General features: G+C 40.0%; 2 protein-coding genes and 2 long non-coding RNA genes across 6 annotated transcripts; 2 read left to right on the plus strand and 2 right to left on the minus strand.

Annotated features, from left to right (window-relative positions):
• Positions 1–45,747: 45,747 nt before the first annotated feature.
• On the minus strand, positions 45,748–178,228 carry LOC120301304. Its single transcript, XR_005554858.1, has 3 exons — positions 176,072–178,228; positions 91,756–91,932; positions 45,748–46,208 (listed from the first exon to the last, which is right to left on the minus strand). It is a non-coding gene; the product is annotated as an uncharacterized LOC120301304 (long non-coding RNA).
• Positions 178,229–204,078: 25,850 nt separating this feature from the next.
• Positions 204,079–220,265, plus strand: CDC37 (cell division cycle 37, HSP90 cochaperone). Its single transcript, XM_039328353.1, has 8 exons — positions 204,079–204,452; positions 210,646–210,927; positions 212,279–212,384; positions 213,387–213,502; positions 216,432–216,554; positions 216,744–216,926; positions 218,669–218,740; positions 219,746–220,265. Exons 1-8 carry the CDS (start codon positions 204,351–204,353, stop codon positions 219,893–219,895), a joined length of 1,134 nt encoding a protein of 377 aa, XP_039184287.1. The 5' UTR covers positions 204,079–204,350; the 3' UTR covers positions 219,896–220,265.
• A 3,850-nt stretch (positions 220,266–224,115) lies between these two features.
• LOC120301303 lies at positions 224,116–233,170 on the minus strand. The gene is made up of 4 exons (XR_005554857.1): positions 233,037–233,170; positions 230,750–230,859; positions 226,529–226,636; positions 224,116–224,674 (listed from the first exon to the last, which is right to left on the minus strand). It is a non-coding gene; the product is annotated as an uncharacterized LOC120301303 (long non-coding RNA).
• A 267-nt stretch (positions 233,171–233,437) lies between these two features.
• On the plus strand, positions 233,438–285,525 carry TYK2 (tyrosine kinase 2). 3 transcript variants are annotated; one of them, XM_039328351.1, is made up of 24 exons: positions 233,438–233,572; positions 237,739–237,944; positions 239,027–239,150; positions 249,059–249,212; positions 250,555–250,715; positions 251,391–251,775; positions 256,856–257,050; positions 257,423–257,580; positions 257,664–257,781; positions 264,401–264,593; positions 269,304–269,410; positions 269,812–269,988; positions 270,780–270,867; positions 271,540–271,667; positions 272,752–272,887; positions 273,436–273,587; positions 275,182–275,332; positions 276,019–276,116; positions 279,843–280,035; positions 280,714–280,832; positions 281,103–281,275; positions 281,601–281,718; positions 282,962–283,072; positions 284,327–285,525. In XM_039328351.1, the coding sequence occupies exons 2-24, from the start codon at positions 237,758–237,760 to the stop codon at positions 284,459–284,461; spliced, it is 3,561 nt and encodes a 1,186-aa protein (XP_039184285.1). In that variant the 5' UTR covers positions 233,438–233,572; positions 237,739–237,757; the 3' UTR covers positions 284,462–285,525. The 3 variants fall into 3 exon arrangements, with proteins under 3 accessions (XP_039184285.1, XP_039184284.1, XP_039184286.1); XM_039328350.1 differs by lacking the exon at positions 233,438–233,572 and adding an exon at positions 233,580–233,718; XM_039328352.1 differs by lacking the exon at positions 233,438–233,572 and adding an exon at positions 234,759–234,847.
• Positions 285,526–288,358: the final 2,833 nt, after the last annotated feature.

Genomic DNA, 288,358 nt, shown 5'->3' on the forward strand with positions numbered 1-288,358 from the left:
TACAGTTTTGTGCTACACAGGTTGTCTCCTGCTCCTCAATCTGAACATGTTGAGATCTCTTAAACAGGGGTTGCCCAATTTTAGAGTCTTCAAACTGTAATTCTACATCCATTTCTTCCAAAGTCTTGAACTTAATAGATGGAGATGAACATACCCCCAATACTGAAGTATAAAAATCTTTTGCTTGAGAAACAGTATTAAGTCTATAACATATTCCCAGGTAATTCACCACCATTCCAATCGGAACATCCCATCTAAACGAAATTCGTCTCATTTTAAGTTCATTTGCTAAAAAGGCAAACTCCTTTCTTCTTCTTAAAATTTTAGATGGGATCTCCTTTAAAATTATAACATCTTGTGAAGCAATTTGAAATCTCTTCTTATAAAAAGCTTGTATAATTTCATTGCGTAAAGATTTCTTCCCAAAGTAAATTACCACATCTCTTGGCAAATTCTTTTGTACTGCCACCGCAGAATTAACTCTAAATAGTTTTTCAATTTCACTAAGTATTCCTTCTTTTTCTTTATTCAAAATTACGGCAAAGTCCTTTGCAACCATCTCTTTCAGATCTTCTTGCAAGGACTCTTCCAAGCCCCTAATTCTTAAGGCGTATTCCATTTGACCATATTGAAGCATAAGAATCTCATTTTCCATTTCTTTTTCCATACTTTCAATTTTCCCCTCCATTAATTCCACTTTTTCAGCTACTTCTTCCACATGGGAATTCAACTTTTCAAGAACAGAAGCAACTCCTTTTAGAGCCAAAACTATGTCTTGCCTCAAAATCTTATTATTTTCTTCCAAAATCTTTTTCATTTCTGCCCTAATTTGAATTGTAAAATTTTCCATCATTTGTTGCATATCCTTCACAGTTGTTGGCTGAGCCACAGAAGATTTAGGAACTGTGAAATTCACTGGACGCTTTGGAGCCATCTTAAAAAAAAACTTTACTCCTTCTTAAAAATTACAAAAATTCCTTCAAAAGAAAATCATAACTCCCTCAAAGAAAAATCTTTAAAATAATAAGAAAAATAAAAGAATAAAAAAAGGGAGTTAAAAAAGAAGAAAAAAAAATAAAAAAAAATTAAGATATACAAAATGAAAAAAAAAAAAAGAAAAAGGGGAAGGAAAAAACCAGAATGCCTGCCCTTTAAAAATACAAGAGACAAAACCACAAATCAAACCAAAACAAAAAGTTAAAGTATACACTCCAATCATTAAAGTAGGAAAAAAAAAGGGGGGGGGAAAACCAAAATGCCTGCCTTTTAAAAATAATGCCTGCCCTTTACAAAAAGCAAAACAAAAAATACAAAAGACAAAGCAACAAATCAAACCAAAACAATAATAATACTTCTAAAATCCATCATTAAAAAGAAAAAAAAAGGAGAAAGTAAAAAAAAAGCCGATCGCCACTCTAGCTTCCCAAAAAAACGCTAGAAGATCTCCCGATCGCCATTTGCTTTCTCTTTCAACAGAAAAGCAAATAGTAGAAAAAAAGAACTATAAACAAAACAATAAACCTTTGGATTTAAAATAAAATCAAAGAAGGCGAAAAATAAATCAATAAAAGAAATTAGAATATACACTCCAATCGTTAAGGTGAAAAAAAGAAGGGGGGGGGGAAACGAAAATGCCTGCCTTTTAAAAATACAAAAAGCAAAAACAAAAAATCAAACCAGAACAATAATGTTTAAAAAATTAAACAACAAAAATTCCTTAAAAAGAAGAAAGAAAAAAGAGAGAAGGTAAAAAAGCCGATCGCCATTCTAACTTTCCGAAAAAAAAACGCTAGAAAGTCTGCCGATCGCCATTTTACTTTCCCTTTCAGCAAAAAGCAAAAAATAAAAAGAAAGACTATAACAAAAGAATAAACCTTTAAATTTAAAATACCTATAAAGTCAAGGAAAGCAAAAAAATAAATCCTCTAAACAACTCTGTCCGCTTCTTAAAAAAAACTCACTAGATCATTTTAAACGCGGAGGTGGCTGCGAGGGCTTGTTTTGTCCCAAGGACAAAAGCAGCTGGGAAGCGGAGACAGTCTGAACTCCGTGGGAGCACTCTATCACCCCCAAAAAAGGAAAATTGGGGGTACATAAGAGGCTCTACCACTATTCAGACTACCCTCTGCCCCCCCCAATTCTCCCAATTCTTCAAGTCTTTCTGTACCCTAACCCACAACCTTTCATAGTTATTTTTAAATAGTTTTGCATTAGAAACAGATAACATCACCCCCAAATATTTTACCTTATTAACAATTTCAAAACCCGTCAAATTAACCAAAGTCTGCTTCTCCTGACTAGTCATATTTTTAGGTAAAATTTTAGTCTTATTAACATTAATCTTGAAACCCGAAACCACACCATAATAATGAATCAGTTGTAATAACTTTTCTGCAGAATAAGTAGGTTGCGACAAAGTAACAACCAAGTCATCCGCAAAAGCTCTTAACTTGTATTCTTTTTTGTTAACTTCTATTCCTTTAATTTCCTGTGACTCTCGAATTTTGATCAACAATATTTCCAATGTTAAAACAAACAACAACGGTGATAATGGACATCCCTGCCTGGTACCTTTCTCTATTGTAAAAACCTCTGACAACCCTCCATTAACAATAAGTTGTGCCGTTTGTTTTTGATATATTACCGTAAGGGCTTGTACTATCTTTTCACCAAAATTCATCTCTTCCATTACTCTTAACATAAAATGCCAATTCAGTTGATCAAAAGCTTTTTCAGCATCTAAAAATATCAGCCCTGCGGGAACTTGGTTGTTCTTGTCTAAATATTCTAATAAATTGATAATTTGTCTAACATTATTTTTCATATACCTTCCAGATATAAACCCAGATTGATCTTTATGCACAAGATAATGCACAACCCTCATGAGCCTATTTACTAAAATTTTTACAAATATCTTATAATCCACATTTAAAAGAGATATAGGCCTATAATTCTTTGGTAAAGTAAGATCTTGATCCTCTTTTGGAATCAATGATATAAAAGCACTACGCCATGAAGGAGGAATCTCTAGACCCTGTAAAATATCATTAAAAAGATCACCTAATGGCTGAATCATCTCCTCCATTAAAGCTTTATAATAAACAGCTGTTAACCCATCCGTACCCGGTGCTTTCCCTAGTTTCAATTGTTGAATTGCTAACGCAATTTCCTCCTCAGTAATTAAACCATTAATTTCCTGTTTCTGATCCTCTGTCAGTTTGGGAAAACTAGCCTCGTTTAAGTATTTATTTATATCTAAAATTTGAACATTGGTAGATTTATATAATTTTTGATAATAGTCCAAAAAAGATTTCTTAATCAATTCCTTCTGAGAAACTAATTTACCCTGATAATTTATTTTATCTATTATTCTCTGTCTCTGTTTCTTTCTTAGCTGGTAAGCCAACCATCTCCCTGGCTTATTAGCATTACAAAATGTATTTTGTTTCATAAACAATAAGTTGGTTGCAGCTTGATCTGCTAACAACATATTAAATTGTGTCCTTAATAACTTTACAGATTCTTTAATACTTTCATCAGAAGGATTTAAGATCAAAGACTTTTCTTTTAATTTAATTTCATCTTCCAATTCTTTACGTTTCTGAGTCTGCTTTCACTTATGACAATTATTCATTTTTATCAAGATACCACGCATAAATGCTTTGCCTGCATCCCATACCATTGACATTGAAGTCCCCTTATACATATTTAAAGCAAAATAGTCCTTTAAACACTCCTTTAACTTTTGAACATTCTTTTCTTGTCTAAATAGATTTTCATTCACTCTCCAGGATCTTCTCTCCTCTTTTTCTTGAATCAGCTCCATCCAAACTGGACTATGATCCGTCAGCGACCTAGGAAAAATCTTTACATTCTTTACTCTATTATATAAGTCCGTTGTAATAAAAAAAAAATCAATTCTTGAGAAGGATTGGTGTCTGTCTGAGAAAAAGGTGAAATCTCTCTCCTCTTGATTACATTCCCGCCAATAATCCCTTAGTTCCCAGTCCTCTTTCATGTCCAAAAAGGCTTTAGGTAGTTTTGCTTGTTTAAAAAAAGGAGAAGAACCTTTCTTATCCCTTTGTATATCTAAGACACCGTTCCAATCACCCATTAATACCACGGATCTATAGTCCAGCAAAGTTATTTTTTGATGTAACAACCTATAAAATTGTTCCTGTTGCTGATTTGGTGCATAGAGTCCCACTATAAGTACTTTCTTACCATACAAGCCAAGTTCAATCATCACATATCTTCCTTGGGGATCTGATTCTACCAGACAAGCTGGCAAATTTTGCTTCACATAGATAACAACTCCCCCCTTTTTGCCAGGAGCAGAAGATACAAAATGGGATCCCAAACGAGCATTAACTAAATATTTCTGATCCTTAAGTAAAATATGAGTTTCCTGTAAACAAATAACATCATTGTTATGTTGCTTCAAATAGTAGAAAATTTTTTTCCTTTTCTGAGGAGAATTCAATCCGTTAACATTCCAGGTCAGAAACTTTGCCATCTCCCTTGGCCAGGAGCCCGGAGAAGACACCTTCGAGATCTGCCATTGCTGCATGTGTTGCATAACTCTTGGGTCTTGCTCCTCCCACCGGCAATGCACTTTCAGAAGAAGCTTCTTTGGCCTCTTTCTTATGTTGCTCCTTCTCTTTGCGTCTATAAGCTGCGCGGGTCATTCTCTGCTCTTTAACCTCTGTTTGACGTTGCCATTCAGCTTGCAGCATCCCAGCGGAGACCAAGCCTAATGCCTCAGATTGCTGCTCCGACTCCTTGCCACTCAAGGATTTCTGAACAGGTGGAGCTGAGCCTGCACCCAGGACCGTGTTGTAAAACTCTCTGGCTTTGTCAACCGTATTCAATCTATAACGTGTCCCCGCATGGCTCAGAACAATACCCATCGGAATTTCCCATCTGAATGGCATCAATCTGGTTTTAAGCTCATTAGCTAGAAAAGAAAAATCTTTCCTGTTTCTTAAAATCTTTGATGGGATTCCCTTTAAGATAATAATATCTTGAGTAGCAATCTGGAATCTCTTATTATAAAAAGTTTGTACAATTTCATTACGCAGAGACTTCTTTGTAAAATAAATCACCACATCTCTGGGCAAATTCTTCTGCTTCGCAATCCAAGAATTGACTCTATAAATTTTTTCCACTTCTCTGCGTAATTCTCCTTTATCCATATTCAGAGCAACAGCTAAGTCAGTAAGCACCATCTCCATCAAATCTTGATTCATATCTTCCTTGAGGCCTCTAATCCTCAAGGCATACTCCATCTGTCTGTACTGAAACATAAGAAAATCTTCTTGTGAAGTCTCCACCTTCCTTTCCACATCTTGAATTTTATCATCAAAAGAGTCAACTTTATCTTCCACTTCCTCCAGTCTTGCATCCAGCTTCACCACCACTGTAGCCAAGCCTGATACTGCTGCAACTATATCTTGTCGCAAGATGGTATTACTAGCTTCTAATAAGCCCTTTATCCCACTTATCTCTTCTTTAATGTCAGATTTAATATCAGATTTAATCTGTATAACAAATTGCTTCATTTCATCTCTCATTTGAGACATAGCATCCCCCATTATACCTTTAACCTCTTGTGCTGACAGGCCTGGCAGAGGAGGGGAGGGTGGTGGCTGAGCCAGTGGTACATGTTTAAGTTGTTGTTGTGGTTGTGCAGTAAGAGTTGTAGGGGAAGAAACCACCTTAGTTGTTGTCGAAGGCAGCTGTCTCTTTGAAGCCATTTTATATGACACCGTTCTCACTTCCCTTCTCCCCAAGAAGGGGGGAGGAGGAAAAGATTTTTTTTTCCAAAAAAACAGCACCAACATAGTTCTTAAAAAATCCAAAAAAGGAAAAGAGAAAAGAGTCAAAGGAAAAATCCAGTACCAAGAGCAAAAATATCAAAAGCAAAATCATTAAAATCCAGTCCTTTAAAAGTAAAGAAAAACTAAAGAAGGAAAAAAAAAACTCCGACACTTTCAAAACGCCATCTTAATTCCTCTCTCCGTACCAAAAAAAAGAACAAAGGAGAAATAACCAAAACTAACCAAAACTAACTAAAAAAAAAAAAGAAATAAAGCCCTAAACTATAAAAAGAAAATCCTTTAATCCGCTCTGTCCGTGTAAAAGTTACTCACCAGGATGCTATATTCACGGAGATAGAGGCGGCGGTTTCTTTTGCTTCAAAGGAAGCAAAAACAGCTGGGAGGCGGAGATCAGCAGGAGCTCCGAGGGAACACTCCTTTCACCCCCTCTAGGAATAAATCCAGAGGGGGTTCAGGGGTTCTACCTCTACTCCTGCGTTCTCTATCCCTTCCCTTTGCCCGGGAAGGGAATTGCGAACCGGGGCCAGCTGATACGCGCTGGGCTCCGCGATTCTGACACCTTCCCAGCTGGACGGCTAAGAATTAGCCGCCATCGCCGTCGCCCCGTACCGGAAGCTCTCCAAAACTGATTATATTGTAAAATTGTGATGTGAAATAAGTCTCATGACTAATGATATGACGGGTGCATGAAAAGTAGTTATATATTATAGGTAATAAGGTGATCAAGCAACATTTAATGGAGAAGACTCTGTTTCAGTCCTTCATAGATGCAGAAGTGAGAAAACTTCATATGAACTGCCACTTAATAAAGCTGAAGGATTTCCCGGGCATCAAACACTTGAAAGTGATGCAAGATCAAATCTGGGTCAGTCACCAGAACCAGAAGTTTACCCTTCCGAACTTTCAGGCTCATGTTGGAACCATCTTTAGGGAACTTCTCTCTACTGGAATATGTGCCTTGGGCTATTCTGTGAATCATATTTATGTGGTGCCTTCCTGTTGGTTGATTGGTGTGTTGATGGCTGTGATTGGCTGTTGTTTCCTTGTGCTGCCAATCCCCAGGGCATGTATATTTCCATTTATACTTGAAAGTGATTTACAAAGATACACAAAGAGTTGTTCTTCAAGACACTAATAGATTGTTTGTAGAAGGGGTGAACACCCCGTTTTAAAACCAGTAGTGCAACAAAGCGTAAAAACTCAATAAAAAAAAAACAACTGCCTTTATCTAAATGTACCGATAAGTAGTAAATGGCCCTACCAATATAAAACAATTTGATTTTAAGCTAAATGGAGTTTAAACAGGAGCAGGTACTTCAGCAGCATCTATTTTCTCTCGGATGCAGCAAAAACAGCCCTAGATCATTTTACATGTATTTATAACATACAATATATCCATGCAATCTGTTGTAAAATGTTAATTAGGACTGCCATCATATTAGCAGTTACACAGTGTTAAAATAGAGTGCAAAAAAGCCCAGGTAGCATTTGTTATGTGGGAGGAAGGAACTGAGACATGCTTTGCTAAAAGATTCACAGTATCCAGAGATTCACCATAAAGTAAACAAGCATACTAACTAGACTACAAACAAGCTACATTTGTTTCTCTGCCTTCATTTTTCATATTTATTTCTTTGATTTTTGAAGTTGGGGGTGAAAGTGCTTTGCTGACTACAAAATTCTGTTCCAAATACTTTTTGACACCAAATAATTATTTGGAAACTCCTGGAAAATTCACATGCCTTGAGTGAAATGAAATGTGGTGTAGCAAACAGCAGATTGTATTCTCTTTTATTTATACTGTGTGGCAAGTATGTTAGCATACCATATGTGAGCTTATTCCTCTGTAGCAATTAGCATTCTATCTGCTTGCAATCATAAACCTGCATACTATACATAACTTAATTCATTCTTATGTGTGTGTATAATTTTTCATTTAAAAATGGGAAATCAAATGCACTGGCAAAAAGTTCATTTAACTGCATTTGAAAAGAGTCATGGAATTGTGATTAGCCAAGGCTGGATATGAGTCAGCAGGATGATATGATGGTAAAAAAATGGAAAATAGAAATCAATTGACTGATTGATTGAACAACTGATTTGGTGTTTGTATAATCAGTCATATTGTTTCTAAATCATGATAATTCCTACACCTGATCTAATTTGCATTGAATGGACTACAGTGGAGAATTATTTCTGGTTTGATTGCCACTTTTTAGGAATTCAGATAAATTGGATCAGGTTCAGATAAAGGAAGAAAATAACTGATCAGAGGATTGGTATGATAATCCTATCTGAGGGAATGTATACTGGTAAGTTTAGTCTTCAGAGTAAAGATTGACTGAGAGATCTGTTACTCTAAGTATCTGAATTATACCTGAATTGCTATTATACAGCAAAAGACACAAATTTAGTTAACTTCTGTCCTAATGAACTACTTCTTTAAGCTACAAAAAGGTATATTTCAGTTGAATATTAACAAAAAAATTCTCATGACAAAATGGTTCAACAAAAGAACCAATTTACAAGTAAGATAGTAGGCTATCTGCCTTTGGGTGTAGTCTAGCTAAAGCTATAAAGTTACCTGTAAGGGTTGTTTTGTGCTGGATTATGATTCCTTCCCATTCTAAGAGTCTATCAATATATAGGGATTTATTTCCAAATAAGCTAAAACTTGAAAAGTTCCAATCCAATGCATCCTGACTTGGAAAAGAATTGTATCTTCTTCCTTGTAAGCCCCAGTAAAGCTTATAGTTCAATAAACATGCTTTAAGCATTTATGTACAGTAATTATAAGCAGACTTGGTAGATCATCATTACCATTGACAACACTGACATTTTGAATAAAACCTTCTATATATATTACTAGAAGGAGTTTGTTGTACCTTGAGGACAAGTTATAATTCCTTATATAGGGTGGATTAATTAATCATTAAAGGAAGGATTAATTTCTGGTCAACCATAACTGGTTTTAATAAGACCCAATGCTCTATTTAGATTGCTTGTTATTTAATTAAAAATATCTAGAATTCAGTCTTTAGTATAGTGAAAGCTTCAGCAGCACTTGAAAAATGTTACATGCTTGGAATTTAAGATTTAATATTATGATTTGAAGAGAAATCAGAATTGAGATGACTCAATTTCTTGCTCACTGTTCACTTTCATATTATTCAATTTTACTGAATTGTTTATGTAAGCTAATCTCCAAATAAATAAATAAAATGGAAGTTTCTCTTCCCATATATGATGCTAATTTGGGAGAGGATATTTATATTTATATGGAGCCAGTCCCAGCAGAATAGGTGAGATAGAGCCAATGAGTTGATAGAACTGTATGCACCACGTATTCTATCCTATATCAATTAAAACACTATCCTATAAATAAGACTGAAATAAGATTGAATCCTCATACTGAGAAGCATTGGTGTTCCTGCCATTTTGTCTTGGATACCTTTCTCTTCCTCCTCAGTTTCCTTCAGTGTCAACTGATCGTGCATATCCTAGGAAGTAGTCTAGCAAGTGAATTCTTAATAATTAAGTGTAATTTCACTAAATTTGTTATAGTATATCATAAAATGTTAGGTTTATCCAGGACTTTTTTTGTCATAGAACGTCCAGAATGGAGTTCCGGCACCTTTTTTGGATGGAACCTTGTAGGGTAGGCAAGGCAGGTTGTATGACATGTGTGAGTTCCGGCACCTTTTTTTTTTTTTTTAGAAAAAAAAAAGCACTGGGTTTATCCATATATATTTGTTTTAGTAGTTACAGTTTGCCTGCTTGCCTGCCTGTTTGCCCATCCATCCATCCATCCCCCTGCCTACCTGCCTGCCTACCTACCTACCTATCAAAACAGTACTGTTTGTAACTTTAATATATTAGACAATTTCACCACTGCATTGCAGCTCCAGTCTGCCAACTTCTCCCCCCTACTCATTGTCCCAAAGCAGTTATTTGGTACAGGACAAGTTGCTATTGGCAGCAATGGCAATATCATTCCCTTATCAAATAGTAACTTCAGGATATGACAGTTGGCTTGTATTGGCCTTTGCGTAAGTCATGGTGAAATAGATGACACAACTGTACTCTATAGGTCTGATCCAAACCTTTTTCTGCAGCTGCTATTTAAAGTTCAAAATCTAAAAACAAATAAGAAAATATTCTATTTTAGTAAAGACAAATAGTGATATTTAGTAAAGACAAATAGATTTGTACATCCAAGCTAGCACATTCACGAATAGAGCCCCACAAAATTGTCACCAAGAAAAAGAATAATTTCATAATCTCAGTCAGCATGAATTTTAGCATCTGAATTAAGCTCTGCTTTTAGCCTATGATGACGTGATTATTCATTGGTACCTTTAACTAGGGGGAAAAACATGATTTTTTTTTTACACACTTTCTAAAATCTGAATAGGATTTTTTTAAATTCAAGAAACCTATGTTCATCTTCATTCAAAACATTTACAGCTACAAATATTGATAAGACATTACATTTTTAAAAAATCTAGAACATTGTTTAGCAAAAGGAGTTCAGTAGCTACCAAAATTATTTGCAGACTAGACCATTCTTTAGTTCTACGATATTGTTCTTTTAGTCAAATCCTGTGACTCAATAGAGCCCTTTGGTGAGAAATGTTGGGGTATGTTCCATGCACAACAAAACTACTCCCTAGATATAAAGCAACTACTGTTGAGAAAAATGGAAGCTTTCTAGCAAAGAAGGAAAACAACAAAAGAAGGAAAGAAGCAAAGGAAACAAAGAAAAAAACCACTGTTGATCATGAATGTGAAAACATTCTCTTTATCCCTTGACCTTGTTTGTAGATTAATTTAAAACCCTGATACATATTTAGTTGGGAATGTCTCATTAAACTCGATGGAGCTGAGCTTGTATAGAGATTGCCCTTAAACTCAGTGTTTTAAATTTAATTACTGTAAACATTTTTTGTCAAGACCGTTTCCCCTGGGTATATTTTTAGAGTTATTACTGTACTACTGTATAATCATTAATTTTGTATATATGAAAGATGAAAAAAAATAGATTACATGTCAGAAATACATGATATTACAATTGCAATAAATATACAGAAAGCATTGCACACATTTGAAAGTGCACTCTTAAGATGTTAAAACTGTAGTGTGCAGTCTTTCAGTTCCCCTTTGAGGAAAATCCAACTCTATTTCACTACCTGAAATCTTTTATAGTCAGGAAGACTGCAAAGTATCATTTCTCTCTAACAAAAATATATTTTAGATTAACTTTAGATTTACTTTAGATTGACCTTTAGATAAACTCATTCATTTCTAACACCAGGGATAATACTGTTCCTGTTGTTTTTTTCTGATAATAATCTACAAATCACAACAATATCTTTATTTTCAGAAAAAGAAAGTAGATTATTGTATGATTTTTACTTCTATGGTAATAAACTTGTAGCTTTATGGTGGGGGGAGGTTATTCTTTGAATTCTTGTAAGCAGCTCTGATCTTTTCAAAGCCCATTTAAAAGATAGGCAGATTTATACATTGTTATCAAACTACCAAGATTATACAGTATTCATTTATTTCATTTTTTCTATGTTATGATTCAATTTTTAAACACCAAACTGAAGCTAGATCACACAGAAGCACATTGTCTGCCTCTCCATCCCTACAGAGGTAATTCAAATACAAATTCCATTAAGCCAAAAATTGGGGATACAGACATTCTTTCACAAGTGCATAATCATCCTATGTCCAAGTGTGGCATATCATGCATTCTTCCTAAACTGAAACTTGCCAGATATTTGGGATATAGTTTATTTTTTTTAAAATTGACATTTTTAGCCCAACTTTCTTTGAGGAGCCAGGGTCATTGTAGCAATAACCTATAACTAATATGGAAATATAAGTATATTAGCACATAACATATATACCAAAGTTCCTTCAAATTTATTACATCTTCACCATAAAATCAATGGGAACCAACCTTTTTTCAACCTTAAAATTTTTATAGGATTTATTTGCTGAATGAGTTTTTAAAACCTAAAAATATGCCTACTATTTTTAAAAATCTGGCAACATTGATTGAGTAGTCCTGGATACTCCAACTCATTATTGTAAATTGCTTGGATATTATCCAAATTTATTTTGAATTTTTTTTTACAAAAATGGTTTAGTTTCCATGAAGACCATTTCCAACAACTTTAATACTTCTGGTGTTTATAAGGCCACAATGGCCTGAGGGCTGAAGAATGTAGATGTTTTTTAACAGCATGTATTGCTATTCAGTCTATCTAGATCAGTGGTTCTCAACCTGTGCATCGGGACCCCATTTGGGGTCGAATGACCATTTCACGGGGGTCGCCAAACAATGCAGTCCGCCATTTTTTCCCCTTTTCCTTAGCTGTGCTATTCCCTTTTATTCTATTGGCTTTTGAAAGCCAATAGAATAGACTCTCTTGAATAGAATAGGAATTGTCCAGGCTGTCTCTGCCCTGCTGAGCTCGCCAAAAGTCCCATTCTGCAAATGGTGCTGCACTAGTTGAGTAGTCCTCGACTTATGACCGGTTGAGTAGTCCTCGACTTACGACCGGTTGGGGATCGCGGCATTAAAAAGGTTGAGAACCACTGATCTAGATAAATTCCTTTTGCAGAATTTCTAAACTTTTAAAAGTACAGTTATTTAATATCTAAGGGCTTTACCTTCCTAAGAACTAGGGAAGTTCATGTCTGAGACACTTTCTCAAATTATATTTCTGCCCCGACTCAGAGCTCTCTTATCTGAACATGTTTTGCTTCCTCTTGTTCCTCAAGATTATTCCTTCTGTCCTTTACAACGTATCATGGGTGCTGTGCTTAATTATGGTCATTATGGTTAGAAAGTTTAATATTAATATTAATTACACTGATTGCATCAGTTTCCAAAATTACCCAGCATTAGTGGATTGCAGACTAGATATACAGTATTAGTGTTTTAATGTAATTCTAATAAATGTAATTCAGCCATTGGAAAGAATGAGAGTTATTGAAATCAAATCAAGGTACATCCTTAATAATAATAATAATAATAATAATAATAATAATAATAATAATAATAATAATAATAATAATAATAATGTGGCAGTGCCTGGAGACAGCAGAATAGACGAGAAAGAACTGGAGAAGATAACAAAATACAAAGACCTACAAATAGAAATAGAAAGACTGTGGCAAAAGCAAGCAAGGGTAGTACCAATAGTAATAGGTTCCTTGGGTGCAATCCCAAAACAACTGGAGCACCACTTGAACACCATTGGCATTGACAAATTCGCTATTAGTCAGTTGCAAAAGGCGGCCTTACTAGGAACTGTTTCCATCCTGCGACAATACCTGTAATACCATCAAACATCCACATCTGCCTATCCCAGGTCCTGAGTAAGGACTTGATAGGTAGACAAAATGCCAAATCCAGTCTGAACATCTGGCTGACTGTGCGATGATCCATAATAATAATAATAAAGTTGGAGGGGACCTTGGAGGTCATCAAGTCCAATCCCCTCCTTAGGCAGGAACCCTACACCATTTTGGACAAATGGCTGTCCAGTCTCTTCTTAAAAACTTCCAGTGTTGGAGCATTCACTTCTTCTGGAGGCAGGTTATTCCATTGGTTAATTGTTCTAACTGTCAGGAAGTTTCTCCTTAGTTCTAGGTTGCTTCTCTCTTTGGTTAGTTTCCATCTGTTGCTTCTTGTCCTGCCTTCAAGCGCTTTGGAAAATAGCTTGACTCCCTCTTCTTTATGACAGCCTCTGAGATATTGGAACACTGCTATCATGTCCCCCGTCGTCCTTCTCTTTGTTAAACTAGACATACCCAATTCCAGCAACCGTTCCTTATATGCTTTAGCCTCCAGTCCCCTAATCATCTTTGTTGCTCTTCTCTGTACTCTTTCTAGAGTCTCGGCATCGTTTTACATCGTGGTGACCAAAATCTGGATGCAGTATTCCAAGTATGGCCTTACCAAGGCATTGTAAAATGGTATTAATACTTCATGAGATCTTGATTCTATCCGTCTGTTAATGCAGCCCAGCAATGTGTTGGCTTTTTTGGCAGCTGCAGCACACTGCAGGCTCATATTTAAGTGATTGTCCACTAAGACTCCGAGAGCCCTCTCACAGTTACTACTATTGAGCAAGGTATCCCCTATACTATACCTGTACATTTGGTTTTTCTTGCCTAAATGTAGAACCTTACTTTTTTCACCATTGAATTTCATTTTGTTAGATGGTGCCCAGTGTTCAAGTCTGTCCAGGTCCTCCTGTATCTTAAGCCTGTCTTCTGGAATGTTGGCTATTCCTGCCAGCTTGGTGTCATCCGCAAATTTGATGAGTTCCTCATCTATCCCCTCGTCCAAATCATTGATGAAGATGTTGAAGAGTACTGGGCCTAGAACAGAGCCCTGGGGCACCCCACTACACACTTCCCTCCAAGTAGATGTGGTTCCATTGAGGATCACACGCTGAGTATGGCCGGTCAGCCATCTACGAATCCATCTGGTGGTGATGCTGTCTAACCCACATTTTTCTATCTTATCGAGTAGTAGGTTGTGATCTACTTTGTCAAATGCCTTACTGAAGTCCAAGTAAATTATATCCACAGCATTCCTTTGATCCACTAATTTTGTCACATGGTCAAAGAATGCAATAAGGTTTGTTTGGCATGATCTGTTTTTGACAAATCCATGTTGGCTTTTAGTAATGACTTTGTCTGCCTCTAGGTGTTCACTGATTCATTGTTTGATTATCTTTTCTAGAATCTTTCCAGGTATTGTGGTCAGGTTGATAGGTCTGTAATTTCCTGGATCCATTTTTTTTCCTTTTTTGAAGATGGGAACTACATCAGCTCTTTTCCTGTCCACTGGTAGTTCCCCAGTGCTCCAAGATCTTTGAAAAATATAGTTCAGTGGTTCTGAGATCACATCTGCCAGTTCCTTGAGAACCTTGGGGTGTAATACATCTGGTCCTGGTGATTTGAACTTGTCTAGGCTGGACAGGTGCTCACTTATCATTTTCTTGCCTATCTTAACTTGTGTTTCTATACTGTTTTTTATGGCACTATTTTTGATAGGTTGGTCTGTTTTTTCCCTTTGTGTAAAGACAGATGCAAAAAACAAGTTAATTAGATTTGGATACTTAATTTCCTCACAATTATATGATTGTAGTAAAGGTAATGTCTAAGGTAATCACAAAGAAAATCATTTTCTATCTTTGACCTTCATCATGCAAATAGTGTTCATGTATAGATATAGAAACTTCATATTTATTAATTGAAAACTCTCCTAAATATTAGTAATATAACCAATGCTGCATTATATTATAGCAATGCTGGAACTCGATTTAGCATTTATCTCTCCCATAAGCTGAAAAATACATTAATAAGAAGGTAAATTGATAAAGAGAAAAAAAATCAATATTATATTCCAAGGAGGTTTTTGGCCATTAGAACAGCCAAGCTCTTTAGACATTTATTAAATTAAATTTGGCTGCAAGCTGAGAAAATTTCAAATATGTTTATTCAATATATAGATAAATTTTGTAGCAAGAATATGGGAAGGGAGAAAAATCTCAAGACTGATAGTAATTGTTGAGAAATAACAACTATGGCTGCCATCCAATACATGTAGAAGTAAATTGCACTGAAAACAATATTTTTAGTCCTGCATAAATATGATAAGGACGTAAAGGCCAGACATGGTTGCCTCCTCAGAACATAGCAGCTAGACATATTTTCATATGGTTTAGCTTATCACTAATTATATTTCACTGATAACACTGATCCAGATTGAAGCCACAATTTACAATTTAATCAAGACTAGAGCAGCTGGGGAAAGGGTTAAATAATCTCGTAGTCACCTTTTAAATTTCTTTTGAAATTTAAAAAAAGGGTATACCTTTATTTCTTTAAATTTCCTACCTGGAGAGGAAGAATAATTCTGAATTAAAGTGATTAGAGGTAGCCCAGGTTGGATTAAGATCCCAAACATATCCTCCAATGAAATGAAGAGGGGCAATTGTATGCTATGTTATTAACATTTAATGCGTAGTCTAACCAGGGAATTGCAGAGTTGAAGATTAAATTTACATTCCACTACAACCAATGAACATGGGCGTACTGGAGGTTACATTCTTCTCATCTAGGATGAACATCTTAGCAAGGGAGAGACCAGCTTGACTTAATCAATTAGCCCAAGAAGAAATTGCCATAAACAATCACTGAGGAAATGAAACACATAGCAGGGTAGAAAATATTTTGGGGGGCTTGTTGTGGGGCTGTCACAAAACAATGCTAATAGCAACTTAAATATTCAAAAATCTTGCCACAGTGAGCACAGCCAGGTGCAAAATGCTCATTTAGTACTAGCCAAACTGTTGAAGTTACTATGTGTCATTCCTTCTAGTCTTTCATAAAGCTATTCTAAAGTTGTGCACTTTTCAAGAATAATTTGGAAGAAATGCTTCAGACTTGCATGAGTATGACCATAGTACCTCTTTGTCACCTGTTAAAACAGCCTGTGCTTATGTGTGAACCTGAAAAAGATGTTGTGACTTTAAAGTCTCAAGGCAATCTATAACTAGTGTAATTCACTCCTATTATCTATCATAGCTTTCTTGTAGTAAAATGGCTTGCCTGTTTCTATAAACAGTATGCTAAGATGTATATACCTAACTGCTAAACCTACTCCATGTAATTACCAAAGCATTTGTTATTCTTGTTTTTATTGATATCACTTGACACTACCTTCATCTTTCCTATGGAAATCTGGTTTGGAAAGCAGCAAATCCACCGCTACCAATGGACAAGGGATGGAAATCCTTTGTATCCTTTATGAATAATGAGACCAGTGACAACAGTAGAAGTTGCAGATATGGATCTGCATAAAGTCTTGATTTGATTGAAGTCATCACTATCACATTTGAATTCTGTGCATTTACAGTTCTATCAGAACACCAAGTTTAGAGAACATTAAAAATGTCTACAAAAGAGCATTTCCTGTATAGTATATAACTGTCTAATGGATCTAGTCTAAATTATGAATTTAGTGGTGCCCCTCATTATATTAAATATCAATTAACCCATTTAAATAGAATGGTGCTGCTAAGGAACTAAATTCTTGAAGTAGTTCAACATCCAGTGTTGGATGAAATCTGATATTCATTCCACATTTACTCAAAAATAAGATTTCTCATGTATCACTGGCATTTGATCAAAAGAAATTATTACTGCTTTCAATTTTACCTCTCTAGAAGTAAAATTACGTAGAAGATTGCAGCTTTATCCACTATTTTTCACTGAAAGCATTTGTTTTCCCAAAAGAAGAAAAGTGTTAAACCTTCTACAAATATAAATAGGCCCTTTTCTCTCTGCCCAATATATAAGTATACAATAAAATTACAAAAAAGTAATATGTATAAAATCCTTATGTATAATACAGAAAATTGAATATTATACATGTTTATAAGCATAAATACCAAAATCCTTCCTGCAATTGTAATATAGCTCTTTCTCCTACTTCCAGATGACAACATCTGAAATGAGTACAGCTTGTAATCCACAGCCTTCTGTTCACCTAAAAAAAAAAAACAAAAAAAAAAACCTCATTGGCTTTCTTTCCAGTGGAAATTTCTTTGGTAGAAATGCCACTGATTATTTTACAGAGATAAAATGAGTGAAGATCCTTGGATTAAAGTATAGGTTCCTGATCAAACTGTAAAGCTTTCTAGGAAATAATCTTGAAGGCTGCAATTACTGTAGAATAAACCTCAGAACGTTCTAGCTTCTTCTAGGTGAGTGGTGGGTAGGATGAGATGGGGAGGAGAGAGGAAGATGGTTACTCATGGAGTTTCTCCCATGGCAACTGATATGCCAATTATATCTTTTCATTTATTCCATAGCCAAAAATATGAGTCATTAGCAGAAGCATCAGGGTTGTTGCATGAATAATAAATGGCACAAAGCTTTTGAAGTCTTTCTAGGTACTCCTCAATATTAATGGATTCTTTGGTGTTATTTACTAGGTAGCATATTAAGACAGAACAGCTAATATTTAGAAATGCAATTTGCCAGAATGACACCTTTAGAAGATAAGGGTTATTTGGTTGCCAGGCAACAGATATTCTAAAACCAAAAGCTAACTGCAGAATGTTATATCAGCCTCAGTAAGCTGTGATAAGGGAAAGTTCTACTTTTTCATTCTGTTTATTATGTTCATAAAGAGACTATTTGTGACATTTGTAATTTCTCAGAAGAGAATTAAATGTTCAGGGCATCAGAGTTGATAGAAACAATCTTTTATTATATTTTCTTCTTAAGACACAAAGGAATCGTGCACGTCAAACTGATATGCATCAAAGGATTGTGAAGTAAATTCTAAATCTGAATATGATTCAAGAGACCAATAACTGGGTAGAAGATTGCATAAAATAGTGGGTGGAAATCACTGCACACTCTGGAGCATTAGATTAATATGCAGTGGGAAGATGTGATACTGCAAAAGAATGCATCCTATGGTGTGTTCTTACTCAACACCAAGATCATATCCGACCAGATAAGGTCTTATTTGTTTCTGGAGAATGGGTCATACTATTCTAGGAAATGAAAACAAATTAGGGCCGGCGAGAACAAATTCTCCAAATTAAATATAAACTCAAATAGCAAGAGGATATTAAAAAGTAAATCCAAGAAGGAATTTGACATATGTTCAGCATCTTCTTCTAATGAAATAAGTGTTTTTGTCATGACCTCTGAGTATTATGTCTCACATATGCATTGCAAAAACAAAAGGGGACAGAGGAATGCCTCCCAGACAGTCAAAAACAACAATTTCTATAAAATATGCCACATGTGCAAAGTTATCCTAATTTTAATAGAAGTGCAGTGTATTAACATTGTATCTTACCATACTGGGAAAGGCTGATCTGATAAAGTGTGTGACAGTTGTGACCTGATAAGGTGTGTTGCCAACTGTTAATGGGCAGTTTGAAGACTCTGGTTCTTATGGTCCTTTATTTTAAATTCAGAGCAATCTGGGATGATCAGCTTTCAAACAGAGGTCACCTTTTCTGAAGAACCTCTAGTCATTAACTTGAGATATAACTAATATTTATTCCTACCAGTGGCATGTGCGCTGGGAATTCTCAGAGCAGTGGTCCCAGTACTTAGGGATGGAAAAGTTTTACTTATTTATTCCAGATTGCAAAGAGCTGTTTATACCATAAGTACCATCAGATGTTGTGCTGTAGTTTTTTCCTGAAGCTTAGAAGATAGGGAGACCGGAGAGAAGGAGAGACAAATATCACATGCCTTTGCTCCCCTCCCCAATGTCTTTTGTTTCACGCTGAACTAATCCTTTTCACCATTAAAACGGCCTCACTTGCCATCCTTCTTGCTTGTTTAGATGACTTTTCCCAAGCTCTCTTAGTTGTGCACTTGACTGATGGTTCTTATATTGGCAAAATGATGAATGAACTAAAGCTCAATTCTGTGTTTTTCTGCTGAATTAAAACACGAAGTTGCTAGTTTCTCACACAAGATCTCACACAGATTGAAAGCAGCCATCATGATATGAGGCAAGGAAGTCTTTCGTTCCCATAAATGAATCATGAATGTTTTGTATATTGGATTTAATTTTTTCTTTCATAACAAATGTAGATTTATAGTAAAATATTATGGAAGTCTTAAAAGAACATTTTGTAGACCAAACTTCTATAACAGTAGCTAGTATTGTCTATAACAGTAGCTAGCATCAAGCCAATTTGATGTCAACATGATGTTTTTGTCATGATGTCACTGTACAAATTACTTAACTATGTACTTGAGCATAGTGTATTTCACTGTTTGCTCCCTTGTCCCGATCATAGCACTCATGAGTGCAGCTTTTATACTGCAGCAGTATCTTCAGTAATTCAGCTATTAGCCTGAAACTGTGGGCAATTTGAAACTAAGGAAGAAATAATTGTGTGACTTAAGTTAGATGTAGAGTCATTGACTGAGATGGGCAACTATAGAAATTAAACAAACAAATGAACAAACAAACTAGTTGTGTGGATAATTTAATGCCTTAAGGCCTATTATTTTTATAGAAATTTCATTGTATGAATTGAACAGCCATTTTGTGATGAACTTCCTAACTCTGCATCTACTTTGGGAAAGTACTCATCATATCGCCTCAAAAACTCATTCAATACATTACTTAAAGCTCAATAGCACTGCCTATCCTTATGTTATATCATCACTGGGTGGAGGAGCAGTGGTTAGAATGCAGTACAGGTAGTCCTCAACTTACAGACACAACTGAGCATAACATTTCTGTTGTTAAGTGAGACATTTGTTAAGTGATAAGTAAAAATCACTCTCACTAATTATTTAAAGTTGGCTGTAAATTTCAGGAGGATTGGGTAAGGGAATGGGATACTGATGCTACTGCTCAGGGTTTCTTTTCATGTATTGAATCTCACAGTCCAGAAATATAGATTGGTCAAAGAACCAGAACACAACCAAATGCTGACAAGTGTTACCAGTAAAGGAGAATATTTGTAGCTCAAGACTGAAATGAGGGGTCCTTGTTGCTCTCTGAGTTTGATTGTTTTCTTGCAGATATTTTATTACCCAAACTAAGTAACATTATCAGTGCTTAGTAAGGAGTGCAGTTTGCTGTCGATTTATATTCTAGTGCAGTGGTTCTCAACCTATTTCATGCCGCGACCCCCAACCGGTCGTAAGTCAAGGACTACTCAACCAGTTGTAAGTCGAGGACTACTCAACTGGTGCAGCACTGTTTGCAGAATGGGACTTTTGGCGGGATCAGCAGGGCAGAGACAGCCTGGACAATTCCTACTGGCTTTTGAAAGCCTATAGAATTAGACTCTATTCAAGAGAGTCTATTCTATGGGCTTTCAAAAGCCAATAGAATAAAAGGGAGTAGCACAGCTAAGGAAAAGGGGGAAAAAAATGGCAGACTGCGTTGTTTGACAACCCCCGTGAAATGGTTATTCGACCCCAAATGGGGTCCCGACCCACAGGTTGAGAACCACTGTTCTAGTGGCTTGCCTGTCGGTGTTGGTGGGGGTGGTCTTAGAGATTCTTTGATTGGGCTGTTTGCTGTTGGCTTTTTTGGCAATTCTTTGATTGGGGTATTATTTACTTGATTGTTGGTCTGATGTTAATCTTGGAGTTAATCTATGCTCATCTGGGTGTTGATTGCTAGTGGAGAGGTATTTTGATCTTTTTGTCCCCTTTTTGACTTGTTGATTGTGTCTTTTGCATAGTATATAGATATTGTTTATGTCTACATGCTTATTGATGGCTAATTTGTCAGAATGCCAGGCTTCTAGAAATTCCCTAGCATTTCTGGACTTGGCTTGGTCTAGGATGGTCACAGTTTCTGAACTGAAACTATGGTTAAGTCTGTTTATATGTTAGTATGTGAAAAGCATTAGTCTGATACATATGCAAATGTATCAAAGGGAGGAACTGGGAAACAGGTTGAGAGAGAAAGATAGAAAAGGGAAAGGGAAAGAGAGATTAGAATATTTAGGCAGATAAGTCTTTTTATCTATGTTCTACAAATGAGACTCTTTAATAGGGATTGTTGTAAGTTTCCTTTTAATACCCCAAAGAAATTCAGCCGTGGTTCTCCTTTTGCTGGTGTACTTAATGAAAGCTTAAATTTAAATGACTATTAGCTCTCTTCTCACATATTCTGTCTCAGCTTTAGAGAGCTCACCTATTGTAATCAAATACAACAGTTTCTTTAGGGGTACTGAATTTCCTCCCCTCTCAATGGGAGTTACCAAAAGGGAGAAGAAAAAATTTCAGTGTGTCAGCGAAGGGACAATCTAATCCTCTTTGCGACTACATCAGCTCTTGCAGTTTTGCTCTACAAATCAAAAGGCATTCCGTTAATGAAAGACCCTTTCCTTTTCATTTTTATTCAGCTTGTGAAATGTGACTAGTATTCACAAAGAGGAAAGGGTGGGGGAGAAGTTTCAGCAAACTTTCAACACCAATATCCACAAGAAGAGTCTACACTTTGATTTGTTGCCTGGTTTCCGTTCACTATTCTCCTCTCGTTTCTCTTTCTTCCCATTCTCGCTCTGCTTCATTTTATGCTGTGGACCTTCTCCCGTGGCTAAGTGCACTACATTCAGAGAGTCTTACAAAACAAAGCTCTTGTTTCTTGATCAGCAACAAACTCATCTTTGTTTGTGCAGCTCAGTTAAGGAAAGCAGGCCAATTTGATGCAGGTTTCTATGGTTCATGGGTACAAAAGCATCTATTTGTATGCAGGCTCTCTGGCAGCCACACAGCAGACTGTGAGATCATCGAGTGCTGGAATCACTAGCTGTAATAAGGAACTGTTAATATATATATTCAGTGCTTTTATTTTCTCAGTTGTCTGTGCCATGGATTTATTCACAGTTCTAAGAGATGGTAACAAGGGCAGCTACGAATACCTCTGAAAACTGAGAACCCATTGGACCTTTTCCCCACTTTTGTTTAAGGACTAATGATATTTGTCTTAAGCAGGAAATGATGCTTGACTGCTTCATTCCAGGATTATAGTTACTGGAGCTGAAAGAATTTTCACCCTGTATTTGACAGACTTCCATAGCATTTGGATGATGACCCCGTAATGTCCTGCAGCAGATAATCATCCATTTCACAGTTGCTTCTCTAAAATCACTCACTTGATATGAGGTATTTAGAGATACTAATTTTGCAGATTCAGTTAGTTTCCCTAACATTCATTACTTTGCATTCTGATAAATAACATCTTTTACAAAGTGCCCCATTAAATTCAGTGGAACATAGGTATGGGGTATCTGGGATTGTAAGCTTAAATGGAACCATCTATCATTCCCTTGCATTTTATTATATTGACTTTTTTGGAGAAAAAGGAGTGGTTACAATAGGATTTTATAATTCGTTTTTTTAAATGTGACAGTATAATATTTTATTATAAACACAGTCCAGCATAATTTTAATCATGGAATCATTTCATTGAGGATACACCAATGGAACAGTTTGAGGAGTCCTTCATAGTCTCTGGCCTTGGTTGTTTTCTTGCAGATGGTTCATTGCCCAACTATGTATCATCTTCAGTGCACTTATTCAGTGCTATAATATTCTCCTCTATTGGAATAATCTGGGTTGGATGGTTGTTAAAGATGAGTCACTTACTCTTTCCTCTGTAACCCAGGAAAACTCCAAGTTGCTTAGAGAATCACCTTGACCTCAACTGCCATATACCCTATACATACAAAATATGGAATACAATCTAAGGAATGTAGATAGATCTGTTGCATATGGCAACTGACTTTATAGGAAAACCCATTCCTATAAACCCCTTACTCTATTATGTGTTCTTTACAAGCAACAGTGATAACATTCCAACCCTTGGTTCAAAATGCACGTACTCTTCTTGTCCCACAGATGTCCACACTAAGTAATGCCTGTGTTTTGGTGGTTTGGGTGGGCTTATGCTAAGAGCTAGTAACATAATTATTGTAACTCTACCTTTTCAAAAGAGAATTAAAGTCAAAATAGTAAATATATATATACAAATTAAGAATGACTTCAACTTGAGAGACCACTTGATTTTGGGAAATTGGGCTAGGTTTTGCACATTATTTTGGAGTAAGTGGTATACCAGGCAAAATGATGCAATGGTACCAGATCTGGAATTTTTGCCAACAGCTGTGTTGTATTATTGGCAGAGTCTGCTATTCCACCTTCCCATGTGCATATTCTCCATCACTCTACTCCAGGGGTGTCAAACTGCCGGCCCACGGGCCGGATGAGTCATGGCAAAACCACACCCACCCCATTGCTGGCTATGGAAAAAAAGTCACAATATGTCGCGACACGTCACGTGACGTTGTGAGTTTGACACCCCTGCTCTACTCACTTTCCTGACCTGAAAAAGCTGCATGGAGGCAGTTTCATGATTCTTTTCTCATGATGTAATTGAAGCCTAGAAAGCTATAGTCGCTGCAGTTCACTAGAAAGATTATTATATCATGAAAGGTGGGATATTCAAATACATCCCTTGATCAATTCATAAAAAAGTAACTAAAAAGTTAAATGTTCTTTTCTTTTGAAAAGAAAAAAATCCCAGTGGATCTAAAATTTGGGATGATTATAAGAATTGAACAGACTATGTGCCTAGCATGATGAATAACAATCATTAATATTGCCTTTCATGAACTTGATTTGAGAACTTTAAAACAACTGCCAAGGACATTAATATTTCATATGTTTTGAATATTGGATCCTATAGTTTGGAGATATTTGAACTTTGTACTTGAAGAGCAATGTGTTCTCTTCATGAATGCAGAGTATTTCCTAGCCACCATAGAAGCTTCACTCCTTGTAAAAATCCTCACCTTGCATCTATTTCATACTGTCCAACACATGAATATTGTCTGGCAAATATAGTTGTAAGTGTGTTGGCAGTTCTGAATTAATTAACCAAAATATAATGCGAACTAAATGGAATAAAAATGTATACAGAACTACAAATAATGTTAAGGATCTTTTCTGTCGCGTGGTGGGCAGCATTTCAACTTCAAGATTAAACTGTATACTAGCTTACAATAGGTGCTTATCAGTGACATCATCTAAGTAAACAAAGTCCACATGGTGCAGATGGCACCAGGTCATGAACTCTATCAGAAATGATGTATTGCTAATCCCATCAGGAAACGCTACTTGCCAGCCCTAAAATTGATGATTAACAATGCATCTTCATTGCATTGACTCTGTAATTTACTGTAAAGCTGTATTTTGAAGCAAACCTAATTTTGATAGCTTCTGAAATAAAAAACCCTTATTAAAGTTATATTTTTATTGAGTTTTTTTTTAATCAGCCCTTTAAATTCCTGGAAATGAACTTTGAAAACTACAGTTGGGGTTTTTGTTTTCTGTTCTCCTTTTCTGAAAATCAAATACAAATATATATTCCTCATCCCACACAGTCCTTAGAACAATCATTCTCTGTTTTGGCATGTCAAAAATGTTTATAATGCTACACTATATAAATCTGCTTCTGATTCTGCAAATCTATTTGATGAAATCCTGCTCTACTTCACAAACTGGCAACTGCAGTATCTGCTTTTTGTGTTTTTCCTAAAGCTGAGATAAGTGTCTTAAATTTCTCTTAAATAGTAAAAGTTGCCTTTCACAGATATATATGCATTAGATTATAATACGATTCTATAAAAATATTGACTTGGAACTATAATTGATATAGATAACTTAAAATTTTCTTATAAATAACTGGCAATTGAGGAACCAATTTAAATGCAATACATCAATCTTCAGCTTTGATCTTTTTAGGCTAAAAGGCTTGGGGACACAGTCAGAAGCTTCTCAGGAAGAAAAAAATGCATGAAAAGCAAGAGTAAAATTGTAGTCTTTTAAACTCCATGGTAACTCAAATTGCCTGACAAATCCAGGTCACATTTCCATTTTGGATTTCTTTTCTCCTACTGAAGAATAAAATAGCCTCTTTTAAAAACTTTTTACTGACTGAAAATTGGTGAATCTTCTCAGAGGCAGCCAGTTGGAGCTGACCAACTTGTGGATTATATAGAACAATCCAATGGTTGGGAAACAGAGAGCAATTTTTTTATATATAAAGAAGAGAAACCAGCACAATAACGGCAGGTGCCCTCAGTGCTGTCAGTGCCAGGGGCCTTAAGCATGAAGTGTTAGTGAGCTCACAGTAAATACCAAAAAAAGAGTCAATTGGTAAGGGAGAGCTGCTCAGAAACCTATTTGGTTCAACAAGAACGCTTCAGTAAGCTCATGATGTGGCCGTAAAAGTAGGCTACACTTCAAGCAGACTTTCAGATTTCAAGCTAAGCTGAAAGACCCACAAATATGGATGTAAAAAGCCTTCGACTGACCCAATTATCAGAACTTGCATTGTAAAAGCTTCATGGTCAACATCTTTGGATAGGGTTAAGCTTGGTGAGTGGTGATTAGGTCAAGGAAGGAAGTCTAATTTTTATCTTCTGATGTCATTCATTTGTTTGAGGGATGAGCACTGATGATGTTATCTAGTTTGGGTAATGAAACATGTGCAAGAAAAAAACCAAACTCTGAGAGCACCAAGGACCACTCATTTCAACTTTGAGCTACAAATATTCTCCTTTATTGGTATTCATTTGTGTTTTTTTAAAGAAATGTAAATATCCTTCAATAAAACTAAAGAATTCAGATAAACTAATCTCGTGTTTCTCCAGAATAATTCATTTCCATAAGTAACCATCTGTGAATTTACTGAAATATAACAACAGTCTCCTATTCCTATAAGAAGAATCTCTCAAAACCTGAGAAACAGAAATCCTGAGTAGTGATCTATTAATAAATAACATCTTCCAGGTAAGCCTTTCCAGGTTGGGGAAACTCAAGCTTAAAGTTCAATTCCAGACTACTGAAATAAAATTTGTGTATTATTTCCATATCACATAGCCATGCCCCGTTCTCTGCCAATTACTTCATTAGGGAAAAAATGCTTGATTTTAATTTTATTAAGGCACTGTTGCTACCTTCAGAGTTATTGTGATTTATTGTGGATTTTATTTTGCAGTTTATTTCTCTGATCCAATAAAACATCCCAAGTAAATGTATGTATGTGTGTGTATGTGTGTGTATATATATATATATATATATATATATATATATATATATATATATATATATATGTAGGTCTTTGGTTGTTCGGGTTTTCTCCCGCGTAAAATTGGAAGTGTCTTGGCGACGTTTCGACGAAGTCCCATTCGTCATCTTCAGGCTGGTGTTTTCAGCTTCGTGCTTTGAGCAGCAATGTGTGGTCTTAGCTGTTTCTTCCTTTTAACTGCCAGTGGGGGTATGAACTGATTGGGTGGGAGCTTGGCTGTGTTCTGATTGGGTGGAGGTGTGTTCTGATTGGTTAGGGGCGTGGCTGTGCTCTGATTGGCTGGGGGGTTGGCTGTGCTCTGATTGGCTGGGGGGTTGGCTGTGCTCTGATTGGCTGGGGGAGTGTTATGTTTGGTTGTGCTCAGGTTAGTCTGAGTTGCAGAGGGGTTTAAGATTTTGGGCTGCCTTGCTATTTTTTGGCTTCGCGTTTGTGGTCGTGCCTCATTTTCATGGAGGGTGTCAGTTTGCTTCGTGTATGGATTGGAGGGCTTTAAAGTGGCTAATGATGCAGCTCTGGTCTGGCTTCTGGTTTGTGGTCGTGCCTCATCATCGGTGTGGCTTTGGGTTTGCGTTTTGCGTGGATGTGTGGTGGTGACATCCTGTGTGGTTTTTGTGAGTGTGGGTCTGGTATCATTTTTTGTGTTAGGGAGTCGTTTGTCAATAAGGGTGGGTTTACAAATGGCGGGTAGGCGGGAGGTATCATCTCGCTTGTTCATGCTGTGTGGGCGTTTTTCTATCTCGATGGCTTCTCTGATTATTCTGTTATTAAAATGTTCACTTTTGGCAATGGTTCTGGTATTTTTAAAGTCAATTTCATGTCCTGTGGCTTTAAGGTGTTGGACCAGGGAAGATGTTGGTTCCTCTTTTTTGACTGAGTTCTTATGTTCTTCAATGCGTGCACTTATTCTTCTGTTGGTTTGTCCGATGTATGTGGTGGGACAAGTGGTGCATGGGATTTCGTATACTCCTTGATTTTCTAATTCAATTTTATCTTTGGGGTTTCTAAGGATGGTGGATATTTTTCTGTTTGTGCAGAATGCTGTTTTGATGTTGTGTTTATGGAGGATCTTACTGATTCTGTCTGTGGTGCCTTTTATGTATGGGAGGAGGGCTTTGCCGTTTTCTTGTTCTTTGTCTTGGATTTTAGTGGGGGTTTCTTTTTGGATTAGGTTTGTAATCTTATTTCTATGGAATCCATTGGATGTTAGTACATTGGTGAGAGTGTGTAGTTCGGGTTTTAGGTGTTGTTCGTCAGCTAAGCGTTTTGTTCTGGAGATGAGTGTCTTGGCTACAGAGTTGATCTGTGCTGGGTGGTGGTGTGAGAGAGCGTGCAGATAGCGGTTTGTGTGTGTTTTCTTCTGGTAGATGGTGTGTCCTAGGGAGCCATTGGATTTCTTGTAGACTAAGACATCCAGGAAGGGAAGTTGGTTGTTAGCTTCTGTTTCCATGGTGAACTGTATTTTGGGGTGTAGGCTGTTGAGGTGTGTGAGGAAGTTGTCCAGTTTTTCTTTCCCATGTGGCCAGATTATGAAGGTGTCGTCTACATATCTGAGCCAGAGTTTGGGTTTGTGATCCGATTTTTCTAGAGCTTGGGTTTCAAAGTGTTCCATGTAGAGGTTGGCAATGACAGGTGAGAGGGGTGATCCCATGGGTGCTCCTTCTGTTTGTTTGTATTTTTGTCCATTATAGATGAAGTATGTGTTGGATAGGCAGTGGTTGGTCAGATCTAAGATGTGTTTGGGGGGGTTATATTTGTTTTGGATAGCTGTCAAGGCTTCTTTGATAGGCACTTGGGTGAAGAGGGATATGACATCAAAGCTCACAAGTAGGTCGCTGGGCTGTAAGTTTTGTTTCTTTATGATCTCTATAAAGTGGAATGAGTTTTTTACATGTGAGGTGATGGATTCTGCATAGGGCTGTAGTTGTTTGGCGAGAAATTTGGCTAGGTTTTGTAGAGGTGAGCCTATGGAGCTGACTATAGGTCTGAGTGGGGTTCCTTCCTTGTGTATCTTGGGGAGACCATAGAGTTTGGGGCATCTGGATGATTTCTCTCTGGGAATGATTCTTTGCTGGATCTCTTCGCTAATGGGGGAGGCTTTTATTTTGGATCTGGTGGTTTTTTCCAGGTAGGTGGTGGGATCTGTATTTAGGGGTTTGTATGTGGAGTCTTGGAGTAGGTTGGTTAATTTGGTTTGGTAGTCAGATGTGTTCATAACCACCGTGGCGTTGCCCTTGTCTGCTGGTAGGATTATTATGCTGGTGTCTTCTTTCAGGTTACGTAGTGCTGTCTGTTCTCTTTGGGTAAGTTGCTTTTGGGTGGCTTGCTGGTGCAGAGGATGTTGGTGATTTCGAGTCTGATTCTGTTAGCATCGTCGGGTTGATTTTGGTCAGGCTGGTTTCAACTCCACATATAATGGTTTCAGTGGGGATGTGTTTGGGAGTGACTGCAAAGTTGAATCCTTTGGAAAGGACATTGGTTTCGGCTTTGGTGAGGATCCTATCTGAGATGTTATGCACTGTTTGTTTCATGTGTGGCTGTGAGGGAGGAGGGGTTTGTTTCTGGCGTTCTTGTAGTCTTCGGAGTTTGTTGGTGTGTGTATCTGTCTTGAGGGTGGTCTGTGTTTCGGCTTTCCAGACGGGAGTTGTTTGGGATTTGTCCCAAAGTGCGGGGTGGAATCTTGTTGCTGAGTGAGGTGAGAGTGTGAGAGATCTTGTTAAAAACGCCCACACAGCATGAACAAGCGAGATGATACCTCCCGCCTACCAGACATTTGGAAACCCGCCCTTATTGACAAACGACTCCCTAATACAAAAAATGATACCAGACCCACACTCACAAAAACCACACAGGATGTCACCACCACACATCCACGCAAAACGCAAACCCAAAGCCACACCGATGATGAGGCACGACCACAAACCAGAAGCCAGACCAGAGCTGCATCATTAGCCACTTCAAAGCCCTCCAATCCCTACACGAAGCAAACTGACACCCTCCATGAAAATGAGGCACGACCACAAACGCGAAGCCAAAAAATAGCAAGGCAGCCCAAAATCTTAAACCCCTCTGCAACTCAGACTAACCTGAGCACAACCAAACAGAACACTCCCCCCGCCAATCAGAGCACAGCCAACCCCCCAGCCAATCAGAGCACAGCCACGCCCCTAACCAATCAGAACACACCTCCACCCAATCAGAACACAGCCAAGCTCCCACCAAATCAGTTCATACCCCCACTGGCAGTTAAAAGGAAGAAACAGCTAAGACCACACATTGCTGCTCAAAGCACGAAGCTGAAAACACCAGCCTGAAGATGACGAATGGGACTTCGTCGAAACGTCGCCAAGACACTTCCAATTTTACGCGGGAGAAAACCCGAACAACCAAAGACCTACATACAAACACGAAACCTCAGAAAACAAATATTGAACCTCTACGGGGAGGAAATCCACCATCTGACCAGGACCTATGAAAAACTTGAAGTCCAAAGAGCTTCCATTTTATGCGACCTCACATTCCTATGCAATTGCCAAGATCAAAATTTAATCCCCACATGTTTCCAACTGAAATTCCACTCCAACTCTGCAGCCACCAAACGGATCCTGAAAAGAACAGAATTGGCCCTAATCAGAAATGAACTTCACACAAAAGGATTCCTCCTAGACCGAATTAACAAAGATCTCCTCACACTCCACCTCAAACTCAGCAACAAGATCCACCCCGCACCTGTGGGACAAATCCAACCCAACTCGCCCGTTGGAGAGCGAAACAAAGACCACCTAAAGACAGATACCACACACCAACAAACTCCGAAGACTACAAGAACGCCAGAAACAACAACCCCTCCTCCCTCACAGCCACACATGAAACAACAGTGCATAACATCTCAGATAGGATCCTCACCAAAGCCGAAACCCATGTCCTTTCCAAAGGATTCAACTTTGCAGTCGCTCCCAAACACATCCCCACTGAAACCATTATATGGGGAGTTGAAACCAGCCTGACCAAAATCAACCCCGACGACGCTAACAGAATCAGACTCGAAATCACCAACATCCTCTGTACCAGCAAGCCACCCAAAAGCAACTTACCCAAAGAGGAACAGACAGCACTACGTAACCTGAAAGAAGACACCAGCATAATAATCCTACCAGAAGACAAGGGCAACACCACGGTGGTTATGAACACATCTGACTACCAAACCAAATTAATCAACCTACTCCAAGACTCCACATACAAATCAAAACAGATCCCACCACCTACTTGGAAAAAACCACCAGATCCAAAATAAAAGCCTCCCCCATTAGCAAAGGGATCCAGCAAAGAATCATTCCCAGAGAGAAATCATCCAGATGCCCTAAACTCTATGGTCTCCCCAAGATACACAAAGAAGGAACCCCACTCAGACCTATAGTCAGCTCCATAGGCTCACCTCTACAAAACATAGCCAAATTTCTCGCCAAACAACTACAGCCCTATGCAGAATCCATCACCTCACACGTAAAAAACTCATATTCATTATAGAGACATAAAGAAACAAAAATTACAGCCCAGCGACCTACTAGTGAGCTTCGATGTCATATCCCTCTTCACCCAAGTGCCTATCAAAGAAGCCTTGACAGCTATTCAAAACAAATATAACCCCCCCAAACACATCTTAGATCTGACCAACCACTGCCTATCCAACACATACTTCATCTATAACGGACAAAAATACAAACAAACAGAAGGAGCACCCATGGGATCACCCCTCTCACATGTCATTGCCAACCTCTACATGGAACACTTTGAAACCCAAGCTCTAGAAAAATCGGATCACAAACCCAAACTCTGGCTCAGATATGTAGACGACACCTTCATAATCTGTCCACATGGGAAAGAAAAACTGGACAACTTCCTCACACACCTCAACAGCCTACACCCCAAAATACAGTTCACCATGGAAACAGAAGCTAACAACCAACTTCCCTTCCTGGATGTCTTAGTCTACAAGAAATCCAATGGCTCCTTAGGACACACCATCTACCAGAAGAAAACACACACAAACCGCTATCTGCACGCTCTCTCACACCACCATCCAGCACAGATCAACTCTGTAGCCAAGACACTCATCTCCAGACCAAAACGCTTAGCTGACGAACAACACCTAAAACCCGAACTACACACTCTCACCAATTACTAACATCCAATGGATTCCATAGAAATAAGATTACAAACCTAATCCAAAAAGAAACCCCCACTAAAATCCAAGACAAAGAACAAGAAAACGGCAAAGCCATCCTCCCATACATAAAAGGCATCACAGACAGAATCAGTAAGATCCTCCATAAACACAACATCAAAACAGCATTCTGCACAAACAGAAAAATAGCCACCATCCTTAGAAACCCCAAAGATAAAATTGAATTAGAAAATCAAGGAGTATACGAAATCCCATGCACCACTTGTCCCACCACATACATCGGACAAACCAACAGAAGAATAATTGCACGCATTGAAGAACATAAGAACTCAGTCAAAAAAGAGGAACCAACATCTTCCCTGGTCCAACACCTTAAAGCCACAGGACATGAAATTGACTTTAAAAATACCAGAACCATTGCCAAAAGTGAACATTTTAATAACAGAATAATCAGCGAAGCCATCGAGATAGAAAAACGCCCACACAGCATGAACAAGCGAGATGATTCCTCCCGCCTACCAGCCATTTGGAAACCCGCCCTTATTGACAAATGATTCCCTAACACAAAAAATGATACCAGACCCACACTCACAAAAACCACACAGGATGTCACCACCACACATCCACGCAAAAAGCAAACCCAAAGCCACACCGATGATGAGGCACGACCACAAACCAGAAGCCAGAACACAGCTGCATCATTAGCCACTTTAAACCCCTCCAATCCATACATGAAGCAAACTGACACCCACCATGACAGGAGGCTGACCCCTAACTGGGAGGGATAGAAAAAGCCAGAAAATAGGCAGGCGCCAAAATCTTAAACCCCTCGCCACTCAGACGACCTGAGCACACCAAACAGAACACTCCCCAGGCCAATCAGCACATCGCCAGGCCCTAACCCTCAGAACCACCTCACCCAATCAGAACACGACAAGCTCCCCACCCAATCAGTTCATACCCCACTGGCAGTTAAAAGGAGAAACAGCTAAGACCACACATTGCTGCTCGAAGCACGAAGCTGAAAACACCAGCCTGAAGATGACGAATGGGACTTCGTCGAAACGTCGCCAAGACACTTCCAATTTTACGCGGGAGAAAACCCGAACAACCAAAGACCTACATATATATATATATATATATATATATATATATATATATATATATATATATATATATATATATATATATATATATGGTCTCTAGGACTTGACAATAACTTGACAACACATAATCAATCAATCTTTGAATTTTTAAAAGAATGTCTAAGTGCACACAGTCTAGGAGCAAAGGACACATTTTGACTACTGTATTTTTATATCCATTTTCTGAGAGGATTAGTAGGCACCTAATCCTAGACCAGCCATTCATCCAGGTTCAGATAAAACTGTGATATATCCATAGCCAGACTAGATTATTAAAAGAAGCTATAACTATAGACTGTGGTTAATATTCTCTACCTTGGCTAAAGTCTTAGTTCAAATAGCACACTAAACACAGCACAAATTGATCTGATTTGTTTTTGAGTAAGTAAGAAGTTGGAACCTATCTCTTATAATTTAACATTTTACCCAAACAAGGTTACTGTGGCTTATTCAACAAACTATGGTAATCCTGAATATATTGTTCTGGCAGCAATGTCCATTGTATGTTGTACTTAATTTCCTGCCCCACCAGCTTCATTTCATGAGCTCAAGTTCCAGTATTATAAAAGAGAAGAGAAAGCATCACCTCATTTTTTTCCTCTATCACATAAAATGATTTTATATGCTTCTAAGAAATGCCCATTGTTTGTGTTTGCTAAGCCAAACAAACTTACATCTTCCAATTTTTTTTTATGATAGGTAACTGGCTCAAACATATTGATTCTGAAGATGCTGTAAAATAAAAACAGTCTTTTTTAAAAAGAATAATTAAGTCTCCTATGTATTGTATTGGGGGTTAAGGGGGAGACCTTGAAATTAAAGGCCTGACAGAAAATTCTACAATAACTAAAATATAGCTGCAATCTTTTAAAATCAGTTTTTCATTTTGTTGCCAGAAAAACCACTTTAATTCTTAAAAAACAACCAAAACAACGAAGATCTCTTCTATTTCTCCCAAGAAGTCTTTTAGTTTATGTATGTGTTACATGTACACACACACACACACACACACATACATATATGCATATGTGGGCTTATGTGTTTGTTTGTGTGATTATATTTGTATATCAGATACGCAAAGGGCACCTTATGCTAATAGTCCATGATCTTAAAAATGACCATATATCCTCCGGCAGTGAATATAAGTTAGCAATTTTAGGCTGCAGTGCTATATTGTGCCTGGTTTCATGGGAATATGTCACATTGACTCAATTCATTGTAATTTTTGAATTGTTTTATTATATATTGGAAATTATGATAGCCAGACTCTATTTCCCTGGTGCTAAAATTGGGCTGCAGATTAATACCAATCTCCTTAGGGAACATTAGGCTGCTTCACCTAATAGGGCTCTTAGGGACAACTCCCCCTGAACAAAACTATTTATATGGTTTTTCAAAAATCCAAGAACCTGCTTTTAGTTAATATCCCTTCTCTAGCACACTAGGGAGTACTAAAGATAGCAGCCATTACCTACTTTAATTGTGCTGAATTAATGTCTAGGTTTTGTTGCATTACACCTGGAATTCAAATGCACCCCACTATTCCTAATCACCATCTTATCTGTGATGCCTTCATGCCTCAGCACAGATAAAGAATAGTACTGGATCAAGAGGCACGAATCCTGCCAGAACTGTTATTGACTAGACCAGAATGCTATTCTTTTTGTTGTCAACACTGGAGGAGTCAAAACCAGAAATAGTTTCAGCTGAGCTATTTCAACTACAATATCCATGGCTGTGTACTGAAATGTGACATGGATGATCAGACGAGAACATCTGCAGTGCAAGCGAGATATGCAGATTGTGAATGAAACTGCAAATAGATCTTGCTACCACATGGAGTTTTGACACTTAACAAGATAATGGCAGAGACGGTTGGCCTCACAGAATACATTCCACAAGGTGTGGAAACACATAAGGAATACATATCCTATATATGCTGTGGAGGATGGGGGTCTAAATCCTTTCTGAAACTACCAATGTTTGGCACAGTTCCTCAGTTCAGTTCTTGGCTAAAAGGCAGATAAAGGAGATCTGTACCTGAGATTCAACCAATCAGTGGGAAGTCTCAAGTGAAGAAGACCCACAGTCATTCATGCACTGTATAAATGCCTACATTAGAACATAGAACAATAGAATAACAGAATTGGAAGGTCTTTTTGGAGGTCTTCTAGTCCAACCCTCTGCTCGAATAGGAGACTCTATACAATTTCAAACGAGTGGCTGTCCAGTCTCTTCCTAAAAGCCTCCAGTGATGGGGCACCCACAATCTCTGAAGGCAAGCCGTTCCACTGACTGATTGTTCTCACCATTAGGAAATTTCTCCTTAGTTCTGGTTGCTTCTCTCCCTGATTAGTTTCTTGTCTTGTCTTCTGGTGCTTTGGAAAATAGGTTGACCTCCTCCCTCATTAGCATGCCACAATCAAAAATAAATGTATGCGTGGTCCACTCATGGATATTCAATCTATCTCAGACCAGGGCCCCCTACTTTTATTCAGAAATAGGACATTCCAATAAGCCAGGAGGTTTGGACTGTCAGACTGATCAGCTCCTATAAGTAAGGCTAAGCCTTATTCACAGTAGGATCAACACAAAGGGGAAACTCACACAAGTCTTCTGTATTAGTTACCTTCAAGACATTTCAAGATGAATGAGGAAATTCATGACCTTCAAGATACACTGACACAATAATTGCACAATAATCCCATAACAGATTATTTTTATCTGTGTATTGCAGATAGGATGAGAGAATGCTGATTGGACTTACCTGGTGAATTAATAGAAAGAGCAAGTTTAGGGCTTCCGGTACGAGGCGACGGCGATGGCGGCTATCTTTTAGCCGTCCAGCTGGGGAAGTGTCAGAGCCGCGGAGCACAGCGCGCATCAGCTGGCCTGCGGCTCGGAATTCCCTTCCCGGGCAAAGGGAAGGGACAGAGAACGCAGGAATAGAGGTAGAACCCCTAAACCCCCTCTGGATTTATTTCTAGAGGGGGTGAAAGGAGTGTTCCCTCGGAGCTCTTGCTGATCTCCGCCTCCCAGCTGTTTTTGCTTCCTAGGAAGCAAAAGAAACCGCCGCTTCTATCTCCGTGTTTACAGCATTTTGGTGAGTAATTTTTAAACGGACGGAGCAGTTTAAAGGATTTTTTGTTATATTTTAGGTGTTTATTTTTTTTATCTTTTGATTTTTACTATTTTTCCTCCTTTTCTTTGTTATATTAGTGAAAGGATTTAAGATGGCGTTTTGAAAGTGTCGGAGTTTTTTTTTCCTTTCCCTTTTGTTTTACTTTCCCTTTTTAAGGATTGGCTTTTTCTTTTGCTTTTGGCTTAGAATTTTTTCTTTTGAATCGTTTGTTCTTTTATCTTTTATTCTTTGGATTTTCTCTGGATTTTCAAGGACTATAGTTTGTCTCTTTTTAAATTTTTTTTTCTTTTTCTTTCCTCCTCCCTTCTTGTGTGGAGGGGAAAGGGAAGTGAGAACTGCGCTTTTTAAAATGGCTTCAAAGAGACAGCAGCCTGCTTCAATACCTAAAGTTGTTTCTTCTCCTATAACTTCCACTGCACAATTACAACAACAATCTAAACATGTACCACCGGCTCAGCCACCACCCTCCCCCCCTCTGCCTGGACTTTCAGCACAAGAGGTCAGAGGCATAATGGGAGAGATTGTAGTTCAAATGAGAGAGGAAATGAAGCAATTTGCCTCACAGATTAAATCAGAAATTAAATCTGATCTTAAAGAAGAGATAACGGGGATAAAGACTAAATTGCAAGAAAATAATAATGATTTACGACAAGATATACTTGCAGCAGTTTCAGGCTTGGCTACTGTGGTGGTTAAGCTCGATGCAAGGCTTGAGGAAGTGGAAAACAAAGTTGATTCCTTTGATGATAAAATTCAAGATGTGGAAAGGAAGGTGGAGTCTTCACAAGAAGATATTTTGATGTTTCAGTACAGACAGATGGAGTATGCCCTGAGGATTAGAGGCCTCAAGGAAGATATGAATCAAGATTTGGTGGAGGTGGTCCTTACTGATCTGGCAGGGGCCTTGGATATGGATAAAGGAGAATTACATAGAGAAGTGGAAAAAATTTATAGACTTAACTCCTGGATTGCTAAGCAGAAGAATTTGTCTAGAGATGTGGTGATTTATTTTACAAAGAAGTCCCTGCGGAATGAGATTATACAAGCCTTTTACAACAAAAGATTTCAGATTGCTGCCCAAGATGTTATCATTCTAAAGGAAATCCCATCCAAAATTTTAAGAAGCAGGAAAGACTTCGCTTTTTTAACCAATGAGCTCAAAGCTAGATTGATGCCATTTAGATGGGAAATTCCGATGGGTATTGTTTTGAGCCATGCGGGGACACGCTACAGATTGAATACAGTTGACAAAGCTAGAGAGTTTTATACTTCGGTCCTGGGTGCAGGCTCAACTCCATCTGGTCAGAAATCTCCGAGTGGCAAGGAAGTCGAGCAGCAATCTGAGGCATTAGGTTTGGTTTCCGCTGGGATGATACAAGCTGAAAGGCAACGCCAGATGGAGGTTAAAGAGCAGAGGATGACTCGTGCAGCTTATAAGCGTAAAGAGAAGGAGCAACGTAAAAAAGAGCCTAAAGAGAATTCTTCTGGAAGTGCATCATCGCCGGTGGGAGGAGCAAGACCCAAGAGTTATGCAACACATGCAGCTCTTTCAGATCTTGATGGTGTCTTCTCCAGGCTGCGTGCCAAGGGAGATGGCAAAGTTTTTGACCTGGAATGTTAATGGATTGAATTCTCCTCAGAAACGGAAAAAAATCTTTTATTATTTGAAGCAACATACCAATGATGTTATTTGCTTACAGGAAACTCATATTTTACTTAAAGATCAGAAATATTTAGTCAATGCTCGTTTGGGATCTCATTTTATATCTTCTGCTCCTGGGAAGAAAGGGGGAGTTGTTATATATGTTAAACAAAACCTACCAGCTTGTCTGGTAGAATCAGATCCCCAGGGGAGATATGTGATGATTGAACTTGGTATATATGGTAAGAAAGTACTTATAGTGGGACTTTATGCTCCAAATCAACAACAGGAACAATTTTATAAGCAGTTACATCAAAAAATAACATTGCTTGACTATAGATCAGTGGTATTAATGGGTGATTGGAATGGTGTCTTAGATATACAAAGGGACAAGAAAGGTTCCTCTCCTTTTCTTAAACAAGCAAGGTTACCTAAAGCTTTTTTTGATATGAAGGAAGACTGGGAATTAAGGGATTATTGGCGGGAATGTAATCAAGAGGAGAGAGATTTCACTTTTTTTTCTGATAGACACCAATCTTTTTCAAGAATTGACTTTTTTTTGATTACTACGGATTTGTATAATAAAGTAAAGAATGTAAAGATTTTTCCTAGATCACTGACGGATCATAGCCCAGTTTGGATGGAGCTGACTCAAGAGAAAGAGGAAAGGAGATCCTGGAGAGTTAATGAAAATTTGTTCAGACAAGAGAAGAATGTTCAAAAGTTAAAGGAGTGTTTAAAGGACTATTTTGCTTTGAACATGTATAAGGGGACTTCAATGTCAATGGTATGGGATGCAGGTAAAGCATTTATGCGTGGTGTTTTGATAAAAATGAATAATTGTCATAAGCGGAAGCAGATGCAGAAACGTAGAGAACTTGAAGATGAAATTAAATCAAAAGAAAGGGCCTTGATTCTAAATCCTTCTGATGAAAGTATTAAAGAATCTGTAAAGTTACTAAGGTCACAATTTAATATGTTGATAGCAGATCAAGCGGCAACCAATTTATTGTTTATGAAACAAAATACATTTTGTAATGCTAATAAGCCTGGGAGATGGTTGGCTTATCAATTAAGAAAGAAACAGAGACAGAGAATAATAGAGAAAATAAATTACAAGGGTAAATTAGTTTCTCAGAAGGAATTGATTAAAAAATCTTTTTTGGATTATTATCAAAAGTTATACAAATCTACTAATGTGCAACTGCTAGATATAAATAAATATCTAGCTGAGGCAAGTTTTCCTAAACTGACTGAGGATCAGAAACATGAAATTAATGGCTTAATTACTAAGGAGGAAATTGCCTCAGCAATTCAACAATTGAAACTAGGGAAAGCACCGGGTACGGATGGGTTAACAGCTGTTTATTATAAAGCTTTAATGGAGGAGATGATCCAACCATTAAATGATCTTTTTAATGGTATCTTACAGGGTTTAGAGATTCCTCCTTCATGGCGTAGTGCTTTTATATCATTGATTCCAAAGGAGGATCAAGATCTTACTTTACCAAAAAATTATAGGCCTATATCTCTTTTAAATGTGGATTATAAGATATTTGTTAAAATCTTGGTAAATAGGCTTATGAGGGTGGCACATCATCTTGTGCATAAAGATCAATCAGGGTTTATAACAGGAAGGTATATGAAAAATAATGTTAGACAAATTATTAATCTATTAGAATATTTAGACAAGAACAACCAAGTTCCTGCAGGGCTCATATTTTTAGATGCTGAAAAAGCATTTGATCAATTGAATTGGCATTTTATGCTAAGAGTAATGGAAGAAATGAATTTTGGCGAAAAGATATTACAAGCTCTTACGGTAATATATCAAAAACAAATGGCACAACTTATTGTTAATGGAGGTTTGTCGGAGGTTTTTACAATAGAGAAAGGTACTAGACAGGGGTGTCCTTTATCGCCATTGTTGTTTGTTTTAACACTGGAAATATTATTGATCAAAATTCGAGAGTCTCAGGAAATTAAAGGAATAGAAGTTAACAAAAAAGAATATAAGTTGAGAGCTTTTGCGGATGACTTGGTTGTTACTTTGTCGCAACCTGATTATTCTGCAGTAAACTTATTACAGTTGATTCATCATTATGGTTTGGTTTCGGGTTTCAAGATTAATGTAAATAAGACTAAAATCTTACCTAAAAATATGTCTAGTCAGGAGAAGCAGATTTTGGCTAACTTGACGGGTTTTGAGATTGTTAATAAGGTAAAATATTTGGGGGTGATGTTGTCTGTTTCTAATGTAAAATTATTTAAAAATAATTATGAAAGGTTGTGGGTCAGGGTACAGAAGGACTTGAAGAATTGGGAGAAGTTGCAATTATCCCTCATGGGAAGAATTGCAGTGATAAAAATGAATATTCTACCCAAGTTTCTTTTTTTGTTTCAAATGTTACCGATTTTGAAAAATGAGATTAATTTAAGTGAGTGGCAGAAGGGTCTTAATAAATTTATTTGGGCAGGGAAAAAGCCAAGGGTTAAGTTTAAAATTATGCAAGACTTCCGTGAGAGGGGTGGACTTAAGGTACCAAATTTGAAATTATATTACGATGCGGTGGTCTTAACACTAATCAGTGATTGGGTAAATTTGACAAATCCTGAGATACTTCATTTAGAGGGATGGGATTTACTTTATGGGTGGCATGCCTATTTAATATTTAATAAAAAAATGGACTGGGTCTTTAAATCTCATATTTAATTTTCTTTACTTAGGATTTGGAGAAAATATTATAAAAGTGATTTTAAAGTTCCATTATGGGCTATACCTTGGCATGCGATAGAAGGAATAAAAAGAGGAGTAAAAATGGACATGGTGTCTTATAGTCAGTTACTTAGATGGGATGGGCAAAACTGGCAGTTAAGAATACGGGAAGATTTAGCGCAAGAAAATATTATTTATTCTTGGTTTCAATATAGGCAACTAGTAGATAAATGGAAGGTGGATTGTAAATTGGGTTTTCTTAGAGAAGATGGAAATCTTATTAAGCAAGTCAAGGATCAAAGACAAACCCATATCAAGAGAATTTATGGGGTATTAGTTGAAATGGACTCAGAAACGGAATTAATTAAAGATTGTATGATTAGATGGGCGCAGAATTTTGGTGTCCCAGTCTCATTGGACATTTGGGAAACCATTTGGGTGAGAAATGTCAAATTTACACAAGCACAGAACCTTAGGGAGAATTTTTATAAAATGTTTTATAGATGGCACCTTGATCCACAAAAAATGTCTCTTATGTACCCTGACGTGCAACCCAAATGTTGGAGATGTGGTTATAAGGATGCTTCTTATTATCATATTTGGTGGTCATGCAGAGAGATAAAAGCATTTTGGATCAAAATATGGTGGAATATCCAGAGAATTTTTAGAAGGAGGGTAAAATTTACTCCGCAATTATTTTTGTTAGGCATTGTTACAGATTGTGATACAAAGGAGGTTGTATTGATGTTAAATTTGATTACAGCCGCTAGGCTGTTAGTAGGACAATATTGGAAGAAGGAATCTTTGCCTACATTGCAGGAATGGTTTCTTAAAGTAGCTTATCTGGCGGAAATGGCAAAGATTTCGGCTTTCTTAAAGCAACAAACGCAAGAGAAGTTCCTTGCTGTTTGGGACAAATGGATAAAATTTATACAATTTAGATTGGGTATACAAAAATATCACATAGCTTTTTTATAAGTTTTATTTTTATATATATATATAGATATTTTTTATATATATATATAATATAAATTTTTTAATTTAATTTTTTATTTTTATTTCTTAATTTTTAATTAAGCCTATATTCTGCTCTGGGAAGCTCAGGGGGGGGGAAGGGAGGGTTTTTGTGAGGGGTGGGGGATGGGGTTTTTTTTTTTATATATATATATGTAATGTTTAGGTTTTTTTTGTATATGTTGTCTTTTGTTTTGTATTGTTTTTGTCTTTTTGTAAAATCTATAAAACTTTCAATAAAAAAAAAAAAAAAAAGAAAGAGCAAGTTTAAAGCAGGGACTCCCTCATTCATAACTCAGGATAACTTTCAATAAATATTCCTAAATGATTTGTACTGAATATTGTAAGTGACCAGCACCATTATTGCAGTGCAATTTTCTATGGAACATGATGTTTTTCCTTAACAGAAAAGCCACAGTCAGTATTTAAAAGTAGATATGAAAATGGAATGGGAGTGGGGGTTTCAGGTGTTCCATAAATACCTGAATTTACACATTGTCTGATTATTTTACAATGTGATATATATGCCAAGTGTCATTACTAATACACGCTACATTTATATAGTTGAAAGTGCAGTGTTTCATACTATTTTCCATACTAATACAGAAATAATCAACAGACATAGACAGAAATGAGCTTCAGAAAATGTTGCCTTCCTTGCTGCACTGCAATTTCAATTCACAGAAATCAATGTATACTTGAGAAGTTGAAGAATGGTCTGTAATTTAGACATAATGTGAAGTTCTTGGAACTGATCTGACTTTCCTGTAAGTCTTCTGGCCTCTGTTCCGAGTTGCCAGGAAGGTGGCAAGCAGGGAGATTATCTACAGTACTGGGAAAACATCAGTGGGATTATGCTAGCCCCTCTTGCAGGTGGGTTGAAAAGGAGGAGAAGTTGGTTAAGGAGATGAAGGTGGTTTTAAAGAGGATTTCCATGAGAAGGAAATTTATATTTCTGATCTGAATAAGCCACTTTATCCAGATAGTGTGCTTGGGAACTTCAGAGCCCAATTTCATCACAAATCCCCCTGGATTAACTGTAAGGCTCTGATACATGTATAATGATAAGAGGAAGAAGAGATAAATACGTGCTTCAACAAACTGAAGTATGTTTGGAGTAAATGTACGGCTGCATCATCATGCCACACTCAAAGATGAATGCACACGGGCTCAAACTATTAGATATTTAATCTAGCTCACATTTAATTGGTCTGAATGTCTGCCTATAAGAGCCGTTGATGGATTACCCAGAAAAAAATCCTGACTTTGACCATACCCATGTTGAAGAACGTGGTGCTCTCCTTCTCTCCAAATAAGTTCCTTCTCAATAAACTACTTGGAGCTCTAATGAGATTGAGATTGGCTACTGCCGGTACGAATTGCACAAGGAGTCCAATGCGACAGCCCCTCTGTCTGCTCTTCTGGAATAAAGGGCTGGTGCCAACCTGTTCCTAAAATGAGAGGTTCCCATCCTGACCTAAAGCCTCTCCACCCCATCCCTTCTGGAATGGAGGAGAACAATCATTCTTGATGTGACCAGAAGCAGAAACCGCTGCAGGAATACTCTATTTCTCTTACATTTACAGTTTTAAAACAATAAGAAAACCATACAATCTGTCTATTTTCCCTAGCAACTGGCTGAAACAAGTTAGTTCCCCCCTCTACCAATATTTTTTTACATGCTGGATGAGAATGAATTAGTAATTAAACAGGAAACAAAAATTTTGAGACTAAATATGTCATGCAATGGGAATAACTATACAAGATATCTGTTTCAGTCTTTAAAAATTAAAGTCCACCTGTATGTAACAACAGTTTAAAAAATGAATGTCACAGTGGCCCCTGAGGTATGTAAATATAAGTATTTTTTAGCTCCCGTTTCCTTCCACTATGGGAAAAATGAAAGCAACATTCTCCGATTGCTAGAAAATGTACATCAAAAACTCGAGTTCTCTGCTTAACATTTGGAGTTCTGATGTTCAATTTAATCCCTTCCCATCTTGAATTGAAATTGGGAGATTTGTATTTGCCAACCCACTGCAAGATAAGCACCTTGTTGCAGTCAACCCCATTTTGTCTTCCAAAATGTCAGTGATATTGCATACATAATCAATACAAACCAAATAGCTCCTAACCTGTCCAGACTGCATACTTACGATTTGGAGCAAGGATTCTCAAGGAAATCTTGTCATCATCTCACTCCCCTGCATCTGCTATAGAATTACTATGACTGCTGGAGCTGCTGGAGCACGCTAATGTCCCCTCCTTCAAGCATGTAGTGTATTGAGCTGGCCAATTAGATAGCATCATTGCCCCATGGAAGTTGGAAGTGGAGCCTAATGGGCAGGATCCTACAACAATGCCACCAAACACACCAAACTGCACCCATGAAATTAAGCACAGGACGAGGGCTTCCACTATACCTGCGAAAGGATGTTATCACTACTGGATATTAGGAAGCGATATGTGGATCATAGAAGCAAAGATTCAGCCTTGCATCATTACAGGGCCCAGCAGCCTTATAAAATATGGGCCAAAACATTAGGAAGTTATGTAGATCAGAAAGTGAATAGGGCAGGAAGCCATCCAGTGACCGTGCTCACCACTATTCAACACTGCAATGAACAGGTAGCAGACCTGAGTTCCAGGAAAGCCTGTATGTCCTTTCTAATATTCATTCAAAATAATCCCTGAGAAGTTTTTAAATCAGCCCAGCATCCTCCAAAAGAGCAGGAAAGAAGAGTTCCTTAGAAACAACAGGTCACCTACAGCATTTATGGCTTATAATTAGAACATTTATTAAATACTAATAATATAATGTTCATATTACCCCGGTCCTGGACTTCTTGTTTCTAAGCACAGTTCAAGAATTACTGTTGATCTTCACACTGAAAAGGCTGAGATTCAAGACATCTCAGGGACTGCCTCCTGCCATATCACCCTGTATGTTCCCTAAAATAATGAGAGATTTGTATAGTTTGTGTGTGTTCAGCACTATAATGTAATCATTTTTTTTAAAAAAAATGTATGGGTTTTAAACTTGCAAGCAGTCTGAAATGATGCATATATTTGGAGGGGTGGGACAGAAATCTCTCTTTCGCAAATAAATAACATCCATAGGCCTTTTCTGCCTGAAAATATATTAAAAATTGTATATTATTGCCTTCAGATACTTGTAAAAGAGTTGGAAGCTGAAGGTTTATGCTCATCTAAACTAGTGCCTTGCCAGATTGAGAATACTAGGAATCTATACCTAACTAGAAATTAAAACATCAGACAGATTATTTTATTTATTTTAATTTATTAGCAGATGGCAGTTACTGTAAAAATATTTGTGCAAATCTATCTACATTTATAATGATGAAATCTATCTACATTTATAATGATGGCAAGAAACAGCACAGCTGGGAAAAGGTAGGATGCCCTGCAGTTACTTTCTTGCAGGCAATCTCTACCTGTTCAAAGATTTATGTTGATGCAAGATTCATGTCTGCACTTCAGTGGATCCTGAATAATAATCCAGGGAAAATAGTTACAAAATGGAAATATGTTTATGAATTTAAAAAAACCTGCCATGTGCAACACTCATGGTGGACAGGGGAAACTAATAGTGCCTGACCATGGAAATGATTTTGAACTTGACTTTGGCTAAAAAGGATCACAACTTCTATTACCTTTATTATCTTGTAAAGGAAGCAGCATAACAGCCCAAGGAGGAGCTCTTGCAGCCATGACAGCCACTACAGTCTCACAGAGAAAGACACAACGGGAGTGGCAGCTTGTCTTCCCTGTTCTTTTTTTTCTGCAGACCCCCCCTTTGGCCACAATTGCTGACAACTGAAAACACAATTTTCTATCATTTTCAGGTAGAGAAACATAGCAAGGGTAAACTCTAAAATATGCACAACGCATTTAAAACATCCCTCCCCAATCTCATTCCCAAGACATGGGTGATAGTGCCCTAATGCCTTGTATTTCTCCCAGAAACAAAGTATTTCTCCTGCAACTCCACAACTTCTCCTGGCTCTTTCTCCAAACTCCTCAGTCCTGTCCTCAGAAGGTCCCCCGTCTTTCTTTCTGTGATGGACAGTTTAGCTCAAAAGGAGGAAGCAACCTAGAGGACTTCTCCTGTGCAAGCATGAGTCACTACTGATATTGAAAATCATGGCAATCTTACATCCCAGGTCCTACCTTAGCTGTACTTAGATTAAATCTACTGATGTGCAGTAGACTCTTAGCCAAAACATCTTGAGTCCTTATTACCAAACTTACCACGAACAAGCCAGAGGTCAACATTTCTAACATAACATGCCTTTTAATCTCTCATTCACATGCCCCTCTCACAGCCATTTATAGACACCGAGGATCACATGAACACCAGAATGTGGTTACAAATTTGACACGATGAAAAAAAAAAATCAGCTTTCTTGTTCGTTGTACACTGTTTCTCCCCTTACACGGTTCCTCCCATAGCTTTCTCCTATTTGCAAAGCTAACACTTTTCTCTGTCTTCCAGGTGGCCTGTTATTGATATGTTCACCTTCCTGTTGACATTCTGCCCCGGCTTCATTGCCTTTCTTCCCCTTGTCTTACCTGTTTGGGTCAGCATGGGTGATAGAAATTCGGGGAGGGATGCGGAGTGGCAGAGTGGTTGGCCTCTGGACATTGTCTGGCTCTGGGGAGCGTGCTCTGTCTATGGGTTTCCGTGGAGGGACCTGCAAGCTGGAGGAGAGGCGTCTCCGTCCCCGACGTAAATCAGAGCCCAGCATGCTGGAGGAGGTATAAGAACGGCTGCACCCGTTGGGGTCCAAAGTGTCCTTTGGCTTCTGCAAAGAAAAAAAAAGAAAAAGAAAGAAGCTTATACCTTATATCTGATGGGATTTCAGACATTTAGAGCAAAGCTCAGTTAAGTTTCCATCAGAGATGAATACTACAAGCAGGGGAAATATAGTTGGGATCAGATTAGCATTTGAAATATTTTATTTCTGAACCCAGCTCTGATGGTTGCTGATCTGGCAGAGCAGCCCTTCCATGAAGAAGCAAAATTGGAAGTCATTAAACACAACAGAACATCATTTTGCCTGCCTATTGGTGCATGTCTAGGAACTGGTTTTAATTTTATACTTTTTGCTTAAGATTCAACTCCAAAACCAACAGCAACTGTCTTTTTTCTTTCGTAGAATTGGCAATGAAGATATCAAAGTGATGGATAACTTTTGCCTTTCAGGATTAACCATCAGCAGGAAAGAAACAAGCAGTCAAAAAACAAACAGCACACCAACATTTGGTAGAGCAGTCTTAAAACCTTGAAAAAGATAGTCAGATGGCATGAAGAGTTTAAGTCTATAAAAATCAGTCTAATGCAAGCAATGATACTTCCTGTGATCTTCTATGGAAACGAAAGTTAAAGCAGGATAGAAAGAATATTGAACACTTTTGAACTTTGGTGTTGGAGAAGACTACTGATAATACCAGAAACAGCCAAGAAAACAAACAAATGGATTAGTAAACAAATCAATCCAGAGGGATCCCTTGGACATAAATGATCAGGTTCAAATTATTATTGAAGACTTAGCTCTCTAGGGAGAGAGGGAGGGAGGGAGGGAGGGAGGGAGGGAGGGAGGGAACAGTAGAACAGTAAAGTGGATATATTCTATTACAGTAATGATGGGTTCACCATTGGAAGATCTGAAGGACTAGGTTGGGGACACATTGTCATGGAGAAAGTCTGGCTATGTAGTTATTAAGAATTAATAAGGACTGGGTGGCACATACTCAATGAAAAATGCTAAATCCAGGGAACTAATTATGTACACCTATTGCAGCAAAACAAGAAAGTCTTGTGATACTGTACTAAGAGAATGACCCAAAGAACTGCCACAATGAGACTTTCAACAAGGATGGTGCAGAGTTATCTTAAATTAGGCTCAGGTATAATATTCATATATAAATATATCATGGTCAGAAAAGTAATCTATATAATCATAGCACTTAAATATATGCAGCTTAACCCAGTGTTTTCTCATTTACCCTTAGATAGGCAGCTGCAATTTCAAGTTAAGAGTTTTAGGGAGCCAATGGGCTGGAACATAAACAATAATTTAGTAGCACTGTCCCCAAAATAGCATTTCAATCTATTTTGTCCAAAGGGGCTCATTCAAATGAAGATAATGAGATCACAGCCACCAGACCTCAGACATTATAATGCTTGCGTAATTTCCTTATTAATATGGATAAACTTATGCTACACTTTCACATCTAAGAATTGCTCTATTTTGATTGAAGTACTAGACCCTATTTTTTTCTACTTCACCCATATTTTATACATTAACTAAATTATGAAAGAAGGAACTCTGACAGTCAGACCAAAATTTCTTAAATAATATTCCATTAACAATGATGACATCCAATAATGCAAACTCTTCTGTTCCTGGAAATATTTACAACGGATGTATTTAACCTTCACCTTTACCCAGGTTGCCTTCTTTTCTGGTTTCTAAAGGTGCTTTGTGTTTTTCCAATTTTCATCTGTTCTGTTTCACTGCACATCGAAGTGAGAGCATTGCCTGAGGGACTGTCTTTATTCAAAACAAAGATGCATGATTTCCCTTAAGCATTCCCTTGCCCTCCAATTGTACTTCTTTAATTACTTGGTCTTATAAAATTGGTGGCAGGCCCATTTTCTGATCTTACCTGCTGGTGTTCTGGTATTCTTCCACCAACTACATATCGCTCATTGGGAGGATTTGGGAGAGAAGAGACAGAGATGCCACCTATGTGCCACCACTAAATTGTAGTTAGAACACAACATTGCAAAAAAACTTTGCTATGCATGAAAAAACAGCCTCCCTCCATTTGATGTCCTCTGGATGTGCTAAAATGTTATACCTCCAATTATGCCCACATGAGCTAAAATTGAGGGGAACTGATGTCCAAACACATATAGGACAAATTGGGGAAGGATAATCAGTCAAATGTCAAGGGTCTGGACCTTCTATTTATAACAACTTTGGCATGAGGGAATGTTCTGGTTATAGCTATGTTCATTTTGCTAGTATGCAGTTTCTAAGCTTCTCTGCCTCTCTCTCTCTCTCTCTCTCTCTCTCTCTCTCTCTCTCTCTCTCTCTCTGTGTGTGTGTGTGTGTGTGTGAGAGAGAGAGAGAGAGAGAGAGAGAGAGAGAGAGAGAGAGAGATATGAATTAAATGAGTTATAGAATTCTATGACTAGATCTCTGATCTGAATTCTAAAGAAGGTTTGACAATAGATCTTCTCCCCAAATACTTGGGGCCTGTAACAAAAGAGAGATTGTTTTCTGTTTTGTAATGTCTGCTGGTACATTTCAAATAAGACAAATAATTATAATTGTAACATATGTCTGATCAAAAGGAAACTAAGCCCTCTAGTAAGGCACTTGGAACTTCGCATATGGAGCACGGTCTTTGAGGAGACAAGAATTTAATATTCACATTTCACAGCTAACTGCAGGAATGGTTCTAGAAAAAGTTGTATTAAATGAAGTTAATCTTAAAGTTAATCTGTATTAAATGAAGTTAATCTTAAAGGATGTGTGGGTCATTTTCCTGATAAAACTCCTTCTGCTCTTAACTCCTCTCTTGTTAAAAATGGATTTTGCGGCTGTTATGAGAGCAGTTATTACGTCAAACACTCAACCACTGATTTAAAACAGACTGATGAAAAGTCTATAGAATAAAACTTGCCCTTTCTGAAGGAAAAACCCAAGCCCAACTGAGCCTCGTTACCAGTGTCTACCTCAGTGCAAAGCTCCTCTTCCTCTATCTACTCTTCCGATGCTTTCAAATGGTTTTACTATTACTGTAATTTGCTGAGCCAAGGCAGAGCAGAAAACTGGCAGACAGGGAGAGAATGAGATACATAATCCTATGCTGGCAGGAGCCAACCTTTTTGTCCAAGGGGCATGGAGGTTCCCTGAGTATCTTGCTTATGGTTCAATCCTTTCTCCTTGACAATAACATCATTCATCTACAAACAAGAATGGAACCACCTTACAAATGGAAGAAGCAAGAAAGCACTCTCCTTTTGCATGAGAAAGGTGTTGGCCAGAAATGAGCCTTCCAGGATTGGCAGCTGCATCACCTCTGAAACACCTGTCTCCTGCCCCTGTCACTGCCAGGCTCCTGCAGGGTTGTCTTGCTTCAAGAGCGTCCTCTCTTTTTGACTTAAGACATGGGCCTCAAAAAATAGTTCCTCCCTAAGCAAGCTGTGTACTCCAGGAAATTATTTCTAAACAATAAACCATAGTCAGAGTGGAGCCGTTAATGTCATTAAATGTTCTTGAACACTGTACTGTTTTAACTGGGCAATTAAATCAGATCAATGCACGACAGCGAATTCACTCCAAAAGTGTTGTGAAATTAGCAACCACGCTGCTCTGCATTCTGGGTCAGTTCTTAATGCCAATAAGTTGTGTTGTTTTAAAATAAGATTTTCTCCAGGACGAGAACTGTTTTTATTTCTAATATTTTATGTCACTGTTCTTTAATTAGCACGGTGAGACTTACAAGCATGTCGTGTCACAATTTTAAATTTGTTGTTCCAAATAAGATTTTAAAAAAAAATGGGGAAAGGGAATTTAAGAAGGCCAGAAAGATAATCAGGCAGATAGAATGTGTGTACTTAAAATGTGAGAGGTCAATCCTAAATTTGAAAAATCTTTGTTAATTACATTTTATGAATTAGTTTCTGGGTTCACACAATATACTAAGCCACTGTTATTTGTATACATCATCTAAAATTAGCATATTGCAAAATCAGCCAAATTGTGACTAATTCAAGAAATCCAAGGTCCCTTCCAACTATAATATTTTGTAAATTATGACTTGAAACGTAAAAGTGATATATGAACTAGTCAATCTCTTAAATAGCAGCTCTCTGGATTTGGCTGTATTCTTTTCATTTTGCAAACTGAGATCAAAAGGATGTAGCATACTCTAAGTCCATGTTTTTCAACCCCAGCAACTTTAAGATGTGTGGACTTTAACTCTGGTTGGGAAATTCTGGGAGCTGAAGTCCACACATCTTAAAGTTGCTGAGGTTGAAAAACACTGCTCTGAGCCACCAAATGCCTCTGTGACAAAAAGGAACAAGTTGCCTGAGGACCTTGTTGTTTTCATATCCCATTCTTTGAACACTTATGCCACTCAGTGGCCTGCTAACCTATGAGAAGCTTCACAGATAGTGAAAGTATCTTTGAAAGTAAGGGATCATCACTGATTGGGGGGGGGGGTGCATGGAAAATTATGAACACTTACAATCTTTAATTTTCTCAGAATGCTTAGGAATTCACCCACCCACCCCAAATTATTTACATGAATCCATTGTTGTATATGATATGTACTGTATATATGAACATCACTATGATATGTAACAAAGTGCCGGGCTAGGACTGGAGAGGCAGAGGTTTTAGTTGCTACTCGATTTTGAATGCATGGGCCTTCTCTTAACTTAACTTACCCCATACATAGATGAGACTGACCTCTACTCCCATCCCCTTTTTGAAAACTAAGCAGAGATTCCCTGAAGTAATGCAGCAATTCAAGAAGATATAAACTGTCAATAGAAATCAACATTCATGGCCCCAAAGCCATTGCAATCAGTAAAGCATGTACACTAATGTACACTTGCAGTCGATATTCCTATTATAAACCCATAAGAGTAAGAGCCTTTAAAGCCATTGCAAACAAGACAACCCCTCCCCCACCCAACAATTACAATTCCTCCAATACCTGTACTCTCAGTTCAGACTGATCCTTCTTTGAAAACATTGAATAGCAGTGAAAATCCCCTTTGTACAATAGTTTGTCACTGCTGATCAATACAGAGACAAAATAAGCTTGCATTGTTTTCTCCTATTTCCAATTGTGGTGGTATTCTTTTCCCCTCAAGAAGTGTTTGGAGAGATATTTTTCTTTTGCAAATGTATATTCTTTATCAACTCAGTGGAAACCTTATTTCCTACATTTATCTGAATCAACATTCAGTAGAAGAATTTCCGAATGGAAGTGCTTAAGGGTGGAGGAAGGAGAATGGCTTGAGATTGAAGGGCACCAGATGAGCCAAACCCTTAAAATAACTTACCCATCCAAATTTCTACTTAAGCTACAGGAATTCTAACTAATGATCCTAGTTGTAAGTATCTCTAATATGTTAGTGATGCATCATCATCATCATCATCATTTCTTGATTTTATTCAGATTACTAAGTCTAGCCATTATTTATCTTATATGTTTGTTTTTAGACATCGGTGTGCACAAGTGAAGCTGTTATGCAGCTATCAGTGATTTTAGGATGAGAGGTCATCAATATGTGGCTAACCTTTAGTTCTATTTCTCCATAACATCTGAATAAGGAGATGCTGAACTGCTGAACTGTATACATTGATATTTAAAGTACACTCAATATACGAAGTGATTTCTATGGTCAAGAACACTTTTTAGCAACTTAAGTTGGTATAACAGCTATATTCTGTTATAGTGAGGGACTTGACTATTGTAATGAATGTGTTCGCTGGTGCTGGTGCAGAATTGCATGATAAAGTTGCTATACCTGGTCATGTATATTTTATATTTATATTAAAGTAACTCTGCTAGTCATATAGCATAGTTTCAGCAATTACCTAAAAAGCAATATTCAGTGTTTTGCTCCTGGCACTAAAGACTCCAAACAACTTGGGACCTAGCAACTTTGATATAGGTAATCCTCAATATATGACAATTGGGACTAGAACTTCCACTGCTAAGGAAGGCAGTTGTTAAGTGAAACACACCTGATTTTACAACCTTTTGGTCACAGCTGTTAAGTGAACCACTGTAATTGTTAAGTGAATCGTCCAGTCGTTAAGTGAATCCAGCTTCCCCCTTCGACTTTGCTTGTTGGAAGCTGACTGGGAAGGTTATAGATGGTGATTACATGCTCCTGGGATTCTGCAACCATTATAAATGCATGCCAATTGCCAAGTGGGAGGCCTGGTTGCAAGTCTCTTTTTTCCAGCATCGTTGTAACTTCAAACAATCACAATGGTTGTAACAATGGTTGTAAGTCAAAGACAATTGGTATTTAGAAACTTACTACAGTATTATGTCTCTTAAGTATGCACTGAGGGCCCATTTCTCAGCCAGGTCCTCCCAGCATGAACAGAGTACTTGTAAGATGCTACTAGTATTATCAGAGATCATATATCATAAGTCTTTTGTTGCCTTTGATTTTTCCAAACATCAGGGTCTTCTCCAAATATTCTTGTTATTATGTGTCCAAAATATTTAGCTTTAGTGTCTTTTTAGAGCTTCCAGTAAGCAGTCTGGTTTTAGTACTGAATGATTAATTTTTCTTATGGTCAGAGATATTTTCAACAATTTCCTCCAACATCACGTTCAAAGGCATCCATTTTTCTTCATTTAGTCTTTCTGTTGATCCAGTTTTCATAGCTGTATGTTACAACCAAGAAAAGCATGCCTCCTTTAAAAATATGCAATTTTGCTGTCAATGTAATATGTCTCTGCATGTTAATATTTTTATAGATCTGAAATAAACTTCCTCTTAAATAGCAAATGTCTTCATGTCATGATTTTTTTACCATTTTCTATTGTTTTTAGTTTTTGTAAATTGCCCTGAGTATCTCAGAGTGGGGAGCTATAGCAAATGTAAATGAATAAATAATAACAGTGTCCATCTCTGTGAATTTTTGAGCCTAAGAAGATAAAATCTGTTCCATTTTAACTTCTTTGCCTGTTTAGATTTAGGTTATCATTGCATGTTGACATAATCCTAGGGATTCTTTTTAATATGAGATCAGGTGGTTTGCATTGTCTTTTTTCTGTTTTAAAAGTATATTCTTTACATCTGACTTGCTTCCAGCCATCAATTGTTATCATCCAAATATCTGAGATTGTCAATGATTCTGTAGTCTGCAGTGTTTTCCGGAAATCCATTCATACTCCTGCACCATTTGAAGGGTGTTCATCCCAAAGTGCATAGCTAAATGTCTCCTGCAGACTAGAGGAACCATTTGCGCTTCAGTTTGAGATGCAGACAAAACAGATTTATCTCCAACAACTTCTGCCTGTCTTCAATAGTGAAGGGACACAGGGGAGAAAACATCCTGCAGCCAGGAAGCTCCACACACATTTGCACTGCTCAGGTGACCCTGAGGACACAGACAAACCTCCAAAAATGGCCTCAACGACTCTTTAAAGGAATGCAAATGAACAGCTGTCTGCAAAGAGTATAAATCCTTCCATTCTCCACCATCCAGTCAGAGCTGAAGAAGCTTCTTGGATGAGAAGTGAAACATCTTCAAAGAAAAAACAAGAAAGTCCAGTTGCCTCCTGAAAAAGCACCTTTGCGTTTCATATTCTACTTCAACTGTTATTTCTGGTCATCATACAAATTCTTTTAAAAGGCAGATTTTTAATAGTATCCACCCTTTGGGGTCTATACCTTTCAATACTGCACATCAAAGAGGGATCTCTTTTCAAAACTCCTTACACATTTGCTCTTATTAATTTTTGGGGTTTCTCTGCCTTCTTCCGAATTCGCCTGGTACATCCAACACAGTGGTTCTCAACCTGTGGGTCGGGACCCCATTTGGGGTCAAACGACCATTTCATGGGGGTCTCCAAACAACGCAGTCCGCCATTTTTTTCCCCTTTTCCTTAGCTGTGCTACTCCCTTTTATTCTATTGGCTTTTGAAAGCCAATAGAATAGACTCTCTTGAGTACAGTCTAATTCTATTGGCTTTCAAAAGCCAATAGGAATTGTCCAGGCTGTCTCTGCCCTGCTGAGCCCACCAAAAGTCCCATTCTGCAAACGGTGCTGCACCAGTTGAGTAGTCCTCGACTTAAGACCGGTTGAGTAGTCTTCGACTTACGACCAGTTGGGGGTCGCGGCATTAAAAAGGTTGAGAACCACTGATCTAACACTTCTTTCATTTCTTGTACAGGTAGTCCTGTACAACAGTTTATTTAGTGACCATTCAAAGTTACGACACTGAAAAAAGTCACTTATGACCATTTTTCACACTATGACGATTGCAGCCTCCTCATGGTCACATGATCAAAATTCAGATGCTTGGCACCTAGTTCATATTTATGACCATTGCAGTGTCCCAGGGTCATGGGATCGCTTTTGCGACCTTCAGACAGGCAAAGTCAATGGGGAAGCCAGATTCACTTAACCAACTGTGTTACTAATTTAACTGCAATAATTCACTTAACAACTGTGGCAAGAAAGGTTGTGAAATGGGGCAAAAATCAATAAATGTTTCACTTAGCAAAAGAAATTTTGGGTTCAATTGTGGTTATAATTGAAGGACCACCTGTATTGTTAAAGTATGAACTCTAAAATATTGAGCACTATCTTACGGTACTAGCATATGAGAAAAGTGCAATAGAATTAGAATAGAGCTGGAAGGGACCTTGGAGGTCTTCTAGTCCAGCCCCCTGCTCAAGCAGGAGAATTGTCCTATATCATCTCAGACAAGTGACTGTCTAGCTTCTTCTTAAAAATCTCCAGTGATGGAGCACCCACAATTTCTGGAGGCAAGCTGTTCCACTGGTTAATTATCCTCAATAGTTTGATAGTCTGTTCATTTCTAAACACTGTTTATGATATTAGAATATTATGCTAATGCTGTGCTACATTTTCATTGCTATGTTTTCCATGCCTGTTAATAAAATTCTTTGTTTCTTCTTGTTCTTCTATGGAAATCAACATTTAGTTGGATATTTTTTTCTGCTTCTGTTTCATTTGGATTCTACCTTCCTCCAGCTATAATGGTTGAATGGAAGATAATGATTCCACCTCTATAGCTTTAGATTAAATAGATATTTTAATAAATGAAGCAGGAAAATAATCCTTTAAATGAGCTCTTTTATTGCCTGTATTTATTTCTCAACATAATAACCACCATTCACCATATACTATTGATGATCATGGACAAGCTTTTAAAGCCATCATTGCAAGCTTCCATTGTGTGAAGAATTGCAATGCAACTTTTCTTACAACAATTTTGCACCAATTGTAACCAAAGACAGATGCTAAAAGATGTTCCAGGCCTTCTAGATTGAGTGTGTGGTACTGCCATTTGTTGACAACTTAAAATCACTGGATCATGACTTTTCATTTAGCCTTTCATTTTCAATATGTCAGCAGACAAACATTGTGCCTTCTTTTGTGTTTTTTTCTTCACCTTTAATGAAGAAACCTTAACTAAATAAATTACTGTAAAATCCAGAACACCATGGCCCAATTAAAAGATAGGGAGGGTGGGAACAGGATGGGGGGATGGGAGTCATTGTTAATTGATCAACCACTTCCACTATGATACTCCCTCATTGGGGCCCCAAGCTAATTGGCAGTCAGGTCTTTAGGCTCTTCCGGAAGGTTGGGCAAACCTCACATCGGGGGAGGGGGGTAAGATGTTCCACAGTGCAGATGCAATAGCAGAGAAGGCCCTCTTCCTAGATCCCGCCAGCCAGAATAATTGGGCTGACAGGGCCCACTGCATGCCTCCTCTGCTGGCATGGGTGGGATAGACCAGTCCCAGTGGGATGAGATGGTCCCTCAAGTAGCCCTCAAGTAGGGCTTTAAAGGTGATTACCAACACCTTGAATTGCACTCAGAAGCAAACTGGAAACCAATGCAGCTCATGGACCAGTGGTGTTACAGGGGTCATTCCTGGGGCCCTAAGAACTGCCTGCGCTGCCACACTCTGCACCAGCTGGAGCTTCCAAATGCTCTTCAAGGATAACCTCATGTAGACCACATTACAATATCCAGCTGTGAGATGATTAGGGGCCCGAATGATTGAGATCAGGAACTCCTGATCCAGGAAGGGCCACAACTGGCGCAACTTGATAAACTCTTATTTGAGTGAGGGGGTTGCTCCTTCATAAAGAAGCCATTGCTTAACCCCACTAAACTGACAAAGTTTGTCCAGTATCTAGCCTCCCTTTTTAGGGGGAGAATGTGTTGAGAAGGGGGATATGTGACAGTTTCAGAGGACCTTGGATGAAATGGATTATTGCAGGGATTCCCAACCCCCAGGCTGCGGATCCACTACTGGGCTGCGGCCTATTTGGAATTGAGCCCTACAAGTGACTGGTCGAGTCAGCAACTGGTTCATATTTATGACCATCGCTGTGTCCTGGGGTCATGTGACCACCTTTTACGATCTTCTGACAAGCAAAATCAATGGGGAAGATATATTCACTTAACAACTGGGTTACTAAGTAATCAACTGAAGTGATTCACTTAACAACTATGGCAAGAAAGGTTGTAAACTGGGATAAAAATCATTTAACAAATGTCTTATTAATAATAGACATTTTCGGTTCAATTGTGGTCGTAAGTCGAGGACTGCCTGTATATGTTAATCTTTTAAAATAATTTTAATAATGAGTGTTTATATTTTTATAATTATTGTTGTTTGATTGATTGTGGTACGCTGCCCAGACTCACTTATTGTTCAATGGGTGGCCACATAAATTTGATAAATAAATAAAATTAGAGATCTGAAGCACAATCTGAAGCTCGCTGAATAGAAGTGCTCCATCTTTGTTTGTAAAGTATATAATCAATTTGATTTTGGTGTTGTCCATCCAATCATTTCCATGTGCAGAGTCATCTTTCAGGTTCCTGAAGAAGGTTTTTACTATAAAATCAAAACTCTATTAACCCTGGGTGCTGATTCATTTCAAACACTGAGGCACATTTTTCCTTATTCCAGATACATGTTTTTTTACTTGCAACTTTAGCATTCCAGTGTTTGGAGCCCCATGTATCTGGCAAACCACAGGAGCAAGAACTGCACAGATTTCAGAAAAGCATCCTTAAAGATAGCCTGGGGTAAAAATATAATCTTGAGAAATGTAAAAGTAAATTCTCAGTCATACTTATAGAAATTAATTAAGCTGCAGTATCTTTGAAATCTGTGCTTTTCATGCCCTTCACATTAGGTTTTGCTGCCTCTTCTTATTTAAATCACATTCCTCCTTCTCCTCTGCTTCCATTCCACAGTCTCTCACATATATCCTATAATCGGTAATGTCTTTTTGGTAGGTTGGGGGTGTTGTCATGAAGACATTGCAAATCACTAAAGAACTGTTTAGCTTCCATTTCTTTTGTATCTATAATTGGGGCATAGAACTGAATAGTCCTTGAGTTGAATTTGAACTGAGGTTATTCTACTATCTTTGAGGTTGCATCTGACATTATTTGTCAATAATGACGACTACTCCATTTCTTCTATTATTTTCTTGCTCTGATGTTCATTATACCAAAGTGTAATAAATACTAAAAGTGTGGTGAGAAACTGAAATCTGCAGTGAAGATAGTATCCTAATTCCAAAATGCAATTGCCAACTTAAAGTAGAAAGAGGTATGTGAAAAGAAGCCTAACAATAACAGAATAACAGAGTTGGAAGAGACGTTGCAGATCTTCTAGCCCGCAGGTCGGCAACCTGCGGCTCCGGAGCCGCATGCGGCTCTTTGAGCCTTCCCCTGTGGCTCCCAGCCTCCTCTGCCTTTGCAGAGAGAGACAGAGACAGAGAGAGGCAATTGCGCTTACCTACTTCTCTCTCTCTCTCTCTCTCTCTCTCTGTGTGTGTGTTTGTGTGTGTGTGTGTGAAAAAGAGAGTGCACTCACAGTGATCTCCGAGGAGCTGAAAAGCTTACTGGGCGGAGCTCCTCCCTTTGCTGCGTCTCTGCAGGAAGCAGGAAGGGCAGGAGAGAGCTAGCTAGTCCAGCTAGGCTGACTCAGGAATTCTGGGAGTTGAAGTCCATGAGTCATAAAAGAGACGAGGTTTTCTATCCCTGAGCTTGTTGGACAACAGCTTGAAGCTTGCCAGGTGAGCGGCAGATGGGGGGGGGGGAGAGAGAGAGAGAGAAAGAGAGAGAGAGAGTGGGGGAAGAGGAGTGGTAGACCAAGGGCAGATAGAGAGGGAGGGAGGGAGAGAGACAGAGAGACCCTTTTGACATCTAAAATGAAGATAACACTGCATATATCCTTTTTTTACCTGTGTGTGTATGTAATTTTATTCTCTTAAAGCATTAAAGCATTCTCTTGGTGATCATTGTTTTAATAGTATGGATATTCCCAAGAGTCATATTTTTACTTTTATTTTTAATATGTGTGTGTGTGTGTGTGTACACACACACACACACACACACCTATAATAAAGGTAAAAAAGGATATATGCGGTGTTATCTTCATTTTAGATATCAAAAGGGTTTTGCGGCTCCCGGTGTTTTGTTTTTGGTGGGAAACGGGTCCAAGTGGCTCTTTGAGTGTTTTGGGTTGCCTACCCCTGTTCTAGCCCAACCCCTGCTCAGGCAGAAACCCTTATACCATTTCAGACAAATGGTTATTCAATCTCTTCTTAAAAACTTCCAGTGTTGGAGCATTCACAAGGCAAGTTGTTCCACTAATTAATTGTTCTAACTGTCAGGAAATTTCTCCTTAGTCCTAGGTTGCTTCTCTCCTTGATTAGTTTCCATCCGTTCCTTTTTTTGTCCTGCCATCAGGTGCTTCAGAGTATAGGTTGACACCCTCTTCTTTGTGGCAGCCCCTTATATATTGGAACACTGCTATCATGTCACCCATATGATTAAGTGGAATAAGAGAGATCGGATTCCTAAAGATACAGAGGCATCTGTTAACAATTAATCACATAAGAAGCAGGCCAACAGTCTACACTAGGGTTGTGCAGCAATTTGCATCCAAAGGCAAAAGGAGATTTCAAAACTGCCTGTCCGCAGTTCCTTAACTCAAATATGTATTTCCCGCACGATCCGTGGAAATGACACAGCTTCTTTTAGAAGCTGTCGACAGATGCTACATGGGCATCTCTGTGCACTCCAAAGCAACTTTTCACTTTCAAATCCAAAGCATCTACAATTGCATAATTCAAGGAAAGGAAACATAAATAAATTAGGCTGCAAACAAAAGCTAAACATAACTTGAATTGAATGATAGTCAACCTGGTCGGTTTATAATCTCATTCAAAACTGTTGCACGCCACCTGCGAACAAAATCGGTCTCTGAGTCACGCTGACTTTAAATGATGTCAGCATTTGACCTGACTAAACTTTGAGTGCGTCTTCAAAGAAAAAAAAAACTTCCTGAAAGTTAAGAAAATTCATAATACTTAAACATTTCACATGAACACATTTTAAAGTGTTGAAAAAGGAAAATAATATATGAGAATCTGCCAGTCGTGATGCTCAGAGGGCAAAGAGCCAGCAAGAGACCCAATATGATCTGTGGTTATTGTTTAGTATAGAAATACATGAGCTAATAATTTCTGCCTTCAAGCAACAAAAGAACATTCATATATATCTTCCACCAGAATTACTTTTGGTCTGCTAACCCCTCCCTTTCTCTCAATATATTTGAAAGAAAAAAGTAGTCCAAAAATACAGGATTAAATCACTGTGGAGCAGAAGGTATTTAAGGAGATAACGGCTCAGTGTTCTGACAATGCACTACAATTCTTACTTAAATTAGAGTCCCTGTTCAGAATTGTGCCTGTATGGTTCTCTATCTCTAATGCTTCAGCCTGGGTGTTCTGTGCCTTCCCTTTGAGAATACTGAGCAAAACTAATGAGGAGGTGAGAACCTCTGAGGCTGGAATAAACTCCAGCTCTCAGAGCAATTGCTATTTGTCTTCCTTGCCCGATTTTCTTCTCTATATTCAGGTGGGAAAAGCAAGACCCTAATGGACAGCTCCATTGTTTGCTGTGACTAGTGCCAACTCTCTTGCCCCAGATTCTGAAAGTGGATCTGTGAGCAAAGACACTTTTCTTCCTCTTAAATGCCTTTGCTGGCATGCTGTTCCTCATCCAGTGGCCTAGCTTGAGAGAATTTTTTGACTTCAGTGTCCCAGTCTGCAAATATATGACTATATCCCAAGATCAGATTCTCAGGGATGGACATCAAACTGAGCCCAGCAAAGCTTTTGCCCCTGCAAAAAAAATAATAGCACATTTCTTGCTCAGCAAAGGGAAAAACCAGTGCCAATTGGTCTACCCTTGGTTATTCCCATGAAGGTAACAGAAGGTTTATGACAGCTGCTCAAATGCATGTGCACGGCATTAAACTAAACTGTCCCAGTGGTGCTGATGAGATTGTTGCTCTGACACAATAACAGCTGCAGCTCCAGTTATCTGGTGCCTTCTTGAGGAAACTAAGAAGACAACTGCTTCCATCAATCTTGCCACTCCAATTTAACCAATCTGGTGCTCGCTCAATGCCTTGGCACAACTCTGAGAATTCCCAGTATGGATACTTCTGGGAACTGTAAGAACATTTTTCTAAGCAGCTCTTTTGTGCTTATTTCACTTCATCTGGCATCAAGCAAAAGTTCTGAATAAAGGAAGAAAGCTGGGTAGTTTATCTAGCATCTGCGTTATCCAATTATCTAGATTTACCCAGTTATTGAGTATCTAGACAGTTTGCAAGCCTGCATATGAAAAAGACCAAAAGAGTCAGAAAGCTAAAGCCCTTCCAATATATGGAAAGCCTACAATATTTGCAGCTTACTTTTGAATAAAGAAGCAGCAACCAAGGCGACACTTAACAGACATATTAAAAATATGCATACAAGGGAGAATGATACGTTTTTCTTTGTCTTTCATGATTGCAGAACCTGAGGCCGTCCAGTGAAACTGAGTAGCAGGAGATGCTGAACACACAAAAAAGTGTATTTCTTTACACAATATGTCATTAATTTATGTAATTCATAAACATAAATATGTTAATGCTACTAGGTAAGGAGTTTCAAAAGGGAATGAGGCCAACGCATGGAAGATAAATCTATCAGGGGTAATTATCAACAACCAAGAACTAGCTACAGGGGAACAAGCTGAAGATGCAACTACCTCCCTGGGAAATTCTTAGAAATAATTGGTTGGCCCCTAAGAGGAACAGAACACTAGATTAAAACAGATATAATTTTATTGATGTTGTTGCTAGATATGGTTAAACACTTACTGGAAACCAGCAGAAGAATTAACAATTGATTTCTCTGAATGGAAGAGATTGGGTGTTACAGTATAGTGATGAAGAGTGTCTGATAGGGCCTAGACCAGGGGCAGGCAACCTTGCCTCTTTTATAACTCATGGACTTCAACTCCCAGAATTCCTGAGCTAGCTAATTCTGGGAGTTGAGGTCCATGAATAATAAAAGAGCCAAAGTTGCCTACCCCTGGCCTAGACACTCCATTAATGATCTGAATCTGATAGTACAACAAAGTTAACTTCCAGCCAGTAGAACTGATTTCCAAAATTTCATTTAGGAATTGTGGCTTCCCATCAAAACTGGAACTTCTGATGTCAGCTCAAGACAGACCAGATCAGGATATAAACGCCAGAGGAAGATGATTCCTATACTTTGTTGAAATAGTCTATAATAATTGCATCTAAAATCTAGTATCATGACCAACCTGAAGAGAATGATCTTTTGGGGTGATGAGATGTGTAGGTGCAGATGCTGGAGAGTCAAAAGAAAATACCCCCCTCTTTTTTTGTCATTCAAAAATTCCTTCAATGTGACCAACTCTGGATTAGAAAGCTATTCTCTCTTAGCTGGAATCTGGCCTTTCAGTTTAAAGTTGGTTCTATAGTCACAGGCTACGTTGGGAGGCATAGAGCCTCCACCACCATAAATACATTCTCAAAATGCAAGTATTTCCCTGGGAAGGCAACACAGTCATTGCGCTGTAGGGCTATGGGAGTTGAAAGTGAAAAGCTTGCAAGCAGAGTTGTTGACATTTCAGTAGTGGGAAAGAAACAGTACCTTGTTCTCAGTGCACTTCTGGATTATGTAACTGTAGTCAGTCAGCCCCTAGCACTATAGGAACCTGTAAGGAAGAGATCACATAGAGCAGTAAGAGTTCTCTGTTGACCTATATCAGAGGTGTCAAACTCAATTTCATTGAGGGCCGCATCAGCATTGCAGTTGCCCTCAGGGGGCCGGGTGGGTGTGGTCAGGGTGGGTGCAGCCTACTGGGTGGGCGTAGATGGAGTGGGTGTGGCCTACTGGGTGGGCGTGGCCAGCTCTACATCATTCGCGTCAAGGGTGCCTGTGTGGGCCTGGGCAGGAGTGGGACAGATCTGAAGGTCTCTGGCAGAAGGGGGTGGGACCAGGGCAAGTGCCAAGGCATGGTCCACTGGAGAAGCCTCACTGTTCCTCTCAGGCTATGCAGGGGGGCAGCTGAATGGTGGTGCAGGCTGCCCAGAGCCCTGGGCAGCAGAGGTCAAATGCCCAGCCTGGCCCTTGAGCACCCGCGGCACCAAGCCCAGCCCCACTTCCTCAAGGCTGCTGCTCAAGGTTCTCCTGGTTCCTCGCTGTCTCCAGACAGCCTTGTGGAGCTAAGACTGAATGCGTTTCAGCATAGATGGCCACCACAAAATTGTACATTGGCTCCCGGCTGGCCTGGGCCAGGGCCAAGGCAGAGGGGGCTGTTTCCTCAGTTTCCAGGATGATCTTCGTGGGCCACATGAAACCACTTCACGGGCAATATCTGGCCCCCGGGCCTTGTGTTTGACATGTCTGACCTATATTATCAGCTGCAAGGAAGTTGTTCATTGTAATACTGGCCCAAATCTTAGCATCTGCATATCCATACTTTCTATCAACATTGGTCTTTTTAATGGTTAAGTACCCAAATTACATTCCTGTATTGTGTTCTAATCGACAAAACTGTTTGTTGCCCCTGAGCCTACACAGGCAGAGAGTCATATTTTCTGCCCTGAATCTAAACAAAAAGTAACCAAAATAGTAACATGTGCCTGCCTGATGTCTGAGGTCTTCTTAATTGTCTGAAATGCTTGGGAGAAGGACCTGTGAAATTTTCTGAAGCAAGGCCTAGGAATTATTTGGGCAGTTCCTTGCTATGTGACCAACAGATCCATGGGTTCAGCCTTTCAGCTGAGTCAGAAGCATAAGCTTAGCTGTGCAAGATCTTGCTTTATGATTGAGTTCCCCACATTAAATGCATAAACTGAGATCTCTCTTACTTAGTTTCTCCCCTAGGACAAATTTCTCTTGATTACTCTAATCCAGACATGTCAAACTCACGATGTCATGTGACGTCGTGCGACGTATCGGAGCTTTTTTGCCATTGCCGGCAATGGGGTGGGCGTGGCTCCGGTATGATGGAACCGGCCCACGGGCCGGCAGTTTGACACCCTGCTCTAATCTCTGTCACTGGATTTTGAGAAAGCAATTGGAAGGGGAACCTTGGATGAAGGCATGACGCACCATTTCCTCCCATGCTTCAGCTCTTCCAATCTGCCATTTATCAATATGCAGTGTTGGAACAACTCCTCCAAATTATCTGGGCGTCAGTTCTTTAAGGTTGTTCAGATCAGGAAACAGACTCCACAGCCTAGGACCATGCTTTACTTAGATCGGATATAATTACACAATCCTGAAATCCTGATTGTGCCTTACTTCCCCTTCTTCTTATATTCCAGTGAATTGGGATGCACCTGCCCAAGTCTCTTCTGAATACCATCTTCTTTCCCAAAACCTAAGAAGTGTTTCAGCCCTCTTTGTTTGCACAATAATTCTTGCCTGTTTCCCTCAAAGTTATCTCCCCAATTCTCTACATAAAGAAACTAGATTCTTCTGTACATAACATGGCAGGGATTAAATATTAAACACTCTGCCTTTTGGTCCTCTAATCCAGAACTTTTTTTTTTCAAAAGAATGTTTGAAAACACCCTCCATGAATTTTGCTATGGCTCAGTAATTACTGTTCAGTAATGGCTATGGTGCCAGATTGGGAAAAGAACAGCTGAGATGTGAATCCCCTTTCAGCTCCATTGTGAAATTCAGTGGTTCCATTCATATGATGTCTCATGACATGAATAAGACAGCTCATCTCATGCCAATTACCGCGCTGATGTACCAGTGGTTGTGGATTGTGGCAACAGTGGCTCTTTTTGAAGTCTTCCACTCTGAACTTCATCACAAAAAAAGGAAGAAATTTGTGGTGTAAAGAGTAAAAGTGCCATGCATACTGCAGGTGGGCTCCTGTTGCCTTTTGCCTGTTCTCTTCTCACCTTCTATGACTACACAGGGAGAACAGTGGAAAGTGTAAAGGACACAAAGATATATTACTATGCTTTAGAGAAGCTGTTATTTCCAGGGAACCTTTTTTCTAGAAGTGTCTATGTTTCAGGAACAAGGGAAGAAAAATATGTATTGTGTAATTCTGTTTGCTCTGGGAATTAATTTAGTCCCAAATACTTCTGGGATTATTTGACTGGGCCATGATATTCAACCCCATACCACCTGACCCAGTTATTCAGGCAAGTACTAGATGACTTGGTAAATCGGTCACACAAAAGTCTGAAAGGATAAAAATGGGAAAATGGAATAATGCTCTCTGTGGTACTTGTCAATCATTTCTAGAGGCAAGGCAAACAAACAAATGAAAAGAAACCTGGTTCTGAAGAAGCTTACTCCACTTCACTTTAGTACAGATCATGGCTCATTCCCCATTTTAAGAGGGGATAAGTCAGCTGCACCTTTACCAAGGGAGTGACTGGTTAATGTAATAATAGCCATTGTGGAGATGAAGCACAATTAACCTGCCCCCAGCAACTGCTAAATAAAAGGAGGGAGGGGAAAGTAGAAAGTAAATTATCACAGAGCTATACTGAGCTAGTTCTCTCAGAATGGGGACTCTGGACTCTCATCAATCTCTAATTCCACTTATAATGACTAACTCACCTTCCTGGTAGAAACAGGTAGCCAGAAATTCCCTGCAGTCATATGAGTAGACTGGCAAATAGTTGGTTTCTCCTTCTATCTAGTTTCCAGGCTACCTAAAGCATAAGGGAAAACCATTCCTCCGCCCACCCCCTCTTTTTCCTCAGACAAGCATGTTTATTAGAAGTCTAAGAAATGAGTATTAGTGTTTTTCATGAGGAAGAAAAGGCTTTCCTTTCCCTGTGGATAAGATGGAATCTCAGGCTGCTAGCCTCTAATATTGTTTGTGGGTTTATTAATAAGGCTGTTTTAATTATTTCTCATGAAATAGAGGAGCAGTTCTATTATAGCAGCCCCGGATGTGGGAAACTGCTATGCGGACACAAGAATTTCTCAGTTAAATGGGGAAGTGGGAGAGAACTTGTAGGAAGAGGCCTACCTAGGAAGACAGTATAATGTTTAATAAGGAAAAATCTTGAGAAGCGAACCCATAGCAATTGCCACAGCCTTCCCATTGTTGGGAAGCCAATACTGAGGTTGTAAATAGAGCTGCTGAAAGTTGTTCTCTCTTCATGCTAAAAAAGCCTCACTGCTGGTAATGAGTAGGTTCAGTAATACTTGAAAAGATTACAGTGAATTAAGAATGAATAAAAGTCAAAAGACCAGGTTTCAGAATAAATATAACTCTTTTACTCTGTTCTGCAGACCGTGGATAAATATATGGCTTTAAGACATGATCACAGCTGTAGTGTTATATAATTGTTTTACATTACACTCTGTTAAAATATTAAGGTAAGTTATAGATAAATGATATAGTTCTGTTTAAAAAATTATACCTAAGAAATCAACCAATGACAAAGAATCAAACAAGAAACTCCATAAAACAATTACATTACTTTAATATGATTTCTGGCACATTTCTATTCTCACATCCTTTTGTCCTTTCAAAGAGAAATTTTATTTTGCTTTTAATTTGTGTCCCCTAGCTAAGCCATATTAAAATCTGAGTCTATCTGCCTTAGCAGATATGTTTAACAGAGGAAAGAACCTCTAACTTTCCAGGTATGGTGGAGCTGAATTCTCAGAATTCTTTAGTAATTTAGTAATTCTAAATTCTTTAGAATTTAGTACTGATCATTCCATCTGGGGATGCTGGGAGCGGGAATATAGCAGCAGAGGGGCACAAAATGAGCGCAGGCCTCTGTCTTTCAATGGTCCTTTCCCTACTGTTGAGTTTAATTGCTCTCCAACCATTTTTGAATATCAGAAGAAAACGCTAGACTTCCGGTTTTGCGTCGCGGTAAGATTTTGCCCTGCTGGGGGCCCTGAAAAGAGCCTAAAGTCACCCCAAAGAGGCGATGAAGAAGGAGGGGTGCCTTGTTGATCACAGAGAGATGGTGGTCTTTCCATTTGATCCAAAGAAAGCCCTCTAAACCAGCAGAGTTAGATTTAAAAAACAGAAGATTTAATTTATCAGAGGGGGCACTATCTGTTTAATATACCTGTTTGAATATGATTAAAAGAACGGATGGCCCTTAGATATAACTAGATTTTTATAATGGAAGATATGGTTTAGAATTAAAATAGCATTTTTTCTTCTTTTGATATGGGAAATTTGAAAATGAGAGGATTGGTGTGAATAAATTATTTTAGCTATATAAATGTAATCAATATTGAGAAAATCATAACTGACAAAGATATTTTAAATATTGATGGGAAATCAAACTTTAATAAGAGCATGAAAAACAGGATATTGACTTATGAATTGATATTATTATTTGTATAATATTAGTAAAATATGATGAAGGTGTCTATATCTAATTTTATATACATTAATAGTACCAAGAACTGTAATTGTCTAATAAGGGGAAAATGGAAAAAACATTGGGAAGAAAAGAAGAGGAAGGAAAAAATACTGTATTGTGCGGTAGTGAATAGATTTATATTGAAGAAGTTAATGTTAAATATGTGGACCCAGACAACATGTTGTCTACTAAGTTCTAAAGATTGTAATTTTTAAAAATTAATATAACTTATTTTTTTTAAAAAAGAAGAAAACTCTAGCAGCATGGAATATGTTGCTCCCATTGCCAATCCAATGCCACCTCCCTAGCATTCCAGCCCAATGCCATCTGATATCCCTACCTAACAAGACAAACCTAACAGATGCTACACACCTCAAGACTGAATGTGACAAGATCAAAATAAGGGGGGAAACAGAACTTATAACATGTACTACAAAGATCTCATGCACTGTAATGGTCAATAGCAATGACTTTGGAAGAAAGGAGGAAGAGCTTCAATAATCAAATAAGAGACATCAGAGCCTGCAGAAGGAATGGGAATGTGACAAATGCATCAGAAGATCCATCCCTGGTTTCTTGGGCTGCAAAGGTGAAGGAGAGATGTACTTTCAGATTTGCAAGTTTCTGTTAATGTAACCTTACAATAAAGACAGAGGTAGTTAATCTGGGTATGCTTCTTGTCTTGACTACCTTGCAGGGCTGAAATGCATTGGGGGGTGAGAAGAAGGCAAAGATGTATCCAGGCAAAGATGTATGAAAGCTAGAAGAAGCACAGACAATTGCCCAAGAGCGGGAGGCCACAAAAGTCCAATTAAAGTAACAAATGGCAACTGCCCCTCCCAGTAAGAAAAGACCTGCCCTCCACTGCTCTGATGTAAAGTTTGAATGTCAGGATCATTTTATATATGTAGCTTGCAGCTTATTCTTGGTTTCTTGCTCTGTTACAGCTTTTCAGGTATTTGTAATAAAACCAGCTTATCAAAGAGCAGTGCCCTTGAAGCTCTCTCTGCCTGCTCGTTTTTGAATTCAAATTAATCATTTAGGTAGCAAGACAGTTCTTTCAATTCCATCATATCTGAAGTAAACATTTGTGAATACAATAGATGTAAGGTTGGGATTATCGCCATGGTAGCAGTGCAAAAAATGACGACAAATATCTCGCTTTAAAAAAAGTGAATGGTCACTTATAATTTAATAAAACAACATGATATATAATGGAGCCATTCTTTTTCCTTTCCCCTCCCCATTCCCCCCAATTTCTTCACAATTTAGAAGCACCTTGAATTGTGCATTTGTTTTATCTTTTTGATGAATGAGTTTTTCCCATCAAATCAGAGTTTAATGAATTGGACAAGAAAAAATTAATAGGGTCACCAAGATGGTTAATGTAGCTTTATGGGGGACAGGACTGGTTGTCAAGCAGATCTCTTCCCAGATTCTCTTTTTGGGGAAGTTACATAATAGCTGTCCAGAAAGATAAAGGCTTGGAGAAGATGACTCACCCTTCTAGGTACATACTCAACTTCCATAAAAAGGGAAGGCAAGCCTAAGAGAGAAATAGAGAAGGCAGCTTCTCAGAGGAACTGGAAAAACAAAATGGAGGATTATCTCCAAGATAAAGGCCAGCATCAGAGAGCTGCATCACAGGCATGATACCTCTGTGGTAGCCTCTGCCCCATCTTGCCTCTAGTCGCCCTTAATGTAAAGCAGATTTACCAGCAACAAATAGAGCAAAGAAGAACCGTGTTTCTAGCAAGAACTGCTGCTGTCTAATGTTGTTGGGAGCTGTTGTACTTCTATACCAGAAACATGGTGAGAGATTTCAAAAGCAGTTGGTGACAGCACTACTTTGTTAATCAACTAGTCTCACTTTTTTGTTTCTGTAAAAAAATAATAATAGGGACATGGATTTTAAAATATTTATTTTCACTTATATTCAACAAGGGAATACACTCAAACATTAAATGCACTCTGATATTAAAGCTCTGGTGATCTGTAACTCCACACTCTTCAGGTCAGCATGACATTTAATGACATTTTACAATTATCTTCAATACCATCCACTCTGAAGGCTTTTCGAAGGCTAAAAATTGCAGTATAAGGTTTAAAATAAATAAATAAATAAATGTTGGCTAAGAGAGCCTGAATCACCCAAACTCTAAGACAATAAACCTTCTCTCCATGCATTTCCCTCTGACAATGAAAGCTAATCTCTTAATTAAGAAGCTCCATACAAGCGTGAAATCCCCCTTTGGACTGGTAGCAATCATGCGTCTGTGTGACAGATGTTCAGGATGGCATTCTCATCCGCTGGCAAGACACTCCGATGAAACCAGCTCCCCTACCTACACCATAGAAACCAGCCACCCACCCACGTTCTCCAGGGTATCTGTTCCGTGAGAGGAAATGTTCTTAGTCTCTCACCCGTCTTTTAGGAAAGCAGGTTGCTTAACAGAGCACCTCGGCAACGGCAAGCTGATTTTCTCAAGCCCTGGAAGGGCAAAATTTCTTTGTCTACCCTGTGCCATGTGACCTGTTGTTAGACAAGTCCCTTGCCACAGCCAAAGCTCTTGATGCCACTAGGGCAAAAGAAGACATTAAATCCAAGTGCTTTCAGCGATTCTGACTGAAGACATTATGAAGATCTGTAAGATAAGAGCTATGATTAATTATAGCTCCCTGATAAGCATAAGCTTAAAGGCAAATGGAGGTGAAATGGTAAGATGATGAACAGGGTATTATTTTGATGTTAAAAACCAGACAATGATCTGTCATATCATATATCTAATCTATGGTAAACCTCTTGACCTGACTGGGATATAAAAACTTCTAAGATAGATTTGAGCTTTGCCTGGCAACTGATTTCAGGCTGCCTGGTTTCTGTATACATGAATTATAGCTTCTCTTTCTGGAATTTCCCTTCCAGAGCAAAAGGCTGTGTATGCAATGAAAGGATGGGACTAGACATAGTAGGTGGACCTAGTCTTGGCTGACTGAAATCTGCAAACTAAAATCTACTGGAAACATTATCCTGTTAGTCTTGTTAAAGCAAATGAGAACAAAGAGAGAAGTTTTCTGTTAGCTCAAATTAAAAAAGATCTTGGTAAACTGTCTTTCATCTCAAGGGGCTAATGCAGACCAATTTGGCTGTGAATTAAACCATGTCTTTATTATTGAGAAAAGCCCATACCATTTTCATTTTCTTCTTTATTCAACAAAATGATAAGAGTTTTTAGCATAAATCCCATTCACGTATGGAGTGGATTCATTTCCCACATTCTCAGAATTATTTTCAAGTTCACCACAACCTGTCAACTTCAAAATGAGAAGAACCCTACGTAAGACAAATTTTCAGCTGACCAGATGCTTTTCCCCATCCACCCATTATTTTATTTGGTGCTTCTTCTGTTATGATTTTGTGAGCGGTGCACAAAGTTATTACGTGCACCACAAAGCCTTTGGGTTTTCTCGGGTAATGATCAGACAGTCAGCACATAAAATGCCTCTAGGGAATCTTTCTTCTTTATTTTTGCCTTGGGTGCAGGCTTCTTAGTTTTATTTTCCATCTATAGTAGTTACGAAGCATTCAGCATAGGCAATTAAACAAGATTTCTTCTCCCTTGGTTTCTTCAGTCTTAAAGGAATAGGAATGCAGCAGTGATTTATAGCTACTTGCACCATAATTTCTAAGTTAACACTTCTCTACTTGAACTGTGCTTTTCTTAAGCTTGTATTTGTGTATATAGTTCTGTCTCTCTCCCACCCCAATTTAGAATTAAGCAAGGGCGTTAATTATACTTGGCTGTCATTTTTTTCAGACTGGCAGAATACTACTTTTTTTAAAACCATCCTCCAGAATGTGATCCTATGATAGATTCTCTCTCTCCTCTAAAATGGGTCCCACAATCCCTCCCCTTTTTCATGGTCTTTAAGCACTCTGAAATGTTTCAGCAGTCTTTTCCTAGCCTACTATGGAGTCAGATACACCAGGGGCCCCAACCCCCAGTCCATGGACCAGTACCGGGCTGCGGCATGCCAGCAACTAGTCCACACAAACAAAGCCCCATCTGCGGGATGCAGGCAGCACACAAAACCACGCCCCCTCCGGTCCACAGAAAACCTCTCTCCACGGAACCAGTCCCTGGTGCCCAAAGGTTGGGGACCTCTGAGATACACCATGGAAACAGTGGACCTTCAGCAGCATAAAAGCTGCCAAGTTCAACATGGTTCATCAGCCATCCCCTTCTTGTACCACCAACCAATTTAGCTCATATTAATATCCAATCTCCCACCTGTGAGAACTGCTGTAACTTATCAGGATACCATAATAGTGTGCATGTCTGGGTAATAGCTGCTATTTTCCATCATAATGTCACTAAAGCTTCTTCCCTTCACATTCTTAACTTTTTGTGCCATAACCTGCTGAAACAACGATTAATGACTTTTGTCACCCTCTCCCTGATAAATATAACCATCACACCATTGACAGGATGCCTAATGTCAGACTGGGCTCCCAAATATGGACAAGCCAGGTTTCAGTCCGTTTTTGAGTGAGTAAGCCTAATCACTGGACAAATTATCAGCAGGTGTGTCTCAAGTATTTCCTATTGATACTGGCATGCTATTTTGCCTCTAGATAACAATCAGCGATGTCACCTCCATCACACTGCAATAATAACTATTCTCCTTAAAGTACTGGATACTTCTTATTATGTAAAACAGCTTAAGGGTTCCAAAATCAGGACACACTTTCCATAGAATCATGGCAGTTTATCTCCTTTATCCCTTAGGCATATTCTAGCTGCATGTTTCCTTGTCTCTAATTATATTGTTCAATGCAGAATTGAACAACAGAATTGTTGTGGTATCTACAACAAACAACACCTCCAAGATGCTTTTGGCACCAAAGCTTTAACAATTTTACACACTGGGGCAGCACAATGTCAGAATAATCTTTGGGGGTTTGGAGCTAGGGAGGACTTCCAACAGACTTAGTGAACTGGGACAACCAAGATCAACTATGAGAGTAGGAGAAGATTGGAACTGTCAGGTCATTATGGTGACATAATAAGCTGCAAGCAGGGACAGGCCAAAGTCTTTGAAATAAAGTATGAGGATTGCCCAATATGAATCAGTTTAGAAAACTACATGTTAAAACCAAGGAAGCATTTGGTGTGCATCAAAGAGAGGGAGAAGAGCATCCTAACTGAGAAGAAAACTCCCTTTCCCCTGAGAGTGGTCAAGCTGACAAAAGTCTAGCATATGGAGGATGTGTTTCAAAAGCATCTGTAGCCAGACAGCATTAGCTCCCTATCACAAGGCATTATCCTATAAGAACTAAGAGAGATGCAACTCTCAGGCTATAGATAGGTGCAGAGGTGGCCTTCAAGAAGCAGTGTTAGATAAATGCTACCTTAACTCTGAAAGAGCAAAGGGAGAGAGAAAGAAATTCAAGAATGTCTCACCTTGATTCACATTATAAACAGAGAAGAAAGAATCTCTACTGATCTTTCAAAATGTTGTTATTACACTGGGCAACAATTAATTACAGTTACAGTAGTCCTTGTGAAGTCTGGCTCACCTCAAAGGGCTGATAGTAATGTAGTCTTTGCATGGGGAACTAGATCTACATCTCTCATGAAGAGGTCCAGGAAGACCCATCCTTGAAGAGAAGAAAGTTAAGACTAGGCAGGACAGCCTCAATCCTGCAGTTATTATCTTGTAGAGAACTCTATTTAGGACACCATAGGGCTGTGGCAAACACAAAGGCTACTGAAGAAAATTCCCAGGGTCTAGATTAGCCATCCTGAAAGCTCTATTTTCTTTTTTTCTTTTGTAATATATTTTATTGATTTTTTAAAAAACATCAATCACTTAATAATTGGTGAACAGTGTGTTGTCTGGGTTACATTTGTAAAACAATCACTAACAACTGATTTCTATAATCCATAATCCACATAATAGTTTTACTTGATTTCCTCTTTTCCCAAAATATCCTCTTTTGCAAACATTGAGTTAATACAATTCTTATTGTTTTGTTAGATAACAATTAAATATATATTTTTCCCAATAGTCCTAAAAATAATAATCACATCAATATAATATTTCTTTTCTATCCAATCATTTTGGTTGCCTTATCATTGATCCTGTTACAATCCTTATTTTAATTTATTTCTCCCACCAAATTCTAAATATTCTTACTGGTTAAGATTTTCTCAAAAATTAATTACATTTAAGAATTTAACTCTATTTTTCCCTATGAACCATCTTACACTTTTACATTTCTTAAGAAATAGATAAAACAGTAGGAAAAAAGAAAGAAAAGCAAGAGTAAAGAAGCATAAAAAATAACATACTACTTAAAATATATATCCCTCCTAAGTTGATATGTATTTATTTCCTAAATTTCTTATTCTTTTTAACCATAATTAAAAATATTTTTAATCTTTAAACATTCTATTTTATACATCTAGTCATCTAGTCCAAGAGTTTTCCTCTTCCTTTCTTTTCTCTGTAAATAGCTTTAGAGGCCCAATTAGATAGATATTTGTAATCCAAATAGTTCAAAAAAGATTTTTTTTCCCCTGAAATTTATAATTCTCTCTTTGTCTACAGCCCAGATTATTGTCTTTTTTTTTGTCACAGCTGTTCTTTGTTGTTAAAGCTTTGAAGGTCACAGACACAGATTAGCTTTTCCCAGATTTTGCCAAGTCTTATATTAAAGTCATAGTTGTCAAAGTCTTCATCTGCCACTAGGTGACAGCAACTATTTGTTTTTCAATTTCCAAAATGAACAATTATCTCTGAAATGAGAGTCTTAACCATTAAAACAATTTTAGATTTATCCAGATTTAAGTTTTAAGTTTCAGGTTTTATATTTATTTCACTGCCATATATTTTGATCCTCCATAAAAAGATTAATTCCGTTAGTATACGGGTGGGGCTGAAATCCCCCTCCTTCCCTTTTGGAGGTATTTTGCTTCTTAGGGATCTTTCCCAGGAAATTAAATGTAAAATAGAAAAGAGAAGATCAAATTTCTTACCCAGTTTCAAGCACGCTGTTCACAGTTGTGCTGGTTAGTGCTTTTGGACTTTGGTTGCAAGTAGCTTGGGCTGGTCAATGCAATACGGCCAGCCTTTCTCCTGTCGGGTTAGAAGGCTTTCCCCAAGTCGAACGGAATAGCTACTGCCATTCCGGAATTGCTGGAGCACCCTTCTTTCTTCGTCACCTCTCCAGGGCAACTTAGACCCATTTAGGGTCCGCTGGCAGGGCGAAATTAGCCATGGGGGTGCGGAGAATCCGCAAACCTGTGACCGGTTGCTACCGCGCAAAACCAGAAGTCCTGAAACTCTGTTTTCAGCTGCTTCAATATAGTGATTAAAATAGATGCTAACCTAATTTTCACTGAGAGGCCATTCAGAGGTTCCAAGCCATAAGGGGCTTTACAGGTTAAAATCAGCACCTAGAAACCCAAGGGAAGCCAACGCACAGATCACAATCCAGGTCCATCATGCTACCACTGTTGAGTGGCAGATAGTAACTGGGTCAGTGCATTTTGAAGTTTCCAAATAGACTTGAAAGGCAGCTCTGTGTAGAGTTTGTCACATTGGTCTAACCAAGTGATGACATGGGCACTTTAGCAAAGTCCTCTCACCAGCTGATGCTGCAGCTGGCATGTGCCCCCCCCTCCAAGGGAGGACTCCAAGTTAGAGATCTGGTCCTTCAAGGATAATGCTGCTCCATCCTACGTTCTGTATCACTCAAGCCACCAGAGAACTCCAATGGACAAACTCTTTCATCGTTCTGTTGATTGTGATGTGGATTCTTCACAAGGATTGCCATCACTTTATACATGGTAGACTTTGAAAAGGCAAAGCCAAAGGGTTGGCTGACTTCCTCCCAAGCAGGAAAAGTAATGTACAATATAAGGCTTCGGTTCCCATAATCCCAGCTAGTATCACCTAGCTAAAGGTCAACATGTTCAGAAGGCCAATATGGAGGAAAACTGTGATAGGACTCAGAAGTGCCAGTGCTAGAAGAGAAATGGCAAGATATTCTACTGATACTAAAACAGAGGTACAGCTAATCCTTGATTTATGACCATTTGTTTAATAATAGTTCAAAGGTACAATGTCCATGGAAAAAGTGACTTACAATCTACACTCACACTTATGTCCATCGCCTCTTCCCTGTGGTCACACAATCACAATTTGGGTGCTTGGCAACTGGCTCACGTTTATGATTAGTTGCAGTGTCCTAAGTGTGATTTGTAAACTTTTTTATGGCCCATTGGGAAAGCTAGATTGGCTTAACAACCATGTGATTGTCATAAAATTGGGTCTGCTCTGACTTATGACTGTAATGACTTTATTACAGAAATTCTGGTCCAAATTGTGGTCATAGGTTGAAGTCTACCTGTATTTGGTTTCAGCTCTCCAGGATCATAGGCAAGTGCTGGAAACCCTGGGTTCAATCTCTAGGGATTCCTTCAAGAGACATTAGCAAACTGCAATTTTTAACTAAGTAAAAGGGTGAACTTATTACAGGCACTAAATGTAAGTGAAATCAAATTTGGTTTTTTAATAGCCCACCAACTGCTTTTTGGAGCATAGCCCAGCACTCCAGTCAAAAGGAGTTTTTGGCTTAGAAACTGCTCTACCCTATTGTAGAGGCTAAATATTAAAGAAACAACATGAACAAAGGGGCAAAAATAAAGAAGCATACAAATTAAGCAAGCAGCTTTCATTTTGTTACATAAAAGAAGAAATGAAGAAAAATAAATATGAAACATTTCAAAAATGTCACTGATTACTTTTAGGAAATCCTCACAATTAAAGGATTTGTTCAAAATCTGAAAGAATTTCTGCAAAGCATTGGTCCTCAGCTGTGCTTGGCACAGTGACTTGAGGGACACATCGGTCTCTAAATATAGCTTCTCCTAATGCATGAAAAATTTATTGTAGAAGGATAAGGTATGAGATGTATGTATCTTTGTGGATTGGGATTTCCATGATAATGCATATTTTGAGTTATAATTTGACACCTGAGGTTTTGCTCAGCCTAGTTTTTTGATGATTAGACAATCCTCTCTTTAACTTCTTCCCGTCCATTCACTCAAGCATGCACAACTGATGGCACTCCATGTCTCCCTCCACATTTGTCCTGTCACTCATTCAGATGTGCCTATTGTAAACTTGCCAAATGCAAATTCCACATTCGAATACATTTCATTTTCAAACTCTTTCCTCCTCCTCCTCCTCCTCCTCCTCCTCCTCCTCCTCCTCCTCCTCCTCCTCCTCCTCCTCCTCCCCCCATTCCCTAAACCAGAGAATTGCAGGTGGGACAAATTAATTTCAAAATGCCCCTCCAGCTAGCTTATGCCTAGCATTCTTCAAAAGTGAGGGTTATAATTTGTACTATTCCCATCTAGTGCAGAAAAGGAGAATTAAAGAAACAATAACTGCAACCCAATGACAAGCACAAGATTGGCAAATGTTTCCCTGTGAAAATAGAGAAATGCTATCAAATTTGCATGAGTGCATTCCTGTTCTCTTTTAACTTTCATTTTGAGAGAAGTACCCACCAAAATCTCAGCCCAGTTTTCATAAGCATAGAAAGCCCTTGATGGTTATCTAAACAAAAGAGGCTAAATGATGATATTCAGAAATGGCTCAGCCCCTCCCCCGTCTTACTGAACTCTAAAAAGAAAAAGGAAGAGCACAATCAGATTTGCAAGATTCTATTATTAAAGGCAATCTCAATTAAAGTAATTCTGGTCTCCCGAAGGAGTTGATTTCACAGTCTAATCTACCTAAGCGAGGCCAATATGTATGTTCTGAGGTGAGTCTTCATTTGTACCTAATTTCTGTGTGTACAGTTACTTAAAAGAACATAAATATGCCTAAAGGTGAAACCAAATTCTTTTCCTTCCCCATCTTAATGCTCTCTAAATATATTGGACTATGGGTCCATTGCTGGCTACGGGCAACATCTTGAATGAACGAGACAATTATAAGATTGTTTTATCCAGACATCTGTTCTTGCGCAGTAGTGCAGCAGCCAAGGGATTTCGGGGCTCCGTGCCTTCTGGCTGAATTTCTTCCTGTTAAGGGACCCTAAATGGGCCAGAAATCGCCCTGAAGAGGTGGCAAAGAAGGAAGGAAGTCCTGCAGGCCACGGAGAGATGGTAGTTGACCTGATTGGTCCAGGAGAAGCTGTCCAGAAACCAACAGGAGAAAGGCTAGTCTAACTTCAGGGTCTAGCCAAAGCTATAAGCAACCAAAGTCAAAAAACACTATTTTAAGCTGATTGTAAACACCGTGTTTGAATCTGGGTAAGACCATCAATTTTCTCTATCCTACTTATTAACTTTCATGGGGGAAAAAAATTCCCAAGAAGCAAAAAACCTCCGAACGTGAAGGAGGGGGATTTTTGCCCCATCCTTTTACTAACAGAAGTAGTGAATTAAACCTTTTATGGAGGACCAAAACATACAGAAATGAAATGAAATGAATATAAAACCTAAATTTGGATAAGTTTGGAATTGTTAAATGGTTAAGATTCTCATTTTAAAGGTAATTTTCTATTTTGATAATTTGAAAAATAATCTGGTGCTGACATCTAGTGGTGGATAAAGACTATGACAGCTATGGCTTTTATACAGGACTTGGCAAAATCTGGAAAAAACTAATCTGTGCTTGTGATCTTCAGAGCTATAACAATAGAGAACAGTTGTGACAAAAAAAACTATTTGGGTTGCAGATAAAGAGAGGATTATAAACTTCAGGAAACCTTTTTGAACTTTTTGGGATTATAAATATCTGCTAAACTGTGATATCTACTAAAAGCTATTTGCAGAGAAAAGAAAACTTCGATTCTTGAACACTATGGAAAATCAGAGACTTGCAGAAAGAACTTATCAAGAAAAAATAAATACCTTTCAAGAGGAGAAATATGAAATGCTGCAACTAATTCAAACAACGACTTCAAACTGCAAAGAAATCCAAAATAACTTTGAAAACATAAACCAATTCATCTCCAATTTAACTTTACAACAAAAAAATCCCAGGAAATAACAATAGAAAAGGAGCAGATAAAACAGATAACTGAACACAAATTCAAGGATAGAGACTCAAAGATGGAATTTAATACAACAAAGAAGTAAGATTTAACCCAAGTGGAAAAAATTTACAAGAAATATTGGTTTTGGAAAAGGCAACTTATATTTTAAGACAAGACAAATTTGAGGATAAGAAAAAAGACTGGTCAAAATGGATTGCAAAGATGTCAGGAACACCACTAGAACTGGAGAGACAAAAAAATAAGAGATACAGAGAGAAAAAGAAAGAAAAAGATTTTCAACAAACATGAAAGAGCAAATGCCTCTTACAAAGATATTGTACTTGACTTCTTTTTTATATCTACAGTGACACCAACAAGAATATGGAAAGACTCTTTGATTCAGCAGAATATATTGATTAAAAATATTGGGCAAAAGAAGAAGGCCAAAGTGAAAATTAAGAAAATAGATGATTTTCTTTTTTAAATATTCTCAGAGAGGCACCAGTTTGAATATGGTTAAAGTAATAGAAAGATTTTGGATATGAATTTTACTTTAAGAGGGAGGAATCCCTCAAATAACATAGTACTTTTTCTTTCTTCTCTTTTCTTCTCTTATTTCTTGATATGAGTAATATAAAAGAGTTAGAATGGCATATATATAAGGACATATTTTAGATATTTAAATGTGATTGATTTTAAGAAAATCACAATGGATTGAAAAAAAATGTTTTGAATAAGAGTTAAAAGACCAGATGACTAGATTTATTACATGGAATATTTAAAGATTAAATATATTCCTAATTATGGTAAAAAAGAATGGAAAATTTTTGGAAATAAGTATGTATTAGCTTAGGGGAAACATGGACTTTCAATAGTATACTATCTTTTTATCCCTCTTTATTCTTGTTCTTCTTTTAGTCTTATTTATTCCTTAAGTAAGGTAAAAATTATGGGATGGTTTACATGAGAAAAAATAGAATCAAATATTTAAATGTAATTAACTTTGAGAAAATCTTAACCAGTAAGAATGTTTTGAACATTGTGGGAAAAATAAATGTAAACAAGAACTATAAATGGGATCTATGATGAAGCAACCAGAATAACTAGATAGAAAAGAAATATATTGATGTGACTATTATTTGCGAAAATATTAGAAAAAAATTATATTCAATTGTTATCTATCAAAACAATAAGAATTGTATTAACTTAAGGTTGGTAAAAGAGAACATTATGGGAAGAAGTGGAAATCAAGTAAAGCTATTATGTGGATTATAGATTATAGAAACCAATTTTTAGCGAATGTTTTTTAATCCAGACAACACATTGTTTACCAAATATTAAGGTGACCATGTTAAAAAATTAATAAAATATATTATAAAAAAGATTGTTCTATCCAAAAACATACCGTGTTTTAAAATCCAAATTAAAAATATTTTTTAAAAATTGATCCCCTTTCAGTAATTGTTTAATAAAAGTGTAAGACAATGATGACATCTAAATACAGTGGTACCTCAATAGTCACCGTTAATTGGTTTTGGGAGACATGATGAGTACCAAAAATGATGCTACGAAAGCCAATTTTTCCCATAAGGAATGATGTAGTGCAGTGATGGCGAACCTTTTAGAGACTGAGTGCCCCAAAACTGGCCCCACCTCCGCTCCACCCCCCTGCCTGCCCCCGTTCTGCCCCCCCATTCCCCACCCCTCCTGTCCACAGGACCACTCATCACCTCCAGGCCCGCCGCAGATCGCCCAGGCAGCCCAGCAGCGCTATGGCAGCCACACCCTCTGCCCACACCCTGCAGCATCAACTGCATGATAGGGTGTGAGGGCAGAGTCTTGTCTATGCTGCCTGGCTGCCATGTCCTTGGCTGCGCTGCTCCGTGTGGGCCACGCTCGAGGGCAAGTCTCCTTCAGGGGGGCTGCTGGAGAGGAGGGGGTTGCGGAGGGAGGCAAGGCTGGGGCAACGGCACGTGTGCCCACAGAGAGGGCTCTGAGTGCCGCCTCTGGCACCCGTGCCATAGGTTCGCCACCACTGATGTAGTGAATCACAAGGCAGCCAACACTGACAAGTTCTAGCTTGTGCATTGAGTATCAAACAAATGATGAGTATCGAGACAAAATTTTCACATTAAAATACATTGAGTACCAAATTCGATGTGTTTAAAAGCAGTTGAGTACCAAGGTACCACTTTAAAGAATACAGTGTTATCATAAAAAAATATAATGATAAAATATTTTGCAATTCCTAGTTCTAAAGCACAGGTTAAAGAAGGCATGATGGTACATTACATGGAAAAAGCAAAAACAAAAACCCCCAAAGCATCATATATGCCATACATTACCCAACCATGAATATGATACATGTACTGCCATGAAGATTTCCTGCATAGGCTTCATTAAGATAACCAAGGATGTTTCTCTCTTCTTTTAACTCTGGTTTATTTCAACAAAGATGATTTAAGTAAAGCTTTCCAATGAAATATGCCTCCAGCAGTTTTCCAAAGCAAAACCTTGAGGGCAGCTGCCCTTCTGTTCCTACCCCCAGAAGCCTTTAAAAAAAAACAACCAAAAACAATTATTACTGTATGCTCAAGCCTGACTTTAATTTTGAAGCCTGATTTTTTTTAATTAGAACATCTAATTAAATGGTAGTGGAACCTGGAGAGGCAAATTTAAATGAAACGTAACTCATTCAAGCAGGGGATGTTGTGTAGCAAATTGGCAAGAGGACATAGGTGGCAAGCAGTGCCCTCTGCTGCTCCAAAGCAAAACTATGAAGATGCTAAGAATGGCCACAACAAGAAGGCGGGGGTGTGTGTGTGGTTGGGTGGGTGGGGGGAATGTTTTTGGAAAACCTCAAGTAACAACGGGTGAGCAATGCCTGCTTGTGAACGGTCAGCTTGGCAGTAACACAGAAAAGGTACTACTATCAAGTGTAAGTTCTGAGGGTAAACCAATGTCAGCTACAAAGTAGACCACTTATAGAATGCTGACACAAGGAGAAAGAGACAGAGACACACAGAAAGAGAGGGAGGGAGGGAGAGGGAAGGAGAAAGACAGGCAGGAGAAATGAATGCTGGGAAAACAATCATGAGCGTGTATGGGCAGCATCTGTCCAGAAAGAAAAGCCCTGCTTAATTTGGAGACCTTAAGAAATACCAGCATCTAAAAGCAAAGAGGGTTGTGGTGGATAGCATAAGTTTTGCATCTAAACAAGGCATATTGATCAGGGGAGCTCATTTTCACCATTTATATCCCGGCGCATTAAGTACACAAAGTACCTGAAGTACACTAACTAAGCCCTGTTTGCTTAAGATACTGTAGGAACCAAACCAGTTGTAGTTTATTCAATAAACCTTTAGAAACCTCAGCTCAACATAGTATTTGATTTCTCTCTCTGTTTCCCCGCTCTCTCCAGCTTCAATATCACTAGCAAGATGGGCTGATAAACAGGGTGTAGAGGAAAATAAGGCAGCTCCTCCTTCCTATTTTCACTTTTCCTCGCCAAAGGCATCCTTCTTGCCCACCTCAGAGCCTAAACATATGGCAGCAACAATCTGGAGCTATCCAGGGGTGAGTGAAAGGCATTATAAACCCTCTCTCTGCTACATAATTTGCTTTGATCTATGTTTCTAGAAACAAGGGATGAGTCAGGTTGGAATCAATCAAGATCCCAAAATTCAATTCCTGTTCCATCATAACCTTTACCAGATGAGTTTGGGACTATTAGCACCGTCCATCATTCCAAGCTATCTGATCAGCTTTTTATGTGGATAGAAAGGACTTGGGAGAACCATCTCTGCTACCCTTAGCTTCATGAGGGAAACTCACAACAATTAAAAGGATCTGATAGATTGGCTTAAACCAACTCTAACAATACATGCACGAATGTAAAGTATCGCCTTTATGATTCCCAACCTCAAAGATGTGAGTAAGCGGGCCCGCACAGTTCAATTGTAATGTAAATGCACATCTTGCTTTATAACTTTGTCACAAGGTAGCTTATGGCTACAATTAACACAGGCCCAGGAAAGCTTTTATGTTAGCATTTACAAAAAGTAACAAATATTCTCCCCCCCCCCATTCTAATGTGATTACAGTAATTAAGAGAAAACAATTAGAGCATTGTTTCTCAACCTTGGCAACTTTAAGATGTATGATATTCAACTCCCAGAATTCCTCAGCCAATCGGCTGGGGAATTTTGGGAGTTGACATCCACACATCATAAAGTTGCCAAGGTTGAAAAACATTGCATTACAGTCTCAGCAGTTGGGCAAATTTGTCTGGGCCAAGATGCTAAGCACATTTGGGCCTGGTATTCTAGCTAATTCTAACTAATACCTGGAATTCTAACCTAATACCAGGAACTATAGACTAGAATGGGAATTTTTTTAAAAGGCTCTTATCAGAAGGCATTGGCCAATTGGCCCCATATTACTACATACTGCACTCAATGTGTAGTCCTTAATGGAACTACGTCTAATGGAGGGAAGTAAGCAGTGGGGTACCCCAAGGTTCTTTCTTAGGCCCAGTACTTTTCAATATCTTCATAAATGATTTAGATGAGGGAATAAAGGGAAGTTATCAAATTTGTAGTTGACATCAAGCTGGCAGGATAGCCAATATCCCAGAAGATAGATCCAGATGGATCTCGACAGACTTAAACACTATCTAACAAAATGAAATTTAATGTAGAGGAAAGTAAAGTTTTACACTTAGACTAGAAAAAACAAATATACAGGTACAGATTAGATGAAGCGTGGCTCAATAGCAGTAATTGTAAGAGGGATCTTGGAGTCCTAGTGGACAGTCACTTAAATATGAGCCAGCAGTCTGCTGCAGTTACCAAAAAAGCTAATGCAATCCTAAGCTGCATTAACAGAGGGATAGAATCAAGATCACACAAAGTGTTAGTACCACTTTATAAGGCCTTGGTAAGACCACATTTGGAATACTCCCTCCAGTTTTGGTAGCCACAATGAAAAAGATGTTGAGATTCTGGAAAGGACTCCAGAAAGACTGCAGAGAAGAGCAACAAAGAGTATTTGGGAGCTGAAAGCTAAAACATATGAAGAAGAGTTGCAGGAATTGGATATGTCTAGTCTAGTGAAAAGAAGGACTAGGGGTGACATGATAGAAGTGTTCCAATATCTAAGGGGCTGCTACTAAGAAGAAGGTGTCAACCTATTTTTGAAAATACCAGAAGACAAGGCAAGAAACAACAGATGGAAACTAATCAAGAAGTGAACCTTTAATTAAAGAGAAATTTCCTGACAGTGAGAACAATTAACCAGTGGAACCCGCCTTCAGAAGTTGTGAGTGCTCCATCGCTGGAAGCTTTTAAGAAGAGACTGGACAGCCACTTGTCTGAAATGATATAGGATCTCCTGCTTGAACAGAGGGTTGAATTAGAAGACAAACTCTATTTTCTGTTATTCTGTTACTAACATCTTACATGAGTATGATTGTGAAGTTACCAGAAATTATCCTCAATTTGACAGAGACTTTATTTTAATCCACTAGAAAAACTGTAACTGTGAACTGAACTAAGCTCTATGGCTTATATATTGCAGCAAATGGTTGAAAATTAAATACCTTAGCATTTACTAAGTAAATCCATTTCCCTGAAGGATTTTGAATTGCCTTCTAACTTGTAACTGATTAACCCACTTTTACCATCTGGAGCTCTACATTCATTCATTCATTTTTCTTGGGTTTTTTTTTTTTTTAGCATGGATAAAATGAAGGTCAGAGAAAAGATCCAAAAGAATATGTCAAAGTTATTCTTTGCTTACTTCTGATTGAGACAGATCCTTCTACATAAAAAAGTTGTTACAAACAAGGCAATGGACAGGAGTACAAGTAGCTGTAGATACCATGACAGAAAACTATGTTTTTCAAGACTAACCTTGCTTCCTACTTCATTTATGTACATTTCCCTCTTCTATTTATATATTAAATTTACATGCTACCCATCTCATTTTTTCAAAGCAACTTTAGGCAGCATCTTGCAACTCTTGCCTCATCTCCATGTGATAGAAAAGAATATCTGCCACCCGGTTGAACTGTGGGGTCCTTGGTGCTCTCTGAGCTTGATTGTTAGTTGCGGATGTTTCATTACTCAACTAGGTAACATCATCAGTACATTAATGATATTATCTAGTTGGGCAATGAATCATCTCCATCTGTCCCTCTCTTCCAGAGCAGATGTAACATATACTATATGTATACATATACATACAGTATACTATATATTTGTATGTCACATGATCATATATAAAGAAAATTCAGTTAGTTGAAGCATGGGAATATGAACATAAATTAGGATGTTTATCCTTGTTTGTCCTTTTTTTCTGTTTATTTTCTCTCTCAGGGGAACATCTTAAATACAAGATTATTGGGAGTGGGGGAAGAGGGAATACATGTCACCTTAGATTTGAGACCTACTGTGGGATATAAATCCAGCACAGCTGTCTTTTTGTCATCTGTACAAGCAAAAACAAAATATTCTATTGAACTTCAAAAAGTACAATACATTTTAATGGCTTAAACGTTACCATGTACAAACTGCAGTCACAAAAGTTAGGTGTTTCTATGAAAAAGCAAATTCAGTCACACTCAATAAGCTTACCCCGTCATAGCACAAACTGTAATATTTTCTATATGTGCAAAATTCAACATTACCAAGAACATCTAATTCCACCAATTGTTTGTTCATCTATACAAGTTTCATGAGCTGACTGAACATACCAAATGCTGCAATTAAGCTATAAATCAGGGTCTTCAAACTTGGCCCTTTTATGAGTTGTGGACTTCAACTCCCAGAATTCCTCAGCCAGGCACCCTGTAAAGAAATCCCCTGCTTGGTCTGACTCAAGGCCCTTCTACTTTGATATGCATTCCCACAGAGACCAACTATCTACCTTTAAATACTCACAAGCATCCTATGATTAAACCCTTTTTCTCATTTCCAAGCCACTAATATGGGACATATTGCCTCCAATTCCAGAGAAAATACACAGCTGTGTCTTCAATTTGAAGCTGTTGCTTTCTTCCCCCTACCTGATACAGTAAAAGATGCTACCCTGACCACCTCTTGCCTCTACAGGGAATAAATGTAATACAATTATTACTTGTAACGATGCATAGGAAATTAGCGAGTGTTATTACTGAGGTCTCCCACAAAGCCCTTTTTAAACTATCAGGAGGGCCTTCTAATCTCCTGATGGGAAGAATAAGGATTCTGCCTTGACATCCCACAGGAGAAAGCTATTAATGCCTTATTAATGCCCACCCACCTGGGCTTAATAAAATTAGCAGCTGTAATGGTTATGAGCGTCCTCCCTCACTAGACAGATACACACAGAGTCAAAGAGCTACAAGCAACAGAAAAGCAGAAAGAATGTAGGCTGCTCCCCATCTGCTATTTATTAGCACAGCTCATTTTGGAAAAGCTGCCCTGGCAGATCTGTTGCTCTGGACAGAGGATGATTGATATGCAGTGGGTTATGGTGGGTGTGTGAATGATGGTGGGCCATTTGTTTGTGGTTAAAATGAGACTACAATCCAGGGGGTGATCCACTGTGACAAGCCAACAGAGAGATGGTGATGTCAATCTCCACTTTTTACCCATTCTGGTCTGCCTTGCTGGATCATCAATTTTAATATTCTTTCCCTCCCCCTTAATTTATTATTATAAATTTTATTCTCTAGAGAAAAACAGCAGAACAATGACAAAAACCATCTTGAGTACATATAGGTCAATGTGAAAGGAAAAAAGAATGACATTGCCATAGGTGTATACTACAGGTCACCCAACCAACCAGAGGAAATAGATGAATATTTTGCTAATCAGTTAACCAAGGGATGTAGGAAGCACAGCACAGTAGTGGTAAGGGACTTTTAACTACCCTGACATCAACTCAAAGACAAACACTAAATCGAATAGATTCTTCATAAACCTTGCAGACTAGGTCAGCCATACTGGACTTAGTTCTCATTCACAGAAATAAAATGATAGAAAGAGGTGAACATGTAATATTGGAATTCAGCATTATGCAAGCACAAAGAATAGAAAATCGCCAAGCGGTGGACACAACTTTCAAATGAAGTGGGCACCATTTTTGGACCGGCAGAGTCCACTTTGTACCATCCCAGAGAGAGTACCAAGCTGGGAATACCATGGGCTAGGTCAGTGATGGAGAACCTTTTAGAGACTGAGTGCCCCAAAACTGGCCCCGCCTCCACTCCACCCCCCTGCCCTGCCCTCGCTCTGCCCTCCCATCCCCTGCCCCACCTGCTCACAGGACCACTCACCTCCTTCAGGGCCCACCGCAGATCGGCCATGCAGCCCAGCAGCGCTATGGCGGCCCCACCCTCTGCCCGCGCCCTGCAGCATCAACTGCATGATGGGGTGTGAGGGCAGAATCTTGTCTACGCTGCCTGGCTGCCATGTCCTTGGCTGTGCTGCTCCGTGTGGGCCACGCTCGAGGGGGACTCTCCTTCAGGGGGGTTGATGGAGAGGAGGGGGTCGCAGGGGGAGGCAAGGCTGGGGCAACAGCATGTGTGCCCACAGAGAGAGCTCTGAATGCCGCCTCTGGCACCCGTGCCATAGGTTCGCCACCACTAGGCTAGGTATATGTTTTTCATTCTAGCTTCAGTTTTTAATACCCTCAGTAGAGCTGGAAAACTGCCTTAAAATCCTAGAAGTAAGAAGCAGTTAGTGATAGCAGTAATGTGCTGGCTGCATAAATGATCTAAATGTTGTTTTTCTGTAGTGGGGCTGGCCCTCTGTAGTGACTACTCTGCTGGAGGTACAGTATATTTGTTTCCAATGTTTTCAGTTTCTGGAAAAAGATGAAAACAGAGCTTTAGATTAGGTGGCACAACAAGAGGAATATTTGGTTTTACTGTATTTTACTGTATTTTCTTATATATTTTTATGTTCTTTCTTATTGTGAACCTGTATATAATTGTGGCAGGATTTAAACAGAATACATAAATAATGTATAAGGCAAAAATAATAGCTCATTTAAATAATGGCTGACTTACTAATGCTACATTTGCAGAATAACCTGTAAGTTCTTGTTTATATAAGACAATTGCTGGATTCATACTTAAAATTGAGAAGCCAAACAAAACACATTATGGTTTCACATTTTGCATTAGCCAGTTTGTCTGTTTATGGAGCAATTTTAGTTCTTAAAAAGAAAAAAAAGTATTTCAGTATTGACAAGATAGAGCGTTCTCTGAAATATAAGGTCCAGCAGAGGGCGGTGCTGTACCATCTCCATTTTTTACTTGTAATTAAAAAAAATGCTTTACTTTTGCCTGATATCCCGGAAAAGAGAACTATAAAAAATCTTAAGTGGTGGACAAAATTTTAGGGTGACAAAAAGAGCAGTTCAGAATTTTTTTTTTATTGAAAATTTTTAGATATTTTTACGAAAAGCAAAAAAAACAAAAAAAACCAACCCTAACCCACCCACCCCAACCCTCCCTCTCCATCCCCCCCCCGATCTTCCCAGAGCTGAATATAGGCTTAATTAAAATTTTTAAGAATCTTAAAAAAATTGAAAAAATATAAATCATAAATATATCTAAATACCTTACATAAACAATTTATAAAGTAATTAACAATAAAATATATGTAAAAAAAAGCATACGTATTAAAAGGAAAAAGTACTTGAAAGAAAAAGAGATAATAAAAAAGAAAAAAAAGAGAAAGAAGAAAAGAGATATAAAAAAGTACAATCTATAAAATATTAAAATTTATATACAAATTATTAGAAAGCTAAATGATATTTTTTTATATCCAATTTATATTGTATAAAATTTATCCATTTTTCCCATACCGCAAAGAATTTCTCTTGCGATTGCTCCTTTAAGAAAGCCGAAATCTTTGCCATTTCCGCCAAATAAGAAACTTTAAAAAACCACTCTTGCAAGGTAGGCAAAGATTCCTTCTTCCAATATTGCCCTACTAACAGCCTAGCGGCCGTAATCAAATTTAACATCAATATAACTTCCTTAGCATCACAATCAGTAACAATACCTAACAAAAACAATTGTGGGGTAAATTTTACCCTCTTTCTAAAAATTCTTTGAATATTCCACCATATCTTAATCCAAAAGACTTTTATATTTTTACACGACCACCAAATATGATAATAAGTAGCATCCAAACAACCACATCTCCAACATTTAGGCTGTAAGTCAGGATACATACGAGACATTTTTTGTGGATCAAGGTGCCATCTATAAAACATTTTGTAAAAATTCTCCCTTAAGTTCTGGGCTTGTGTAAATTTAACATTCCTCACCCAGATGGTTTCCCAGGTATCTAGTAGAACTGGTTCACCAAAATTTTGTGCCCATTTAATCATACATTCTTTAATTAGTTCTGATTCTGAGTCCAGTTCTACTAGCACCCCATAAATTCTCTTAATGTGAGTTCGCCTTTGATCTTTTACTTGTTTAAAAAGATTTTCATCTTCTCTGAGCAGACCCACATTACGATCTATCTTCCATCTATCAGCTATTTGTCTATACTGAAACCATGAATATATAATATTTTCATGTGCTAAATCTTCCAAAGATTTTAACTGCCAATTTTTACCATCCCACCTGAGTAATTGCGCATAAGAAACACTATCCATCTTAACTCCTTATCCCCTCTATCGCATGCCAAGGTATAGCCCATAATGGTATTTTAAACTCACTTTTATAATATTTCCTCCAAACCCGAAGTAAAAAAATCCTTATAATATGAGATTTAAAAACCCGATCCACTTTTTTATTAAAAATTAAATAGGCATGCCATCCAAAAAGTAAATCCCAACCCTCCAAATGGAGTATTTCTACATTTGTTAAATCAACCCAATCACTAATTAGTGTTAAAGCCACAGCATCATAATATAATTTTAGATTCGGTACCTTGAGTCCACCTCTCTCACGGAAGTCTTGCATAATTTTAAGCTTTACCCTTGGTTTTTCCCTGCCCAAATAAATTTGTTGATACCTTTCTGCCATTCATTTAAATTAACCTCATTCTTTAAAATAGGTAACATTTGAAATAAAAAGAGAAATTTTGGCAGGACATTCATTTTAATCACTGCAATTCTTCCCATAAGAGATAACTGTAACTTCTCCAATTTTTAAGTTCAGAATTTTCATCATGTTTCCTCTGAGGAAATCCAAGCCAAATTTCGTATATGCACAAATATACTTATTAGCAGAATTGGAAAGTATTTCCCTTGGAGTTAGCTGGATGCCTGATGACCATATAGATATGTCAGCATTGTTTCTCCTTGGGGAAAATACAGAAATGGTTTGACATTGCCTTCTTTTTTTATACATAGTTTTTGTTTCTGTCTTTTAATATAATCTAGTCTAGAGCAGGGGTCCCCAACCCCCGGTCCGTGGACCGGTACTGGGCTACAGCATGCCAGCAACTGGTCTGCACAAACAAGTAAAGCCCCATCTGTGGGATGCAGGCAGCACACAAAACCATGCACCCTCCAGTCTGTGGAAAAACCTCTCTCCACAGAACCAGTCCCTGGTTGGGGACCTCTGGTCTAGAGCAATGGGATTCTCTGATAATTTCTCTTCCAAGAACTAATCAGGTCCTACTTAGTTTTTTCAAGATTGGCTAAGATTATCAGATAATTTCTACAGACAGCACATGTCAAAAATTGGACAACTACATTAGTGATGAAACCTCCATTGCTGTTTTGCTATTTGGCAGAGACCTTTAGAGCGCTCTCTCTCTCTCTCTCTTTTTTTTTTTTTTTAAGGCTAAGAAAGTGTCTCTTTTGTGGGCCAGGCTTAACGGTTACATAGCTGTGTACAGGATTTGCCTGTGTATGCTGGGAACAGAAAGATAGACAAGTAATATGCAGCTTCTTTACATATTGCTAACCATCTATCTGTCCTAATGGAACATCACTTAAGTATGAGTCAGTAGTGTGCTGCAGCTGCCAAAAAAGCCAATACAGTCCTAGGTTGCATCATCAGAAAGATAGCATCAAGACAACAAGACGTAATAGGACTGCTTTACACTATGCTGATGAGACCACCCTTGGAATATTGCATCCAGTTCCTGGTCACCATGATACAGGAAAGATGTTGACACCCTGGAAAGTGTGCAGAGAAGGGCAACAAAGATGATAAAGGGGCTGGAAGCTAAATCATATCAAGAACAGTTGAGGGAGCTAGGAATGTCTAGCCTATCAAAGAGAAAGACTGAGGAGGGGGACATGATAGCTGTCTTCCAGTACTTGAGGGGCTGTCACAAAAAAAAGAGAGGATTGACTTATTCTCTAGGACACCAGAGGGCAGGACAAGAAGTAGTGGGTGAAAGCTTGCTAAAGAGAGACCCAAGCTAGAAGTAAGGAGAAATTTTTTGACAGTGAGAACAATTAATCAATGGAATAATGGTAGCTCCTGAGGTTGTGGAAGTTTTCAAGAATAGACAACCATTTGTCCAGGATGGTATAAGATCTCTTGCCTTGAGCAGGGGGTTGGACTAGAAGACCTCAGAGGTCCCTTCCAGCCCTACGATTCTACGATCTGAAATACTCACTTGCAACATAAGAAGGCAAGCAGAAAGAAAAAGTTGAAAAGTACTACAGAGAACTATTTTATGAATAACTGTTATCTATTTAAATGGCTGCTCCAGTAATTTTTCCAGGGCACCTGTTAGAAAAAGCTGCCCTTTTCATTTCAATTTATTTGTTCATATACATGATTAAAAAAAAGTGTGGGCAAAAAAAACTTTTTGGGAATTTTTGAAGTGAGGAATACAAAACAAATCATGTTTAAATATTTTTAAATGGAATTGGGATTATTTCATTTGTAAATGAATATATAAAGTGAATGATCATTCTCAAATGGAGTTGCTCTCATTTTGAGGTGTTTTTTTATTTTTTGCATGCTGCATATAAGCCCATTTTATCCTTCTAAGTGATGACCCAGACAGTTCTTTCTTCACAATTGAAGATACATTTCGAAGGGAAAAATATCGTGGCTGCATCTTAATCTTGTTAATCTTTTAACAAGATTGCTCTGCAGGCTATCTAGCTTTGAACAGCCTAGACCAGTGGTTCTCAACCTGTGGGTCGGGACCCCATTTGGGGTCGAACAACCATTTCACGGGGGTCGCCAAACAACGCAGTCCGCCATTCCCCCCCCCCTTTTCTTTAGCTGTGCTACTCCCTTTTATTCTATTGGCTTTTGAAAGCCAATAGAATAGACTCTCTTGAATAGAGTCTAATTCTATTGGCTTTCAAAAGCCAATAGGAATTGTCCAGGCTGTCTCTGCCCTGCTGAGCCCGCCAAAAGTACCATTCTGCAAACGGTGCTGCACCAGTTGAGTAGTCCTCGACTTACGACCGGTTGAGTAGTCCTCGACTTACGACCGGTTGAGTAGTCCTCGATTTACGACCGGTTGGGGGTTGCGGCATTAAAAAGGTTGAGAACCACTGGCCTAGACCATGTCATCAGTCTTCCAGTTATTGTCTTTAAAAAAAAACTAGTCTGTTTTTCCAAATTAATAGAGTGACAATAAACAGATAAGCAGATAATAAAACACATCATATCTCCATTTGTCTTGCTGTCATAAGGTAAAAACCATGAGCTCTTCCCCCCCCAATAGGGCAATTTTTTTACTCCAAAAAGGACACAATTTAGCGAGCAACTACCCCAAAGCCCATTGAGATACAGCCATAAAAAGTGCTCTGCTCACCTCATCTGCAGTCACAGCAAGGACACTGCGACTTTTTTTCATGCTCTCTTCCAGCTTGGTGGACTTGGTATTCCTTCCTTTCGAAGTTTTCCCAGTTCACCAGCCAGCAGCCATTACAGCTGCAGAACTCCTGAGTAGGCAGGGGGACTGAATGAAGGAAATACCACCTCCTGAGGCCTGCAAGGGAGAAGAGCAACAGAAAATTTAGAAAGCAAAACAAAACAAGAAAACTGGCTTTTATTGTTAATATTTTGGGCTTCTTTGGGTCAAACCTGGAAGACCCACCCATCTTGTGATGGCTTGTGGATTTACGCAGAGCCACAAATCCTTGAACATCTGTGCATCTACTCACTTTTGATTTTAATCAAAGATAAAAATCAAAGATAATCGAAGATAACCATATCGTAGCTAGGGTGATATGTGAACATGCTAGCACAATACAGGAAAACCAATTTCCTCCCTTTCATACTGCCACTCCACAAAAACACATACAGTAGTAGTGTACAATAATAGAGATAGTCATCCTAACAAAGTCACATCAAAACAAATGACTGTGATTCAATCCCATATGTTAAGCTATGAAGTAAGCATCACAAGACCAAATCTTAGCCAAAAGCTCCTCCATATAATATCACTTTTACAGCCTTCCTAAAGGGCAGAAGCAATAGTAACATTAGGATTTCTGGCTTGGGGCTGATCAGATAAGTAGGTGGTACTATAAAATGGCATAATTGTCCTTTTCTCTCCCAAATCTCATATTGGAGAAGAACCTTTGGTATCCCTTTGTGGCATGTGTGCTCTACCTAGACAGAATCCAATTCAAGCACAAAGTCCTGCAGGTACCAAGGTGCCAAGTCATACAGAGCAATAAGTGTCAAAACTAACATTGCAGATTCTATTTGAAGTCTGTATTTGGGAACCAATGCAGATCCTGGGAGAGCTATATGCAAGTAACGGCTGGGTAGCTTGTAAATAGCCTTCGAAAACAATTCATGTAAGGTGCTCTATAATAATCTATCTAGGAAGTGACAAAGGTGTGAATCACTGGTAATGTCTCCTTTTCTAGGAAAGAATACAATTGGTGCACCACCAAATCAGGGCAAAGTCCCCCTCCCCTACCATGGACTATCCAGCATTTTTGGTGAGAGTAAAATGTCCCCCAGACAATGGACCTGCTCCTTCAATGACTCCCATCACTCCTGGAGTAGTTACAGAGCCAAATGTTTTCTAGACAAACAGTAATTCTATTTTGCCAAAATTCATTTTCAATTGTTTTTCCCCCTTCTATTTCTTACAGCCTCCGGACACTGGGTTAGGACTTCTGTCGAACCACTGGGCCCAGCCTGGCCTGAGGTGGTAAATATGAGTATCCTCAGCATAGATGGATCATCGCTCTCAGCAGCTTCACATCAATGATAAACAGGGGAGAGAGGGAAGAAAACCTGCAACACTCCACAATGGAGTAATTGACTGGTAAATGCACCCCCCCCATTACTGGCCTGAAGCTGTTCACTCAGGAAGGAGTAAAACCACTGAACAAACAGTATTGATGATGTCCTCTAGATTCACATGGATGCATACGAAAACAGAAATCCTCCGGCAGTTGAGAGGTAGGTTATCCTTGTTATGTATATCTTTCAGAATCACTGGTATATCTTTCAGAATCACTGGTATATCTTCAGTTCTTTAAGCATTGAAGGAGGCAGAGTGTTGAAACAGCAAACAAGTTTATTAACTCAGAACAGAAGCAGTCCTAAAGGCTGCTGCACAGCTATTTATACAGTTAGCCTCTAGGTGGCAACCAATAGGTTTAAAGTAACAGTTTCCCACCCCAAACCTCATTATCAGCTTGGAGACAGCCAGTCTGGCTTTCAGTTAACAGCAACTGTTAAACAATACAGCAATGTAGGTCAGACATTAAGCAAGTGATTTAAAACAGTTGTGGCCAATACATTACAATCACTCTATGAATGAGATGGGTGATCTCTAAATTTGAGGGAGGGAGAGAGGGAGGGAGGGAGGGAGGGAGGGATGGATAGATAGATAGATAGATAGATAGATAGATAGAGTCTCCAATAAATAGAAAAACCTAAAATAAGCTTGGAGAAAATTTCTGAACATTCTGAATGAAAATGATCCAGGGGAAATAATTATTCTGAATGGATTGGAATGGAATGAGATGGCAGAGTATAGAAAAAGTGATTAGGCCATTTTGAGACTCAAGAACAAGAATAAATGAGAGGGGCGATGGTTTGATATGTATCTCTTTAGGGGAAAAATTGTTTTGAATGTATAATTTAAGTTTAGTGTCAAGCCCCTGGGCTTGACATGAGCCGGTGGTGGACGGGGAAGAAGCAGCCAGCAGCTAGCCGACATCCGTATGATGGCCTTGAGCACCGCTCGACTCCCGAAAGTCAGCTGGGAGTCAGCCGGGCATCCAGATGTCAGCGAGGTGTCGGCGGAACCGCCATGCACCGCCCGGCTCCCGACAGCCAGCTGGGAGTTGGCCCAGCGTCTGGATGTCAGCTGGGTGTCGGCAGAACCGCTATGCACCACCCAACTCCCAAAAGTCAGCTGGGAATCGGCCCGGCTCCCAAGAAGCAGCTGGGAGTCGGCCCAGCTCCCGGACATCAGCTAGGAGTAGGTGAGGCCTCCATGCTCCACAGGTGCCTCCCTCCGTCTCTACGGACGCTGGGAACGTCCCTACCGCCGGCTGGGCGTTTGAAGCAAGCCAGCTGGACGCCGGGGTGACTGCCTCTCACCTCAGCTGCCTCTCCCTCTCGCCGGGTGCAGGGGGGAAGGGGCAGAACGTTGCCTGGTTGCCAGATAGAACAGCTGGAACTGCGAAGGCTGCACTGGTGCATCTGGAAGGGGGAAACGCGGACATTGAACTACGCCTTTTATCTATATGGACCGGATGCTGGCTTGCTGATTGGGGTGGGGTTGGAGGGTGGGACATGTCTATGTAAAGTGCTGGGAGCAATTCACTCCCAATGCTGACTTTTTCTTTGCATTAAAGTTTGCTGGTCACTTGTTCCTTCTGTGTCTGGAGTTTGTCGGCAGCAGGCAGAGGACAGCTGATAGTAAGTCAGCACTCATTATTTTCCTGTTCCCCTGTTATTGCCTATCATTTTTTGGCTTCTACTGAGATGGCAGAGGGTAAACAGGGGACTCCTCTGGTGGCAGATGAGGCTGACAGGGCCAGCTGGAGCAACAGGGCCTGAACCTGACCCCCAGGAGCTGCAGCCAGTAGTCAGGCCCAAGGTGGTGGAACCATGGCCTGCAGCCCCTGCAGGTGAGACCCAGGCGGCTGGGGCTCCTGCCGCGTCGGGGGAATGGTGGCACAGCCCTGCATTGGCCAATCTGGAGCCCAGACAGGCAGCTACACCGGGGCTCAGGGCCCCTTTGATGGACTGGTGGGAGAGACGGCTGACGGGAGAGGAGGAGGATGAGTGGATCTATTCCACCGCTCCCAGACAATATACAATGGATATTTTGAGGGACCGGTTCAGGGAGGTAGGGTACCAAGACACCTCCTCATGGTCAAGATGGACAGCTACAGGAGAGGATGCTTCATGGCGTTGGATGGAGGCACCAGCCAGACATCCCGACTCGGGCCAGTTCTGTCTGGCTAGTCCATGACTGCGAAGTCCTCCTGCTCCACTCGCCTCCACGGTAGGAAGGTTTACTCTGGGTGCACCGCAGGCACAGTCCCAGCCTGTGTGGAGAGGAGCTGGCCATATCATGAAGGTTGGTGGAGGAGCTACAGGAGGAGGGGCAAAGGGTCCAACCGGCCGGAATGCCCTTCTGCTGTTTTCAGTGTAACCAGCCGGGCCACAGAGCAGGTTCTTTCCTTGACCCCTGGAAAGCCTACTCCCAACACTAAAAGGACACCCGACAGGCTAAGAGCAGCGCAGCAGCCGAAGGGGGTCACATCTTGACAGTTGCTCCCGGTGGAGGAGGAGGAGGCAACAGCCGCGACAAGATACCGTCTGGTGGCTGACGACAGCGAGGACGATGTAGCCAATGATCCTATGGTAAGTGAGCCCATAAAGCCTTTCGTCCTACCCATTACACTGACTAATCCACAGACAGGGCAACGAAGGGGTTACCAAGCCCTCATTGATTTCATGTGCACCCGGTGCTTGATAAGCAAGGGGGTGGCAGAGGAGAGTGGGATCAGAGTGCAGCGGCTGGCTCACCCTATCCGGTTTGAACAAGTGGACGGGTCTCTGTTGGGAGGGGCACCAGCTACTCTCATAACAGAACCTGTCTGGCTGGAAATGGGTACTCATTGGGAGATCCTCCGATTCATAGTCATCCCGTCTATGACTGAGGCACTGATTTTGGGCTTGGCCTGGCTAGACAAATGGGGCCCTACGATATGGTGGGAAGGGGGATACTGGAGGCTACATATTGGGGTGGGTCCCCAAGCCCCTGGTCAGGACTCTGGGGAAAGGGAGGTAGAGTGCAAGGAAAGGGAGGTAGAGTTGACGGAACCCAGGGAGGACAGCCCCTTCCCAGAAGTGTACAGTGATCTCACCGAAGTCTTCAGTGAGCAGGAGTGCAACGTCCTGCCACCTCACCATGCCACTGATTGCGCGATTGATATACCAGGAGCCAAATTGCCCAAACCCCAGATGTACGCTATGACGCCCAGGGAGCTGAAGGAGTTACGTCATTATATTGACCAGAACCTGGCCCAGGGGTTCATCTAACCAGCTTGGTCATGGATAGCCGCCCCAGTCCGGTTCAAGGAGAAAAAGGACGGTTCCCTTCGGCTCTGTGTGGACTTCCGAGGGATTAATGCAGTTTGTGTAGAGCACCTATACCTGCTCCCGTTGATGAAAGACCTCCTGGCCCACCTGAGTATGGGGCATGTGTTCACGAAGTTGGACCTGCGGGAGGCCTATTACAGAGTCCGTATAAAGGCGATGATGAGTGAAAGACTGCCCGCTCGGCAGCTATCAATTCCAGGTAATGCCTTTCGGCCTGCAAGGGGCCCCTGCGGTGTTTATGCAACTTATTAACCAGGTGTTGCATGAACACCTATACTGTGGGGTTTATTTGGATGATATTCTCATTTATACGACCACCTTGGAGGAACACGTCCACCTGGTCAGGCAGGTACTGGGAAACTGTTGGATGCCCACCTCTTTGTGAAATTCTCCAAATGCAAGTTTCACCGGGCCCGGCTGGATTACCTGGGGTATAGAATATCAGGGGACAGCATGGAAATGGACTCTCATAAGATGAGAGCAGTGTTGGACTGGCAGGCGCCTCGCACTCATTGCCAGCTGCAGAGTTTTCTGGGCTTTGCCAATTTTTACAGGCAATTCATCCCTTCCTTTCCCACGGTAGCCCTTCCCCTGACTGACTTGCTGTGCGCAAAGCACACAGCAAGTAAGCCACGCCCCGGACAGCCATTGGATTGGACTATGGCCTGTCAGAAAGCGTTCGAGGATCTGAAAGCCCTGTTTGCCAAGGAACCGGTCCTACTCCAGCCGGATCCTGAAAACTCCTTTGTAATCCAAGCCAATGCCAGTGATGTAGCAGTGGGGGCTGTGCTGATACAACGGAATGGCCAAGGGTTGTTGCAGCCGTGTGCATACACATCACAGAAGTTTTCAGCCGCTGAGCGGGCATGGGCAATTTGAGAGACAGAGGCCTTTGCGGTGCGGTGGGCTCTCTTGACATGGAGGCATTTGCTGGAGGGGGCAACAAAGCCATTCGACGGACCATAAGAACCTCGAAGTCCTACAGACACCGAGATGCCTGTCATCCAAGCATGTCCAGTGGGCCCAATTCTTCCACCGATTCCAGTTCACCCTGAAGTATGTGCCGGGAGGAAAGACCTTCTTGGCCAATGTGTTGTCCCGCATACCCCAGTACCATACCAGGCGGGAGGAGGTTGTACAAGCGATTATGCCTCCTTACCAACAGAGCGTGGCTCAAGCGATTCCTCGCCGGTTGGCGGGTGATCTGAACCAGGAGCTACAAATGGCTGTCCAGAGCGATACCTGGTTGAAGGACCACCCAGGCCTCCTGACACGGAGGGAGGGGTTGGCCTGGAAAGGCAACAAATTGTACGTCCCAGATGTCCTGAGGCGAGTGGTTCTCAAGCGGTGTCACGATGCCAAACAGGCGGGCCATTTCAGCTTCCTGAAAACATTACACCTACGGCATCAATTCTGGTGGCCTCAGGTTAAGGTGGACGTAGAGGCCTATGTGAAAGGGTGCCACATCTGTGCCACCGCCAAGCCCCATACAGGAAAGCTTCTGGGCTTATTGCAGACAGTAGCAGACCCAACCCGGCCATGGGAGGATATCGCCATGGACTTTATCGTAGAATTACCAGAGAACCGAGGGCACACCTTTATCTGGACTGTGATTGACCTGCTCTCCATACAGGCCCATTTTATCCCATGCAAGGGGCTATCATCAGCCCGGCGATTGGCCAGGTTGTTCGCCGACCATGTCTACCATCCCCATGGGGTGCCCCGGCGTATTATATCGGATCGGGGGGTGCAGTTTAGAGCACGATACTGGCGGGACTTTATCTGGTACATAGGGTCATTCCAAGGCCTCAGCTCAGCATACCACCCCAGTACCAACGGAGCGGCTAAGTAGGCAAATGCAATGGTGGAGCGCTACTTACGATGTTACGCCTCCTACCAGCAAACAGACTGGGTCGATCTGCTCCCATTTGCCGAAGTGGCCTACAACACTGTGCATAGCAGCAGAGGGTTTGCTCCTTTTCGGGTGGTGCATGGGGTGGATTTCGTCCCTATCCCTGAATGGCCCCAAGGGACCCTCTTACCCTGTACACCCCAGGAGCAGATGGCATGTTTGGAAGGCATGTGGGGAAAGGTAAAGAAAGCATTAGTGAAAGCGGAGGCGGAAACGAAGGCACAGGCCAACAAAAAAAGGGCAGAGCACAGACCTTTCAGGTGGGTGATTGGGTGTACCTGTCCACCAAATACCTACATTTGGGGTTGCCCTGTAAAAAACTGGGCCCCAAGTATGTAGGTCCTTTCCAAGTGGTCCAGGTTGTTAACCCAGTGACCGTAAGGCTGTAGCTGCCTTACCGGAAGGTGCACCCTGTGTTCCATGGGAGCCTGCTAAAACTGGTGAAAGGATCCCCACAGGGGCTGGTAAACAAGCCACTGGGCCCGGTCTCTGGCAACCTGTATGAGATACAAAAGATCTTGGACTCCCAAATCTGTCACAAACAAGTCCAATATCTGGTTAAGTGGAAGGGGTACCCTCTCTCGGAGGCATCGTGGGTACAGAGGGGGGATGTCCACGCCCCACGGCTAGTGCGGGCCTTCCATCACCAGAACCCTGGAAAGCCGGGGGGTGGGTCTGCAGAACGGTCCAATAGAATTGTCGTATGCTCACCTGCTTCTGTTTGCCTTCTAGGTGGGGCCCTGGTAGAAGGGGCCACCTGTCAAGCCCCTGGGCTTGACATAAGCCAGTGGGCGATGGGGAAGAAGCAGCCAGCAGCCGGCCGACATCCGTATGATGGCCCTGAGCACCGCCCAACTCCTGAAAGTCAGCTGGGAGTCAGCCAGGCGTCCAGACATCAGCGGGGTGTCGGCAGGACCGCCATGCACCGCCCGGCTCCTGATAGCCAGCTGGGAGTCAGCCCAGTGTCTGGATGTCAGCTGGGAGTTGGCGGAACCGCTATGCACCGCCCAACTCCCGAAAGTCAGCTGGGAGTTGGCCTGGCTTCCGCGCATCGGTCTGGCTCCCGAGAAGCAGCTGGGAGTCGTCCTGGCTCCCGGACATAAGCTGGGAGTCGGCGAGGCTGCCATGAGCCACAGGCGCCTTCCTCCGTGTCTACACACACCGGGAACGTCCCTACTGCCGGCTGGGCGTTTGAAGCAAGCCAGCCGGACGCCGGGGGGGGGACCGCCTCTCATCTCAGCTGCCTCTCCCTCTCGCTGGGTGCAGGGGGGGAAGGGGCAGAACGTTGCCTGGTTGCCAGATAGAACAGCTGGAACTGTAAAGGCTGCGCTGCATCCCCTGGAGGGGGGAAAGGCGGACATTTAACTACGCCTTTTATCCATATAGACCGGATGCTTGCTTGCTGATTGGGGTGGGGTTGGAGGGCGGGGCACGTCTATGTAAAGCGCTGGGAGCAATTTACTCCCGGTGCTGACTTTTTCTTTGCACTAAAGTTTGCTGGTCACTTGTTTGTTGGCAGCAGGCAGAGGACAGCTGACATTTAGTCTGTTGAAACATACTTCAAGCTAAAGGATGTATGTAAATTCAAAGCATGAATGTCTGGTTGTTTATGATGAAAGACAGAGTTAGTGAAGAACATGAACACACAGACAATGCAAAATTATAAATGGGAGACATCTGATAATGTACATCTTGGGAAAAATACACATAGAAGAAAAGGAAAGTGGGAGTGTGTGACACAGTATTGTGCTGGTTCACTTCCAAGCTACAGGGCTACCAGCTGGTGTTAATTTGGAGTGAGATATCCCCCCTTGACCCCTATTATGAGGAGTTTTCATAAGATTTGGTACTCTCCACTCCAACTTGATGTTGAGATCATTCATCTCATGGGGTGAGGTACCATCAGAATGCTGATGATATCCAGTCATATATCTCCATCCCTGGACAATTAAGTGATGCAACTGATGCCTTGCCCTGGTGCCTGGAAGCTGTGGGGGTTGATTCAGTGTGCAGCCTTGCAGTCCTTCTAGACTCTAGACTCCTACTCGACGAGTAGGTGGCAGTCGTGCACAATTTTGTGTTGTGTGCCAGCTGTATGTCTTCCTGGATCATGAGCCTCTATTCCATGTCACTGCTGCCCTGGTCATCTCCAGAATGGATTACTGTAACATGTTCTACATGGACACTTGAACAGTATCTGTAATCTTTAGCTGGTGCAGAATGTGGCTACACTGATGTGTGACTCTAGGACGGCACATGTGTGACTCTAGGATGGCACGTGTTATGGGGCCAGATTATTTGAGGGACCATCTCTTTCCAGTTACATCTACTCATCCCCTCAGATCCAGTTACATCTACTCATCCCCTCAGATCCAGCAGAAGAGGTATGCTCTGGTTCCCATCTGCTAAGTAGGAGACATGCCTTTTCGGCTGTGGTCCATGTCCTCTGGAACACCATTCCTTTTGAGGTGACATTAGCTCCATCTCTGTTAGCCTTCCAGAAAGCCTTCAAAACCCAGTTCTTCCATCAGTCCTGGGGATCCCATAGGTGAGCTTTCAAAGTGATTCTATGAGGCTAAATTGTGGTAGTTATCTTGCTGTCTTGGGGTTCTTTTTAAGTTTTATTTTTGCTGTTATTTATGGTTGATTTATTTATATTATTATATGGTTTTAATTGTTAATTTAATTATATGGGTTTAATTGTTATTCTGCTTGTATGCTGCCCAGAATTCCTTGTTATGAGATGGACAACTATGTAAATTTGTGAAATAAAACAAATAAAGAAGTGAAAGAGGCTGAAGTAAAAGTAGAATGCTGCAGGAAGAAAAAGACTGGTTTTTTTTAAAGCTATTAGAATGATTCATCTCCCAACAGAATGAATGGCAAGTGGACATGCAGAAAGATGACACTGCAAAAATGACTGTACAGAATTAAAACAATTATATTAGACAGTGATATGGAAGGGTGTAGAGTTACCCCAACAGAAAGGATAAAAAGGAAGCTTGATGGAAGTATGAATTGAGAGAGACCAAGATGAGGCCAAAAGGCCAACAGTGTGACAGAATGATTGCTACAAAAAATAGGATAAAATATACTGTATATTGTGAGCAAGAAGCAAAAATATAACTACGAAGTAGGGAGCCAAAGAGAACAAGAAATGATTAAAAGAGGCAGAGAAAATGCAAGGCAATTGTGATAGAAATAGAACTCCTGCAGTGTGAATGGAATTAAAGATTGAAGTGATAAAATTATCTGAGATGAAACCAAAGTGAGGGGAAATTGGCATTTTAAAGATTTGTATGGGAATGATAATGATACTTCAAAGAGCAAAAATAAACCGAATGATATGTTAAATGTTCGTGTCCAAGAAAGGGAGTCAAAAATGCTATGGGGACATTTTAAAATAGTAGGTGTTGATGGTGTAACTGAGAAATGCTCAAACATGATGTGGATTGCTTATAGAGTGGCTGTGAGATTTGTTCACCACTTGAGAGGCATGATTTGTTCAACCATGCCTCTCAACCCTTCAAGATAGACCAGAATGGGAAGCCAATTTCACATCTTTGACTGGAACTGTACTTTACTGATACAGGTAGTCCTTGACTTACGACCACAATAGAGTCCAACATTTCTGTTGCTAAGCAAGGCAGTTGTTAAGTGCCCCATTTTGCCAGATTTGTTAAGTGAATCACTGCAGCTATTAAGTGAATCACATCATTAAGTGAATCTGGCTTCCGCCATCGACTGCTTGCCAGAAGCCAGCTAGGAAGGTTACAAATGGGTGATTACATGACCTTGGGACAGTTCAAGAATCATAAATACAGTACATGCCAGTTGCCAAGTACTCAGATTTTGATAACATGACACATGGAGTATGTGTGAAAATTGGTCATAACTTAGTCACCGTTTTCAATGCTGTTGTAACTTCAAATGATCACTGAAAGAATGGTTGTAAAGGTTATAGTAACAGCATGTTCATGTACATGTTGTGGAAATAATTTCTGTATAGTTTCTTCAAGATAATCTCTCTGGGTCTCTAGAATCCCTGACAATTAGAAGAATACCATACTATTACTGTTCCTATATACACAGAGAAAGATCCATCAGCAACAATTCTTCTCTTCCAATGTGTATCTAATCCCCTCTTGAAGGCATTTAGGAAACCATCAGAACTTGGAACACCAACTTCTATGACTTTATTAAATATAACATGACATTCTGTCAAGCGCAAAGGATTAGGACCATACTTTAAATTGCAGTTCAGAAGCTTTATTGCTCAAGCCTATAAACAAAAATCTAATCAACTAATGATTAGCACTAAACTGGCCCTAGATTAAGAGTCAATGAATTTCAAGGAGGGAGGCTGGACATGGATCGCTTGTGGCAATGTAACGACTCTTAAGCTGATGACACATTTAAATCCATCCTCCAGCTCTATCTGTTCTCCTCCTACACATTCTCTTTTGTCCCTCCTGAACTTTATTTTGCCAGTTCCACCCACTCCCCATCTTCAGTATTATGGGTCAGCAACAGATACTCTTCATGACTCTACTCACAATTGCAGACAAGTTTAAATCAAGCTTTACAGTTCAGAGTAGTTGCTCAAAAAGGAAATAAGTCCTTTAACAGATGGTACAGTCCATGACTGTCTGTACTGTTGAGTACATTTACATGGGGTAAATGCAGCTAATGGCAGCTGGCCATCCTCCCTATATCAAAAGCTGATAATGACTGCAAGAATGAGGATGAAAAAATAATTAAGAAAATTCTCAAATGACACATGAAGAAAGTATGTCGGCGACCTAAATAGCTTCTCAGGAACTTGGAAGAATAAGAAGGGAAACTTAAATTTGATCTAATGGTGTAAGTTGACATTATTCTCAAATGAACAGATGGTACAGCAGAAACCAAGTATCAACATTTATGTTACCATCGTGCAATGGGGAATTTCATTCCAATTAATGAATTTAAAATTATACACAAAGAAACTATGGAAGTCTCTTTGTTAAGAGTACCAAAAAAGATTTCTTTCAAGATTGAGAAATTTAGTGAAATTCAAGTTACGCAACAGGGGTACACAACTCTCAAGGGTGGTCCTCCTCCTTAAAAGAGCAAATCTTTGCTACCCGTGAAGGCATGGGAAATTGTTAGCTTGATTCAAAGTTTCAGTACAATGGTCTGGATGAACTGAGCTTTCTAAATAATTTGTAGCCTGACAACCAATCCTCTTGGCTCAAAATAAGATCTCTTCTCTATTAATATTGATATTTTGTGGTGTTCATTAAGAAGCTAGTATACTGATTCTTTTCTTTTCTTTAAATTTTGAATAAATAAAGTCCTTAATTGCTCCTACTGTCCTTCGCCAACATCAGATTATTCTAAATTGTACTTTTCCCAATAGTCCCAAGCTAGTTACATGCACCCTTCCATGGTAATCTATCGGTGGAAGAATTGATTATGCACCATTAAATTGTTTTTAGTTCCTAGTGACCACATAAATAGATAGCAATAGCACTTAGGTTTACAGTATATAACGGAATAACAGAATTGGAAAGGACCTTGGAGGTCTTCTAGTCCAACCCCCCTGCTCAGGCAGGAAACCCTATACCATTTCAGACAAATGGTTGTCCAATCTCTTCTTAAAAATTTCCAGTGTTGGAGCATTCACAGCTTCTGGAGGCAGGTTGTTCCACTGATTAATTATTCTGACTGTCAGGAAATTTCTCTTTAGTTCTAGGTTGCTTTTCTCTTTGGTTAGTTTCCATCCATTGCTTCTTGTCCTGCCTTCAGACGCTTTGGAGAATAGCTTGACTCCCTCTTTTTTGTGGCAGCCCCTGAGATATTGGAACACTGCTATCATGTCCCCCCTCATCCTTCTTTTCATTAAACTAGACATATCCAATTCCAGCAACCGTTCTTTATATGTTTTAGCCTCTAGTCCCCTAATCATCTTTGTGCTCTTCTCTGCACTCTTTCTAGAGTCTCAACATCTTTTTTTACATTATGGCGACCAAAGGTCGTATTTAAGTGATTGTCCACTAGGAGTCTAAGATCCTCTCACCGTTACTACTACAGAGCCAGGTACCACCTCTCCCAGGGGTGTCAAACTGCCGCCCGCGGGCCAGATGTGTCATCTGGAAGCCATGCCCACCCCATTGCCAGCAATGGCAAAATGGTCCCAATATGTTGCGCGACGTCACATAACGTCGTGTGTTTGACATGTCTGACCTATACTATACCTGTGCATTTAGTGTTTCTTGCCTAAATGTAGAACCTAACTTTTCCCCCCATTGAAATTCATTTTGTTAGATAGGGCCCAGTATTCAAGTCCTTCTATATCTTAAGCCTATCTTCTGGAGTGTTGGCTATTCCTACCAGCTTGGTGTCATCTGCAAATTTGATGAATTCCCCATCTATCCCCTCATCCAAATCATTGATGAAGATGTTGATGAGTACTGGGCCTGAAACAGAGCATTGGGATACTGCACTGCATATATTGAGGTCAGGCTGATAGGTCTGTAGTTTCCTGGATCCATTTTTTCCCCTTTTTTCAAGAGGGAACTACATCAGCTCTTTTCCAGTCCTTTGGTAGTTCCTCGGTGCTCTAGGATCTTTGAAAGATATAGTTCAGTGGTTCTGAGATCACATCTGCCAGTTCCTTCAGAACCTTGAGGTATAATTCATCTGGTCCTGGTGATCTGAACTCGTCTAGAGCGGACAGGTGCTTACTTGCCATTTTCTTGCATATTTTAATTGGTGTTTCTAATCTATTTTTTACGATACTGTTTTTGATAGGTTGTACTGTTTTTTCCTTTTGTGTAAAGACAGATGCAAAAAATGAATTAAGCAGTTCTGTTTTCTCCCTGTTGCTTGTCACCTTCTTGCCACTTTCTCCCATTAATGGACCAATTGTTTCCTTGGCTTTCTCCTTGTTTTTTACATGTTGAAAGAAGCTTTTTTTGTTTTTATTTTTGACTTTTGTCGCAAGCCTTAGTTCATTTTGAGCTTAACTTTCCTCACTTCATCTTTGCAGGCTCTGGCTAATTGCTGATATTCTGCCTTAGTTATGTGCCCTTCTTTCCACTTTTTATACCTGTCCTTTTTATCTTTCAATTTATCAGAGAGTTCTTTTATGCAGCCATGCTGGTTTCTTTTGAGAGCTGTTATTTTTCTTCTTCATTGGTATTGTGCTAGACTGGGCTTTTATAATCTTACTTTTCAAAGTTTTCCAAGCTTCTTGGGCTGTTTTCCCCTTGAGGATTCTCATCCATGGAATCCTTCCCAAGCTCTAAGTTTATTGAAATTAGCTCTCTTAAAGTCCAAGACTCTAGTTTGACTTTATTCTATTGCTTTTGCTTGCATAATGTTGAATTGTAATATTGCATGATCAATCCCCCCCCCCCAAGGTTCCTGTAGCTTCAACACCTTTTATCATTTCAACTGTGATAGCGAGAATTAAGTCCAATATGGCTTTCTCCTAGTTCCCTTCTCTACTTTGTGGGAGACAAAATTGTCTGCTAAGTTTGTCAGGAACTGTTTGATTTTCTACTTGATGCAGTGTTTGTTTCCCAGTTGATATCAGGATAGTTAAAGTCCCCCTTGTGACATGCTTCCTAAATACCTTAGTTAACTGACTAGCAAAAAGTTCATCTATTTCATTGTTTAGTTAGTTGACCTATAGTATATACCTACGGCAATATCATTTTTCCCCCTTTTTATGATGCATTCAAGACAGTTTTCATCATTGTTGTGTTCTATTTCTGTAGAGATGTAGTTATTTCTTATATATACTGCATCTCCATCTCCTTTTTTATTTAGTCTGTTCCTTTTAAATAATTTAAATCCCTCTAGCTGTATATTCCATTTGTGGGTTTCATTCCACCAAGTTTCCGCTATGGCAACAACATCATATCTGCCCTCATTTACTTGAATTTTGAATTCATCCTGTTTATTCCTCATACTCTGTGCACTGGTGTGTAGACATTTGAGTCCTTTTTGACTGACCCCGTATATACCACTCCACAGTGCTTTACAGCACTCTCTGAGTGGTTTACAAATGTAGCATATTACCTCCAACAATCTGGTTCCTCATTTTACCGACCCTGGAAGGATGGAAGGCTGAGTCAAACTTAAACCCCATCAGGATCGAACTCCAGGCTGTGGGCAGAGTTTGCCTGCAATACTGCATTCTAACCACTGTGCCACCAGGGCTCTGTAAAGATGTAGCTCTTGAACACAAAGCCCTGTTCTTTCAAGTCTCCAAATGATGCACTTATCGCCACTGTAACTGAGTCCATCCAACTTGGTGCTGGTCATTCACTTCTTCTCCTCTTTTTTTCTAGAGCAGGAATAGGAGAGGCAAATGAAAATGCCCATGTAGGTCTTTTGGTTAAGTGTTTCACCAATTGGCAGTTTAAGGGAGAAAATATAACATTGGGCACAATAATATAGAAATACAGGTATTCCTTGACTTACAACCACAACTGAGCCCAAAATTTCTGTTGTTAAGTGAGACATTTGTTAAGTGAGTTTTGCCCCATTTTACAACTTTACTTGCCACATTTGTTAAGTGAATCGCTGCAACTGATAAGTTAGTAACCTGGTTGTTAAGTGAATCTGGTTTCCCCATTGACTTTGCTTGTCAAAAGTTTGCAAAAGGTTATCACATGACCCTGGAACACTGCAAGTGTCATAAATATGAGCCAGTTGCCAAGCATGAACATAGGGATGCTGCAGTGGTCGTAAGTGTGAAAAATGTCATAAGTCACATTTTTCAGTGCTGTTGTCATTTTGAACGGTCACTAAATGAACTGTTGTACAAGACTACCTGTATAAGCATAATGTGTAGATGTACCAGTATAGTTTATGATGTAAGAGATGAACTTTGTAGTTGCAATTTAGAAGAAGAGTATAATATGTCTGAGAGAGACTATATATATTAAATGATAGGATTAAACTAACACCAAAACAAGGATAAAATAAATTTAATGAATACATTCATTACTTTATTAATTTATTTAATATAACTAGAAAAGAAAAGAGGTGGATAGAAAGGCTTTAGATCAGTGGTTCTCAACCTTTTTAATGCCGTGACCCCCAACCGGTCATAAGTCGAGGACTACTCAACCCGTCGTAAGTCGAGGACTACTCAACTGGTGCAGCACCGTTTGCAGAATGGGACTTTTGGCGGGCTCAGCAGGACAGAGACAGCCTGGACAATTCCTATTGGCTTTTGAAAGCCAATAGAATTAGACTCTATTCAAGAGAGTCTATTCTATTGGCTTTCAAAAGCCAATAGAATAAAAGGGAGTAGCACAGCTAAAGAAAAGGGGGGGGGGAAATGGCGGACTGCGTTGTTTGGCGACCCCCGTGAAATGGTTGTTCGACCCCAAATGGGGTCCCGACCCACAGGTTGAGAACCACTGCTTTAGATGTTATAAAACATAATGATTACTTTTATACTAAAACTTTATTTTGTACTTTAATAATTTTTGCAACTTTATGTTTTTTATCAATTCCCAAATGCTTTAGCAATCCTAAAAACCAATATATATAAGATCAACCCATCAGAGTCTGCATAGTCCATCATTACCTGCCCTTTAACACAGTTTTTACACATAAATAACAGCTCTCATTTTCTCCACAATTCATTGCCATTTGCCTGTTCTTTAATTCTTACTTTCTTGCTGCTACAGCATATAATGCAACTTGTTGTAATAAAGAAAGATCAGAACTGCCAGCCAAAAGCAAAAAGAAACAAAATAATTATGTGAGATCCAATTGTATTTCTGCAGCAGTGGATAGCTATATCTAGGGGCCAAATATAATTTAGAGTACAACACACAATGAATTGAGGTATTGTATGGTATACACGTACACAAGTGATTTGCTGCTTGGGATCTCCGTACATCTCTCTCAAAATATATAGATAACAGAGTGTGTCTCAGAGGGAAATTTGCCAAGGATTGCAAGCATGGAAACATTCAATTGTAGTTGCACCACACAGAACCAATTAGAAAACCACGCATGATATATATTCAGCCCCTGGAATGAGTCCACCAGGACTACCTAATCCTTAAATTTATCCTTACAATCCAATTGCTACATATGTCAAATATTGTCTGAAATACTTGAGCCAGAGCTGAATCAAACTACCATCCATATGTTGTTCTTTTAATACACTGTTCTGAAAATTAAAACTCTTGACATATTGGACAGCCTTTCATAATAAATGCAAACAGCTTTTATCACTCTACTTATCGTTGTCTCACTTTCATACCAAGAACAGCAATAAAGGGTTGAGGACAGAGGAAGAACAATTGACATTTGCAATGTGTTGGGACCTTAACAATGATTGAGGAAAGCAAATATCAAGATATTTAAAAGTGGTTACCAACCATCAAGAAGCTGTTTATGTTTTCTTTAACTCTTTGTATGACCATTTATTTCATGACTGTTCAAAGTTACAACAGTGCTGAAAAAAGTGACTTACAACCATTCTTGCACTTTCAACTTTCACAGCATCTCCATAGTCACACAACCCTGATTCACTGTGCAGGCCAATTAAATGTCACATTTTCTTCATATAAAAGAACAGAAATCTGAAAAGATTTGAAGGAAATCTATAGCTATAACATTTCACAAAATGAAATAATTGCGATCACCAGGAAAATCCAAATAGGAAATTTTTTTTAATAAAACCCAAGCTTTTATCGGAAACTTCCGACATCGTCAGGGTTAAAGCCAGTCAGTGGGAAGAAACTTATATAAGGCCACTAAGCGCCCGCATCCGGCTTCTGGACCACATTATCGGTCCCAGCTGATAACATTTATATAGCAGTGAACAAAAATGGGCACCAAGATCCATCTTGGTTGCAACGATTTTTCTATGGGCAGCTTAAGCTTCACTTGCACAAACGCGCCATTGTAAAGATTGTATATTAGAACAATAAACCTTGTTCTAAAATTTATCTCTCAATATAATGTATCTCAGTTCACCAAAAGAAATGCAACACATACCACCAGCTATAAGCTGCTGGGTTTTCTTTTCAGATAAATTCCAAATAAAACCCTGCAACAGAAAGCACTGATCCAACCCTTTCTAAATTCAGCTTATTCAGGATGCGCTGCCTAATTGACCCCTTTCCAGTCCAAATATGCTGCAAGGAAATATCCTGCACACAATTTGCAACCAGTCTTAATTAACTAATAGGCCATTAATCAGCTTGGTTTTTATTTATCCTTCTGTTATATACAGCAATCAACACACAATCAACCACCCATGAGCTGAGGAATCCACCCTGTGGAACTGATATAATTAAACTCAACTGCTAACCACAGAATCCACCACACCAAGAAAGATGAAATATTTCTGGAGGCAGCCTATCCACTTCAGAGCCTTGGCTCCTAACTGTACCTACTCCAGGCAGACAGCTGACATAGATATCAATGTCACCATTTTCCTCTTGTTTTTGGCCAATTTCCATCTGATCTACAAAAATATATCAGATTTGGGTCACCAAAGTTAATAGGAACAATCTGTGCTTCAATTTGTACTCTCATTCCATTAGATCCCAGAATTTGTTCTCATTGCAATTAATCTAGCTCAACACCAACTTCTCTCATAAGGGGAGTGTGAGTTTTAGCCTTTTCTTCCTTACAGAATTGTTATAGTGTACATTTTGACCACTGTGGCCAGCATTTTCTGTTCAAAATCGGGTACTTTTGCTCTTAAAGCTCTGGCAGTCTGTCTCTTGGCATATCCCCAAGCCAGCTGGGGTTTCCGGATCACTTTGTCGCTGCTTCTGGTAAACAATAACAATGTCTCTCCAGGTTTGCATATATGAGCTGACTGTATCTTGCTCTGCCTGTGCAACCTTCTCAGACCACTCCAAATGTCTTTGTCCTGCTCTGGAATGCTTCCAGATGTGGTTCCCCATGACCCTTTAGGTTCCAGGAATATACACTGAAACAGAGAATGAAAACTAATTGCTCTACTCGCTATGTTAATCTGCTGACTTGTTGGCACCAGGGTAAGAAATGTATGTATGTATGTATGTATGTATGTATGTATGTATGTATGTATGTATGTGTATGTATATATGTATGTATATACAGTGCTTTTTTGTAAGAAAAAGGTGCTGGAACTCACATCTTGTTAATCTTTTATTTAAATATATATATATTCAGTTCTTAGCAGGACCAGTGGTTGAGAAGTAATTAGTAATTTTTTTCATTTTTAAATTTGGGGTCACAATTTTACACTAAAAATTAAAAAAATATTTTCAATTCACCAATGATTTTTTTAAAATAAAGAAATTATTTACCTTTTGCACGTAATCAATCACTGTACACCCATCCACACATGTCAGTTGTGTAACGAAACATAACAGTCGCTGCCCGCAGTAGGCACTCAGTGTGCGACCACATGACCAATCACAAGCCGAGCAGTGCCACAAGCCGAACAGCGCCATCACAACCAGCACAGATGAAGTACGTATGCATCGGACTTGACACACAAGCAGCCCGCATGCAACATTTTAATGATTTTGCTGCCGACCTGCTACGCTCGACAGGGCGATTCAAGTCCACAGGGACAAAACACAAATTTTCAAAAGCTACTTTTAAAACTTGGAAAATCTGTCGAAAAAAGGTGCCAGAACTCTGTTCCGGTGCATTCTATGACAAAAAAAGCACTGTGTATATATATATGTATGTATACACACACACACATACCAATCCAGCACACATGCTTCTCTATGATTTAGAAAAGCTCCTGTTTGCTTCCCTACGCAGCCTAAATCTGTATAGTGTAGATATAGGTGATACATATAACCATAGTGCAGTGGTTCTCAACCTGTGGGTCGGGACCCCATTTGGGGTCGAACGACCATTTCACGGGGGTCACCAAACCATGCTGTCCACCATTTTTTTCCCTTTTCCCTAGCTGTCCTACTCCCTCTTATTGGTGGCCACGCCCACTTGGGGGTCACCACAACATGGGGAACTGTATTATGGGGTCACGGCATTAGAAAGGTTGAGAACCACTGCCATAGTGGAATCTGCCCATTATGAATGTAATCTCATGATGGTCATAAAATTGGTCACATGACTGACCCAACTTTACAACTTTATTTGCAGCAATTGTTAAGTGAGCCAATGGTTCGATATGGGTGTAGCTTTGCCAAAAACTGGAAGTAGGTTCCATAAGTTTGAATTTAGGTTGTTAAGTCCCCTTTTTAGGATTGATCGTAACTTTGGACAGTTGTTAAGCGATCTGTCATAAGTGAAAAACTACCTGTGTAGCAGACTGCTCCCCCCCCCCCCCGTTTAGAATCATGACTTGTGAGTTATATCCAAATGGGAAAGTGTCTTCTATATTACCCCCCTCCCTCTGCACACATTCTAGTTATAAAAAGGCAAAGGTTTCCCTGTCCAGTCGTGTCAGACTCTAGAGCGTGGTGCTCATCTCCGTTTCTTGGCCAAGGGATCCAGCATTGTCCAAAGACATTTTCCATGGTCATGTGGCCAGCATGGCTATATGCCAAAGGCAGACGGAGTGCTGTTACCTTCCCACCAAAGTGGTATCTATTAACCTACTCGCATTTGCTTGCTTTCGTACTGCTAGGTGGGCAGGAGCTGGGACAGAACGGGAACTCACCCTGTTGCGCTGTGCTCGGGTTTTGAACCCGGGCTGTCAGCTTTCCTGTCTTTAACTGCTGAACTATTAAATTATTAAACCTGCATTTGACTCAGTAGACCTCAGACTCCGCTTCAAGTTATTGCAGTTATATCCAGGGAAGCAAGTGTATATTAATATAAATATACTACTCACTTTATTACTTATCTTCAACCCCATACTATCATAATAGGCTGATCTACTTCAGTCATAACCATATCCTTATATAGTGCCACTAAGGGCATCAACTCTGCTTTGACTCGTCCCATTTTATGCACTTCAGTGGTATGTTTATGTAAAGTCAAGATTCCTGCCAAAACTGGCTACTTTCCTTCAGCAAGCCAGGCTCTTGGAGAATAATCACATTATAACTTTGTAGAAAAGCACAGAACTCTTGATCCACAAAATTTATTTCTCTCACTCCACAATGCTACATGGGATGCCTTTTAGAATGTTAGGAATCTCCACCCCACGTAGTCTTTTTGATTATTATGTCTCCTACTATTTAATATGTGGGGCAACATGACCCCCCAAATATCAGATCTCTCTGCTCCATAAATCAAGATTTCTTAAAGATAAAATGAGTTTTCTAGGAATCTGCCTTGGCGTTCTCTGCTGTGGTCCTTCTGTTTCTTTAGTTTTCTCACTGGGTAGGAAAGTAACAAAAGGAGGAACATTTAAATTATGGTCTTTCTCATGTCCTCTTTTGGAAGAAGGATAATTTTGTGTTTTGGAGTTTGCGGCATTGAAGCAAGACACATGTTGTAATTAAGCACTTCTTTATTCGTTCCTTACTCAACTCCACTCATCACCAAGCAGGCACGCAGGCCTTTTATAGTCTCCCAAACCCAGGCAGTCCAGCCAATAGGGAAGAACCTTTTTTCGCACCTTGCACATGCGCACAAGTCCAGCGCCAGCCATTCTGGTCCCGGGCAGCTTTTCAGTTGCCCAAGACCGTTTGCAACATTTCTGGGCCCGCTGAATTGCTTCAGCAGGCCCAGGACACAACACCCCTCCCCCCTGGATGAAACACGCCACAGAAGGCACAATAGCCCACTATAGGTGTCTTGAACTGGATAAGTGTTAAACATAGGCAGAGCACTTTATACTAAAATCATAATAGCAAATAAACTTTTAACAAAATAATTACAACAACCACTTTATGGAACATAATTCTTTGACTAGTAAGGTGGCCTTTGGACTGATAGTAACCTTACATAACCTTTAAGGTATTTAGGTAGGCCTTGGCCCTTTGTGACCATCGCAGGGTCAGGGAGGGTGCCTGGCCTGACAGCTCACCTGCCAGTCTAGGCAGACCAGGACTTCTATTTAATGGTGCCTGGCCTACCTGCTCGTCTGTGGGCTAGATAGACCAGAACTTTGATGCCTTAGAATTCCAGGTGACCCACTCCGCTGCTGACTGGCTGGATCCTCCAAATCCAACCCAGGTTTCCTCGGAGGGGTGGAAATCCCCAAGCCCAATGGTGGAGTGGAATTCTCCAAGTCCACAATGGACTCCTCTTGGGAACATTGTCCCTCAAGCCCGCGACCAGCATCAGAAGTGGCCTGCATTGCAGAAGTGCCCCAGTAGTCCCAGTCCCCCGTGTATGTAGCCGAGGTGCCAGAGTCAGGAGCTGCCTCTATGGCAAACCCCCTCTCTTGTGGCTCCCTTTTTGGAGCACTTGCTGTATTGTGTGGATACCCCCGGTGAGACTCCGTCTGGAGCAATAACTGATGTACAGAATGACCCCCTTTCTGGAGACTCCCTGTTTGGAGCAATAGCTGAATCCTGAGAATGCCCCCATTCAGTCACTGGACCCTGTGCCTTAGCGTGTGAGAACTTGCTGGAGCTGGGAGCCTGAGGCCCAGAATGCAATTGATGGCCCTCCCCCCCCCCCCGAGAGCAGAGCCAGGAGCGGAAACATGGTTGGATAACCACCAGCGCAGTTGGTCAATATGACACCAAAGGACGCATCTATCGCCCAAGGCCACTTCATATGAGAGTGGCCCTGAGACCTTGCATACAACAACACTAACCCAGAGATCATAGTTCCTTGCCCAGACCGGATCGCCCACCTGATGTCTCCTAGATGCCCGCAGCTGAGACACCTGTGAAGCCACCCGGTCTGCGTGTAGTCTGTCCAACTTCGTGATGAGGCGTCGACCCCAGTGGAGTTCAGCTGGGCTCTTTCCAGTGGCAGTGCATGGTGTGGTGCGGTGTGCAAGAAGAAAAACTGATAACCTGTGATGCCAGCTACCATGCGTGATTCTTTTGAGTGCATATTTGGTAGTGCATACCATCCGTTCAGCTTGCCCGTTGGTGGAAGGGTAGAAAGGAGCTGACATTGCATGCCGGATCAAGTTGGCCTGTAGGAAAGCCTGGAACTCAAAAGAAGTAAATTGGGGGCCATTGTCAGAGACGAGGACATCAGGAAGTCCATGGGTAGCGAAGATTCCTCTCAACACCTGGATGGTCCTAGCAGTAGTAGTGGAGGAATCAGGTACAACCTCTAGCCACTTGGAATGGCTATCCACCAGGATAAGGAAGAATTGCTCCTGAAAGGGCCCAGCATAATCTAAATGTACTCTTGACCAAGGGGTTTGTGTCTCCTCCCACCTCTGTACAGGGGCCTGAGGCACACCTGGCACGCGTGCATCTGGGCTTCGATAGCTTTATCAAGCCCAGGCCACCAAAGATGGCTGTGTGTAAGCGCTTTCATTCGTACAATGCCCAGATGTCCCTCATGCAGAGAGAACAAGACTCTAGACCTCAGTGAGGCTGGGATAACTACTCTACTACCCCATAACAGGCACCCATTAAATGTAGACAGTACGTGTCTCCTTTGTCAGAAGCTTTGAAACACAGCATCTGGATAGGTGTCAGGCCATCCTGACAACACCCATGTCAGCACGCATGTAAGTGTGTGATCAGTGGCAGTTTCTGCAGCCACGTCCCTAGCATTGAGGGAAGAGTCAGGCAGTTCCTGAATAGAGAGAATATTAACAGCAGGTGCAGAATCTGCCTCTATTTGTGTGAGAGGTAGCCTACTGAGGGCATCTGCATGGCCCATTTCTTTCCCAGGTTTGTGAATGAGCGTGTAGTCATATGCTGACAGGAAAATGGACCACCTCAGCATACATGGGGATATGATGTGTGGGGTTTGTTTTGTCATTGTAAACAACCCCAGCAAAGGCTTATGGTCTGTATAGACCGTGAAGTGGTGGCCATATAAGAAATCATGGAATTTCTTTATGCCAGCCACTATGGCCAAGGCTTCTGTCAATCTGAGCATAATTCCGCTCTGCAGATGACAGAGTCCTTGAGTAGTAAGCCACAAAGACTTGTGTCCCATCAGCCTTCAGATGACTGAGTCCTGCACCCACCCCGTAAGGGGATGCATCACAAGCAATGCACACAGGCAGTTGCTCGTTAAAATGTGCTAATACAGCATTTGAAATTCTTTGAAACTCCTGTCATGGACCTTAGTCCACTGCCATGGAGCTTGCTTATCTAAGAGCCGGTGTAACGGCTCAGCCACTGCAGCCTTATGGGGAAGAAAAGCATGATAGAAGTCGAGAAGTCCCAAGAAAGCCTGAAGCTCACTTTTAGACTTGGGACTTGGGGCCTCCTGAATGGCCTTCAGTTTGGATTCTGCAGGGTGGATGCCTTGAGCATCTATTTTAAAGCCTAGAAATTCTGTGGCAGTAACTCCGATTTTGCATTTGTCTTTTTTCAATTTGAGGCCCGCTTGGCGGAACCTCAGCAACACAGCCCTTAACCTCTCAGCCAAATTCTGTGATGACTCCCCTGAGATGAGGACGTCATCGAAGTAGGGGCACACCCCTGGAATACCCCTGAGCATGCGCTCCATGATGCTCTGAAATATGCCAGGAGCAACATTCACCCCAAATTGTAACCTTTTTACCTTAAAAGCACCCCTATGGGTCACTATTGTTTGGGCCTCAGCAATTGCCTCATCAACAGGTAGCTGTTGATAGGCCTGTGCTAAATCAAGCAAACATCTTTCCCCCTTTGAGGGAGGCCAGAATATGACTCAGTACTGGTACAGGATATGTATGCTGTTGCAAAGCTGTATTCAAAGTACATTTATAGTCCGCGCAAATTTGGACTTCCCCATTAGCCTTTAAAGGCGTTACAATGGGGGTTTCCCATGGACTGGAGTCCACAGGTTCCAAGATGCCCTGCTGGAGCAGCTTGTCCAGCTCAGCATCAATATTGCCTTTGAGGGCGAAGGGCACCCTCCTAGGCTTAATCCTAACCGATGTGATGTTTGGGTCTAACCACAGGGCAATGGGAGGCCCCTTGTATGAACCAAGCTCTGAACTAAACACATCCACAAACTCTCTGCAGACTTCTGCAATTCCTGGAGTTTGCAGGCTATGTAGGCCAGTTATCTGGATTCCCAGGACCTCGAAGCAATTGAGTCCAATTAGACTCGTACGATCACCCCCAACAACCACCACATCTAATAGGTCTTAGAAAGCCTTACGCTGCACTTTTATCATGACTTCTCCAAGTACATTAACCCTTGAATTTTGAAAGTCAGTAAGAATTAAGTTCGATGGCCTGAGTTTGACTCAAAGGCCACTACTGCTGCAAATCCTTTTAAAAGTATTGTGTGAAATGATCGATAGAGCAGACCCGGTGTCCAGCTCCATCGATAAAGGAACCTCTTGTAACTTCACATCAATGCGAAGTTTCTGTTTAAGGGGCGTGTGTGTCCCTGTCCGTAAAATGCTTCTATGTGATGCGCAGAAACCCACCCTGTGTTAGCTGGGGAGCCTGGTACCTTTCTGAAGGAATTCTTCCCGAGGTTGCACCTGCTGGCGACCCAAACAAACGGTGGCAATGTGGCCTTGCTTACCACATGCTTGGCAAATGGCAGAGTGGAATCGGCAGTCTGTGCGCTTGTGGCATTCTCCACAACCGAGACACTGAAGGGCTGCTGGGGCCTTGTCTGGTTTCTCTCGCGGCCTTCTTACCTCAGGCTGGTGAAGTCTGTCCACCTCCTCTTCAGGATCCAGGTCTAGAACTTCTTGAGTGACCTCTTGATGGAGGGTCGCGATGGCTGGAGCATTTCTGGTGAGCCGCAAGGCCTTCACAGCGCCGCCTGCTACTTCTTCAGCTGCAGCTTCGTGCAAGACATCTTGGAAAGTGACTTCAGCTTTAGCAAAGATTTTTTTGTTGCAGCTCTCTGCTTCTAAGGCCGCAGACGAAATGGTCTGTAAGCATTCTTCCAGGTCCTTGAATTCACAAGGCCTGGCAGCTTGTCTCAAGGCAGCAATGAATTCAGCAGCAGACTCACCAGGCTTCTGGTCCCTCTGCTCAAAAGTATGCCTCCACACAATTACAGATAGTTTGGGATGGAAGTGATCCTTCAGCATGTTTTTTTAGTCTGTGTAGGTGACAGACTCCAGCGGTGCAGGGGCTACCAGGTTTTCGGCCACGTCGAAGGTGTCCTGACCGCAGATGCATAACAGGGTTGCTGTTTTCAGGCCGTCTTCCTGGATCTGATTAACCATTAGGTAATTTTCTACCCGGGCCACATAGGAGTTTCAGCGCTCCAGGTGAGAAACGTCGAATTCCGACAAGCATCCCATCTTTGACATCCTCAGCTTTGGAATTCCTCACTGCAAGCCTTCATTGGGGGAAGGGCTCGTTTGCCAAGCTCATCTCCAGCGATGCTGTACTGGCAGGTGAGTGCAGAGATGGACGCCGACTTCCCAGGCTTCAGGCTCTTCAGATGAGGCTTATCCTCTTCTTATTGCCTTCTTCCTTGCAGCAATCCCACCTTTGTCGCCACTTTTGTGTTTTGGAGTTCGCAGCATTGAAGCAAGACACATGTTATAATTAAGCACTTCTTTATTCGTTCCTTACTCAATTCCACTTATCACCAAGCAGGCACGCAGACCTTTTATAGTCTCCCAAACCCAGGCAGTCCAGCCAATAGGGAAGAACCTTTTTTCGCGCCTTGCGCATGCGCACAAGTCCAGTGTCAGCAAGTCTGGTCCCGGGCAGCTTTTTGGTTGCCCAGGACTGTTTGCAACATTTCTGGGCCTGTTGAATTGCTTCAGCAGGCCCAGGACACAACAGATAACAAGCCTGCTTTATGTTTTCTCCTATACTCTGGAGGACTAAGTGGTCAGCAATGCTTCAAGTTGGGAATTTCCCAAAAGAGCCATGCTTATAGAATGGATCTCCCAATGTATGTCAGGATCATCTAAATCCTCCACCCATTTATGCCACTTTGAAATACCTGCAGTTTGCTTTTCAAAAATTATCTATATATCTTCATTTGTTGGGCAGGCAACAGTAGACACTAACAACAGTAGTGCTTTTATTTATTCCTCCGCTTATTTTAATTCAGGTGGTCTCTACCACATCACCATTTTCATTTACTTGGAGTTCATTCACTTGAAATTCTGAACAGATGTGGATATTTTTAGCATGCAATACAGTGAATCTTCACTTTTTATTGCTTCTGTTCCTTTTGAACACGTTCTATTCCTTAATGTCTATATTGTACTAGTAGGAATCATCCCACTGATTTTCTGTTATACTAATTAAATTGCATTTGCCATTCTATAATAAGAAATCAAACTTCTCCTGTTTATTTCCTTTGTGAATTGTGAGCATTAGTATATAGACAAGGAAGGCATAAAATTTTGCTTTTGGTTTTAAATGCACCTTTTTATTATTTTCAATTCTTCATTTTACTATTATAAATAAAAAGTGAACATTCAAAAACATTCAAAAATCAAGAAATAACAAAAGTCACCAAAGAGGGATAGATATAATAATAAGGATAAGGAGCTAAATGTGTCCAAGCAATTGTTTTAAAGATCCAGTTACTCAAGCAGGCAGCAGACAAGTGCAATGTCCCAAGGAAATACAAATAGACATGCTTTACCAAATAGTTAGATGAAGTATCTACAACCATAAGCACAAAGATGTAGAAAAAATATGGTTAGAACAGTAATGGAAAGGGAAGCTTAGACCAGGGCTTTTCAACCAGTGGTATGGGTACCACCTGTGGTACATTGGCACCTGGCAGGTGGTATGTGACCATCCTAGAAAAGTGGTAGCGGGGGAGGGGAATGAGCTGAACTGGTGAGAGACGGCTGGAGGGAGAGACGGCTGGAGCTGCAGGGCTGTCAGGGCTCAGCGGAAGCGCCAGAATCAGCACCAGGCTCCAGCTGGAGCTCGGCGCTGATCCTGGTGCTTCTGCTGAGCCCAGAAGCGCTGATCAGCTGGAATAATGCAGCATCTCCAGGGTCTTGTGATTTACATTCAGATGCTTGGCAACTGATTCATATTTATGACAGTCACAGTGTCCCAGGATCATGTGAAGTGACCAAAACTTGCTGCAATCACCCAGCAGATGGGGGGAATAAAAACCAAACACCCCCCACCCCACCCCCGCTGCCAATTCCCAACAGAAATGCTCACAACAATGAAAACCTCGGACAGGAGGAAGAGTGCGGCCGGGTGGGCAGACAGGTGTCTTGCTCGGCTGTGTCTTGGAGGGCACTTTTTTCAGTGCCATTGTAACTTTGAACAGTCACTAAGCGAACTGTTGTAAGTCGAGGACTACCTGTACTTTATCACTTTTTTCCTTTGGGGGGGTCACCAAGTTTTTGACACCTTGCTAGGCAACTGATGGTACTCGGATATTGTCATATCCTAAAAGTGGTGAAAAGGTTGAAAAGTCCTGGCTTAGACCAAATCAGAGAAGCATCTGGAAACAAAGTAGAGTTGCATAAACAGCAGGCAACACAGGCTGTAAAGGGTCAAGAATTAAGTAGTCATCCTGCTGGGTCAGCCCAACTTGAAATATTCTACTATATTTGTCTCAAGAGAGTGCATGTTTAAAACAAAATGAAACTGTATGTCATGATCCTACCCCATTTACTTACTACATCAATCCTGGGCCAGACGCAAAAAAACATCCTTCCCAATGACTACAAAGGTTATGACAAAAACACAAAGCTTTTCAGATTCCTGAAAATGATATTCTTCACATCCTTCTGTAAAAATTTTCTGAAATGTGTAAATTGTTTACCAGGCAGCTTTTCATGTAACATTTCAAAAGCACAAAACCATGCCTTTTAAGCTTCCATGACTACTTTTGTATGACAGGCTCAGTTCTCAAAAAACGAGGTTCCCCATTATATGCTGTTCAACCGTAATTTTCTGCTTCAAGCCGCAATGGATTATCTCTTGCTCCTACGTGTTTTTTCCCACCTCGCAGGCATTGTAAATCCCACACAGGGATTTTCACAAAGCTTTTCACAGCTGCTTTGCTTGAATTTTTTTTAACACGGTGGAACAAGCATACTTCAAAGTTTTATCTGTGGGTGTTGAATGGAGGAAGGGGAGGAGGGATTTGCATTGGCAGACTCTTCCTGGGGTTAGCCTTCAGCTGGGTTTTATAAAACCTTTTCACTTTAGGCCTTCGTCGCCGTGTGCAAAAAAAAAAAGGTTCAGTCAATTTCAACTTCTTGCAGGGAAAAAAAAAATCTTGCAAAGTTGGAATTGATTGATTGAACTTTTTAGTCCCACCCAGTCTGCCATTACCACTGCAGCCATGCCCACCCAATAGGTCACACCCAGCCAATTGGCCACACCCAGCCAATGGGCCACACCCACCCGGCACCCGAAGATGCATAAGTGGGTTTTGGGTTGCAGTTTGGGCACTTGGTCTCTAAAAGGTTCACCATCGCTGCCCTAGTGTGTTATATATCAGTGTAGGCAAATGGTAGCGTAAACTTTAAGTGTGTGTCTTTTGCATAGGTTCTGGTGGTTAAATCTTGAGGTTTAGCAAAGAAATAAATCTAAGCAAACAAAAACACACAAAAAGCCATACCCCATGAGCTTTCAGTCTGCCTGCTGAGCAGTGCTAGGGTGATGCATCAAGTTTGCAATGCACAAATGTGCCTAAGAATATGGCATTAGTTACTGAGTTCCTGAATGCATAAATTCCAGGCAGAGCAGACATGATTGAGGGGGGGCTTACAGAAGCATGAGAGAATAGGAACATCACGAGGAAACCAGCACAGGAAGACTCCCACTAATGACTGCAGAAGACTGAAAGGTCCAAATACTTCAGTGATGATGGGAATGAAGTGCTGGCAAGAGGACAAAAACTTTTTTCCCCCCTTCAGCACAGAAAGACAAGGAAAAGTCACACATACACTCCACTTTACATAGGTGCTGAGTTCGATCTAGTGAGATCATTTCAATCTCTTTCTTATCTTGGTGGTTAAACTGTATTGCTAATGTAAAATTGTCATAAGCTATTTTATGGGCACAATATTGCATTACTGTGCCGAACTAGCAGACTTCACAATTTCTCAACCATTTATTAATCTTTTTGCAGCCACTAGGAAGGACTTTATTTGAATGTGCTGCCAATATGATTTTTTTTAGGCTTAAAGGCTAAAAAATATATATCCTGGTTTAAAATGTTACAAAATACTGCTGAATTATAGCTGAATTTGTGCAAGCCATAACCCATAAGCCATGTTTTATAACCTGAAGTGGCTTAATTCATATACAACTGTTGCTTATTTAATAAGTCGCAATTAAACAAATTATGGTTTAGTGCAATGTGCAAACCTAGTTATATTTGGGGTGTTGCATGTAACTTTCTAAAACTATATTTTTGTCTTAGTTTTTTTTAATATAATTTTACTGAAAGTTGTAAAAACAAGAGTAAAAATTAATGCAAACTAAAATAGAGTAGGAAGGGGCAAAAAAGGAAGAAATAAAAGAAAACCAAAGTGCAAATAAAAAAAAGGTTGAAGAAAAATAGAAAAGAAAATAAAAGATATAAAGTGGCTTTTATTTTTCTTTATAGCTGTTATAAGTATAATTTTAGATTTACCTCTTTCTCTAAAGTTTTGCGATTCTCTTATTTTTATAATCTATCTTATCTAATTATCAAAGCTAGAGATCATAGGTTCATTTTTTTTTTGTTTGTTTTACACAAAAAATTCATAAGGAGTTTCCAGTCAACAATAAACATTTTGTCTCTTCTCTAAGCAACCAGGTCAGTTTGGCCATATCAGCAACTTCAATCATTTTCATCAACCATTCCTCCCTTGTGGTATTGCCAAATCTTTCCATCTTTGTACATACAGTACAAAGACATGCTGTTTTTTCCAAACCAATCAACAAGCTGCAAAATGCAGTTTCAAATTAGATAAACCCAATCCTCCCCTTTTCAAGGCATCTTGAAACAAATTATATTTCACTCGTATTACATCCGATAACAGATATCCAGTATTATTTGAAATAAAACCGTCACTCCAGAAAAGAAACAACAAATTGAATATGGTGCCGCTAAAAGTGGAGTCAACAATCGTGGTGGAATGAAGAACTGGTGAATAGACTGACTCTTCAAAATTATTTTTAGACATAGAGATTGCCCACAAGTGCTCCACTTGTGCTCCAGTGAGGCTCAAACAGAACTGATAAAGAAAACAGATTTTAAGATTGAGAAAAATATAAAATATCTGGGAATCATCATAATAAATATGAGTTCTATGTTTTCAAAATAATTATGTTAGGACATGGAATGACGTTTTAAATGGAATGAAGTTACGATGGGAGAAGTTACAGTTGTCCCTGTTGGGAAAAAAAATCTGTGATAAAAATGAATATCTTGCCTAGAACAATGTTTAGGTTTCAGATATTTTATTAAATTATAATTGAAAAGATAAATCAAAAAGACAAAAACCAATACAAAACAAAAAAGAATAAACAGAAAAAGTGCAGAAAAGAAAAAAGGAAGAAAAATGGAGAGAAAAGAAAAAGCAAGAATATAATAAAGGAAAAAAATACATAGGCGTATATATATATATATTCAATGATGCAATCTTCGATCTCCGGGAAGAGTATACTCCAGTATACTCCAGTTATTTATTGTTAAAACAACATGTTGTTTTAACAATAAATAACTGGAGTATACTCTTCCCGGAGATCGAAGATTGCATCACTGAACAAATATGCCCGGGATTCGTATTTTTATAACCATTAAGGACATACATACATACATACATACATACATACATATAAATTATAGTCACAAGTATAAACAATTTTAATAATTTATTTCCTTCTCTTGAAATATAACAAATGATCTCTACATTCCACATCTCATCTCTTACCTATGAACAAAAAGGTCTGTCATTCAGTCCTGACCAGCATAAATCCATTAAGGGTTACCAGAGATAACAACACATATTTTAATCAACTTGATCAAACAAACCAACTTTAATCAAATAAACTAACCACTGTTTAGAAACATTACGTTTGCTAGCTTTCTGGCTGGAAAGCTATGGAACACAATGTTTCTGAAAGGTAGAAAGACTGGAAAAAAGCTTAGTTCTTCAGGATGCAAATCTCTTTTCATCACCCCAGGGCGGGAGTTCTCTTGTATCCCGAAGATTGGCTTCTCCAATGCCCCTCCATGTAGGAATTATCCTCTCCCTGCACGAAGGGGAGGGAAATCCTTTAACACAGAGGTCACCAACCTTTGTCAGTTGGTGGACCAGAGGAAAAGGGAGCGGGAAGCATTTTACATGTGTGCATGGGGCTGCAAGCATGCGTGCGCCACAAATGGGGTGGGGCTAGCACTCGCGTAATACTCAATAGCCCTGCCTCATTCTTGCGTGGCACAGCACCTTGTTTCTGTGCCTGGTAGTGGCCATTTTTATGCCTTGCAGCATGGTGGTGGCCCATTTTTGTGCCCCACGATGCAGTGGTGGCCCGTTTACATGCCCCGTGGCATGGCAGTGGCCATTCTTGCACCTTGCAGTGCGGCAGCGGCTTGTTTTTGTGCCCTGTAGTGCAGCGGCGCCCCGTTTTCATGCCCTGAAATCACATTACTATGGGTGTGGTGCAACAGTGATAATGTCAAAAATGGACCATAACTAATTTTTCCTGAGTTTTTTGTAATTTCGAATGGTCGTTAAGCGACTGCTTGTTAGTCGAGGACTAACTGTACCATTTAGTGGTAAAATGGCTTTGAAATCCAAAGCTAATAGGCTGTCAAAGGTAGGATAGATTCCCATACTGACACTTTGTTTTATCACATTCTGGGATAGAATAGATATATTTAACTGGTTCAGAATCAATTACCTTAACTCTGCAACAAAAGAGACATTCTACCATTATCTCATTCCAATGCGCATCTACAACTCAGCCAGGACAGACTTCCTGCATAGCTCTTGGTCTTTCTCCAGGCAGACTTTGCAAATCTTGGTCTTTGCTATCTCGCAGCAATCTGTAGATACAAAGACTGCAGCCAAACTCCATGTACATGTAATAAAATTATGAGCCCCAATACAGGCTGCCTGTTGCATGTCTGCATGAGTCACTGCTTAGTATTGGTCTCCTTCCAATCAGAAGACACAACTAAAACAGTGACTAATACAGAAACAATACAGAGGAGCACAGGAACATGGCATGTACTGAGTCAGATTAATGGATCATCTAACTCAAGATTGGTTGCCTCACTGATCAAGCCATGCCTTCCCAGATTTTCAGATAAGGGTCTTTATCACCCTTATCTGGAGACGCCATAGAGCAGGGGTTCCCAGCCCTTCATCTGTGGACCGCTATCTGTCCATGGGCATTGGGAACCAGGTGGTGCAATGTAAGAAAAAAATTATATTTAATTCATTATGCCTCAATTATCAGTCATATGAAAAATGCTAAATAGATGGTGGGGGGATTTTAGCCTAGGAATATTCTAGCTCAGAAATTTTCTCTATGAAAAATGCTCTAGAAAAGTCTTAGTGCATGGACAACTGATTAATATAACACTGATTAATCTAAAACTATAACGGGCTATTTTTTCCCTCCCTTGAATAAGGACAAAGGTCTCTTTCACAAGATAGGATTTTTTAAGAAAAATAACTCTGAACAGGTGTCTTTTTCTTCTTCTTAGTGTTTTCCCACAAATGCAGGGTTTGCTTTTTTTCCCCGGATCAACCAAATATCCCACCATTGGTTGCAACAGGAATTGGAACATCTAATGCATCTAACTCCTTACTCTGTGTGTGTGTGCGTGCTTGAGGATTAGGAGAGGAGAGGAAGTGACTAGCCATCTTGTCATTTGAGTCCAATGTTGTGGGTTAAGAGAGAGTGACTTGCCCAAGGTCACTCTGCTGGCTTCATGTCTAAGGGGGGAACATTCCTCGTTTCTAGTCTGGTGCCTAAAGTTTGATTTAGAGTTGTCCACAACTGTTCATAGGCATTGATGCATACCTATGCTGTGAAGGGGTTGATGGCTAAATTAGGCCGCAGATGGGTGAACATACACATCTCAACTACATGTTGTATGGAGATGAGTATCATGCATGCTGATTGGTTGATCCGACTTCCTGTTGGGAGACAGACAGAAGGCAAGGCCTATTCAAACAACAAAATGGAGCAGCTAGAGAACAGACTTGCCAGCAAAGCATAAATGCAACAGCTATGCAACTGTGTCCAAACAACAGACACATATGTTTCTTGACGTGCAGTGACGCAGAAGTCTAAATCAAACTTTAACCACTGACTAGATCAATTTGGCTCTTGTCTATAACTCCCTTTTTAAGCTTAACACAATTATTCTGAGTAAAACCTTCCATTAGAGTGCTCAAAAATGGATATTGTAGGGCAACAGCTGACAAGATCAAAAACGAGGCCTTATGTTGTTCTTTCCAGATATCTGTTGATAGAGCCCAGGTGCCAGTCATTTCTCCTGCAGAGAAATCAATGGTTCTTGGTTAATTACGATATAAGGAAGGCAGAAAAAAAATTCAGGATTGAATTTGAGGACTATTATCTATAGGGGTTGAATTATTGTTTTTCTAATATGCATTAAAACTATCTTATTAGAGCAGTATTTCTGAATCACTGGCTGTAAGCTATTGGCCTGGGAGAAGTCTGACAGTAGAACTAGCTACTCCTACTTCCATGTGTTTAGAGTACAAGAAATTACTCCAAAGCTTCTTAAATCCAGGCTATGGCTTCTGGCCCTTTTGCAACTCCATTCGCTGTGGATGAACTAAGTCATGTGCATCAGAACCACACAATGACCAGTCAGAATCAATCAGTTAATCCAGACCATAAACCTAATTCAGGCAAGGAGGTTCCCCCAGCTCAAGCTAAAATGACAGCATCAGCAATTATAGCCATTCAAGCAAGTCTGTCCCAGAGCGAGAAGGATCAAAAATGGGAACATCCAGAAATTAAATGCAGCTCAATTTATCCACAATGACATTTTGTTCTTCCTTCAAACTTCAGATTAACCTAGCAATACATGCCTTGTGGATTTCAGGTATCACATGTTAACATACCTTACCCACTCAGCTTATCAAATATTCTAAGAAGGTTGAAACCACTGATAATCAATATATATTCTGGCCCCATCTCTAAATGCAGAAAAACACTTTTACTCAACATCTATTGCCATTTAAAAATCTTGCAATTATATTGGCTGCTCCATTACACTTTTCAATATATTAGGATGAAGTTTACTTTTAGATGCTGAACTCACTTAATTATTGTGTCCAAAATGACATTTATTTTAATCCCTACTAGGCAATTAAATATTATCACTGTGGGACTTCAAACCTTCTCTCTCATTCATTACCTCACAGCAGGCACTATCCCCCATTTTACACATCTGTTGATGAGTTTGGGAAAGAGAACTGGGTACTGACCACCCATCAATTTTCTACTAATTACAAATCTGGTTCCCAGAGCACAGATTTTTTGCAAAAGAATCTTGTATCTGAGAATTAATTACTCTATCTAAAATAATGTCTTGATTCCTGCATTGTTCATTATCTTTGAAGAGCATGGACATGAATATTTAACAACCTTTGAACTTGTTATGGAAGAACTGAATACACAGTAAAGAGTTATGGATTCACTAATGCACTGTTGGTCTTCATGTACTTTATAAACCACATATTTCATAACATATTTGACAAGTATTTGACAACTTACTTAGATTAGTGATCCCCAATCCTGGACCACAGCCCACTACCGGGCCGTGAGCTGTTCAAAACTGGGCTGCCCGAAGTGGCAGGTGAGTGGATGCGCAATCCATTTATGTGAGCAGTGGCGCACATTCCCGCCGCATGTGCAAATGGACCTGCACACACGTGCTTGCCCACTGCTTGCATGAAATCATCCCCTCTTCCCACACGCACACCAGTCTGCAAAGCCAGAAAAGATTTAGATGATACTCTGATCTAATCTGAGGGATCTGATATCTGCTGAGCTGAGGTGGCGCAGCAGTTAGAGTGCAGTACTGCAGGCCACTTTAGCTGACTGTGTTCAGCAGGTCAGCGGTTCAAATCTCACCAGCTCAAGGTTGACTCAGCCTTCCATCCTTCCGGGGTAGGTAAAATGAGGACCCAGATTGTTTGGGGCAATGTAAATATATATATACATTGCTTACTGGTGTACACCGCTTAGAGAGTGCTTGCACTTAAAGCGGTATATAAGTCTCATAAATAAATAAATAAATCCTGAATTGGGTTCAAGGCAGTACAGTGCTCCATCAACATCACTTGCATCCTATTCTAGAGAAATGTCCCCTTAATGTACCTGTCTTAGATTACTTTGGCTCCCATGGTTCATTAGATTGGTTACACCCTGGTCCAAAGCCCACACTAAAGACTGGATTAGGAAGAGCAGCCAGGACATAGTAAAGATGGAAGACCTCACTTTCACCTCCTGTTATCTGCTGACTTCATCAGAAGGAAATGGACATTCCTCCTCCCATCCGGATTCCTTTGGGTGAAAGGGGAAAAGAGAAGAGGCCTTCTCAGCTCTAAATGATAACACAGACAGATATAAAGAAGGAAACAGGTCCTTCCATTGCCCCATAAGGAGGGGGAGAGGGAGAGGCATTCCTGGCACATCAAAGAGTTTGGGAAGAAAAAAATAGAGGAGCTGGTGGTGTGAATCAAATGTCCAGAGTCTGAGACCATATTGTCCTGTTGCAGTAACCAAGTCCAAGTGCTAAACATTTCTCCTAATGAGAAACAGATGTCTCTCGATCTCAAGGCCAAGAGGCAAAAGATTTGAACCTGGATTGCTGAATCCTAGATTTTCCAGCATCTTTGCAGTGCTTCAGATTTAAAGGCAAAATGCTACTTGGAAATGCTCAGGAATGCTCACATAGCACTTGTCAGCAAATCCTTAAAGCAGTTGTGATGTTCCCCAGGATTGTGTGACTGCACTCCATACCTGCTGTGCAAATCCAGGAAAAAAAGTGCACTTGGTTTAAGGAGCAGAAAAAGATGATAAGTGCACCTCACACTTTTGCTTTTGAATCCATCCTGATCATCTGCACGGCCCCAGATGATCAGTACTCTGACATATGGAGCCTAAATATAACAGATTATTTCTAGCATAGCTTGCAGAGATACAAGAAGATTCTTTAAAAATTAGGAGGAAAAAAATCCTGCAGAATTAATCAGCTCAAGGAAAACTAAGAATAGTAAATAGCAGTTAGGAAAAAGATAGAAAACTAAAGCATGAGAAGAATGTTTTGAACCGTCTTTTTTGGCTAGCACATGTACCTAATATCTTGAATTTTTATTCTAAGATCAGAGCTTTTTAATATAGCAGCAATCCTATTTTCAGTTGCCTTTATTCTAATTCCCTTGATTCAGGCTAAAGGCTGAAGGACAGTTCAGTGTTGTTGTATTAAGATAAGTGAGCACACAGGAGCTCCAATTCACATTATCCACACTTCTACTGAGCTTCCCCAGATTTCATCTTAATCCTATGTATCAAAAAAGCAAAAGAAAAAGTGTATGTTGTGTGTGTGTGTGTGTGTGCGCGTGCGTGCACATGTGTGTGTGTGTAAAAAAGAGAGCGAGAGACAAAAACCAGGCCAACATAGGTGCCTTCTTTGGAGACTTTTCAGAATAGTGCCACTTGTAAGAGAAGTACAATTTGCAGCTTCAAAGCTGTCTATCAGGAGTCACGGTATCCATTCATACTGCAGCACTTAGGCAACAAAGCAATTTTCTCTTCTGCAGCCTTTGCAGTGGAAGATGAAGTGTTGCTTAAAATCACCCTCATGGAGCACCTATAAACACATAGGAACTTGAAGTGTGGGTGGGGGAAAGAGGGGGGAGTTTTCATCACAGGGAAGGGAGGGAGAGTAGCAACTGCCCCTAAAGTCAGAACAGGATCTAGCATGTTAAGCATGATGCCAATGAACTCTGATGCCCAAGACAGAACATTCAAAGGGCATGACCGCAGGCACAGCACAAAGGAATACAATCTGGATTCATACATCATACTAAGGGCCTTTCTCCACTGCTAAATTAAAGTGCAGTCTAATGAATCAACAGAAAACTATACTGACTGGAAACTTTGCAGTTTCCACTTCCAATCTCTATCCTACAACTATTGCCATTATTTTTGTAAATGGTATGTGGGAATGACCTTAAAAGGCAGGAGGAAGAGTGGCAGACTAGGCAACAGTCAGATAAGAGGCAACTGAGCCCACAGAAAGAATGGAGGGATGGCAAACATCTGAAAAAAGGTCCTCCATATTTCTTGGGCTATAAAGGTGAGGGGGAGAGATGTAGTTTCAGACTTGCTAGATTCTGTTAATGTAACCTTATAATAAAGATAGAGCTAGTATTCCTGGCTGTGCTTCTTGTCTGGTCCACCTCATAAGGCTGACAGTTTTGGCTTGCCACCAAGTACAGCATCCAGATTTCATATTTACAGGGTGTGCAAAGCAAAGCACCTGGTAATAATTTCTGGTTTTAACTTTTAGCTACTGTTGGAGGCATGGTGAACTAAATACATCTCCCTGGAGAGTGGAGTTAATGACTGTGGCAAAGCCTGAATAATTGAAGAGTAGACTGATTCTTTAGAACAGACATGTCAAACATAAGGCCCAGGGGCCGGATGCGGCCCGTGAAGTGGTTTCATGTGAGGCCGCCCAGCTCCCAGTCTGCCCAGTTTCAGCAGGCAGCAAGGTGCAAAGCTGACGAGCTTTGCACCACCCGGCTCAACCTCTCGGCACTGTGAGAAGAGCGCCCCGCTGCCTGCCAAAACCGGGCAGGCTGGGGGCTGGGCAGCATCGCGCTTGTTTTTGGATTTGCACCACCTGGCTCAGCCTCTCGGTGCTGTGAGGAGAGTGCCTCGCTGCCTGCCGAGACTGGGCAGGCTGGGGGCTGAGCAGCATTGCACAGGTAATATTGACGCTCACGCTGCTCATGGCATCTCCTCTCCCAGAGCTCACCAAGCCAGCTATGTGAAGTAGGTGAGGGCCGTGTGCTGGCCAGGTGATGGTGCATTTTTTCATTCCTCACGAAGGATGACACCTCCCCAGCTGCGTTTCTTGCCTGTTTTTCTCCCTCCCTCATCTCAAATATTTTCCCACTGTACTTAGGAAGGAAGGAAGGAAAGAAGGAAAGAAGGAGAGAGAGGGTCTAAGGGAACTCCTGCCTTAGTCCTGCCCTGCTGCCCTTTAACCATCCCATTGCTCCCTCCTCCTGGCCTATCCTGGGGGTCTCCCATCCTATTGCTAAGGAAGCTTTGGATACAAAGCGAGGTCTCCTCCCATGGAGAGGGAATGGGCCTCCCTCTGACTTTGCCCTCGTACCCATCATGAGCAACCTGGCTAAGGAGAGCAAGTACAGCAGCAGCAGCCTTGAGAAGGGGATAAGCGCAGCTGGGCACCCTGTTGGGGAAGCGGGGCTGGACTTGGTGCCCCGGGTGTTCCAGGGCCAAGCTGGGCATTTGACCTCTGCTGCCCAGGGCTCTGGGCAGCCCGTACCACCATCCAGCCCCCCATATGGCCTGAGAGGAATAATGAGGGTCCTCCAGTGGACCATGCCTTGGCACTTGCCCTGGCCCCACCCCCTTCTGCCAGAGACCCTCAGATCTGTCCCACTCCTGCCCAGGCCCCCAGAGGCACTCTTGACGGCGAATGATGTAGAGCTGGCCATGCCCACCCAGTAGGCCAAACCCACTCCATCCACGCCCACCCAGTAGGCCACATCCACCCTGACCACACCCACCCAGCCCCCCAAGGGCAACCACAATGCTGATGCGGCCCTCAATGAAATTGAGTTTGACACCCCTGCTTTAGAACCTCTTTGGATAAGGAGATGATGAGAAATCACCCATTTGTGCCCTGGATGGTTACTCTTCAGAAGGAGACTACAGGATTGCAATCTCCAGCAGGTATGAGTGCTGAGAGGTGAAGGGATTAATCACCAAACTGACAACCGTGGCCAATGCTTTTAAGGAACACTAAGTTTGCTAACCTCACTTCTAATCACTTTTGGAAAGTGCTTATTTAAATATCTTAAGATTACCAAAATCTTTGGAATGACAAGTCTGGAAAGTCACCTGGTGAGTGTATCTTTATTCCTGAATAAAATAAAAAAAAATAACTATAAGTTTAAGAATGCCTTCAATCCTGAACAAAAGAAAATGTTAATCATAAGCTGAAGAATTTTGAGAATCTTAAATAAGTAGCAAAAAACTAAATGAGATTTGATCTTAGAAACTTCCCAAATCTCTAAGGGCCCAGATAAATCGGAATATTGAAACTTTTACAATAAGATTTTGGAATTAATTATAAAGAAAAAAACAACCTCGTGGGAAATAGATCCTTTTTTAGAAGAAATAACACAGATGAGCCATTTTATAATTTCAAAAACTGCATTCTAGAAAGGACTAAATATTTTAGGTAGAAGAAAGACATGCAAGCCTACAAAGGATTAAAACATTATAACAATAAAAACATCGAAGAAGACTTTTGAGGAGTGAATCAGAAAATGCAGTAGTAGCCTCAATAGCAACAATATCAGTAACAATGTCTGCTTCTATGGATAGGTCCAAAAGATGTTATTGAAGAAATGACAGATGCAGAATAAATTTTATCTGACAAGATGGAGATTGCATTGAAAACTGATTTATAACTGACAGGCCAAGAGAATGACTTAGAAAAGGTTAATTCACTAGATCTACAAAAGAAAGTGACCGAGGCCTAAACTTTAAATGGGAAAAATACAAATGATGAACCAAAAGACTGACCAGGATGGTTTCTTTTCCTATTGGATTTACAAAATAGGCTTTTAAAGCCTTGAACAGCTCTGGGCAATGGGACAAAGAGGAAATGAAGAGAAATAAAATTCTACAACAGTATTTGAACGACCTAAAGATTAAGACTGTTCTAAACACAAGTAGTCCTTGACTTACAATAGTTCATTTAATGACCGTTCAAAATTACAACGGCACTGAAAAAAAGTGACTTATGACCCTTTTTCATACTTATGACCATTGCAGCATCCCCATGGTCATGTGATCAGAATTTAGAAGCTTGGTCACTGGTTCATGTTTATGACAGTTGCAGTGTCTCGGGGTCATGTGATCCCCTTTTGTGGCCTTCTGACAAGCAAAGTCAATAGGGAAGCCAGATTCGCTTAACAACCATGTTACTAACTTAACAACTGCTGTCATTCACTTAACGACTGTGGCAAGGAAAGTTTTAAAATGGGACAAAACTCACTTAACAACTGTCTCGCTTACCAACAAAATCTTTGGGCTCAGTTCATTTACTCAATCAAGGGTTAAAACAAGATAGGTTGTTACATCTGACAGCTCTTTATGGCCTTTCTGCTGACACCAGAACTGAAAAGATATTTTATGGATTTGTTTGATAGATAAGAGATGGGATAAGAGGGGGTGAAGAGTCGCTAAATTTATTTAGACTTATTTTGAGGAAGTCGGAAGTTGCTTCTTTATACATTTCTTTATTCTTTTTTCTCTGTCTTTTTTTTCTCCTTTTCTTCTTTTTCCTTGCGTACCACGCTTCCTTGCTTACTGCAAAGTCTCAGGAGACTACTGCTCATTTCAAAACACAGCCCCTCTCCAGCCTTTTCTGCAGAGAAGAAAAACAAAGAAAGAAAAGTGGTCGAGATGAGTGCCCAGAGGGAAAAGAGAAATCCACCTGCATCAGCCTGTAGGCACTAGAGATGAAGTCTGACCACGGCCTGACTGGTCTTGACAGTAAGGGCAAGGAAACGCGTAAGATCTGGCAATCTTGAAACTGCTGCTGATTGCTGTCAGCTTAAGAGGAAACTACTTTAATACCACTACAGCTAAGGATGACTTAAGGCTGTCTCAGGCATGGACTGATGAAGGCAACATCATGGGGATATGGCAAAGTAAAGATGTTGCCAGGTAAGGCTTGACGACAAGCTATTGCCTGTAGCTGCTTAGCATCCTGTCACAGAGTGATGCAGAACTCAAACAGGTGTTCTGTTCTGGTTAGCTGGAAAGTGTAGCAGAGAAATGGAGATAGCTAGGAAGATTAATACCATTGGAAAAGGAAGGGGTAGCTGCAGAGCTGGCAGAAGTATAATCTTAAAAAAGAGGAGTGGAAAGAGGAAAGATCTTTCGGAACCAGAGAGGAGGTGTAATTCCTGGCAAAATAATGATCTAGCAGTTAAGAGTTTGCAGATTTTTACAGAAAAGCAATGGTAGCTGGAGTTCACAAGACTATGTGATATGAAACAGATAAAGTTTTGTGGCAGTTCTTGGGATGCCCAAGGCAAGACATCTGGTGTGGGAGAAAAAATAATCCCAAGAAAAGTGTTTAAATGGCCAAGAGGTACACATTTACCCAGCCCAGATAGGTTTCCATGGGGGAGAGTAAAGACTAAGATAGGAGAGACCAAATTCTACCAGTCAAAGACTGGGCCAACACTAGTCATATAGAGAATGCTGAACAATGTGATTGGCCCCTTTTCTGTTCTCTTAGAACAGCCAGAGCTAATCTGAAAAGTGCCATAAAAGGTGCAAAGCAAGCCCATTGCCAGAAAATTCAGAACTTGTTTCAGGACACAACAAACACCAGGCGAATGTGGCAAGGAATCCAGGCCGTTATGGATTATAAGGTGGCTCCATTGAGATGCAAGGATGACACAGACTTCCTAAACGAGCTGAATACATTTTTTTGGAAGATTTGAGGCATCAAATAGCACTCCTGCTAGGAAAGTTGTGCCTCATCCTGACGAGCAAGTGCTTAGCTTTGATGTCACCTCTGTCCGGAAAACACTGCGGAAAGTTAACATTCTGAAAGCAGCAGGCCCAGATAACATCCCTGGACGTGTCCTTAGGGAATGCGCAGAGGAGCTGGCTTGTGTTTTCACAGACATTTTCAATCTCTCATTGCAGCAGGCAATGGTCCCATCATGTTTTAAGACGGCCATCATTTTGCCAGAGCCAAAAAAGTCCACAATTACAGGCTTCGATGATTACCGTCCAGTTGCACTGACATCCACCATTATGAAATGCTTTGAGAAGCTGATAAAGGTCTTTATTGTTTCCAGCCTCCCGCCAGCATTTGACCTGCTTCAGTTTGCTTACCGAAATTGCTCTATGGAGGATGCTATTTCTTCTGTTCTCCATCTGAGCTTGAAGCACTTAGAGCAGAAGTTCCCAACCGGGGGTGCGAGACAATATTCCAGGCAGTGTGAAAACTTAGGTTTTCAAAATTATAGTATATATGCATAATTCATTGCCATTATCTCAATCTTTTGTATGGGGTGCGGGAATATATCAGAAGCATTCTAGGGGTGCGGGATATAGAAAAGTTGGGAGCTGCTGACTTAGAGGAAAGAAATACTCATGTGCGTTTGTTGTTTGTTGATTTCAGTTTGGCATTTAACACAATCATTCCGCAGCATCTAGTAGACAAACTGGGCCTTTTAGGCCTAAACATTCCTTTGTGCAACTAGATTCTTGATTTTCTTACTAACAGGTCCCAATATGTACAAGCTGGAACAAATATTTCTAACACCATTTTCTTGAGCACATGGTTCTCCTCAGGGCTGTGTCCTAAGTCCGCTGCTGTTTAGCCTGTTGACCCATGACTATTGTGCTAGATTTGCCACCAACTATATTGTGAAGTTTGCAGATGATACAACAGTAGTAGGCCTTATTTGTGATGACAATGAGGGTGCTTACCGCAAGAAGGTTGAGGGTTTGGTAAGGAAAACAGCCTAGTTTTAAATACTAGAAAAACCAAAGAGATCATTGTCGATTTCAGAAAAGGCAGGCAAAGCCACACTTCTCTGTGCATTAATGATTCACCTATGGAGATGGTTACCAGCATCAAATTCCTGGGTGTGCAGTTAACAAGTAGGCTGGCTTGGTCCCTCAACAGCAAAACACTGGTGAAGTGGGTACAGCAGCGTCTGCATTTTCTGTGTTGCATGAGAAAAGCACATCTTCCTTCCCCTATCCTTATCACTTTCTACAGAGGGATGATCAAGAGCATCCTATCATACAGCAACACAGTCTGGTTTAGAAGCACCACTGCTTCAGCAGGAAGCTGTGCAGAGAGTGGTGAGGATGGCTGAAAAGATCATTGGCAGTTCCCTCCCTTCCATCCAGGACATAGCACATAAGCATTGCTTGAGCAGGGTCCGCAAGATTGTCTGGGACACTACACATCCTCTTCACAACCTGTTTTGCTTGTTACCTTCTGGGAGGAGATTTTGTGGTATCTGAAACAGAACATCCAGATTCAGTCAGTTTTGTTCCATACAGTATTAATGTTGTGAACTCTAAAGCTTCCTCCTTCCATTATGTATACAAGATGGACAGTGATTAATATTTATATGTTACTTATATGTAAGAATGTAGGTCTATACGTATGTTGTATATAGTATGTTTAAATGTGTGTTATGTATGTGTACACTTTGAGAGCAAGCAACTAAATTTCATTTTTAATGTGTGCCATTGTGCCCACAGTAACAAATGGCAATAAAGGTTATCTACCTATCTATCTATCTATCTATCTATCTATCTATCTATCTATCTATCTATCTATCTATCTATCTATCTATTTCTATAGAGAAAGTAAGAATAGAACACAGCACTATTTAGATTTAGCTGACACACTAGGTTACACATAGACTTCACCAGACAGAAAACCTCACACATTTAATAAATAATGCTTTATTTTGCAGTGCCATACCATTGAAAATAACATACGTCTCTGATTAATTACGTGCCCATCAAGTCATTGCCAATGCTTAGCAGCCACATAGATTTTCTTCATTTCAATCTGTTCCTAACCTGATCCTTCACATCTTCCTACGCACTACGCACTACTGTAACTGAGTCTATCCACCTTGCTGCTTCTCTTCCCCATTTTCTCTTTCTTCCATCTTTCTCAGCTTTAGAGCCTTCTCCAGAGAGATTGGTCTTCACCTAATGTGCCTGAATTAAGTGGTCATTTGTGCCTTGGGTGAGAACTCTGGTTTGATGCATTACCCTCTTGTCTTTTCCCCTGCTGCTTATCAGTCAAGCAGGTGGAAACAGGAGAAATAAGACTTTCAGTTTATCTAGTTGCCTATAATTCTTGCAAGGGATTGCTGGCCAAAGTAAAAGTACAAACCAAAATCCCATTTAATGTGCTGGGTCTTGTATTACAACCTTTGAATCTATAAAGGCACAGGACAGAATGCTCGGATCATGGTTAGATTCAAGTTGGACAAGGTCTTAAGCCCCTGACAAGACTGTAAACGTTTGACTGCACTAAACGAAAATGTGGTTTCTTTGGCTTCTGCTTAGCCCTTTGCATGAACCCAGCCTCTGTGGGTCACAACATAGATATCATAATTAAAAACAGTGTGGTTTGTTCTGGGCTTAGCACAGGGGGGAGTGCCTTTTAATATCTCAAGGGACAAATCTGGCTTTTCACAGCCAATTGAAAGTTGCACTTTAAGTGTGAATAACAAAAGTATTCCCCTGAATATTTGCTGTGGTGTTTGATCTGATTCCTTGGCTAAGTAGGTGCCATTACACTCAATCAAGTAAGTAATGTAAAACTCAGCTCCCCAGGGATTCTTGTTCATTTGGGGTTTGGGGGGGAGGAGATTGGAGGCTTGCACAGCTCTCCTTGAACAGACTCAAAGTTCTCGTAGCTCCTACTATTTCTTCCTTTGGGTTGTACATATATCTATATCATCCCCAAAGAGAAGGTATGTTGAGTTGAAAGTCTGTCTTCTTCTGGTTCTTGGGAGGGAAGGAAGGAAAGAAGGAAGGAAGGAAGGAAGGAAGGAAGGAAGGAAGGAAGGAAGGAAGGAAGGAAGGAAGGAAGGAAGGAAGGAAGGAAGGAAGGCAGAAAGGAAGGCAGAAAGGAAGGCAGAAAGGAAGGAATAATTAGCAACAGAGGAGAGGGCTGCCTGCATCTCTTCTTCTCCACTTAGCTGAAATGGGAAGGAAGAAACCCAACAGGAGCTGGAAGCAAGGATTCTGTGCTGGCTTGGATAGTAGCCAAGCATGGGGACTTCCCAAATTATGCACAAAGGATGCAGCCCAAGAAGCTGTCCAGGGCTGTGGACAGGGGTGGGAAGTATACAAGGAAAGGAAGCATTTTAGTAATTCCCAAAAAGCCTGACAAATGAAAAAGACTCTTAGCACAGCTGTGGCATTTACTCAGGTTCAGATTAGCATTTGTAAAATGATTTCACTAGTGCCTCAGAAGGAAGGACTCATCTGTTAATGATGGACTTGCATTGTGAGACCTGTCATGACATAATGTTTAAGACACCGAGGGCATTACTGAATGGCTGGAAAACTCATACTACTGCCAATGTTCACAATTCCACCCTTCCCCTCTTAAGAAAGAAAAATGGCAGAAGCAATAGGGAAAGATGGATCATTTTAGTGCTTGGTGAAATTCTGGGAATGAGTTTCACTTGGAAACAGACAAGCTATAAATCAAGATGTCCCAGATACATCTTACCCCAATCAGAATGTTATTTTCTCAACCTCTGAATAAGTAGAAAAATAACATGCTCTTGCCTTACAAGATGCCAGAATTACGTAAAGTAGTAGAAGAAAAATGAAATTAAATACTATAAATCAGCACTTGCACTGCTTTTAATTTAATTGATATTCACAAATGACTATATGGCTTTCCCCCCACGAGAGCTAGTGTATAGACATGTGTGTATATGATTATAGCAGACACACAGATGTCGAGTTTCCCTTGAGTCCTTTAAATGGAAAAGGAACCTTGTGCACAAATTTATTTTCAAGACTTCACTATCTTTTGTTTTCCCTCCCCTCTTGTTCAGGAACAAAACAGTAGTAGCAATTACACTAATAAGATGCAGCTCACAGATGGGCAGCATATCTCAAAGGCAGCAGTGAAGCAGTTGGGGATGACATCAGCAGAAAGGAAATATGTCCACTCGATTAAAAACTGAACCCATCTTTCTTTCCCCATCTTTGGAGAGGAGTCATACACAGGGGTAACAAGCATACTTCAAGTCCAAAGATCCCAAAATAAATTCCTGGAATCCCAGTGGAAACCTGGGAAAGATCTTCAACAACCTAAATACTGATGAAAATATTGGTGCACATTGATAGAAAGCATTTTTTTTTACTGTCCCTTTTATTCAACTTAGGAAGTTCAGACTGCTCCAGCAGCTGTTGACACAGTTCTACAGAAGAACTATCGAGTATGTCATCTGTAATTCTATAACTGTCTCATTTGGTACAGCAAGTCAACAGGACAGATACAGACTCCAGCGGATAGTTAGGACTGCAGAAAAAAAAATGCAACAAGCGTACCTTCCATTGAGGACCTGTATACTGCATGGGTCAGAAAGAGGGCTGAGTAAATATTTACAACCCCCTCACATCCTGGACATAAACCGTTTAAACTCCTCCCTTCAGGATGCCACTTCAGGGCACTGCATGCCCAAACAAATAGACACAGGGACAGTTTTTTCCCTCATGCCATCACTCCGCTGAACACCTAACTCTGACAATACCGTCTAATGTTTATGTATAGTTATCCATGTTGCATGGCTGTAGTATTATCATCCTTTTCATTTTCTCTACTACCCCTCTTATTGGTATCATTATTATGATTATTATTACTCTGTTGCTTTGCATGTATATTGAGAGCTTCTACACTGGAGACAAATTCCTCGTGTCTCTAATTACATTTGGTCAATAAAGTATTCTAAATCATGCACTAAGCCCTTGGAGTTTTTTTCTTCTCCTTGTTCCCAGCTTGGAGTCGGGATGAGGTTGCAGCACAGTGATATCCCAGGTCCTTGGACAAGAAGGACCCATCTGAAATTCTTTCTCCATTGATGCATGAATTTCAACTTCCATCATCTTCATCAGTAAAATGAAAATTTCCAGAGAGGAAGTGTTATGTTATACAATTTTAGATAGGAGATTCTGCAGCACTAATGCTGCAAAGACTATTCTATATTTTGCAAAGAAAAGTACAAGAAATGTGCGCCTCTGCTTCCAGTGTTTGCAGCTACTATCATCTGTTATCTCATCTGACTTTAAACATAAGCTTTTATCCCTTGGAGACTAGAATTAGATGACCAGAGAACAGTTATGCAAGATGGATCAAAGCGAACATCCCAAAGTGAAGTAGATGCACGCTCAAATTCTGCTTGCAGACATATAATAGGAAAGTGCCTATCTTTTTACTGTATTTTACAATATCCCTCCTTGTATCCTAAATTGCTTGGAGCAAGCAAAGCTGACCCAGACTACAGCTTAATATTCCAATCAGAGATAGATCTGTACAATACTCTTAATATATCAAATTATTATCTATCAGAGCTATGCTTTTATTCTAAAATAATACGATCAAGATAAATTAATTATTGGGAGAACAGTTCTTTCACTTAGGAACACAGGCTTAAATTAGGAAAGTCATAAGAGATGTATACTTTTGATTGTCCATTCAGAATGTTTTCCTTTCTCTGGGAATTTCAGTTATAAAATCTTTCCCATTTGACCCTTCTAGTACTTTCTGCAAGCATTAACGATCATTTATTTTTGTTCATCTGCTATAACTGGAGTCATATCACTATGTTTTAGTATGTACATCTTTTGCAAAACATAAAGAATAACCTGTAACCTAGAAATGTAATTTCTGGCCTGCTGATACTCTCAACGATGAAAAAGAACTTGGCAAAAGAATATTAAAGAAGGCAGAAGGATTTGGAGAATCCAGAACATAGAGTGATAAGATAGCTGGGTCAGGACAATAAAAGCTGCTTCATGTGGTCACTGTGTTCTGTAACAGCTTTTGATTAAGACAGTTTGTCAACTAGTTCAGAATGAAGCAAGGCGCTTGTTCTCTTGCATAAGGAGGCACAAGTAAATGCTTAAAGAAGAACACTCAGAGAATTCTGGGGCTGAAGTGAAAAAAAAATACATTATATCCAAACGTAGTATAAAAGTCCAATAGTCCTTCTTTGAAAAGCAAAAAAAAAAAAAAAAAAAACTAGAGGAAGTGGCTTGATGCTAAATGCTCTAACTACTACATTTCCCCTAGAAATACTCAGTTGCTAAATAACCCCATCCTTGCAAAATCCTGGATGAGCTTGTGGGAATTTTAGAAGGAAGAAAGGCTGCCGGATTGTCATTAAATGCAACACGTGATCAGAATACCTCATTTTATATTCTCAATCACTGTCTTTTAATTTCAGTTTCCCTCCTAATCCATTCCTCTCAGTATAATGCAGAATGCATTCCCCTCTGTCAAAAGATGTCTACAAATTTTCAAGAACGACCACTTAATTACAATGGCTGGGGTAGCTAGCACTGGGGATACCCATTATGTCTTTGAGTCTCAGCCTCCACCTTTGCATTTCATTGCCTGCAAAAAGCCCATTCCTTACTTCAGCTCCCACCTGCCACATTTACCATCAATCAGCTGATCAAAATATATAATATAAAACCAAAAAGAGTTCTGTTTAAGAACTTTTTTTATTAAATTTATAAGCCACTTATATCACTATCAATATTCTTGACCAGCAAATTATTACTGACTACTTATAGTTACTGTATGTTTGGGGCCATTTAATTGTATACTATCCAGAATTGCTTTGAATCTCTAAATAAGAGGGGGGGGGAAGGGGAGGGAGGGAGGGGGGGAGAGAGAGAGAGAGCTAGGTGATAAATAAATACTTAATTTTGGATTAACATTTTAACAATTTAGTCTTAAAAGGCCTTTTTACAAATGGAGGAGGATGGGAGCACATCATGCTATCAGAATAAATTTATATTATGAATTACATAAACTCCCATGCTCTTAACAATGAAAACATAGGGAGAGAGATGGTTCTTGGTTTAATTGAGTGCTATACATGTTTATGAGCCATGAACACAAATGATTGAAGAACACTGCTTTAGATAGTATGCAACCCCTGTCCCATTCTCAATAGAAAGGCATCAGTTCCAGGACTTCAAGAATTGCCAGTCTATATCATAAACAGATCATATTATACGTCCCCCCATCTTTGTCAACATAATAACCTGACATGAAAGAAGCAAGGGCTACAATCACTGTATCATTCTTTGCCCAAATAAAAAATCAGAAAGCTCACTCAAATTTAAGGACCATATAAATCAATATGTCAAGAAGCTTGGATCTAAAGCATTTTCCTCCAATTGGTTGCTTCCCAGATATTTTGGCTTCCAAGTCTCATCATCCCTAATCAATATGTTTCTTCTAGTCCAACAAGTTTAGAGGATACCAAATTGGAAAAAGTTTCTATACAGCACCGACTTCTCACTCTGGCCATCACTGGGCATACAATCCACATGTTTATATTCCTGAAGAACTATTTAATTGCTGAGTTCCTTTCCCTGTTTCATGAATGATGCATATCCATCTATTTCAATCCAGATGATGGCCTGAGTTGATAAAACCTAGGTTCAAGAGCTGAAGGTTTTGAGAAGGAGATTTAGCCCACTTTCTTTTTCCCTACTTCAAATAACACACCCAAAGCTACAAACTGCTTACCAACATCCAAACAACATCCGTCATTCCGTCTCAGGATATGCAGCACCAACAGAGTGATGCCAAAGTGACTTTATTATTCTGTTTCTTGCCTTTGTTGTTATATCATTTCCTTCCTCTTTTTTAGCTATTTCTGTTTCTACTAGGACTTTTATGCTCTCTCTCTATAAGAAATCCTCAGGAGATCTCCCTTTGACAAGTATGAGGTAGAAAATGAAGCAAGGCTATTCTTCAGAAAGGAAGCAAAAGCTTCACCGGTCAAGTATTTGAGGCACTGAGGAACCTATGTCTATCATTCCGTCTCTCTTTCTCTGTTTTTATTATATTAAAATTCATTCTTCCAGAGAAGCGGCTCAGTTCTGATTCTGTGCTATATAAACTCCCCTAGCAACTATGAACAGCTGACATATTGGGAAGAAGATGACAAAGAGTCTTCCGTCTCTAAATCAATTATCCATGCATTATGCAACAGATTAATAAATTATTTTGCAAATAAGGAGAAAGCAAAAAACAAAATATTGTCATTATTATGTTCAGTTGAACAAGAGCGTTTTCTAAGAGACAAAACAAGATAACACTGGGGCGGGTGAGAAATATCTGTATCAATCCTCTTGTAGCCATCTTCTACTAAAGATGTAAGTCCTAAATAATAGATTGACTACCCAGGTAAACTTGCCTAGATTTGCATTCTTCATAAGGTGTAGATTCCTGATTCTGTTGAAGAACTGAGGTTACTCTTGGAATAATCTATTGAGGGCTCCATGCCAAAGCTAAATAAGGGTGGAGCTCAAAATCGGGGCACTTTCACTACATTTCTAACCCCCAATTCCTTACAAACCACACAGTATGGTCTCCATTTCTGCCAACTTCAGATCAGGCAGAGAAGTCCATGAACTAATTCTTTCAGCCAAGGACCAGAATTGGAACTTTTGAGTCCCACTACCACCACACCTGGAGTAACGAGGAGCTAATCCCTTAGCCCCACTTCAAAGCAAGAAAAGGGAGTAAAATGCCTATCCAAAGTTTCAATACATTTGTCTGGTCACTGAAAATTCCTGGGCAGTTGTTACGGGTCAGAGAAGCCATCATTCTAGGTAGACACCATTCTTTTGAGCTTTACAAGCTATGGTGCTGAATAAGTAGCATGGCAATATTCTGGAGGGTCAGATACTTTTTACTATCACTCTATCATAATTCTGTTGAGTATGTATTGTGTATGTCTATCAAGAGGAAACAGAAAGATTGTATGTGATGGGTCAATGAACACATCAAACACCTCAGCACAACTGAGACTGGGATGAAACAAAAATTCAAATTTTCAATAGTTTGAAAAAAATAAGGACAAATGACTAGAAGGATGAAGATTGAAGGGGGGGGGTAGATACAAGGTTATATGGTTTGTCTGATTTATATCCAACTTTTCTCCAGGACCTTGAGAGGGTTACATGAGATCTTTCCACAAGAATAATCCTGTGAGTTGATTGGGCTGAGAGAAAGCAACTGACTTCAAGATATCCACAGCATTTTTATGCTGATTATTACGGAAAACCAAGCAAAGCTATTTTTATTAGGACTGTGAGACTGACTAGAAGAACTAAAGTTTGCTTTGCTTATAATGCAATCAGTTTTCTTTTCCTAATATAGTTATCCTGCAGTGGATGATGACCTAGGACTTGCTTGTGCAAATCATAGCAAAGACCATAGAAGAATAGATTCTCCATGAGTCCCAGGACTGTAAGAAGTGTTTTAGAGAGAAATCAGCAGAGCCAGAAAAATGCCAATTTAGCTCTCAATGCAAGCTGATGTCATGAGGGTAGGCAGGTCTGGAGCTAATTGGAAAATTTGCACAGGGCCTATTCAAACTAAATTCAGTGAGGTTTATTCCTATATACAGGTGGTCTTTGACTTATGACCACAATGGTGGAGCCCAACATTTTTGTTGCTAAGCAAGACAATTGTTAAGCGAGTTTTGCCTCATTTTACAACTTTTCTTGCCACAATTGTTAAGTGAATGACTGGAGTTGTTACATTAGTAATATGATTGCTAAATGAATCTGGCTTCCCCTTTGACTTTGCTTGCCAGAAGGTTGCAAAAGGGGATCACATGACCCCAGGGCACTGCAACCATAACAATGAGTCAATGAGTCAGTCGTCAAACATCTGAATTTTGATCACGTGACCAAATGGGGATGCTGTAACAGTTGTAAGTGTGAAAAATGATTATAAGGCACTTTTTTCAGTGCTGTGGTAACTGTCAATGGTCACTAAATGAACTGTTGTAAGTCAAGCATTACCTGTATGAGGGTAGAACTGAGAATTAAACAGCATTCACCACAATTGCCCCTTGCAGCAGTTTTTGAAAATGGAACATTTTTTACTTCCAGTGTTCTCTTTTCTAACCACTGGATGAAAAATATACAAACCAACCAATGAAAAAAGCATATTTTTTATTTGCACCTCCTTTTGGATGCATCAGAACTTTACCAGAAAGAGCTATGTCCAATCCTTCTGTTCTCCTCCTAACCATTGCTCAATAAATTATAAACTCTTTAAATTCCAAACATAAGTAAGTAAAAGTAATTAGTTAAGATTGCTCATTTACATGACCAAGTTACCTTGCCCTTAATTGACCAAAAAGAAGAAATTTTTAAAAAGGCTCCCCAAAACAAAAGGATGATAAAAATTAGTCATCCAATGAAAATATCTGAAAGTTCCTTGTGAGAGGATAGGGAGAAAATTGGAGTTCTTTTAAATTAAATTGCTATTTATCCATATGATTCAGGCAAAACTATACTAGCACAAAATTTGCTGTCTTGTTTGCCAATTCCTATCCTTCTCTAGCTTGCTAATGAATGGTGATGTCCCCATTTTGCATGCGGGGGACCTGCTAAACACCATGATTGGCCAAACAATGTGGCTTTCCTGCTCTCCTCTACTTGTTAGCAATTCCATGCTCAACTACTAATCTGACAGATTGCACATGGGTGGGGTGGCAGTGGGATTTGAGGAGGGCACTGGGTCTTGGCAAATGGCTTCATCCTCCTTTCCAGCTTTCTTTGTGTGGCAAAAGCAACAGAGAGTGAGTCTACTTGTCAATTTTGGAAGTGGTCTTGGGGAGAGGGATCAAGTTTAACTGTGCTATCCTGGTTTACCACCAACTTGTTCAGCAGGCTGGTGAAAAGTGCACTGTTATGAAACAACCAGGTTCACATTAAAGAGTGTTCCTTCTAAACCACACACCACAAGAAGCTCGCTGAGGTCAGGCAGTTGGAAAGAGCCAACTGCCGAACTGGCTGGTTTTGAAAACGCTGTGCTTTCCGGCCGTCAAGTAGAGCAGAGGTCCCCAACCTTTTGGGCACCAGGGACTGGTTACGTGGAGAGAGATTTTTCCATGGACTGGAAGGGGCATGGCTTTGTATGCTGCCTGCATCGTATGGATGAGGTTTTCTTTGTTTGTGCGGTTCAGTTGCTGGCATGCCATGGCCCGGTACTGGTCAACAGACTGGAGGTTGCTCTTTCAAAAACTAGCATCTCCCCAGCTATCTCTATAGGAGGGGGGAATGCCAGGTGAGGAGAATGCCCAAGACTAGAGGGGCAGGACAGAAATGGGCAAAAGTCATTGGGCTAATCCTGCTACTGTGCAAGTCACATGGCAGAGCTGACTACAGTAGGTGGCAAAGAGTATGTTCCGAACCCCTCTGACACAGTGTTAATAGCTGTCACTTTAAGGGGAAAACACTGTATTTAACATTTGTATAGTTGAAGAAGACTTAAAGTTGAACTGAGAACAAATAGCAGTGGCAATAGCACATAGACTTACTGTATATATACCATTTCATAGTGCTTTACAGCCCTCTCTGAGCGGTTTACAGAGTCAGCATGTTGCCCCCAGCAATCTGGCTCCCCATTTTACTGACCTCAGAAGATGGAAGGCTGAGTCAAACTTTAGCCGGTGAAGATCGAACTACTGGCAGTTGGCAGAATTAGCCTGAAATACTGCATTCTGAACACCGTGCCGCCATGGCTCTCTAAGGGCAATATGATGGGGGCTCAAAAAAAGATGTTGCTAAGAGATTTTTGTATGACTGTATGTTTAGAGGCAAATGGCCCAGAGTCTGGGTCATATTTGGGTCCTGGAGTTGGGTCTTGCTGCAGACTCACTTTGAAAAAGGGGTGATGCTCATGCTCCTAATGAATCCATTACCATCACTCAGTGCTTGATTCAATGTTAAATAGTACAGTAGATTTGGAGGGTGCCCAGGCATAGTGAACATAGTTAACACTTTAAACCAGGGGTGTCAAACTCACAATGTCACATGACGTATCGTGACTTTTTTTCCATTGCCAGCAATGGGGTGGGCATGGTTTTGGCATGATGCATCTGGCCCGTGGGCTGGCAGTTTGACACCCCTACTTTAAACAGCTGCAAACAGCCACCGCATTTTCATCATCTTGCACTCCAAAACAACTTTTAGGAACCAAATCCAAAGGGCTACACAGCTCCAGCTTCAAAATGGAGTAACAAGATGAAGGGCAGGCCATAATCTCTTGTGCTCCTTCACATCCTCCTCTCCTAAATAAATTCAATTTTCGCTTCCATGATGTGCTTTTAGTGTGGTTTAGAGTTGGCTATAGAAATTTCCAGAGGAGAGGTATTTGTAGAAGTGGAACCAAACAAGAAACAGACTGCTTCTTTTGTTTAAGCATTAAATATTAAGCGTTAAGTACCAGGGGGATACCGTATAACCAAATGCAGAGGTGCAGTATAGGTCAGGGTTATCAAACTGCCGGCCTACAGGCCGGATGCTTTATGCCAATACTGCGCCCACCCCACTGCCAGCAATGGGAAAAAAGTCACAGTACGTCGTGACACATCATGTGATGTTGCGAGTTTGACACCCCTGGTATAGGTGGTACCTTGGTAGTAACTGTGAGAGGGATCTTGAAGTCCTAGTGGACAATCACTTAAATATGAGCCAGCAGTGTGCTGCAATTGCCAAAAAAAGCCAAAGCAGTCCTAGATGCATTAACAGAGGGATTGAATCAAGATCATGTGAAGTGTTAATACCACTTTACAATGCCTTGGTAAGGCCACACTTGGAATACTGCCTCCAATTTTTGTCACCACGATATAAAAAAGATGTTGAGACTCTAGAAAGGATACAGTGAAGAGCAACAAAGATGATTAGGGGACTGGAGGCTAAAACATATAAAGAACACTTGCTAGAATTGGGTATGTCTAGTTTATCTCAGGGGTTGCCATAAAGAAGAGGGATTCAAGCTATTCTCCAAAGCACCTGAAGGCAGGACAAGAAGCAATGGATTGAAACTAATCAAGGAGAGCAGCAACCTAGAACTAAGGAGAAACTTCCTGACAGTTAGAACAATTAACCAGTAGAACAACCTGCCTCCAGAAATTGTGAATGCTCCAACACTGGAAGTTTTTAAGAAGAGACTGAACAACCATTTGTCCGAAATGGTATAGAGTTTCCTGCCTGACCAGGGGGTTTGGACTAGATGACCTCCAAGGTCCCTTCCAACTACTATTACTACTGTTGTTGTTGTTGTTGTTGTTGTTATTGCATTCCATTATGTCTTATGCACAAGGTTTTATATGGCTTCTGTATTTCTCTTTTTCCTCTCTAAAATGAAATGGCCAGTGAATTCAGTTTGCAGTAAAGGATTTGAACCCCATAGAAAGACTGATGGCTATATATGTCTGATGAGTCACAAACAAGACAAAACTGGTCATGTACTGCCTCCTAGTGCTCAGTTTAACTTAGTCCGATTACTGTACCAATATTCCAAAGACCTCTCAGCCTTGCATACTGTAGCACCTTGCAAACTGCAATTCTGGAAAAGAGATTTCAGAAAAGTTCTTATAGTGAATGCCTCTGCCAGTGCATATCAGCAGTCACTGAAATAACACCCACATGCTTCTTCGTTGTCAATCTTACCAAGATCTCTGCCACATCAACCTTTACTATGAATAACTTCACTTACTCACTACTCAGACTACACTAAGCATGTTGCTACCTTTTAGCTAAGCTAAGTGACACACAATGCTATTATGTTCTGTTTAAAAGACAGCAAAGTTTGCAGAACTTTAACTAGGAATAGCTTGGTTTGATTAGAGATGCCTAACGTTTAGCAATAATTGTTATTATTAAACCACAACCATCATTCCCCTTCTTTGTCCTTTTCTGATCATTTATGATGGTCTCTGCAGTAAAATGTTAACGTTAATGTTTAAAACGGTTCGTTTTTTTCTTATTTTTATCTAGTATCTGATACATTATTTATAGGGAATTACATGCTAAAACAAATAGACAGAAAGACATTTTTTCCCCTTGTCTCATCACTCTATTGAATACCTAACTCTGACAGTACTGTCTATGTATATTTACCCATGTTGTATGGCTGTAGTATTGCAATTATTCTTATCTTCTTTACTACCCCCTCTTACTGGTATGATTATTATCTTTATTATTACTCTGCTTTGCATGTACATTGAGAGCTTCTGCACCAGAGATAAATTTCTTGTGTGCCTAATCACACTTGGCCAAATAAAGACGTCTCTTCTCTTCTCTTCTCTTCTCTTCTCTTCTCTTCTCATTTAAGGCTGGTCAATGACTGCAATGAAGTCATCTCATCTCAGTTCAAATTATCAGGTAGCAGATTATGAAAAAAAATCCCAAATCCCTTGGAAAACCAGTGCCATTCAGAATAGGCCTGGAGAAGTAAAAGATTTGTCATGCTATAAAACTTCGTTGACTTACCTTGTCCTTTCATCCTTGCATGCAACCACTGCTGGTTATACAAACATACATTCATAGATTTGGTTTACAGAAAAAAAGGCAGCTACATTTAGTGGGGGGAGATGAAGAAATTTAAAATCATTCTACTTAGTGTAATTGTTTGCTAGTAGCATACAAAGCTGGCTGTCCGCCCAAGTCAACAGTAAACAGCACCGTGTGTTATTGGCAGGAGATTGCCAACAACCACAACTTTAGATGTCCTCAGATGATATAGAGAAGACAATGTTTTCCCAATGTGCCCCTTACAGTTAAATTTGGAGGAAATCTGCCTGTTAGCTCAGGGGAAAGCATGTAATGTCAGCACAGTGGCTTGTATCCTAGGCTTGCTCAAATATCATTTCTTTAGTTAGTGCATTGTATGATTGGCTCAGCTGGGCAAAAATCAATCCTCTGCACACTCTAAGGTCTCAAAGGAAATAGACCAACAGATAATGTCTTCAATCTCCTGAGGTTCTCCTTTAATTTTCTAAAAATAAGAATAGGGAGAATGACACCAATGGCGCCTTTGTGCACTGTGTTAACCCACAGGTTGTTTGCTTGGTTTTGATTCAGCATATTCTACAAGCTCATAATAACTGATAAAAGAAACATAAAGCCTAATTATCTAGTTCTCAAGCCTCACTATATTTCATCTCCAAAGAAGCACTATTTTATTACTTTTGATAGAATGATTTTACATTATGAGTCAGTATAAGAGGACTGATCCAGGCTTTAGAAAGTCAGTTGTCCAGCCTATAATGGCCCAGATAATGAGATAATGGTCCTATAAGTAAGCAAGCATTCATTTCTAAAGGAGCTCATTGTCTTCCAAGATGCCATTTGAGGATTATCTTTCTACACTCATTTCTTTTCTCCCTGTTCTTTCCTGGTTTAACAATTTGTAACCTTGCTCTTAGAGGGTTGCATGAAACATAAGGATGAACACAAGCATCGGTTTCATTGATATACCTGTGTAAATAGTCATATAAAATTGTTATATTTATGAAGAAATGTGCAACAATTTATCTTGAAAAATGACAGTTTCTGCACCTGACTAAATGCAATAAATATAGCCATCCCCAGCATGGAGAGACCATGTGAGTCTACCTATCATACAGTTATTAAAAAAAAAGACAGGTAGGAGAAAAATAATCATAACTGTTGAACAATAGTAATTGCCTTTATTTATTACAACCAACCAAAATTAAGCTAAATATAGTTTTATGCTTTGAGAACTCCTTATCCATCAGGATTATACCAGGAAAGAAACTACAAAGCTGATAAATTAACTGTGATGTTTAAACATGAAATCTGCAGTTTGAAATCAATCCTGTAAGGACCCACCCCACTTTGCATCTTAAGAAGACAGAACTCTTGGAATAATTCTTCCAACAGGAATCCTTTATTAAGAGAAAATGGTTGCAGGCATGCTAGACAGGACTTGGGGTTCAAGCTCTTCCATTCAAGGTTTTAAGGGGTTCCCCAGTAGTCCCACCCAATCAACCCCCCTTCCAGTGATAGTTTCAAGTATCACAATTCCGCCCCCTTTCTTCTTTCTTCCGTCTGGATGGGGACTTCAGATAACTACATGAAAGGCAACTACCCTCCTTTGGTATGCTAACGCTTCGAGGTTACAATAAACACACATTCAGCATTCCGCTCTTTGAAGTGTAAAGAAGGAAGTGAGGGCCATAAAGCCCCTTTGTTCTCCCCCTTCTCTCCCTCTTATGGCAGAATCCAGAGAAGGCAGAATTGGGAGTTTCTATATTTGATAATTTAAAGATGAAATATAATTGGATTCTGACATCCGGCCCCTCTTAACAATAAGAGAGATCCACCTGAAAGAAAACACAAGTATAAAATTTAGTCAGGCTTGTTAGGATACTCTGTGTGAAACTTCTTCAATAGCTTCGGGGCTCTGACATGACGTTTATGGACCCACTCATTTTGTGAGGGAGGTAGGTGTTTCCAGGCAACTAGGTACTGAGTTGCCCCATGATATCTCCTAGAATCAAGGATTTCCTTTATTTCGAAGTGTTGTTCACCCTCCACCATGAGTGGAGGTGGTGGTGGGGGGATTTTTGGCCGTAGATGTGACTGATGCTCTCTTTTCAGCAAGCTGCAATGAAAAATTGGGTGTATTTGCCTGAGGTTTTTGGGTAATTCTAATTCTACTGTTACTGGATTTATGATTCTTTTAATTGGAAAAGGTCCTATATATTTTGGTCCAAGTTTTTTACAGGGCTGTAGGGACTTTAGGTATTTTGTAGATAAGTACACCATTTCTCCTATAATGAATGGTGTAGGCTCAACCCTTTTTTTATCGGCTTGTGCTTTGTATGCCCGCCTAGCTTCATCTAGTGATTTTCTGACTATTGGCCAGGTGTTTTGTAGGTTTTCCATCCATTCTTTCAGTGAAGGGATCGTTGGTTCTTTTGGGGTTAACTCTGGCATAGGGTTGAAACTTTGGCCGTTGGCTATTTGAAAAGGAGTGTAGCCTGTGCTGGAGTGGACTGCATTATTGTAGGCAACTTCTGCAAAAGGAAGTAAGTCCGTCCAATCACTCTGTTGGAAATTTAAAAAACATCTCAAATATTGCTCAAGTACCGACTGGCAGCGTTCCGCTTGTCCATCTCCTTGAGGGTGGTGGCTAGATGTCAATCCCTGAGTGGTCCCTAAGAGGGATAAAAATTCCTTCCAAAATGCAGACGTAAATTGCACTCCCCTATCAGAGATGATGCGTTGGGGTGCCCCGTGCAATCTGTAAATGTGCTGGATGAAAAGTTTTGCTAAGGCCTTTGCAGTGGGAATTTTTTGGCAAGGGATAAAGTGCACCTGTTTGGAAAATAGGTCCGTGACTGTCCAGATAACAGTATTCCCATTGCTTTCTGGCAATTCCACTATAAAATCCATGGCTATTTCCCTCCAGGGGGCTGAGGGACTTGCCACTGGTTGTAACAGCCCTGGCGATTTCCCTTGCAACCTCTTTGCTGATGCACAGGTTGGGCAGCTGGCAACATAACTTTCTATGTCCTTTTTTATTGATGGCCACCAAAATTGCCGTTTAATTAAGTGTAAAGTTTTTACAAATCCAAAATGCCCTGCTGATTTTGTGTCATGGCAAAGGTGCATGAAAGTTAGTCTTTGAGTTGTTGGTATATATAACTTTTCCCCTACCCAAGGCAATCCATCTCTCATTGTGCACACATGTTTGTTTTTCTGGAACCATTCATCTGTTTCCAAACTTTTTCTGAATTCAATCCCCGTTTGGCTGTCCAGTTGTGGTTTTATTTTGGCTTGGGTTCTTGTGGTTACTGGCGCTGCCAGTTGTGATTCTGCCATTATTGGTCTAGAGTCTGTGGTTCGTGCGCTGTTATATTGGGGCATGCGAGATAGTGCATCTGCCAGGAAGTTCTTTCTTCCTGGTAACTGTTTGAGCTTAAATTGGAATTGGTGAAAATGCTGGGACCAGCGGGCTTGTTTGGGATTGAGTTTCCTGGAAGTTTTCAGGGCTTCCAAATTTTTGTGATCAGTCCACACCTGGAAGGGGATTTTGTTGCCTTCCATGAACTGTCGCCATGTGAGTAATGCCCAACGTATCCCATAAGCCTCCTTCTCCCATACGGGCCAGCGCTGTTCTGTTTCCGTGAGTTTCTTGGATGTATATGCACAGGTTTGCAATACTGCATCATCATTTTCTTGTAATAGCACAGCCCCCACTGCCACATCACTTGCATCTGCCTGTATTATGAAGGGCTTGTCCATATCTGGGTGCCTTAGTACTGGTTCGGCAGAAAAAAGTCTCTTTAGTCTCTCAAACGCTGCTTGGCACTCCATTTTCCATGTTAGTGGCTGGCTAGGTTTTACTGAGGATGTTCCCTTCGTTTTTAGTAAGTTAGTGAGGGGCAAGGCTATCTGTGCAAATGAGGGGATGAATTGGCGGTAAAAATTTGCAAAGCCCAGGAAACTTTGTAGTTGCTTTCTTGTGCGGGGTGGTGCCCCATTTAGTACTGCTTTGACCTTCTCCGGGTCCATTTCAATGCCCTGTGGGGATATGCGATAGCCTAGGTAGTCTATCCTTTCCTGGTGGAATTCGCATTTTGAGAGTTGGCATATAGGTGAGCGGCTCGCAGCTTCTTTAAAACCGCTCTGACAAGTTTGACGTGTTCTTCTTTTGTTTCAGTAAAGATAAGAATGTTGTCCAAGTAAACAAGGACCCCCTTAAATAGGTGCTCCCTTAGAACGTCATTGATTAATTGCATAAAGACTGCAGGGCCCCCTTGTAATCCAAATGGCAAGACTTTGAATTGATAGCACCCCATGGGCAGTTAAATGCAGTCTTCCATTCGTCCCCTTCCTTGATTCTCACGCGATAGTAAGCTTCCCTTAGGTCTAGTTTAGAAAAAATTTTCCCTTTCGATAGGTGTGACAGCATGTCTTTCATGATGGGCAGAGGGTATAGGTTGCTTTCACTGATTGTATTCAGGGCCCTATAATCCACGCATAAACGTAAGGAGCCATCCTTCTTCTCTCTAAAAGGACCGGGGCAGCCACTTTAGGCTTGGCTGGCTCAATGAAACCTCTCTCCAGGTTTTTTTTTATAAATCTTTCCATTTCCTCCTTCTCCTTTGGGCTCATGGAGTATAATCTGGGCTTCGGGAGTTTTGCCCCAGGCTTGAATTCAATGGTACAGTCTGTGGGTCGGTGGGGGGAAGCTCATTCGCCCTCTCCTCACTGAAGACTTCAGCAAGGTCCCTATATTCCTCTGGTATTTCTGTTAATCTTTTTTCCTCTCCTATGGATGCTTTTTCTATTCTTGATTCTGGTAGCCTCCCTTGGGTTTTAAGTCCATAGGGTCCCCCTTCGGGAATTTGATTTCTGTCGTCCTCCAATTTACCCAGGGGTTCCATTTTTTCAACCATTCCATCCCTAGAATCATTGGGCATTCCATACCTGGGGTCACCACAAACGTTATGTCCTCTTCATGGTTGCCCAGGGAGAGGTGTATTGGCAGAGTGGCTAGGGTAGCTGGCACCCCCCCTGCTATGGATCCATCTAGCTGGCCAAATGAGATTGGTTGTTCCAGTCTCCTGGATGGGATGCCCAGATTCCCCACTAGTGTTGGGCTAATGAGGCAGCGGGTGCAGCCAGAGTCTATTAAGGCTTTCACCTTCACAGCTTCGGGCATGGGGGGGATTAATATAGTCACTGTTTTGAAGATGGGTGTGATGCATCCACTTACCAGGGGTTCGCCCTCCGAGCTGTCATCTGAGGCATCCACCGGCCCTGTGGTGTAGGCTGGAGTTCTTTCCCCTTGGTGAGCAGAGGTGGGGGGTTCTGCAATTTCCATCATTCTCATGGCATTTCTTTTGGCTTAGCTGAATACTTTCTGGGTTTGTTGATTGGGGATCTGTCTGGGTTGTGCTGGGGGGCCTTTGAGCGGCATTCTACAGCTTGATGCCCTTCTCTCTTCCGCACTTGAAACACCCCATTTGCTTCTTGGCTGTATCCGATGATTTCACCGGTTGGTGTGTCAGCTCAGGCGGGGGGCGGCTCCATTGTTTTCTTCGGTGGTGCCTCTTCAATATGTCGATCTCTGCTTCCTCTGCCAGACGTACCATTCCTCAAGTCGATGGTGGGTCCCCTCGGGGCAGGCAAGCATCATATAGATCATAGTTTAGTCCGTCTTTGAAATGGCCAAGGAGGATGTCTTCTGGCCAATTCAGTTTGCTGGCAATGGCCCGGAATTCTTGTGTATACTCGGCCACTGGGCGTTTGCCTGCCTCATCGTTGTTATTCTTTCACGGGCTTTGCGATCAGCCAGGGGGTCTTCAAATCGTCTTCTCAAAGAGGACATGAAACGGTTGAAGTTACTGAGTTCTGGGGCATTGGAGTCATGCAAGTTCACTACCCAATCCGCAGCTGGTCCATCCAGGGCAGATTGCACGATCCGGATGCGGGCTTTGTCGCTGGGAATGTCCTGCCCATATTCCTCCATGTAGCTGAGGACTTGGGTTAGGAAAAACCCCAAGCGTGTTGGCTCCCCTTTGAATTTCACCTCCAACGGTGGACGTCTTGGAATGGATCGGTGCCTCCGTTGTGGGTGGTAGTGTCTTCCGTCCAGATTGCCATCTGTGGTCCGGTAGGGGGTGGGGGCTCCTGGATCAGTAGATGTCCCTGGGGTTGCAGGTTCCACGTCCCCCTCGGTGTCTCTCCCTTTGTGGCTCCAGGAACTGGGGCGGCCGTAGGGCTCAGTATTCTCCTCTCCTAGGGAGCTGAGAGTTCTCTTCATCAGGTCAATAGCTTTCTCTAGGATCCAGTCTGAGTACGGTGCCCAGCTTCCTCCCTCTTCACTTGCGTGCAGGGATTTCTCCATCTCCTGCTTCCATTCTGGTTGCTTGGTCCCCCGTCTCAGGGTCACCTTTCTTGATTCCTTTCTCCACTCACTTTTCTTTCCAACGTTCATCGACCAGCGAGGCTTGTGGTCCTGTGTCTCCACCACTTCTTCTCCCGAGGAATCTGACCTCTCAGATCCCAACATCTGGCAAGGTTCCAACTGGGTCAGCGGCTCTCTTTCCAGGGAGTTTTCCCCCTCTCTTTCTCCATTGTCTGACATGGTAAATTTTTTGCAAAATCCCCCGGCAAGGGTCTCCCTTCCAGGTGGATTAATTTTGCAAGTCCTGTCTAATGTAAGGACCCACCCCACTTTGCATCTTAAGAAGACAGAACTCTTGGAATAATTCTTCCAACAGGAATCCTTTATTAAGAGAAAATGGTTGCAGGCATGCTAGACAGGACTTGGGGTTCAAGCTCTCCATTCAAGGTTTTAAGGGGTTCCCCAGTAGTCCCACCCAATCAACCCCCCTTCCAGTGATAGTTTCAAGTATCACAATTCCGGCCCCTTTCTTCTTTCTTCCGTCTGGATGGGGACTTCAGATAACTACATGAAAGGCAACTACCCTCCTTTGGTATGCTAACACTTCGAGGTTACAATAAACACACATTCAGCATTCCACTCTTTGAAGTGTAAAGAAGGAAGTGAGGGCCATAAAGCCCCTTTGTTCTCCCCTTTCTCTCCCTCTTATGGCAGAATCCAGAGAAGGCAGAATTGGGAGTTTCTATATTTGATAATTTAAAGATGAAATATAATTGGATTCTGACAAATCCCCCGAGATTGTAAATTGCATACAAAATCAATTTTGGGATGTTGCTAGTGTTCAATTACACCTACTCTTCAGGAAAAAAGTATCCCAGGTCTAAATATACAAAAACATTCAGCCCTATTACTGCAAAGAGCAGAAATAATAATAATAATAAGCTACACTCTTAAAAACAATTAAATGGTATAGGTTCTTCTGCTTGAGCAGGGGGCTGGACTAGAAGACCTCCAAGTTCCCTTCCAGCTTCTATTCTATTCTATTTCTATTTCTATTCTGTATAGGCTTAAGAAAAATTTTGTTTGTTGCACAAGTTAGTAAAATCAATTAAAACATTTCCATCCAAGCTTTTTAATTATTTCAATTGTTTACATTTATATTGTTTAGAAAGTATTGTTTTGTTTCACCCAATTGAATGCAGAATTCCAGAGAATAGCTAGAAGAGATAAGAATGCCCTCTTAAATGAACAGTGCAAAGAAATAGAAGAAAACAATAGAATAGGGAGAACCAGAGATCTCTTCAAGAAAATTGGAGATATGAAGGGAACGTTTCATGCAAAGATGGGCATGATAAAAACACCAAAATGGCAGGGACCTAACAGAGGCAGAAGAGATTAAGAAGAGGTGGCAAAATACACAGGAGAACTATACAAGAACGAGCTTAGCATCCCAGATAACCACAATGGGGTGGTCACTGACCTCGAGCCAGACATCCTAGAATGTGAAGTGAAATGGGTCTTAGGAAAGCTGAGCAACAACAAAGCTAGTGGAGGTGACAGTACTCCAGCTGAGCTATTCAAAATCTTAAAAAACAATGCAGTAAAAGTGCTACACTCGATTTGCCAGCAAATTTGGAAAACTCAACAGTGGCCACAGAATTGGAAAAGGTCAGTTTACATTCCAATTCCAAAGAAAGGCAATGCCAAAGAATGTTCAAACTATTGCACCATTGCACTCATTTCACATGCAAGTAAAGTTATGCTTAAAATCCTACAAGCTAGACTCCAGCAGTATGTTGATTGAGAACTACCAGAAGTACAGGCAGGATTTCAAAGAGGCAGAGGAACTAGAGATCAAATTGCCAACATACGCTGAATCATGGAGAAAGGTAGGGAGTTCCAGAAAAACATCTACTTCTGCTTCATTGACTATGCTAAAGCCTTTGATTATGTGGATCACAACAAATTAAAGAGATGGGAGTACCAGACCATCTTATTTGTCTCTTGAGAAACCTATATGAGGGTCAAGAAGCAACAGTGAGAACTGGACACGGAACCACTAATTGGTTTAAAATTGGGAAAGGAGTCCGGCAAGGCTGTTTACTGTCGCCCTGCCTATTTAACTTATATGCAGAGCACATCATGAGAAAGGCAGGGCTAGATGAAACAAAAGTTGGAATTAAGATTGCCAGGAAAAATATCAACAACCTAAGATATGCAGATGATACCACTCTAATGGCAGAAAGTGAAGAGGAACTAAAGAGCCTCTTGATGCGGGTGAAGAAGGAGAGTGCAAAAGTTGGCTTGAAACTCAACATTAAGAAAACCAAAATCATGGCATCCGGCCCTCTCAATTCCTGGCAAATAGATGGGGAAGAAATGGAGGTAGTGACAGATTTTATTTTTCTGGGCTCCAAGATCACCTCAGATGGGGACTGCAGCCAAGAAATTAAAAGACGCTTGCTCCTGGGGAGGAAAGCTATGGCAAATCTAGACAGCATACTAAAAAGCAGAGACATTACCCTGCCAACAAAAATGTTTATAGTCAAGGCCATGGTTTTCCCAGTTGCAATGTATGGCTGTGAAAGTTGGACCATAAGAAAGGCTGAGCGACAAAGAATTGAGGCCTTTGAACTATGGTGCTGGAGAAGACTCCTGCGAGTCCCTTGGACTGCAAGGCGTTCAAACCGGTCAGTCCTAGAAGAGATCAACCCCGACTGCTCTTTAGAAGGCCAGATCCTTAAGTTGAAACTCAAATACTTTGGCCACCTAATGAGAAGGAAGGACTCACTGGAGAAGGGCCTAATGGTGGGAAAGATTGAGGGCAATAGAAGAAGTGGACAACAGAGAATGAGGTGGCTGGATGCAGTCACTGAAGCAGTAGGCGTGAGCTTAAATGGACTCCAGAAGATGGTAGAAGACAGGAAGGCCTGGAGGAACATTGTCCATGGGGTTGCGATGGGTCGGACACGACTTCACAACTAACAACAACAATAATATTTAATGGGTGTTTTCATTATATTTCTGTTGTTTTATTTCTATTTTTGTAATCCACTCTGAAGTACTATATGGGTGAGGGGTGCTAATACTTTAATTACATAGAAATACTATAATATACTGTATACATACAAATACAGAGAGATATATTCATTGGAGATATAATCCAAGCTGCTAACTTTGGATTCTTCCAAAGCCCATATAAAGAGACAATTGCCCTGTTGTCATTCTATGGTGAAGTAAATCCATATTCACAGTTAGGCAACGTTCCTTATGAGAACTGACTAGCAAAAGAAACACAAAAAGATCTGCAAACTTTAAATATCTCCAAAACTTTACCTCTGACAAAACGTTATACAAAAGAGGATGGGGACAGATGTTCGGAAAGCCAAACATTAGATCTGATTTTTAATCTACTGAAGTTCTCCAGCTGACTGGTTTTCAATATTTATAGACTGTTCCAGTCATACTGTTAGTCCCAAAGTGGTTGTTGTGAACTGAATAAAGATGCAAAGTTGGCTGCAGTTTATATCAGATCTTGATCTGGTACTATACAAAGTTGGGATTCAAGCTCACGCTGTTTAAATTGAGATGGGCATTCACAGCCTTCTGCCTGAATAGACATTTGCTTCGGTAGAAAGGCTTAACTTCAAACTCTTTAAATCCAAAAGCTGCGTCACAACTGATCACAATTTTTGTGATCAAAAATTGAAGTCAGTCCTCAGGAAGAGCTCCAAGATGGTTATCCGAGAATGGACTTTGGGCCAGTCAACCCAAATACTTCATAGGGTGTTATGTCCCGAGCCTTGCAAACGGGCTCGGGGCGTTTGCAGGCAGTCCCGGGCAGGTGCAAGCTGCCCGGGACCAGACAGGCTGTCGCCAGCGCCTGTGCGCATGCGCGGGTGCTGGCGCGGGAAAAGTAACACATTGACCCGGGAACTGCCTATATAAGAGGCTAGGAGCTTTTGGGCGTTGCTGAAGCCTTCACTTGTAAGCTGAACACAGAATAAAAGGAAACCTGAGAACTACAACTGCTTCTCGCGTCTGCTTTTCGCCAAGGACTCAACACTGGCGACGAAGGTGGGATGCCTTACATCGCCTGGAAAGGAAGAGGTGTAAGCTTACCCAAGTGAGTCCTGAGCGGCGGAACGACAGAAAGGCGTTGACTCGGCAGCTACCCGCCAATCCAGTGCGCATTCGGGGGTAGGCTGGCTGATAGACCCGTCTCCTGAAATGGCAAAGGTTGGAAGGCTTTCGGAGTTCGATGTCTCACATCCAGAGTGGTGGGAGTCCTACGTAGCCAGGGTGGAAAATTACCTCAAGGTGAACCAAGTGAGGGAAGATAGCTTGAAGGCTGCCACCCTGCTTTGTGTCTGCGGTCAAGACGCCTTCGAAATCGCAGAGAACCTTGCAGCACCTGTCCCGTTAGAGTCTGTCAGCTACGCAGATCTAAAGAAGCTATTGAAGGAGCACTTCCAGCCCAAGATGTCCGTCATCGCATGGCGCCACACCTTCGAGCAGAGGGATCAACGATCCGGAGAGTCGGCCAAAGAATACATCGCCGCATTGAGGAAGGCCGCCAAGCACTGCGAGTTCAAGGACCTCGAAGAACGACTGAGGGACCGATTCGTGTGCGGCTTAAGGCATCGAGATCTACAACAGAGGCTTTTCGCCAAAGAAGAATTGTCCTTCCAAGATGCCTTAAGAGAGGTCACCGCAGAAGAAGCAGCAGGCGGCGCCGTCAAAAACATGCGGCCGATCAGGAACAGTCCAGATGTTGCATCCGTGCGCCAAGAGGACGTCCAAGGGAACTCCGAGGAGGATCCGGACGAGGAAGTCGACCGTCTCCACCCCACGAAGGAAGGGAATCAGAAAGGAAGCTCTGCAGTTCCCCTCAAGTGCATCGGCTGTGGAGGTCGCCACAGGAGACCGACTGCAAGTTCCGCTCTGCTATCTGCCGGGCGTGCGGGAAACAAGGACATATTGCAGCTGTGTGTCTGGGCCGACGAAAGGTACAACCTCAGGAAGAACTGCGCCTGAAAGGTACCAGGGTCCCCAGCCAGAATAGGGTAGGTTTTTGCGCTTCGCGAAGAAGCATCTTCAGGACAGGCACACACAAGCCCATCAAGAAAAAGCTGTCACTCAAGGTGAAGCTACAAGGGGTTCCATTAACTATGGAACTAGACACGGGGTCTGCCCTTTCAATCATATCCTTACATACATTTAGGAAGATTTGTTCCGGCAGTGGAACTCAGGCTAAATTAAGGCCTTCAGACATTGTGTTAACAGACTTTCAAAATTCGAGAGTGTGTGTTAAGGGGGAGGCCACCCTTAACGTACAGTATAAGAATTTTGAAGGTCCACTAGACATATTAGTAGTAGGGGGTGAACGAACGAGTCTCATAGGACTCGATTGGTTTGAAGCCTTGGGGATACACGTCACGGGGCTCAACAGCTTACAAACACTCGACCTACAGGAAGTCTGCAAAGAATTTGCAGATGTCTTCAGCCCCCAGCTGGGCACATTCAAGGGACCTCCTGTGTCCTTAAAACTAGACCCCACTGTCACACCCATTAGAATTAAAGCAAGAAGGGTCCCTTTTGCTTTAAAGAGTAAAATTGACACTGAGTTAGACAAACTGATCCAACAGGGAATCCTAGAACCTGTTGATTCCAGCCCTTGGGAGACCCCCATTGTCACGCCTCTAAAGGCAAATGGGGACATTCGCATTTGTGCTGACTACAAATGCACTCTTAATAAGGCATTGCAGCAACATGCCTATCCTGTTCCTGTGGTCAGTCATATTCTGGCCTCCCTCAAGGGGGGGCGCGTTTTTGCAAAGCTTGACCTAGCTCAAGCGTATCAACAGCTGCCTGTTGATGATGATGCTGCTATAGCTCAGACTATTGTGACCCACAGGGGAGCCTTTAAGGTAAAAAGGCTGCAGTTTGGAGTGAATGTCGCTCCTGGGATTTTCCAAAGCGTAATGGAAAACACACTGCGGGGCATACCGGGGGTTTGCCCCTACTTTGATGATGTCTTAATTGCAGGAGACTCCACACACATTCTAGCTGAAAGGCTAAGGGCTGTTCTGTTAAGATTCAGGAAAACAGGCCTCAGGCTCAAAAGAGACAAATGCAAAATTGGGGTGCCTTCTACTGAATTTCTGGGATTCAAAATTGATGCTGCTGGGATTCACCCTGCTGAATCCAAACTAACTGCCATTTTAGAAGCACCTAGGCCAAAGTCTAAGGCCGAACTTCAGGCCTTTCTGGGCCTCCTGAATTTCTACAATTCCTTTCTTCCACATAAAGCTAGTGTAGCTGAGCCTCTTCACAGGCTATTAGACAAACAAGCAGTGTGGCAATGGTCACAAACACATGAGGCTAGTTTCAATGAGGTCAAGGCCTTACTCACTTCTAACAGTGTACTTGCACACTTCAATGAGTCCCTTCCTGTGTGCATCGCTTGTGATGCTTCCCCTTACGGGGTAGGAGCTGTCCTGAGCCACCTCAGGTCTGATGGAACTCAGGTTCCTGTTGCATATTACTCCAGAACACTGTCTTCTGCTGAGCGCAACTACGCTCAGATAGACAGGGAGGCTCTGGCTGTTGTTGCTGGAATTAAAAAATTCCATGATTTCTTGTATGGCAGGCATTTCACGGTCTTCACTGACCATAAGCCTCTGCTGGGACTGTTTACCACACGTAAACAAACTCCCCAAATCATTTCTCCTAGAATGCTTAGGTGGTCTATTTTTCTGTCTGCATATGATTTTTCCTTACTCCACAAGCCTGGGAAAGAAATGGGCCATGCTGATGGCCTCAGTAGATTGCCCCTGCCAGTAGTAGAAGCTGACCCTGCGCCAGCTGTCAACATTCTATCCATCCAAGCCTTGCCCGAGTCCCCTCTGAATGCCAGGGATGTCGCCGCTGAAACAGGCACAGATCACACACTTTCACGTGTCCTTTCTTGGGTTTTGTCTGGATGGCCTGAGCACTGCCCTAGTCCTGAGTTTCAGAGTTTCTGGTCCAAAAGGAACGAGTTGTCCACTTCTCAGGGTTGTCTGCTTTGGGGAAACAGAGTTGTCATTCCCACCTCAATGAGGACTAGGATCTTAGAGTCCCTCCACGAGGGTCATCCTGGCATTGTTCGCATGAAGGCCCTTGCGCGCAGCCACTTGTGGTGGCCTGGTTTAGATAAGGACATTGAGGCTAAGGTGCATGCATGCCACCTGTGCCAGCGCTCTCGCCCAGAGATGCCCCAAGCTCCTGTGCATAGATGGGAGGATACACAGTCCCCATGGTCTAGGGTGCACATTGACTACGCTGGGCCCTTTCAGGGCCAGTTCTTCTTGGTCCTCGTTGACAGTCATTCAAAATGGCTTGAGGTTGTACCTGTCTCATCCACCACCACTGCAAAGACTATTCAGGTACTGAGGGGGATTTTTGCTGCACACGGGCTCCCAGATGTCATCGTGTCTGACAACGGCCCTCAATTTACTTCCTCCGAATTCCAAGCTTTCTTACAGGCTAACATGATTCGTCATGCCACGTCTGCACCCTTCCACCCGTCCACCAACGGTATGGCTGAACGCATGGTCCGCATCACAAAGGACGCCTTGAAAAGACTCACCTATGGGGACTGGCATCACAGGTTGGCTGACTTTCTCCTTTCTTACCGCACCACACCGTCCACTTCTACAGGGAGAAGCCCAGCTGAACTTCGCTGGGGGCGCAAACTTACTACGAAGCTTGACCGGTTGCATCCGGACAGACTGCCTTCATCTACCTCACATCCTAGGGCACCTAGACAACTACTTGTGGGTGCCCCGGTTTGGACTCGCAATTACGGGCCTGGTCATACATGGGTCCCCGCTTCTATTTCCAGGGTCACAGGTCCTCTCTCCTACGAGGTAGCCCTGGACAACGGTCGTGTCCTGCGTCGGCACATCGACCAACTCCGCCCTAGGCGGGACCTTTCAGATGAGACTCCTGGGTCTTTTCCAGGGGGGGAGGGGGACCCTTTAGAGCAAAGGGAGGGGCACGAGCTGCTGCCCACCTCCAATCATGGAGCCACAAACGGCCCATTCCAAGATTCCGCGAGTGCCCCAAACAGGAATTCTAAGAGCCTATCCAACTACCAGGCATTCATGCCTACTCCAGCCAGGGAGTCACCCCGGGGGTACAATCACTATTCACCTGCACAGCACAGTACTCCAGTCAGGGAGGATACCCGGGAGCATCCCAATAAATCATACCCCGTAACAGAGCTGGCACATAATCCCCAGAGTTGGCCTGACCTTACCCCAAGTCCTACAGGGGGTCAAACTTACAGGGAGGTGGTCGAGGAACCAAGTCCCGACCGCAACACCTCTAGCCCAAATCAGGGAGTAACTGAGTTTTGGGAAGGTACAGAGACCCACACGAGCCCGGACACAGAACGGGGCTTAGGGATTGGACAGCCTCCTGACAGGTCTTGGACGGACCTAGGAGGTTCTATAGAGACGCCCAGCAGTGGCTATCACTTCAAGGGGCCCGAGGGCCTACAGCTAGGCAGGTCAACCAGGTCACAAAGTGACAGAAGCCCTGGCCTGACGAGCCCGGTGGGCGAGCAAGCAGGCCAGGCATCGGGGCACAGTCCTTGGAAGGCACCAAGGCATGATAAGGAGAACAGGCTCACGTCTCCCCTCAGTCAGGAAACACCTGTCAGAAACCCAGAGCTGAGAAGGTCACAGAGAGCAAGGAAATCTCCTAAATACTTAGAGGATTACATAACATTGCTGGCCAAACAAAAGCCAGTAAACAGTAGGAGCACTGGGGAGTAGAACACTGCATCAAGAAATAATTGTATGTTGGTAGTAGTCTTAGCCCGGGGGAAAGGGGTGTTATGTCCCGAGCCTTGCAAACGGGCTCGGGGCGTTTGCAGGCAGTCCCGGGCAGGTGCAAGCTGCCCGGGACCAGACAGGCTGTCGCCAGTGCCTGTGCGCATGCGCGGGTGATGGCGCGGGAAAAGTAACACAATTACCCGGGAACTGCCTATATAAGAGGCTAGGAGCTTTTGGGCGTTGCTGAAGCCTTCACTTGTAAGCTGAACACAGAATAAAAGGAAACCTGAGGACTACAACTGCTTCTCGCGTCTGCTTTTCGCCAAGGACTCAACAGGGTTGTTGTCGTGGAGAAAATAGGAGGCAGAAAAAGTATAACATATGTTTGCCACCTTGAGTTATTTATAAACATATAAATCCATATTTTTTTCACCCTACCCAGCTAGGTTTGTTGAATAGTTGTGGTAGTTTTTCAACTAATATAACACTGATGGATATTCAGCAAATTGGCAAACCATTCCTTCTGAGTTACATATTCACCCAAAGAGTTGGCAAAAGCCAGACTCCCGTTCTGGCAGTCTTCTCCAAGCTATCTTTAAATTGATGTAGTTGGGCCTCTTTCCCAATGAGCAGCAAAAGACTATATCTGGCTCCTTATCAATCTTGCAGACGTCTAAATATTTATTCTCAGAAAAAAATGTTAAGGACCGTCAGATTACAAAGTACAGCCATCCATTTTCTTGCAGATGACTGAGAAAAAAGAGAAAATGGCTTCTTTTTCAACAGTCCTCTAACATAATGGCTGTTGTCCTTGGAAAAGTCTGGGACAAACCTACGTACTGCATATGAATTGGGGCTTGTTGTTGCAATTACTTGCTCAGTTCTTTAGCCCACTTAATGTGCATTATTAACTATACGGTACTTGTTTTTATCTCTGGTTATTTTTCTGCTGTAAGCTACCCACAGTTGCACTGTTTGAGTTGGATGGCCATAAAATAAAAATTATATTTGCACAGGACCTAGCAAATAAGGCTGTGTCATGTATGTAGGCAGAACCAGGATCTTCGGGGTACATTCCCTAGGTAGAAGGTTCTCTGGGAGAAGGACCTTGTTTTCCAAAATGATATTACAGTATTTGAGAACATATATTAGGCCTGTATTGGGGTTTGCAACACTTCAGGTGTGTTTCAGCTGTGAGCCAAAATGTATGGGCTGCGAAAAAAGGGTATTCAAGACCACTTTCAACATGAGTGTTCAGAGTGCCTTCCCCTACACTACACTGTAATGTGTCTTGTTTGTTTGTTCTTGCTTAGCAAGTTATATTAATGCAACTTTTTTATGAATGTTTAACATGCAAAGGTGATGGTGGCAACAAGAACAACTATGGATTCTCACCCACAGTCCATCCCCATATTGAATTGATCTGACTTAAATAGATCAACTATTTTACAGCTGTTGTAGCCCGTATCTGATTCTGATCCTGACATAAACCCATTCAGCACTGCACATTTTATACCCAAGATAATAGAAGGCCTAATACTGACAATACTTACCATGGGCTAATACAACTGCTTTAATAATCTTCATATTACATCTGTCAGGACTGGTTGTTATAGTGCTGGCAATCTGCATGAGCTTCGGCCAAGCAAGCCAGTCACTTTATTTATAACAAAATAGTGGAAACAGCATGATGCTTATAAGCTCTGAGGTAACTTCCAGGATTGCAATTGCAATAAAAGTGACTCCTTGTGCACTCTTAAAAGTCTTCTGGAGTTCTATTTCCTCCAATTGCTCCAATATTCAAGAAGAATTACAGCAACTCTGGCGTCTCACCAAAATTAACAGCATGCATTGTTTCATCTCCAGGACATAAAAGGGAAGGAAGGCTATGTCAATGACTTTCAAACTGCACTGTAGGGAACTGAGGAGTTCCTTAGAAGTCTATCAGCATTTCCTCAAAATGCAAAGATTACAATGCCAGACCTGCTTCCCTTAAAGGCCATTTTACCAGTACCCAATAACTCTTGTATTACTTAGAAAGACAATCGAGCATGTTCAAGAAGGCACAGTCATTTTAAAGAAATATCCTCAAATTATTTTTAAGTCAAAAATAGAGAAAATGATTCCATGAGTGTATACAAAATACATACTCTTAGCATTCATTCATCAAGGTATCTATCTAATGGTATTTATAGGCATAAGCCTGATATTTATCCTCTTCATAGTACATACTGAAAACCACAACCATAAAAATGCCTCCATCAGTCAGATTGGCATGGTTAACCCACACTACTTTGCTGTCAGAAGAAGATGGTCCCATATTCCACAGCCCTATAGAGAGGACTGCATGATCGCAAGGAATACTCGGAGTTGCAATCCCAATACTGTACATTTAGAGGGCAGCAGGTTTATCTGAGGCTGTTGTGAGACTAAAAACAGAAACGTTTTAGAAATTAAGTGGATGATCCACCAAATCATATTTTACTATGGGCGAGATCAAAGAATCTTCTAAGTCATTTGAAGGTTATTTTGGAAGGGTTGTGTGGATGGATGCTTGTGTGGATGGATGCTTCCTTTCTCTTAGTACTTAGACCAGTGGTGGTGAACCTATGGCACACATGCCAGAGGCGGCACTCAAATCCCTCTCTGTGGGCACACGCACTGCTGCCACTAGCAGCTCACGCAGGTCCATTAGGCTGCTGCCACCGCCTGGAGTAGCAGCCCCACCCAGCATAAAGCAGGCAAAATGGCCGGCTAGCAAGCTCGAGTAGAGGTATTAGAGCATGGAGGTGGGCACGCCTACTTGGCCATACCCACCCAGTCTGCTGTGACCACCCTGGCCATGCCCACCCAATGGGCCACACACCCTGCCCTCCCTGAGGGAACCACAATGCTGATGCAGCCCTGGCACTTTGAAATAAATAAGTGGGTTTTGGGTTGCAGTTTGGGCACTCAGTCTCTAAAAGGTTCGCCGTCACTGACTTAGACCCAAGGTGGCTAATATCATCTGATGATGTAACCTAGTTTGGGCAATGAACTATAAAGCTCCAGGCTGGCAGTTCATTTCAACTGTGGAATGCCAGGAAATCTAAGCCAGATTCAGGTTCCCTTTTCTCCAAGTTGACAGAATTATTCCCTTTCAGGCTGCAAGAGCAAACTTCTTCTCTATGAAAAATAACCCTCTGTGTTAAAAAGAAATTGCTTGTGAAGCAAAAAGCAAATTTTGATGAAAAGGTAATTTTGGAGGTGTTGGGACTACTTTTGTTTTAATGGAAGCATGTAATTCCCTTCAGTTCAAAGGGGTTTAACCCATATTTATTTCAGAGTGAAAATTATGTCTGTCTGATTTCTGTGGGAGACCTGATCAAGGTAACATGTAGCAGATCTTGCAATCCTACAAAGAAGCTGGAACTAGAAGCCACCTTCTGAGAGGTCCACAAATTCTAACCCAGTGGTTCTCAACCTTTCTAATGCCGCGACCCCATAATACAGTTCCCCATATTGTGGTGACCCCCAACCACTTATACATCACCGGGTGCCAGGGGCGTGGCCAAAGAAAAGGGGGGGGAAATGGTGGACAGCCTTGTTTGGCGACCCCCGTGAAATGGTCATTCGACCCCAAATGGTTGAGAACCACTGTTCTAACCCATTTAGGCAGGCAAGGTATTTGGTTTTCATCCAAGCTGGGCCCTCCAAATCCATACCCAAAACCTCCCTCCTTCTCTTCAACAGAGGGGGAAATGATACTCTTCATGACCTGAGCAGGATTTGGAAGTCAGACTTCCAAGGGCCTCCAACATTCATGCCAGGAGCACACATCTTTCTCACTCCAAACTCAATTTTAATATTTTTTTTAAGTGTTCATCAGATCACTTTGCATTCTTTTCCTCCCTCTCCAGCACTTTCCCCCCACAAACAGAAAAGTCAGAAGCTAGCGGTTGCTTAGCAACACACACCTTTCCAAAATGACATTGTCAACCATTGTCCTCCTCAAATCCAGCAAAATTCAGGATGAGAGATTTGCTGTGGGGACCTCCCGGCAGGGCTGCTATTCATAAAAAAAAAAAAAAAAACTTTGGAGATCAGGATGACTCACATCCTGATTGGCCATTTATTGGCCCTAAAAACCTGGCTTCTTCCTAGACCCAGCCCCCAAGTGTGTGAAACAACCTGTCTCCTGGTTGTGTTAGTGATTGCCAAATTTCTTTTGGCTGGAACGTATTTTAATTGTTATAGTTGTCATTGCAATTTTAAATATTGTTCACTGTGTCATTTGCTGAGATGGGTGGCTATATAACTTGACCAAATAAATAGGTGCAAGGCAGGCAGGAAAATCAAAAGACTTCTTCACCTACTGGATTTCCATCTGACACTCTGCTGTTTGAGGTCCAAGAACTTGCCTTTCCAATAAACTGATGCCAAGTAATCTTGGCTCTGCTTGTTTAGAGATCAATTTTTGCTAGGTTATTTGCGGAGAGAGGGAGCTAAAAGGAGTGGCAGAACCTCTTCATGGATGAGGAACACAAAGGGACAAAAGTAGCAGCAGTCCTGTTTGTTGCCTCCTGCCAGTAACATGAGCCCCATGTTTTCTCTCTCTTCGCTTCTTAAAATTGAGTACTACATTCTAGGGCAGTGGTTCTCAACCTGTGGGTCGGGACCCCATTTAGGGTCGAACGACCATTTCACGGGGGTTGCCAAACAACTCAGTCCGCCATTTTTTTCCCCTTTTCCTTAGCTGTGCTACTCCCTTTTATTCTATTGGCTTTTGAAAGCCAATAGAATAGACTCTCTTGAATAGAGTCTAATTCTATTGGCTTTCCAAAGCCAATAGGAATGGTCCAGGCTGTCTCTGCCCTGCTGAGCTGCCAAAAGTCCCATTCTGCAAACGGTGCTGCACCAGTTGAGTAGTCCTCGACTTACAACCGGTTGAGTTGTCCTTGACTTACGACCGGTTGGGGGTCGCGGCATTAAAAAGGTTGAGAACCACTGTTCTAGGGTAACATTTCTCAAACTCTGCATTGTCCCAGTGGGTCTTGGTGCTTTCTCTCTCTTCCCACACCCTTGATTCCACTTGGATAATGTGAAAAGAATCATAAGTAAAGAGTCTGAACATATGTTGAAAAAGCCAAAAACAATGTTAATGCTAATAATGAATTATTTTTTTCATGTTTTCATTTTTAAAGGGTTTTTTTTTCCTGCAATAACAATGCTCCGGATGTTTGTACCTGCTATGGTTTTATGAAAGTGATGAAAGCCGTTGGTGATTTTCCAGTGGATCTCAGGCATACACACAGAAAATAGAGCAACCTTTCTCTGTGACACAGCAACCTGGGTTGGTCTTACAGACCAGCTATGTCAAATCATTCCCGTGTTTGACAACACATTCCCCTCTGTTTGACAGTAACCAGTTCATCATTTTTTGCTGCAATAGTCATTGCAATTCTCTTAACACTCTTCAAAAGATACTAAGAAAACAGTAATGACCATATAAAGGCTTTGGCAGCTGTGCTCTTTGAAGACTATTCAAAAATATGATTCTGGAATCTTGATTTTGGAATTCAGAGTCAGAAATAATTTCAGAACACTCCCAATATCTGATCTTGATGTGCTTGGAAGCAAGAAAGGATAAAAAGAAGGAGCTATTTTACCCTGTGATTGGAAAAAAAAAAATTATCAGAAACCATTTCAGCCAGTTGCTGTCATCCTGCCAATGGGAAATGCAATCTCACCATTATTATTGATCAGAGAAACAAATTAGGACAGTGTGTAGTTCTTCATCTGATGTTCCCTTTAGAAAAAAACTTAACTTTATTTAAATTTAATTATTGTATTGTGTGTTTTATTATCTGTGTTGGGTGCCAAATGTAGAAAAAAAGTAAAATCACACAATAAAAGTTACATAGGATCAGAACAATGTCATTAATTGCTTCATGTTTCATTTCTCCCAAACCATGTAGACCTGACCTCCCAGAACTAAAAAAAAAAATGATAATTTATTTACCTTGAAGAGATTCAGGCTATATAGAGTCCTGCAGAATATAACTAATAAATCTCTCTATAAGCAATTTCAGACAGGAACTTCTTTATCAAATTATATAAACTTGCAGATCAAGTCAATGTACAGTATAAATATTAAATATATTTATAGTATTTAGTAATTTCACTAAAAATTTATTTCAACTGCATGTGGCCTTAAATGCTGCACTCCTATTTACCTAAAGAGAGGCATCTTTGTTATGGAATCCCCCTTTCATCAATAGAGTTAAACCTGCACTTTATGGAAATGTCAACAGAGAGAGGGAAGCAGGAAAATACAACGGGATAGGAAAAGTTAATAAAACACCAAATAAAGTGCTGCTATTTAGGTAGGTAATTTTCATGTTTACATGACATGACTGGCTAAGACATTTCCCCTCCACTTTCTTTTCACAACTTTGTGCACCGGTAACACATGCGTAAGGGTGTCCCAACTGGTTGCCAAATTTACAGTTCTCTCAGCTGAGACAGATAAATAAATAATGACACCAACCAAGTAAGTAAAATATCTGGGGTGGAAAGATCAGGCCAGCATGACTCTGTAATGGGTCAAGGGGGTGTATTGTTGGATATGTGTGCACCTTTTCAGGCTATGCTTCTAATTGGCTAGACTGGTATTCTCAGGGTTGTCATTACTTCCAGTTCCTGCTCTTTGTCCTCACAATTTCTCTTTATCTCCTTTGACAATAGAATAAACACCATACTAGGCTGCATATCGTCTAGGAAATTGCATGACCTTTAATTCTTTTACTCAGAATACAGGTAAATAAGATATTCGTGTTTTCTATCAATATGTAATTTTCTAATACAAATTGTCTTTTTTTAAAAAAAGACCAGCTTCCTTTATGAATTGCTTTATTATTTTAGTCTTCTGCTGCCCACAGTTCTCACAATATACACCCACAATATTTTTTTCCGCCAACGGATATGGTAAAACTAAAAGAGTCACAAAAATGGGCTGCCTATATAGAGACCAAATGTTCCCTGAACCTCTCTAGGATGTTATCTTAATTGCAGATGGGGAAAGAGTTACTTAGCCCCCCCCCCCCAAAAAAAAACCAACAACATCAGTTTGGATGAACTTCATCCTTGGCCCAATTCCAGTTAAGTGTCATGCAAAAAGAGCAATTGTTTCACTGCAGGAAAAAGACTGAGGAGTACAGTAAGCAAAACAGCAGTCTTAATAATCTCTCTGACTTTCTTGGAAAAGACATGTTAATCAGCAGCAAGGATTTGTTTGGTTTCACTTATGCAGAGTTCTTTATCACGAACCTGTATCAGTAAGCACAGTATGGGTTTCCCAAGTGACTGCATAGTTTGAAACACTGTTTCATGCTTTATGGATCAACGTTAAGGGCTACAAGTGTATAGATGGTTCTAGTTAATAGCAGTTTTCTGTCCCGTGACACTGTCCAAATGTTTACTTTAACTTCCATCACTGTCGCCTAGCAAGACAGCAACGGAAATCGGAGTACAACAGAACTAGAAGGGATCAGGTTAGGGAGACCGGTTACGAATTTTGCAAATTCTGCTATCATGAAAATTACATGGTATGCTAGGTGATGGAACATGCAGAGCTTCTGAAATTATAAAGTTAATAAATAAATATGTTCATGCACAAATACATGCATACAAATAATGAAATTTATTGGCAAGTTTCCAATGAATACAAGCAAAATAGGCCAAATGAATGTGAACTGATTGCATACCATTGCAGCATTACGCCTATGTCCGACAACTTCATAGAACCACAGCACAAGTGAACACTAACTGCACTGATGTTGCTGTTTCTATACTACAGTATCAAAAGCCCTCAAAAATTAAAACAATCTGTATGTATCATAAATGAATAAACAAAACTTTTTAACATTAATTAGCTAAACATTTGGAGTTCTTCATTAGCCACTGAATTTGTATGGGTTTTTTTTTTTTGTCTTTTTATTGTCTTTTGTAAAATTGTATTTTTCAGAGTTACCAGCTCCAGAGTGCACAGTTTTCACATTTTACTACAAAAACAAACTTCAAGATAACACACCACCACAAAGAAAACTTAAGAAACACCAGGGAATATCCTTGAATTCTCTAACAGATAAATACAGATGACTCTTATGATTTGGGCCTGTCCTAATTGCAGCAATACAGATTTATGACAGCCAGGTGGCCTTTCACTCCTTTAATCTACAATGATTTCTACACATATGCACCAGAAATTTCAATTTGCAGGGAACACATTTATTTATATCCTATTGTTTTCATAAAGAGACGTGGTGGCACAGTGGTTAGAATGCAGTACTGCAGGCTACTTCTTCTGACTGCCAGCTCTCAGCAGCTTGTCAGTTCAATTCTGGCTCAAAGCTGACTCAGCCTTCCATCCTTCCGAGGTCGGTAAAATGAGGACCCAGATTGTTGGAGGCAATAGGATGACTCTGTAAACTGTTTAGAGCAGTGTTTCTCAACCTTGACAATTTTAAGGCATGTGGACTTCAACTCCCAGAATTCCACAGCCAGCATTGCTAGCTGTGGAATTCTGGGAGTTGAAGTCCACATGCCTTAAAATTGCCAAGGTTGAGAAACACTGGTTTAGAGAGTGCTGCAAAGTACTGTGAAGTGGTATATAAGTCTAAGCGCTATTGCTATTACTAAATAACACAAGGCAGCAAGTATACCTAATACACCTTCCTCCTATTTTTCCTCACAACAATAATCCTGTGAAGCCAGTTGGGCTGAAAGAGAGTGATTGGCCCCAGGTCACCCACCCAGCTTTCATAGCTAAGGCAAAACTAGAACTCAGTGTTTCCCAGTTTGTACCCTGGTGTTTTAATCAAACCAAAGTGGCTCATTGGCAATTGGCAAACTATAGCAATTGCATAATACACTGTTATGCAATTTGAGATACAGAAACATAATCAGACGAATTCTTTTTACAATTAGGTTCCACTTCCCTCTTATTAAAGAGCTGAAAATATCTCTGACCACTGAATACAGTGGGATGGGGAACTCGGGGTTAAAAGAGCTGTTGTGAAAATATCAGATGAATTTATGGAACCTCACCCCCACCTGGCAACCCATCCCCCCAGAATCCATATCAAATTCCTACTTGGCTATAAAGTACATAGCATAGCTAGTAGCTACGATACTGGGGTTACCAGCACAGACCCTTCACCTTCCACCCTAGACATACATTAAAGGTCATATGTGTGATCTTTTGTGTCCTTTCATTGTAAAGGTTTCCAAAACCAGTTGTTAAGAACATTCAAACTGTTGTGACCTGACACTGACAAAGCTTGCTTTTTCTGCTTTTATTTCCCTTTCTTCTCTTTCTCTCTCACACACAAATACACACAAACTCACTGAATTAGCTTGAATCTGTACCACCAAAAACTGAAAGAAAATAACGGAAAGAATGCTGGAACTCGCTTTCCCTTGGCTTGTTGTACAAGACACGCTGCTTGTTTTCTACTATTTGGGATGCAGCACATGCTCTCCTCTTGCATTCTGGGCAAGCAGGGTAGCCCTGCTTTGCAGATGATGTTCCTCTGTTTCCAACAGCAGGTTATCAACTGCTAGGAAGAAAAACAAGTGAATTTTCCCTAATCGTCCCTCCCAAAACACAGCAGCCGCATGTTAAGCAAGACTATTGTTGCTAATGGCCCTGGGCAAGTAAAAAGCATAGCTGGTCCAAGGCTCTGAAGTGCCAGAGGTGAAATAAACTACATCACAACATCCCCATTCCCAGCCAATCATTAATGAAGAGCATAATCCATCAAAAGTTCATGCGTTCGAAAATAATGCTCTCCATTCATTTCAGCAGCACTCATATAGCCTCAGGAAAAAAAAATTTCCACAGGATTTTATGAATTAGATGTAACCAGACCTCTACTCCATTGCTATGAATATGGTTTCCTAAAGTACCACGTGGAGAGCCTACCTTCCCTTGTTCCAGGTTAAGCCTGGATTAAACTTTTCTGGCACTATACAACAGGGAACATAAGCACCTTTCTTTCGGGGATGATTGCACAGGTGTTGCATTTATATTTCAGTGAATGTTAATATTCTGGCTCGGGGGACACTCAAACAGCAAGCACAGAACAAGAAGTGGATCAACCAATCAGCACGCAGGATGCACATCTCCGTACAAGGCGCAGTTGGGATTTGGAATGTGTGCGCATCCGCCCATCTACAGCCATCTGCAACCTCCGCTTACCCATCAACCCCTTTGCAGAGTAGGTATGTAGTGTCATCTATGTGCAATTGTGGGCAGCTCTAAATCAAACTTTAGATGGTCATTGCTATCGGATGTCCAGGTACTCTGAATTATAACCCTCATAAAGCTTTACTACTTGCCCAAACTTCTAGTGAGTTGCAGGTTGCCTGCCCTGCTGGAAAAGCATGTTTGAAATTTTATATGAGACTGAAGTTCATCAGCCAGTCACAACTCCTGGACCAGCAGCATCGTTAACAACAAATCCAGGAGCATAAAGTGATCATAATAGGAGCCTTTGGTATAGACTTCCTTGGGGACAGAGGTAGGGCAACCTGTAATGAATGTCTAGTTGTGATTCACAACCCTATAAAGCCAGATTACTTGGGGTTCTTCCAGTTGAAGGATTCTTTGACATATTTTTTTACTGGAGTGAGAGAGAAGCAGGTGGAAAAGCGCAAATGGGTTGCAAATATCAAGTGATTTTGTGGTTTGAACCTTTCGAAAAATGCTGTGAGTGAGCTGTGACATTGGCATAATAAAAATCTTGCCTGGAATCCACCCAGGATTCAACACCAATGTGGAATTGCCTCAGCCTCCTGGCTTAAAGCCCAGCCTTTGGCTGGAAAGGATAGCACTAAAGAAAGGCTAGGATACTGTAAAAGAAAAGGAACCTCTCAAAGAAGCTTGGCCTTAGTCAAACTGGTAGCCCGAGTAGTCAGAAATGATGGCCTTCCATTGAATAATCTGGAGCCCAAAGTTTCTACACTGTTTGCAGACTCATCCATGCAAATACCCTGACCCAGAGAAATGATGCACATCAACCAGCAGCACTTAAGACTTTTTTTTTTTAGTTTCAATAACGCTCTTTTATGCCTTTAAATCAGCCTTCCTCATGGAAAACTCACACTATGTCCAGGCACCATCCTAACACAGCTGGACGACAATCTGCTTTAGAGTCTGCCAATTCGGATCAGCACTCAATTAAAGGCAGCCTTGCATATGCAAATCAGCCCAGATTTCTCGATCGATTTTGGAATTCCCACACAAAATCTATCTGTGGAAACTACAAAGTGATGTAAAGACGAAGGATGGATGGGGTGGGGAGAAGTGATGTTCTTTCAAATCCATCTGTAAGGCCCCTAAAAGAATCCAAATGAATTCTGGATCTAAATCTCTGAGTTTCACTGCACGGGAGACCACGCGAACCCAAAAGGCGCGTGGCAGCGCCGAGCAGACCCTCGCGCGTAGAGAAGCCGCCACTCCACGAAGAGTCCAGTCCGTTCCGCCCAACTCGGCATACGTGAGGTAAATTATTAACATTTGTGACCTACCGCGCGGGGAAAGTCGCCGCAGTATAGATGGGCGGTCAACGGAACAACCCTGCACGCGAAATCACGACCAAATAAACACGCGCGGAGGGGAGAGGAAGCATCGCCTCTCCACCGGCACCCAAGCGCGCCCGCAGAGGCCGGAGTCCCTGCAGCAATTTGCCGCCCTGAGTGGCTTCAGCGCACCCTCCTGAAACCGTCTGCAGAAAAACCAATCCCCTCTCGTCGAGTTGGCGTTTTGGCGCAGCAGCGGACGGAGCTTTGGAGCCTCGAGTGCCTCTTTCCCGCTGCAGGAGTAAAGCGAGCAAGCGTGGACGGGCAAAGCCAGAAGAGGAAAACCAAACCACCCAGACCGAACCGCATCACAGCAGGTGCTCTGCAGCAAGCCCGGATCATCCGACAGAAAGAGGCAGCTGCCTGCGCAGCCAGAAGGGACGGGGAGAAAGAAAGAGAGAGAGAGAGAGAGAGAGAGAGAGAGGCGGAGGCGCTTCGCGTTGCCTTACCTTGCAGAGCAACCGAGGGTCCCTGGAGGCGATCGGCGCAAATAAGGAAGGTGCGGCAGCCGGTCCGGTTCCGTTTTCCGCCCAGCTTGGGTTTCTGCAGGGTGCCAGCAACCCCATCCGTTGGCGAGGCCGATGCCTTTTGTTTTTCGGGCGTGGTGTGAAAACGCGACTCCAAGTAGCGCGCGAAGGAAAGCGTACCGCCCCCCCCCCCGCCCAGCGGGACTAGCAAGCTGGGGGAACCCCGCCTCGGCCAGCCGCTTTCTACCTAAACTCCGTCCGTGGACAGGCTAGCAGGGTGGAGAACCAAGGAGGCGGTCGGGAAGGGTAATTATGGCAAGTGGGAAGCGCTCGTGGGTGCGCGTACGTGTGTGTGTTCGCTCACGAGGCAAGCTAGCGCTGGGTTTCGCGTAAGCAGAGTGTACTGTACGCTTGGGCGATGCAGAAGAGAGAAAAGCTTCGAGTTTGGTCTCGCAGCTCCAGCAGGCAGAGAAAAAAAATACGAAGGAGTAGACTGGTACAACTAGTAAGCGTCCGGGCGTGAATCCCGAGAAAAACCATGGGAGTTCAGGGTCATGTGAATAAAGCACAAACTGTTTCTCTCTGAGCATGTGCAGAGCGCCTCACTCTGTCCGGGTGGTAGTCAGGTGTCGATTTAAAAAAATAATAATCAGAAACGCTTAAGGTCAGACCGCTTTAATGAAAAGTGACTTTCCATTATAAAGGGAGCCAGCTTTTGATTTGGTTCCAAACGACTTACTGGACTTTTTCCTGACCAAGTACACATCTTCCTTTACTGCTGTTTCAGGAAGCCTTGGCTCAAAGTATTTGGATTTGAAAAGAAAAGAAAATCCATGGCTAACCCAGAATTCAAGCTATCAAGACTGGCTGAAGGATTTCATCAGCATGTTTAATATTTTTCTATTTTTTTTAATTCCAAGAAAAGAATAAAACTGATGCACATTTTAAAAATATAATGAATACAACGTGCTGTAAATAAATAAGGAAGCCGTGTATTTTGAATTTATAGACACGTACTTGATAGTACATGCTTCCAGAATAGGACTTATAGCTGCTGTGAAAGTGGATGCAAAGAAAGCTGTGTAGGCATCATTCTTTAATGCCATCAGCCAAAGAAAATGTGGCATTGATCCTTCCTTGCTTATTATTGCTTAAAAAAAACGTCATTGTGGATCTCCAGATTGTAAAGTTTTGGAGGAGAACTCCTATTGGAATGCATTTTTGCTTCATGGGGTCTGAAGTTCGGGGGGGGGGCTACTCTTTCAGTCTGTGTCCTGCCAAGGAAGATATTGTGGTCAGAGCTCTTTCTCAGAACTAATGGAAGATAAATAATGCAATAACAGTTTGTTAATGTAACAAAGCTGCTTTAAAAAAATAGTACAGTGGAAATCCCAAAGCAACAAATACGTCAGATTAAAAGAAGTAGTCAAGATGCTTTATCCCTAAGCAGTCACATATTGTGCTCCAGAATTCAGAGCTTGGACAATCTAAGTTTGAATCAGATCCATATTGGTTATCCATCCAAGGAATATAAAATAGCTACTCTTCTAAAATAATGATATGTACTGAATATCACCCTACCTTATTTTATTATTCTACGGTTTAAAAAGTTGCTGGTACAATAATCTTAAAACAAGAATAAGGGGTGGAATTTTGTTTAAGTACCGGTAATAAAAATCAACAATAAAAGTACAATACATCATAGATGTCATTCAGTTAAACTAGACTAAGGGCCAAATGCCAGCTGGAATCATACTGGTAGTAATTGAAATCATACTTGGGTTCCAATAGAAAAGAATATCTGTAGCTCAGGATTAAACTGGAGTTCTTGGTGCTCTCTGAGCTTAGTTGATGCCTTGCAGATGTTGCACATTGATGATGTTACCTACTTGATAGTGAAACGTGCAAGCAAGGACCAGACCCAGAGAACTCCATCATATCTAATGCCTGTATTTATTTATTTATTCTTTAAAAATTCCGAATATGTTAACTACTATAGAGGTATAAAACTAACTAATAAAAATAAATTATGATTGAATATATTCTTGTAACTCATTATGCTATAGTTCTGCCAAGGCACAAGTAAACCAATCACTTACGGTTTAGCATGACATCTCTCTTAGATTAATTACTGGAATAGGGTCCCCTTCCAAAACAAGAAAATTATGAAAGACTTATGAAAGACAACAGCAATTGCTATTTAAATATGTTGTCGAGGCAAAAGATTAAAAAATATACGATAAAATAGTTGCAAAATTTCAAAGAGGCAGTAATGATGGATCAATGGGAAGACTTATGAAGAAAAAAATCAATCAAATATACATCAAGATATAAATGAAGGAAAAATTGGTACAAAATGTTCTAAAGGTGATATATATATATAACTCCGTTGACAATTACAAAATGGATAAAACGATAAATTATATAACAGTAGTTGGAAATGCAGTAACAAAAAAGGAACATTTTATCATTTGTGGTAGTTACTATAATATCACCCAAAGTACTGGAAAGTCATAACCAAAATATCCAAAAAGTCTGAAAATAATGGATTAAAACCATAAATATTTTTATTAAGTATAACCCCAGAGACTGTAAGTGATAAGCATTTTATTTTATTAAGACATATGGTGACACATGGAAAAGAAAACCCTTACTATCAGTGCAGGAGTGGGAGAGAAAAAATTGAAAGATATGTGGTAATGTCGCTCCTGCCCTATGGAACAGTCTGCCAGTGGTGGTGAAAACTGCTCCCACTCTTTTGGCCTTTCAGAAAGGTATTAAAACCTGGTTTTGCCACTGGAGGTGTTTGACAGGGAAATATCCCTGTGCCATCCATCCTCTTAGTTCTAGTTTTATATATAATCCTTCTTAATTTTAATTATTTTTATATTTATCTTTTTTACTGTTTGTAAGCTGTTCAGAGTCACCCTATCGGTGAGATAGGCGGCGTATAAATTTAATAAATAAATAATGGGGGGGAAGTCTGATCATATTCAAGCAGGAATGGTTCGCTTATATACTAAGGGGAGGGGGGGCAACCTAAGACACAGAATATGGTTTTTGAAGAAAAAGATACACTGTTTTTAATAGTAATAATAATAATCCCCCAGTGAGGCATTACATTGATGTGATTGCGAGGCTTATGCTCTGGAACTTTAGAATTTAAACATGTAAGCACCTGCCACATAACACCCCACACTTAACAAGATAAGAAAGACGAAATCGGGATAGTGGATGTGGCAGTACCTGGAGATGGCAGAATAGAAGACAAAGAACTAGAGAAAAATCACAAAATAGCAATAAGCACCTTCAGTAGAATCCCAAAACAACTGGAGCACACTTGAACACCATCAGCATTGACAAGACCACCACTAGTCAATTGCAAAAGGCAGCTTACATCCTGCAACAATACCTTTAGCACCATGAAACTACATCTGCCTGTCCCAAGTCCTTGGGAATGAGTCGCTAGTGGACTGCCAAGTCCATCCAGTCTAAACATCTGGCTGATTGTATGAAGAACAATAATAACAGTAATTAAAATGATTCAAACAGAAATGAGTACATAATACTACTCAAAGTAAAGTATAAAAAAATACCCAAATAACAATTAGTAGCTAGGAGAAAAAGAGATGGAGGAGAAAGTAGGGTGTGGGCTACCAGAATGTATGTATGTATGTGTGTACAGTAATGTATGTGCATGTGTTTGTATAGATACATACACATATGTATGGAACAGGCACACACACACACACACACACACACACACACACACACACACACAAACGTACATCATTACTGATTGCAGACTGCAAAGAATAGGTCCCTGCAGATTTTTGGAGGTGGTTTGACCTTGCCTTCTTCCTAGGGCTGAGGAGTGAGAGACTGGCCCAAAGTCACCCAGTTTGCTTTATTCCCAAAGCAGGAAATAGAACTTGTGGTCTCCCAGACATCTCTCTGTCTCTGATCTGTTTTGCTTTTTAAATATTTTCTTCAAATTCTTTTATCTATGTCTATGTTTTGCCATTTTTTTGCTTCAATATTTTATTGAACCAATAAAAAATTAAAAAAAACAATAATTGCAATAGATTTTGAGATCATATCCTTTTCAACAATATTTCACAAATGACCAATTTGTTTTTATGTTGTTGAAGATATAGTGAACCTACCATTTATCTGAATATATTGTTCCATTTCAGTAAGAAGCAATTACATGTATAATTCAACTTGAGATTTATTTCAATCACAGGAGAAAGCTAACAACATTATCAAAAGATTTATTTTTCAGCATTGGAAACAAATATTTGGTTACAACTATTTAGTGGTTTGCAGAATTAATTAATATAGATAAGGGGTGTCAAACTCAATTTCATTGAGGGCCGCCTCAGCATTGCAGTTGCCCTTGGGGGGGGCAGGGGGTATGGCCTATTGGGTGGGCATGGCCAGCTCTACATCGTTCGATTCAAGGGTGCCTGTGGGGGCCTGGGCAGAAGTGGGACAGATCTGAGGGTCTCTGGCAGAAGGGGGTGGGACCGGGGCAAGTGCCAAGGCATGGTCCACTGGAGGAGCCTCATTGCCTGCTGAAACCCCTCCCCCGGAGCCCATCAAGCCAGATAGGTGAAGTAGGTGAGGGCCATTTGCTGAACACTTCCAGGCAATAGTGCATTTCTTCATTCCTCACAAAGGGTGACACCTCCCCAGCATGCCCCAAGGGGTGGGGCCGACATGCCAGGGCTGGTTCCTCACTGTTTCCAGATGGCCTTGTGGAGCTAAGACTGAATGTGTTTCAGCATAGATGGCCATCACAAAATTGTACATTGGCTCCCTCCCAGCTGGCCAGGGCCAAGGCACTGGGGGCCATTCCCTCAGGGTTTCCAGGATGGCTTCGCGGGCCACATGAAACCACTTTGCAGGCCGCATCCGGCTCCCGGGCCTTGTGTTTGACATGTCTTATATAGATCAACCATGGATAACTGTAATGAATCACAGTTATGAATCAATTTATCGGTATATGTATGCTTGCAAATATGTGTTTTGTATATTGTTTCCTTTTATAGTTTATTTTATAGTTGTGTGAATTTTTTTCTTGCTTTTTGTATTTGGTTACTTAAAAAAGACAAGTTCTCAGCCATCTTCAAAGTGTGTCTTAAAACTGATATAGGATATATAATGCAGTTTTTCCACCTGATTCATTTTTTTAGCTTGCAGGTATATAAGCCTAGTTTATTCACAGTATCTGTATTTTTAGTGAATTAGATGGTAAAATGCCAATGATAGTTTATATCACAAAGGTTCACAGTACATTTTGCACCTTCCAATGTATCACCATATAGACATTTTATATTTATCACAATTTTGCTCTGTATAGAACCTAAGAACTTTCACTTTCACCAAATAAAGTGAAATTCAGCTGGAGAATTATTAGCAATACGCATGAGCTAAGAAGGTCATGATTGAAGATAGCAAACGAGAGACCCTTGAGAATATTGGGAAGGTATGGCAAATAGGTAGCGAATAAAACTAAAGAGCAGACAAGGATTCAATTGACTAGATTGCTGCTGTCATAAATCAAACTTAAATAAATCACCTTCCAATGTGTAAAAAACAGCCATTTGTGGTTTATTCAATGAAACACGTTTAAACAAAAACAAACATGGTCTTAGATTGATACATGAAACTGGTCAAAATGCTGTAACAGGCTATGCTTCTGCTAAGGACTTTTTTTAAAAAAAATCCCTGCTCTTTCTCAAGATACTTGATTCTTTCTCCTAATTATTTTCTAATAGTTTGCACTGAATCTTGATTTGGCAAAGGTTCTGATTCTTCTCATTTGAGAATGGATGGTGATATTCTGGCAATATTACAGCAGGAGCCTCACTCAAACAATTTCATTATTATTATAAACTTATTAATGCTGAAGTATGCCTACAATGTTGAAACAGTAAGTGAGGGCTTTCTCAGTCATTGCTCTAAGCTTCAATATAAGCTAGATTTTTAGCATAGCATATATGAAACTATGCTATGCTGTGTTAAACTATAAATTGTAGTTTGCAAAGCATCGTTTATATCTCCATGTGTTATGCAAATCCAGTTGTTTATATATTATACAATAAAATGTAATTAAAGTTTTGTACAATATGTGAGCTGGGTCACTGCTTGCCTGCAGGTTTATAATGTGATAGTCATTATTTTTGACAAAAGCCATAAGAAGTGTCAGGAAGAAAACAGGAAAATGAACTAAATGAGTATAAAGTGACAACAATAAATACTGTATGCATTTTCTAGAAGCGGATCTGAGCCTCAAAGAATGATGAACTGCACTGCATTTCTACAGCAATCTGTTTCAATCCTATAGATCAGCCTTCCAGTCCCCAATGTCATTTCCTCAGATAATCTTCTCAATGCCATATTGAAGTTTTGGTTCAAGATTCAAAGGTACCTGAGTGGGGAAAACAAACACAACCCAGATTGATATACTTATAGTATCTTTTTGCACTGCTGCGGTGGACAAAAGTTAAGTGGTTAAGTGGTTAAAGCACCAGGCTAGAAAGCAGGAGACCATGAGTTCAAATCCCGACCTAGCTATAAAAGCCAGCTGGGTGACCTTGTGTCAGTCACATTCCCTCAAATCAACTCACCTCACAAGGTTGTTGTGAGGAAAATAGGAGGAAGGTGTATTGGATATTTTTGCCACCTTGAGTGACTTGTAAAAACAATAAAGGGATACAAATAAATAAATAAATAAATATTGCTCACAACAGGATACTTTGCAGGGAAGGAGGAGGAAGGTACAAAAGTAGAGAGATGATGGTGTGGTTTAGATCTTTTGCAATATGGTATTTAGCCTCTGCTCTGGACAATCTGTCGTACAGGTACAACCCATGTTCCCCAAGATATATATTTCTCTCTTCTGCTTCTAGTGTTTCCCCTGTTGGTTGGAGATGGAAATCCAGGTTGGAAATTCATGAAAGGAAGAAATGTGGTGATTATTGTAAAGGATGACACTCTCCCCTCTCCCCCACAAGGACTGTAACAATCCATGTGAATCACCATGACCATCAGTCTCTTTCTCCATGCCGTAATTAGCAACCTGTGCACAGAATCTGACTAGAAGCTGCTTGGTGTCAGAAAGTTAAGAGGATATATTGCTGTGACTAAGCAAAATCAGAATGCTGTAATTTAATGAACTACAAGTTTCATTAAATTTACTTGCTACAATATTTTAAGCAAGCTAAAGCAATTTTTAGATAAAGTGTTTAGATCAGTGGTTCTCAACCTTTCTAATGCCATGACCCCATAATACAGTTCCCCATGTTGTGGTGACCCCCAAGTGGGTGTGGCCACCAATAAGAGGGAGTAGGACAGCTAGGGAAAAGGGAACAAAATGGTGGACAGCATGGTTTGGCGACCCCCATGAAATGGTCGTTCGACCCCAAACGGGGTCCCAACCCACAGGTTGAGAACCACTGGTTTAGATCATATTAGGACAATATATAGATACTTTACATTGCAGAAAAACCTGCGTGAATAAGCAAACTTCCTTGGCTACTCCATGCTGTTAGGCAATCCATATACAGAGCAGCTAATTACGATATGCAACCTGAGCTATCTTTAGCAAAATGGTCCTTTTCCTTGAGCTTAGTTCTATGCATCAAGCACAATCTAGTATTGTTGAGTAAGGCAAAATTAATCATGTTATAATTGGGCATTATTGAATTATGACACACTGCAATTCAGAATGTGCAGTAAGTCCCAGCACCTTGGACAGCACCATGTGAATGCTTGGGAGGGGTGACATAATTTCAACCAATGTCAGTCTAAATCAGGGGTTTCAAACCCGATTGCATCACGGGCCATATTGTGATGTATTGGGACCTTTTTTTGCCTTTGCGGGGCCAGGGCGGTTATGGCCTGCATAGGCCCCGTTTGACATGCCTGATCTAAAACATAAGGTAATATATAAAGGTAAGTCTTACTATCATAAGAACTCTTTTATAATTGAAACTGGGTTCAGCAAGAAGTTTAAAGGGACTGTGCTCTGGCATATAGATTCACCTCATAGTCCCAAACACTATTTCTTCTTGCATAAATTTTTAGTCATCTTCTCAGATCTAACCTTTTACCACACCTTTTACTGCTGTATTAGATTGCCTTCCTTTTCCTCCTCAAACAAATTTGTGCCCTCTTTTTTTCAAGCATCTAATGATGGGGGGGGGAGGAAAAAAGAAGAGGATTGTAATAATTATGTACAGGGATATTTTTTTCTGTTACATCTTGTCATGAAAAACTGAAAAGGCTATACAGTATTTTTAAAATTCCTTTTACACATCCCTATTTTCCTTCGTTTCAGGTAGCCCTTTCTGCTATTCTCTACATTTTCTCTTCTTTCAAAAATAAGGACATAAAGTAAAAAAGAGGAATTCACAGGGCAACTCCAGCCCATCAGTTGACATTTGATAAGATCCATTCATTAAGCTAAATCAAGGTTGAGAAGCCTCAGCCTCTGGATCACATGTTTAAAGAAGGTATTGAGGAAGTAATTCTCTGCTTCTTTAGGTTCATTCATTGCTCCACATTTCTGTACATCAGTAGAAAGAAGTCTATTTAGAGTATCTCGAGAGAGATGGTTAAGGTCCAAAGACAAGAAAAGTTTATGAAGAAAAATCTATGTTTTTATAAAACACATTCATGTTTTTACTTTCTGGCCTTATGGTGAGAGAAAGGGGAAGACAGGATATATTCTTCTTATAGGAAGCAGGCCAAAACTGATATATAGTCCTCAAACCTTACAGTGTTAGCTTTTTTTCTAGAGAATTGCATTTATGTGGGAGAATAATTCAGAAGCCTTGTGGTGGAATTGCTTTGGGGACTCACACAGGATTTCTCTCATTTGCTGAAAGCTAGTTCTTTGAAGATCTGATTTATTTGTTGGCTTGGGCATGGCATTTTAATTCAATTCATTTACCAAATTGTCTGTCTGTCTGTCTATCTATCTATATCTACCTATCTACATACCTACCAACCTACCTACCTACCTACCTACAATAGCTCTCTACATGTACTGTTGAGAGGAATTAAGAGTGAATCAAAATAGGGGAAAAAAACTTGATCCAATTGTCTATGGAAATTCTCAGTCATCGAGGTCATAGTTGTCCCAAGGATGCTTTTTTACAAGGCAACTGAACTTTCTTATTTTTCCTTTGAAGACGTTTCACTTCTCATCCAAAAAGCTTGAATAAGCTTCCTCACCATTCAGTCAAAGCTGAAGAAGCTTCTTGGATGAGAAGCAAAACTTCGTCAAAGGAAAAATAAAAAAGTCTAATTGCCTCGTGAAAAAGAATCTTTGGGACTTGATCTAATTATTACTGGAAGAAAATCACAATACAGAGAATGAGCCTTTAATAAGATAGATTATTGCCTCAACTAAAAATCAATACAATTAAAGGATTACTGAACATAATTACAGATTTTCTGAAGCATGCAGGAAGCAGAAGGATAGTGAATCTCCAATAAGCTTCCTGTGATTATTCATTTACACCTTTTAGAACCCAGGGACTCTCTCCCTTTGATTATTCATCATGCAGTAACTATGTAACATATCTGTCCAAATCTGAGTAATGGTAAAGACCAGTCCCTCCAGACTGAAAGAGTTAAGAATGCAGGATAGAGACATCACAAGGAATTGCTGGAAATATGGAAAAACTATCTTTTAATTGCCGCTGAAAACAAATGATTTAGACTAGAGTAGCTGGATGCAGATGGAGACATACACTATAGCAGAGAATGCCATGCTAGACACAAATATTTGGAGGTTCAGGCCACCATGATATAATATTCTTTTTTTGTCTTCAAAGGATGCTTCTTTTTTGCATCATCTTGGGATCCCTATTTATTTTCATTTTACTACTAAACAACCGATGATCCATTGGGTCATTATTTCAGAGATTTCTTTACGTAAACAGAGAAACAGAATGACGATGTGGTGAGAAAAAAGCAAAAAAAGCAGGAACAACTTCCAACTTTCTGCTGGCTTTCCCACTGACTTTGCTTGTGGAAAACTGGCAGGGAGCATCAGAAATCCCTTACTCTCTTTCTTGGCTAACCCACAGAACTGCCTGCCAATTTGTTGAGGGGAGGGGAAACAGAGGGACTACGGACGGACAACGCAAGGAAAATTGCATCCCTGCTCCCCATCCTGATGTGTTCCCAAGGGCTCCTTCCCTGCAGAGAGAAGGAGGGCTCACCTATCAACTGCTAGCAGGCAGCTTAATCATTCCCTCAACCTTCTTTCACTGCCCTCCTGTTAAGAGATTTCAAATTTCAGCCTTGGTTCCAAAATTTCAAATTGTTACTCACTCATAGGGCTGAGTTGCCAGGGGCCAGAGGAAGGTAGGAAAGAGGACAGAGAGATATGGCTGTTCCATCTTCCCATGTGCCACGCAACCTACAGATTTTTGGCAAATGTGGTCAGGAAGTGGAATGGTGCTGAAGTGGCCACAACTTAGCCAAATTTCAATCCCACAGGAGTAATGGATCCTAGGTGTTGGACACATTCTGTAAATTAACTCATTTGAAGTACCTTGTTTCAAGAATTATTGCCCTATAATACACCATTTCTGCCAATTGAAAGTTACAAACAGACACAAGAGTTTTAGTAATAGAGAATATATGACTAGCTTCAGCAAGATCTAAGCAAAAGTTGTAACAAGTCACATTTTGCCTTAGTGCTATGTATAAGCCCGCCCACCCCCTTGTTTCTCTGCCCTTTACATATTATATCTCCCCCCCAACTTCCCTTTCTTTTTCAAAATATAAAAGCCTTCAAAACAGTTTAAAAACTGATGACAACAGTCTATCTAAGATCAAGGCATAACTAGTGGTGGAGCCTTGTTCTATATGCCCCATTGGCATTTCCCCAAATGCCCATCAGTACTGATGTTATTTTACAGATGTGTACTCTTTTTTTATGGCACTTCCTAACAGACAGGCACTGAATAAAACTCATGTATTTTCAGCAGCGTAAATGTTTATTTTTCTCTCTTGGATTTTCAAATAATGCTATTTGTAGATTGTAGAAATAAAACAAGAATACATCCTTTTTAAATCATCATCCTATTCCCGTTTTGTTTCATCAAACTCTAACTTCACATGTGTCTGCAATATTGAATTAAACCATCAGATACAAGATATAACTCTTCTTGCCCCTCTCCAGGATCTTAAATCATCTCTCTGCTCCCTTGTCACAACATTCAGCTTTTTCTGTGCTGAATAGATTAAACGATTTGTCAAAAGGCCAGTCATGTTCTTAACCAAGATAGAATGGAGACAGACCTTCTTATCCAGCATCTCAATTAAGATCAAACTAAAAAAGGACCATAAAAAATTGAAGTGGGTCTCAATTCTCTCCCACCCTGTTTACTTTGGCCAGATGGGAAGAATCCAGTGAAGAAATTGAATTAATAAAGCTGTCTATTGTTATATGAGATATGGCTGCAAAATGTCAGACGCATACAGCATAACATTTATTTATGCCAAGCAGTTTTCACTAATCCAGTCTTAACAACTTGGTTCTGCATATTCTGAGTTAGCCCCCTTATTCAAAGGTTTTGTTTTTGAAAAATGAAAAATACAACTTGTTTGATTGATATTGATGTTGATCAACTTGATTTTGATCTTCTTCTGCTGGTCTGTTACAATAGCAAAAGCTGCTGGAAAGAAATGACCCCAGCTTGAGTTTAAAGTCTTGCTCTTAATGTGGCACTGATAGACACCCTCAGGTCTATCTTTGGCAGAAAGAGCATCTTATTGTCACAATTTTGCTAGCACGTATAGCCCACCCATAAAATCCTCAAAATACAAGCTCAGCTTGAGGTTTACTGTTTCGTTGTGAAGAATGTGATGTACTTATATGGCTCTGAAATTGTGGAGAAAATGTTATTTTTCTATAGGCATACACTTAGCAAAATCCTAGCCTTCCTTACTTTGCTCAAACTAAGGGTCATGGTGCACCAGAAATGTGCACCAGCCAAAGGATAGAAGACTACTAGACTAGAGTGTCTTCCTTGCAAATTCTTTCTGAGCAAGCTTGTTGCAAAACTATATGGTATGGAACTGCTCTGTGAAATCTGAGTGGTCTTTTTTACTTTTTTTTTTTTTCAAAACGCCATGAGTGCTACTTTTCAGAGAAGTATTTTTGCCCCAAAGGCACAAGGCTTCTATGCAAAATTCTATAATCATAATTCTGCAGAAAGAAATCTGAGGGAGAGTAAGGGAGAAGAGCTGCCAGGCAGCATTGAGGAGGAAATTGCAAACAGTAGGGGAGGGATTTATAAGTACCAAACACAAAGCTGGAAAAAAGAAAGATAACCGGTTATCTCAAGTGAAACTGCCTTGGGAAAGCACCAGCAGCAATCAATAAGAGACGCTAGCCAATTTTGGCACATCCTCTGAAATCAATCAGGATTAGGTCTGCTTAGTTCTTGGATGGGACACTACCCAAAAATCTCAAGGCTACAGGCTAAATTGGGAAGACTACAGACTAAAGTATTCCAAGAAAAAGGCAGCTATTTTTTAACTCTTGTCTAGAAAACCACATGTATGTCTCCATGAAGTCCCCAAGAGCTGAGCCCCTACAATAAGTTTTATCCTTTTATCCTTTTAGAGCTATGGTTAGAATTTAGCAGTCTTAAGCTTGAACGGAGGAATAATTCTATTGAACTCTCAGTGCTGCCATTTAGGTCTCTTTCAACTCTGTTATTCTATTCTATGCTATGCTTATGCTAGGCTACATTTTTTATTATTTTTTATTTGATCGTAAATCCTCAACTTACGATCAAAGTGGTTTCATTCCATGGTTATGGAATGAAAGGACTTACAACCCAGGCCTGAAGTTACAGCTGTTGCAGTGGTCCTCGTCACATGATCAAAATTTGGGCACTTGGCAGTCTGCTGGCACATGAACTGCAGGGGTGTTGCAACTACTCCACCTGCACCTCCACATATATGCTCTTTTGGCCGCCTGGCCTCTGTTGACCCAGCTATTTTTTTTTGCTTACACTGCTGATGAAGTATGTCTGACCTGGCTGCTGAACCATGCTTGGGCTGGCTTCACATTGCAAAAAAAAGAAAAGAAAAAGCAGCTCAAGCCACAGTATGCCAACAATGCCCCTTCACAAAGAGTTCCTGAGCTGGGCTGGGCTGAGCTGAGCTGAGTTGGGGCTGGCTTTATATTGTAAAAAAAAAAAAAAAGAGGAAATCACAATCCCTGAGCCCCAGCCTTACCCAGAAGCCAGGTTGGGCGTGCCTTGTCAGCAGCAGAAGCAAGAACATGGTTAAGGTCAGCTAGGGCCACAGAGTGCAGGGCAGCAGGGGTCTTGGAGTGCAGGCTTGCAAGGGCAACTAGGACTGGACTCAGGCTGCTGCAATTTCCTGGGGCACAGCAAGCAGCCACGGAGTCACACAGTTCTGGGCTCTTTTCTGCCCTGCAAGAAAGGATGGCCAAAAGGGTAGAGATAAGGGAGGGAGATAGATAGATGGATTGGGGGGGCCGGGATTTGGAGGCAGTCCTTTACCTTAGGTTCAGGCTCAGGTCAAGAGGGGGCCAAGCCTGGAATAGCTTTGATTGTAATGGATCCTTGGTTAATGATTGGTAAAAAAATTAACAAGAGCAACAGGGATTGCTAGAATTGTGGATGCTAAGTGATGGGGTTGATGCCTTGCTTTACAGCCATATTGCTTAGCAACCAAAATTCCAATCGGAATTGCGGTCATAAGTAGAGGACTACCTATATAACAAATATAATAATAAAGAGGTAGCTAAACAAGAATCCAAAAGGAATAAAGAGTAAAAAGCATTCACACGATGAGCATGCGTATCATGCTAGGCTATATTGTGATTTATTTTAGGTTTTAGCACACAGTACTGTATTAAACCATTCAATGTCATTTGTAAACCATATTTAATAGCTTACCTACTAGCTATCTCGTTTACTCAATACATCCTGGTAAAACAAACCACAGTATGCAGACCAATTGATGGACTCAGTTCAGTCTCATTATTCAAGAATTCTGTGCAAAACCAAATTACGTAGCTTATATATCAACAAAGGCATCTTTGTGGAATATCGTGTATGGAACTGCCAGCTTTAGAATAAGACCAAGTGGTTTCCTTGAGTGTCACCATGGACATCCAGGCTTTTACCCACAGTCATTGTGGAGCAGGATGTCTTAGCACCTGGTACAAACAGCTTTCAAAAAGATCTGACAGATGTGTTATGATTTTCATTTTCATCAGTAGCTATTTTACAACATGTATTACTTTAATTCATCAACCACAAAGAATATTAATAAAAGATAATTCATTGCTTGATTGCCTGCAGAGATTTGTTCCTATTCCCATGAAGCTTTAAAGTGCTAGTACTTTCAATTTAAATAGTGTAACAAATTATTTTGAACAGAGTTAAAAAAAAAATCTAAAAACTCTGGTACTTGAATATTTCAGGGGAACAACAAATTTACGATGTTCCTTTGTAAATAGACCTTGTACTGAAATTACACTGGAAACTACAGTCAAAAAACACAATCTTAAATCTCACATTTCACTGAATTCAAGGGCAATTGCTTTTAGGGAACCAATGGCAAGATTAGAACCCAAAACTGTAGCTCAGGGGTGTCAAACTCGCAACATCACGTGACTTGTCATGATGTATCATGACTTTTCCCCATTGCTGGAGCTGGAGTCGGTGTGGTTTCGGCATGATGCATCTGGCCTATGGGCCGGCAGTTTGACACCCCTGCTATAGCTCCTTGAACCCGGCTTACACAGGTTACACAGTGGAGATTAAACAATATCCTATTTACAAAACTATGTTTAGGATTTTTAGAGCAGTATTTTGTATAGATTTCCCATTTGTCTGTACAGTATATCAATTATCCAAAACCTGGCAATGATAATGGGGCTGGAAATGACATGAACTGAAATCTACTTTGTGTGGGATTGTGCTGGTTAGAGGAGGCCATTCTTGAAGATTCCCAGTGGGCTGCATATTAGTTTAACCACTGCAGGTAATCTTTGACTTATAACCATTCATTTAGTGACCGATCAAAGTGATAATGGCACTGAAAAAAGTGACTTACAACCAGTCCTTGCACTTAACAACCATCACAGCATCCCGATGGTCACGTGATCAAAATTTGAACACTTGGCAATCCTTCATGATGGTTGCAGCTCCTAGGGTCATGGGATCACCATTTGAGACCATCCCAGTTGGCTTCCAACAACAAAGTCTATAGTGGAAGCCAGATTCACTTAACAACTGCAGCGATTTGATTAAGAACTGTAACAAAAAGATTGTCAAATTGAGCACAATTCACTTAACATCTGCCTTGTGCAGCAATGGAAATTTTAGTCCCAATCTTGGTCAGAGGTTGAGGGCTACCTCTATGAAATTAATCAGCATCTTTTAATTTTCCTAAGGATCCTAAAATGGACACAGCAGCAAAACAGGCACTCTCAAATCCCAAACTATTATCAGGTTAATAGATTGCTGCCCCCACTTTTTTATTCCATAAATTCCCCATTCAAATCTAGTTCAGTTTCATTTGGTATTCCTGACTACTTCATGTGTCCTTATTTCTTACCTATAAAACAGGAATAACAGCAACCAAACTAAGTGTGGAGAAGGATAAATTATAGTCCCACCCAACAATGCAGTGTTACTTTAATTCAGGGGTGTCAAACTCAATTTCACTGAGCGCCACATCAACATTGCGGTTGCCCTGGGTGTGTGTGTGTGTGGTCAGAGTGGGTGCAGCCTACTGGGTGGGCGTAGATGGAGTGGGTATGGCCTACTGGGTGGGCGTGGCCAGTTCTACATCATTCACGTCAAGGGTGCCTATGGGGGCTTGGGCAGGAGTGGGACAGATCTGAGGGTCTCTGGCAGAAGGGGGTGGGACCAAGGCAAGTGCCAAGGCATGGTCCACCGGGGCAAGTGCCAAGATGGCCACCACAAAACTATACATTGGCTCCCAGCTGGCCTGGGCTAGGGCCAAGGCACCGGGGGCTGTTCCCTCACTGTTTCCAGGATGGCTTCGCAGGCCACATGAAACCACTTCACGGGCTGCATCAGGCCCCCGGGCCTTGTGTTTGACATGTCTGCTTTAATTTAATATGGATTATTCATTTATAAATTTATAGGGTACTTCAATTTGTCAATTAGATTCTTAGGCATCAGCCTTTAGCCAGAAGTGCTCCTGCTGTTCTCTGACTAGCTTCATACATCACACAATGTACGTCAGTTAAATGTGTTAAACTTAAGAAACAAATGAAGATTTAGTGCAAAGTAAATACAATGTCATTTGGGCTACAACTACCATCATCTCTTCTTGTAAGCTAGCGTTGAATGGACTTTAAGGGACGGCTGCAACAGCATATTATTTTGCTCCCTTATGGAAACATTCATTTTAATTTTGGCAAGAGTAAAGTTATATTTTAGTTTAATACCTCTATTTAGTTTTCTAGTCAAATTATGTGCTCTCCTTTTTGCATTGTTTACAAAGGTAAAATCTTCTTTAAACTGAGTTCAGTTAGCATGTTTCTATATTTCCATGTATACGTCCATCGTTATTGATTACAAATTAAGTAAACAACAGCAAAATTACCTAGTATTTAATTTTGTCAAAAAAGTCAAATTTAAAAAGGTGTTGAATCCATATCCATTAATGTTAGTGGTCTCAACTCTCCAATAAAAAGGAAAAAGTTCTTAAATAAACTTAGTAAGATGAACTTAGATATAATTATGCTACAAGAAGTCCATATAAAAAAACAATATTAATATTTATTAAACTGCCCTAAATTGGGGAACATGTTTGCGGCACTTTCACAATACAAGAAAGGAGGAGTTGTAGCATATATTAAACAGGAAATTTTGGCAAAGCAAATTTATAAGGACGAAGAGGGTAGAATTTTAATCGTGGAAATAATTTTGAATAAAATGAAAATTCTTGTGGGAATCTAGGCCCCGAATGAGGGGCAGAAACAATTTTACAAAAAAACTACACAACATTATTACTCAATTTGAATATGATAACATATGTATAATGGGAGACTATAACACAATCATAGGTAGACACCTAGATTATAAATGTGGAAAGAATAGAAAAAGAACTAGAGGCACAATACCTGATACATTCCTAAAAATGGCTGATGAGCTTAATATCCAGGATACTTGGAGAGAGAGGAATCCAGGGAAAAAACAGTTTACATTCTACTCTGGACGTCATCAATCATGGTCCAGAATTGATATGGTGTGGATGTCAGCAGACTTAAATTTAGAGGTAGAGGATATTGTAATTGATACAAACTCCTGGGCTGACCATAATCCAATTAGAATTAGATGGAAAGGGCAAAAAAGAATGAGATGATGGACCTTGAAAAGGGCAATTCTAAAACATAATGTAAGGACCCACCCCACTTTGCATCTTAAGAAGACAGAACTCTTGGAATAATTCTTCCAACAGGAATCCTTTATTAAGAAGAAGTGGTTGCAGGCATGCTAGACAGGACTTGGGGTCCAAGCCCTCCCATTCAAGGTTTTAAGGGGTTCCCCAGTAGTCCCACCCAATCAACCCCCCTTCCAGTGATAGTTTCAGGTATCACAATTCCACCCCCTTTTTTCTTTCTTCCGTCTGGATGGAGACTTCAGATAAACTACATGAAAGGCAAATACCCTTCTTTGTTATGGTAAGGTTCTTTGGTGCTAACGCTTTGAGGTTACAATAAACACACATTCAGCATTCAGCTCCTTAGAAGTATACTGAAGGAAGTGAGGGCCATAAAGCCCCTTTGTTCTCCCCCTTCTCTCCCTCTTATGGCAGAATCCAGAGAAGGCAGAATTGGGAGTTTCTATATTTGATAATTAAAGATGAAATATAATTGGATTCTGACATCCGGCCCCTCTTAAAAATAAGAGAGATCCACCTGAAAGAAAACACAACAAGTATAAAATTTAGTCAGGCTTGTTAGGATACTCTGTGTGAAACTTCTTCAATAACTTCGGGGCTCTGACATGACGTTTATGGACCCACTCGTTTTGTGAGGGAGGGAGGTGTTTCCAGGCAACTAGGTACTGAGTTGCTCCATGATATCTCCTAGAATCAAGGATTTCCTTTATTTCGAAGTGTTGTTCACCCTCCACCATGAGTGGAGGTGGTGGGGGGGGATTTTTGGCCGTAGAGGTGACTGATGCTCTCTTTTCAGCAAGCTGCAATGAAAAATTGGGTGTATTTGCCTGAGATTTTTGGGTAATTCTAATTCTACTGTTACTGGATTTATGATTCTTTTAATTGGAAAAGGTCCTATATATTTTGGTCCAAGTTTTTTACAGGGCTGTAGGGACTTTAGGTATTTTGTAGATAAGTACACCATTTCTCCTATAATGAATGGTGTAGGCTCAACCCTTTTTTTATCGGCTTGTGTTTTGTATGCCTGCCTAGCTTCATCTAGTGCTTTTCTGACTATTGGCCAGGTGTTTTGTAGTTTCTCCATCCATTCTTTCAGCGAAGGGATCGTTGGTTCGTTTGGGGTTAATTCTGGCATGGGGTTGAAACTTTGACCGGTGGCTATTTGAAAAGGAGTGTAACCTGTGCTGGAGTGGACTGCATTATTGTAGGCAACTTCTGCAAAAGGGAGTAAGTCCGCCCACTCGGTCTGCTGGAAACTAAGAAAACATCTTAAATATTGCTTAAGTACGGAGTTCATTTTTTCAGCCCCCCCATTTCCTTGAGGGTGGTGGCTAGATGTCAGTCCCTGAGTGGTTCCTAAGAGGGATAAAAATTCCTTCCAAAATGCAGACGTAAATTGCACCCCCCTGTCAGAGATGATGCGTTGGGGTGCCCCATGCAATCTGTAAATGTGTTGGATGAAAAGTTTTGCTAAGGCTTTTGCAGTGGGAATCTTTTGGCAAGGGATAAAATGCACCTGTTTGGAAAACAAGTCCGTGACCGTCCAGACCACAGTATTCCCATTGCTTTCTGGCAATTCCACTATAAAATCCATGGCTATTTCTCTCCAGGGGGCTGAGGGACTTGCCACTGTTTGCAATAGTCCTGGCAATTTCCCTTGCAACCTCTTTGCCGTGGCACATTTTGGACAACTGGCTATATAACTTTCAATGTCCTTTTTCATGGATGGCCACCAAAATTGCCGTTTAATTAAATGTAAAGTTTTTACAAATCCAAAATGCCCTGCTGATTTTGTGTCATGGCAAAGGTGCATGAAAGTTACTCTTTGAGTTGTTGGTATATATAACTTTCCCCTACCCAAGGCAACCCGTCTCTCATTGTGCACACATTTTTGTTTTTCTGGAACCATTCATCTGTTTCCAAACTTTTTCTGAATTCAATTCCAGTTTGGCTGTCCAGTTGTGGTTTTATTTTGGCTTGGGTTCTTGTGGTTACTGGTGCTGCCAGTTGTGACTCTGCCATTATTGGCCTAGAGTCTGTGGTTCGTGCGCTGTTATATTGGGGCATGCGAGATAGTGCATCTGCCAGGAAGTTCTTTCTTCCTGGTAAATGTTTGAGCTTAAATTGGAACTGGTGAAAATGCTGGGACCAGCGGGCTTGTTTGGGATTGAGTTTCCTGGAAGTTTTCAGGGCTTCTAAATTTTTGTGATCAGTCCACACCTGGAAGGGGATTTTGTTGCCTTCCAGGAACTGTCGCCACGTGAGTAATGCCCAACGTATCCCATAAGCCTCCTTCTCCCATACGGGCCAGCGCTGTTCTGTTTCCGTGAGTTTCTTGGATGTATATGCACAGGGTTGCAATACTGCATCATCATTTTCTTGTAATAGCACAGCCCCCACTGCCACATCACTTGCATCTGCCTGTATTACGAAGGGCTTGTCCATGTCTGGGTGCCTTAGTATTGGTTCGGCAGAAAAAAGTCTCTTTAGTCTCTCAAACGCTGCTTGGCACTCCATTGTCCATGTTAGTGGCTGGCTAGGTTTTACTGAGGATGCTCCCTTCGTTTTTAGTAAGTTAGTGAGGGGCAAGGCTATCTGGGCAAATGAGGGGATGAATTGGCGGTAAAAGTTTGCAAAGCCCAGGAAACTTTGTAGTTGCTTTCTTGTGCGGGGTGGTGCCCAATCTAATACTGCTTTGACCTTCTCTGGGTCCATTTCAATGCCCTGTGGGGATATGCGATAGCCTAGGTAGTCTATCCTTTCCTGGTGGAATTCGCATTTTGAGAGTTTGGCATATAGGTGGGCGGCTCGCAGCTTCTTTAAAACCGCTCTGACAAGGTTACGTGTTCCTCTTTTGTTTCAGTAAAGATAAGAATGTCGTCCAAGTAAACAAGGACCCCCTTAAACAGGTGCTCCCTTAGAACGTCATTGATTAATTGCATAAAGACTGCAGGGCCCCCTTGTAATCCAAATGGCAAGACTTTGAATTGATAGCACCCCATGGGGCAGTTAAATGCAGTCTTCCATTCGTCCCCTTCCTTGATTCTCACGCGATAGTAAGCTTCCCTTAGGTCTAGTTTAGAAAAAATTTTCCCTTTCGATAGGTGTGACAGCATGTCTTTCATGAGGGGCAGAGGGTATAGGTTGCTTTCACTGATTGTATTCAGGGCCCTATAATCCACTCATAAACGTAAGAGCCATCCTTCTTCTCTCTAAAAAGGACCGGGGCAGCCACTTTAGGCTTGGCTGGCTCAATGAAACCTCTCTCCAGGTTTTTTTTTATAAATCTTTCCATTTCCTCCTTCTCCTTTGGGCTCATGGAGTATAATCTGGGCTTCGGGAGTTTTGCCCCAGGCTTGAATTCAATGGTACAGTCTGTGGGTCGGTGGGGGGGAAGCTCATTCGCCCTCTCCTCACTGAAGACTTCAGCAAGGTCTCTATATTCCTCTGGTATTTCTGTTAATCTTTTTTCCTCTCCTATGGATGCTTTTTCTATTCTTGATTCTGGTAGCCTCCCTTGGGGTTTTAAGTCCATAGGGTCCCCCTTCGGGAATTTGATTTCTGTCGTCCTCCAATTTACCCAGGGGTTCCATTTTTTCAACCATTCCATCCCTAGAATCATTGGGCATTCCATACCTGGGGTCACCACAAACGTTATGTCCTCTTCATGGTTGCCCAGGGAGAGGTGTATTGGCAGAGTGGCTAGGGTAGCTGGCACCCCCCCTACTATGGATCCATCTAACTGGCCAAATGAGATTGGTTGCTCCAGTCTCCTGGATGGGATGCCCAGATTCCCCACTAGTGTTGGGCTAATGAGGCAGCGGGTGCAGCCAGAGTCTATTAAGGCTTTCACCTTCACAGCTTCGGGCATGGGGGGGATTAATATAGTCACTGTTTTGAAGATGGGTGTGATGCATCCACTTACCAGGGGTTCGCCCTCCGAGCTGTCATCTGAGGCATCCACCGGCCCTGTGGTGTAGGCTGGAGTTCTTTCCCCTTGGTGAGCAGAGGTGGGGGGTTCTGCAATTTCCATCATTCTCATGGCCGTTTCTTTTGGCTTAGCTGAAGACTTTCCGGGTTTGTTGATTGGGGATCTGTCTGGGTTGTGCTGGGGGGCCTTTGAGCGGCATTCTACAGCTCGATGCCCTTCTCTTCCGCACTTGAAACACCCCATTTGCTTCTTGGCTGTATCCGATGATTTCACCGGTTGTGTGTCAGCTCAGGCGGGGGGCGGCTCCATTGTTTTCCTCGGCGGTGTCTCTTCAATATGTCGATCTCTGCTTCCTCTGCCAAGACGTACCATTCCTCAAGTCGGTGTGGGTCCCCTCGGGGCAGGCAAGCATCATATAGATCATAGTTTAGTCCGTCTTTGAAATGGCTAAGGAGGATGTCTTCTGGCCAATTCAGTTTGCTGGCAATGGCCCGGAATTCTTGTGTATATTCAGCGACCAGGCGTTTGCCTTGCCTCATCGTTTTTATCCTTTCACGGGCTTTGCGATCAGCAGGGGGTCTTCAAATCGTCTTCTCAAAGAGGACATGAAACGGTTGAAGTTACTGAGTTCTGGGGCATTGGAGTCATGCAAGTTCACCACCCAATCTGCAGCCGGTCCATCCAGGGCAGATTGCACGATCCGGATGCGGGCTTTGTCACTGGGAATGTCCTGCCCGTATTCCTCCATGTAGCTGAGGACTTGGGTTAGGAAAAACCCCACGTGTGTTGGCTCCCCTTTGAATTTCACCTCCAACAGTGGACGTCTTGGAATGGATCGGTGCCTCCGTTGTTGGTGGTAATGTCTTCCGTCCAGGTTGCCATCTGTGGTCCGGTAGGGGGTAGGGGCTACTGGATCAGTAGCAGTCCCCGGGGTTGCAGGTTCCACGTCCCCCTCGGTGTTTCTTCCTTTGCGGCTCCAGGAGCTGGGGCGGCCGTAGGGCTCAGGATTCTCCTCTCCTAGGGAGCTGAGAGTTCTCTTCATCAGGTCAATAGCTTTCTCTAGGATCCAGTCTGAGTACGGTGCCCAGCTTCCTCCCTCTTCACTTGTGTGCAGGGATTTCTCCATCTCCTGCTTCCATTCTGGTTGCTTGGTCCGTCTCAGGGTCACCTTTCTTGATTCCTTTCCCCACTCACTTTTCTTTCCAACGCCCATTGACCAGCGAGGCTTGTGGTCCCGTGTCTCTACCACTTCTTCTCCTGAGGAATCTGACCTCTCGGATCCCAACCTCTGGCAAGGTTCCAACTGGGTCAGCGGCTCTCTTTCCAGGGAGTTTTCCCCCTCTCTTGCTCCATTGTCTGACATGGTAAATTTTTTGCAAAATCCCCCGGCAAGGGTCTCCCTTCCAGGTGGATTAATTTTGCAAGTCCTGTCTAATGTAAGGACCCACCCCACTTTGCATCTTAAGAAGACAGAACTCTTGGAATAATTCTTCCAACAGGAATCCTTTATTAAGAAGAAGTGGTTGCAGGCGTGCTAGACAGGACTTGGGGTCCAAGCCCTCCCATTCAAGGTTTTAAGGGGTTCCCCAGTAGTCCCACCCAATCAACCCCCCTTCCAGTGATAGTTTCAGGTATCACAATTCCACCCCCTTTTTTCTTTCTTCCGTCTGGATGGAGACTTCAGATAAACTACATGAAAGGCAAATACCCTTCTTTGTTATGGTAAGGTTCTTTGGTGCTAACGCTTTGAGGTTACAATAAACACACATTCAGCATTCAGCTCCTTAGAAGTATACTGAAGGAAGTGAGGGCCATAAAGCCCCTTTGTTCTCCCCCTTCTCTCCCTCTTATGGCAGAATCCAGAGAAGGCAGAATTGGGAGTTTCTATATTTGATAATTAAAGATGAAATATAATTGGATTCTGACACATAAGGAATTTAAAGAACAAATAGATCTGTTTTTCGAGACAAATAAAAAGGAAGATACGAACTACCAAAACTTATGGGATACAGCCAAAGTGTATATGAGAGGCGCTGCAATTTCTTATATGGCCAGGGAAAACAAAATTAAAACACAACTACTAAGACACTTAGAAGAAGAATTAAGTAGAGCTGAGGAAGATTTACAAAAGGAACCACAAAGACGTGAGTTGAAACAGCAGACAGATCTAATTAAACATAAGATGAACATTATTGGGAAGGAAGAGCTAGGACAGCAGATAAAACATACTAAACAAAATTTTTTGAAAACGCCAATAAACCAGGGAGATGGCTGGCCTATAAAATTAAAAAACACAACAACAAACGGAGGATTACTAAACTTTGCAATGCAGAAGGTGACATGATGCATCAGAACAAAGGAAAGAAATTAATGGCATATGAGTTCTATAAGACTTTATATAAAGATGATGGAGAAATAATGATGACATTGTACAGTATTTGCAAACAGCTGACCTACCGAAAGTTCCAAAAGAATTTAAAACTTTGTTGAACAAAGAGATAACACCTTTGGAACTTTCAGAAGCAATTAAGAAGCAAAAAAAATAATAAAGCACCTGGGCCAGATGGTCTACCTATAGAAGTGTATAAAATCATACAAGAACTTTTAAGCCCAATAATGTTGGAACTATTTAATGAGGTCTTAACAAAAGCTAAAATACTAGTTTCATGGGAAGAAGCTCTCCTTACTCTGATTCCTAAGGAAAACGCAGACCTGGCGCATATTAAAAACTATAGACCCATTTCATTATTAAACTCAGATTATAAGATTTTTATGGCTATAATGGCACAAAGACTTGAAAGATTTCTAGCAGATTTTATACACTCTGATCAAAATGGCTTTTTATCAAAAAGATTTGATGAAATCTTTTTGATAAAAAGAAGAAATAATGTTAGGATTGTTTTGGATATACTGGAGTATTATGAGGTACACAATGAGGTACACAATGAAAAACAAATGAGTTTAATCTTTCTTGATGCATAAAAAGCTTTCGACAATGTGAAATGAGATTTTATATTTAATCAATTGTCATATATGGACTTTGGGGAAAACTTTATAAATATGTTTAAATCAGTCTATTTTAATCAGGCAGCGAAAGTAATAATTAATGGAGAAATGACCGATAGCTTTCCAATTCAAAAAGGTACAAGGCAAGGTTATCCGTTATCGCCATTGTTGTTTATATTATCCCTAGAGGCATTGATCAGAGTAATTCGAAAAGATAGACAGATTAAGGGTTTAGAGATCAAGAAAGAAACATTTAAAACGCAAGCTTTTGCAGATGATTTAGTTTTTATAATTGAAGAGCCATTGCAATCAGGGATAAGATTGATGGAAGTATTGAGTAAATATGGGGAAATAGCAGGTCTGAAGATAAATAAAGAAAAAACTAAAATGCTCGTCAAAAACATGACTAATGTACAGAAAAATGAATTGGCTGATAGAATAGATATCCAAATTACGAATAAAATAAGATATTTAGGGATACAACTAACCGCTAGATGTGTTACACTTAAGAGAGACAATTATGATAAACTAGTTGAACAGATTAAAGCTGATTTAGATACTTGGACCAACATACAACTCTCCTTCATGGGCAGAATAGCTGTAATTAAAATGAATGTGTTACCGAAAATCTTATTTCTGTTTCAATGTGTACCCATAAAATTGGATAAGAAATTTTTTCAAAACCTTAACAAAATTATTCCCAAATTTATTTGGCAAGGAAAAAAAGCCGGGATCAAATTAAAATTATTGCAGGATTCAAAGGAGAGGGGGGGGGGGATTTGGCCTCCCTGATATGGAAAAGTACTATCTGGCCATAGTTTTACTATGGGTACAGGATTGGATACTTTTGAAGAACAGGAGATTACTATGTTTGGAAGGTCATGACTTACAAATAGGATGGCATGCTATGCTATGGGACCAGAAATATAGGTCACATAAATATTTTTGCAGGCACTACATTAGATGGGCTTTAATTGATGTATGGGTCAAAACCTGGCAACCAAACTATACTCAAGTCCCTGGCTGGATCTCACCGTTAGACATATATGTACATCCAAAGTTTATTCAATTAGGGAAGATTATAACATATAAAAACATACTAGATGAGAAAGGGGAATTGAAATCTAGGAAAACTCTTCAAGACGAAGGGATAGAATTAGAATGGTGGGCATACCTTCAATTACAGGCGAGATATTGGAAAGACAAAAAAGAATTAGGCATAAAAATAGAATTGACAGGTTGGATAAAATACTATTAGGTACTGAGGATAAAATGATTAAAAAGTTATATCATTATTTGTTAGATCAGGCAATGTACGAAGAACAGGTAAAAGAAACCATGTTAACGTGGAGCAGGGACTTTGATCTCAACTTTGATCTGCATATCTGGCAAGAACTATGGGCACAAAATAGGAAGCTCACCTTGGCCACATCCTACAAAGAAAATCTTTACAAAATGTTTTATAGATGGCATTTCCCACCCACAAGACTAGCTAAAATGGGCCCAAACATTTCCGCTATGTGCTGGAAATGTAATTTGGCAAGAGGGACATATTATCATATGTGGTGGGAATGCCCGAAAGCCCGTGACTTTTGGAACAAGGTTAAAAAATGGCTAGAAGAAATACTAATGACAGAGGTAGAGCTAAAACCAGAACTCCTCTTACTAGGTATTACCACGCAGAAATACGATAAAGGGGCACTTTATTTAATGTTACATATTTTCACGGCTGCCAGATTGGCCTACACACAAAACTGGAGAAACAAAGAAATTCCAACAGAAGAGATTCTATATAAAATCTTATTGTGTGCTGATATGGATAGGCTTACTATGGAATTAAAGGACAAGACAGAAACGGACTATTTAGAAATCTGGGACACATTTTATTGCTGGTATGAGTCAAGGAGAACTGCTCGGGTTTTAAGTTAGTGTTAAGATTGTGGTATATAAAACTGTATGCTAATATATAGAGAAACAAATTTGAGACTGTATTATATAGGAAAATATGTATATATAGAGATTAGGAATTTTATGTATGACAAGGAACAAATTATTCGGATTATATACACTGGAACGACACGTTATGTCCTTTTTTTGTTTTAACTGTTTTATTAATAAAAAAAAACTTTTTTAAAAAGTCAAACTTCTGGGTTTTGCCAAGATAGCAAAAATTAGGTCATAAATAGCTTAGTTATAAGTTGAGGACTATCTGAACTTTAGGCTGGTCATTGGCCAAATAAAGATTACTTTGACTTTGCCATTGTCTTTTGGAATGTTTTTTCAACTTTTGATTCAATCTACAACTTTGATATTGCATAATATTATACCCTCCTGCCTTTTTTCTTGTTTAGGAAATCATGCAAAATGATACCTTAATTTGCAAGTTATCCAGGTTTAATATTAGTTTTCCCTAATAAAAGATGCTCCATATTTAATATCTAATCTAGAAATCCAAGAAAAGGATCCAAAATCTACTGTGTATAATTACAATTTGAAGATACATTTCCTTACATCTTTTGTGTTATGTTCTTGACAAATACTGTCCAGGTATGATTACAATTTCCCTTAATCATGTTGCTGTAATAGGGCAGTATGACTTTTTTTTTTTTTTTTACAAAAATAAGGTAAGCACTTGGTGAAAGTGATGTATGAAATGGATGGTGGATAAAATGAAGGTGTGTACTACCCTATTAACTAGGCTTTTGATAACATATTGCAGAATGTGCATTACTGAATGAGGCAATAATGAACAGTAAAGTTCTGCTTGAAACAGTACAATAGTTTCGTACTGCATCTCCACAGTAGGATGACAAAATTACACCATGGATGGAGTCTAAACACGCCAACTTATGAGTTCCATTACAACAGAATATATAATTGGCAGGATTCAAAAAATACATGAAACCATAAACCCTGATTTCCAATTTATATTTGGGATCACAGTATACTAAGTCATACACATAAAAAATGCATAGCATTTGGTGGGAACCGAATGGATGCAGTTTGTGTATGAAAGAAGGAATTTAGTTTATATAAGAGAGCCTAGACGTGGGGGAAACAAGACTCTGCCTTAAATCACTGTTAAATCTGCCTGAGAATTTTCTCTTCCGATTTTCAAGGTTTGTTTTTATTTCCGTCTAGCAATAAGAGTGACTTTCTTAATGCAATTCTCATTTCTTCGGTTTGTCAACAACGTGCGATTTGAAATCAGGGCATACGGCTTAATCCATTGTACAAAACCCAACCATGATGTTTTCAATAAACCATGATTAGCAAACCGCAGCTTAACGCGACGTGCATGCCTAGTCATAAAGTCCGAGAAAGAACCGATTTCATTCTTCATCGTTCTTATTTGTAAGCGAATTAAACATGTGCAATAAATGTAACTCTTAACCACTTGCTTCCTTATGAAACACACAGAACTTCCAGCTATTTTTCCTTTAGAAAACTGGAAATCCACCGTTCTGCTTCGACGACCAATCAGAGGCCGGGTAGCCGAACGCTCAAAGGAATTTTTTTTTTCAGCAAGGGGATCGCGACTGTCACCGAGGAATCTTCTCGAAAAGGGGAAGCAACGACAGAAACTCCCGACGCGATTCGGTTTGCTTGAAAGTGAAGCCTTCCGCTGCGGACGCTTCCACTCCACTCCGATGAAGATTCGAGTAAGCGTAGACGCGGGTGTGCCGCTACTGACACCCCGTCAATCCGCGCGCTCTCGCCGTTAGGCTGGGGAGAGGAGTCACGCCCGCGCCGCGCCCGTGAAGGCCGGTGATTCCGGTAGTGACGTAGAGAGGAACCGGATCTCCGAGCCAGGAGAGGCGGTACCCCTCCCCCACAGAAAGTCTTGGGAGCGGCAACAGCAGCGCCATGGTGGATTACAGTGTCTGGGATCATATCGAGGTGTCCGACGATGAAGACGAGACTCACCCCAATATCGACACCCCCAGTCTTTTCCGATGGCGGCACCAAGTAAGGAGCGGAGCCCCCCCCAGCCCCTTGCCGCGGGCATGCGGTTGGGGATAGGGAAACATTGGAAAAGATCCTGGAGGGTGTTCTGAAAGGTTGGGTGGTGGTGGAATTTCGGTGGGGCTGCCGCCTCCCGGACGACGTGCTATAGGATGTGGGGCCTTCCTCTCGGTCTCCTATCGCTTGAAAGAAGCCCAGACGCTTGGGGGAGGGGCGCCACGATGAAGCCGAGCGCTGCTCCCCGGTCTTCCCCTTTGAAATTTGCTTCTTGAGTAGTTAGCCGAGCAGGCCTTCCGTGACAGTGAGGACAATGAACCAGTGGAACAGCTTGCCTCCAGAAATCGTGGGCGCTCCATCACTGGAGATTTTTAAGAAGAGACTAGAGTAGACAGTTATTTGTCTGAGATGGTATAGGTTCTCCTGCTTGAGTAGGGGGCTGGATTAGAAGACCTCCAAGGTCCCGTCCAGCTCTATTCTGTAATGGCTTCCAGAGGCGCCGCCCCTGCTTCGTTGCTACTGCCGTGCGCACGGGAGTTCTTTTTTTAGAGCAGCTCCTACGGAGGGGGTTTCTCCACTTTCCTTTAAGCGCCCACCTTTCCTTGGCCCAAGCTTCCCCCCCGCTTAGCTTATATAGCCTTTAACTTTCGTTTCAAAAGGATATAAAGACCGACTGCATCAAAAACTGTACAACTTTTTTCCCTTCTTAATTTCCCGTCTCCCCTAAACATTCTGTCAATTTGTTGTTAAGCCGCCTAGAATAAGCAGCAAATGCATTTCACAAATAACATTTTAGGTTTTCTGTGAAAAGGAGGATTGTCGCTGATCCCTAGGCATCTACTTTATCATACAGTATAACCGTTATTAGCTCCCGCAGTAGCTTGCTATCGTTTCCAGTATATAAAGCACGAAACGATCATACTTATCTTGCCCAATATAATGTATTATGACCTTTTTTCAGTGGTTGTTAAATAAATGCTGCAGTGCCTGCAGTTGTTAAGCGAACACATGATTTGTTAGGGGCAGTTTTGGCAATAGCCATAAGTAAAATGAGGTCACGTGACTGCATGACAATACAGCCATTTGCCAAGACCCCAAAGTGTAACCATGTGACCATGGGGAGGAGGTGACCATCAGAACTTTAAATCTAAGTCAAGTTGTAATACCCCAAAGGCAGGTTTGTTGGAACTTTGAGTGGTTGCTGAGTGACCAGTTATATGTCAAGGACTACCTGTACTTTATATGCACCAGGTCTGTTTGAATTACCCCTTTGTGTCTCTTCTGAAAATGTAGAATAGGATTCCTATTTTTTCATATGAGAGGAATTGTTATAATACTTCGAAATGAAGCTCAATGCTCAGCATGTGTCATACAGTGGAACCTTGGTGCCCAATTGCTTTGAATCTTATTGAATTTGGTACTCAATGTATTTTGATATGAAAATTCTGTTCCGGTACTCATAGCTTGGTACTCAGCATACAAGCTAGAACCTGTCAATGTCGGCTGCCTTATGACTCACTACATTTTCCTTATGGAAAAATTTGATTGGTACTCATTGTTTTTGGTACCAATTAACAAAGAGTTAATTGGTTAATCGAGGTACCACTTTATTTTCATGCGAAACATAAAAAAACTTCTAAAAGGTAGGCTGAAGAAATTTAAACAGTAAGAGTAAACAGTTTTCAGATCAATAAGATCTCTAAAATGCTTATATCTAGCATAAATAGCATAAACTATTCATAGTCCATGAGCTAAGAAGAGATATAATCTATTCTGATCTTGTACGTAGGTTGTGGCTTAGCCTAAGTTGTATTAGGGCATGTATCTTTTACTGGAAGAGAAGAACCTGTATTAAAAATCTTGCCAGCGTGAACTCAGTGTTAAAGCCAGTGATTCTGGAGCGCTAAATCACAGAAAGTTATGCTATGATAAAAATATGTTGCTTTTCGCATAACACATAGTTGATTTCTTTCATCTAGAATGATTTCTACCTCTTGCTGTTGAATTTAGTTGACTAATTCAGTTGTAATATTGTTTCTCCTTTAGCTAGGAATAATAGTCTTATCTTGCAGATTGACAGTGGTAACAGATCCTTTAGAATTAATTATAATCTTGAATTACTGTCTGAGCTTGTTCTGATTCCTTTTAATAGAGATGTTCTTTTAAATAAAAAATCATGTAAGTATTGAATATATTGAGCCATCTTCAGTGTCTTTGTTGGAAAAAAAGTATGTGAAACTTTAATTACTAAGTGTCACTTCCTTTAGCAGCAGTGACCTTACCAAATATTTTCTCAGTCTGATCAATACAACACTTCAGTTTGTAGATTGGGGGCCATTCCTCTTTACAGAATTGCTTCATTTCATTGATATTTTGGGGCTGTTTTGCAAATTAATAGATTAAGCTCAGGGTTTAGGGTAGGGTAGCCCATTCCAAAATATAAAATTTCTTCTATTTAAGCTATCCTATTGTAGATTTAATAGTATTTTTAGGATCATTGTATTGAAACAATTAATTTAAGCTTTAAGCAAGATGTATTCTTTGATAGATTGCTGTAGAAGTTACTAAGATTCCAGAGTCCATTATTCTGTCAATGATTTTAAATGTCTCAGGTATTGTGGTTGTATACATCTATAGCCATGCTTTACAGAAGAGATGAGATTCTTTTATTTTAGTGTAGGGTTTCATTTTCTGCAATTTTAAACATTTCCTATCAGTGATAGAAAATTCTACTTTCATCTTCTCTGTGTTTAGAACCAATAGTTGGTTAGATCAATAGTTGTTAGATCATCCCTTGGAAAATCTTATGTGAGCAAAGTGTGCATTCTGGAGGATAGTGATTTGTCATACTTAGTATCCCCACCATACCATTCACTCTTGTTAACTCTTGATATTAGACAATGCAAGTGGCTAACAAATTCTTTGTTATTATTGTACTCAGGTTCTTTTCAACCGCCTACAGTATTGTACAACTTACTCTTGAGGTGACACTTGGACAATCATTACTTGAGAGAGTAATAATAATAATGATGATGATGATGATGATGATGATGCATTTTCTCCACTTGTACATTGTCTCCTTGACCATGGATTGATGATGGCCAAAATCTTTGTGAAAGATTTTATTTCTTTCCAGTTTCATGAACTTCCATTCCCATTCTTCTTACAGCCTCAAAATTTTTTATTTAATATGGATATAATTCACTTCCAAACTGTATTAGAGTCCAATAGAAATAAACTTTCTCTCCGTGTGTGTTTTATGGGGGAGGACTCTTCATACTTGGACATAATTGTCATCTGATGGATTAGGATATCCCACTCAACTAAAGGAGTTGATTGATTAATGTCTTCACACAACATTTTCTAACAAATTAGTGAATGTTGGCTCAGTATGTTCAATGGAGTCATAACATTACACTGTTTTATGTGTTGTTTAGCCAGAAGTTCTTTTTCTTTGGTAAAACTAAGATGATGTTTGCACTGTAAATCAAGGACTGTAGGATTACAGATAGTTCTTAAGGATGCACAAATTTTCTTTCATCAGTCTAAAAGGAATTTGTCAAATAGCAGCATTATTAAATGTGTAACTTGCCTTTCCACCGATTGCCAGAAATAAAATATTATGAAAATCAGTAAGTCTTCAGTTTGCAACCTTTAAATTATGCCAGTATTGAATGAAGGCACTTATGACCAGTGCCCAAAGTTATGGCAGGTTGCAGTGCCTCTGCAGTGATTAAAATTTGGGCACTTGGCAGCCTGCTTGCACTTATAACCACAGATGTGCTTCAGCTCCCACCATCTACCCATGTCACTCTCATCTATGATCCTTTGGCCTCTTGTATTCCCTGGCCCCTGTTGCTTATCTGGTATTCACCATATTTTTGCTCCTGTTGCTGACCAAGCACCCCAGTATGGCCCTTTACAAAGAAGCTACTGGCATCATGAGGCTTTCTTCCCAAGACTGCATGTGGTGGTTTCCTTGCAAGATCCAGGGAAGCAGCCTCAGTTGGCCAGTAGCTGCTTCACAAGGCGCCAGGGCAGGTACACCTTGTCAGCAGCAGAAACAAGACAACAACAAAAGTCTGGAGTGTCAGAGCTCAGAGTGGCAGAGGCCTCAGAATGCATGATGGTGACTACAACTGAGTGGGTAGCTGAGCTTTTCTGGGTGCTGCAGGTTTGCACGATACTACTGAGGCGTCTGGGATGCTGTGGCTTTGTCCCATACTGCTAGGGCAGCTGTGGCTTTGTCTGTAGCTCAGGTGCTTTTTATAAGCCCAGAGCTATACATGCCAAGAAGCCTTTGAGCTGCAGTGTAGCAAGTAACCCGAGAGCTGTATGGTTCTAGGGCTGTTTGCCACAGCAACCAGGGCAGGGCAGAATACAGGGCAGTCAAACTAAAGCATAAGACATAACTTGAACTAGCATCTGATATATTAGTAATTTAGTACATAATAGTAGTAGTAGTAGTAGTAGTAGTAGTAAAGTTGGAAGGGACCTTGGAGGTCATCTAGTCCAAACCCTGCTCAGGCAGAAAACCCTATACCATTTCAGACATGGCTGTCCAGTCTCTTCTTAAAAATTTCCAGTGTTGGAGCATTCACTGCTTCTGGAGGGAGGTTGTTCCACTGGTTAATTGTTCTAATTGTCAGGAAGTTTCTCCTTAGTTCTAGGTTGCTTCTCTCCTTGATTAGTTTCCATCCATTGCTTCTTGTCCTGCCTTCAGGTGCCTTGGAAAATAGCTTGACTCCCTCTTCTTTGTGGCAGCTCCTGAGATATTGGAACACTGCTATTATGTCCCCCCTCGTCCTTACATAATCAGTATAATACACATATACATAATCAGTATAATACACATAATTTGGGTCAGGCTTTCCCTATGTAAGTTTCATCGAGTTTGGCAAATTCTTACCACAGAAATGATGAAAAGCATGTTCAGTTGAATTTTTTGAAGACCTCAGTTAGAAGCCATTGACCCTTGCCAGGTTGGAAAAGTGGCAAATCATTTCTAAAGTTCTGGGGCTTCATGATCTGTAACTGGAGACTTAGTCTTGAAATGGAGAAAATTTGAAACAATAATAGTGGCTATCCCATTAAAGTCACTAAGAGTGGTTGTCCTATCAAAATCCAAGAGGGCAAATATAAGATGAATCTGCAACAAGCCAGTGGTAACAAACAAATAAGTCTAAGAGAATAGATGAAGAACAAATTCAGTATTTTGGACTGACCCAAGTAGATTATCTAGACTTAGTCGCAAAAGGATTTCATGACAGGACGTAAAGCTAGTGTCAACACTGCTAATATTGAATATTCTTGCTTTGACAATATATGCAGAACTGTCTGGTATTTTTAGAGTTAAATCAGGTGACAGCGAAAGGGGAGGAGAATATAAGGAAAGGGGGGGGGGAGGAAGAAACCGGAAGTAAATCTTTGCTCTCCAAGTTAATTGGAAGATGTGAATCATGACCCCAAAATAGGGGAGGGAAAATGCCTGGAATGTTATGTGCAAAGGAAGGGAAATTCAGATCTTAGCATCCACTAATAAAGGCTTTTTAGGTTAAAAAAATGCCTGAAAGTTCTTTGAAGTGTTTCGTTAATCAGACACATGACATCTAGCAGGTCTTGCTAGAAAATACATCACCTTGGTGGGATGGTCTAAAACAGGGGTCCCCCAAACCCCCAGGCTGCGGCTCACTACCATGGCATGGCCTGTTTGGAACCGGACCACGCAAGTGGCTGGCCAGTGCATACATATGCAGCTTGACTTATACAAGCAGCGTCCAGTATGCACGAGCACAGCTTGATTTGCATGAATAGTGGACTGGCACACAGCTAAAATTGCACAAGCAATGCAGTGCTTGGGTGGGCTGCTTTCCCTCCCCCTCCCCCCTGCTGGGCTACCAAGCTATGAAGGCTGATTCATTCATATATGGTGTTGTGAAAGACTGATAAATTAGTTACTGGAAATATCTGGTTTTAGTTATTAACAATGAAGGTATGTAATCAGTTACTCAATCTAAGAGGGTGATTACCTGTGTGTATGTGTCTTTCTGTGACACATGCTGTTCATATTTGTCTTCATACTATGCTACAATTTGTGGACTGGTATATCCATTGTATTTCCATTATACTTACAATATGAATTTCAAATTAAAAGATATTTTGATGTTAGGAAGATCTATTTAAACAACCTGTTCTCCAGGCCCGAGTTGAACGGATGGAGCAGTTCCACAAAGAGAAAGAAGAAGCAGAAAAAGGATCCCGGGATTGCAAACGCAAGTTAGCTGAGTGCCAGAAGAAGATAAAAGAACTTGAATTGGCCAACAGAGAGAGTAGCAAAAATGAGGTGCAGAGGTTACAGGCTGAGGCACAGCAACTCAAAAAAGAAGAAAAGAACTGGGACAATAAGGCAGAAGAACTCAGGAAGAAGGAAAAGAACATGCCCTGGAATGTTGACACTCTTAGCAAAGATGGCTTCAGTAAGGTGGGTCTTCTTGGTTAGATTCTTTTTCTGCCTTGCTTCTGAACCTTAAAATAGAACTGAGAGGACTTGGTCTGGCTGTCTTATAAGCAAAGCTATATGGATCATACAGCTGTAGTGCTGTCTATGTTTGACAATAGTGAAATAAGGATTACCTTCCAGGTATCCACATTCCTTAAGATACCTATGGGTAATTTTAAAAGTAAGTGTACAGTTAAAGCAACAGTGGTGTTAGTTTATGGACAATGAGTGTGGCCATTTTATTAAAAAAAGTATGCTTGGGCTGTCTAGAACCAGCTGTGATGTAACAGAATGTATCTGAGATTTTGCAAGAAAAAGAGACAATGGGAGGGGAAGGAAGTATGGTGCTACATTTCTTTGCTTTAAGATAGAGATTGGGACTAATCTTTCCGGTTCCCATGGTATGGTCACATGACTTTAGGGAGTGGGGCTTTGTCCCCTTGAAATTTCTGTCCTTCATCTTCCTACTTTTTCTGTACAGGTGAAACATGGAGCCTTGAGGGAGAAAGGAAGGGCACAGGTGATCTGGAGCTGATTTTGTTGAAACTTCTACAAGAGCTCCAGCAGGATTAGCTGCATCTGTGCCTTTCTTTTCCACCCTTAAACAAGGGGGGGGGGTGCTTCTATGTGGAGGTTTTCAAACAAAAGAGATGATAATATAGGTCAAATGGAAGGACTGAAAAAGAGTCAAACTGCTGAAATTCTCTGGGATTTGTGGGCAGAAGTTCATTTTTTCTGGTTATAAATACATTTGTTTTCAACAAGCATAGTCTGTTGTAATTTGACGGAAGCAAACTTTAGCTGTAGAATGAATAGCTGAAGAAGCCTCAGGAGATTTTCCAAAGAAAAGTTAGTTCTAAATCTAACAAATGAATAACATGGATTATGGCAGGGAAAATTCTTGAGTCAGATTACTTGGCAACAGTTTGATCAGGTTAGCAATAGAGTATAAGTTAGTCATTTGTTAAATACTTTATGGGATTGGTTTAACTGCCTTGAGAAAACTGGTTTAATTGCCCCTAAAATTTCTGAACTGCTTCAGCTCTTCAGTGTTTTGCTAGTGCATTACTGTTTGGCTTAGGTTGTTTTGGAAATAATTTAATATTATTGAGACACTGTGGGGGGTTGACAACAGTGAGAGAACATTAGTGTGCAGAAATGGGGAATGCCAGAAGCTCATCATACAATATTGACTTTCATGGCTGATATTTAAGTCTTGAGCACTAAGGCTGAAGGGATATTGATTTGAAGTTCAGCGATATACAGTATAAAGGATCATATGCTTCCCAGTTACACAGTTGCATCTTTAACATGGCTTCCTTTATTATTGTAGAGCGTCTTCAATGTCAAAACTGAACAAGATGTGGAATCAGAAGAACAAAAAGAGAAGAAGCACAAAACATTTGTGGAAAAATATGAGAAACAAATCAAGCACTTCGGTAAATCCAAAATTAGCTTTTCCCAAAATACATTTGGAATGTGGTCTAGGAATGTTTATATATACCAGCAAACAAATTTGTACAAAAAAATGCAGTAGTCAATTTTTTTCCTGGATTACAAACTTGTCTAAGAGCATTTGGAATTTATGTAACCCAATTGTACTTGGTCAAAAAAAAAAAAAAAGCAATACACATTTTTGGGGGAAAATACACATTTTGCGGAAAGGTTTTCTGCAAATTAGACAAGCTAAATATATTCAGATTGTACTGGAAAATTAAAGGGATTAAACTGAATCAGATATTCCAATCATGGAGATGACATCTACCATTAAAAGTGAAATACAATCATAACATGTTTGTTACCACTGTGGGATTTGGTCGTACATTACATAGGCTTGTGGATCATGCCAAGATTTTAAAGAGAATTCTCTTATTCTTAGGAAAAAAGTTACTGAAGCTCATGACGCTGGAAAGGGCTCGAAAACCTATGCAGAAACTTTTGCCTTGGTGTGCAGTTCACAGTCAGGCACATAGTGTAAAAATGGGAAAATACAACATCAGTGTTACTTACTGGGACATACAAGCCACTCAAATCCATTAAGCAGCACTGTGAGCAGCTTATATTCCCTTCTACAGAATACTAAAATGAAATAATACTATAAAATACCAAAACATGCTTGCTCTTTAAATGGTGTTATCGTTTCTTTGATTGTTTCTATTTATATGGTATTGATTCCTGCTTATTTAGTTGCTGGTTAATAGATATGTAAATAAGAATGTGCTTTGGGCTGTTTGCTCTTTTTCTTGACCTCTGCTTGCTATAGCAAGCAGCCTTAAGTGCACTCTTCCCCATCAAGCTCAGAGAACATCAAGAACCCTATAAGCTACATATATTCTCCACTATTGCATGTCACTATTGCATGTCAGCTCTGGCTGGGAAAATTCTCTTTATACGAATATGGAAAGAATTTGATTTGACATTGCAATTTTTTTGCTCTAAAGGAATGCTGCGGCACTGGGATGATAGTCAGAAATACCTATCTGATAACCCACATCTTGTTTGTGAAGAGACAGCCAATTATTTAGTCATCTGGTGTATTGATCTGGAAGTAGAAGAGGTGAGTGTGAAGCCTATGGAACTTGTCCAGGAGTTTTGGATGAAAATGATAGGCTTTGTCTATCAAACTAAACAAACAGATCTGGATCATTGAACTGTATGAAAGGCAACACGCTCTTCTAGTGCCGAAGGATTCTCTCTGGGCACCAAATAATTTGTATGTAGTGGCTACAGAGTTCTATGAAATTATTTTGTTATACAAATCAACAGCTTTTATGACTTACTATTTCAAGATAAATTAGGAAGAAACACTGAAAATCTTGGTTACTGCAAGGCAAGCTTTTAACAACCTTGCTCTAATTTGTTCCTTAACTTATGTTCAAATAGCACACTTAATATTATTTGGATACCAATAATTGCAAGCTTTCCTTTTTCTTGAATCTGCAACTATTGTTTATAGTTACCTAATAAATGGCTGGTGTACTTACTATTCATTAAACATCTGATTCTGCTTCAAAAGATTAGCTTCCCCTGGCAGAATTATTTCAATTTTCAGTTTGTGTCTGATAAGTACAGTAGTCGAGCCTTGCCGGGTCACTTGTTGCCACCTGGCAGCAGATTACATGCCCAGAAGAAAATGTTTGCTTCAGAGATGTTCTCGTTCATTTGTTGAAGTTACAGACTGATGTATGAAAATAGTTTGGTGCTAAAAATTAGAAGGAATCTTGCATGACCAAGAAGACAATATACCATGAGTTTGATAATGAAACATTTTGGGTTAGCTGATATCCTTTGTCTGGAGTCTATGAGAAAAGAGATTTGAAACTATTTTGTTGTAGTTATTTAATAATGTTTTATTCTAAATGGAATGAAATCCAGTGTTATCCTCCAGTGTGGATGACATAATTCCCCCTCCCCTTTCCATTCCTCCACATAGAGTCAATATTTGATTTGGAACAGGGGTGTCAAACAGCCAGCCCATGGGCCGGATGCGTCATGCCGAAACCGCACCCACCCCAGCTCCGGCAATAGGGAAAAAGTCGTGATACGTCGTGACATGTCAGGTGATGTTGCGCGTTTGACACCCCTGATCTAGAAGATTGGACCGTGTGGAGCAGATTTTAGGTGCTGATAATGCAAGAGGCTGCAGTTGCATTGTAAGAATGGATTTTACCTGAGCTCTTAGAGCAGTGAATTAGAAGAGAAAACACTAAAAAATTCAAAACCATGAACATTTCAGGGAGAATTAATTCTATTTAAAAACCAAATAGAGTTAAAATATCTTTACCAACAGCATAAGAGTGAAGATAAGTCCAATATTGATTGCTTTGAAATGTTTTTCTGTGGCCACATTTCTAACAATTTTAGTCATAACATATAATGTAAATATGCTTATATGCCAGACTGACAAAAATCTGATTCTTAAGAATATAGATGCATTTAAATACGAGGTTTATAATCTGGAAGTTCTCCTGGAGCTAGGATTATTAACAGATGTTTAGGTAACTACAAACTAACAGATCCTTTGCCCAACTGCAACTGGTGTGCCAGTAGTTTTATGTTATATACATGTCAACTTTTGACTGCAGTACTATGCAAAATTTTAAATCACTTTAAAGTAAAAGCAGTGCAAAAACATTGCAATTAGATGTTTTAGTGAGTCAGATTGTTAGAATTATGGGACATCTTAATTGCTTGTTCTGGTTACCAATTCATTTTCAAGAGAAATGTCTGCATGCGGTTGCTCTTGCAGACCACCTGGAAGCTATAGCTGGTTCAAAATGCAGCAGTGTGAACAGTAATAAACACTTCTTGGTATACCAATGTGTCACCACTGTCATGAGATGTGCATTGGCTTCCAATTAGCTTCTGAATGCAATTCAAGATGCTGGTTATTACCTCTAAAGTTCTATATGGTCTGGATATATGAGGAGCTGTTTTAGTCCCAGGCCAATGGTTGGTAGTTATTTTTTATCTAAAGCCCCTGTTTTGTTTTTTTTATTTTGTCCTTTATTTGATCATTTTAATCTGGCCTGTCTGATTTAATATTTTTACTTGTTTTTATGTTTCTAATTTTGCCTGCAGCCCAGAGTCCATTGGAGTTGAGCAGTTAATAAATTAAATAAATGAATAAGGGTGATGGATAATATATTTACTTGTGGTTTAGGATTAGGCTATTTTGTAGACCATTTCAGCTATAGCCTGTCTTTGAAATAAAATCATTGTACCACTTTTAGGTTATGCCTTTGAATCATAAATGTTGGCAACATGTAAAAGAGATGATTTATAACATCATCACATTGTTAGAACATCCCACAGTAGCATTAGGCCAGTGCTTGCAGGTAGAAGAGATTGAATTTTTTTAGATTAGTATTGCTTTTAGGGTTTTTTGTCTTTTTTTTTTTAAGCCATTGCACTCCTGGGTTCTTTTAGCTGCTAAGAGCACAAGGAGATCCTATCTCTTAAAGGGTTCCAGTTCAGAGGATATGGGAATCTAGCACTTTCTTGTGCTTATGAGGGAAGAAGAAAAGAATTGGGTTTTATGCTGTTTTGGGTTTTGGGCCCAGTCTGTCTTCCAATGAGAGGGGCATTATTTAAAACAGCTAACACCATAGTAAGAGATTTTTAGTCTTGCATATCCCGAATGCTCTCAGTCTATTTATCCCATTTTCCCTTTTTTCTGTCCTGAGCTTGCAGCTCTGGTGTCAGAGTGTAGAGCATCAGATATTTTTTGCAAAGTTCAAAAAGAGAAACAAAGATCTTTCCTTTTTCTGAAGTCAATTTTTTCCTCAAACCTCCTACAAAGAAGTCTGAAAAATTCTATGATACTTGGATGCCCTTCTAAAAATCATAGAATGCCTCCCACAATTATTTTTGATACCCTTGTGTATTTTATAAGCTGCCTAGAACAACTCATTTGGGGAAAATATATAAATGTACATTTGTTCTGAATCATTAAAGCTGAAATACATCTTTGTTATTTTTCCCAGAAACATGCCTTGATGCAACAGGTAGCCCATCAGACCATAGTGATGCAGTTCATTCTAGAGCTGGCTAAGAGCCTGAAGGTTGATCCTAGAGCTTGTTTCAGACAATTTTTTGCTAAAATCAAGGTGAGTCTTACACAGGTGAGAGAAAGTCTACTGTCAGAAATGCAAAGGGGATAAAGAAAAACTTTTCTTTCATAGCAAAACCTTGCTCACAGGAAATGACTTTTGATTATAGAAGTCCAAAAATCTTATTGTTTGATATGCGCAGTCTTGCTGAATGAATTACCTATTCTTTTTCTAAACTCCATTCAGACAGCTGACCAGCAGTATATGGAAGGTTTTAATGATGAACTGGAATCCTTCAAGGTTCGAGTGCAGGACCGGGCTAAGGCACGCATTGAAAGAGCTATGAAAGAATATGAAGAAGAAGAGCGGCAGAAACGGCTGGGGCCAGGGGGCCTTGATCCTGTAGATGTGTATGAATCTCTCCCACAAGTGAGTAATGCAGGGAAGCTAGTGCCTCTTTCAGAATTACATGATCCTTTTGTTTCACCATGTGTTCATATTTGCTTATTTGAGTAACTAACAAATACAAAACATTTAGAACAAACTGTTTTATCTTCTGCTTTCTGCCTTTTGCTACTATGATGTGAAATAAAAATATAACTGGTGTTGTAGTTGCAAAACTGTGATTTTCATTTACTCATTTATCTGGGGCAAAGTTAGTTTCATATCAGATCAAATTTGTTGGGTACTTTCTTTTTTTTAGAGTGCTCTTCATCATTTTAAAATGAAACTAAAATAGTGATTATAAGTGCAAGGCATACAATAAAAGCAAAAATAGTACAGAAATAGAAATAAAGCAATAACATGAAGATAAATATCCTGGGAGAATGAAAGTATGTCTGATACATGAAGCTAATAAAAAGGTCTTCCCAGCTTAGTAGGAGGAACTTTCCACTGAATAGGGCCATTCTTAGGGAGCCCTTACTGCAGTTCAGCATAAGAAGGCACCTGCAACAGGATTTCTAAGGATGAATTCAGAGTATTAACAAAAGCATAAAAGGAAAAAATATTCTTTAGATGCACTTCTCATGAAGAGAGAAATAAGAAGGAGAAGGAGAAGGGAAGGAAGGAAGGAATCTTGGGAGGTCATCTCTAGTCCAACCCCTGCTCAGGCAAGAAATCCTATGCCTATTTCAGACAAATGGCTGTCCAGTATCTTCTTAAAAACTTCAAATGTTGGAGCATTCACAGCTTCTGTGTTAGTGTATATCATTTTTACCTATGGCTGAAAATGTTTTTCCTTCAAAAGCAGTATATGCTACATGTGCAAAAATGTACACAAAATCATTTAAAATATTCAGCCACAATCTATAAAAATAATCCAATCCTACATATTGCCTGTAATGTCCAAAGGCTAAATTACCTCCAAAATATTCAGGTAGGAAAAAAATATTCAACAGAACATACTGTAGGTGATTTGAATTGTTAACTAAATTTTAACAGACTTGAGAATCAGTCATAACTCCTTGTTGAAGAATGTCATAATTGTTGCCACTCACCTGTAAGAAGACACTGATGGAAAATTCTAGGTGGTTTAGTACTGCAGGCTTTTAATTTAAAACACCTTTTCAATGTTTAAAGATTTATATGGCCTCCCAACTCATAAAACTGCAGCATACAACCATAAAAACAAAAGTTTCCCAATAAAACCATGACAAGAACAAAATATATATTTGGGCAGCCGGTATCTACTACCTATTTCCTAAGATCTTGGCCCCAATGCCTAAGGAAAAATCCAGAGATTTTAAAAAAAAAACCTTTTGAAATGCAAAATATCAAAATTTTATTTTGTCTGCTTACCCAAGACAAATACAGACTCTTAGTTGACAAAAATGAATGGGTATGTTTGCCAGTGAAAGGTGGCCAATAATATCCGGATCTTGTCTTCAAGGAAAAACAGTCCAGTTGCCTTTTGAAAAAGCACCTTTGGGACAAACAACAACTTAGTAACAACTCTTGTATTTCTGAAGGGACTTTTCTTCTGTAAAACAGTAAATGCAAAAATACCAGACTGGAAAACGTTCTTTCCTTATAATTGCATTTTCTCATGCTTCAGAGAAAACTGCTTTGTTGTCTTCAATTTTTAATACAATTGTTACAAATGTTAAGAATGTATTGTGTGCAGATACTTTCCTTTGCTTGCTATCAAATTTCTTTTTCTTTTTGGCCAGGAACTTCAGAAATGTTTTGATGTGAAAGATGTGCAGATGCTTCAGGATACTATCAGCAAAATGGATCCTGCTGTGAGTATCCATGGAACTGCTCTAAGAATTAGATTCCAGATTTTCTCCATGCTACAGAATGTTATTTCCAGATAACTTCCAAGAAATATTAGTTTCTCTTCTTATATATTTGCATGACCAGTTGCTTGAAGTTAATTAGGCACAATAAAATTAACATTATTTAACTCTCCAGGTGCCTTGTAAATTTGAAGAGCCTTGATTAGCTTCACTCTTCTCAATTTCTGATATGTATCTATGCAAATTAAATTCTGTATTTAATGGAAACCAGTAATGTAATCAGTAGTTTTTATTTTGGTTAAGCTTTCTTTGGCAGAGAGCAATCTCAATTCAGATATTCTTCCACTTGGGTAGATGGGATATTGACTGTGCCTCCAGGTGTTTGTTCATTAGTACCCAATTTATTGATTTAGAATTTTCCATAGTTCTATGTCGGGACACATAGAATATTAATAATATAGCTGAACTTTATGAGCTGGACCAGTATGTTTACTGAAATCAGAAACTGCTAATTTTGGCACTATTGCTTGTGTGCCTTCATAATTATTTTTTTCTTTGAGGTTATACATGCTATTTTCAAAAAATATTACCACAAAGTATTATTTCAAGCATTTTTCTAAACTTTAGATCAGCGGTTCTCAACCTATGGGTCGCGACCCCATTTGGGGTCGATCGACCATTTTACGGGGCTCGCGAAACAACGCGATCCGCCATTTCCCCCCCCAGGGGGGGCGCAGCGCATGCGCGCTGCGCATGGGGGCACCGCCACGCATGCACGCCGCGCGTGGGGGCGGCGCCATGCATGCACGCTGCACATGGCACCGCCGCGCATGCGCGGCGCATTCGTGTGACGGGGTCGCCATCACACGAAGATTGAGAATCGCTGCTTTAGATTCTACAGTAATTTTTGGAAGCAAAAGGAACCCCCTGTGAGTTAATTAGAATTGTTAAGATATCTAATGTGCAATATATAGCCCTTCAGCAGTATATATTTTGTATCTTTTACAGGAAGCAAAATACCATATGCAGCGGTGCATTGATTCCGGCCTGTGGGTACCAAATGCACAATCAGTAGGAGCAGAAAAGGGTGACAAGTTGGAAGGTGTCTACGAGGAAGTTAAGAAGAGCAGCTCTGAGGAAGAAAAAGAAAATCCCTGAAGCCTTGGCCATGTGTCTGTAAAGCAGATTGCCCCATTATCTTCTGTCCAACCTTTCACACCAATCTGTTCAATGATGATGTACTCTACACATTTAGACACTTTATGATTGTATGAGCTGCTTCCTCACCCTGTGAAAACAGTTCCCAATTTGTACAGCTTTGTTATCTACTGGAAGCCAAGATTTCAGGGGAGTCCACGCACCATAATGCAGGCTTAGAGTGGCTTGGCATAGCAGTTCCGCCTTCTGTCTTGCTGTGGTGATGCAAGTCAGTGTCCTAGTTACAAATGTGCTATTAATATCTATCTTTTTCTTTGACAAACAGTGAAAGCTATTGAGCAAATAAAAAGGTTGAAATAGCTGAAATTGATATGGTGTCATTGGCCATTGTATTTACTTCACATGGATTCAAATTATTCATTTCATTTAGTTGCAATTCAAGTTGTTTGAAGAGTGGAATGGGTGTGGTGTGTAACATCCAAGATATAATCCTTAGCATCTGAGATTTCATGACAGCTTTGGAAAATGTATCTTCTTGAAACCCTGTAAATGTAGGTGAACATTGGATGGACTGTCCTGGGTTGAATGGGGGCATGAACAACCAATCAAGGCAATATCTTTGATACGTTTTAAGCTTTAACCACCATGGGGTATATCTTTGATATTTGGCTTTTTATTGAAACGATCTAATAGACTATCCGCTTCGTGGTTTTGGGTGTCTGCTGTACTTTGCCTTACCTTATAGGAATTCTCAGTAAAGCCTGTCTGAAAGGGAAGTTTCTTTTAGCCTACCTTTTTACTCTTAATCACTTGTTAGAAAAATAATACTGAAGTGCTACTAGTATATTGCTTACTGCACTAGAACCTTGAAGTAAAAAGCTGAGCCTGCTTGCATTTCCCCAAAATCCAACTATTCCTTGAGTTGTAGTTTCATATGATTGTGATCTATTTCCATATTCCCAATTTTGTATGACTATTGATACTAAATAGTCATACATATTGATATTGATAGCTAAACCTCGGTCATTGAAATAAATTCCAAATTTGCCTAAAGATAAAAATATTTGGTTAACATTCTACAAATGGAATGGAATAACTCAGCGCAATCAGCTCACCATCACCAACTCAACACTACCATGTCGCCTCTGCCAACTCACTGCCACCAAGTCACCACAGGACAACTCTACACAGCCAACTTGGTCTGGGGACGGCTCACTGCAGGTGACCAGAAAGAGACCTGGGCAGGTGGGTGACAGCTCCGGGAGCTTGATGTGGCGGAGGGTGTGAAAATGGGATGCCCCTGGCTGTCACCTCCCCCCATCCATCGCCAAACAGGCTGAATTCTGAATAGCCCGGAGCTTGGCGCAGTAGCAGTTAAATTAGGAAGCCGCTGCCATTCACACTTTGCCCACTTGCTCACCTACCCAGCTCTCCTCTGGCAGCCCAAAGTGAGTTGCCATGTAGAGTTGTCCTGTGGCAATTTGGTGGTGAGTTGGCAGAGGCAACTTGGCAGTAGTGAGCTAATGGCAGTAAGCTGGCGATGCCAAGCTGGCCACATTGAGTTGTCCTAGACCCTTTACGAAAACTTTTGTAAACATAAATTCCTACTGTCTTCACCTGCAAGGAACTGACTTTCATTCATTATGTACTTTAGACCAGGGGTCCCCAACCCCTGGTCCGTGAACCAACACAGGGCCACGGCATACCAGAAACTGGGCCGCACAAACAAGTGAAGCCCCATCCGTAGGATGTAGGCAACATGTGAAACCACGCTTCCTCTGGTACGTGGAAAAACTTGGGGGCTGTTGCTTTACACCATTGAACAGCATGAAGTTTTATCAATGAAGAATTTGTAACTTTTATTCCCTTTTTGTTATTTTATTTATTTGTAACTCTCAGAAAGACCTCAGTCAACACACTTCATACAGGAAATTTTAAGGCAGGTCTGAGAGGTTGTGAGGTGTGGGTTTGAACTTAATGCCTAGAGACTGCTAGTATATCTTGTTCACAGAGGGAAGAACAGACAAACCATCAACAGGCAGAAAGTGAAACAAAGTCTTACGGGAGAACTGCCTCCAAGGGGGCGGGTTACAGCAGGGGTCCCCAACCTGTGGGCCCCTGCTTGTGCTAGCACTGGCTGTGGGGCACAAAAACAGGACACTATACCACAGGGCATAAAAACAGGACATCACACCACGGGGCGCAAAAACGGGCTGAGCCTTGGCATGCAAAAATGGGATGCCATGGCGGCTTGGAGCATGAAAATGGCGCCACTGCACCGCAGGGCGCAAAAACAAGCTGCCACCGCACTGCAAGGCGCAAAAATGGTTGCTGCCATGCTTTGGGGCGCAGAAATGGGCCACCGCTTCACCGCAGGGCACAAAAACGGGCTGCTTCCACGCTGCAAGGTGCAAAAACGGCCGCCACCGAGCACAGAAACAAGGCACTGCGTCATGCAAGAATGGGGCAGGGCTAGTGAGTATCACCCATTTGCGGCACGCATGTGCTCACTGCCCCATCCGTATGTAAAATGCTTCCCCCTCCCTCTTCCTCTGGTCCGCCACCCGACAAAGATTGGTGACCTCTGGGTTATAGGATCTTTTACCAAACCCTTTCCTTTCTGTATTTGCTTGGAGAGGAAATGCTGAGCCTGCACAGACAGTAATTTCCTCTCCTAATTTGATTCTATCAGGGAATTAGACAAGGACAGGTTAAAAAAAAACAAAAAACCTTTTTTCCCTAATCTCAAGTTCTGCTAATAAGTCTGCCTATCTTATTTGCCTCTTATATTTTCTTTTTTAAATTGAGCAAACCTCTTAAGTAGTTAAAATGTAGCAAAGAAAAAGCCTTTTAATAAGACTGCTGTGCAAGGTAGATAAAATAGCTTTATTCCTCAGTGTGCTTTGACTGAAAGAGTGACTGTCAACCAGTCAGACGATCAATGTCAACCAGTCAGTTCTTTGATTGCTGAAGACTTGAAACTGGATCTTCCTTGATTAAATATGTTAACCAGTAAACTATTGTCATTCTAACTAGATATATGTATAATTTATTTCTCTATAAGTCATAGCTTTGAAAGTTACAGTTAACAGATTTGCATGTTACTCAAACTTAGTCTATGATATGACATGCTAACTCACAATTTTCTTATACGTAATTTTTTAATCAATTGCAATTGGTTGGCTCTACTACAGGCTAAGCCACATTTTGAAGAAACACATTATATGAACCTAGTCTGCTGCAGTACTTTCTGTTAACAAAATTTGACAATTCGCCTTTGGTATATAGCCTCTACGTGATTTATGATGGAAAAAACTTGATTTATCTGTCTGCAACACCGAACACTTTTATATTGCTATAAATATGGTGGAGAATGGATGTAATCAGTGTTATTTTACTATATCCTAAATTTAAAAAAATATAATCCACTGATTTCTGTACCTCATGTTATAGCAGCGGTTCTCAACCTGTGGGTCGGGACCCCATTTGGGGTCGAACAACCATTTCACGGGGGTGGCCAAACAATGCAGTCAGCCATTTTTTTCCCCTTTTCCTTAGCTGTGCTACTCCCTTTTATTCTATTGGCTTTTGAAAGCCAATAGAATAGACTCTCTTGAATAGAGTTTAATTCTATTGGCTTTCAAAAGCCAATAGGAATTGTCCAGGCTGTGTCTGCCCTGCTGAGCCCGCCAAAAGTCCCATTCTGCAAACGGTGCTGCAAGTTGTCTGCGGCGAAGGCAAGCTGTCTGGAAGTTTCCACCCCTCCCTGCTGAGCAACTACTAAAAAGGTAAGTAAAAGAGGGCCAGGGGTGGGAGATGAGAGGCTGGCGGGCGCAGGGAGGGTTGCTGGCGCGCATGGGGCCCGGCGGGTGCCTTACCTCCCTTGGGCTGGGCCAGCTGGTGGCCCAGCCAGTGGTAGGCCTGCGCCATCTCTGCCACTTGCCAGCTACACCTCGGCTGGCGCAGGGGGCAGCACCATGCATGCACGGCGCTCCCAGGCAGGGAAAGTCCTCGACTTACGACCGGTTGGGGTCGCAGCATTAAAAAGGTTGAGAACCACTGTGTTATAGGAACCTGAGGGATCAAATAGTCTACATTTTGGTTTTTCATGGGATATTGGTGTAGCATTTTAAGCTAGCTCTTTAAAAAAAAATCCAAGTGCAGGTAGCCCTTGACTTATGACCACAATTGAGCCCCAAATTTCTGTTGCTAAATGAAACAATTGTTAAGTGAATTTTGTTCCATTTTACGACATTTCTTGCCACAGTTGTCAAGTGAATCACTGCAGTATAACCAAGTCTCAATTTAATCAGGTTTTCTAGTGATTTTATTTTCTGTTTTTCCCAACAAAATGCTTAGTATAGGAATACCAGAGATAATTTATTTCTTTTTCAATCCCCCACTTTCTAGTTAGTATATCAACAAAATGTTGAAAATAAAAGTAACACAGGACAGCAAACAAAAATTACACAGCAACCAATATGGAGAAAGATACACATTTTAAATAGCAATTTTAATATTTTTGTCCCAAAAGATCTTTTTTGGGGGTGATATCTTAAGAATTTGTTTATTCAGTTTAAAAATGGAAACCAAAGTGAGGAAAACAACCTTAAATAAAATATTCTTCAAGATTCTTTGGTGTTATGTAAATGTGCCAGCCAATCGCCTTTCCCATACTTTTAAAGTGTGAGAGCCAAAGGAAATCTAATCTTCCATTATTTAGTTATATGGGAGCAATCAGGAAAAACTGAATTCTTATGTTCAAACGTTGTATAAGTCCTGGAAAAAAATGAAGAGTCCCACTAGAATCAATTTTGAAAGATTTATTTATTTATAGATTTACAATCTCCCCAAGTCAGACAGTGTGACTCTGGGCAGTGCACAATAAATCAAAAAGAAGAAAAAACAAGCCATCTATAACAAAAAGACAGTATATAAATATAAATATACCATGTAAAATGGTGCCCCAGTACACAGTAAAACAATGACAGAGTGACTATCCCACTCAACCATCCCCTAATGCCACAGGGAAGAACCCAGTCTTTATGGCTTTCCCAACAGAGTTAGGACCTGTTGTATATTGGCATAGTGGTGGTGGGTGGTGATGGTGGAATAGATCATTCCAGACAACCACAGAAAAGGCACACTTCCTAGCTCCCATAAGATGATAAAATTTAAAAGGACATCAGAGCATGCCCTTCCTGTGGGAATGTGTGGTGCAGGCAGATGTTCTTGTGAGATGGTTCTGTTCAGAATAACAGTTGGAAAGGACCGTGGAGGTCTTCTAGTCCAACCTCCTGCTCAAACAGCTTTAAAGGCAATCACCAGCACCTTGAATCAGGAGCCGGTGCAGCTAATGGAACAGCAGTGGTATATGGGTATATGATCTGGAACCCACATAATTGGGTTCCAGATCAATTGAAGCTTCACAGGACATGTAGAATACATTGCAATAGAACAATTAGGAGGATAACGTCATGTAAAATGTGTTACAATGGTCCAATTAGGAGCTGACTAAAGTGTGAGTGACCATGAGCAGGGCCCTCTGATCTAAAAATGGGAGCAACTATCAACAACACACAGTTGTACAAAGGCTCCTCTAGCCACAGTTACTACCTGCTCTTTGAACAGTAGCTATGAGTCCAAGAAAACCCCCAGATTGGGTATCAAGTATGAATGGGGTAGTGCCACCCCATCCAAAACCATAGATGGAAATTCTGCAACTCCTGGATCTGGGGATCCCCAAAAGCAACAACTACTCAATTTTGGCAAGTTTCAGCCACAACCTGTTCTTCCTTATCCAGATCCTCACAGCCTTCAGACATTCAGAAAGAATTTTGGCAGCCCAGGGCCAGACATGTATAGCTGGGTATCATCTGGCATATTAATAATACCTGATCCCAAACTGACAGATGAGCTCCCCCAATGGCTTCATGTAAATACTAAAAGGGGGAGGAGAAAATGGGCAGAGTACTGAAGCACCCCACAGAGTGGGGCTTATGGCCTGACTGCTCTCCTCCCACCAACCCCAACTGGGACTGGCCTTGGAGGAAGGAAAAAAAACCCCTACTGTAGAACTATTTTATGGCTGAAATGAAAAGATAATGTGTTTTTAGGACATCACTCGTGAAAGTGACAAAGACGGGTCCAGTTCCCTGTTCCAATAATCCCTCCCCAGATCTAAACTACTTCCTTCCCAGGATAAAGCCTCTTAATTTTTTCCTTATCAAGACAGAAATAAATACTCCATATCTTAACAAAGGCAGAATTAACTGATTCAACACAGCGAGATCCAACTCCATGTAACTTTATGAGGCAAACCCATTAAGGGAAAAGACAACTATATAACTTGAAAAACCAACAGTGTAACTTGGAAAACCCATAAATGTTCTCTGTGAGTTGGAGATACTTGTCAAATCCCATCATGTTCTAATACGCATTAACAAGGATAAAATAGATATTTCCAATGCTACTGCCATTTCTAAAAAGTGCTTCTTCTTAATAACAAAGGAGTTCTCCTTACATTGACAAAACCTAATCCAGTTTTCCTTCTAGGTTCTCAAAATCCTGAGAGGAAATAAGAGCCTTAGAAATGTTCACTCCATAGCTCAAAATTACTACAAAACATTTTACCTTTCCATTGTGTTTCATTTCCCTTCTTTTGTAGTTGCTTCAGTATTGTAAGAGTGATCCTCCTGAGAGTTTTTTGCCATCTATGGAAGATGTGCAATTTATAAGTTTCTGGAGAAAAAAACCAACCAAACAAATAACGGTGACTAAATGGGCCGGGTCACAAAAGAAAGTAATATATATAAATTGGATTAAATTATAATCTATAATTCAGTTAATATAATTGAATAACAAAATATTATTTAACAACAGAAGAAGGTTAAGGAAGCCTCACATTCTATTGGCTTCTAAACCTGTGGGAGAAGTAAGACTTATAAAGTTTTTGGAGCAACCCTCAAGGGTAAAATTGCTGTGTGAAGAAATGGAAAATGGGAAATCTCAGTCTGAGGGGCTTCAACAAGCTGAGAGGAAGGGGCGAGGACAACTTGTGCAACATATAACTGTAAAGAAAAAGACCAACAGAAGAAGGAGTTTAAGGAATCTTCACATGTATTGGCTTCTGAGCCGGCGGGAGAGTCAGGATTTATAATTTCGGAGCAACCTTTAAGGGCAGATCTCAAAGCATTTCTTTCCAGCCTTATGGATAAGAGAGACTGATAAGGATGGAGATCGAATGAAAATTCTATATGGACAATTGAGACTGATAAGGACTGTGTTTTTTGTGGATGGAACTTGTTATTGGTAAAGATTTAAATGTTTAATGTGTTTATTGTGGGTGGAATTTATTATTGGTAAAGATTTAAATGCGTATAAGGGAATTTTAATGTTTTAAGTTTTAAGTAATGTTTAAATTTGTGTTTTGGAGGGAGTTTATAAAGAATGATGGATAATAATATAAGTATGATATGAAAAGGTTCGGAGTATATTATAATGTGTTCAATGTTTGGTTTTTTTTAATTATTATTATTATTATTTTTAAGATGGAATTTGTTATTGGTAAAGATTTTAATGCGTATAAGGGGATTCTAATGTTTTAAGTTTTAAGTAATGTTTAAATTTGTGCTTTGGAGGGAGTATAATTTGTTTAATTAAATGTATTCAGATTTGTTTATGATTTATATTAGATTTTATATTGTAGGTATAGATGTTTAAAGAAAGTAATGTTTAAATTTGTCTTTTGGAGGGAGTTTATATAGAATGATGGATAACATTATAAGTATATTAGAAAATGTTTAGAGTATATTATAATGCATTTAATGATTGTAATTATTATTTTTTAGAGAAGATAATCTATTTAATTTAAGGTATTTAGATTTGTTTAGGATTTATATGTGTTTCAAGTTTTTCTTTTCTTTTTTTGGAAAATTTTAATTAAGCCTGTACTCAACTCTGGGAAGGTTGGGGGAGGGTTTGGGAGGCTTGGGGAGGTGGGGGAGGGTAATGGAGGGTGGGGGGGTCTGGGGAGGGGATTTGTTTTGTAAAATTTAAAAAAATTTCAATAAAAAAAAATATTATTTAACATGGTGGAATAAATCAATTTTCATAATTCTTGATGCCTTGCTGAGATTTTAATTGAATTTCATAAACCCCAAAATTCTTCCTATCTTTTAAATTAGGGTTATTACCACAGTGGGAATGGATGCTATTAAGGCTGTTAGTGCTATAGTATTCCACCTTACACTATTGTATAGTTATGCATATGAAAACATAGGAAATCTCTTTGTATTTTCATATACTCTCACTTATTTACTTCTAATAGCCTTGCCACTTAATAACTGTGGCAAGAAAGATTGTAAAATATGTGAGAAATAACAGTAGTAGTAGTAGTAGTAATAAAGTTGGAAGAGACCTTGGAGGTCATCTAGTCCAATCCCCTGCCCAGGCAAGGAACAGTGCAGTGATGGCAAACCTTTTAGACACTGAGTGCCCAAAAACTGCCCCACCCCCTTGCCCCCGCCCCGCCCCCAGGGCCACCTACCATCTCCACGGCCTGACGCAGATTGCCCAGGTGGCCCTACAGTGGCCACACACTCCACCTGCACCCCACAGCATCATCTGCGCACGACGAGGCACGATGGCAGTCTTGTCCCTGCCACCCGGCTGCCATGTCCTTGGCTGTGCTGCTCCAAGCAGGCCGCACCTGGGGGCAACTCTCCTCTGGGGGGCCTGCTGGTGAGGAGGGGGCCACGGGGGAGGCAAGGCTGGGGCGATGGTGCACGTGCCCATAGAAAGAGCTCTGTGTGCTGCCTCTGGGTCACCGCTGCTGTATACTATTTCAGACAGTCTCTTCTTAAAAATTTCCAGTGTTGGAGCATTCACAGCTTCTGGAGGCAGGTTGTTCCACTGGTTAATTGTTCTAACAGTCAGGAAATTTTTCCTTAGTTCTAGGTTGCTTCTCTCCTTGATTAGTTTCCATCTGTTGCTTCTTGTCCTGCCTTTAGGGGCCTTGGAAAATAGCTTGACTCCCTCTTCTTTGTGGCAGCCCCTGAGATATTGGAACACTGCTATCATGTCCCCCCTCGTCCTTCTCTTCATTAAACTAGACATACTCAATTCCAGCTGCCTTTCCTTATATGCTTTAGCCTCCAGTCCCCTAATCATCTTTGTTGCTCTTCTCTGTACTCTTTCTAGAGTCTCAACATCTTTTTTACATCGTGATGACAAAAACTGGAAGCAGTATTCCAAGTGTGGCCTTACCAAAGCATTGTAAAATGGTATTAACACTTCACGTGATCTTGATTCTATCACTCTGTTAATGCAGCCTAGCACTGTGTTGGCTTTTTTGGCAGCTGCAGCACACTGCTGGCTCATATGTAAGTGATTGTCAACTAAGACTCCGAAATCCCTCTCACAGTTACTATTGAGCAAGGTAACACCTATATTATACCTGTGCATTTGGTTTTTCTTGCCTAAACGTAGAACTTTACTTTTGTCACCATTGATTTTCATTTTGTTAGATAGCGCCCAATGTTCAAGTCTGTCAAGTACCTTCTGTATCTTAAGTCTATCTTCTGGAGTGTTGGCTATTCCTGCCAGCTTGGTGTCATCTGCAAATATGATGAGTTCCCCATCTATCCCCTCATCCAAATCATTGATGAAGATGTTGAAGAGCACTGGGCCCAGAACAGAGCACTGGGGCACCCCACTAGACACTTCCCTCCATTGAGAACTACACGCTGAGTACGACCGGTCAGCCAGCTACGAATCCATCTGGTGGTGATGTTTTCTAACCCACATTTTTCTATCTTACCAAGTAGTAGGTTGTAGTCTACTTTATCAAATGCCTCACTGAAGTCCAACTAAATTATATCCACAGCATTCCTCTGATCCACTAATTTTGTCACCTGGTCAAAGAATGCAATAAGATCTGTTTTTGACAAATCCATGTTGGCTTTTGGTAATGACTTTGCTTGCCTCTAGGTCAGTGTTTCCCAAATTTGACAATTTTAAGGCATGTGGACTTCAACTCCCAGAATTCCACAGCCGGCGTTGCTGGCTGTGGAATTCTGGGAGTTGAAGTCCTCATGCCTTAAAATTGTCAAGTTTGGGAAACTCTGCTCTAGGTAGTTTGCTGATTCATTGCTTGATTCACCTTCAGATTCACCTTCCTAATTCACTATATCATAAGAGAAAGGGGAAAATGTAGTCAGGCGGTAAAGATTTTGCTACTATTGCTTATACCAATAAGTCAGATTGTCTTCTGACCTGCCCTGCTTCAGTGGTCTGATAGTGAACAGAAAAGTGTACAATTCCAGAAATAATTGAAGCAAATGAACTTTTATATATATAAGAACAGGAAGTAAACTTTTAGAATGTAGTTATTTAATTTAGGCACTGCCCATCTCTGGAATGATTCTAAGCAGCTATCTATATAATAAAAGAATGGAGAAAAAGGATAATGAAGAAAAATTAAAAGAAAAATGGTAAATCCAACCAACAACATAAAACATAGGCAAACATATCCCACAAAGGCTGCAATTCAAGGTCTGGGAGAACAACCATGTCTTTAAGTCTTCCAGAATGCAATCAGAGGGGATTTCAGGGAGAACCTTATTCCACAGGGCAGGTGTTACAACTGAAAAGGCACATTTCATCAATTCCAAAAGATCATAATATTTAACGGAAGGAATCCAGAGCATACCAATCCTATGGGCTTATGTTAGCTAAGCAGACACCCAAGGAGATAACTGATCACTCAGACAGCTAGACCCTATGCCATGTAGGGCTTTGTAGGTTATAACCAGCACTCTGAATCACACCTACAAGCAAACTGGTGCAACTTACCGAGCAGGGGTGTTAGTTGAGCATAGCAAGTCATGTCCGCTGCTGCCCATCCCACTGTTTTCTGAATCAGTTGAAGCTTCTGAGTGGCACATAGCAAGAGCCAAGTTATTCTGTTTAAAGGAGAGAACATTTGGTATACTACAAAGACTATTAAGCAGACTGAGAAACAGGTGCTAAATATTTGAATTTAATTCAGTGATTTTTAAAACATAAAATTATTTAAATGATAGCTCAAGACATAAATTATGAAAAAGAATGGTACTGGGAATAGATGAGGGGAAATTACAATTACAAAACAAACATGAAGAAAGAGTGATACTAAAACTGGGAAAGTTGTGATTGGATGCTACTGTATTGTGAAACAATTTAAACAATTTAAAAGGCAACATATGAAAGATTGTATGAGTAAGGATAGTTTGCAGATACAATGGGTAGTGTTAGTGTAAATTTAGCTTTGTTTTCTTTCTCCTTTTTCATGCCTTTAATTTCTTCAGCCTATTTCATTCTATTTTTCTGTGGTCTGCGTTATGTTGCTTATGGAATGGAACAGTTTGAGGCTATGTATGTATGTTAAAACCAGTGCCTCCTCTTTGAAATGTTTATAATTTATATATAGGATTAATGGTTGCCTTTGAAATAATAAGTTTCTCACTGTCTAAATTTGTGACACAATCTCTCTGAGTGCCTAAGATTATTTAGCTATGTGGGGCCATAATCCTTTTCCAAGTTTGTGTTTGCTTTGTTTTCAGGCATTTTTGGCTTGGAGTCATCTCAACTAAGATCTTTTTCTCTTGAATATGTTCCCAGTGTTTTTATAAAGTTTCCCACACAAATGCCCTCTACTGACTGTTCTGTGTTCCCTTTCCACCCACATGCATTGTATCATGTCACAATCACAAAAGCTCTTTGTAATAATCTAATTTTATTCCAACAGACAGAATAACAGAGAAGGCAGAAATAAGAATGTACATCACTAAACTAGATCTAATCTAGAAACTTTAGGAAAGAAGTAGCACTTGGTAACTAAATAAATATGATTTCTAGAACTCCTGACATCATCCAAAAGCTAATTTGGTCTACTGGTAGTAGTTAAGGCACCAGGCTAGAAATTAGGAGACTGTGAATTCTAGTCCCACCTTAGGTATGAAAGCTGGTTGGATAGATTTGGGCCAGTCATTCTCTTCCAATTCACCTCAGAGTTGTTGTTGTGTGGAAAATAGGAGAAGAAAAGAGTATTGTATATATTCACCATGTTGAATTACTTATAAAAATAATAAAGGGGGTTATAAATAAATCTGAGCTCAGATAGCAAATAACTACATGAGCTATAAATAAAAATTTATCAAGTTTCTTCTTGCCCTTGCTTTTATTTTCAGGAGTGGTTTTAAACCAACTGTTAAATATTAGCCCAGATCTCTTCATCTCAATATTTCTTTTCTGTGGAGGATTGTTTGTAAGGATTATTAAACAAATGCATAGGAAATGTTAGGAATACTAAATTGCTGCATAATCAGTTATTAATTGTTGGCAAGATTTTCAATTTGACCTAATCTGAAAGCAGTTTTATTTAATGGGCTGTGTGGGGCAATGTTTGTTTAAGGTTGCCCACCTCATAACAATGTTCATAGTCTTGTGTTTCAATCTTAACGCCTGCCAAAGTATAAATAGAACGAAATTCTGCTTATCTTTATGTTGGTGTTTCTTACTGGATCTGTGCTCCTATTCAAGCATCTATATTGTTCAGATAAGCAACACTGAAACCTATAATTGCACAGGTAAAATTTCTATTATTAACTCCATGGACAAGTTTCTTTTCTCGAGGATCAAGGTTATGGTCACACTTTCTTCAGGTTGTTAAGATTTCTATGGCCCGCACGTCTCCTTTGATATTATTTTGAGATATGGGTTACCTTAAACCTAAATACTGTGCTGTTTAGGATTGGGTACATCAGATTTCATTTGATGAACAGATTCCAGTTTATCCTAAAAAATCTGATTACTTGGGCGTCATCCTCCTAACTAACTATATATTGATTTCGCTGTTGGGTCCTCTGACCTGACCATTCAAACAATTTGACAACCAACGCTGGAATGAAAAGTGGAGGGTTCAACTCCATTCCTGAACTATTTTCGGAAAGGGTAGCATATTCTAAGCATCACCTAGTGCTCTCTGACTGCTATTTACGTGGCGAATGTATTCTAAAAGTTGCTAATTTAGATTTTAGGTAACGTATTAAATCGCAACCATTAACAGTGATAATTATAGAGGGTATACGTTGAAACTAACGTGAGGCTTCTTTCGGATCGCCACGTGATTCTCGGATGCAGTCCGGCTGGGCCTTCAGACTGCAGCGTCTGGAGACGTGCTCTTCCTTTAGTTTGACCCAGGGGTAGGCAACCTTGGCTCTTTTATGACTCGTGGACTTCAACTCCCAGAATTCCTAAGCCAGCATGGCTCAGCTTGGAAACCTCTCTATTTCTCCTCAGCATGGCTGGCTCAGGAATTCTGGGATTTGAAGTCCACGAGTCATAAAAGAGCCAAGGTTGCCTATCCCTGGTTTAACCGACGCCGTAACCCAGCGGCGGACGGACGCCAACTCAGGCGTTGTAAACCATCTAGCAAGACTGGGTATACAGTAGCACGCGGGGCTAAATCCAGACTCGTTCGCGCATTCGGGAAGCCTATCATCTTTAAACCTTCCAACCACGAGCCTTCAAAGTGGGCCGAGTTTTACTTTACGGCGTAGCCTGATTAGGGGGAAGGAGGGAGTGGAGCAGAATACGAACCAATGAGAGAAGTTGTCTCATGAAGCCAATAATAAGGTTTGTCTTGGTTTCACAAGCCAGACATTGAGGGAGGGAGGAAGGCGACTGGAGCTGTTTCTCTTTGATTGATTGTTTTGGCCACCGCGGTGGCGTGAGAGTAGCGGTGGGTTCCTCCTCCTCCTTCTCCTCCTGCCGCCTCTGAGGTAGGTAGCGGTTGGGTCGGGGGACTTGGCACGTGGAGACTCCACGGATCTAAATGGTGGGGGCCGGGAGAATAGAGGAGCTGACTGATAACTCTGGAGGAAATGGCGCATCGAGGGTGCGAGAAGTCCGAAGTGACAGGGGCGCCGAGAGAAGCTAAGACTGAAATAACTTTAGAAAATGGGGGTTTGAACCAAATGCATGGGGAAACCGACCGACGATGGGAGAAGGTCTGTCAAGTTTCTGTCAGCTGTCATTTTCTGATACAGAGCCTCAGTGTATGGTATGGAGGAGGGCATGGTCCTTCGATAACACGGTGTGTTATCTGTAATGAAAATATTACAGTAGAAAGAAGCATGGGATGGCGAAGAAACCAACCGTTCTTTAAATGTGTAAAAGCCTCCAAAATCCCAACATCTATCCAAACTGTGGCTACATAACTCCCTTTCCACCAGACTAAAAAGAAAGAAATCAAGGTCAGATTTGTGATAGGTATCTGTCAATGATTATAGATTAAGTAGCCTTTAAAAAAAAAAAAAGACCTGTTTGCAGAGATATCTCTGAATTATTCTCTCAGATGAGTCTTTGGATTGATTCAGCAAAGCAATACTTACCAGCAAGCAGAAAAAAAGATTATGAAAAACTAAAAGTTTTTCTAAAGATTAGAGATGGTAAATATATAGACCTGAAACATAGAAGTACATTTATCTTAATATTTTATTTAGATGACAGTATAACAACCTTGTAAATTATTTTACAGAGGCATGCTTTATAAGTAAACAACAGTCTCTACAGTCAGTACTATTCCTGTATTGCAGACAAAATAGTGAGCTCACTGAAAGACTAAATTTTAATAAGGGACATCTGTACTTGCCTTCTTAGTATTCTGCCTCAGTTTAGGAATGCCAGAAGGATAGAGGTGATAAAATAAAACATGTTTCAACTTTTAAAAGAAGCTTTATATAGTTAAATATATTCACAGTGACTTACATAAAATAAAGGCTTATTCCTTATTTATGTCAATTCATTACTATGCTATCTTACCAGCAGGTTTCTCTGGAGGATAGCAAAATTCAGAGCCATCTTTTAAAGCGTCCAGTGGAATGACTTGTATTAAGTGTCAGTAATGAGGTGGGTTTATCAGTCTGAGCCAGAGCTGATCCATCTTGCACAAAACAGTGTGTAGAGTGCTTATATTTTTTAAGGAATATAAATACAGACCATAATGGTTAATTCAGCATAAATAACACTTATGTAGCTTGGATTAAGAAGGATAGTACGGTAAGTGTTATCTTAAATCAGTACTTAATCCCAAATCAGTAAAGCCATAAAATTCTTAATAGCTGGATACAGAAGGATTGGTGAGATTTGTGTTTACCATAGTATGTTGCAATCTCCTTAAACTTAACTCCATGGAATCAAGCAGTTAATTATCTTAGTTTGCTGGGTAATTGCAAGAATTCCTCTAGTTAGAGAAGATGCTGTGTGATCAAGCATGCAATTAGTATGCAGATGATATCCAGTTATGCATCTTCACTTGGGCATGTTGTGATGCTGTAGAGATCATGTCTTGGTGTCTGGAGAATGTGAGGATCTGGATGGGAAACAATAGGCTTTGGCTTAACTCTAATAACACGATTGGCTTTTGGTTTTAGAGCAGTGGTTCTCAACCTGTGGGTTGGGACCCCATTTGGGGTCGAACGACCATTTCACGGGGGTCGCCAAACAACGCAGTCCGCCATTTTTTCCCCCTTTTCCTTAGCTGTGCTACTCCCTTTTATTCTATTGGCTTTTGAAAGCCAATAGAATAGACTCTCTTGAATAGAGTCTAATTCTATTGGATTTCAAAAGCCAATAGGAATTGTCCAGGCTGTCTCTGTCCTGCTGAGCCCGCCAAAAGTCCCATTCTGCAAACAGTGCTGCACCAGTTGAGTAGTCCTCGACTTACGACTGGTTGAGTAGTCCTCAACTTACGACCAGTTGTGGGTCGCGGCATTAAAAAGGTTGAGAACCATTGTTTTAGAGCCTCCTTACTTGTTCTGGATGCTATTACACTGCCTCAGATAGATCTTGTACACAGTTGGGGGGAGGATCCTCCTAGACTCAGCTTCTGTTCAATGAGCATGTAGCAGCAGTGGCAGGAGGGATTTTGCACAGCTTTGTGTTATATATTAGTTGTGTTTTTTTCTTGAGGGCTCACAATCACTCATGCCTTAGTCACCTTCTGATTAGATTATTTTAACATGTTCTTCATGAGGCTGCCCTTAAAAACCATTCAGAAGATTCAGCGGGTGCAAAATGCAGCAGCATAAGCAGTTAAAGATGTTGGTTGTTCTGCACATATGACTACTTGGTGAACTGCTTTGGCTACCAATATGTTTCAGGGTGAAATTCAAGACATTTGTGGTTATCTTGAAAGCTCCTCATGGCTTGGAGCCAGTTTACTTAAGGGATTGTGGTGGCTACCCTTTCTGCTAGTTTCAGTAGGAGACAAATGCTCTGGGTCACATTCGTAAGAGAGAGTCACTTGTTGGGACCCAGGAGGAAAATCTTTTTTTGCCAAGGTACCTGCCCTTTGGAACTTCATCCCCCATGAAATCAGACTTGCCCAGATACTACTGGTCTTTCTCTTTAGGCACTAAAACCTATTGTTCTATCAAGCTTGGGGCTCTAATAGTATGAATGAGCTCATTTCATGCTTAGTTTAAGTGTTTCTGAGTGTCCTGGACTCGAATTACTGTGATTTTTAATTGTGATTGTTTGTTTGATGGGGAGGCAGAAACAGAGAGAAACAACTGAGGGTATGGGCAGAATTCTGTTCTTCCCAGTATTTGTGAAAAAATAATAAATAGTGCCATTTTCTAATTTGTTTATTTAAGAAAGTTATATTTTATTGCAGATTTGTATAACTGCAGGGAGACTTAACATTCATCATCCTTGCTTTTATTTAGTGTGACTACCATGATGGCTTGAATGATTGGATGCTTGAGCTAATATTGTATTGATTATTGTTTATGCTGAAAGATCTTTTTCTGGGCAAGTAGGAATCCAGAATCTATAATTCTGTTCACTTTTAGAATCTCAGCTGAAAAATAGTAAATCTAGAAGCTATAGAGCAGTGGTGGTGAACCTATGGCACGCGTGCCAGAGGTGGCACTCAGAGCCCTCTCTGTGGGCATGCGTGCCATTGCCCTCCCGAAGAATCATCCCCAAGCAGCCAAGGACATGGCAGCTGGGCAGTGGGGACAAGACACTGCACTTGCGCCCCATCATGTGCAGATGATGCAGGACACGGGCAGAGGGCATGACTGCCATGGCGCTGCTGGGCTGCCTGGGCAATCTGCGGCAGGCCGTGGAGGCAGTGGGTAGCCCTGTGGGCAGATGGGGAGCAGAGCAGTTTTTGGGCACTCGATCTCTAAAAGGTTCACCATCACTGCTATAGAGTAAATCTTTGGTAAAGATTTCTTAATTTTGATCACATTAATAAGTTTATCAGCTTGATTCTTCTGAATTTTTAAGTAAAAGTCTACAAAATAGTATCTGGTTGCCACTAGTAAAAAGTTATTTCATTCTGGCAACATCCAAGGAATAATTTACCTGATAGGTTTCTCTTAGAAACTGTATCTCTAAAGCATTCCATCAGCAGCACAAGAATATGGCATTTTTTTTTTAGAATTACTGCATCTTGAGATAGCAATCTGCCTAATTTTTTTAGAGAGGAGATAAATACTTTTTTCTCTGTAACTTCCTGTTCTGCAGGCAAAAAAAACCAGGTTTTTTTTGGGTGAAGAAGAGGAAATATGTAAGACTTACCATGCTGGCTATCAGAGTGTGTATTTAGATAATCCACTCTTCAACTTGAGTTGCCTCTCTAAGCTAAACTGAAATAGGCATTTTTTTAATAATCAGGTCATTTAATATTTTGAGAATAATTGTCATCTGCATGGATATGGTTTCCTTATAATGATTTGCTCTTGCAAATGTTTCAGATTTTCTAAATGATGTTTTTATGTTTTCTTCAGCTAAGGATTGAACATTAGCATGATGCCTCTCTGTCACTCTGCAATAAAACATAGTGAATCAGCCATGGAGAGATGCCATTTTTCACCTACTGGAGGTCTGAGGGTATTCTTGCACTGGAAGGGTGAGGCAGAAGAACAATACCAGATATACGTGAAAGGGACTTATTGTGCTGAAGAGATCTGCATTGATATTGCACAGAAGATAGGTAAGAAACAATAGGTCTAAACCTCTATTAGTGGTAGACATATGTAGCCCCTATTCTTTTGATAATTTCCCTTTCAATTTCTAATTTAGAAAACTGTGGCTTGAAAACAAGAGATTGCTTGTTTCTCAGAAGGAAGAACAGACGCTATCTTCTGTAGATAAAAACTTTTGTTATAGTTAACGTGCATTCATATTTCCTGGCAAACTATATGAAGCTTTGAGTCTATCTTCTTTTTTAACAATTACATAATGCTCATAAAATTGTTTTATAAAGATTTGGTTACTGCAGTAACTTTAACTGGGACGATCTAATACTTCATAAATAGGTCTTCCCTTTTAATATTGTTGAAGAGGTTCCCCTTTCCCTTAAATCTTTGACGTACCTTATTAATACCTCAGTGGTAGGGTCATGGTAGTAACGTAAAAAAAAAAAAATGAGGCATTTTGTTTTTAGCAGGGTTTGGGGGTATTTCTGTAGAAAGAAGATGAGCTAAAGATAATATATGGTGTGTGTGTGTGTGTGTGTGTGTATTGTGTATTCTCTTTTAATATATATTACTTTAATATATATTTTTATTATACATAAGGTATATATGTGTGTTTGTGTATACAGTATGTATAATAAAATATATTAAAGTAATATATGATATTAAAAAGTTCTCTTTCTTGCAAGAACTGAAGATAATCCAATGCAACTGAGTGGCAGGAGATTCAATAGAGAAAACCAAATGCAATTGAATTTTATTTGCATTCTAAGAGTGCCAGCTTAGTTATGGCATCTGTTTCCACAAGATGAAGTGTTGAGCAACAAGTCGGGCAGTTCCAATCAAGGAAATAATTTTTATTCCCCATGAGTTCATTAATCAGTGGCTACTAGTCAATAACCAGAAAGTTACAGATATGGTGCTCATATCCTGCTTTGGGGTTTCTGGTTGATTACTATGAGAAGCTGGATCCTGGACTAGGTAAGCCTTTAGTGTCAACCAGTAAAATTAAGAAGTGACTTCTAGGATTGTGCCCAGCATGATATGATGACATATCTGGAGGGTTTCTCATTTTTCTGTATTTTTTTATTTTTGATAGGAATCACACCAATCTGCTTCAGTTTGTTTGCACTCTATGACCCAGAGACCAAACTTTGGTTCCCTCCCAACTATGTCTTTGATGTTGATAGTGACATCAAGATCACTTTGCATTTTCGTATGAGGTAGGAATATTCTTTGCTTCCATATGTGTTCCACTTTGTTTTGCCTGCATGTTTGGGGTTGTGATCTCAAGAGGAGAATACAGTAGTTGCTGCAAAAATAGTTATTTGTTGAAGATAATAGAGAATTTGTATAATTTTAATGTGCTGCTTTCTTTTAATGTATTTAACCAAATTGTTAGTTAAATAGTTAAATTTAAGGAGCTGTAGAAGTAATAAGCAATTTCCAGACTTTTTATGGAAGAATTAAGAAGTGATGATAACTTTTATTCTTTAGTCTGTAAGAAGTTATGGAACTACTGATTTATATATAAGACAACATACATTAATCCTTATTCTGCCTTTCAAAGATAATTTCAGTTAAGTGAAGTTCTAGTTATTGCAGAATTAATAATAAAGTAGATAGATCCTTGAAGAGTAGAATGAGACAGCTAAAAGTTTTCTAAATACCCCAGACATATTGCATTATTATTTACAATCTATGAACAGTCTAAATGTCTTAAGTCCCTACACTTAATCATGTGGGTGTATTTTTATTTTGTGTATTCTGCTTTCAAACAATGAAAGGGGAATTTTTGTTATGCCCTCATACCAGTATATGAGAATAAATGGTAAAATATATTTTATTTCTTAATAGCATAAATAATTATAAGCAAATAGAATTGTGGTGGAACAGTATACTGTGATATATAAATATGAATTAAAATGTGAAACAGTAGTACTGAAAATAATATTTCTGTCTTTATCCTCTGAAGACACCTTTGATTCGTTGATTATTATACTGTACATCTATAAATTAACTAGAGTGCTGGCAAGGTTAAAACAAATGGGGTGATTTTGAAGGGTCTGTGATTTTTAACTTAACCATTACACCTTGAAATAATTCTTACATCATCAGATATATAGTGCTGAATCTATTGCAGATGTTTGTAATCTATAATGTTTACCTATTACATATAATAGTGATGTAATCTACCAAAGTGTTGCACGTCAGTTTTTTGTTAACCTGCAAACCACAATTGTGATGAGAACTTTGTTGTGGTCAGACTATTATCATCAACATATGAATAGAAAGGGAAGAACATTTTTCCAGGATAGACTGTTTCTGTTATGGACTTACGTATTCTGGAATGGATGGGTATGGAGTTTGGCTATATATGGAGTCCTTGACTTACGAGAGTAATTTGGATCCGTATTGCTGTTGCTAAGTGATGTTATAAAACATGATCACATTGCTTAGCATGGCAGTCCCTGCAGCCCGGGTTCTTAATTTATTTATTAACCTCATTTATATGAGATTATAGTATCTCATAAGAAGTTACTCTGAGAGGCATAAAACAATAAAAGCAGCAAATGTATGAAAACTATAATTATAGAAGTATAAAGTAATTATTAAAATAAAAAACACTATTAAAAATTTAAAATATATAAATCACACGGAGAGAGTAAAAGATCAACCACAAGGGAGCCATCTAAAAATGTTTCTAATTCCCTGGTTTCCTCAGACCTGTTGACATAAATAGATCTTGAGAAATTTCCAGAATGGTAATAGGAATGGAGCTAACCTGACTTTGGTGGAAGAGAATGTTCTATCATGCAAGTGCCATAGCAGAGAAAATGATTGCTCACATTAACTGAATCCCATGGTCATTAAGCAAGGCAACTTCCTGCTGGCGTCCCACAACTAAAGTCATTGGAGAAACTGACTTTAAACACTGACTTTCAAACTCTGCATCAAATGGGAGATCAAACAGGTTCCTTATGAGCCTGGCTGACAAGTTTATCATCCAAAAAATAGAGGAAAGAACTAGAGGGACAGCTATACTGGATCTAATTTTTACTAATAGAGAAGAAATGATAGAGGGGTTCAAGTTGCAGAAAAATTGGGAGAGTGATCACATGTCACATAGAATTCAATATAATGTAGGCAATAGAACATAATCAAATCTTTAAAGTCTTAGACTTTAAAAGAGGTGATTTCAATAAATTTAGAAAGAGCTTGGGAAGGATTCCATGGATAAAAATCTTAAAGGGGAGAACAACTCAGGAAGCTTGGGAAACTTTGAAAAATATGATTGTAAAAGCCCAGCCCAGCATAATGCCACTGAAAAAGAAAAGTAAGAAGTCCAAGAAGAAACCAGCATGGCTGCACAAAGAACTCTTCAATAAATTGAAAGATAAAATGGATAAGTATAAAAAATGGAAAGAGGGATACATAACTAAGGCAAAAACTAGTCCATAACTGAAAAGATAGTCAGAAAAGCAAAGGCACGGAATGATGTAAGACTTGCAACAAATGTCAATAATAATAATAATAAAAAGATTCAACATATAAAAAACAAGAAAAAAGTCAAAGAAACAATTGGTCCACTAATGGGAGAAGATGGCAAAGAAGTGACAGGCAGCAGGAAGAAAGCAGAGCTGCTTAATTCTTTCTTTGCATTTGTTTTCACACAAAAAGAAAAGAATAGCCTAAAACAGAACCATAAAAGACAGACTAGGAATTCAAATTAAAATAGGCAAGAGAACACTTGTCCACTCTAGACGAATTCAAATTATCAGGACCTAATGGGTTACATCCCAGAGTTCAGAAGGAGCTGGTAGACATGATCTTGGAACCATTGAACCATATCTTTCAAAGGTCCTGGAGCACCAAGGAACTACCAGAGGACTGAAAAAGTACTGCTGTGGTTCTCACCTTCAGAAAAGGGAAAAATCAGATCCAGGAAACTACAGACCAATCAGTCTGACATGAGTACCTGAGAAGATCCTGGAAAAGGTAAACAATAGATCTGCGAATTCCTAAAAACAAGCAAAATTATAACCAGAAGCCAACATGGGTATGTCAAAAATAGATCATGCCAAACAAATCTTATTTGATTCTTTGACAAAGTGACTAAATTTTTGGACCAGCGAAATGCTGTGGATGTAGTATTCTTAGATTTCAGTAAGACATTTGACAAAGTAGACCAAAACCTACTTCTTGGTAAGCTAGAAAAATGTGAGTTAGACAATATCAACACCAGATGGATTTGTAATTGGCTGACAAACTGCACTCAAAGTGTAGTCCTTAATGGAACTATATATACATGGAGGGAAGTAAGCAGTGGGCTACTCCAAGGTTCTATTTTAGGCCTAATAATCTTCAATATCTTTATAAGTGATTTAGATGAGGGGATAGAAGGAGAACTCATCACATTTGCAGACAACACCAAGCTGGCAGGAATAGTCAATATACTCCAGAAGATAAGCTAAAGATCTAAATGGATCTAGATGGATCTCGACAGACTTGAACATTGGGCCTATCTAATAAAATGAAATTCAGTGGAGAGAAAATGATTTATACTGAAAAACGAAATGTACACATACAAATTAGGTGAGATGCGGTTCAATAGTGAGAGGGATCTTGGAGTCCTAGTGGGCAATCATTTAACTATGAGTCAGCAGTGTGTGGCAGCCACCCAAAAAGCTAATGCAATCCTAAGCTGCATTAACAGAAGGATAGAATCAGTATCATGCTTTATAAGGCCATGGTAAGACCACACTTGAAATACTGCATCCAGTTTTAGTCACCCTAACATTAAAAAGATGTTGAGCCTCTGGAAAGAGTGCAGAGAAGAGTAATAAAGATGATTAGGGGACTGGAGGCTAAAACATATAAGGAACGGTTGCAGGAATTGGGTATGTTTAGTCTAGTGAAGAGAAGGAGTAGGGCAACATGATAGCAGTGTTCCAATATTCGAGGGGCTGCCACAAAGAAGAGGGGGTCAGCCTATTCTCCAAATCACCTGAAGGCAAGACAAGAAGCAATGGATGGAAACTAATCAAGGAGATAAGCAACCCAGAACTAAGGAGAAATTTCCCAACAGTGAGAACAATAAACTAGTGGAACTTCAGAAGTTTTGGATGCTCAATCACTGAATTTTTTTAAGAAGAGACTGGACAGCCATTTGTCTGAAATAGTATAGGGTCTCCTACTTGAGCAGGGGGTTGGACAAGAAGACCTCCAAAACCAGAGGTTTTTCTTTTAGGAGTGATGCAGAAATATTTGGAATAAAGTCAGGAAGCTTTTTTTTCTATATAACTGCAGTAAGATTATTGCATGTACAAAGATGAAAAGATTCTGCATTACCCGCAATGAAGGTATGATTGGTAAGATGATAGAACTTGCTGAAATGGTTAAATTAATGTCTTTGATCAGATAAAAGACAAATATCTACCTTTATTGCTGACTGGAAAACCATTATAGACTTTTTGCATGAAACAGAAAATAATGATTAATGATTTTGATTTATGATTTTGTCTTTTTAAAATAATTTTATTAAAGATAAGTGCAGTAGTAAAAACTAAAAGAAAAAAAAGTAGAAAGTAAACAGTGCAAAGGAACAGAAAAAGAAAAAATGTAAAAAACAGAAAAAGAAAAGTAACTATATATATATGTATGTATGTGTATGTATGTATGAATGTGATTTCTGGACTTCATCTTAACATATAAACAAGTTTACCTAAAACCCAAAGCATTATCATTTCAATCCTGATGTCAGTAAAATCCATTAAGGTTGCCTGAAATAAATATCTATTTCAACTTTAATCAAATAAACCAATTTTATATTCCTTATTTTTTAGTCCATTCAAATAATGTCATAAAATGTGATTTCTTTTTCATTTCTTTTGTTACCTTCTGACAAAATTCATCCAAACCTCTCTTGTAAATCCAATATAAAAGAATTATCCAAGTCACTCTTATAGTTTATTATTTATAATTCTCTTTTGATTTTTAAACATCAACTGATATCTTTTGTATGACCAATGAAACTTCTTTTTCCATGTCGTTTTTGTAGCCTCTCATTTGTAAGATCCATTTTCAGTTGCTCCTTTTCTATGATTTCTTCCAAAACATCTTTTGGACACAATCTATTCCTAGAAATAAAATTTGCTTCTACACAGGAAAGATTCTTAAGTTAATTCCAAAATGTTGTTTCAAATTTATCTGGAACCTTAATCTGTGCATAGCTTGCTAAAATCAAAATCTTAATTAAGTTTTTGCTATTTATTTCAAAGTGATTAATTTCTTAAGCTTGTAATTGAATTTTTCGTTCATGAACTATTGGAGGCAAATTCACCTGGTGTTTTCAGACTTGTCAGTCCAAAGATTTCTAATAGCTGAAAAGTAGTTAAGCAATTTCTGAATGTGATTAGAAAAGGAAATATGCAAACTAGTATCCTTTTAAAGGTGCTGGCTATAGTCTGAACAAAATAGCTATTCCCTTGTTTCCTAGTACTCAAAACTTGTCAGAGACTGCTATCTTGTGGTCTCCTCATGTGGAGCAAGCAAGTGGGCAGTCTCCAGTTTTTTCTTTATTCAGAAAGATTTGAAGAGGTGGTCTACTCACTGGCTGCTTGTTCTTTGGTTCTGCTTTTTGCAGAGTCATCTTCAGTCCACCATTTCTTCCTTTGGAAGTCTCATTTAGATGATCATTTCTATATCTTGTCATTGTTGTGAGATTAAATCAAAACAAGTGGGTTTTTAGAAGAGCCACTGGTTCTATGGAATTCTTCATTGAATTGTTTCCTTGAAGATGGTTGGAAGTCTATTCAAGTTCTTTTTTAAAAAGATATTTAAAAGTTGCAATCAGTATTAAATACAGATTTGCTGCTGTTTGAGTCATTTCATTTGGGGTAATTTTGTTTTTATTAATCATAAATACATTTTTTTAGAAATGGGATTATTCTGCAGTATTTTGTTACAGGCCTTTCTTTTTCATACTAAATAAAGTAATTTGTCTAAGGAAATATACTTGAGTATAACCCTTCAGGCTTTTCAAAAATGCAATAAAATGGCTTTCTTCAAAACATGTTTATGAGGTCAGAGAACCTGAGGTATTATTTTTATTTGTAATATAGTAGAATGATTGGGATTGAATAATATTTTAATGCAGCACTATGACATATGGAGAGTCTTATTTGCTTTGTGTATTCTGAGTGCCAAGAATATTATGCATTTGTATTCAAAATCCATAATTCTCCTTTTTTCCAGAAGTACTAGGTATGTGTGTGTGTATCAGTTGTATTGATATTCTTTTTTATTATTATACTGAATAATAAAGTTTTGTATAAAATTATAATGTTCAGTGACTCAAAAGTAGGCCATTAGTATAATGAAAAACTCCATCAAATGCTACTGCAGCTTTAGTTTCATAGCAGCCTTGCATTTGTGTGTTTCTTGGTCAATGTGGTTTGACCACATGTTTTGAAACAGTTAGCTATTTCTTCCTGAAAGCGTTGTACAGAATGAAGAACAGTTTTTTGTTTGCTCTTCTGAATCAAGAGCAGAGTGATTCTTACTTTGGCTTTCCTTCAGTAACTCTAACCTACTTTTCACAATTATCTGGTATACTGAAATTGCATTTTAAACAAGAAAACACTTTTAAGAGGATCATAATAGAGATGCAGTAAGTCTCTCTTCCCTTGCCCCTTATCCCAATTTAAATCCTATATCAGTTTAACCATTTCATATATCCAATGAAATTAGCTCAACATCATGAAAGTTTATGCCTTTTGATACTATTTGTTAATCTGGAAAAAGCGATGTCAGATTCCTTCACATTCTCAGAATTTATGCTACAGCTATTATGGTCAAAAGTAAAAGGAAAGAGGAAATCTGCTTCAGTTTGATAGGCAAGGGGCAAATAGCCTGGCTAAATCTGAAGTATTCATATGATATTGCTGTATTGGTAAATACAGATAACATTTATAGATTTAATACCAGAGTAGGATTGTTGGGTTTTTTAAATATAAAGCCTTGCTCTTGATAAAAGCTTTCATTCATTCAAGTCTTCTCTTGAATAAATAGTTTAAAATTTAAACTTAAGATTTTCCCTGATTAATTAATAATTCTTAGTTTTGTGCTGCCTTAAGATCAGGCCAATATATAAATTCCTTAGATAAACATTTACTTACCATTTATATATTTATTCACGTGGCTTTGTCAAAAACAGATCATGCCAGACAAAATGTATTGCGTTCTTTGATAAAGTGTCTAAATTAGCAAACCAGCAACATGATGTAGACATAGTATACCTGGACTTCAGTGAGGTATTTGACAAAATAAACTACAACCTACTTCTTAGTAAGATAGAAAAATGTTGGATAGATAGCACCACCACCAGATGCATTTGTAACTGGCTGATCAATTGCACTCAATGTGTAGTACTTAATGGAACTACATCTACACAGAGGGAAGCATACAGTGGGGTACCCCCAAGGTTCTTTCTTAGGCCCAGCACTCTTCAACATCTTCATAAACAATTTACATGAGAGGAAAGAAGGAGAACTCATTAAATTTGCAGACATCAAGCTGGGGGGAATAGCCCATACATGAGAAGATAGGCTCAAGGTCCAGACCTGAGTGCTGAGCTCTATTGAACAAAATGCAATTCAGTGATGAGAAAAGTAAGATTTTACACTTAGGTTAAAAAAACCCAAATGCACAGGTATAGAATAAATGGTACCTGACTCAATAGCAGTAATGGTGAGACAGATCTTGGAGTTCTAGTGGATAATTACTTAAACATGAGCCCGCAGTGTGCAGCAATAGCCAAAAATGCCAATGCAATTCTAGGCTGCATCCACAGAGGAATAGTGTCACGGTCACATGAAGTGTTACTAGTGCTTTATACTGCTTTGGTAAGACCACACATGGAATACTGCGACCAGTTTTGGTCACCACAATACAAAAAAGATGTTGAGACTCTAGAAAGAGTGCACAGAAGAGCAACAAAAATGATAAGGAGTCTGGAGGCTATGCAGAGAATGCTTATGGTTTTGTATAGCTTGTAAATTTCTTTAGAAAGGATTTCTATCAAAACCCTTTCTTTAGAAGGATTTGTATCTAGAAATGTGCTCTTTTATATACATACATATTTACATACATAATACATGTCATTATAGATGGTCTGTCCCACATTTGGAACCTTTCATCACTCCTCTCTAATTGTCAGAATCTTTCAGGTTAAAGAATTGAATTGTTACACTGCATATTTCAAACAGGCAGGCTTAATTCTAACAGTTGCTGGTCGGACACTGTTTTTTTTATTTTGAGGTCTCTTGGCTCATTTTTTTTCCTGCATGTTCTTATTTTGTTCTATCAATTCACTACGGAATTATTTTTTTTGCATATTTTGAGTGTTGAACATTTTCCCACCCCTAGAACTCAACCTTGCATTTTCCACTATTCTTCAGAATATAGTATGTAACTATCACAAACCTAAAAATATCTACTTTCTATCCACAGCAACCTAAAATGCTGCTGATTCAAACTTTCTGATATATATTTTAGTGCATAATGAAATCTATACCTATGTGTATGAGCTTTGCCCTGGATAGAGTTGTGTAATTAATAACTCTGGAATGAGTTTCCCTTCAAAACAGTTCCTACTCTGCTGTTCCTAAAGACCTGGCTCTTTGCCCAGACCTTTGGCAGGGACTGATACCTCTACCTTGTACCCTCCTAGATCTGTTTCCTTTGCCATCTTTGTTCTTTTGTCTTATGTTGTTTTTATCTTTTTTGTCTTTTTTTAACTCTTAAAAATATTTGTAACAATTGTAAACCACCCAACTGGAGACACAGGGAATCAGTGGCATCTAAATTTCATAGAGTATTATTATTATTAATAGTAACAACAAGATCACTAGATCTATATCTCTTTACTTCCATCTAGCGGTTGTTCAGAATTTTGCACTCTAGATCTGGTAGTTTTAATTTAGTGCATTCAATTGAAGATAAACCTTGCAAGGGTAAAGGCATATTGCTTGCATTATGCCTACTAAGGTTATATTTATAGGCAAGCTATTCAGAAAAATAACTGTTGCAGCACTAGGATGCTAGCAGAATGAGTCGTCAGCATAATTCCTCTCTTGCTACTGTCTTGGAAACAACTGAATTAAATAAATGTTACCAATTTGCCAGAGCTACAATAATTCACACCAGTAGCTATGAGAAGTAGCTAAGAGAGCTATTTGGAAGCATTATCTACAAGACCTGTCTGTTGCTTTAGGTTTCCATAGTACATGTGTATACAGGCAACATACTGATAAATCAGTCTTGTCAAGCAGCTTTAGTTAAACTCTTAGAAGATTGTCAATACTGTTTGTTCAGGGCAGTAATATATTAAGATAGCTTTGATCAGGGCTTCTGAGAAATGCATATTAGCTGTCAATTGAATTAACCCTTGAGAACTGTGCCACTGTTCTTTTGTTATTTCTTAGAATGCTAATAGATATAGCAATATTAGCATTCATATACCATTGTTTTAATTACTCACATGTAGATATTATATCCTTTGTTCTTCCAGCAGTAGACCATTTTAATCTTATATTGTTGTTAGGGATCTAACTGCTTGATACTACAAATGAGTTCATTGCTGAGCTTACTAGTGCTATTTATCACTTTGCAACTTACCTCTCTTGATACTATTTTAAAGTGGTTACATTTAAAATATTGCAAAAAGTGAAGTGCTACAGACCCTGTTAAAGTTCTTATTAATGTTTAGACATATATGATTACCAAATCAGAAGGACTCAAGGGGTTTTTATTATTCTTGGATCTCATTCAACATATTGATTAGCCATCTACTGAGGATGGTGTAGTGACTCCTGAGGCATGCAGGGGGTTGGACTTGATGACCACTTAGGTCTTTATTCTATGATTTGGCCCAAGGCTGTTGAGATTCAGGCAGTTTCAGGTTTATGAATGAGTAAGTAAGTAAAATATTCTATGATTTTATCAATAATGTTGATAAATATGACATGCAGATGCTTCATATTTGTAATAATGACTAATATTTCATATTAAATGCTATTGATTTCTTTGTAGACCCATTGGACTGATTGCATTATTGTTGCTCATACAGATACTATTTCCGAAACTGGCACGGGACAAATGACAAGGAGCCAGCCATATATCGCAGTATTCCTCACTTAGCTGACTCAGAGGACAGGTCATATAGGAGTGAACAAGGCAATGCCATCCTGGATAAATCATCATTTGCCTATCTCTTTGAGCAAGTATGGCATTTCTTTTGATAGTTCATCCATTTGGATTAAGCCTAATATATATCTGGAGCATTGTAGGTTATAGTTCAGGAGAAAGTAGCTGGAAGAAAGGCTCCACGAAATGTTGGGATGGCGGGGCTGCATAAATAAGAATAAATAAAAATGGTGATTGCACAAAATATTGCACCGTGAAAACCAAGCTGTATGAAACAGATTGTGATGAAACAGGGAATCTATCAAGCTAGAGCTGGAAAAGAAAGCAAACTGAGCTACATTTTGTACAGACAGTAAAACTGTCTAATAATAATCTGATTCATCCCAGGAAAGAGTATTATTCCATATTGCAAATGTGAAGAATACCTGTCCAATATGAAAGTTTTGCTAAAATCTAGTTCAGTTGCTTAGTTCGAGCATTCATGTGACCAGATCATTCTTTTCCTGTTGACTATTGGACCTAGAAAATATATTTAATATGTGAGAAAAAAAATTGGAAATAATGTTTGTTTACACTTGAATCAAAATGGTCCTTCTTAACACTGAAATGGGCAATTGTAGAGATGAAAAATTCCATTGTTGCAAAGAAAGATCTTTACTGAGATGGTATTTGGCAGCTTCAGATTGGGACAGGTATTATTGAAAAACAACTGAAAATGATCAGGATTGGATTTCAAATATGTGGCCAAACACTAATGACTTCTAGAAGAGCTTTCTTGTTTATCTTCACTGTTGTGCATCTATTAATAGTTTTTACCTATTAACTTACATATTTATTCCCCTATTCCTTTTCAGGGTAGACTATGATATAGAGCAGACATGTTAAACTCGCAACGTCACATGACGTCACGCAATGTATCGGGATAGTTTTGCCATTGCCAGCAATGGGGTGGGTGCGGCTTCTGCATGCCGCGTCTGGCCCAGGGGCTGGCAGAGTGACATCCCTGATATAGAGTCAGTCCAAGAATTCATTACTTGTGTTTTATTGAACATATCACTAGCATTCTCATCGAAATATCTGAAATAGCATTATAGCAGTCACCTATCTCAGTTTTTATCCCAAAATTTCTGTCAATATTTGTGTTCATTTTCTATGCTCTCATCTTAACTATTCCTTTCTCTTTGCGGCTTCATTCCTAGCAGTTTTTCTCTTTACACATTATGTAATCATTCTTATTTTTTTACAGCAAAGTTTAGTATTTTGTATAATTGTATGTAAAATTGCTATGCCAGTCTTTGGTAATATTTGAGTTAGATCCCCAGTAAGAGAACAAGAATAATTCCTAAGGAGATAGATCTCAGGTCTATTATTTTGAAGGTTTCTTTTCTTCATATTATTTTGGATGATTCTTTTTTTTAGGGGAAATATGACTTCATCAATGATGTTGCCTCCTTAAAAGACCTGCACACTGAGCAGGAAATTCATCAATTTAAAAATGAGAGCCTGGGAATGGCTGTTCTCCACCTGTGTCATCTTGCACTTAAGAAAGGCATTTCTCTTGAGGTGGCAGAGAAAAAAAGGTATTGTCATTATTTATGAAACTGCATCTTTGTTTAATAATATGCTTTTTAGCCATGTGGTCCAAAAATTATTTTTAAAGAGTTGTGCATATTACTTATTGAATTAAAAACACTATCATAAAACTTACATGTGTTGGAATTCTTTAACTTATACACTGCTACTGATAGTTTTATATATTTTATATGTTTCATTGAACAATGAGCCTCATTTTGTAATTCCAAGCTATGATTCCATTAAACTTTATCTATTATGTGCTTTCTAATAATAGAGAATATCCTGGATAGAAAAATAGCAGTTAGATGTATCAGTTAACGATTGATTTATGATTACAGACAAAATTGTAAGGTAAGCAATGCTCATTTGCCTTAACGAAAATAATATTTGGAGGCAGATTAAGAGAAAGAGAAGAAAAGAAAGTAAGAGCAAACTTGTTTACTTTGTTCAAAGAAGGCTGAAAAATCAGCTATGTAAATTAAATAAATTAAAAATTAAATGGAGGGCAAGAACTCTACCAGTTTCTACAGTTTTCAGTAATCATCTGATGTTGGGGGAGATTGGATGGAATGTATTATCAATCTATGTATCTTTCTAATTTTGTCATTTGTTTTACTGAAGAAATATATTTATACCTATGAAAGCTGCTCTTGGTACCAGTTTGTCTATGTCCCTTGCAGTTTCAAAGAGTGCATCCCACGGTCCTTTTGCCAACAGATTCAGCAGAACAATTTTTTGACCAAGTTCCGCATAAAGAATGTTTTCAAGAAATTCTTGCAACATTTCCAACAGCAAACATTGAGCACTGGGAAACTTACAGAACAGGATCTCATGCACAAATACCTAGCTACTTTGGAAAACTTGGCTCCACGTTTTGGGACTGAGCTCTTTGCCGCTGTTTCACTGGAAACAGTTTCAGAGGGTGAGAAGGTCCCACTTTATATCAATGGTGGTCATACGCATCTGGAGAACTTCTATTCCTCTTCTCATGGTAGCAGGCCTGTCACACATGAAGTCTTGGTCACAGGCATTAATGGGATTCAGTGGCGGTCTATCCCTACAGAGGTAGGATTATTTGTGGATACGTCTTCATGTAATTCTGGAGATCTTAGCGTATTATTCCTGGATCTTATGGGATACCCTGAGACATACACAGGAGGGCAAGTTGGTTAACAATATCAAAATAGCAGATGTGACCAGGTGATTAAAGCCCTCCTCCAACACCCTTTTTAAAAAGACATTTTGATCATACCATGCATCTTGACATTCATTAACATATAATACTCTGGGAATGCTTACTTTTATTCATTCCAATTAAAAGTCCAAATTTCAAAGATTTTGTCAGGAAAACTGGGTCAAATGCAACTTGAATCTTTTTTTATTGAAAATTTTTATTTTTTAACATACAAACATTATAAAATACAATAAAATTTTAAAGTAAAATAAATTCATAAGCAACCATTGTCTATACTATCTTTACCCCCCCTTACCCTCCCTCCCACCCCCAACCTCCCTCCCTTCACTTCCCAGAGCAGAATACAGGGTTAATAATAACAAAATTTATAATAAAAAAGAAAAGAAAAAAAAGAAAAGAAAAAAGAAAAGAAAAGAAAAGAAATGTCATAATTAACCTTTAACTCCATAACCTATAAAACAATTCTCTATAATATTTAATATTCATTCATAAAATAAATGAAACTTTTTAATTCCATACTTTTTCTGAATATAATCTATCCACCTTCTCCATACAATAATATATCTTTCTTGTGTATGATCCTTTAAATAAGCAGAAATTTTTGCCATTTCTGCAAAACTAGATACTTTAAATATCCATTCTTCTAAAGTAGGCAAAGAATCTTTCTTCCAGTATAAACCTACTAATAACCTTGCTGCAGTTAATAAATTCAACATCAAAGTAGTTTCTTTTTCATTTAAGTCAACAAAAATACCAAGTAAAAATAGTTGAGGAGTAAACTTTATCTTTCTTCTAAAAATCTTTTGAATGTTCCACCAAATCATAATCCAAAAAGCCTTTACTTTTTTACAATTCCACCAAATATGAAAGTATGTCGCATCATTATTGCCACATCTCCAACATTTGGGCTGTATATTGGAATACATACAAGATAATTTTTTAGGATCTAAATGCCATCTATAAAACATTTTATAGAAATTTTCTCTCAAATTTTGAGCTTGTGTAAATTTAACATTTCTTGTCCAAATTGTCTCCCATAAATCCAATGAGATCGGTTCCTGTATATTCTGAGCCCATTTAATCATACAATCTTTAACCAATTCTGTTTCCGAGCCTAACTCTAATAAGACATTGTATATTCTTTTTATATGAGCCGGACTTTGATTTTTAATCTGAATAACCAATTGTCTATCTTCTAATGTTATTCCCTCTTTCTTATCTACAGTCCATCTGTCCACTATTTGTAAATATTGAAACCATGACTGTAGAATATTTTCCTGCCTTAATACATCTAGGGATTTCAAATGCCAATTTGAACCAGAGCAAATTAACAATTCTTTATACGAGATTTTATCAAAATTTATCCCCTTAAAGGTTCCCTCAATTGCATGTCTGGGAATCCCCCAGATAGGTATTTTATAATTTAATCTATAATAATACTTTTTCCAAACACGAAGTAAGGCATTCCTCAAAATATGTGATTTAAAAGTCCGATTGACTTTCTTATTAAAAATTAAGTGTGCATGCCAACCATATATTAAATCCCAATCTTCCAGAAAAAGAATATCCATATTTGTTAAGTTAAGCCAATCACTTAACCAAGTTAAGGCGGCTGCATCATAATATAATTTCAAATTAGGTGCCTTAAGTCCCCCTCTTTCTCGAACATCCTGTAATATCTTAAACTTAACCCTTGGTTTCTTCCCGGCCCATATAAAATTATTGATACCCTTTTGCCATTCCTCCAAATTTGCCTCTTTTTTAAAAATAGGTATCATCTGAAACAAAAAAAGAAACTTTGGTAGAACATTCATTTTTACGGCTGAAATTCTCCCCAACAATGACAATTGCAATTTTTTTCAATCTCTTAAGTCCTTTTGAACTTTTGCCCATAATGGTTCATAATTGTTCTTATACAATTTTCCATTTGAAGCAGTTAGATATACTCCCAAATATTTAACCTTTTTTACCATCTGAAAACCTGTGCCTTTAATCAAACTTTCCCTTTCTTTAACTGACATATTCTTAGATAATATCTTGGTCTTATAGTTATTAACTTTAAAACCAGAAACCTTCCCATACTGTGTTATAAGTTCTAATAAACCATCAATCGCTTGATTCAGTTGTTCCAAAATTAAAACCAAATCATCCGCGAATGCCCGCAATTTATACTCCTTCTTCCTTATCTTTACACCCTTGATTAACTTTGATTCTCGAATCTGAATCAATAAAATTTCCAATGTTAAAACAAATAACAATGGGGATAATGGACATCCTTGTCTTGTCCCTTTTTGAATATTAAAATTCTCAGTCAGTCCCCCATTTACAACAATTTGTGCAGATTGCTGCTGATATATAGCTTTAAGTGCATGTAAAAAATTATCCCCAAAATTCATTTTCTCTACCAATAAAAATAAAAATTGCCAGTCTAATTGATCAAAAGCTTTTTCAGCATCCAAAAAGATAAAAGCCACAGGAATCTGGTTATTCTTATCCAAGTACTCAAATTAATAATTTGTCTAACATTATGTTTCATATATCTCCCTGTTATAAATCCTGCTTGATCACTATGAATCAAATCTTTCATAACCTGCATTAGTCTATTTGCCAGAATTTTTGTAAAAATCTTATAATCAACATTTAATAATGAAATTGGCCTATAATTCTTAGGTTCTGTAAGATCCTGATCTTCCTTCGGAATCAATGATATAAAAGCTCTTTTCCAAGAAGGAGGAACTTGCATACCCAACAAAATACTGTTAAAGAGTTCCTTTAATGGCCCTATCATTTCTTCAGATAAAATCTTATAATACCTTGAAGTCAATCCATCTGTTCCAGGAGACTTTCCAACCTTTAACTGCTTAATAGCTAAACCAATTTCCTCCACAGTAATTAAGCTATTCATCCCATTTTGTTGTTCCTCTGAGAGTTTAGGAAAATGTTCTGATTGTAAATATTTATCTATGTCAAAACCCTTTATGTTATCACTTGAATATAATTTTGTATAAAAATCCAAAAAACTTTTTCTAATCAAATCTTGCTGAAAAACCTCAGTACCTTTATACTTTACTTTCTCTATAATTCTAGCTTTCTGTTTCTTTCGTAACTGATAAGCCAACCACCTCCCAGGCTTATTCGCATTACAAAAAGTATTATGTCTCATATATGACAGATTAGTAGCCACCTGATCTGCCATCAACATGTTAAATTGTTCCTTAAGCATCTTTATGGATACCTTTAAATTATTATCAGTTGGGTTAAGAACCAACTCTTGTTCTTTTAGTTTAATCTCTTCTTCTATTTCTCTACGTCTTTGTAACCCTTTTTCCCTAAAAACTTTATTCAATTGAATCAAAATTCCCCTCATAAATGCCTTACTGACATCCCAAACCATAGACATCGATGTCCCCTTATTCATGTTTATAGCAAAAAAATCCTTTAAATGCTCTTTACACTTTTGTAAACTTGAATCTTAATTAACATAGAATTCTTAATAACAGTCAAAATCAGTTCAAAATAAAGCTTTAAGCAAATGCAGTTTAATATTCACCTAATTTTTTAAAAAAAAGTTAAAGGGCATGAGAAACAAAACAGCTTCTGCATAGATCACATATTTGATATTACTAACAAGCCATTGAATTCTGGGGTTTTTTATAAGCATTCTTTTCTTTCTACTTGACTTCTATCTAACGTTCGGGCTATAGATTGGTGAACTCAAAACATGCTTATATAAGTTTATAAGCATGTTTATAAAAGTTCATAAAAGCTAATTTGCTTTTATAAAGGTGTTATGCTGCTATTCCTGTTTTGAATTATTCTCCCCTATAATAGCATGATCACCTACATACTAGTTCCTTAATAGCGGAAGTTCAGCAATAGCCCAATTGACAGCTTAATTTACAACTTGTAGACAATGCAGATCCAGATTACCTTGAAGACCATGTTTGTAGTATGGCTTATAAAGTCCTAAATTTCTGCAAGTGAAGAATAAAGTGTAATTATTCAAATTTTTAATGTATTAGGTATATGCAAGGGAATGGATACCTTGATTCTGCATCTTTGGAAGATGGTATATTAAGGCTTATTGATAGAAAGACTGTAACATAATTATATTAGAATCTGTCAACGCTGTAAACCAGTGATGGTGAACCTTTTAAAGACTGAGTGCCCAAACTGCAACCCAAAACCCACTTATGCATCGTCAAGTGCTGGATGGGTGTGGCCCATTGGGTGGGCGTGGCTGCAGTGGTAATAGCAGACTGGGTGGGACTAAAAAGTTCAATCAATCAATTTCAACTTTGCAAGATTTTTTTTCCCCGCAACAGGTTGAAATTGACTGATTGAACGTTTGGTTTTTTTTGCACACGGCGGGGGAGGCCTAAAGCAAAAAAGGTTTTGTAAAACCCAGCTGAAGGCCTAGTATTGGGGCGACGGCACACGTGCCCACAGAGAGGGCTCTGAGTGCCGCCTCTGGCACCCGTGTCATAGGTTCATCCCCACTGCTGTAAACATTGGATATTCCTGCTCTGACAAGCCATTTTCTATTTGCTTTTAACATGCTTTTTCTGGTATTTAGAAATCAGATGCAGAAGAGGGGGGGTTGGGATGAAAGCTCAGCTAGCCATAATAATAATGCTGCTTGTGGGAACCCAAGGACAAGCTGATAACATTTTGGCGGGCTGGGGAGAAAGCCAGCGTTTCAGGCTAATTGGAGAATGTGATTTATGACAGCTTATTGGAGTGGGAATTGCACTTTGTTACTTTGTACCCAGGGGAAGGGAATTTAGTTTTTGGGTTCAACTATGTAGTGCCAATACTTGGTTTCCTGAATAAAATGTTCTTTAAAGAAGAATTATTGCCTTGAAGTTCTTTTGATGGGTTTCATCTATCGGAACCATGACAGAATCACTGCCAAAGATTTCAAAACTCACTTTAAAATTCTTCTTGCAGAAATTACAAAGTCAGCCTCATAAAATCTATTTTGGGAGAAAAGTCAAGACTAAGGACCACAAGTCCAAGCAGGCCTACCAACCAGTGGAGCCACGTGAAACTGAATGGGCACACTTTTGTGACTTTCAAGAGATCACACATATTGTCGTCAAAGACTGCAACATCAGTATTCATCGCCAAGATAATAAGTGTCTGGTAGGTGAGAGTGTGTCCTCCACACAATTTTTGTATGGAGTTATGACATGTCTTTTTGATGAATGTTATAGATAATCAAAGAACAAAACATGAATATGGAAAGTTAAATGTAGTTCAAATTATTTTTACTGTGCTGGAGCTGGTCATTTTTTATCTATATTAAATCTGATGGCTCTGTATAAGGCAGAGAATGTGGTATTAACTGAATTGGAGAGGAGGATGTGTAAGCAAAAATATTGGTAACAAATAGCAACACATTTGTACAGATTCCCTGAATAAAATGTACAGTTTCTTGTGGGCTTTTATTTTGGCCCTGTAACTCAGGACTAACAATTGTGCTTTTCCTTTTTTTAAAAAAATAAATAAATACAGGATTTGACTCTGTCATCCCATGAAGCTGCTCTCTCCTTGATTTCATTAGTAGATGGTTACTTCAGATTAACAGCTGATTCTAGCCATTATCTGTGTCATGAAGTTGCCCCACCGCGATTGGTTATGAGCATCCAGAATGGCATACATGGACCCATGCAGTAAGTAATCAAGCCTCCTGTCCTCCATGATCTGGTTTGAAAGGAGGGAGCTTCCACATCATATGTACGTTTTCTCTTCCTAGGGAAGAGTTCATTCTGGCTAAGCTGAAGCGTGAAGGGCAAGAAGACGGGCTGTATGCCCTTCGTTGGAGTGTCTTTGATTTCAACAGATTGATTCTATCAATACTGAATAATGGCCAAGTAAGAGATGGGAGCAGGGTAGTGGGATTTTTTGATTCTGTAAACCAGCTTTCCTAAGCTTGTATTCTCTGAATGTGTACTTTGCTTTTCAGAAATCCCAGCCAATAAATATTGTTGAGAATTCTGGGATCAAATGTCCATGGCTCTATAGAGTGCAAGCTAGAGGAAAGCTACATAAATTTTTGTTTTAATGTTCTGAGGATTTTTTAAAGATAAGTAAATAATACAATCTCCAGTACAGGAGATGGAGAATCCACCAATGGGTTTTCTCTGTCTGCCTGCTCTTGAGACCAAGTAGCCAAACTTGACACACCCCCTCTTGCTAGGAGATCCAGTCTTGACGTGGTCTCAAGCCCTTGAAGACATATCAGGTTTGGCTCTCAGGTTTTAGAGATCTTCACTTCAATTTAGCAGGTCAGAGACCCATTGTTGAATTCTCCTTGCCTCAATCTTTGTATTTGTGCATTCCCTAATTAGTGATCTCATTTCAAAGAGTTTTTCCCCAAACGTTTTCCCGAGAAACGCTGGAATCAGCGTTGCCTCAAATCAGCTGATTTGAGGCTTGTGGGGTGGGGGGGAAGCACTTCTCTGTTTATCTCCCCAGGGCTCTGGCAGGGGAGAAAAATTCCTTGCCAGTTCCCCCATCGGCCTTCCTGCGCAGCGCTCAGCGCTGCAGCCACAATCACCCCAGAGTTCTCCTTCGTCCTCGACACCTCCAGAGGCTGTTTCTAACGGCCCAAAAGTCGCGGCCGCCATTTGGATAGCTGCCAAACTCACAGGCTTAACGGAGGTTCCCTTTGTAGTCAAAAACAAATTCTGCAGGTAATTAATTTGCCCTTTTCTAAGGTTTTGAGGCAGGGGCTTCAGGAATCTCAACATACCCTTGCGATTCTAGGAAGCTGCAACGAAGTTCGCCACAGCCGCCATTTTGGGCACGCCACACGGCCAGCTTTGCAAACTTGCATTAGTCGGATTAAGCACTGAAGGCCTCTGTATGCTACAGGGACTTCCCTCAGGACTCCAGGCCCCTCACACAACCTTGTCATCCCAGGAATTTTGGCAGAGCACATTGCAGCTGCCATCTTGGGAACATCATGAGGCCCTCCCTCAGGCCTATACATCAGACCCCCAGCACTGACTACAGGCCCCAAGACTTCCCACAAGGCCGTGACTACTTCTCAGCACATCTAAGAACTTCCACTAGGTCTCATTAACTGCATCATTATTTATAGCCCTAATAATTCACAGACTAGGCTCAAAGACTCAGGCCACCATCTTGTTTTTGGAGCCGCCATTTTGAATTCACATTGCCTCTGTCAGACCTTCTTTTAGGCCTTCTGCGCCCTTCATTGGGCTGTCTGGTGCACCTTGACTGGCCACCTAAGGCCTCCGGGCGGAGCCCAGAGCGGGTCCCCAACCGTGCCTTCGGCATCTGACTCAAGTGTCGTGACCAAAGCCCAGATAGTGTTTTCTGGTCAGGTGGTCAGGGGAGCAGTCTTTGTTACTTGCTCCAATTTCGCTTCTGCCAACCGCTTGCTTGCCAGAGCTTCTCCTCAGTTTCCCTGAGACAGCTCAACCAGGATGGAGGACTCCATGATGCCTCAACCCATGAGCACTGCCTCCCCATCCTCCAGTTACGGTCGGCACAAAATCTCTGATCAGGAGGCGGCAGGCAAGCTCAAATCCAAGGCTAAGGCAACTCTCAAGAAGCCTTCCAAGTTGGCGGAAAAGCAAGCCAGCCGTAGGCACCAGGCTCTGGAGAAGGAGTTCTCCAGAGTGCAGAGACAGACCGGATTGGAGAAGGGTCAAATGGCGGTCCCTGAATTTGACCTTCCTTTAGGTCCTTCAACCTCGGCTCAGGGCGTGTGGTCTCTCACAGGGATGCCCGCCACACTCAGTTCCCCTTTTGAATTGGTCCAACACACAGCAACTGTCTCGGGTTCAGCTCCAGAGGCCACCTTCACGCCAACAGCCGCAGGGCTCGGGACCAGAGTTCAGAGACATTTTCTCTGATGGTTGCCTTGAGGCCTTGTTATCCAGGATTGTGGACCGGGCTCTAACAGAACGGTCCTTCCATCCACCCAGACAGGGGGCTTCCACGTCAGCCATGCCACCTTATGTACCTCCTACGGGGTTCCCTATATTTCAGGAACCCACATCTCCTGCACACTCCTCCATGAGTGGATACTCATCCCCGCAGGGTGAGGAGCAGCCAGACTTTAATCTATCAGAGAAGAAGGAACTTCCCCCTGAACCCTCCCCATCGGGAGGCCTGTTCAATCCAACCCTGTTTCTTCCCCTGCTTCACAAAGCCACCCTTTTATGGCTTCGTCAGCTTCAAGCCAGAGTCCCGGCTGAGGACATTCGGACTCACCAGGACCTAAGCAAAATGGTGGCGGCCACTGAGTATGCTGCGGATGCGACACTTCAGTCAGCCAACTTTGCGTCTAGGTCTCTAGCATCCAACATTACAGCCAGAAGGATGCTATGGCTGAAACACTGGCAGGCTGACGCCAAAGCCAAATGGTGTCTTGCAACTGCCCCTTATCTGGGCAACAATCTTTTTGGGGAGGTCCTGGCCCCGTACCTTGTAGAAAACAAGGACAAGTGGAAGGTCATGGCTCACTTGAATAAACGGGCTGACAAACATCCCGCTCCCTATTTCCGCAGGCATCCCTTTCAGCTGGTCTATCTCTCCCAGGAGCGGTTGATCAGCATCAAGGACTTGGCTCGTTGGGTGTACGACCGCACCGTTCCACTGGTCCTACTCTCCCAACTTCTGGGAAAGATGGTCTCCTGCATAGCCATAGTCCTCTGGGCCAGACTCCACTTGCGGGATCTTCAATGGTTCCTCCTGCCATTCCAATGAGTGAATGCCAGCGCATCCAACCGCCAGGTGAGGCTCCCGGTCCACACCCTCAGGTCTCTATGCTGGTGGTTCTCACAAGCGGTGACCAGGGATTTACCTTTCAAGGAGCCGGACCGCATCACCATTACCGCATCATCAGTCTATTCGGTTGGGGTGCCCATCTACAGTCTCAGTTTGCGCAGGGCCATTGGTCCCGCGCAGACTTGCGACACAACATCAATTGGCTGGAGCTCAGGGCCATCCACTTGGCTCTTCGCCAATTCCAAAACTGGATTAGGGGCCATCACGTCTTGATCCTCACGGACAACATAGCATCCAAGGCCCACGTGAACCGGCAGGGAGGCACCAGGTCCAAGTCCCTTATGTCCAAGGCACGACTACTGGCCTCCTGGGCAGAGTCCAACCTGGCCTCTCTCAGGGCAGAACACATCTTGGGGGTCAAGAACCAACAGGCAGACTTTCTGAGTCACTCTACGGTAGACCCCTCGGAATGGGGATTGCATCCGGACCTTTTTTCCGAAATCGCCCACAGGTTCGGCCAGCCGATCCTCGATCTGTTTGTATCGTCAGGCAATGCCCAACTCCCCAGGTACTTCTCCCTTATTACCTTCCAGTGGTGGAGGGGATGGACGTCTTGCGGTCCCCATGGCCACAAGGTCTCCTTTATGCCTTCCGTCCTTCCCGCTCATTCCGGCAACCATCCATAAACTGCTCCAGGAGCAGGTGGAAGTGATCCTCGTGGCCACAGAGGCCCTGGTTTGCCGACCTGATGAATCTCTCCCGGTCCCCTCCATGGAAGATTCCTCTGCGTTGCATGTCCTTGCACCAGGAGGTCCTCCAACACCCGGACCCTCAGTGGTTGCAGTTGACCGTCTGGCGCTTGAGCACAGCATCATGACGCAAGAGTTATTTTCATCACGTGAAATTACCATGATTCAGGCCTCTTGTCACCTGGCGACCAATCGCATTTATGATTCTACTTGGAAAACTTTTTGCCATTGGTATAGAAGGCAACAACTGGAGGTCTACAAATTAACCATCCCTCAGATCGTAGATTATCTTCTGGACGGCCTGGACAGAGGCCTGGCCCCTGCAACCATTTGTAGGCAGGTGGCGGCCCTGTCAACGTTGCTCACTTGTGCGGATTCAGTTCCTTTAGCTCATCACCCTGGAATACGTGCCTTCATCAAGGGATACACAGGTACCCCTCTTGGGATCTGCTTCGGGTGCTTCGTGCTCTAACAAAACCGCCCTTTGAGCCCATTGCTACTATTCCATTATGGGCCTTGTCTCTTAAAGTTGCATTCTTAATCGTCATCAGCCAGACATATCTCCGAACTAGCTGCTCTCTTGGTCTGGAATGACCTTTGCATCTTCCACCGAGATCGGGTGGTCCTTCGGTTGGATCCCGCTTTCATGCCCAAGGTAAACTCACTCTTCCATAGGGCACAGGAAGTCATTTTACCAAATTTTTGTCCCAGTCCTTCCCATGAATTGGAGCGGCAGTGGCACACACTGGACGTCCGCAGGGCCCTGCGGCATTACATCAAACACACGGAGCCTTTTCGCAGATCTGAGGCCCTCTTTGTTTCCTTCCGTCTGGCTTCTCTGGGACAAAAGGTGTCCGCTGACACTATAGGCAGGTGGATCAGGTCCTATATCGCGAAGGCATACCAGTTTTTTTTCCCCTCACTCTCCCCCTCTCCTCCTTCTCCTCAACCTTCCTACTTACTTCTCCTTTTCTACAAGGCATACCAGTTTTCTTCCCTGCCGACTCCAAGTCATATTACAGCCCGTTCTACTCGCGACGCTGCGGCATCTGCGGCATGGGCCACTCAGGCGTCCATCGAGGAGATTTGCAGGGCTGCGACATGGTCCTCGCCCTCCCCATTTGTACGCCATTACCGGATTGACTGCTTCCCTTCCGTGGATGCCTCCTTTGGTCGGAGAGTCCTTCAGCAGGTGGTCTCCGGGGACATAGATCCAGCCTTATGTGTTTCCCACCCATCGGGACAGTGAGGCTTTGGTATGTCCCATTGGTGGATTTTCTGTCTCCTGTATTGGAGAAGGGGCTTTGTCTTACCTGAACGCCTTTTCTCAGTACGGAGATGGAGAATCCACACCTACCCTTTAGGTCAGTTAGGCCGATATTAAGGGATTGAGAGCCAAGACCTCATCCACCTTCAGCCACTTTCGCCCTCGTCAAGACTGGATCTCTTAGCACAGCGGTTCTCAGCCTGTGGGTTGGGACCCCATTTGGGGTCGAACGACCATTTCACGGGGGTCGTCAAACAACGCAGTCCGCCATTTTTTTCCCCTTTTCCTTAGCTGTGCTACTCCTTTTTATTCTATTGGCTTTTGAAAACCAATAGAATAGACTCTCTTGAATAGAGTCTAATTCTATTGGCTTTCAAAAGCCAATAGGAATTGTCCAGGCTGTCTCTGCCCTGCTGAGCCCGCCAAAAGTCCCATTCTGCAAATGGTGCTGCAAGTTGTCTGCAGCGAAGGCGAGCTGTCTGGAAGTTTCCACCCCTCCCTGCTGAGCAACTATTAAAAATGTAAGTAAAAGAGGGCCAGGAGTGGGAGGTGGGAGGCCGGCGGGTGCAGAGAGGGTTGCTGGTGCGCGTGGGGCCCGGCGGGTGCCTTACCTCCCTTGGGCTGGGCCAGCTGGTGGCCCAGCCGGTGGTCGGCCTGTTCCGTCTCTGCCGCCTGCCAGCTATGCCTCGGCTGGCGCAGGGGGCGGCACCACACATGCACGGCGCTTCCGGGCAGGGAAAGTCCTCGACTTACGACCGGTTGGATAGTCCTCAACTTACAACCGGTTTAGTCCTCGACTTACAACCGGTTGGGGGTCGCAGCATTAAAAAGGTTGAGAACCACTGTCCTAGCAAGAGGGGGCATTTCAAGTTTGGCTACTTGGTCTCAAGAGCAGGCAGACAGAGAAAACCCATTGGTGGATTCTCCATCTCCGTACTAAGAAAAGGCGTTCAGGTAAGACAACGCCCCTTTTAGCAACTTCCTAGATGTAAAAGCAGCATGTTTCTAAAATAGGAGTGCAAAAATCCTCAGTTAATGTAAATATAGGAAATTGCCTTATATCAAGTCAGATAATTAGTTTTTATCACAATAACCGACCAAATTTTCAGACATAATCTTATCTAGCACCATGTGGAAACTTCTGCTCCTGTAAAAATGTGTTCTACCACTAATGTGGACTAAAGAAGTGCATGACAAGCTTTGTCTTGTTTGGAACATAGGTAGCCAAAGATCTTTCTGTAGGATTCTGTGGAGTTCAAACTCTCTACCAGGAATTGAATTCAATTTCTGTTAGCAGGTTTGAACCTCAGAAAAAAGTATGCCTGATAGTACCCTGATGAATCCCAAATAGAATGAAAGTGATCCTGTACTGCCTCTTTGTGGTCAATATAAATAGAAAACATACATTACGTAAAAATAGAGAAACCATCCTCTTCCCTGAAAGTGAAGTTGAAAGATACGTTAAACTTTGTATATGAGAACATAAGGTAATGTAGCATTTGTAACTCCCTGATTTGAGAATTTCAGAAAAGGAAGGTGGACCATATGTACCATTCTAAAAATCAATGTTATCCACTAAGTTATACCTTCCAACTATCCATGGAAATGATTTCTTGTTAGAATCATGGTAAGCTACTTTCAGAACATGCTACTGACTAATCATATAAAAAGGTATCCATCTCTAACTTTTTTCCTTTTTTTTTTTTTCACCAGAGTATCAGTACCCAAGGTAATGCAAACCATAGACAGTTCCGGATTCAGAGGAAAGGAAATTCCTTTGTACTTGAAGGCTGGGAGCAAGAGTTTCCTAGTGTCCAAGAACTAATAAATGCTCTCAAAGGCTGTATTCTAAAATCTGGAACTGATATCTTCAGTTTGAAGAGATGCTGCCTCCCAAAACCAGGAGGTACACAGCAAATCAGAATTATCTTCTCCCACTGCATAGGCTAACAATGAAATTTGTCCAGTGAATAAGATGTATCAGGTCATAGTGATGTACTACAGAAAGAGGAAACGTCAGCAGTTATAATATGTTATCCTTAATGTGGATTCAGTCTACATTTAAACCTTTAGCATATGTATCTGCATTTGCCTTGATTTAGCAGATACTTTTTTTATTAAATCAACCCCCCAAAAAACATAATGTCAGTCAGAGGTGCTGGCGTCCTATGTATGTGAAAGGAAGAAAATAAAACTTTTGGTTTTAGATCATTTTTTTAAACAAGTTTTATTAGTTTTTAAGTTTTACATCCAAGTATTTAGGAAGCAGCGTGGTTATTGGGTAGTCAATAGTCCAGTAACAAAATCTTTCGTATATGTCTCAGGTTACATCATCAAAAATTTCCTCTCTATTTCCCTTGATTATTATATCACATTCAAATTAATACATTTCTAATTATAACTCAATCAATTAGGGCATTTATCAATATATTTTAACTTATACATATCCGTGTCCTGTTTTTAAAGTTTACCTAATTTCAATTACAGTATTCCAATTTAGCCTTTAATATCCATAATATTTAGATTTCGGGTAACCCAAATTTCCCTTATTTCATTACAAAATAGTTGTCATATCTAAAATATACATATTGTTTACTTAAATACATTCTTACTTTATTTCACAAATATATTGTATTTCTCATCCTAGTACCTCATCACTTACTAATGAAGTATCCTTTATTATCTCAATCCAACTTCTGTATTATAATTCAAAACTATATTCTAATAACTAATTTTCATTTCCCTTATAAATCTAAGTCCCAAATATTAAATCAGTTAATATCTTTTAAAATCTCCTTAGCCCATTAAGTAAGATTTTAGGCTCTTCCATTATAGGTCAAAAAAGTATAAAAAAATCCCATTTTTTAAGTCTAACTCTAGCTTTCTTTTTGTGCCAAGCAGGCTTCCATACCAGTGCCTTTAGATCAGGCATGTCAAACTGCCGGCCAGCGTCATCCTAAAACTGCGCCCACCCCATTCCTGGCAATGGAGAAAAAGCTATGATACGTCATGCGATGTCACGTGACGTCACGAGTTTGACATGCCTGCTTTAGATCCTCAAGTGGATCTCCCTTCGTTCCTACACATGTAATTTGAATCAAGGGAGACCATCCAGTTACCAATTTTTCAAAGGAACTGGCCCCTTTATAGTCATTGGATTGTTGCCATAATAGTTCAAATCTCCATGTTTGGTTTAGAATATTTGTCGTCAGTTCAGTCTGGTCTTCTTCTTCCAGTTTCATCTGGCTTGAGTAAGAGGTCATGTCCAATATTGTGATTATTGTTGGATTGTCTAGGTTATCCAGGTTCTCAATATGCTGTACTTGTTGATCTTTAGCACCCTCCATCTTAGTGTTGCTTTCTTCGGATTCTGTTGCTTTTTGAATTACAGATTTTTTAGTTGAAATCAAGGTTTAACTATCAAAGTTCTCAGTAGATTATGCTTGTTCTTTAAAGTCTTCTTTGATATTAATTTGTTCCTCTTCTGTTGCTTTTTGGATTGTAAGTTCATCAGTTGAAATCTGGGCTTCATTTTGTAACTTTAAAGTGGCACCTTTGTCTTTCAATCTTGAATCCAGTAGCTTCAAGGATTTTTTCAAGTATAAGTATAATTAAGTTGTGGGTAATATTCCTCCATTTCTATGTGTTTACAGATAGTCCTTTAGTGGAGACTATTTTTGATAAAACTCAGTGAATGTCCGCCTCCATTATTCCTAGAAGTTGTTTTCACCACCCAGCTATTTCAAATTCTTATCTTTTTTAGATAGTACCAAGGACAAATCTAGGCAGTTAGCAGGTCTCACAATCAAAGAAATTCACTTGCTATACCAGGCTTCGCCAGAAGATGTCCCCAATAGTTTTCCAAACTCAAGTTAGGCTTTTATCCAGTTTAAAATTTTTTTTTCCAACTTAACAAGTAGATAAGGTAATAGGTCCCCGTAGAAATGGGAACTTTTTGGGACCCTATATATCCAAAAAGAGCAAGTCCAGTTATTTAATTGTTTAGTTTAGTTGTTCTTTTCTTTTCAAAGCTTTATTTTCCCAAAGTAGGCAGACACTGCAAGGTTAAAAGGGGGGAAGAAATTTCAAGAGGCTTTTACAGGAAGATAGTTGGGATACAAGAAAGGTAAGGTAAGGTCTCACCCAATTCTTCCGCAGTGCTTTCGTTGTGCTTGGTGGTGATTTTGGCTTTCGGCTGGTACAGCTTAGTGATTGGCCATGTTGATGGCCGATCTTTTCTCTGTTGGTCCAAAGGAGCTGCCTCGGATCAAACGGAAGTGCTGCCGCCCTTCTGCGATCTGTCGAGGGTCCTCCTCACAGTCGTCACCCCTCCAGGGTGACTTTTGGCCCTTTTCAGGGTCTCCCGACAAAGGAAAACTGGACAGTGGAGAAAGCGCTCCTCTCCGCGCGTCCACCAGCGCCACAATACCTGGTTTTAGATCATTTTTAAATACAGTTTCTCATTTCTCAAAAAATAATTTCTATAAACTCTAACTTAAAAATGTCAGATTTAGAATGAAATTATGTCTGTTTTATTGTTTCATAGCTAAGATTTACAGAAATAACAGTTCCTCTATTTAGATAGAAGCTATTATTCATTATCTTTGAGTTTGAAGTAAGAATTGCCTCTATCTTGCCTTTAAGTTTTTATAGTAAGAAAGCATCTATATTCCACAAGCAAGTGACATAGACCATTTTGATATGTGCAAAATCTTTAATTTCGAAACATTTTTGAGGGTGAAAGTCACTAAATATACTCCTTTGAATAGGAAAAGGAATATTTTGACTCTTCCTATTTATTCTTTTTTCTTTAATATAAGTTTCTGCTGAGGTTTATTGCAAGTATTTTGCTGTTTGTTTATTTGTTTGCTTACTCATTGATGCATTAAATTTGGGATTTATAGAGCTCTTTAAAATAATAACTGGCCTATTGAGTATGATCTTAGAAGAGGAGAGAAGGCAAGCAGTTGGGCAAAAAACATGCTACAAACGTGTTCCAGTTATATTGTGATTCTTCCTTTGCCTGGCCATTTTTATTAACTATCCTAGGGAGACATTCCTGGAATGAGTCAGAGGAAAGAAAGTTGGAAAATACAATGTTCAGAAGCCTCTTCGTACCCCATCCAACAGGATTATTGTGGAAAATTGTTCTAAGAAAAGATTACAGATTTTTGTGTGTATGTGCGTAGTATGTTTATGATGATTCTGAGTAGGATTTTCATAAAGAAAGATGGAAGGGAAAGGAAGGGATGGGAAGGAAAGAAGGAAGGAAGGAAGGAAGGAAGGAAGGAAGGAAGGAAGGAAGGAAGGAAGGAAGGAAGGAAGGAAGGAAATTAGAACATTCTGTCAACTAGCCTAGGAATCCCATGATAAAATCAAACCTGCTAGATGGCCATATGACTGTTAATTGAATGTACTCTTTGCATGTTTTGCCACCATTCTATTTTTTATTTTTGTTTTAAAGTTTAAATTGGTTGTTTTAATGGTTTTATTAGTTTGATGGTTTTATTATGTACACTTTAAAGCAGCGGTTCTCAACCTATGGGTCGCGACCCCATTTGGGGTCAATCGCCCATTTTTCGGGGGTCACCAAAGGCGGCGATCCGCCATTTTTGTGGTGCCGTGCACGCGCGCCGCGCATGGGGGCGCCGCCGCGCATGCGTGCCGTGCATGGGGGCGCCGCCGTGCATGCGCGTCACGCATGGGCGCCGTGCATGCACGTCGCGCATGGGGGCGTTGTGCATGCGCGTCGCGCATGGGGGTGCCGTGCACGCGGGCTGTGTGGGGGGGGCCATCGCGCATGCGCATCACGCATGGGGCGCCGCCGCGCATGCGCGCCGTGCGTGGGGGCCCCACCCCCATGTGCGCGGCCCGGTGCATGCGCAGAACGTTTGTGTGACGGGGGTCGCCGTCACACAAACGTTGAGAAGCACTGCTTTAAAGAGTAACTATGTGAGAAGGGCAGCTATACATATGTAATAAATCAATAAAGTTAATAATTCTGGTAGTAAAGACCTCAAGAAAAAGAATGAAAATATAAATATATAACATCATAATAGCCTCTATTGTTTTGTAGTACAGGCATTTAAAATTAAATCTAATTGATAAAAACTCTATCAAGATAGATCAGCATGAATACAGGATGTATTTCCTGGGCTGGGCATTTCATAGATATGCTCCAAATAATCTTAGAAAATCAACTCCATTGTATCCGGGCACACCCCATAGCTTCATTTGTAATGGCAGTTGGAGGAGAAACTGAAGAGGTCTGGATTGCCTTGGCAAGTCCATATGCTATGAGGAAGAGTAAAGTTGCCAGAACAAGTATCTAGCAAAATGTACTGTTTGACATTAACATGTCAGCAGAAATAGTGACTTTCAGGAAGAATTGTTGATTGAATACTTTCAGGAACAAAGTTTTAAACCATCTGCATAGTAATTTTTTAAAATTAAGTGCAGTTTCTAAGGAAACATATTTTCCTTGGTAGCATTAAACAATTGTTATCCATGCTAATTATTTTCTGAGAATGAATAAAATTGCTAAATGTTCTGATTTTGTGCTACTGTTTTACTGTAGTTTCTTAATCAGAACTTTTGGACTCTTTATGTTCTGCAGAGATCTCAGACTTGATCATCACACGAAAAGTAAAAGACGGCACAAGGCAGATTCTGAATTTGACTCAGCTGAGTTTTCATCAGATTCGGAAGAATGAGATTACACAGGTCAGCAGAGTTGGCTTGTATACATTAGAAGATGAAAAGTTGGGTTTGTAAGGGTATCAGCCAAAAAAGATCTAACTTTCTTTGCCACTTTCAGAAGTAATATCAATGAATACAAATTATGGCTTAGAAGCTACTAATAGATACAATTTTGATTTCATTTTATTTCTGGGGTTTGGAAGTAGACTTTGAGTAGAGATTGATTAAAGCAAGATGAATGCCTGACAGTGGAGATTACTGTCTTCTTTTTTCACCTTTGACAGACACAGATAGGATTTTGAATTTATTGATTTTCAAATAATTATGAATCAATTCTCAGCTCAGTGTGGAATTAAAGGATTAAGTAGTTTTTGTGCTGAAATGGAAAGCGGTTTAACTAACACTCGTGTATTGTTCTCCATCAGAGAGCACACTTGGGACAAGGAACACGAACCAATATTTATGATGGTATACTTCATGTATGCAGTGGGATCAATGGTGACGATGAGGCAGAGTATTTTTCTACTGAGCAGAATAACAATAGCCGTGAGATGCATGTGGTACTCAAGATGTTGGACCCAAGTCATAGAGACATTGCTCTGGTGAGTAGAGATATAGAAATATACGTTAGAAGTGAGATATTAGTAAATTAGTAAAACCAACTTTGGCAGAGAAATATCATCAGCTGGAGAGAAAAATTCTCCTGCCATTCAACGTGCCATCAAGTGGGGGGAGAGGGGAGGCAAGATATTAGTAAATTTTGTGGAAATATTGTATTCTATCTATTAATCTATCTACTGAAGAATAATAATTAACTTGCTCCAGAGCATTGTGGGAAATAGGTCCCTGCCTGAATTAGGCCTTTGGGTTGATCCAGCTTGTTGTCAGCAGCCTTCTTTGTGTTGGTGTTAATACCACTCAGGACTTTTCACTTTGCCAGCTTAATTCAGGCCAATGATGGAAACTAATTTCTGCATTTTTAAGATATATCTCATTTTTAATTAAACCAAGGCTGCTTATCTACCAATATAAACTACCAGCATTTCTAACTAATCTTATTTCCTCGTACTGAAACTCTTATGTCTGTAAATGATATATAATATTGTTTTAAAAATAAGCAAGAGGAATGAACAAGGACTCATATTGAGAAGGGGGGTTTTTTGGTTAGGAAAGCTTATTTAGTTTATCTTTTAAAATGAACCTATTTTTCTTTTGTGGAGAAAAACAAAATAACAAGAAATTAACTATTGCTTTATGACAGCAGGTGTTTTGTGCTCCAGGTTTAGGCTGAGAACTAATCATTAGTTTAGGAGCCTATGGCTGGATTAGACTGCTCCTGCTTTGTTCCTTGGCCAGTAGTCTGGATGTGATGCCTTCTCTTTCTTCTCTGCAGGCATTCTTTGAAACAGCCAGCCTGATGAGCCAGGTGTCCCATATCCACTTAGCTTTTGTTCATGGGGTTTGTGTATGGAGTTCAGAGAGTGAGTATTAATTGTATCCTTTGAAAGGTTCGTGCATGTGTTGTCTGCTTCTTTCAAATATATTTTTCTGTTTCCTCAACTACCTCACAAGCTTCAAGATGTACCTTTGCATCACATTTGATTCTTACTTGCTTAATATTGTTTTATCTCCTTTCATATCTAGCAAAAAAGTGTGTTAAACTGACATCACTTACCCATACCCAGCTATATTTTGACAGGGTTGCCCAATTTCCAGCCGATAAGATATCTTCTGTGATTAATTTAGATTAGGTTAGGATAGTTTTTGATAGCCAAGAAGTGCAGTTAATATTTCTGAGATATTCAGAAGCCACAGAGAACTGGATTATTGTGCTAAATGAGAGGGATTGATTTGACCTCCTTTTTCACATAGGAAGTTCTTAATTTTAAACAGTTCTTAAATTGACTATTTCTCATCAATGATGAGAAATAGTGGTTCTAGAAACTGCAAAAAAAGAAGTTTTAGGTGCATATGGCCCTGAGTTATGAGTCTGTGCACCCCGTCTTAGATCTATCTTAAGTATATAAAAACAGCCCATTCCCATTTCTGCTCATATTTTGTAGCCAATATTAACACCTGTTGCTATAGAGCAAGGATGCTAATCCATTTGTTTGCTTCATATTTTTCACCCCTTCTTCTGGTTTGATTTTCAGATATAATGGTGGAAGAATTTATTGAGCATGGTCCCCTGGATGTTTTTTTGCGCAATAACAAAGGGAGGATAACAGTAGGCTGGAAATTCACTATTGCAACACAATTAGCTAGTGCCCTCAGTTACCTTGTAAGTCTGTTGGTGGGGATTTGCAGTGGGTGGGTTTCCTTGACAAGTTTGGATGTCATTTTGGCTGATCTCCATTCTCAGTTTTTATTGGAGATATGCACAATGGCTCAAATGGCAGAATTGTAGGATTCTCTTTCTTAGATATAATTTTAATTACCAGTCCTTCAGTTTGAATTCGTTGGTATGTAATTTGGTATGGATATTGATCAGAAGGGTTATAAAAGTATTTTGGATTACATTCTGAAAAGGTGTTTTATACCCCAATGATTCCCAGAAAAGACACAACTCATTAAAGGTTGCAGAAAAGCACTTTACATAAACACAAACCTACATCCATACACTTCAAAATAACACTTTGTGGGACAGAATTGCTGTGATTTCCTGTGATTCTCAGCTTGAAGAACCAAAAAGGAAGCAACACTTGTAGGGCAGATTATATTCCTAGAGAAGAAGAGGAATAGCTAGTAAATAGGCTTTTGGGACCCATTGTTTTGCCCATTTAGTAAGATCTGATAGATCTGGACATTCTTCAGTTTCCATCCTTAAAACAGACCATCTGATGGAACTCAAGCGGCACATGTTTTCTGTTGTAGCACCTGCTGTTTGGAACAGTACTTCCCCAGAGGTTCAAGTTGCTCCAACCTTCCTAACTTTTAAACCATCTTTGAAAGCCTGGAACCTTTCCTAGGTGCTAAATAGTATGTGCTCATTGGGGGGGGGGGGATTTTATCAGTGTGTTAGTGTCCCCCACCCTGTTATTTTATTGTAGTGAATGTTGCATTTAAGTTATATTCTGCTCATAGTCTTAATGAGTTGGGTCGTTTATAAATGTGAGGAATTGTGTTTACAGGAAGTTTTGGGTAAGGAACAATAAATGTGTGTTGTTTTTTTGTTTATTGAATTTGTAAAATTTTTGTTTAATAGCTGTCTTTTGAGAAAACTGAGGCATAATGCAAAACCGACTAGTTTAGCTTGTATAGGAATCTAGAGACAGAATTCTTCTTTTTTCTAAACAGCAGAATTTTTTTCCTGACACACATTAGATATAGTATGTCACAATCTACCATTGTATTTGTTTATGTAGGAAGATAAAAACCTAGTGCATGGCAATGTATGTGCCAAAAACATCCTGTTGGCCAGGAAAGGTTTGGAAGATGGCTTGCTGCCCTTCATTAAGCTCAGTGACCCAGGAGTCAGCTTCACTGTGCTTTCCCAAGAAGGTAAACCGTTAATATTTAGTTTCTTCTTCACGTTTGTGGTCATTCGAGGTATATAGAGGTGATCAAGCTGAATATATTATATTAGCAGGCTTGAATAGAAGGATATTGTGAAAGCATATCAAATCAATCAGTATAAGTACACCTTGGAGGATACAGGTGTAAATCCTACTTTGGTGAGAAGGCTCCCTCACTTTACTGTCTGAGTCAACCCTTTCCATATTTCAAAGTAGCATGGATTATTTAAGGAAGGATACATTTGTTTGCTGGTTTGTTTAAAGGGGACTATACTTGTAAAAAATGAGGTTCAACTACTTGTTATGCCCACAATTTTAAAGGGAAGAATTATAGACAGATCTCCATGTGTCATGCTCACATTGCATATTACATGTAAAAGAGGCCTATGTGATAGCCTGCATGTCGCTAGCTAAGTAAATATTTGATATATCTTTCGTATCTTGACTGTAATCAATCTGTGTACTAGAGTTTTCATAATTTCTGTTCACTGTCCAGCAATTCCTAATTCTTTATTTCTTTCTCTGCTTGTAAAGAAAGGGTTGACCGGATCCCATGGATTGCTCCAGAGTGTATCAAAGATGTAAGCAACCTTAGCACAGCAGCTGACAAATGGAGTTTTGGGACCACACTGCTAGAAATATGTTTTGATGCAGATGTGCCGCTAAAAGAACGCACTCCTTCTGAGGTAGTGTCTCCCTCTACTTTTCTTTTCATTATATTGCTGCAAACTTCAGGGTAGGTTTCTTACAGAAAAGGGTGGATCTAGTCTCAACCTGAGAATAGTAACATAATAAAACATCTTTCATAGGAATACTGGTCTGCTTTTTTATTAGTTTATACTGCTAATTAGCATTTGTTTATAAATGCACAACCATATTATTGCATTAAATAATACATTCTGCAATAAGGATTGCAATATACTGCAATACAGTATATTAACTGTGGAACTAATATATTATGGTTGGAAGCTAGAAAGATCTTTAGGTGTCAACTTCTTTTGACATGAGAATTATTTTTTAAAAAATTACACTTTAAACTCTAAAACATGCACATCACTGTTGAAAAATAGACAATTTCATCTACAAATGCAGAAAGATATACTCTATAAGATTGGTGAAATTAAAGTAGTTGAATAAAACAGAAATATGCCACTGTTCCGCTTAATATATTTCCAGATAAAGGATGTAGAATTGCTGCTTCACTTATATTGTAGCTCTTAGGCAGAAGTAATGCAGAAGAAGAAGAAATATGTTAATTAAAATTGCTGGGAAGCCTTAACCTCAGATATATTGATGATACCATATTTCCCCCAAAATAAGACCCAGTCTCATTTCTTTTTGCCTCCAAAAAAGGCACCAAGTCTTATTTTGGGGGGGGGTGTCTTTTTTATGGTCTCACTTCATGGCAGCGGCACCAACAAATAATAAAAACCAAGTTTATGTGAGCAAGAAATCCTAGTCTAATGTTAATAGCTGGAGAAGTTGAAATACTAACAACTTTATCTTTTTAGACTCAAAAATTTACAAGTCATGTAGTTATGAAATAAATATCTGCTACTTTTGAGAAATATTATTATAGTGCTAGTTAAAATATGAAAGTGTAGCTACAACACCCAGATGTCACAGGTACATACTGTCAAGGCTTGGTTTTCTATGAAAACTTGACCATCAGAGCACAGAAGAATTTGAATAAAAGTGCTGGAGAAAAATATGATGGATATTTTATCTTAGACTGCAAAGGAACAAATTATTCAATGCTAGACTACATACAGAAACACTGAATCATTGAAGAAAAACCTCATGCCTGAAGCTGAAGACAATTACAAAAGAGATGGCAGAGGCACAGTCATAGATGGCACAATCATAAGTTTAGAAGAAATTTAAAAAGTTAACTGACAGACCCTCTTGGAGAAATTACTGAATGTCCGTTCATTGGCTCCTGAAAAGTCTGAAAGGGCTAAGTAACAATAAGATAATTTGCACCCTATTTCCAGGTAAATTATTGGAATGGAGTAGCTCCCTAAGGTATTCTTATAATGCACTAACAGAAATAATAGAAGGAGTGATAGAAGTAGGATTCCAAGACTAGATAGCAGGGAGATTTTTATGACCAACTTTAAAACCTAACTAATCATTAGGCATCTAGATCCCATTTGAAAGCTGTTTGGCATAAAGTGAAGACGAGAAATAACATTACAAAGGAAATGTCAGTGGATTTTCTATGTTTAATCTATTTTCATTTGGCAATATTAGTCATAAGCTTCTATTTTTTTTCTGCAGAAAGAACGTTTTTATGAGAAGAAGCATCATCTTCCAGAGCCATCCTTCAAAGAACTAGCTACCCTAATCAGCCAGTGCCTAAACTATGCTCCTGGAGAGCGACCTTCTTTCCGGACTATCTTACGAGACCTCACTCAACTGCAGCCACATAGTAAAAATCCCAAAAAACCCTCTTGGATAACAGCATTTTATTAGCCATATGAGAGCAACCTTTTTGCATCCTAGGGCCATGCTAAAAATAATGGGATCCATTGGGCTCATGACAGTGCATTCCCAGAGGAGTTGTGCTCCAACATGGAGGAGGGTGATTTTTGAAAAGGTGCATTATGGTTAGCAGAAACAGTATACACATGCTGTTTCTTTGTTTATTTAAACAAAATGACAAACATGTCACTGAATAGTGACAGCATGGTGAGTAGGTGCTCCAATGGTTGCAAAAGGAGAGCAGTCTCTGTCTTGTGTAACATAATGGTGTTCTCTCACTCCCTTTTTTGGATACAAGAGGACAACTCAATTAAGATGCTAGGAGGATAAGCAGAGACTCAGTTTGTGGCCTGATCATATCTGCTTAAATTGCAATACCAATGAGAGAGAGAGAGAAAAAACAACAGCCCTAACAATAAAAACTAGAAGAGATTGTACAAACAAACCTAGAAATTTGTTTGACTCTAAAAGAGAATAGAAAATTAACGAGGCTATGAACATTTAGTCCTTCAGTACTAAACTCCAATAAAAACCTCTTCTGATCTGTATGTTGTAGGCTTCCTAAGAGTGCTTTGTAAGTTTCTTTCCTTCTAGTCATTGTACATCCACTACATCTTTCTTCTTGTTTTCCAGATCCTCTTGACATTAGCTCTGTGAATCCTGCGTTCCCTGTATCAGACCCTACTGTCTTTCAGAAGCGCTACCTGAAAAAGATTCGAGATCTGGGTGAGGTAAATTGCTTTTGTTAGGAATAACAACTTATTTTCTTCCTCCATTCTTAAAAAGTAAGAGCTGAAACAGATTATTCTCTTTGTTCCTGCAATTAACGTTTTCTATCTATATATTGAGGATCAAATGTCTCGCATATCTTCATTTTAAGAAGCAAATATAGTTTTCTATCTTTTAAGAAGCAGTAAAACAAAGATATATTCAGTGAATATATAACAGGGAAGTGGAATTATGTTCAGTTTTAGTTACAACTGTATCAGTGTAATAATAAGCAAATATTAAGAACAATGCTATAACATTTATAAATGTACATATTTAGGGTTCTTTTATTTCAGCGCCCATCTCATATTAAACTAAATGTTCAGCTGCTGATAAGGCATTTTAGCATCATGAAATACTTATCTTTATTTGATTGGCAGATATAGTCAGCTGTCCCATCACACGCAGGATAGAGTGTTGGTTCCTAAATATTCTCATCATATCAGTCAAAAGAGATACAATCTAACACTGATGCTACCATTAGTAATAATCTTCCTTAGAAACGAACCATAGTTTTATTTTCCAGCACTCTAGTAATTAGTGCTTCTTGGGTGTTTAATACTTTTTTTTTCTAGTTCAGTTCAATGGCATTCAGTTGTACAGATCTCAGACCAATAGACTTTGCATGCAGTGAGCCAAATTGTAATTTACATTATTTGTGTGCAGATAATGCCACAGTACGCTAAAGGATGTAGTTGTGAATGCTCAAGATAAGATAAGATAACCTTTATTGTTATTTTTTTACTGTGGGCACAACGGCACACATCAAAACTGAAATTTAGTTGCCCGCTCTCAAAGTGAAACACATACATGACACACACCTAAAACATACTGTATACAACATATGTATAGACCCACACCTCTACATATATATAACAAACAAATGTTAAATATTCCATCTTGAACATATAACGGAAGGAGGACGCTTGAGAATTCACAAGGTTAATGCTGTATGGAATGGCTGAATCTGGATGTTCTGCTACGGATACCACGAAGCCTCCTCCCAGAAGGTAGCAAAGAAAATAGGTCATGAAGAGGATGTGTAGTGTCCCAGATAATCTTATGGACCCTGCTCAAGCAACACTTCTGTGCTATGTCCTGGATGGGAGGGAGGGAACTGCCAATGATCTTTTTGGCCATCCTCATCTCTCTCTGCACTGCCTTCCTGTCTGAAGCAGTGATGCTTCCAAATCAGACTGATGCTGTATGATGGGATGCTCTCGATCGTCCCCCTGTAGAAAGTGGTAAGGATAGGGGAAGGAAGATGTGCTTTTCTCATGTGATACAGAAAATGCAGATGCTGCTGTGCCTGCTGTTGAGCGACCAAGCCAGCCTACTCGTTAGCGGAACACCCAGGAATTTGATGCTGGTAACCATCTCATTAATGCACAGAGAAGTGTGGCTTTGCCTGCCTTTTCTGAAATTGACAATGATCTCTTTGGTTTTTCCGGTATTTAAAACTAGGCTGTTTTCCTTACACCAGTTCACCAACCCCTCAACCTCTTTGAGGTAAGTATCCACACTGTCATCTTGAATAAGGCCCACTACTGTTGTATCATCTGTGAACTTCACAATATGGTTGGTGGCAAACCTAGCACAACAGTCATGGGTCAACAGGGTGAACAGCAGCGGACTTAGGACGCAGCCCTGTGGAGAACCATGTGCTCAAGAAAATGGTTTTAGAGGTATTTGTTCCAACTCGCCTGTTCGTAAGAAAATCAAGAATCCAGTTGCACAAAGGAGTGTTTATGCCTAAAAGGCCCAGTTTGTTTCCTAGATGCTGGGGAATGATTGTGTTAAATGCCAGACTGAAGTCGACAAATAACAAACGCATATGAGTATTTCTTTCCTCTTAAGTGCTTCAAGCTCAGATGGAGAACGGAAGAAATAGCATCCTCTGTAGAGCTATTTGATCGGTAGGCAAACTGAAGTAGGTCAAATCCTGGCGGGAGGGTTGATACAATAATGTCCTTTATCGGCTTCTCAAAGTATTTCATAATCGTGGATGTCAGTGCAACCAGACGGTAATCATTGAGGCCTGTAATTGTGGACTTTTTTGGTACTGGCAAGATGATGGCCCTCTTAAAACACGATGGGACCACTGCCTGCTGCAATGAGAGATTGAAAATATCTGTGAGAACACAAGCTAGCTCATCTGCACATTCCCTAAGGACACATCCAGGGATGTTATCTGGTCCTGCTACTTTCTGAATGTTAACTTTCTGCAGTGTTTTCCAGACAAAGGTGACATCAAAGCTTAGTACTTACTCATCAGGATGGGGCACAGCTTTCCTAACAGGAGTGCTATTTGATGCCTCAAATCTACCAAAAAATGTATTCAGTTTGTTTAGGAAGTCTGTGTTGTCCTTCCATCTTGATGTAATCACCTTGTAATCCGTAATGGCCTGGATTACTTGCCACATTCGCCTGGTGTTTGTTGGGTCCTGAAAAAAGTTCTGAATTTTCTGGCAATGGGCTTGCTTTGCACCTTTTATGGCACTTTTCAGATTTGCTCTGGCTGTTCTAAGTGCCAGCATGTCACCGGATTTAAAAGCCGCATTCCATGCTTTCAGCATCTTGTGGACCTCATAAGTCAACCACAGTTTTTCATTCGCCCTCACAACTATGCTTTGCAGGACACAAACATCTTCTATGCACTTTTGGATATATGCAGACACCGTGGTGGCATACTCCTCAACATTTGTATGTTGGTTATCAGTAGCTGCGTCCTTAAACATGCCCCAATCTCATTTCCATCAGTTTTTCCCATTTATGTAATGATAGCAATACCACTTAGACTTATATACTGTTTCATAGTGCTTTACAGCCTTCTCTAAGCAGTTTTATAGAGTCAGCATATTGCCCCCAACAATCTGGGTCCTCACACTAGTGTCTGGGTCCTCACATTAGTATCATTACACTAATGGCACAAAGATGTAATTGGTGCCATTTGTATTGTCACAAGGATGTATCCTTTGCTTTATTGGTTTCTGAAGCATAATAGACACCTCTCACCAACAGTTAAATCTGTTAAAATGAGGTTTTACTATGATTATATCTTATAGGGCTCAATTAAAGATTCATTGGATATGAAACAGACCTATAGTTCATAAACCCACTACAAATCCTGTCTTTTGTTTTTTATTTGTTAATTACAAATAAATTTTATTATTTTACTTATCACGCCAAACTGTAGTTTCCAAAAATCATCATTCAACCTATCTATATTTTCATTTTTAACAAGCCATGTGCAACATACCCATTCAGATGTTCTTTCCCCTTGCCTTCATTTGCTCCATAGTTTTGTCAATTTCAAACAATGATCTTACTTTGCTGATTGATCCTATTTTACTTACGTATCTGCTACATGAAGTATGAAATAGGACCACAAATAGAGATTAACTTTAATCATAGAAAGATTCAAGAATGAAGAAAAAGAAATATTATTCAGACTTGATTGTGAAAGTCAGTGTTTTCTTTTCACAGCATAACAACAACTAAGTGAAATATTCCTTGATTTGTATGTAGCAAGGGATTATTCTGAGATAATTGAGATTAGTTCTCCTTCTGAAAGGCGTTCTGTACATCCAGGTAGTTGCAATCAGTGTTCCCAAAGAAATATAGTTTGGCATTTGGCTTTTGAAATTCAAAATTCTTACCTTGTTTCTTTCTCCCTCTCATTCTATTAGGGCCACTTTGGTAAAGTGAGCCTGTATTGTTACGATCCTGCTAATGATGGCACTGGTGAGATGGTAGCAGTGAAGTCATTGAAATCAGGTTGCAGCCAGCAGCTCTTGACTAGTTGGAAAAAGGAGATTGAGATCTTGAAGACACTCTACCATGAGAACATTGTAAAATACAAAGGCTGCTGCAGTGAGCAAGGTATGAAATCTGAATAGCTCTTGCAGGAGCAAGATGGTGAATAGTATAAGTATGAAATAAGCATGGTACTTATATATAACTAGTCCCAAGAGCTCCCGATTTGTATCCTAACTTCGTCATAGGCATAATTTTTGAAATAGCTGCTATAATTTTAAATTACATTTGCAGATTTGGGCAACGCTTTCAGGGTTGCATTCCCATATGAGCAAACAATATATCCTCTGCACGCAGACTCCTTTCTGCCCATTTATTCAGCCATTTTTTTCTCATCCTCGGATTATAGTTTCTCCTTCAACCAGCCTATATACCTCCTTTAACCAGTCTATTCCATTGTTTATTCTCTACTAATAGCTAGATCATCTTAATAATAACAAGTATCTCAGAAAGGTAGTTCCGAATCTGCCAAATTATTATAGATTCTGTAGAGTGTATCAGGTACATTGGCAGCAGGACAGGTTCCCTTAATGTGGCAAGAGAAAGAATGCAGAATCAGCATGGGGGAGAAATGAGTATTGCAAGTAAGCCTGATGAACTGCCCAAAAGATACTGAAGATCAAATGTGAACTGCAGGCCCTGCATGTGCTCTTTGTTTAAGCCAGGTGTTTTAAAGACCAAATAAATTAGGGGAAGCAATGATGCTTTTTTTGAGCTAATATTTGTTGCATTTTTCAATTCCAGGAGAAAAGATTGTACAGCTTATCATGGAATATGTGCCTCTGGGAAGTCTGAGGGATTATCTTCCCAAACACAATGTCAGCTTGGCCCACATTCTCCTCTTTGCCCAACAGATTTGTGAGGTAAAGTCTTGTCAGTGTTGGATACAACATTTATGTGGTTCTTGACTGAGGGAATGCCTTTTTCTTGGCTCATAGTTCCAATAGGTAAAGCAAAATGGAGAGAATTGTTTACATAATTGTTCCTTAATGCTAGGAAAATATTTTATTTTTATAAACGGAATAGGATACATGAAATTCAGGATTGCCAGGTCTGCCTTTGGGTAAATACACAGCTACTGATTGCTTTGGCCTCTGATTAAAGAATGTAAGGTGGCTCTATTTTCTCTGCAGGGAATGGCTTATCTCCACTCCTTGCACTACATCCATAGAGACCTAGCAGCTAGAAATGTGCTCCTAGAGAATGAGAATATAGTAAAGATTGGAGATTTCGGTCTTGCCAAAGCCATCCCCGAAGGACATGAATACTATCGTGTCTGTGAAGATGGAGACAGCCCTGTCTTCTGGTATGTAAACAATTGCATTATTTTATGGATTTTTGATACTTGAGAGAGCTGACTGCACTATAACTCATTCATACAGGCATTATATCATGTGGAATCAGTTAATTGTTGTGTCTTGTTTTCAATAATTGGAGTGAATGATGATAATTGCATGCTTTTATATAGAAGAGTGCTTTGGAAAAGAAGAATTGCAATCTTACAATATGTAAAAAGTGAGTTGTAAATGCCCTGTTTGACAATTTCAAAGCCATTTGACTGCTGTTGGATAATCTAGAACTTCACTCTAATTAAGATGCAGTTTGTCAGTTCTTTATTGCTATTTACACAGGTATGCTGTGGAATGCCTCAAGGAATGTAAATTCTATTATGCTTCTGATGTCTGGTCTTTTGGAGTGACTTTATATGAACTACTGACACGATGTGATTCAAGTCAGAGCCCACCAGCAGTGAGTAAAATTACTATTCATAACATTATTTAGCAGCCACAAGCCATAGCAGCCATGAAGAATCATTGCAGGAATTGGGTATATCTAGTGTAATGAAAAAAAGGACTAGGAGGTGACATGATAGCAGTGTTCCAATATTTGAAGGGCTGCCACAAAGAAGAGAGGGTCAAGCTATTCTCCAAAGCACCTGAAGGCAGGACAAGAAGCAAAGGATGGAACTGATCAAGGAGAGAAGCAACTGAGAACTAAAGAGAAATTTCCTGACAGTTAGAACAATTAATCAGTGGAATGACTTGTTTCCAGAAGTTGTAAGTGCTCCAACACTGGAGGTTTTTAAGAAGAGATTGGACAACTATTTGTCTGAAATGGTGTAGGGGTTCTTGCCTGAGCATGTGGTTGGACTAGAAGACCTCCAAGGTCCCTTCCAACTCAGTTATTCTGTTATTCTTTATTGTAGACTTGGGACCAAATCAGAATATTCAGTATAACTGTTGCTTGGATGCATTTAGGTGACTCAGTCATAGACAGCATAGTGGCCATGTTCTCTGACTTCTTCCTGAATACCCATAAGCTCCTTTTAATTAAAAGAATAAAGAAAGCAAAGCATTGAATTCTAGCATTATATTTAAGTGTGGTTTTTAAACCTCATTGTAATTGTAGATAACATTTTGAGAGCTTAATAGGTTTCTGCTAAATGGATGTTTGTAGCTGGGTAATCTGCTCCAGTAGCCATTTTATAAATGCACTCATCACACGTGTTCAAAATCTAAATGTATTCCTGCCCCCCCCCCCCAAATTGCTTATAACTATGTCTGTACTTCAGAGGACTGTCAGTGCTGTTTTAGTTGTAGTTTAGTTATCTAGGATGTTGGTTAGATTTAGTTATCTTTAGTTGTAGTTAGTTACCTAGGATGTTGAAGTCCATGCTGGCCTAAGGGCTAATAACTGTCACACAATGCTATTGCATATATTGTTCAGTTCTCATAAATTTACAGGAATGATATAGCATGATGCAATATTATTTTGTTACGTTTTTAGATCCTTCTGACTGAATGCACCATCATTCAGTATGCTTAGAATATAATTATTTTTCTGAAATGATTTTTCTCAAACATTTATTGCCTCTGAGAAAAAATGTGTACAGGTTCATTGTAAAGTTTTTTTTGAAGAAAGAAACTTTTGGCATGTGGCATCTTCATGTTACCTAATGACAACACTGACTGGATTTCCCATATTGCTTTAGAGATTTATTGAGATGATTGGAATGACTCAGGGTCAGATGACAGTGCTGCGGCTTATTGAGTTGTTGGACAGAGGAGAAAGGCTACCCAGTCCAAAAGACTGCCCTTGTGAGGTGAGTATGTTCTCCTTTGCCTTTGATTGCCTTTTTGTTATAGAAGTTGTAGTCTGGGGATCTCAGCATTTTGCTGCATCCAGAGCTCCCAAACAAAATTAAGATAACTATGTTGCTCATCTTTGTGATATCTGCTAAAGGTTTAGAAAACAGTATATTACTGAAAATTATGGAATCAAGGATTACTTTCAAGACAGTTTCCATTCTAAGCTTAGTCAAAAGTAACCAATGGTAAATAATGCAAATTCATGTCTGATAGCTAGATATGAAATCAGGATTGTTGATTAATATTTAAATGGATAAAGGATGTGTTGTTAGTGCCAGTGATACATTTTAGAAGATAATGATATATAGTAGTAAGCAAAGGAAAAGTCTGTGATACATTAGAAGCATTTTAAGCTATTGTATAAATACCCTTGCTACAATCTTTTTAGTTTCCACAAGTAACGCTGCATTACTTACTGTGCAATTCTATGCCCACCTACTTAGAAATCCCATTGATTCACTGGGTTGTAATCCCAGGTAAATGATATTGCACTGTATTCTTATATTCACATTTCTTCACATATAGGGGATAATTCTGGTAAATCTTCCAATAATTTATAATGTTAGCCAATATCTGAACATGTTCCCATTCCTTCAGATGCTCTACTGTAATTTGAGGATGCTTCCTCATATAAATAAAAATAATTCCTAAGGGTTAAAGCCTTCATGTTAAATATATCTCAATTTTTTTATAAACAAACAATTAAATATACAGGAACAGCTACATTAGCTCTGATTAGAAAGCATAGTCTTTTTATTCCAGAGCAATTAATGCTGCAAATAATCTGATTTGGAAGTTTAATAGACATCTAATATCTCCTGGTGATTACTATTTTACCCATTAGCGGTGGTTTTTAGAGCAGAAACTGCAGAGCAGTGTAACTGAGAGAGTGTCTTCTCTGTCGTGTATTGATCTGTGTTTTCTTTTTTTAAGCTAGCTTGGAATCTAGAAAACAAGTTGATGGGAGGGGAGCTTGTTAGATTTACCAGTAAAACAATACCACATAGTATTGGACAATTTGCTGAGTTACCTTTGTCTCTTTCTTTTTTCTTCTTTCTTTCTTTCTTTCTTTCTTTCTTTCTTTCTTTCTTTCTTTCTTTCTTTCTTTCTTTCTTTCTTTCTGTCTTTTTCTTTCTTTTTCTTTCTCTCTCTTTCTTTTTTGTATTGTATGTGCTTTTTGTTTTCTAAATCTGTGCCTTTTTCCACAGATTTATCGTCTGATGAAAAACTGTTGGGAATTTGAAGCTTCATTCCGCCCAGCCTTTACAAATCTAGTGCCCATTCTCAAAGCCTTCCATGAAAAGTACAAGACCCAGGCCCCTTCAGTTTTCAATGTGTGTTGATGAGAATGAAGAGATTTTGTACCAAAGACCAAAGTCTTATTTGCACTCTGTGTCCTAGTGCTTACATGTCTGAAAAACCACAGTGCCATGAAAGTTGCTTCCAAGCGACAGTGATCTTGATTCTGACTTTCGCTGTTTTGCGCAATGTCCCTGCATTGCCTGGGGCATAAGGAAAAGCCCATCCAATTTCTTTGTCTAGCTGAAAGGCAGAAGCTGCTTATGAAACTTTGTCCTTTGCTACATCCAACTGGGATGCAAGTCATTTGTAAAGTCTCATTATGAGATGCCCTGGTACAGGAAAACAAGTTGGTATCTAATGCATTTAATGGACTCTTGAGCTTATGGTCCGATGCAGAGTATGAAGTTGTAATTCAAAGAACCTTGAAAATGGAACACAATATTTGACTCGCTATTTGAAAAACCTGTTGTATCACATAGAACGGCTTAGCAAACAGAATGAAAGGCATTTATTCCCCAATTACTCTTTTTACATCTCTTTATCACCCATAGCATAGCATTATTTGCACATTTACTTGGTAAATGTCACTCATCTGCCTATGTGGAGTCAGAAGCATCTTTAGCTGACTCAATGCTGGAGAAGGAAATATCTGATCATGTCTGTTTACAGAGATTTTTGTTCCCAAAGAACAATCCTTACTGTCTCCCAGAGAGACGAATCGAGAATTTCCACTAATGGGGATTTGCAGCAACTGCCGTATTTCCCTTTAAATTTTCTAAGAGCTCATTGTTTTTTAAACTGATATAAAACAATTGCATTTTTTCTTGGGCTGAGAACCATTTCCCAAACTATTATTGGATTGAAATAACCAATCCCAAAACTTCACCCCCACCTATCCCTGGTGTTTGCTAGTCAAAAACTTTGAATTTGAAGGGAGTTGGAAAGAAACTATAGGCCTTAAATAATACTGAAAATGAAGACAAGAAATGCCTTTTGATCACTAACTAGTTGCTACCTTCTGACATGTAAGCTTTATGTAGCAAAATAAAGGTGGCCTGAGCTGGTAATCCCACATCCTGGGAAAAAAAACTAGCTGCCAGAACAATTGTGATTCCTCTTCTTTGTTGTACTGTCATTTTGCTTCCTAAGTAATTGGAATAATGGTTTTCATTATGAATCTTCAGCTTGTTTTCCCCATATTATCTTTCAAATGAAGTTCATCTTTCATAAATGTGTATCAGAACTTGTTGGGAGTGAGACTGCAGGCTCTAGTGATATAGATCTTGATGCACTGTGGTCAGCACACCCAATGGCTTCAGTACTGATTTCTTACTAATGTGTATTCCTGGTTCCTGGCTTTTTGTAAGTAGGGGTTGATTTTTGCCATGTTTTGCCAATCTAAGATTGCAGAACATTGATGAGCTGTCTCACCTGTGTCACTTAATTTAGAGCAATCTTATTGCCTTATAGAAGAGGACAGATTCTAGTCATAGTCACATTGGCCTCCATACAGTTCCTCATTTCTAAAAAATGTCAGAATTAAGTATTTCTGTGATTATAACAAGCAGGGTGATGTAAAGCAGCTTATTTATTAGCTGTACTATTCCAGACAGTGTCTTTGAGCTATGAATATTTGAGGTCGTTGCTTATTCTTCAGCATTCTATCACCATTTTGCTTTCTTAAGATTAGAAGCAATCACTTTTTTCAGATTGCCATTTGATTTGAAGTATACCATCAAGAAAGTGATGAAGAGAAAAGGTATAGATAATAGGATTCCTGAAAGTTATTGCTCATTTTTACTGAGAAAGCTGTGTAACTGGTATCCATAAATGGTTCCAATTCTCACCTGCTCTGAATTGAAGACAGGGGGAATATTTTAAGACACTTAATGTTGAGTCTTCCCTTTCTGGAACTTATTTGTATAACACATGAGAAAAATACCTTTGTGCATAATTTTGAAAATTATTTGGGGGATAATTTGGGAATTTATATATTCAACTTATTTGGTTATCCAATTCATAATGTGATTTGTGGCTGAAGAAGTTGGCAGTCTGAAAGTAACCATAGATACAATAGGACAAATAGATAGAAACAAACATTTGCTTGTCCTCTCAATTGTACAAAAGGGTCTGATAGTATACAGCTTTGCGTGAGCATGTGTTGATTCCACTTGTTTGAGTAACCAATTTTATAAAGTAATAATGGAGTATTACAGAGAAGGTCTTTTGAGAGCAAGAGCTCGTTAGTTTAGTAGTCTATTGAATGAGGAGGTGATAAGCCGCCTGGGAAAGCCAAGGGAAATCATCAAAACAATTAAAAAATGAAAATTAGAATATTTCAGACATGTGATGCGACACCCAGAAAAATACGGCATACTCCATTTAATCCTCCAGGGAAAGATTGAAGGCAAATGAGGTCCAGGCAGAAGAACATCATGGCTTCAAAATCTAAGGGACTGGTTTGGACAAAACTCAGCAGCACTTTTTTGTGCGGCTGCTGATAAAAACAGGATCGCCAACATGATAGCCAATGTCCAATAACGGATATGGCATGAGAAGAATTGAATGAGGACCTGGACCAGGAGTGAGGAAAAACCTTTTAGTCCTGATTGAGAACACCGAAATCATCTGAATGACTTTGGGTCAAGAAGGCAATGAGAAATCAGTTTTGCAAATATTGCCAAGAAAACTGCATAGAGATCGACTCAAAGGCAAGCATATGCACACACCAACTCTGAGTTATTATTGCTCATGGCAATTTCATTGATTCTTTGGGGATTATTTTATTATCCGTGTTGATATCTGTAAGAGATTACCTGGAACTGCTGACTAAGGTCTCATCATCAAATATCCTGTTTTAACTTTCTTTTCTATTAAAAGCTGTGCTGTCCTGCTCGTGTACGCACACACACAGGTGTGTAAGGAGTCTTATTAAGGCTTCTGAGCCTGAATTGGTATTCCCCAGCAATTCCCTGTGCCAGCAGCAGCTCAACCCCAGTGAATTCCACAGGCTACTCAAATGAAGCCAATACAAGTCCTCAAGGCAAAGGTGAGTCCAGTCCATTAGGCAAAAGCAAGTTCCCAAGGCAAAAGCAAGTTCCAAGACAAAGGCAAGTCCAGGGGCAAAGGCAAGGCAACAGCTGAAGTGACACGAGGCAAGATCACAGCAAGAAAATGAACATATTATTCTCGGTATTGTTTCCATCTGTCTACTGTACTAAATAACCAGCTTCTGGTGTAGCCATCAAAAGGAATGAGGCTGCCTCCTCATAAGTAATTAGGCTGACTTTAGCTGCTCCTGCCTTTTCTCCAGCATGTAGAGGAATGTAGACTCCACGCATGGGTTGATTTAGTCTTCTAGCCCAATCAGACCAAACAATCAAAGTTGCCATGCCCCAGTTTTCGTTTGGTCTCAGCCCTGAAGACACATGAGAATTTGGCTCCTAATTTAGATTCAAAAAGGTAGTTATTGCCATTCGTGGTTTCTCTATCCTTTTTTTCCTTCTTGGGGGGGGGGGGGATTGGTTCAGCTCTGAGCTCAGTGCTGCACCATTTCTTCTCTCTTAATCAATTCCCTTCTCCGTGAGTTTTCAGAGGCAGACAGCTGATCGTAGATTGCTGCCTCCTCATTACAATCCACCTCCCCCACCCCCTCCCAAGATCTTCGCTGTGAATGCGAAGCTAAACTACTAATTTTCAGCTGAAAACTGAAATCACCTTCTTAGGTTTGTTACCAATTCAAACAACCTGCGGGTGCCATTTTGAGCCTCTAGAAGGCTTGATCCTCACACTACTCAAGTACTTCCTTGTTACTGTTGATTGTCAGCTGTAAATTACCAAAAAAAAAAACAAAAAAACCAGCAGGTGAACTGTTTGACTAAAAGAGCTGATTACCAGATTACTTGCAGGAGAGGATTTTTTCTCTCAGCTTGTTTCAT

Source organism: Crotalus tigris, unplaced genomic scaffold (genome assembly GCF_016545835.1).
Source record: "Crotalus tigris isolate CLP2741 ecotype Arizona unplaced genomic scaffold, ASM1654583v1 scf7180000024375.2447938, whole genome shotgun sequence".
Lineage (NCBI taxonomy): Eukaryota > Metazoa > Chordata > Lepidosauria > Squamata > Viperidae > Crotalus > Crotalus tigris.

Bases quoted from the DNA above. Each gene is read 5' to 3' on its own strand.
- CDC37 (XM_039328353.1), top strand. From the start codon at position 204,351: ATGGTGGATTACAGTGTCTGGGATCATATCGAGGTGTCCGACGATGAA. The intron at 204,453-210,645 runs GTAAGGAGCGGA...CCTGTTCTCCAG, and splicing joins TTTTCCGATGGCGGCACCAA to GCCCGAGTTGAACGGATGGA. The intron at 218,741-219,745 runs GTGAGTATCCAT...TATCTTTTACAG, and splicing joins TCAGCAAAATGGATCCTGCT to GAAGCAAAATACCATATGCA.
- TYK2 (XM_039328351.1), top strand. From the start codon at position 237,758: ATGATGCCTCTCTGTCACTCTGCAATAAAACATAGTGAATCAGCCATG. The intron at 257,051-257,422 runs GTAGGTGAGAGT...AAATAAATACAG, and splicing joins GCCAAGATAATAAGTGTCTG to GATTTGACTCTGTCATCCCA. The intron at 269,989-270,779 runs GTGAGTAGAGAT...TCTTCTCTGCAG, and splicing joins GTCATAGAGACATTGCTCTG to GCATTCTTTGAAACAGCCAG.